A 241,081-nucleotide genomic window follows, 5' to 3' on the forward strand; every position below is an offset into this window, starting at 1 on the left:
GCACACAAAAGTTTTAGTATTAAATAATAGTGAAATAACCAGAATGGATAAGATTTGTTTAATGTCAACTGTCGATACTTTTATGCACACAAACATCTCCTCATTTATACTACTATGGAACAAGGTATTGGTTGATTTTAGGAAAATTATAATCACATGTTAAAGAAAAAAAAAAGAAATTGACAATAAAAAGTATAAAATAAAATATTTGAAACTGTGCTTGTTTGAAACCAATACAATCAAATAATGTTCATTTTAACTTAAATTGTTGGAAACGTGATAGATGTTTAGCTTGGTGTGACATTAATAAAATACCAAACAAAACAAAGGTCCAAAGGAGAGATATTTTAACCTGTCAATCATCAACAACAGACTCTCAGATGAACAACAATAACTTGATTCTGTCTGGTTAAATATCTCATTCTTTTCATTTTCCAAATAAAATATCTGTTTCTTGTACATGTGATCTGCTTACAAACATTATAAACATCCTGTAAAGAGTGAATATCATTTCAGAAGCTGTCTTTTGTCAGCAGTGTGAGTGTTTCTCTCTCCCTCCTCTATCTGAGAAGAGACACTGAGGAACCAGACCCAGCCCAGAACCTAAACCCAGGGTAGAGTGGTTCGGTGAATGTGGAGTGGAAGGTGTGGATGTGGATCAGTGTGTCAGAGGAAACTCTGTAGAAGGACAGAGAGCCAGCAGGCCAGTCCAGATACACTGCTACTGTGTCAGAGCCAGAGGAGGAGATTCCTGTGGATACTAATGTCTTATTGTGACAGGCAGAGTAATGATCATCAGAGCAGATCAGCCTCCAGGACTTTTCATTCCCTCCAAGCCTGCAGTCATCACCCCATCCTCTCCTACTGATTCCTCTGTAAGTCACTCCTATATGAACCTCTCCTTCCCACTCGACCTCCCAGTAACAGCGACCAGTCAGACCATTTCTACACAGCAGCTGAAGATAGCAGTCAAATCTCTCTGGGTGATCAGGATATGGCTGCTGTTCTCTCACTGTCACCTTTCTGTTGTCTTCAGACAGGAAGAGGTTTCTGTTTGTTGTGTTTGGGTCCAGTGTGAGTTCACAGGCATCTGATGAGAGAAGAAGACATAATACAGAAACTATTTTTATTCTAATAGAGCTGTTTATTATTTGTTGATTTATTAACACTTTGACCTTTAATTTCTTAACAGTTTCATGATGACACATATCAGCCATCATCTTCATTCACAGTAGGACTTGAATAGATGTCACAAACTGCTGTAAGCAGTTGAATGCTTGATGCTTTGTTTTCCTGAATCAAACTAAATACACACTTACACTTCCTCAGACCTGGTTTCAACCTCTGGACTCCACCATGGTCCACACTGTGGGGGAAACAAAGTCAGACCGGAATATTCTATTTGATGATAGAAACACAACCTTCCCTATGAAGGATTTTCCATACATCACTCATATCCACCATTAAACATGAAACAGTATTCCTCAGCTTGTCAGTATGACAGAGAAAATGTGAGTGAACTCTCAGCCTTCTTGCAGATGTTGCCTCTCCAGACCTGAGAGTGTCCAGTCTCCAGTGTGGATCCTCCAGTCCAGCAGAGAGCAGCTTCACTCCTGAGGTTCCTGGATGATTGTAGTTCAGGTCCAGCTCTCTCAGATGGGAGGGGTTAGAGCTCAGAGCTGAGGCCAGAGAAGCACAGCCTTCCTCTGTGAGGAGACAGCCTGACAGCCTACACACACACACACACACACAAATCAAGCCGCATGTCAGATTTGATTTTATTAATAACCTACTGTGAAATTAGTTGTGATAATGCCGTCAAATTCTAGCAAAACTGTAACTGCCTCAAATACAAACAGTTGGCTCATCAGCTTTGTGGTTTCAGTTGCTCCAGTTTGAGAGTTCTCAACTCACTTTATGACAGAATATTAGAAGTCCTTTCTGGTATTTTAGGTTTCAACAACTGAGGCAGGAAGGAGAGGAAAGAATGAAATGTCCTCATGGAAAGTAATTCACAGAGGCTAGGAAGTGCTAAATGTTGGTATCACAATTGGTTTTAAAATTACATGCACAGAGAAAATCCTCCACAGGTGTTTGTCTGCTGATAGTAATGTATGTAAGTATGTAAAGTATGTAAAGCAGGACGTAAATGGTTGTCTGTTGAACAGGTTGAGGGATACTGACCTGAGAGTCTCCAGTCTACAGTGTGGACTCCCCAGTCCAGCAGAGAGCAGCTTCACTCCTGAATCCTGCAGGTCATTGTTACTCAGGTCCAGCTCTCTCAGACTAGAGGACTGGGAGCTGAGAACTGAGGCCAGAGCTTCACAGCTTCTCTCTGACAGCTGACAGCCACTCAGCCTGAGAAAGAATTAATGATGAACAACAAGTTGGAAAATATTTCTATAATATATTTTTTCTCTTCTGTATGAAAACTACATTTAATATATTGAATATATCCAGTTATGCATGCACCTACAGAGCTATATCGGAGGCTTTGACCACTGGCAGCAGCCTCAGAAGAGTCTTCTCTGAAGCAGAGTATTTCTTCAGGTCAAACACGTCCAGCTCTTCTTCTGATGACAGTAAGATGAAGACCAGAGCCGACCACTGAGCAGGGGAGAGTCTGGCTGTGGAGAGACTTCCTGGTCTCAGGTACTGTTGGATCTCCTCCACTAGAGAACAGTCATTCAGCTCATTCAGACAGTGGAACAGATTGATGCTTCTCTCTGGAGACAGATTCTTCTTGATCTTCTTCTTGATGTACTTGACTGTTTTCTGATTGGTCTGTGATCTACTTCCTGTCTGTGTCAGCAGGCCGCGTAGGAGAGTCTGATTGCTCTCCAGTGAAAGGCCTAGGAGGAAGCGGAGGAACAAGTCTAGCTGTCCACTTGGACTCTGTAAGGCCTTGTCCACAGCACTCTGGTAGAGGTCTGTTAGTTTAGATTTGTCTCTTAATAGTGTCAACTGCCAGGATGTTGATTGAGTTTCTGACAGTTGATTGACACCAGTGTTGATGAATGACAGAAATACATAAACAGCAGCCAGAAACTCCTGAATGCTCAGATGGACAAAGCAGAAAACCTTGTCCTGGTTCAGCCCATGCTCCTCTTTAAAGATCTGTGTGAACACTCCTGAGTACACTGAGGCTGCTCTGATATCAATGCCACACTCTGTCAGGTCGGCTTCATAGAAGATCAGGTTGCCTTTCTCCAGCTGCTCAAAAGCCAGTTTTCCCAGAGAGAGAATCATCTTCCTGCTCTCTGTATTCCAGTGTGGATCTGTCTCATCTCTCCCATGATACTTGACGTTCTGCTGTTTGGACTGAACCACCAGGAAGTGGATGTACATCTCAGTCAGGGTCTTGGGTAGGTCTCCTCTCTCTCTGGTTTTCAACACGTGGTCCAGAACTGTAGAAGTGATCCAGCAGAAGACTGGGATGTGGCACATGATGTGGAGGCTTCGTGAAGTCTTGATGTGGGAGATGATTCTGCTGGCCTGCTGCTCATCTCTGAATCTCTTCCTGAAGTACTCCTCCTTCTGTGGGTCAGTGAAGCCTCTCACCTCTGTCACCATGTCAACGCACTCAGGAGGGATCTGATTGGCTGCTGCAGGTCGTGTGGTTATCCAGAGGCGAGCAGAGGGAAGCAGTTTCCCCTTGATGAGGTTTGTCAGCAGCACATCCACTGAGGTCGACTCTGTAACATCAGTCAGGATCTCGTTGTTCTGGAAGTCTAGAGGAAGTCGACACTCATCCAGACCGTCAAAGATGAACACAACCTGGAACTCGTCAAACCTGCAGATTCCTGCTTCTTTGGTCTCAGTAAAGAAGCGATGAAGAAGTTCCACCAAGCTGTACTTTTTCCCTTTCAGCAGATTCAGCTCTCGGAAAGTGAATGGAAATGTGAACTGTATATCCTGGTTGGCTTTGTCTTCAGCCCAGTCCAGAGTGAACTTCTGTGTTAAGACTGTTTTCCCAATGCCAGCCACTCCCTTTGTCATCAATGTTCTGGTTGGTTTATCTCTTCCAGGTAAGGGTCTAAAGATGTCTTCACATTTGATTGGTGTTTCTGGTCTTGCTGGTTTCCTGGATGTTGCTTCAATATGTCTGACCTCATGTTCATCACTGACCTCTCCACTCCCTCCCTCTGTGATGTAGAGCTCTGTGTAGATCTGATTCAGACGTGTTGGGTTTCCTGCTTTAGCAATCCCCTCAAACAAACACTGAAACTTCTCCTTCAGATTGGATTTGAGTTTACGTTGGCACACTGCAGCAACAGTTTCTGAAAGAAAAAAAATACATCAATCAGTGGATATTGCTGTAAATATGAGAAGTGTAAACATTTCTCAGTGAATGCCTACTTTTCCCAACCCCATGGCATCTATTCTGCTCATCACTGGTGGACAAACAGGTCCTGACTGTCTGTGCAGCCGAATGTGAAAGGCAACTGTGGTGGTATTTTTTTAATAAACAATACTGTGTTCAGCATTATACACCCACATGAACAAATCAATAATTTTAGCTGATGATTCATGAGGATTGTGTTCATTTACCGTCCAATTTGGAATTGAATAGATCTTTTTTGAGAAATGTCTATATTTACAGCACAGTTGTAGATGTAAACATCGCCCATTTTCCCACCATTTCCCCTCTCCATCTTGTTAAACTTGTTAAAAGCCTCTTACTGCTCTGTAGAGAGTCAGCCAGCTCCTCCTGCTTCATTCTCCTCAGGAAGAGCAGCGTGATCTGCAGAAAAGCCTCTCTGCTGCTCCTCCTCTGCTCTTCCTCCTCACCGTCCACATCCCCCTGATCCTCCCTCTGCCTTTCTAAGCATTCTGGGTAATCTGGACTCAGAACCCTCTGGAATCTCTTCAGCTCGTTCTTCACAAAAGTGACGATGTTCTCCTCAAGCAGCTGGAACAGAATAATATTTGAATTAAACTTTCTTACCAAAATTGGGAATAACAACATCAGATCCATTCAACGTGATCTCACACAAATACGTGAAATGAACACGATCTCTAAAACAGCGATTTATGTGCTGTGGACACGTATTATGGAAAAATAACGTTTCTCCACCACAAAATAAATTACGTCCTAAATGTTGGTCAACAGTTAAATTTAGGCACGTAAAACGACTTTGGGTAAATTTAGGCAATTAAAACAAGTTTGGTTAAGATTATGGTAATGTTTAGGCAAGTAAACCAACTTTGTTAAGGTTTGGATTAAGATATGGTAAGATAAGATGACATCACTTTATTAATCCCCGTGGGGAAATTCAGGTTATGGTTATGGTTATAGTTAGGCAACTATCATCATCATCATGTCGAGTCCCCTGGGGCAACTCGGGCTCTTGAGATGACACCTCTCCACACATTCTGGTCCAGCATGCCAGAGCGCAGTTCATCAGCGTTGGCGTAGCCAGTGTCCTTCTTCAGCACGTCCACGTATGTTATCCTCCTAGCACCACGTGTGGCTTTACCATACATGGGTTCCCAGAGGACAAGTTTTGAAGCAATGAGGTCAGGATGGCACATGCTATGGCCGGCGAGCCTCAGTCTCCTTTCACATATCTTTGTGGTCACCAGTGGTAGACCAGCGTAGAGGTCAATGTTGTTCATGTTTTCCATCCACGAGACGTCCTGGGCCATACGGAGCATCCTGGTGTAACACCCGTCCAGCGATTTCTCCTGGGCAGCGGTGAGTGTCCATGTTTCTGCCCCATACAGCAGGACGGATTCAATTCATTCTTCTCAGGAATGCCCTCAGAATGCGGATGAGTTTGCCTCGGTGGATTGTATCAAAGGCTTACTTCTTGAAATCGATAAAGGTCATGATTGCTGGGAGGATTCTGTTCCGCACTTCCTCGATGATCCTTCTCAGAGCCAAGACCTGCTCGACAGTTGTCCGCTTCTCTCGAAAGCCGCTCTGCTGAGGTCTCAGCAGGGGGTCCAGCACAGGCCGAAGGCGGTTGAGAATCAACCTGTTAAAGGTTTTGGCAGGAACTGAGCTGAGGCTGATCCCTCTATTGTTGTCTGTGCTTGTTAGGTCACCAGACTTTGGGATCGGGATGATAGTGAGAAGGTTCCATTGGTCCGGTAGTTCTCTGGCATCATAGGCTTGGTTGATGAAGTCCAGTACGATGTTGTCAACTGGAACATACTTCAGCACCTCTGGAACCACTCCATCCTCACCGCAGCTCTTGCCACTCTTCAGGGATGTCTTTGCCTTCACATACTCTGCCTGTGTAAATGGGCAATCATCAATAGGGAGGTCTGTGAAAACTTGGCCAATTTCTTCATCTTCGTCAAGGACAGTTGGGGGGTTGCCAAGGAGATTCTTGAAATGATTGTACCAGGCTTCAACACGCTGTTCATCACTTTCTCCCTTGATTTGAGTCGCCTGTGCCGATCTTCTGCCAGAAATCTCATTTATCAGCTGCCAACTCTTTGCGTGCTGTTGATTCGCATGAGCCACCTCCACTTCTCTGACCTTCTGAGTGAGATGTTCTTCCTCGACGGCATTGTAGGTGTTGAAAAGCGCCGTCTTCTTCTCTTCACACCTATCTGCTGATGGAACTGCAGTCGGCTACAAAGGTGTTGTAAGCTGTGACCAAGTCACGACCAGGATCAGAGGACCTCACTCTCTTCTTCACCTTGGGGATCTTCTCGAGACAGACCTCAGCTACCTCCTTGTTTGCCCTGACGAAGCGTTGGTACCGGTCAGTTGCTGTCTCCCCCTCCTCTCTGCCAAGCAGCTGGAACCTGGTACGGATCTCCACTGCATACCGCTCTTGTAGTTTCCAGTTGTACTTCACCCTCTTGATGGTCCCCTTCCTCTTGGCTCTCAGACTAAGTCTGACTCTTGTTGCAACAACACGATGGTCTGAACCAATCGTAGCGAAAGTATAGTAGGCTTGTGGGTTGACAATGCTGTTCAGCCACTTATTGCGAATTAAAATGAAATCAATCTGATGCTTGGTGTTGTGGGGTGAGAGCCTTGTCCAGATCTTGCCTCTCCTATTCTCAAACAGCGTGTTGGAGGCAAGCAAGGAGTAGTCTTCCATCAGCTCCAGTAGGGGGGGTCCCGTTGTCATTGGTTTCATCACCATAAGCGAAGTGAGCGTCGCTTGCCCCCAGGCGAGTGTTGAAGTCGCTGAGGATCATGAGGAAGTTGTGTTCGGGAACCGTCTCCACTGTCTCTCTGAGCTTGTCGTAGAAGGCCTTTTTCTTGTTGTCCTCGCTCACGTTGGTGGGAGCGTAGGACACAGTAACTGTCACGATTGGATTGCTTTTGAAGGAAGCTGTAATGATACGGTCTGATACAGCCTCATTCCTCCAGGCCGATGCAGTGATCATGTACTGGTCAAGCACTTTGCTGATCTTCAAAGTTGTGAGCATGCCATCCTCATGGACAATCCGATGCTCCTGGATGCCGCAGATGGCAATACCCTGTTCCTTCATGCTCCGTGCCAGCTCCTCCGCCCTACTCACATCATGGTTTGGACGTTCATCGTAGCAAGGATGAGGTTCCACCTGCACTTGAGCAATTTCGCCTTAGGTCCCAGAGTGCACACTTCAGCCGCTCCCCTCCTCAGTAGGTTTGAAGGAGCGTCTTCATCAGGCATGACTAGCGGGCGTGCACTGGTTCCTGCGGCTGGCATCCTGCTGACTCCCGCAGCTGGCAGTATAGGATTTGTGTCCGTGTTCTTCATCATAATAGCCATAATAGGCAACTAAAAGAACTTGGTTAAGGTTAGAGAAATGGTTTGGTCATGGTTAAATAAGGAATTGGGATTGAACCCCAGTCCTCAGCATCAAAGGCAAACATATATTCCTATCCACCACCCTGACCACAACAGTCACCGTTTTATTTCAACGTCACACTACTTCTTGTTTATAGTCGTGTCTCCTTCACGTACCCGCTTCATGCTGGGAAAACGTAAATTTAACACTTTACATTCCACCAACACGTAATTTGATGTTAACATGTCGTGTTCATTTCACATTATTCTGTGAGAATCAGTCTGGATCCATCTGGCATAGACTGAAAGCCCACTGGTCTAAAGAGGGCAGCTTGAAGACTGTTATGACCAGAGTATTTCATTTGTAGCTGAAGTAAAATGTAAAGTAAAATCTGTTGTTGTTGTTGTTGTTGTACATTTACACACCATAAATATGGAGTTCAGGTCTGTTTGAAGCTCCTGGACAGACTGACCACTGGGAACCTGTGATCTCTCCTGGTGGACTCTGGAAAAAAACATGATCATATAGTGTCACACACACACACACACACAGGTGGTTAAAGGTGACTATGTTCTGTCATGATGGATCCTAGTAGAAACACAATGTGAACTCCACTGTAAATGCTGCTCTGATTATTTCATGTGATGTTTTGAGAGAAGAAAGTAAATCAACAGAATATCATGAATTCTTTCCTCTGTTCAGTAGAATTGAATAATAACAAACTCATCTGTTTTCAATTCTTACCTTTGCTCAATAGAGTGCTGTCCATCTTTGAACATAACAGGTGGATCCATAGACGCATCACTCTTCATGGACACACAGCTGGGTACAGGGGAGTCTGGTCTTTCCTGCTGGACTGGGCTTCAACACAACAGAGAGAGCTTTTACTCCTCTGTTCAGTAGAATCAAATAATAACAAACTCATCTGTTTTCAATTCTTACCTTTGCTCAATAGAGTGCTGTCCATCTTTGAACATAACAGGTGGATCCATAGACGCATCACTCTTCATGGACACACAGCTGGGTACAGGGGAGTTTGGTCTTTCCTGCTGGACTGGGCTTCAACACAACAGAGAGAGCTTTTACTCCTCTGTTCAGTAGAATCGAATAATAACAAACTCATCTGTTTTCAATTCTTACCTTTGCTCAATAGAGTGCTGTCCATCTTTGAACTTAACAGGTGGATCCATAGACGCATCACTCTTCATGGACACACAGCTGGGTACAGGGGAGTCTGGTCTTTCCTGCTGGACTGGGCTTCAACACAACAGAGACAGAGCTTTTACTCCTCTGTTCAGTAGAATCGAATAATAACAAACTCATCTGTTTTCAATTCTTACCTTTGCTCAATAGAGTGCTGTCCATCTTTGAACATAACAGGTGCATCCATAGACGCATCACTCTTCATGGACACACAGCTGGGTACAGGGGAGTCTGGTCTTTCCTGCTGGACTGGGCTTCAACACAACAGAGAGAGCTTTTACTCCTCTGTTCAGTAGAATCGAATAATAACAAACTCATCTGTTTTCAATTCTTACCTTTGCTCAATAGAGTGCTGTCCATCTTTGAACTTAACAGGTGGATCCATAGACGCATCACTCTTCATGGACACACAGCTGGGTACAGGGGAGTCTGGTCTTTCCTGCTGGACTGGGCTTCAACACAACAGAGACAGAGCTTTTACTCTGAATAATGATGAGTTAATGATTTCACTGCTGAGCTCTGAGATGGAGAACAGTCATGGACAGTTAGAGATCCTCATCTTACCTCTTAGCTTTGGTCTGGCTGTCATGTTCCCCAGACAGAGTGGTTTTAGAGGGAGGGAGCCCCTCCTGTCTTTCCTCAGACTGACTCATAGTAGAGCGAACACCTTTACACAAACACACTAGGTTGATTCATTACAACAAGGTTTCCATTACAGGATATATTATTTCATGTGCTGTGATCATTCATGTCTGTAAGATGTCACATATTCATTAAGTAACAAAATATTAAAAACAACTGCTCTTTCCATCACATAGACTGACCAGGTACAGGACTTTTAAGCCTAGAACAATTGAGATGGACGTTACAATAGGGGTTTGAGTGAAACACAGTGTATCTCAGTATTGGTAAGATGGGTGTGTTTTGCACGCTTGAAGTATTAACAGTGGAGAAAATGCACCTCAGTCAAGCTGATCCAAGCTGTCAGACCAGTTCTGAGAATTCCTGCATTTCTTTTACAAGCTGAGACTGGTGCGCACTCTACATGGCAACCACTAAAAGTAATACATGTAAATGATTCTCATATCATTGTCTTCAAGTCAGACAGAAATGTTGTAATTTCTTCTAATGAATATTTATATCTGCAAGCATCAAATAGACATTTTGAGAAACCCTATAACCATCATCTCAAGCAAGTCTTCTATATTGTTATACAACACAAGGTGATATGAGCCAGCCTATTCACCAAACATGTATAATGTTCCCTGGTAGGATCCTTACCTGGTGAACTCACAACCAGATCAAGTCAAAGATAACTTTCCACCTGCATCTGTAGAGGAAACATTGAGATAGAAGACGCTGCTTATTGTCCTTCGTCAGTCTCTGTTGACCTGAGGCTCCTGTCACATGCTCATAACTTCAGTATCTTAGAAACATCAGTATGCCATCAGGCCAGTCGAACCTGTTGCCACACCTCAAGGCCGGCCCGAGGCATAAGCAAACTAAGTGCCTGCTTAGGGCCCCCAAGAGCGCTTGAAATGTTTTTGGGTTTTTTTTTGTGATATATTATATTATTTCAATGGTAATCATACAAAAACGCAATATTATGTTAACGGGCTGGCTAGCTACTACTGGTTTAATCAATTCCCGTTGCCTCTGTCGGAGCTGGTGTCACGTTCATGTGTGACTGGCTGAACTAAATCTTAACTATAGACTAGATAGACTACGCCACCTTGGGACTTTCACCCAAAGAACTAGCTGGTTGAACTTGTAACCAACAAAAGAGGGTTTCCACATACAGGTTAATTCTGCAGAATTGAGACAGAGACATGTGTTTTACAATAAAACAGAGAATTTATTTTCATCCATCAACCACAATTAAAAGTAGCAGCACACAATTTAATATACTAGTTCTCTTAAAACATCTTGCTTAAAATATCTTCCACGGTTACCAAACAGTTTACAATCCAATTGGGCAAATTGAGGGCTGCAGGCTGACTGCAGTGGAGAGGGTTTGCACGGGCATTAAATGGCACTCTGGCTAACACTACTCGTGTAGAGAAAAGAAGTGATCAATTAACACTACAGGAAAGCATGCAATAAGGAGGGAGCCGCTATACTGAACACCCCCCCAGAGCGAGTACGGCCGCAACAACTCACTAGAAAAAGCAAACACTCTCAGAGCCGTGGGATCACTCCGAAACGTTGTGATCACCACGCTTTACAGGCAGGAATAGTTAAGACAATTGATAAAAAAACAAACAAGGCAAAGCAGCAGTGGCAGATGTCCTCAGTGGACACAAACACATTTGCTGTGTCTCCTATCACCCATGGATCTCCCAGCAACCTATTGTGGCGGGTCTATGGTGGAAGGCCAAATACAGCAGTACTGGAACCTCTCTCAATGAGGGACATCAGAGCACAACACCCAGGGCAAAAGGGGAGAGCATTCCGGTAGTGCTTCTACCTGGGGAGGTATATATCTATACCACACACCCCTGCTAATTGGATGATTGGCAGCACTCTGGTGTGAAGCCCTGAGGAAGTGGGTGTGTGGAAGTCTGAGGGAGTGGGTGTGTCTGCCCACACTACCCACACTAGTAACTCTACCGGTTACACATGCACAATGCGCACTTTTGATGCAAGCACAGTCAGTCAGACTAAGGTTAGGTTACAGTCCTCTCCTCTGTGTCGATGCAGCAAAAAAGTAATGTCGCAAAAAAGGACATATCCTTCTGGAGCAGAGAAAAGAAAGAAGAAAAAAACAGAAGATGAGAAAAAACAGAAAGATAAAGGTATGTTTGCATTACAGGTGGGCGTCTGGGCGATATGGCAAAAATATCATATCACGATTTTTTTCAGGCAGGATCACGTTATCTTGTTACAGGTTCCTCTGTTCATTTTATGTCATTATTTAAGTATTTATTTAATTTATTTAATATTGTCTGTTTTTTACATTTGCATTTATTTTTTATACAAGCAGGAAACTTTACTGAAGGAGGCACTGTTTATCTAAGTTATTTGATTTTAATTGTAGTTGATTGTTGTTCTGCACTTTTGCATGTTGCAATTTTTTTAAACCAAAAGCAATTAAAGTGGTTGTTTACAGTGAATGCATTGTCTGCTGGTTTATTTTGTTACTTTTCAGTACACCACGTTCAGTATGCCACTTAGTACTGTATCACTTTGAATATTAAAGTGCAAATTAACACCAGACCACTCTTGTGAGTTTGCTACCTTTTAAGATTAAAAACCATAGAAGGGTAAAAACATGCCAGGCTGACATTGGTATGGTGTAAGCAACACAGCTACAACTAATAAAATTGACAATAGTCAATAGTATTGGCGGCGCAGAGGCGGTGGGGGGCCCCAAATCAAATTCTGATTAGGGCCCCATAAAGACTTCAGCCGGCTCTGCCACACCTGTGGAAAATAACAGATCAGGTGAGGTAGTTCTGCTATGTGTCCACTAGATGAAGCACATTAACCTCGTCATCTACAGTGAATTAAAGAGCAGCCTCAGCACAAAACCATGTGATGCATGGAGGAGGAGAAATTTGATCACATGAAAATCTCACTGTAGGCAGCAGGGTGGCTCAGTGGTTAGCACTGTGGCCTCACAGCAGGTCTTCAGTTCAAATCTCCACCCTGGTCCCTTTTGTGTAGAGTCTGCATGTTCTGTGGTAGAGCCCACATAAACAGGGCCTGAGTGGGTTTGGTGAAGGTACAAGTGTGTACAGGTTGGTGTTACTAAAAACAATGCTTTGTTAACCCAGTGACTCACATACCCTGAAAGCTAGAGTAGGTGAATGTTGCTGCCTCTCTTATGGTCCTGTAGATTTATGACAGTATAGCCCGAATGGTACTATGGAACTTATTTATCATTCTGTATATTCTGTAGTAGCCTAGATAACAGCATGTGCACTATAGCCTATTTGATCACCGTGCATTACTTATGCCAGTGCAGATTGCAATTATAGAAAAAAAAAACAATCAGAGAATATTAGAAAAACAACAGATCACAAATATCTGGAAACATAAGAGGTATGGATAAACTAATGAAGACAATCTGTTGTTCAAGGAAGGAGTATTTTGGCGAACTTCATATCAAATAAACACAGGGAAAACCACTCCGCTTACACTGATGGGCTACTGCTGCTACTACTACTACCACAACTAGCCTACTGCTACTACTGTCACCAAAGGAATATATATGCACTAAGGTTCTTTGTATCTCTGGTTCTCAAGTACACAGTCAGAGGCAGTTCAGGATTTTATAGTCAGTTTATTTCTCTTTTAAGCAGCTGAGAAATCGTTTTAGTTTTTTAGTCTGCGCGTATCGCCAGAATCCCATCTGTAAACAGGTGCCTCACTATAGAACAGGATAATCATTAAAAACACAAGTGGAATTTTAAAAAGTCATTAAAGTCTCAACAGTAAAACCCAAAATCACATCAGTGAACACACCAAAAAAACATGTTCTTAGTTCCACCTTGCGACACCACTACTACTACTACTACTATTACCACAACTACTGCTACTATTACTTCTACATATATCACACATTCAATGAATAAATCAGAGGATGCACTCAAAAATGAATCTTAATGCATTTATTGCCAAAAGCAGCAGCAGGAGAAGTGTTTCAGGCTGAAAGCTTTCTGCACTGTTTCTACAATATTCACTGAAACATGAGGAGCATCCCAAAGCTAACTCCCACTCTCCTTCTCTCCCTCCTACTTTCCTCCACTACCTCCTCCTCTCTTTCTCTCCCTCCTCCTCGTTTCCTCCTGTCCACCTCCTCTCCGTCTCCTCCAGTACCTCCTTTCCACTTCTACGTTCTCCTCCACCTCCTTTCCTTCACTATCTCCTCTCCTCCTCTACCTCGTCCTTTCCTCCTCTACTTCCTCCTTTCCTCCTGGTTTATGTTATTACATTATTTAGTAAACATATTGCTATCAGGCCTGTAATGCCATAAACTAAAAATAATAACATAAGAAGTTATTAATTTATGGACGACAAAGCTATTATATTACAGGTTCAAGATTTTATCACGTTATTGTATTTTTATTACATTATGGGCTTTATAACATTTGATTTTAGTACATTATGGTGAATTGTTTGGTCAATTACTAGGTTTTGGGCTTTTACAGGAACAGATGGATATTTTTGTACAAAATAAAAATGTACTACTGACTCACAGGGAACATTGTCATTTGAAAACTGTCAAATGACAATGATAAATAAATAAAATATAGCTGCAAGCGGCCATGAAAGGGGTTCAAGCCTTTTCTGAACAGAACTGACGTCGCAAATAAAGTGTCAGTGGTTCCGAGAACATCGTCCAAATATATGTCTTGATATATCTGCCAAGTTTCACGATCATTGAACAAATGGGTGTGGAGTTACGGCCGTTTTTGTGTTAGGCCACGCCCATCTTTGGCGTTTGCGGCGCCTGCTTTTGGTCGAATCGCACAAAATTCGGTACACATGTTTGAAAAGCCATTCCAGACGAGGCTGAGAAGTTTGGGACCGATTATGCAAATGGCCTTTGATTTACCGGCTGTTACATGATTATTATACCATAGGCCCGCCCACTTTCACCAATGATGACAAAACTTCAGATTTTGACTAGTACTGCCTCCCTGAACATGCGTACCAAATTTCATGCAATTTCGTCGTTAGGATTAGGAGATACAGTTTTTTGGCATTTGTAGCGCCCCCTACTGTACAAAACATCTTAGCACACATGGTCATTGATGATATCTGAACATGTTCACCAAGTTTCATGATGATTAAACAATCGGTCATGAAGTTATAACAATTTAGCTGACAGGCCACGCCCTCCCACAACTTTAAAAATTAATATTTTCAGCTTGACAGCTGACAGCTTGTAGAGTTGGTCCATAGATGCTACTGACCGATTTGGTGGTGATCGGTCGAACGGTGTAGGAGGAGATATTAAAAAGTGTGTTTTTCAAAACTTTAAAAATATCTCAAAAACTTTCCAGGCGGACCTTGAGGGTTCTTGAGGGTTCAAATTTGTACAGCAAGGATAGATGGACGTGTGTACCAATTTTAGTTTAAATCGGACTAACGGTGTAGGAGTTACAGCCTTTCAAAGTTTGAAATTTTAACCTTTAACTATAGCGCCCCCATCAGGCCGATTGTGTAAATATTTCTTGATCTAATAATGGTTACCAATATCTGTCATTGTGCCAAATTTGATGTCTCTGCTATGTACCAACTCATGGGAATTTGCGCCAACGCGGATGAGCAATAATAATAAACCAGCACAAAAACAAGAGGGTTTCAGCCCTATGGGCTTGAACCCCTAATAATTGCTATATGCTACAGAACAGGCAGATTACAAGGATGGAATTAAAAAGGCAAATTCCTGGGCAGCAGGACCACCACCGATGGTTTGTCACAGCTGTTTAGCCTGGATAATCATAGCTAGCTAATGTTAGTTTGCAGACAGATTGAAACAATTTCATTTGAAATGTTTGAATCAAGCATGAACATGACTGGCTAGTAATAAAAGATAAGCTTCTCTGTCCAACCCATGACAAAATATCAACCCATGACAAAATATCAACCCATGACAAAATATCAGAACATACCCACTCCACAAATCATGTAAACCTGACAACATAAAGCATACCAACATACCCAACATACCCTGTTTAACTGTTTATTTTTTAGACCAGACATGATCAATCATGGCTACCTCTGTGATCTTACTAATTTACCATAAAGACTATCAGACCCTGAATAAATGAAAGCTACCTTGTTTTAGATAACAGCAGATAGCAGTAGTGTAGGTCTACTCAGTGATGATTTCTATACAAGTGAGGACATCACCAGAAGACACAAAGGCTGTGAAGTTTTTAAGTGGGTAACTTGAAAGCACTCTACTGAGTTACTTTTAATAAAGACTAACTGGTAACACTTTACAATAAGGGTACATTAATTAAGGGTTAGTTAATGCTTAATTAACAGTTAACTAATGTGTCTGGTAATCATTTACTAATGGTGTTCATGTTAACTAAGGTATTAATTTATACATTATTTAATAATCATCTTTATAAACTATTAAATCATGTATAAATGAATACCTTAGTATTAAGTTTGCAGTTTTCCAGGAGTAGAATTGAGATTCTTACCAGTTGATTTTTGAGGTCAGGGCTATTTCTCAGTCGCTCCTCCAGGTTTTCAACAGATCGGAGATCAGCTAATGGCAGCAGATTTGGTTCCATGCCTATCTCTTCTTCAGTTATGGATTTTAATCCCTGGACAGTTTTGAAGATGATTTTCATTTGGTCCATCATCATCTCTTGATTTGTGAGAATATTTCGCAGGAGTGCTTGGAAAAAAAGGTTTTGTGGAGAAGTAGTTAAACAATTGATCCTGTGTGCAGCAAAGAACAAGACGGCAGATCACAGTCACCTATAAATACAATAAAATACAAGTATTAAGAACGGTTTTTGGTCTCCTTAACAGTCGATGTGGCTCAGAAGAAACAATCTTTCTCTGGTGCAGGTCAGGGGACGCACGGCTTCTCTGGTGCAGGCCAGGAGACCCATGGCTTCTCTGGTGCAGGCCAGGAGACCCATGGCTTCTCTGGTGCAGGTCAGGGGATACACAGTGCAGGTCAGGGGACGCACGGCTTCTCTGGTGCAGGCCAGGAGACCCATGGCTTCTCTGGTGCAGGTCAGGGGACGCCCAGCTTCTCTGGTGCAGGTCAGGGGACGCCCGGCTTCTCTGGTGCAGGTCAGGGGATACACAGTGCAGGTCAGGGGACGCCCGGCTTCTCTGGTGCAGGTCAGGGGATACACAGTGCAGGTCAGGGGACGCACGGCTTCTCTGGTGCAGGTCAGGGGTGTGGTGCACTCTGGAATCAGCATGGTTAACATTAGTAACATAGGGCCTCATTCACCAACCGTTCTTAAGAAGAAATTTCTTCTTAAAACCCACTTACGCAGTTTTCACGAAGATTCTGACATTCACCAATGTTTTCTTATTTGGGATTTGTTCTTAGGTAAGAACAGAATCTACGCACACTCAAGAGCACACTGACGCACATTTGAGTGCTGACATGTTTGTGCGTTTCCTTCAATTCTACAGTTGCGTTTCCTTCAATTCTACAGTTGTATAATATTATAGGATTTAAATTCATTCTCAATCATATTTTTATCATTTATAATATTTTTTAATAATTATTTTCATTATTTTACAAAGTATTATGGTCTTTTAAAGTAAACAAACACTACACTAACACTTCAATTAATATTAATTATGTTAATTGGGATCCCATGCATCTTTTTTTTCTGTTATTTTATATCCACTACTGACGCTACTAAATATGACAGCTCGTTTGGTGTTCACTTCCTGCAGCAGTACCTTCACTTCAAAACTATTGGAAGTTTTTTTTACGTTTGGAGTCCGGCGCTCCACCCTCTTTAGACTTTTGTTTGGGCATTCTTGACTTCTCTCAACTTTTCTTTTCAATTTCTGTGTGTGATTTCTGTGTGCACACGGCCCTGCAGTCTCATGCCCTTTTATGGGGACTGGCAGGGCGTTTACCTATATGCTAATTAGGATCACCTGGCATGCACTTTCAATTTAGGAGGACAATGGGATTCATCATTATAAGAGCACAGGTGCGAACAATTCTGCGGTTTAAGAACATGTCATGAATCTGACGTAGACTTTTCTTAGGACCTTTCTCAAGAACAAATTTAAGAAACAAGACTAGGTCAAAACCGAGTATATGGCTGGACCGTGTATGAGTGTGCCACGTGCCACGGCCGACCAATGGTGTAACTAACTCCGCTGTTGACAGGGGTTAAAGTGGGATTTGGCAGGTGCCGGGGAACCCTGTTTCGGGGGGGGGGTTCAGAAAAAAATAGTAATTTAAAACAAATTTCCTGCATTTCTACGGGGGGTAGATACATAATTGGTGGGGGGGTCAGAAAAAAATAGTAATTTAAAACAAATTTCCTGCATTTCTACACCACCTAACCTCTTGGATTAAGTCAAGAAACAGCAACCCTGTATAATGTTAACCAAAAATGTAAAGATTATGTTATATTACTAGATTTCAGCATTGAGGTGCTTACATTCATGATCTTGCATAGGCATACTAACCTAAAAACCTATTATTGGGAATCATGAGAAAGTTTCAGAGCGACAGACACAAAGCGTCCCCGTAACCATAGCAACTCACTCACTCCTGCCTGCGTGCGCACGGCGCGAGAGGAGAGGGAGAGACAGAAGAGCCGCTGACTGAGATTACTCTGAGCAGCATGCATGGGAATAAATTACAATATAATAATTATATAATAATAATATAATATATATAATAATATAATATAATAATTTGTGTATATTTCTCGCTATTCAGATGGTCTGAATAACTCGCTGCTGAGCTGTGCTGCTCTGTCTCGTCTGTCCTGCTGTCAGTTTCCTTTTTTCACGTCGCGAGAAAATAGACTTGTGGCGTGAGAGCGTGTGAAAAATGTCAATTGCGTGAGTCTCTCGGTCAATGCGTGAGAGTTGGCAGCCTTGTGAACTCGCTTGTCATTATTATGTATGAAACTGCCAATCAGATTTATTTACTTATTAATCGAAGGTGCCGGAACGATCCGGAACGGTGTTTAACCCCTGGCTGTAGACTGCTAATACAGAATAATAGTCCATACATCCATACTGATCGTTCCAGCGCGTCCAGTCTCTCTCTCCACCGCTGTCGTGTCCACCGCGCCCACGGCCTGCATTGATCCTGCCGATCCAAGCACCAGGCACTCTGTTACCCGTCGGTGCCAAAAACGCTGTTCGCCGGACACCGGGGGTGCATTGTCGTCGGGACCCCGGCCGAAATCCCCATGATCCCCATGATCCGGCCGAAATCTCGGCCGGATCATGGGGAACAAATCGCCGCCCAGCTAGTGGCACCGGCCGGAACCGTGGCCCCGGGAAACTTCGAGAAAGTCGGCAATAAGCCCTCGGCGTGATGAAACCTCCATGCTTATTTGTGTCTCTCTCTCCCCCGACAGAACAGAGGATTTCAGGTGGACTGAGCTCGCGCATATGCATCGACATAAACGGTGATACTATATAATTCTTTAGCTTCAGCTTACATGCATGATATTGGTCAGCCTGCTTACTGTGTGGGAGAAACAGGCTCCCAATCTCAGCGGAGAAACTAGACGGCGGAGAAAACTAAACTTAAATTTCTGGCTCTGTGACGCTATGATGTGCCACGTGCCACGTGCCACGGCCGACCAATGGTGTAACTTGATCACTCAGTCACTCAGTCAGTCAGTCAGTCAGTGACAGACATTCGCGTTTGTAGGGCTGGCCCCGCTGTTGCGGTCCAGCCAAAAACTTAGGAAGATATTGCTGAATGAGGCCCATAGATTTTTTGGTTATGGATTGCAAGGATGTCCTCCAAGTTTTTTGGATGGAATAATTTCCTTAGGAATTAGGAATAAATAAAGATAAAGATTTCTGGTGCATTAGGCAATCCATCTGGTACGCAAAGAGACAGACCAAAGCAGCGCAGACATTTTACAGATTAAAATAATAGCTAATCAAACTCAAATTAACAGCAGTTGAAATTTGTTACGTTTACTGTGGCTTTGCTTTTGGCAAGACAGCTTCCTTGCCAGAATCATTCCCTTGGAGATCAGGACCAAATGGGTGAAGAATCTTTGGTGCACTAGGCAGTGCATCTGGTCTGCAGCGACATATAGCAAACCAAATATAGTATCAACGTTTTACATACTGATAGTAGAGAATCAAACTCAAATGAACAGTAATTGAAACTTCTTACATCTTCCTTGGCTTAGGTTTTGGCAAGTCTCATCTTCATCTTCACCAGGGAAGAGGATGTTCTTCAGTCTAATGAAGTACTTACTGTTATTCAAATTGAAAATGTATTTAAATATAGACATGTAGAAATAAAAGATAATAACTTACATTGTTCGTCGTTTGGGTTTAATTGGAGAATCCTCCCCATCTGTCCCATGGTCAGTGTGTTCAACAGCTTCTGGTAGCTTTAACCTTGCCTCAATGTAATCATCTACAAAAGAATAACAAGAACTTACCATCGATTGTCCCTCACAATTAATAAGTTCATTGGTTCATTCTTGTGTTATTCACATGTAATATCTCAAACACAACTGGCAAAATTTCAACAAAACTTGGGTGACTGATACGTCTTGCCATAGAGATTCAGCATTTACATTTGTATGTGTGATGACTGATGCCTATATGCACATTTAGCAAAGATATCACTCTCAACATGTAACAGAATCCACAAAATTGGACTTGTGATGTGAATATAACTCTGACCCTGTATAGTTTCCATTCTGCTTCACGTTGTTCTTTACTTTTTGTGGCCTTGACAACATCTACTACTTTGCCAGCACCATAGCTCCTGCATCACATTGCTAGCTTGCCTGGGAAGCTAAGCAGGTTTGGCTGTGGTTAGTCCTTGGATGGGAGACTACCTGGTGCTGAAAGTGGTGTTGGAGGACCAGTAGGAGGTGCTCTTTCCTCTGGTCTCATGAATAATATCCCCAATGCCCCAGGACAGAGACAGGGACTCTGTCCTGTGAGTAAACGCCGTCCTTCGGATGAGACGTTAAACCGAGATCCTGACTCTGTGGTCAGTAAAGATCCCATCGGCACTCATTGCAAGAGTAGGGGTGTAACCCCGGTGCCCTGGCAAAATTCCCAAAACAGGCCTCCCTTCCATCATGGCCACCTAATCATCCCTCGTTACCTAATTGGCTCTAATCAGTCCTCTACTCTCCACTGAGATAGCTGATGTGTGGTGGGCGTTCTGGTGCAAACTGGCTGCCGTGCATCACCCAGGTGGGTGCTACACATCGGTGGTGGATGAGTTGAGTCCCCCCCCCCCCCCGATATGTGAAGCGCTTTGAGTACCTAGAAAAGCGCTATATAAATGTAATCAATTATTACTTTGTTTGGTGGCCACATACATTCTTCTTCATTGACCCAATTTGACGATACCACTTCCACTTCATTTGTTTTCTCAAAAATAACAATGTGATACATTGTCTATAGATAATGAAAAAAGACTACTGTAGCATGTAGAGTCAAAAATATCAAATTTAGAATTTAGTAAATTTAGTAAAAAAAAAACTTTGATCAAGATATTAAATTACACTCATAGGGGCACCACCTTCGTAGATGAAAGAAAAACAGACCTTTACTTGGCTATACTAATCAGTCCTCAATCTGAAGATCATGAGATCTTTTCAGTTCAGGGATTAATTTTCTCTGCAGAGAAGGAAATACAGAACAACTTTATAGTGAATTAATATATTTATTAACTACCTACTAGACAAACAAACAAACCATGTAATACATGAAACGGGTGAAATGTGTGACAAATGGACAGATGATAAACCAGAATAAAACACTAAACTGTAGGTTGAATAATGAAATGAGAATGAAATAAAATAAAATGAGAATGAAAGGAATATTGGAATGAAAATGAAATGAGAATTAGGGACAATTATTGGCAACAGTAAATAGTGATATGTCAATTTAGATCAATAAACCAGAGAAATGAGGCAGGTCGCTCTAAGGGATCAATCAGACTATACTAACTTTCCTGATTGGATTAAGTGATAATTTTAGTAAAGCTTTTGCATCAACTCTCAGCAGAAATGTTTCAGCCTACATGCCGGATCCATCAGGAGGTTTCGACCGTGTAGAAGCTGGTTTACCGAAGATCAGCGAGTATGGTAAGCTCGGCAATAGTCGGGTCGCCTGGCAACGGCAAACGAGTTGGAGCGGGTCTTTGGAAAAAGACGCTTTTTCAGGCGGATGTCCTTCAGACTGGCTTTCCGCTGTCGACTGGACTCTAGGCAGGATGGAGCAGGAGGCTTCAGCAGGCTGGTCGGTGGTCAGCTGAGAGAGTTGACTGGAGCTTTTGACCTCTCTAACTTTTACTAATTAACGGATCAACAACTCATTCTTAAAATAACTTTAAAATAACAAACAACAGTCTTCGCGGTTCTGGTGATGATAAAAGCGAGGCTCAACTTCGTAGTAAAAAGTCAGGATCACATTAGTGACAAAGAGTAGCTACAGTGCAGTGAGATCTGAATCTCCGTCTTGGCTTGTTGGTCATGGAGTTGGTGTCGGCGTTCGTGGCCTCCGGCATAGAGCTCGGGGCGTGAAGCACTTAGTTCTCTAAGTTTGGATCGGCATCGTAGCTTCCAGCATGAAGCTCGGGGCATGAAGTGCACAAGGTGACAAAGAACTCAGAGTTTTATAGTTTTTCCGAATTCCACGGCGGGGTTTGCAGTGTAAGAAGATACTTTGCGCAGTTTGGGAGGTTCCGCCTACATTTCTTTGTTCTGGAGACAGCCAACGCCCTTCATAAAACAGAGACACACATGAGGATACCTCTCTCAACTACTCTAAAAATTTAGAATAACGTGTTTGGATTTTACATACTCAATTACCAATTACTGTTGTCAATTGGTGAACATTATGAACCCTGTAAACAAACACTTATGGGTTGCATAAAACCATTACATGAAACATGATTAGACAATAAAACTTTCACTGTTCAAACTTTTCTGTGCACTTTTCTGAGTTGTTTTAGCAGAATAACCTAGATACGTACTTTATAATCTTAATATTTAAATCACAAATACATAGTAACTTTGGTGGTTGATATAGGGAAACAATGAACTAGAACATAATTATCGATGTGGCCAAGAATGGATAACAAGACCTTAACTATTGTGATAATTAAAATACCTAAGCATATATGATTAACCAATTTAGTATACTTCACACTATTCTAAACTCATTGGAGACATTAAGAGATGCAAGGTAGAGGAAAAAGGAGAGAACTAAACCAAGAATTAAAGGAATTTATGGATTTACTTATTTTTATGGCCCTTTCTCTCCAGTTCCCACAGGACTACAGAAAAAGGATCAATTCCTGATCCGTTTGGTAACATGATGCAGAGTTGTTTTACCATCATAACATTCACATTATTAAACTCAGCATAAATTCCTGAACACTTCAATATCAAACATGACTATCTAAACCCATGTAAAGACGAAGAAATTGAATAATGCAAATAACTCTTATATAAATCATGGCAGTTAGACATAAAATTAGACATATACATTAGGATCCATCGGAATGTAATAACCAAAGTTTCATGAGTCTTTATCAAGGATTTCTCCTGATTTTGGCAACATTCCAATGAATGTTCCTGCAACTCTCTCTCTGGCCCAGAGCTTTATCAGAGGCAGGCTGTGTGTGTGTGTGTGTGTGTGGATCCTAGCCTGCAGTCTGATGTGGCTTGTAGATAAGACCTGTAAATGGGAGGAAGAGACCCCCACCCTTAGTCTTGTTCAGTGTCAATATGACACTTTTGTAGCTTTAAAGGTGAAGGGTCATTTTTGTTCCTGGGAAAGAAAGTTATTCAAGGATCCATTTGGACTGTGGAGACTTGGTTCGGCTACACCTGCATATAGTCCTTCTCAGTTGCGCTCCTGTTTTCTTGATATTCCAAAATGAATTCAATGTAGCCTGCTAGTGGCTTTGTTGTGATGTGATGCTGGCGCGCGCATGCGCACATCCACTCCAAACTACAAGGACTGCTGCAGTTCTAAGAGACCACTGACGCTTTTAAAGCAACCTCGAGATTTTGACAGTAGCAGGGCACAAATGTCATGGTTGCCGTAAGGGCGTACGAGCATCACAGCCAGGGCAAGGGGCAACAACGGCCATGGCTGTCGTGGCCACCGTGAAATTCCTACGCTGGTGTGTGATCCTGTACAGAGTGAATATTATTTCAGCAGCTGTCTTTGGTCAGCAGTGTGAGTGTTTCTCTCTCCCTCCTCCATCTGTCAAGAGACGCTGAGGAACCAGACCCAGCCCAGAACCTAAACCCAGGGTAGAGTGGTTCAGTGAGTGTGGAGTGGAAGGTGTGGATGTGGATCAGTGTGTCAGAGGAAACTCTGTAGAAGGACAGAGAGCCAGCAGGCCAGTCCAGATACACTGCTACTCTGTCACAGCCAGAAGTGGAGATTCCTGAGGATACTACTCTGCTATTGTGCCAGGCAGAGTAACAATCATCAGAGCAGATCAGACTCCAGGACTTTTCATTCCCTCCAAGCCTGCAGTCATCACCCCATCCTCTCCTACTGATTCCTCTGTAAGTCACTCCTATATGAACCCATCCTTTCCTCTTGACCTCCCAGTAACAGCGACCAGTCAGACCATTTCTACACAGCAGCTGAATATAGCCGTCAAATCTCTCTGGGTGATCAGGATATGGCTGCTGCTCTCTCACTGTCACCTTTCTATTGTCTTCAGACAGGAAGAGGTTTCTGTGTGCTGTGTTTGGGTCCAGTGTGAGTTCACAGGCATCTGATGAGAGAAGAAGACACAATACAGAAACTATTTTTATTCTAATAGAGCCTTTAATTTCTTAACAGTTTCATGATGACACATTATATCAGCCATCATCTTCATTCACAGTAGGATTTGAATGAATAGATGTCACAAACTGCTGTGTAGAGGGACTTTCCATCTAAGCAGTTGAATGTTTGCTGCTTTGTTTTCCTGAATCTAACTAAATACACACTTACACTTCCTCAGACCTGGTTTCAACCTCTGGACTCCACCATGGTCCACACTGTGGGGGAAACTAAGTCAGACCAGAATATTCTATTTGATGATAGAAACATAACCTTCCCTATGAAGGATTTTCCATACATCACTCATGTCCACCATTAAACATGAAACAGTATTCCTCAGCTTGTCAGTGTGACTGAGAAAATGTGTGTGACTCTCAGCCTTCTAGCAGACGTTGCCTCTCCAGACCTGAGAGAGTCCAGTCTCCAGTGTGGATCCTCCAGTCCAGCAGAGAGCAGCTTCACTCCTGAGGCTCCTGGATGATTGTATCTCAGGTCCAGCTCTCTCAGATGGGAGGGGTTGGAGCTCAGAGCTGAGGCCAGAGAAGCACAGCCTTCCTCTGTGAGGAGACAGCCTGACAGCCTACACACACACACACACACACACACACACACAAATCAAGCCGCATGTCAGATTTGATTTTATTAGTAACCTACTGTGAAATTAGTTGTGATAATGCCGTCAAGTTCTAGCAAAACTGTAACTGCCTCAAATACAAACAGTTGGCTCATCAGCTTTGTGGTTTCAGTTGGTCCAGTTTGAGAATTCTCCACTCACTTTGTGACAGAATATTAGAAGTCCTTTCTGGTATTTTAGGTTTCAACAAATGAGGTAGCAAGGAGAGGAAAGAATGAAATGTCCTCATGGAAAGTAATTCACAGAGGCTAGGAAGTGCTAAATGTTGGTATCACAATTGGTTTCAAAATTACATGCGCAGAGAAAATCCTCCACAGGTGTTTGTCTGCTGATAGTAACCGGTATGTAAAGCAGGACGTAAATGGTCGTCTGTTGAACAGGTTGAGGGATACTGACCTGAGAGTCTCCAGTCTACAGTGTGGACTCCCCAGTCCAGCAGAGAGCAGCTTCACTCCTGAATCCTGCAGGTCGTTGTTACTCAGGTCCAGCTCTTTCAGACTAGAGGACTGGGAGCTGAGAACTGAGGCCAGAGCTTCACAGCTTCTCTCTGACAGCTGACAGCCACTCAGCCTGAGGAAGAGTTAATGATGAACAACAAGTTGGAAAATATTTCTATAATATATTTTTTCTCTTCTGTATGAAAACTACATTTAATATATTGAATATATCCAGTTATGCATGCACCTACAGAGCTATATCGGAGGCTTTGACCACTGGCAGCAGCCTCAGAAGAGCCTCCTCTGAAGCAGAGTATTTTTTCAGGTCAAACACGTCCAGCTCTTCTTCTGATGACAGTAAGATGAAGACCAGAGCCGACCACTGAGCAGGGGAGAGTCTGGCTGTGGAGAGACTTCCTGATCTCAGGTACTGTTGGATCTCCTCCACTAGAGAATGGTCATTCATCTCATTCAGACAGTGGAACAGATTGATGCTTCTCTCTGGAGAGGGATTCTCCTTGATCTTCTTCTTGATGTACTTGACTGTTTTCTGACTGGTCTGTGATCTACTTCCTGTCTGTGTCAGCAGGCCGCGTAGGAGAGTCTGATTGCTCTCCAGTGAAAGGCCTAGGAGGAAGCGGAGGAACAAGTCTAGGTGTCCACTTGGACTCTGTAAGGCCTTGTCCACAGCACTCTGGTAGAGGTCTGTTAGTTTAGATTTGTCTCTTAATAGTGTCAACCACCAGGATGTTGATTGAGTTTCTGACAGTTTACTGACACCAGTGTTAATGAATGACAGAAAGACATAAACAGCGGCCAGAAACTCCTGAATGCTCAGATGGACAAAGCAGAAAACCTTGTCCTGGTTCAGCCCATGCTCCTCTTTAAAGATCTGTGTGAACACTCCTGAGTACACTGAGGCTGCTCTGATATCAATGCCACACTCTGTCAAGTCGGCTTCATAGAAGATCAGGTTGCCTTTCTCCAGCTGCTCAAAAGCCAGTTTTCCCAGAGAGAGAATCATCTTCCTGCTCTCTGTATTCCAGTGTGGATCTGTCTCATCTCTCCCATGATACTTGACGTTCTGCTGTTTGGACTGAACCACCAGGAAGTGGATGTACATCTCAGTCAGGGTCTTGGGTAGGTCTCCTCTCTCTCTGGTTTTCAACACGTGGTCCAGAACTGTAGAAGTGATCCAGCAGAAGACTGGGATGTGGCACATGATGTGGAGGCTTCGTGAAGTCTTGATGTGGGAGATGATTCTGCTGGCCTGCTGCTCATCTCTGAATCTCTTCCTGAAGTACTCCTCCTTCTGTGGGTCAGTGAAGCCTCTCACCTCTGTCACCATGTCAACGCACTCAGGAGGGATCTGATTGGCTGCTGCAGGTCGTGTGGTTATCCAGAGGCGAGCAGAGGGAAGCAGTTTCCCCTTGATGAGGTTTGTCAGCAGCACATCCACTGAGGTCGACTCTGTAACATCAGTCAGGATCTCGTTGTTCTGGAAGTCTAGAGGAAGTCGACACTCATCCAGACCGTCAAAGATGAACACAACCTGGAACTCGTCAAACCTGCAGATTCCTGCTTCTTTGGTCTCAGTAAAGAAGCGATGAAGAAGTTCCACCAAGCTGTACTTTTTCCCTTTCAGCAGATTCAGCTCTCGGAAAGTGAATGGAAATGTGAACTGTATATCCTGGTTGGCTTTGTCTTCAGCCCAGTCCAGAGTGAACTTCTGTGTTAAGATTGTTTTCCCAATGCCAGCCACTCCCTTTGTCACCAATGTTCTGGTTGATTTGTCTCTTCCAGGTAAGGGTTTAAAGATGTCTTCACATTTAATTGGTGTTTCTGGTCTTGCTGGTTTCCTGGATGCTGTTTCAATCTGTCTGACCTCATGTTCATCATTGACCTCTCCACTCCCTCCCTCTGTGATGTAGAGCTCTGTGTAGATCTGATTCAGAAGTGTTGGGTTTCCTGCTTTAGCAATCCCCTCAAACAAACACTGAAACTTCTACTTCAGATTAGATTTGAGTTCACGTTGGCACACTGCAGCAACAGTTTCTGAAAAAACAAATTACATCAATCAGTGGATATTGCTGTAAATATGAGAAGTGTAAACATTTCTCAGTGAGTGCCTACTTTTCCCAACCCCATGGCATCTATTCTGCTCATCACTGGTGGACAAACAGGTCCTGACTGTGTGTGCAGCCAAACGTGAAAGGCAACTGTGGTGGTATATATTTTTGTTAATAAACAATACTGTGTTCAGCATTATACACCCACATGAACAAATCAATAATTTTAGCTGATGATTCATGAGGATTGTGCTCATTTACCTTCCTATCTGGAATTGAATCGATCTTTTTTGAGAAATGTCTATATTTACAGCACAGTTGTAGATGTAAACATCTCCCATTTTCCCACCATTTCCCCTCTCCCTCATGTTAAACCTGTTAAAAGCCTCTTACTGCTCTGTAGAGAGTCAGCCAGCTCTTCCTGCTTCATTCTCCTCAGGAAGAGCAGTGTGATCTGCAGAAAAGCGTCTCTGCTGCTCCTCCTCTGCTCTTCCTCCTCACCGTCCACATCCTCCTCATCTTCCCTGTGCCTCTCTAAGCATTCTGGGTAATCTGGACTCAGAACCCTCTGGAATCTCTTCAACTCATTCTTCACAAAAGTGACGATGTTCTCCTCAAGCAGCTGGAACAGGGAATAACAACATCAGATCCATCCAACGTGATCTCACACAAATACGTGAAATGAACACGATCTCTAAAACTGCGATTTATGTGCTGTGGACACGTATTATGGGAAAATAACATTTCTCCACCACGAAATGAATTACGTTCCTCCACCACAAATTTAAAAACGTTTGTCCGACACAAATTGAATTACGTCCCAAATGTTGGTTAACAGTTAAATTTAGGCACATAAAACGACTTTGGGTAAATTTAGGCAAGTAAAACAAGTTTGGTTAAGGTTATGGTAATGTTTAGGCAAGTAAACCAACTTAGTTAAGGTTTGGATTAAAATATGGTAAAATAAGATAAGATGACATATCACTTTATTAATCCCCGTGGGGAAATTCAGGTTATGGTTATGGTTAGGCAACTAAAAGAACTTGGTTAAGGTTAGAGAAATGGTTTGGTCATGGTTAAATAAGGAAAACGTTCGTTTAAAATGAAAATGTGACTTACGGTTGAAATGTACTTTGAAAACACTGGGAATTGAACCCCAGTCCTCAGCATCAAAGGCAAACATTCCTATCCACCACCCTGACCACAACACCCTTACTGGCCGCCGTTTTATTTCAATGTCACACTACTTCCTGTTTATAATCATGTCTCATCACGTAACCATTTCGTGCTGGGAAAACGTACATTTAATACTTTACGTTCCACCAACACGTAATTTGCTGTTAACATGTCATGTGTTCATTTCACGTTTTTCTGTGAGATCAGTCTGGATCCATCTGGTATAGACTGAAAGCCCACTGGTCTAAAGAGCGCAGCTTGAAGACTGTTACGACCAGAGTGGTTGTTTTGTATTTCATTTGTAGCTGAAGTAAAATGTAAAGTAAAATCTGTTGTTGTACATTTACACACCATAAATATGGAGTTCAGGTCTGTTTGAAGCTCCTGGACAGACTGACCACTGGGAACCTCTGACCTCTCCTGGTGGACTCTGGAGAAAACATGATGTATTAGGTCATATAATGTCACACACACACACACACATACACACACACACACAGGCGGTTAAAGGTGACTATGTTCTCTCATGATGGATCCTAGTAGAAACACAATGTGAACTCCACTGTAAATGCTGCTCTGATTATTTCATGTGATGTTTTGAGAGAAGAAACTAAATCAACAGAGTATCATGAATTCTTTCCTCTGTTCAGTAGAATCGAATAATAACAAACTCATCTGTTTTCAGTTCTTACCTTTGCTCAATAGAGTGCTGTCCATCTTTGAACATAACAGGTGGATCCATAGACGCATCACTCTTCATGGACACACAGCTGGGTACAGGGGAGTCTGGTCTCTCCTGCTGGACTGGGCTTCAACACAAAAGAGACAGAGCTTTTACTCCTCTGTTCAGTAGAATCGAATAATAACAAACTCATCTGTTTTCAATTCTTACCTTTGCTCAATAGAGTGCTGTCCATCTTTGAACATAACAGGTGGATCCATAGACGCATCACTCTTCATGGACACACAGCTGGGTACAGGGGAGTCTGGTCTCTCCTGCTGGACTGGGCTTCAACACAAAAGAGACAGAGCTTTTACTCCTCTGTTCAGTAGAATCGAATAATAACAAACTCATCTGTTTTCAATTCTTACCTTTGCTCAATAGAGTGCTGTCCATCTTTGAACTTAACAGGTGGATCCATAGACGCATCACTCTTCATGGACACACAGCTGGGTACAGGGGAGTCTGGTCTTTCCTGCTGGACTGGGCTTCAACACAACAGAGACAGAGCTTTTACTCTGAATAATGATGAGTTAATGATTTCACTGCTGAGCTCTGAGATGGAGAACAGTCATGGACAGTTAGAGATCCTCATCTTACCTCTTAGCTTTGGTCTGGCTGTCATGTTCCCCAGACAGAGTGGTTTTAGAGGGAGGGCGCCCCTCCTCTCTTTCCTCAGACAGACTCATAGTAGAGCGAAGACCTTTACACAAACACACTAGGTTGATTCATTACAACAAGGTTTCCATTACAGGATATATTATTTCATGTGCTGTGATCATTCATGTCTGTAACATGTCACATATACATTAAGTAACAAAATATTAAGCCAAAATATTAAGCCTGTAGGACAATTGAGATGGACGTTACAAAAGGGGTTTGAGTGAAACAAAGTGCATCTCAGTGTTGGTAAGATGGGTGTGTTTTGCACGCTTGATGCACCTCAGTCAAGCTGATCCAAGCTGTCAGACCAGGGGCCTATACTACGTAGCAAATTCAACAAAGTCAGGGTATGTTTGAGTTAGCCGGCTTCACTAAACCTAACACTGGCGATCCAGGATAACTGGTCTCACGTAGCTGGTTATCAACTGGCTCTGTCAACCCAGGGTTTACCTATCCAGCTATGAGCACGTTCACATGAAAGAGGCGGGGTTTGTAACAAATAGCCAATCACATGCAACATGGACAGATCTAGATCAGACAATTCGGATAAGATAAGATGAAACTATTGATCCCTGTGGGGAAATCAGATTGTTGCACAGCAAAAGTAATATGATTCAGCAGGGAAAAGGACACAGAACAGGCCTATAAGCGCAAAACTATAAAAAATAAGTAATAGTCTAAAAATAGGTGAAAATAATACAATAAAATCAAACAATAAAAGCCATAGAGAATAGACCTAATTATAGGACGATATAAGCCCGAATATTTCCTGCTGACATTTTCAATCGGAAAGAAATGGATAGCTACTAACACTGGGTTCTTCTCTCGAGAAGAACAAATTCTTATAATGAATAACTGTCAGCATTACAAAATGTAAAAGTAAAGGTTGTTTCTGCTTCCAAGGCTAGAGAGGATTACTGGAGGAACTGCCCCGTCATTAGGACACAGTGGGCATATTTTTCATTGATAAAATAGTTTGTGGACACACTGAGGCTGTAAAAAGATTTTCTATTCATAAAGTCGGCCTCATGTTCTTCGGGGCTGCGGTAATGGAATATGAAATAGCTTACATTGAACCAAACACTGTCGGGAATCCAATTAAATAAAGTCAGCGCAATTAATATATGCAATAATATGGTCAATTAAGTAGCCTGCCTGCTATATCTCCGATATAATAAGTTATCATGGAAAACAACGTCATTCTACTGGTCTATAAACACGTCGCCCTGCGAACAGCACTTCTTACTGTCTGTTAATTCAAAAACAGCCTAACAGTTTTCAGTTTTTTATTGTGATTTCCATTTGTATATTTGTCCATATCGGGATTCAGTAGGAATGGTTAGCCGTGCAGCATAAGTTACCATGGTGGTCTGCCCCGGTAAGAAGTGAACCACCTTCGTGAGACTGAAAACCCAGGGTTAAACCTGAAGTTACCTCGCTTACCCCAAATCCTGCTTCGTTGTACAGGCCCCAGTTCTGAGACTTCCTGCATTTTTTTACAAGCTGAGACTGGTGCACACTCTACATGGCAACCACTAAAAGTAATACATGTAAATCATTCTCATATCATTGTCTTCAAGTCAGACAGAAATGTTGTAATTTCTTCTAATGAATATTTATATCTGCAAGCATCAAATAGACATCTTGAGAAACCCTATAACCATCATCTCAAGCAAGTCTGCTATATTGTTATACAACACAATGTGATATGAGCCAGCCTATTCACCAAACATGTATAATGTTCCCTGGTAGGATCCTTACCTGGTGAACTCACAACCAGATCAAGTCAAAGATAACTTTCCACCTGCATCTGTAGAGGAAACATTGAGATAGAAGACGCTGCTTATTGTCCTTCGTCAGTCTGTCTGTTGGCCTGTATGACATCAAACCAGTCGAACCTGTTGCCACACCTGTGGAAAATCACAGATCAGGTGATGTAGTTCTGCTATGTGTCCACTAGATGGAGGGCATTAACCTCGTCATCTACAGTGAACTAAAGAGCAGCCTCAGCACAAAACCATGTGATGCATGGAGGAGGAGAAATTTGATCACATGAAAATCTCACTGTAGGCAGCAGGGTGGCTCAGTGGTTAGCACTGTGGCCTCACAGCAGGTCTTCAGTTCAAATCTCCACCCTGGTCCTTTCTGTGTAGAGTCTGCATGTTCTGTGGTAGAGCCCACATAAACAGGGCCTGAGTGGGTTTGATGAAGGTAGAAGTGTGTACAGGTTGGTGTTACTAAAAACAACGCTTTGTTAACCCAGTGACTGACTCACATACCCTGAAAGCTAGAGTAGGTGAATGTTGCTGCCTCTCTTATGGTCCTGTAGATTTATGATGGTATAGCCTGAATGGTGCTATGGAACTTATTTATCATTCTGTATATTCTGTAGTAGCCTAGATAACAGCATATGCACTATAGCCTATTTGATCACCATGCATTAATATGATACATTGTCTATAGATAATGAAAAAAGACTACATTTTAGTGTAAGTTAATCTGTAAGAACCGACAACATGAGAGATTTATCATTCACCAAATATTTTACTTAAAAAAAAACTGCATCTGATGGAAGGAGCAAAAGGTACAACAATAATCTCAACTTGAACAAGAGTTCATACACAACTGCATACTGCAAAGAATGTGCACTCAGCCCTGCCATTCAAATGGACACTACCACCTCTTCTAGGAACCAGGATGTTCATTCTACTGAAGTGGAGTCATTAAACATACATTTTCCGCTTTGCTAATTTGATATAGCTCTCAGTAATTTTTACATCACTCTTTACAATTCTTAAAACACACTGTATCAATAGATATGTCATTGCGATGTTTATAATAATTATTTAATTATTATTATTATTATGTGGATATGTACAGATATTTACAGATAGCCCACATGCCCACATCACCTGGAAATCTTTAGATTTCAGGTTTTTTGTGAATACCTACCATGAATACCTACTCAATCCCATTCCTGTATGTAAAGCATTGCATACCAGGAGATTCAGTGACCCCTGTAGGGTTATTCATTTGAATGTAGAAGGGGCACAACAACAAATGTATCATGATATGGCAACCTGACGTACTTTTGTACACTTTCCTCTATCTGAAAGTACTTCACATTCGTGGACAGGTTAGAAACTATGTATATTCCTAACTCTCTGGAATCAAATGGATATACAAAGAATGGTTCATGGCATCTGTATTCTTTGCCTGCAATGTATTCTATTCGGGAGCGTATCTATGTTCCCAGGGTCCTATGTTCCCATGGTCCTATGTTCCCAGGGTCCTAAGTGCCCAAGGTCCTATGTTCCCAGGGTCCTATGTTCCCCATTTCAATATTCTGTTAACACACATTAACCCTCCTACTGTGTTCGGGTCAAATTTGACCCGTTTCAAGTTAAAATATTTCATAAATATTATCCAATTTTTTATTGGAACAAGGCTTCAAAACAGCTATATAAACACAACACAACCAATGGTTATCATTTTGATTTGATTTTGATGGTCTCTAACCCTAACCCTAACCCAAACCCTAACCCTAGAACTGGGGAACATAGGACCCTGGGAACATAGAACCCTTTGTCATGTTCCCATTATGTACCATATAAATCTGGGGAACATAGGACCCTGGGAACATAGGAATGACTCCTTCTATTCCTCCATCAATAACAATGTTTTTAACCAAAACCACCTTATTCCTAATTCTGATGCAGGAATCTCTCCTTGACATTTTGACAATTACACCATCCATGGACAACACTTTAAATTAGTGTATTTCTCCCCTGGTGGACTGTGGCACCGGCCCATCTGTATGTTCCAACCTATATAGCTATTTAGCTGTTTGTGAACAAAGGTCATGACTAGAGTTGGCATCATCCATTTCAGACAACCTGCGGATCACTTGAGTCAAGGCATTGCGTGGCCCCCTAACCATTTTTTTAAGCTGTCCTAAGAAATGTTCAAATGGAAAAGCTGAAATGAGATCCAAATTGCCATGGATTTTGACATCCTGACTATGGTGCACAAGACCATGTATATTTTAAACTAAAAATTCCTGCCCATAAAGACGGCCAAAGTGTTCAACAAATGTAACCAGTAAAGAGTTTGCAAGGTTGTTCATCCTCAAGCAATATTCCGAGCTCACTAAAATGTACACACCAACTGACAACACATCCTTCAGTACAACAGGACCAGTACACAACAAAAATTGACGTAGTTCTGTTGCCTTCCATCTATTTCTCTCAGCCAGTGTACGTGGTCTTCTGGCAAACTGTTGGAATGTAATCCTTCAAAGCAAGTAGTCTCTCTGAAACCAAAGAAGCTTGACTAGATGACATACGACAACACAGGGTGCCGAGGAGGACCCATCCACAAATACAAAGTAGACGCCTCATTACCCCTAAGCACACCAAGTGCATGTAATCATGAGGGAAGGTAGCAACCATGTCAATACCAATGTCGGAGAAAGGTGAGTGTTTGTGGTGGTGTTCCTCATCTATGGCTTGTCTAAAGCGGAGCGTATCTATGTTCCCAGGGTCCTATGTTCCCAGGGTCCTAAGTTCCAATGTCCTAAGTTCCCAATGTCCTATGTTCCCAGGATCCTATGTTCGCCAGTTAAAAATTCTGTTAACACACATTAACCCTCCTATTGTGTGTTTCAAGTTAAAATATTTCATAAATATTATCCAGTTTTTTTTATTGGAACAAGGCTTCAAAACACAACAAAACCAATGGTTATCATTTAATTTGATTTTGAAGGTCTCTTGGGTGGGGTGGAGAACAACGAGGCCAGTCCCGGCACACGAGTTGAATGCCCAGTCCAGGGGGTTCTTCCTGCTAAGTTCTCCTTAGCGGGAAGAAATACATTCAGTATTCCAAAATAGTGAAATATTCCACCCGCTAAAGCCTCAATTTTGTATGTTGTTTTTGTTCTGAATAATTCGTCCATCTTTGGGCAGAAAGGGATGTGAAGTTTCAGGATGGAGAGCAGGGCTGATAGAGCCATCAGGGAAATGCCAAACTCAATGGCCCAGTCTGCCAGAGACCCCCTTAAATCACTACTCTCATTGCATGCATCAGTAAGTGACAGAAAACTGTCATGTACAGAGCCATGGTCAGGTGGAATTCATTGCCAGTGCATATTGTTCAAGAGAATACTAAAGATCGGTTCAAAATTTTGTTAAAACAGTATCTCCAAATACTTCAGGAACCAGTTCTGCTTGATCTGCTTGATCCTTTGAGATACTAACTCATTATTTTGAGATACTAACTCATTATTTTGAGAAAGTTTGTCATTGTTTTGAGATACTAACTAATTATTTTGAGAAAGTTTCTCATTATAATGACTTACAGGACCGTTGTTTTCATCACACTGGCGGAAATGGGCTTCCATAAGCTTCAGCAACTTGTCCTATACAGAAGCTAGGCTAACATTAAAATGGCTGCCGAAAAAGGACACCGATTCTATCAAATTAAGGGGAAAGAAAACTGGTAAAGGTATCTACAAATCTGGAATTGCGTTGCATCTAGGATTCAGTATAATGAGGATAATTATACTCTGGATTACTTTAAACTACCTGAGGAATGCCATCTAGCCTCTGTATTTTATAGACCAGCAAACCAACTGCTTAGTAATGATTGTAAGAACCTAAAAACATTATGGGAAAAAGATTTGGGTATTTGGACAAAGGAGGAATGGTTAGAAATATTGTCTAACAATGGGAAACATGTAAGAGAGGCGAAAGGGAAATTCATCCAATATAAGATAATGCACCATTTTTACTGGACACCATTAAGACTCCATAGAATGGGTTTATTGGAAAATAATCTGTGCTGGAAATGTCACAGGGAGATAGGCACACTATCAGTTGTTTTGGAGGAAACTTTTGGAATGTTTGAGTAATTGGCTCGGAAGAGTATTACCAATATCGCCACGGTTATGTTTATTAGCGGATAGAACGCAAACACAAAAGAATTTTTCTATAATTATGGTAGGCACCACTACTCCCGCCAGAATAATACTTAGTTATTGGACAACACCAAAAATGCCAAAGTTAAGAAATGGGCCAATACAGTGTCAAAAACAGCCTCATATGAGTCAATGCATTTCCTTCCTATTCATTTATTCACTTGTTTAGTTGCTCTCTATTGTATTTTGAGATGTATGCCATTTGGAATTTTCATTTGTAATGTAAGCCACAAAGGAATGTATAACTGCACTGTCCTGTACCGTACAGGTTGAAACAATGAAAATTTGAATTACAAAAAAAAATAAAAAAATGTACTCACCATATTCAATACCATATATTCTTCTCTCAAAGAGCTTTTTTCTTTTTTTGTCCAACATTTTTATTGTGGCTTAGTTAATTCCAAGTGAAAATTCATCTAGATAAATACATGTAATTATACGAATGGATTGGGATTTGTGTGAAATGTTATTGTCTGAAATGCATATTCCGGACAGATCATAACCTAACTGTGCTGCAGTCCTCCTGCAGACTGCACCCTGAGTGTCTAGATCAGTGGTTCTTAACGTGGGGTCCGGGGACCACCCTGAGAGGGTTCCAGGGGGTCCCCAGCAAATTGATGAATTGTTAAACTTCAGCATTATTTCATTTACAAGACGTTAACACAGTTAGAGAATGTAGAAGAATGACTGTTTTGATCATAGTTTAACTGTTATCTCTCTAACTACAATATCTATATCTATCTATATAATCTCATCAAATGGGGGTCTGTGGCTCTAATGTGTGCAAAATTAGGGTCCTTGATATGAAAACGGTTGAGAATCGCTGGTCTAGATAATGTCTGACAGACATGAAGTTAGTGACAACAGACTATACAGTGCATAACTATGCAGACACATATCTCATAAATGAAATTTAAAGAAGACTTGAATAGGTAGAATATGTTGCAAACTCTGTGAGCCTATGTGTGTGTGTGTGTGTGTGTGTTCATACCCTTGCTGGAGTATATGCGCCATTATGGTTTATTGTCTTTTTTTTAATACCTCAGAATAATACTAGACAACATAATACCAGATATCACAAGAAAAAATACAAGGGCAGGGGATAATATATAGTGAACACAATAATTGAATACTTGACAAGTACAAAAAATTACATCATTAGAACAGTACAAAGTCAAGGGGAAAATAGGGGTAAGCAAACACAAGTAATATAACACATAATATACAACATATACAAGTAAGTGATCATCAGCGACCCTTCTCTCAAAGAGGTTAATTCATACCTGTAGGTCAGTGGTTGGCTGAGCTACAGATTAATGGTTGATATGATCTCTTGAACAGGTTCTTCTAATTTGTCAGTGCACAGTATTCAGAGTGGTGACTACCTGTTAGCACTGTGCAGTGTTCTATAAATATGATATAATACGGGAAGAGACAAATGATCATAATGTTGTATGTTGTATGTCTGCCTTGGCCACTCAGGAACAAGTTACTATTTTTCTAGTATTTCTATTTTTCTGTGCTGACTAAGAATAGAAACACATTTTTTTCCCAATACAATTTTATTGAATTTTAATACAATTACATTGACAGTAGAATCTCCATCGCCCTTTCCCCCACTCCCTCCCTCCCTCCCTCCCCCCAAGCATACAGAACATCACCCCGCACCAACCCCAAACAGTCCTTGGGTCTACATTGAAAATAATGTCAATAATAATAATAATAAACCAAACTAAATTCAAGTAGCTTACAGGGCATACATAGGACCAAATAGCCAAAAAATGGACTAGTATTAATATAACAATTACAGAATGATAGATAAGAGATGTGAAATTAAAGAGATAAGTCAAAGCTCATACACAGGCTACTTATTAAGTTGCATACATGTAGGACACATCAACATTTAGCACACATACAATATGGGAACAACAAACTAGCGGTAAGTAAACAAAATGACAAGGACTAAAAGGGACAAAACCAAAAAATAAATGAATAAACAAATAAGATAAAATTAAACAAATTGTACTAATAAATAAATAAGTAAATAAAATAAATAAACAATAATAATAAAAAAATAAATAAATCATGGCTGGATGTTTGCATAGTTTAAAATCAATAATACAACTACTTTTATTTTATTTTATTTTTTGAATGAAATGACTTTTTGGACTTTGACCGATAGAGGGCAGTAACATGCCTTGAAGCATCTAAACTGCCGAAATCTCTACAAGAAGAAGAAGAAGAAAAAGAAGAAGAAGAAAAAGAAGAAGAAGAAGAAGAAGAAGCTTGACACAGCTGTAGCTGCTGGTGTTTTGGTCCTTTAGCCTAGCGTAAGACACATCTGCTAATGCAGCCGAGACGCCTGGTGTGTGCATTTGGACAGATAATGTAGGTTGCGCTGTTTTCCAGTCGTTTGTTCATAAGGTCTGACGGACGAAGCGGAGTCTTTGGGAAGGTAACTGAAGTGTCCTGCTAACACCAGAATGCTAGCTAGCTTTAATATCGACAAACACATCTAACGCTACTGCGGTTTGGCCGCCTCCATATAGCCCGCTCATGTAACTTGATTGATGCTAATAGAAAGAGTAGCTCTTGCTTGTCATGAGTGGCTCCAGGCTAACTTGGCTGTCAGTATGTGTGCTGATGCTGGGCCCTGTACTGTATGTTGTCATGTCGCTAGGCACTGACTACACTACATCATGCTTGACTACACAAAGTGAGGCAAGAAAATGTTATGTGTATTTGTAGCTTATGTGTTATGTTTGTCGCTATCCAGCTACACTGCAGATGTTACAGGTTACATCATATTGTGTGTGCATCAGGGCTGTACAGTATGAACAAAAATCTATTATGCTGTTATCTGCTTTAACTAAATTTTGTAAATAAAACGTGGATAAATTTGTTGGGTTTGGATGGATATTAGATTTAAATGCATTGTGTAGTTTCAGAAATGACTTGGGCAATAATAAATATTTGCAACTGCAGTAAGCTTATGCTTCTTCCATTATGCTTAGTTGGAAGGTCGGGTCATAACAGTGGAAAAAGCCAGGTTCATTTCACAAAAGGACAATGTCCCAGGGATGTAATTTTTTCTTTCACCCTTAAAGGAATAGTTCACCCAAAAATGAAAATTCTGTCATCATCTCCTCACCCTCATGCCAGTTGAAACACAGGTGAAGTTTGTCCATATAACACACAGGGAGGTTGCCAGCACAACTCCATAGCAGCCTTCTCCAAAACAACTGAAGTCAGTGGGGACCAGTTCTTCAGAGTTCCAAAAAAGACCTACAGTATATTTACACTATCATTTAGTGCAAATCTTAACTACAGCTGATTGATTTGCAACAAATAATGGTGTGTAGGTCTTTCTATTCACAGTGTGATTGTTTGGCTGTTTTTGTTTTGGAACTCTAAAGAACAGGTCCCCATTGACTTCAGTTGTTTTAAGAAGGCTGCTACCAAGTTGTGCTGGCAACCTCCCTGTGTGTTATATGGACTAACAAATTTCACCTGTGTTTCATTTGGCATGAGGGTGAGTAGATGATGACAGAATTTTCATTTTTGGGTGAACTATTCCTTTAAGGAGCTTTATGAATTCACTTCTAAAGATGTTATTTTTTACATGCCCTTGATAGTATGCAAAGTTCCCACTGGTCATGGAATATCTGAAATATAGTGGATGTGTGAGAGGTGTATTCAGACAGACAGGGAAAGTCAGGGAATTTGATAAATTCTCTGGGAACGTCAGGGAATATCAGATAATTTTACAAATGGGTCATGATCCAGGAATATAGCAGAATGCCTAGCCAGAGTGAAAAAAGACTGAAAACCATGTTAACAAACCAGAGGATGAACGTTTTAGCTCATGGAAGTGCCCTGACTTAGTTGTGGAAGATCATGCAATTTTACATCAGGGCTACAGTGAGAACCCTGGGTATGGTTAAGCTTAATGCACAATTTTCTTTCTCTTTTCAGTCCACTAGTGAAGACTTCTTTTGATTTTTTCCCGATATCAAGGAAGCCAAACTGGCTGAAATGGATGAACAAAGTGTTGAGGTATGTAGACCATGCATCTGATAATCCCTTTATCATCTGTCTTCCTACTTTATACTACAAATGTCAGGACAAGAGGTGAGTGGGTGACTTGTTAAGAGTGTACAATGCTTCAGCTATTGAGAAAAGTCAGTCAGTTTGTCCAGTTGATCTTAGGCTGGATGATGGAGCTTGATAGAGCTCTGTAGGTGGTGTAGAGACTTTGCAGTTTAGTCACAAATTTCATGTCAACAACGGATACTGCCATCATGGAAGTCCATTGAAGAACTGGGTGTATATCTATATCTTAACAACTGGGCTAGAAAAAGAGAGGTCAGAGGTCAGGGGCCGGTTGCACAACACCTTATGTTTTCTCCTTAAGTATGACACTTAAGGCTTAATTTCCTTAATTTCTCCTTAGCTGAGGGACTTACTTAAGGGTTTTGCACAGAATCCCTTAAAAGGTTTCCTTAGTTAAGGAAAAACATTAAGGCATTTACTGCATTGAAAGAGATTTTACAGCGGTAAAATTCTACAGTTTCCATGGAGACCGTTTGTTTGCTTGCACTTGCGCTTGTGATACCTGTTATCGCCTCACCTGTTATCCTCTCACAAAGTTGGCCTTTAGATAGTAAAAAAATGGCAGAAGAAAAGAAGACAAAAACACCAAATTGTTGTTGGTGTTGGTCAGAGGAGGAAAATATTATACTTCTGGAGGAATACAATAAAAGAAAGCACATACAAAAAAGTTAATTTGATCCGCAACAGAACAGCAAACAGAAAACGACGAATGTGGGAGGAAATTGCAACGAAAATTAATTCAAGAAGAGGTCCATCCAAGAGGTCAAAAAAAAATACAACTTCTTCATTTATTGCCATAAACTCGGCCATGTTGCGGTTAAGATAGAGTCAGAGGTACCTTAAGTTTTTTTCCTTACTTTGGTTACTAAGGTCTTTTGTGCAACGGTTTAACTAACTTTAAGGGACTCCTTAAGTATAAGACCAAGATAAGGAGAAAACCTTAAATACTTAAGTGAACATTTTAAGGAAACCTTAAGGAGAAGACTTAAGGGTGTTTTGTGCAACCAATTTTATTTTAAGGAAACCTTAACCTTAACTCGAGAAAATCTTTACTTAAGGTGTTTTGTGCAACCGGCCCCAGGTACTGGCTTGGGCAGCAAAATGGCACTCTCTTATGCCAACCTATACATGGGTATGTTTGAAAAAGATAATATCAACTGTCAGCCCTTTTCTGTCTAAAACCAGACTGTATAAAATGTATAATGATGATATTTTTTATGATTGTAGATTCTACTGTTGATGAACTTAAACAATTACACCAGTATCTGTACTCTTGTAATGATCATCTGACATTCACTATAGAATATGATACTACACAGGTCAGCTTTTTTCATGTGGTTCATAAAATAGACAGCCAGCTCAACACTGACTTCTACCGTAAATCCACTCACTGCAACAGCATCCTGGGGTGGGGGTGGGGTGGGGGGGCAGTTTTCACCCACTACCATTGGTTAAGAGCCTACCCATCAGCGAGTTCCATCGACTCTTTGAATGGAGGTTATAAACAGGTGGGCTTTGAATCAACCAAAAGTCACTATGATGAGGGTTCGCAAGCACAGTGTTTATGGCTTAAAGTACGGTAAAGCCCATAAGACAGCCATTTGTTTTGCACCAAGTATTCCCCCTTGGGTTCAGAATAGGGCTGGACGATATGGTTGAAATCAATATCACGATAATCATAAGGATTTTTTTCGATATCGATATGTATGACGATATGGCTCACATAAGCGAAATCACGTTAAATAATCAAATGAATGTTCATCACATTGAACCGAATGTTTAATGTGTGGTGTGATGTCAAACTAAACTGAAATTTTCACATAATATTCCTACCATACTTCATTATTTTCTGAGTTTCTAAATATAATTAGCTTGTTCTCATCAGTTCAGACAGCAGAATTGTGCGTCTCGATATCCCAAAATCACTGTATCATCACAATATAATCCCACTGAAAGACGATACATGATAATATTGAATTATCGTCCAGCCCTACTTCAGAATTCAGAAAGATAATTAACTGGCACTAGTATATTGGAGAACCTGATCCTAAACTTAAGCAAATCTTGAAATCACCTCCTAAACTCATCTTCTAGTGACCCCCTGACCTGTGTGATCTGTTAGTCACTTCTGACATGTGCCCTCCTACCCAACCTCCTCCTATGCCCATTCTCCCTCCTAGCAATTACAAATGTGTGAACTACAGCTGCTCTTTAAACAGGCCAGAAAAGAAAAGGGTTATTCTCCTCTCTGTTCATACCCAACCTCTCATCACTTAAACATTTTCCCATTTCCTCAGCCCCTTGTGGCGCTTCAGACATATCCATATGTTCCATAAAGAGAATGAGTGGTTCCCATATGGAATCAAAGGTCTCCCTTTTACCCTTCAAAATATAGGTGATTTTCTCCATTGACAGGCAGGAAGACATCTCCCGGAGCCACTGACCTAAGTGCGGCCTATTTACATTTTTCCATGATAAAGCTATGAGGCGTTTAGCATGGAGCAAGCATATGTTAATAAGCGCTTTCTTTTTGTTTTGGAAAATTGGATCATTCGGATATATGCCTAATATAAACAATTTAGGGTGTAGAGGTAGATTTATGTCCAGCATATCATATATTGCGTGCGATACCTCCCTCCAGAACTTTGTAATCTCCTCGCACTCCCACATACTCAGGAAGCATTTTAAACAGTCTTAAATTAGGCTAAGCTTTGCGAAACCTGCAGACATCCTGATTTTCTGTTCTCTTAAAATGGAATCACTCTCGTTTTTCTCTGCCCCTCTCCAGAGTATTGCAGAGGTGTTTCGCTGCTTCATCTGCATGGAGAAGCTGAGGGATGCTCGCCTCTGCCCACACTGCTCCAAACTCTGCTGTTTCAGCTGCATACGAGTAAGCCCATTTAACACATCTATACTGTGGTATGGGACACTGTCTCTACTTGGTGACTAGAAAATATGATCTTTACATTACCACTCTGAAAATTCTGGTGTTAGTCACAAAATGTGTGATTTAAACTCTGAGTTTTTTTTTAGAGTTAGTCCAGGCGAAATAGGCCAGAAATAGCCTATGTTGTTTAGGGTTATGTAAAAGCACCAAAAATTGGTCTATAACTACAGTTTGATGACCATTTTCAGAATTGGAGCCTTTGCAAAATGGTACTAATCAGTCAGTATATAAAGCATGCAGACAGGTGGACAGGTCCAGTGACTGTTCCACTTAATAATGTTAGAATGGAGAAGATGCTGATTTGAACACATCTAGGTAGGGCTGGGCGATATGGTTGAAATCAATATCATGGTAATCATAAGGATTTTTCTCGATATCAATATATATATCATGATATGGTTCATGTATGCAAAATCACTTTAAATAATCAAATGAATGTTCATCTCATTGAACCGAATGGTAATGTTAGGTGTGATGTCAAACAAAACTGAAATTTTCAAATAATATTCCTACCATACCTCATTTTATCAGAGTTTTTAAGTAAAACTCATCATCAATTTAGACAGCAGAAATGTGTGTCACGGTATCAAAATATCTTCATATCATCACAATATGATTCCACTGAAAGACAATAAACGATAATATTGAATTATCGCCCAGCCCTACATCGAGGTAGCTGCAGTCCTGCTTGATGAGAGAGGTCAGAGGATTATGGCAGGACTACTTCCATCTAACAACAAATACCATCTCAGTATAACAGTGGCGTGCAGAAGGGCATCTCAGAACCACAACTAGTCCAACCTTCCACTCCTGTCAGCTAACACCAAGAAGATGAAGCTACAGCGGTTTCATGATCACCAAAACCGAACCACTGAAGAGTGGAAAATGACTGGTCTGACAAATCCTGGTTTCTGTTGTGACATACTGATGGCTGGTTAACAGCATGAATCTATTTTAGTGATATTGTGATATATTGTCACATTTTCCACCTTTATTAGCTAGATCAAAATGAAGAGGGACAGGAAAGACTGGGGTGAACTGGGGTGGCCAGACTCGATCCTGGGACGCGCCCTAGACCAGTGGTTCTCAACGTGGGGTCCGGGGACCACCAGGGGTCCTTGAGGGGGTTCCAGGGGGTCCCCAGCAAATTTATGAATTGTTAACCTTCACCATTATTTCACCATTATAAGTTAACACAATTAGAGAATGTAGAAGAATGGCTGTTTTGATCATAGTTTCACTGATATCTCTCTACCTACAATACAGATAGTCATGGAATTCTGGACAAAATCATATCCAGCAATAAGCATATTTTCAGGTTTGGGTCTGAGAGACAAAATCTCATCAAATGAGGGTCCGTGGCTCTAATGTGGACTAAATTAGGGGTCCTTGATATGAAAAAGGTTGAGAATCACTGCCCTAGACCACTGAGCCACCAGGAAGCCACAACCATGATATTTAGAGACAATAATAATTAATAATTGTACAGTGAAAATATCATATTGTTACATCCTTAGCCCTAGCATTACTTTTTGCTGTTACAGTGTTTTTGTTAGCATTTCAAAACAGAAACCAGCATAGCACAGAAAACAGGGGTATTTCACAAATCAGGATTAGCAAATTAGCCAGATAACTTTAAAAAGTGTTATGAAATATCTTCTGCAATTTTGTTTATTATTAGCAATCATAAACTTGCTTGGCTCACAAGAGGCCCCTTTGTACCAACTGACCATCATTTGAACACCACAGTGAACTGAAACATTGTTGCTGACCAGCTGCATACTGTACCTTCATGACTACAGTCTAGCCTTTTTCAAATGGAAACTTCCAGCAGTCTAAAGATGGTTCCAGGAACATGATAGTAACTTAAGTTCAGTCCAGATCTGAACCCAGTAGAGACCTTTGGGATGACGTGGCACAGGATGTTCGCAGTGCTGCTGAAAAATGTGCAGGAACTGAGTAACGCTATGGAGTCAGTGTGAGTCAGTGCTATGGAGATCCCTGTGCAATGTTTCCAACATCTTGTTGAATCAAGGCCTTGAAGAATTCAGGCAGTTCTGGAGACACCTTGTATGAAGACGTACCTAGTAAAGTGGCCACTGAATGTAAATTCATCAATAGGTTAAAGAAAAACACTTAACCGTTGAACCACTTTTCTGTTACACATAGGGTAGGTGTAGGAATATATATATATATTTTTTTTAAGTCAAGTCTATTTATATAGCCCTTTATCACAAGCATGTCTCAGAGGACTTTTACAGAGAATGTGTCTAGCTAGATCTAACTAAACAAAATCAATGGTGAACAAAATTATATAGGGCAAGCATAGCGAAAAACACAAGGTAGGCAAAAGCAGATAATCCTGTCATGGTCAGATCAGCAGATACGCAGCAAATTTGCTGACAATGGAAGAAACAAAAATGTCTGCCACAGCAGATCAGCACCATTCTTGCAATGCCTCCAATTCTGGAAATGTTCAGGGCATGGAATTGTACATGTATACCAATTTTGGTGCATTTTCACTTGGGCGTTTGATTTTAAGATTTAGTATTCACATATTTCAGTCAAGACTAAAGGCTGATTTATGGTTCTCCGTGGAAGTGTCTCTGTAACTGTCCACCTCCACAAAAATGTAACTGTGCATAGGGCAACACAAGACTGTAAGAACTGTGATTGAGCCACTTCGTATTTCCTCCTAACTGTAGGCTATGTGGTTGATGTTCGCCCATAGTGAAGGTAGCACGGAGCAGATCGAAGACAGACTAGCTGAGGAGGTTCGCAAATATATTGTTGTAACTGTAGGACACCTCATTCCCAAATCATAAAGATTACCAGATGTCATTGAATTCATGGGAAGAAATATCCCAGAACATAGGGTTTAAACACTACTACTTCTGTTATTACTTCTTTGCATACAATGCACAGAATCATCAACATAGAACTATAGATGCTTGCACCGCCGTAAGCACCTATGGCATAGCAACGGCAAACTATAAATCAGCCTTAAGTAAAGAGACTATGTATTTTGAATTCTTACTGTTGGGGCTACCGTATTTCAGTGAAACAGTCAGTGCATGTCGATCATATTTGTACAAATTGTGCCATCATTTAAGTGCGTGCTCTCATTTGACAGCGGTGGCTGACGGAGCAGAGAGCCCAGTGCCCACACTGTAGGTAAGCCCCTCCACTATTACCACTCCACCAAGGCTAACACACAGTTGAGATTAAGGCGTAAACCACGTCTTGAATTACTCAAGGTACTCGATTCCAAAAAAACTGGCATTAAAAGTTAATGTAATAAAAAAAAAAAAATCACCCAAAAATGAAAATGCTGTCATTATCTACTCACCCTCATGCCAGTTGAAACACAGGTGAAGTTTCTTTGTCCACATAACACACAGGGAGGTTGACGACACAATTCTGTAGCAACCTTAGTAGGTTCTTTACAGTTCCAAAAAGGGCAAAAATGACCATAAAATTACTCCATACAGCTAGTGCAGCATAATCCACGTCTTCTGAAGCCGGACGATCGCACTGAGTACTTCTGTTTTTCTTCCCTGGACTTTTGGACAGTATTCATCTGAGTAGCTACTACACACCTGGACTATACAAGGGGATTTAATGGAAGAGTTGACATCCAGTGATTAGCTACAGCCTCTCTGGGACATGTTTGTTAAAAGTCATGTTGCCTCCTACGGAGTCTTACAGGCTTCTCTCTGTTGCTGAGATGCTGAGGAATTCCCTGGGAACCTCCTCAAGAAAGTCTAACCCTCAAGAGATGAGCCACCCATCTGGTTCCTCCTACTCTAGTTGGGACAAATGGCCTCTGTCCCAACATCCTAAAACTCCTACTCGAATTTGCTCGGTGAGTGGGCTATTGTGGTAAAATGCGTCCTGACAGGAGATCCTCAATCTGTTTTGCTGGCACACAAGTTTTCAGTGTGTCTTTAAAAGAGAGCTCTAATCGGTGAGCCCTACATTGGAAGCCTCTCTTGCAAAGCCATACGTAAAGCACCTCTTCTTCTGTCACAGCTGTGTCTGTCTATCAGATATGATGGAAATTAACTGGGAAGCAGCTATCTCATCCCTTAGACACTTTCTCTCCACCTCTGCAATGTGCCTGACAAACACTCTAGCCTGCATTCTATTGTGGTAGGTGTTGCATCTAATCCCTTCCTCTTACTGAATTCACACTAAAAACTAGAAGGGCACTCGGAGAGCGCAGACCTCCACCAGGGTTCATGCTATTATTGGTTGTTTGTGAGTCGGATCCGGATCCGCTCCAAAATGTAATGGGTTCTTCCTTGGCCCATGCTACACACAGTATGTCTTTATCTTCTGTGGAGAGTATGGGGAGTCTGTCCATCTCAAAAAAAGATTCCAAGTCTGTTGAGGTTGGGTGAAATTCCGATTAATTCACGCTTCGAAAAGTTGATGTTGGAGTTTTATTATTTTGTGGACGCAAACTGACACCCACATTAGTCTTAGTCTTGGGCGTGGCTAACGTTTCATCTGTCCTCCCACTGCAGTGCCTTGTCCAGTCACGTGCATTTATGTCAATGACGTGGCACAGTACAGCCAATCATTACGTGTCTCTGGCAGAGATACTGTGATAAGGGAGAGCAGACAGACAGGGAGAGAAAGGGACGAAAGATAGCAAGTGATGACAAAGAAGAACGCTTGCTGAAAAATAACAAAAGTTGACACTGTTCAATGATTTTACCATGGTTCAAAATATTGGCAGGACAAAAAGGCTCATTTCTCTCATTGAATGGGAGAAGTAAAGAGGGAAAGAACAGAGGGACTTATATTCTAGGGAGCGGGTGTTAAAACCTATGCATTTGTATGATCCTGTAAAATTGGGGATTTTCTCATTTGTTTAAACTAATCTATGTTTTCATCATTCTCCAGAAATTTTATCGGGGCTTTTACGGGTACGGATCCGATTCAGACTATGACGTGATCGGTTCACGCCTATTAGTTATAATTTTGATGAGTGAATGCTTTACTCAGAAGAGAGTACCTGTCTTGCTAAAAATCAAAAAATATCGCCTGATATATTGGTTATTGGAATTTTTTTTTTTATTATTATTTTTTTAATTGATTTTTAAATTTAACAAACACATATACACCTCTCAACATAAACAACAGAAAAACGTACAAAACAGAAAAATCCCACCCCAAACCAACAACAGATGCTGCAATATGTAAAAGTTAAATTGAAAGGAAAAACGTAATTAAAAAATAAATAAATATACGTAAATTGCAGAGGAATACGACAGGAAACAAGTAAATAGCACATACAGATGGAGCAATCAGCCATCGCCTTACAGGGACAAACAAGTAGGTCAAAGTCTCTGTAGGAAAGAATGCAAAGGTTTCCAGAGTCTCCGGAATTTGTCCGATTTATGGTTGAGATCATGAGTCAATTTCTCCAGAGGCAGAAGGGCCGATATCTGTGATATCCACATGCCGACTGTAGGGACCTGCGTTGCGGACCAACGCAGCATGATACACTTTTTAGCCAAAAATAAAAGAATTATTAACAGAGATTTGGTGTCTGTATCAAAAAGATTTTCCGGAGTATGGTTTAACAGGTATGAAGAAGAAGTCAGTGTAAACCGCTTACTGGTAACCTCCTGGATCACAGAATGGACCTGTCCAAAATGTCAGGATGCGGTCACAAGACCAAAACAGATGGATAAATGTACCATTGTGTGTTTTACATTTATAGCAGAGGGGTTATTGGAAATTTGATCTTCCATCATTGGGAGATTAAATTATTTCAATCCTGGTCCTCAGGACCCAGAGTACTGCTGGTTTTCTGTTCTACCAGGTAATTTATTGCAGTTAATTGCATGGTATAAAATAGTCCCTGATTAGAAGGGCTAGAATGGAAATCAGCAGGGCTCTGGGTCCCAAGGACCAGGATTGAAAACTACTACTATAGGATATCCTAACAAATTTTTGTCTTTTTTATTCTGTCCTGATAGATTTATTTTTTTGTTATAGCGACTGTGTGATGAATGGGCAACTTCTGTGTGTGTTTGTCTAGGGCTCCCCTCCAGCTCAGGGAGCTGGTGAACTGTCGCTGGGCGGAGGAGGTCACCCAGCAGCTAGACACCCTCCAGCTCTGCAGCCTGTCTAAGCACGAGGACAACGACAAGGACAAGTGAGGACCCCCTCCTGCTCTTCCTCCACCTCCTCTCCTCCTGCTGCTCCTCCTCCCCGTGCTTCACCTTTTCTTCCGCCTCCTGCTCCTCCTTGGGCTGATCCCCCTAGTCCTCTTTCTATCCCTCTACCTCATGGTGGAGCCTCTTCTTCCTCCCGCTCCTGCTCCTGCTCCTCCTTCGCTTTCTTCTTCATCACCACATCCTGCTCATCCTTTACCTTCTCCAGCTCCTCCTGCTCCTCCTCGACCACATCCTACCCGTCCTTCACCTCCTCCTTCTGCCCATCATCGTGCTGCTCCTTCTCCTCCACCTCCTCCTCCTCGTGCTTCTCCTCGTGGTGCTCATCCTTCTATTCCCCTACCACCTTCTCCTACTGCTCTTCCTCATGCTGCGCCTCCTCCACCACTGCCTACTTCATCCGCTACCTCCTCCTCCTCTTCCTCCTGCTCCTCCTCCACCTCATCCTTTTCCTCCTCTTGCTCCTCCCTTCCTCATTTGTTCTCCTCCATCTTCCCTTCATCTGTTATTGTTGTTCTGCTTTTCCTCTTTCCCTTCTTCTCTTTCTGTCCTCCTCCTCTTCCTCTCTACCTGTCCTTGTCTGTCCTCCTCTTTTTCCTCTTCTCTACCTCCTCTCTGTCCTCCTACATGTGTTAAGAAAAATTAAAAGGTGGCTCTCCATTTGTAAACTTTGCAGACAATGAAGTAAAACAGGCCTGTGTTTTGAGTTATGATAAGGTAAGTTTCCAAAAATGTCTTTTTCTTACTTGATTGTATTGTAAGTGTCCGGTCATTGATTTTTCCTCTGCAGATGTGAGAACCACCATGAGAAGCTCAGTGTTTTCTGTTGGACCTGCAAGAAGTGCATCTGCCACCAGTGTGCTCTATGGGGCGGCATGGTAACCTTTCACTTAATTTTTAGTGCACGCTTTACATGTCATCAGTGGTTTCCTGTACTAAAGTGACTCCAGGACACACGCTCGTAGCCTGGAAGCAGTAATAATTCATTTAATGCATTACAAAACCTTACAAAACCTTGTGAAAAAAGTCTTCATAAGGCTAACAAGAACAGAAACAGGGTTGAGTTATATTTATAAGAATGACAACACACAATGGTATTGGATATACAGGTGGAGAGGGAGATGTGACATATGGACTTGAGATTTCGGAAAGTTAGTGCGATTGTGTTTGGGCTGAGGGGGGGGGGGAATGTCAGGGTTAATGTTACTCATGATGAATTAACAGGTTAATCCATTGTATACGTGAGTAAGTTTTAAATTAAACCTCTGAATCTGCTTGTATCTTTATTGAATCTTATTGAGTGTATTTTCCCCCTGCACTGTGTCCAGCATGGCGGCCACACCTTCAAGCCTCTGGTAGAGATCTACGAGCAGCATGTGACCAAGGTGAACGAGGAGGTGGCTAAGCTCCGCCGCCGCCTCATGGAGCTCATCAGCCTGGTGCAGGAAGTGGTGAGGACTGCTTCCTGGTTTACACGATGACCAGAGAAGTGACACATATGGGTCTGGTTGAGCTTTTCCGCACTAAATGGGTGAAAGAGTCACAGTGCTGTAGTGTTCACTCCAATTTTAGGCTCCCATGATGTTGCCAGGTCTATATACTGCTTATGTTTTTTTTTATTTTTAGGCCATTTGTTTGTATCTGGGTAAAATATATTCTGTATGATAAAGAATTTCCAATCTGATACATTTTTCATAATTTCCAGGTAAAAGCATATAATGATTTATGTACTGTACTGTATTCCCTGATCCATACCATATAATGGAGCTCATTCATAAAACTTACCGGCATGTTTAGCGTGACATTAGGGGCAGATACCGTCACGGTAGGGTGAAAATACCGGGATGTTATTAGCATTACCGTTTATATAATTAGAAAAGAATATCGCCGTTTTAGCAAACATTATTTTATTGCTATAGCTAATATTGTCATTTTGAAGCCATTTTAGGGTTTATTGTACCAAATTTTGACTCACTTTTTAGGACATGCTCCCATTATAATAATAATCATTATTATAATAAACTATTCGTATAGAAGCATTTCAAAAACAAAGGATTAACAAAACAAAAGATTAAATAAAAAAATTGTCAATTTAGTTAGTAAAGTAATAGAAGTAATAGTAAAGTAATAGTTCACCAAAAAATGAAGTCATTATATACTTACACACAGGTGCCAGTTGAAACACAGGTGAAGTTTGTTATGTTGTGTGTGTTATATGGACTAACAAACTTCACCTGTGTTTCATGTGAACATGACAGGAGGTTGGCCAATGCTGACATTATCAACTCGATGGCAATAAGGTATTGATATTGCTATTGACAGCTAATGTCTCTGGTGGTTGAAAACATGCAATCATTCCTTTTTTAACGGTAATTGCCAGTTAGCTGACGTCTGTGTCTCTGCTGTCGGTGGATCAGGAGAGGAATGTCGAGGCGGTGAGGGGAGCGAAGGACGAGCGAGTCCGAGAGATCCGAAACGCTGTGGAAATGATGATCGCTCGCCTGGACAACCAGCTCAAGAACAAGCTCATCACCCTAATGGGTAGGCTGCCTGTCCGCATTACTAACACTACTGACTAGGGTTTCTGCAGGCCCTGGAAACCTCCTAAAACGTCTTAAATCCTATCTAATGGAGTGTGTCCTTGTGGTGTCCTTGTGGTGTCCTTGTGGTGTCCTTGTGGTGCGATCTTCCCAAGTTGAGAATGAACTTCTCAAGAAAGTGAGAAAAGAGAAGCTTCTTTACAGTTTGAGATAGACTGTGCTTCACCACTTTCTGTCACCACTAGATGGTGACAGAAACTGCAACATATTTCTAAATAAAGCACAGCAACTACTGGACTACTACTGGACTATGGAGGGCCCAAAGGACAAACCATGCATAAAGGCTGATAGCTGAGCTATATGTACCTACTGAGAAGTGCTTTGCTGGATTTTGCTCCCGCTGAAGGTTAGTTTACTCGCTCGCTTCATCGATTCCTCCATTACGAGAATTTTTTTCAGGAATAGGAGCGTGTGAGGGCCGTTTTTAAACAGCGAGGGAGGTGCCAAGCTAGTTTTTAAAAAATGAAAAGCTACTGAATGGGCCGGGAGGAGCTTTGAGTCGGTCCGGATTTTGACAACAAGCTTTAGAAAAGAGGTGAAAACAGCAACACGGCTGACGTGCATGTGTGGATATTGGTTTCACTATGTCCCAAGGGAATCTCCACATAGCACATGTTAGTTTCAGGATTGGTTATAGGGTCTGAAATCGCTTATTGCGGGTTGCAAAATATTAATCTTTACTGAATAGATGCAATCCGTGCCTACACTCAAACCTACATCAGGAGTCACATTCAATACAAGTACATTTAAAATAGAAATGGTGTTCCTCTCCACTAGGCCAGAAGACGTCCCTGACCCAGGAGACAGAGCTGCTGGAGTCTCTTCTGCAGGAGGTGGAGCATCAGGTTGGTAGTTCATCTAAGTGCATCTAGTACAGCTAACTCCATATGACCCATACTCTCCATTCACTTGGTTGTCTAAATTTCCAACACACACAAACCAGGAATGTAGTGGAGGATAAACCTGCCTAAACTGAGTTTACTCACCTCAGGTAGTGTCAAACTAATGCAAGTTCTATCATGATAGGGCCTTTCAGTGTGAGGCACCGCAGGTGAATAGGAGAAAAAAAAAAAAATTATCAGAATGAAATGTTGGATGTTGAACATGGACTCAAATACAACCTTTTTGTATTATTACTTTTATATATTTTGCTGTTATCACATTCAAATTAGCTAATATTTCATAACAGTGTGTGAATTTGCATATCAGAACAGTTTCATTCTGATGAATAACTTATATATTATATATTATATTAGTTATAGTCATTTACAGAGGGATTTGAAAAAAAAACCCCACAGTAGTTCTAGAAGCAAAATATATGATCTCAAATTTGACCAATTCCGCCAAAATGGCTGTTTTTACCTGTGGTGCCTCACCTTTAGGGGAAAAAACGTATATTAATGATTTTCAGAAATATATAATTCGATTTTTGTTTTTATTGGTGGTTGTTTGCCTTATGATGATCACTGATTGGAGCTCATGGTTTATCGACCATTTTATTTACCACTACATCAAAGACAACTATGGAGAAATGATTTTTATTTTTGTATTAACTAGTGTGTATGCAGTTATTTCTAAACTTATCAAACTTTCAACATAATGCATAGAGGTGTGTGCATGTGAGGCTAGCTGTCTTGCATTTGTAATGGCTGTATTCATATTGTAAGCGTGGCATTAGTTTAGTGGAGATGGTGTCTGCTTCTAATGCCAGATTCACTGCTCTGACCCAGAAAGTATACCCTTATCCCCAGAACATCTCACATTCACATTCACCATCTTCAATAATTAATGGAGTAGCTCTATATTTTACATCTTGATGACATCACAGTTGTGACTCATAGTTCTGGTTAGTCATGTTCACAAATATAGATTGGACCGTGTTAGCTCATAGGAATAAAAATAGTAATACTCTTATACTGTGTGGTATTACTTTTCAAAATTTGTATTTTTTTGCATTTATTGTTGAATAGGTGTATGTTATGATATGGAGAATTACTAACAAGGTGAAGAAGTATTTTTAGCACCAAGCCACATCGTCAGTATCCAGCCTCAGTTCTCCTCTCTGTAAAATCTTGGATGATATTGATACTGCTTATATTACATGGTCAGAGCTTATCTGCAAGAAAGAATTTAAATATGGACAATATGGAATGATTGTTTAGAGGCTGTAGACCAGAAACAACCTTTCCTTGACTGCCTGTTGGAAACCACAACATGGTGACTGTGTGTGTTGAACAGCTTCACTCCTGCAGCAAGAGTGAGCTGATCTCCAAGAGCCCAGAGATCCTGCTCATGTTTCAGCAGGTCCATCGGAAACCCATGCAGTCCTTCGTCACCACGCCAGTCCCTCCAGACTTCACCAGGTAATCTACACAGTTCTGGGGAAGCTAGTTTTAAAGTGAAGTTTTCCAAGCTACCAGTTACTTCACATTGGAAGAAGCTGAACTATAGGAAAGCTTCCTTCAAGACAAATATAGTTGACCACTACTAATGGTTAACTACAGTTACTTCATATAAAACAAAATCACATGACTGCAAACATACCACTGATGTTAACAAAAATGGTATTTTATTTGAAGTAAAGTTAAGGAGTGTTGATTGTGTAATTTCCAAACTCTGACAGCTGCCGTACCTGCCAAACCAAATAACCCTATCTGGCTTCAGTTGGATGTCATCCATCACTCAGTCTGGACCTAAACACAAACCTAACTATTTGACTTCTCCACAGAAAAAAGTGGAAGGAATTTGAACTATTTGTTGTATGTAAACTTAAAATAAAGAAATAAAAGGGTCTTTGTAACATCGGGTACAATCTTGACAATTAAAGGAGTAAATAAAAACAAACAAATAGAAGGATTAAATGTAGCTGCATGCTGCAATTGACAGGGTCCAGGCAAATAGCGCCATGTTTAGACTTTCAATTTTAGATTTCCTTAACCCATTGGACCAAGACATAGCACACCAAATTTCAACTTCATAAAGAATACCATTTGGGAGTTATGAGCATTTGATCACTGTAACGCTACTTTAGAAATCTCACAAAATTTGGTGTGCTGAGGTGGAATGATGACGCGACCACATAGGTCAGCTTTTGTGAAGATTGCGCTTTATTTTCACAAGTTATGGCTCATTTTGTGAAATAGGTGCCACACCCAAAACATTTATTCACCTATGGCAGCCAAACAATTTGGAGTACCAGTATTACAAATTTGAACACTATCAGGCAAACAGTTTGAGTTATTGGCATTTTTCTACGGTGGTGCAAACTATGGGCCAAATTATCCCAACATTTTGCAAGCCAGAGCATAGTCACCTGCTGATGGGGTGGGTCAAGTTTCATGACTCTTGGACTTTGCGTTCACAAGTTATTGTTCATTTTGCCACCTAGGTGCCACGCCCCAAAATGTATTGGCCTATGGCAGCCAAATCTCTCAAAGTTTCTCACTTATTTTTTGCCTATTTACAATTATTGGTAAAGGTATTATTTTCTTCATTCTATTGGCATCAGTTTCTTCTGACTGGATTTCAGCGGAGAGAGAAAACACTATTCTCCAATCCCCTCTCGCAGAGCACAGGGATAACAGATAACAGATAATCGATGATTTTGGGGCTTATAGCATGGCCAGGAAGCTAGCCCATTATGGACCTCTCCTCTCCAAACCCTGTCAGAACAACATGAAAATCTGTTTTTCCCACTGCGCAGTCAAGGGCATCGAGAGGCATATTCAGGTCAGCCAGGGAGGCAGTCAGTCAGTCAGTCATCAACGCTTTATGAGATGGCCTCTAGAAGGCATCTTTGGCTGTGAGATGCAGTGTTTCCCATACATAACTCATCTGTGGCACACCACCACAATATCAGCACGGCCGCCACAAAATAAAAAGTTGGTCAATCTATAGAAATGGATCTAAACCGATCTCTAATGCTGCACATCACATCATGTTTGTCATTTGGCGATGCACAGGCCCATAGCATTGTACTCAATCTGACAGAGCCTCCCCTTGTGAAAATGAAAGTGAAACTCAACATTGCACAATTTGCTCCAAACTCGCATGTGTTAGTAACGCTTTTTCATCTGAGATTTATAACACTGCTCAACACTCACATAGATATTTAACATGAGTGCAGTGCAGAGACTTGAATGCATATTGCCCCTGATCGCCAGTTGGATTCCACTGAATTCACTTAATTCCACGGTCATTGTTAACAGTCCGATTAGCAACTTGAGACGCGAGAGTCGAACGTTTCTCCGCACAATACACAAACATTGATACTTTTTGTAGGTGTTTTAGGTCCAGACGAAATTTCAGCTAATATATAAACAGATATCCAACTCAACTCCAACTCCATTCTTGCGTCTCAAGTTGCTAATCGGACTGTAAACAATGACCGCACGGAAGAGGAAGTCTTGGCCCGGATGTCCGCTGGCTACACAGGAAACCCCGAAATATTGGCCGTCGCCCCCAGAGTCTAATCGTCGTCTGACCGATAGACGATGGGTTCCAAGATTGTTGAACGACACTCTGCTGCCCACTTTCATGTGTGTAGGCTGCCCTCTAGCGGTAGTGGGTAGACATTACATCGTTCACAACTCTCCTAAGTGTATACATAGAGTGAACGAGAATCATATGGAGCCAACCCACTCTTTCGACTCTTGTTCATCGTTCACCGGAAGTCTTCCCTCTCTCACCCACACATAATGGCCAACTGAATCAAATGAATGAAAGAATCAATTGAACGAATCTTTTCACTGACTGACTCATAAAGAACCGAATCTCATAAAAGAGCCGAACTTTGTATTGCTACTTCTGCTGCCCTTCTGGTAACATTATTACCTTGTGGTATTAACTAACATCAGTGGAATTAGGTAATTTAACAAATAACCGTGTTGAATTTAATTGAATTGTACATACGTGCCGTGGGCCTTTACAGGACCTGTGCTTGTTGGTTTTGTTTTATTAATATGTTTTTGTGACTCTGCTTTGAGGGTTCAGTTGTGTTTAAAATGTTTTGGGTACATATTTCACTGTGGATGACTCATAATGCAGAGGAGATATTTTTACCCCAACAGTGACCAATATCCACAGGTATAGAGAATCTGTGTTATGTATTCACCCTTTCTCTCTCAATTTTCAGTGAGCTGGTTCCTGCCTATGACTCCAGCACTTTTGTTCTGGCCAATTTCAGGTAAATCATGTCCTATGACTGCATGTAGCTATAGATGTAGCATCTGAAATATGTGAAAAGTAGTTTAGTGCTGTTTACATTCTTGTCACCTGTGAGCATCTGGTAGTCAGCGTACTGCACCATTGCACTATATATTTCTCTATTTCTCTATAAAAATGTGCGTTTTGGTGACAATATGAAACCTATTGACACTGTGGTGTCCCTCTGTCCCAGCTTTGTTTCCATATTTAAGCTATGTTACACCACAGAATCGGTGCTACATGGTGATAGAAAGTAGCTCGCTGTTCATTGGATGAAAGTCAAATTTTTCAAGAATAGTTTGTGAATCTAAGATGTACTGTAAAAATATAGTGGATGTTCTTATTTAAAGACCCCATGAAATGGCATCTTTACTTTCTTGATTTGATGCATTTTCTGTTGAAACAGGGTGTTGGGGCGGGACATAATGGGATCATTCAAAAGTCTAAACCAATGTCAGGGAGAGAAAGAAGAAGAATTTTATTTGATGGGAGGGGTGCAGAGGGGCGGGATTGTTAAAAAATCGTATGGTTTTATTGATTAGAAATTTATATTTACGCTTATTAGTGCAGCATGAAGTCACCATGAAAGATACTCTGTTTTCCAGGAAGTAAAAGTAATGGGAGTTCATTTCATGGGGACTTTAAAAGGAATCTCCTTGGTTACCTAGCTTGATGTAGGGCTGTTTTACAATATTGTCGCAAATGCAAATACTGTATCAATAGACCTCTTAAGTTAGAAGCAGTGTGTACTGAGTTGCAGGTGCAAGGCACTGATTAAATGCTCATGCGCTAGTCGCTTATTATCCTGTGACTGATCATGAACTAGTGTCAGTCACTGTGGAATATGTTTCCATTAATGCAGCAAAAAATACTGATGTCCACAGTGAGCAATGTATAAGTCTGTGATCAAATAGGAAGCTTTTTTTCTCCTGCTCAAACTCAAAGCTCAGCTGTGAGCATCGCTAGTAACGGAGACGGCATGAGGTCAAAGGGCGCAAGGAGCGTTCTGATTGCTATGCAACACAAAGGGATAACGTTGAAAATAAAAACGAACCAGAGAACGCTAGCGAAGAGGATCAGGAGATGTTGGGACATGACGTCCTCCTAGGGTGAACAGAGCACAGACAGTTTTAACATCTCGTCCAAGAGCTCCACCTAGATTGAGTCCTTTTCACGGGATGCTTACATGTTGTCGTAACACATGGCTAAAGTTGAGACATGTTCAGCTAGGCACCCCAAAACACAACATGCCTAAAGAGAGAGGTCCATAGTTCGGAGGAGATATGTAGCTGTCATGAACAAACCATTGAAAATAACTTGGAAAGAGGTTCAAAAAACCATGCTATGTGATCACGGCCTACTATTGGAACAGTTGCCAAGAAGTTTCCACAGGGTTTTTGATGTGTGTGTGTGTGTGTGTGTTTGTTGTGTGTGTTTGTAGCACCCTGAGGCAGCGGGCTGACCCGGTGTATAGCCCTCCCCTACAAATATCTGGACTCTGCTGGAGACTCAAAGTCTACCCAGTGAGTAATGAACAGTTTCCTGTGTTGTCTTCCCATTATAGCCCTGATGCACTGTTCAGAATGAGCTGTGGGTACTTGCTTTTCATCGTTTTATAAATATATTTACTGTATTTCCTCTAATATTGGCCCGGGCCTTTATTTACCTCAACTGCAGAGGGTACCAGGCCTTTATTGGAAGCAGGCTTATATTAGAGACAGGCCTTTATTTCTAATTCCCTCTGTTTGATTTATGTAAGTATGTTTGCTCATATTTTAGTATGAAGCCTCCTTGTTTTCTGATCTGCTTCTGTTGGGGTTCGTTAGATAGCTGTTTTTTGGTTACCGCAATGCGTTACCAATAATTACGGTAATTTGACAACGGCATGCTCCAGAGACTTCCGCCGGCCGAGCCATCTTGTGGCATACTGCCATCTTGTGGCACTTGTACGTTACTACAAACTACAGTTACATTATATAACAGGCACCAGGAGTTTACCAGTATCCACAGTTGTTTTTTCCTTTGTTTTTTTCACCGGCCTGTATTTGTTCGTGTCGACCACGGCCCTGGCCATTATCGGAGACCCGGCTTTTAATTGACTACTGGCCACTATTAGAGGAAATACGGTACTCTAGCTGTTTGCCTGGGAATGACTTGTCAACACCTCCCCGGAGTTCCTCCTAGTTGACTTTCTGTGTTTTGCTGGACTGATCAACTAGTCATCACTATGTTTAATTTTTCAGTCCGCCACCTTTTTCATAATTCACAAATCTTGCATAGTTTTTGTTTCTCAGCAAGTTCTTCTGGTACTGATACTACTGCTGTTATTTTACACATCCCGTTAATGCTGGAGTCCAGAAAAGGCCTTCCTGAATAAAAATGTTTTGAGGCCTGTTTTGAAGGAGTCCTGAATCTGTGGTGCACTCAGGTGGTCTACACATGTGTATATATACTGTATATGTGTTGATATATCTTCATTTTTACATTGATTATATGTTTTCTCAGGATGGCAACGGTGTGGTCCGCGGAAACTACCTCTCTGTGTTCTTGGAACTGTCTGCTGGACTACCTGAAACATCAAAGTACGCCCTCACAAATGTCTCCTTTCTCTACACACCTCACCTTTCTATTCAAACCTCTCCATTCTCTTCAAACCTCTCATTAAAATCTAAATAGGGATGATCAATCATCTGCTAATGATGACTATGCATAATTGAAACCAAAAGGAATATGGAAAAGAAACCTTTTTTTCCATGGTTTGTCTGAAAAAGTATTTTCTGACCAGTAGGTGATATTCATGTTTCCACCACCATATATTCCATGGAAATACAGACACACACTGAATGCTTTCAGTTCCCCCACAGACAAATTGCAGATTTCATGTCTGGGAACTCTGTGCACCTCATCACACTATTGTTCTAAAAGTGAGTGAGTAATAGGCCCTTTTCACATCGTCATGGTAACAGCCTGTGGCAAGTTTCTTTTTGCAACTTAATGACAAACCAATCCAACAAAAACAACAAAACTGTAATGGTTACTAGGAATAAATGCATAATGTAACAAATTAAAAATTTTGGGCAGGTGGTGGAGTTATTTAGTGAAGGCCATAATGCACCGGTTCCTCAATGCAGAAGCATTGAGGAACAGAACGTGAAAAGGGCCTATCATATTTGTGGAATTAATTTCCATGGAGTTTTGATGGCACTCATTTGATCATTGGAAAAAATCCACCGGAGAGGAGGGAAAGCTGTTGAGACCTGGGTACCAAATGCCCTTTAGTCCATTGTTCTGGCATACATAGTAGAAGTCTTTTGTGGGAATAAAATGCAAAAACTATCTGTATTTACTTTCCATGTTTTTAGAATTCTCAAGGCCAAATATTTTGGAATAATGTCATGGAAGGATGACACCACAGAATTTCCTGTATTTGAGAAATTTAAATGTAATATCTCAACATCCACTAAAGTTAATAGAAAAATACACAAAGGTGTCAGATGCTATGTGTTTTAATGGTTTTAAATCACGCGTAGGAAGGAAAAAAAATAGACTTTAAGTGTATAGAACAGGCTTAATACAATATAACAAACATGTTTAGTTTAGTTGATTTGGCAAAGTTAAAACAAATGCTGAATGCAGTACACAGACCACAGCAGGTTTATGTTATGCTTGAGCTCCACTACCAGCATCATGTCATGTTGCCATCAGCGTTTCACCAATCTGATGTTCTCCCTGCTCCACAGGGCACGTGACGTTGTTTTGGCTTTTGATGGCAGGAAGAACATACACCAGCAAACAACCAATATCAACTTTATTTCTCTTTATTTCAATGAGGGAGAACGCATGCATCATTGCGTGCCATCGAGAATTGAACCTTTGTGATTTTTAGCTCCAACGCAAGCAATGCACCATCTTTCAGTGCTTTTTAAGGAATCATTCCTTTGATGGCTGATGTCCAAAGGTCAATGTCCAGTGTAGTGGAGCAGGGCCGTTAGGCTGGTTATTTTGGTTAAGTGGCTCTTGGTGTATATTGTTGGTTTTTGATTTGGTACTGTTTTTCGGGATGTTGTGGTTGGTATTGTGCTTGAGGTCTGAGATACAAACAGATTTTGTGAAAGTAGTCCATTCTGTGGTATTATGAGTTATGAGAGAAGGACTAAGGCCAAAACCACGAGTGAATTTTGAAGCCAATAAGGAAGTGACGGCAAGCGGCAATTCTTCTCACGTCCGCTAGATGCTGGCTCCAAAAAGACTCCAAACCCGGCTCAACTCCATGCAAGTCAATGGGACCACAACTCAACTTCTCACTCAAAATAAGGTTATGGTCTCAGTCAGTAGCTAATTTCACTTCTTCTAATGTGTGTCCATATGACGATTTTCAAAATAATTGCGTTAACGGGATATAACGGTTATAAAACGGGGTTGTTTTCCTAGTGATCGACAGGTCGCCGATTACTGGCCAATAGTAATTATTTTTAATCGGTTGGAGTTGTGGGATATAATTTGATGAGTCAGTATTATTATGTAACACGTGGCCACTGGCACTGATAGGCATTTAGCACCATTGTTAAGCCACCTGAAAAGGATGCAATTCAGATGGCCGAGTGTGGGTATTCTACTTAGAAGTGAGTCTAACCAAGGGAAGCTAACGCACCATTCTAACTGCGGTATAGGCACCTTTTCCTTTTCTCCTACCTGGAGAGCTGGGCTCAACTGATTTATCCAGGTCATCAGGCCACCTATCTATGATTCAAAAGACGTTGAGTTAGAATGCCTGTTTCAGGAGCATGCAGCATTGGAAATGGAGTCGAAGTTCAAAAAGTCGTAACAAACGAACATTATGTCATCAGGGGCCGTTTGTGTAGCCGGTTCCAATTCACGAATGCACCCAAGAATTCACAACATGGATAGCAAGGATATAAAAAAATTAAATCTCTCTGTCACTGTCTGACTTGCTTAAGCCATTTCCAACTCTCAAAGCACCAGTTTCAGGAGTTGTTAATAAACCACAGAATTCTTCTGTCTTTATGTCATTATCTACAACAAACCAGTTTAGGCGTATACCCTTTTATTTTTCTGGGATACTCATTAACAAGTTGCAGCCGCTGCATGAAAACTTTCCAGAAAAAAACCCCATTATCAGCGTGTAACCAATATACATTTGCAGACCTGTAACACAAAAATGAATCAAAGCATTTGACTGGTTCATTTCCATCATATTCAACGTCGCTGATCGAGCTACTAGCATCAAAGCCAGTGTGTTGGCTCGGGAATGGAGGAGCTGCTGCACAGAGTCTTGAGTTTGTCTCAGAGTTGTCAGGTAAAATTATAGATTTTGAATAATACAGCACGGCAGAGTGCGAGAGGGGTTTCAGCCTAATGGATAACATTGCAACGGACAAGAGGTCTGTACTCTTAGTTTCAAACATTGCCAACTTGATGGTGATAAACCTTAAAGGTCCCCCATTTCACTCTTCAATCCAGAGTCCACATACCAGAAGAGTATGTGAGATAATGGCTCAGGCAGCAATGTGCTGCCACTGACTCACAATCGCAGCATTGCAAGGCCATGTCAGTGCAAGAAAGAAAGTTTGTTTGGAACATACTCTAGCTTTGTACAGTACACTGGATGCATAACATAACTGGAGAATTACCTTAAAGGTATAGTTCACATTCATCTCAAAGTTTCATATTTGTTTCCTCACTTTTAAAGTACAATAAAGGCAAAAGGAAATGGAAATCCATGCCCTGGTTTTATCCATGCAACTAATAATATACCATAGCAGTGATAGAGTTTGACCCCATAGCAATAATACAGTTGGACCTCCAGTTTCCATAATGAAATATGCCTTTAATACTCTCACCGCAACACATAACTCAACACAAATATTGAAGTGCCTCTTTAACAGTCTAACCTCACCCACAGTTGTGATGCTGAGTACATTCAAACGGTAAAAAAAAAAAAAAAAGTAAAGATGCTGGTTGCACTCAGATGAAGTTCACTTGTAACGCAGGTGTTCTGATTGGCTACTTAAACACTTGTTTCAGGATGGAAAGTGTGAACACAGCTGCTACCAACTGTCTCATCTACCTGTGGCCTTATAAAGTGGCTATTGTGTGGTGCCTCTTTTTAGAACACTGATGAAAGCATGTAGCTGAAACGTTTGTTCCTTAGTTCCTTTGTACATATAGTCCTTTTTTCACTTGCACCTTTAAGTTAGGCAGTTATGCAATAAATTTGTTTTTCTGAACCCTAACCCTAACCTTAAAAAATCTGAAGCCCGAAAAGGCCAATAGTAGTTTTATAAAGTCCAGGCCAGATATGGTTGAGTCCAAGTAGCCAGATGTTTTTCTCCATCACTCTAGTTCAAAGCACAACAGAGAACAGAACATATCTATATAGCTATATTCACTGGCTAGCAGGCTAGAGAATAACAGTCCAAAACACAATTTTGCTGTATTATTCCAAGGTTCACCAAAACTGGGAATTTTCAACAATAAACTTCATGTTATAGCATCATGGACATCATAGGTTAGGGTTAGGGTTAGTGTCCTTTTGTCTTACACTGCCCATTTATAGTTTGATTAACTATGGTTTGTCATAAATAGTATGTTTTTTCCGGCTTCTTTTCCTTATTTTGGTTGTTAAATTCATTTTAAATCCTGTTTTCTAGGTCACATTAAAACTGTCTGGTAACACTTAACAATAAGGGTCACTAAGTTAAGGGTTAGTTAATGCTTATTAAGCATTAACTAACCCTTAATTAACAGTTAACTAATGTGTGATTTACTAATGGTGTTCATGTTAACTAAGGTATTAATTTATACATTATTTAATAGTTTATAAAGATGACTATTAAATAATGTATAAATTAATACCTTAGTTAACATGAACACCATTAGTAAATGATTACCAGACACATTAGTTAACTCTTAATTAATGTACCCTTATTGTAAAGTGTTACCAACTGTCCTAAAAATCTTAAATTTTGGTGTCTGAAACCTGCAGATACCCCGTTTCTCCTCAAACCTCTTGTTTCTCTCTTGTAGTGTGGTTTACTGTATGGTGATGGTGTGTTGGTTATGTGTAGGTATGAGTACCGTGTGGAGATGGTCCACCAGGCCTCCAGCGACCCGACCAAGAACATCATCCGGGAGTTCGCCTCCGACTTTGAGGTTGGCGAATGCTGGGGCTACAACCGCTTCTTCAGACTGGACCTGCTGGCCAGCGAGGGCTACCTCAATATGCAGACCGACACCCTGGTCCTCCGGTGGGCTCATACACATGCACACGCACACACACACACCTACAGTGTCCTGTAAGACCTGCTAGTTATACAAATGTTCAGTCCACAGTCACAGTGTGCGCATACCAATAGTACCCCAGGTAGCGTAAAGCTGACTTGCGCGATCACTGAAGCTAATAAATGACAATACTGTGCTACTGTGCTCAATATCACCCTGGTAGGGCCTTGCACAGACATTTAGAAGGCAGGAGCTCAAGGTAACAAAAAGGGCACACTTTCCATTCATTAAAGGAATAGTTCGGTAGTTTGAACCCTGGGCCCAAATAACATGTCTGTCAGCAGTTATTTTTGGATTCTTCTGGCTCTCGTGGACGCTTACGCCGGCTTAGAAGGTAGTGCGTCTTTGAGAAAAAATAGTTCCTATTCTAGAACACAATATTGACAGAAAGCTCGGTTTACAAAAAACTTTTTTTTACAACATACTGACAGGGTATGATTTTACTGTGAGCGTTTGTGTTTTGAAAAACGTTTACCATCTTTTTCGACAACTGTCGCGTATGGACCAAGGTTTATATATTTATTTATTTTATTTTTATTTAACCTTTATTTATCCAGGTTAGCCGCACATAGCCTCATAAAGAGATTAAGAATCTCTTTTTCAAGAGGGACCAGGCCAAGAAAAGCAGCACAAAGTTACAGACACCACAACAAACATCTCATCACATTACAGCATTATACATGATCAACAAACATTCAGTGTTTCATATAAAAGCAATTTAAACTATGAGGAAAAACAATTAACATTTTCACCATCCTCCCTACCTTTAACCATTGTTTTAAAAACATTCAATGAGACCAGCTCCTGTAATTTCAGGTCCTTCTGGAGCTCATTCCATGCCATAGGGGCTGAGAACTGAAACGCCTTTTTACCAAACTCTGTACGAGCCTTTTTCACATTCAGTGAAAACAAGTTTTGTGAGTGTAAACGGTTTCTATTGCAGTAGAATGGGAGGGGGGCGCCCGGTGTTACCATACAGGCAGAGCAGGCAGCTACCGAAGTTATGGTTTCTACTAATAGGGATCATGACGGAAAATATTTTATTTGAGCCCAGGGTTCAACATACTGAACTATTCCTTTAGTAAACAGTGAATGATAAAGCTAACACTGACATGGGTATTAGACGTCAGCAGTGCAATGATAAATGACCCGTATATTAGGGTGCATTACATTTGTCTGCTATGAATTTGAGTACTCACCGCTATTATTTAAAACTAGAAAAGTGCATTTCCTGAAGAAAATGCAGGTGACTGCTGAGCAGCAATGCTGGTGGATAGGTGGCACTAGGTGATTACAAGTGGATGCTACAGTGTTTCTAGGTGGTTGCTAGGTGAATATTAGTAGTTGTTATGGTGTTACTAGGTGGTTGCTAGGTGAATATTAGTAGTTGTTATGGTGTTACTAGGTGGTTGCTAGGTGAGTGCCAGTGGTTGCTATAGTGTTGCTGGGTATGTATGAGTAGTTGATATGGCATTCCTTGGTGGTTGTTAGGTGATAGCAATGCACTAGTCTATGGCAATCAACAGACAGCCCATAATAACCAATACCTTACCAATAGCAATCAGAGGACACACCATAATTACCAATACATAGCCATAACAATCACAGGCCAGACCATAATTATAGTGCAGAGCCCATAACAACCATAGGATAGTCCATAATAACCACAATCTAGCACATAGAAACCAGGGAACACCTCATATTAATCAGTACAGAACTTATAGCAATAAGAGCCAATACCTAGCCCATGTGGTGTGTGTGTGTTGTGTGCAGGTGTGTCTGTGTGTGCGTGTTTGTGGTTGTGACCTAGTAATGTTAGTTGAAGGCTAAAGAGACAGTCTCTATCTCTCTCTCTTTCTCTCTCTCTGAGTCTTCCAAATATGGTAAGGGCGAGAGAGAGGCCTACACTGTGTCTGCTATGTCCCTATTTACTATTTAGTTTCCTATTTTGGGCATCTTGGTCTAATGTCCGAATTCTCAAATCAAATTTGGCTTACAATTCAATCCCACAATGCACCGTAATACTGTGTATAGTAAACAACTGTGGTCACTAGAAAGTAAATGTAAACCATGATGCTTTGCAAACTGGAAGCAAACAGTTGAAATGAAAACGATGGAGGCATAGTTAACTTTACTTACTATTCACCGTCCACCAGGTCTGTTGGCCAAAAGTGCCAGTAGCAGTTGTCTTCTTATGTGAGCAGAGCTACTGAATGGCCCGGGATGAGCGCCGTTCCGGAGCGGAATTTGATAACAAGCTTTTTTTCCACAAGAGGTGAAAACAGCAACACAGATGGCCCGTGTGTGTCGATATCGGTTTATATGCAGGCGTCTTAGACTTGCGTTTACTTTCTTTGAAAGTAGCTAAGGAGTTATTGACCAATGCAGTGGAACCCGTTCCATTGCTGGCATGCAGCTATATTTTGTATGTTAGAGTTTTTGCTATACCTACTGCTTTCTGACTCTTCAGTTGATGGCGGACTGTGCTCTGAGGGGAGGGTGCTGTATTTTCTGAGAGGGTGAAAAGGAAAGGTAACATCATTGTTCTCCAGACAGAAAACTGACCAGACACAAGCAACCAAAACAGATACATGTTGCATTCATTCCTCCTGTGAATATTGATTAATTTTGACAAGACCATTGAAACATGGCATTGCCTATTAACTAACAAGAAGCTAAATGAGTTAGCTAGCTTATATAGCCTACAACCACTATAAGGAGCTCAAGTATTATTTTTGGACAAACTGACTATGCACCCATTAAATTGTCTCTTGATTTTAGTGAATGACATGAGAGTTGACGAATGGGTGCAACCACCTTGCCCTTTGTATTAGATGATGAATAGAACTAGAGTGTAATAAGCTGTCTTTTGTTTGTATGGCTGTGCTGTGCAGCTACCAGGTTCGCTCACCCACCTTCTTCCAAAAGTGCCGAGACCAGTACTGGTACATCAGCCAGTTGGAGTCAGCCCAGTCCAGCTACATCCAGCAGATCAACAACCTCAAAGAGGTAGGGTGTGTGTGTGTGTGTTCTTGTACTTGTATCCTTCTGAGAACCAGTTTGAGTTTTAGAGCTGAAGTGAGGACATTTTGAGTCTGGCTCATTAACTGACAGTTAAAAACTAAAAGGTCTGCAGGACACCGGCCCTCTATAAGACTCACTAATAAATGGTAGGGATACAACAATATATTCAGCTATCTGTTCAGTTTGATACACAATACTGGGTTCATGGTTTGATATTATCATGATTTTTTTTATTTATGACTGAAAAATCCCTTTTTATTTCTGAGGGTGACTACAGGTTTCTATACATTCAACCAACATCGCGTCATTGAGCTTGCTTGGCGGAAAGAGGCCAATTGTCCATATTGAAAAGTATTGTCCATAAGTGAGTTAGTAGGCTTTGAAACCATGCCACATTGCAGTGAAAGGCAGTCAGTCTTCCTGACATCATGTATCTTGTTGCTTTCAGAGGCTGGCCATCGAGTTGTTTCGCCGGCAGACGTCGCGCAGTTCCTCTCCCCCTGACCTGAGGCTGGCGGTAGGCCCTCTGGCCTCTGAGAGAGACCCTCGCTCATCGAAGAGTGAGGATGACATCCAGACCACTTTGAGCAATGCCAAAGAGGGCGAGGAGGAAGAGAAGACCCAGCACGACGACTCTAATGTGAGGAAAATGCTTGCCTGATTAACTGAATTCACCTAATACCCAAGCTCCTCTATAGCTATCAGCCATGGAGGGAATGTTTCCTATGAAATCAGTAACAACTGCACCACTGCTGCGTTGCATTGGTGTTGCACTGGTGTTGAGTTAGCTTTGGTAAATTAATGTAAATTCCCTCCAAAACATAAAATTCCCTCCAAAGCGTGGTCATTCATTCCAACACGGACAGTGAAAGGAGAATTGCACTTGATGAATTCCTTGTGTATATTTATTTGAAAAAGAGACAAAATCGCTGCCGTAGTTTGTATGTATTATTATTACTCTATCTTACTAAAACTGCTTTCCCATGCATGAAAAGTCACCAAACTTGGCACATAGCTCCAGTCCCATGCCAAACGACACTCACTAACGTATGGGACAAATAGTCCAGATGGTGGCGCTACAGCAGCGGTCTAAAGTTAAAACTTAAAAAAAAAAATCAACAATGCATGCTATAACTCCGTAATTTTCTGAGGTTATTGGCCCAAACAAGACCAAATTTCCATACACTGGTACTTATACTTAATTATGAAGTCCACCACTCTGTTTTTATTAAAAACTGTAAAACTAATTAAATCGAACTAGTCCCACATACTTTGCATTTGAAAATCCTCATGCACATAATTTGATCAAAAAATGAGCACACAGCTCATCAAAATGTCTGACTGTATATGGTACTGTACACAGCCACTGTGAATTGCTGCTTACTCCATGTCCAATCTTCATGTAAAAAATATACAATATTTTCCTGTCTTCCTAGATTAAACTAAAATTTCAGACTTTTATCTGAAAAACTGAATTTTAAAAAATTATTTGAATTCTGCCTTGATGGAGACCATTGTAGTCAATGATAAATAGAGCATCTTTAAATATTTTTGCTTATGGAGCATTCAACCCTTATTACAGACATCTCTATGTTGTCTAGATAAGTACGCAAATTCTCAGAATTTTATCTTGACAACCTAATATTTGACACTATTTGAAATTTGCCTTTGTATGGATGGACAGATATTATCATGCACCCTGCAGATTGCCTCAGTCATAGTGTGTGTCTCTTCAAACCACTTCTCAGATAGCTCAACAAGTTTGTGACTTGCCAACCTTTGACTTGGTGTCTAAGGTTATGAGTTTGAGTCCTGGGTTCTGCAGAATAAATATGCTTTCTTTGGTATTGCTTTCTTTTTTCTCTTATGCTACATCTGACCGGCCCCGTCCATGATTGCTTGCATTCGTCTTCTTCTTCTTCTTCTTCTTCTTCTTCTTCTTCTTCTTCAGTCATATTGGCATATTGTGCTCAGACCCCTACAGTCGCCCGCTTGCGGCAATGTTTTTACTTTTTTACTTAATTGAAATTTATAGTCTCTCAAAAACGACGATCACCATATGTCTGCACACCAGTGTTTCCCCCAGGGATGAAACCAATTTAGGAGTGTCCTGAGCATTACATAACATGCTTTTTGGATTATCTGAACAGGCGTTTGGGTTGTATCAGGACATAAAAAAAAAAGTTAAAAAAAAATGTTGTTTGTCTGTGTGCTAGAGACAAGCTAAATATGTCCCCAACATAAGCCTCATGGTACTGAGTCAGGACACATTTGACTAGCACTAATTATTATAGATTGTTGCTTTTAGCTGGGTCTAGCAGCTCGTATAGGCTGGTCTTTCATCATCTGTATCTCTTGATCCCAAACATCGCATTGACATTTGCAATGGCTCATCAAGTGTGTCCTAATTGATTGGTGATGATATCATTTAAGCTCCTCCCCCTTTCCTGAGTAGCTGTTTTTTGATCGACTATCTATCGATCCCGAAGTTGCATTGACATGAGTGATACCTCATTGGACTCGGTTTTTTTATCGATTAGTGATGTCATTAAAGTCCCTCCCTCTTTCCCAATTGGCTATTTTCATCATCCGTCAGTCCCTCCCAGAAATTTTTGCTGTGTGTTTTTAATCATCTATATCTATTGGTCCCAAAGCTCATTTTGTTATTTCCATAGGGTTTCAACTGTGACTATGCTTGACTCTAAAATTACCCTAAAGCAGTATAGAGTAGGTGGCTTGGGTAAATGGGAACAAGTAAAGAAGGGTCTGAATTATGAATCCAGCTTTGAATCATGATGCTCCTGCTACAGATTTTCAAACTTTAAATGCACAACTTGCAGTATTTTTCCCTCCACTAATTCATTTTCCTATAGAAGTCAGAGAAAATTAGTTGGGAGAAACATCTGAATTTGTACTTCCCAATCCCAAATCCTAACCCCAATCCCAAAGTCATTGTTTGATGGTGGAGCCGTGAACGTGGTGTGATCATGGTGTTATTTTGTGTTCTCCAGGAGTTGTCAGATGGTGACCTGGAGGTGGACTGTCTGACAGAGGAGGAGGTGAACCCGCTGGATGGCAGCAGCACCTCAGGGAGCTCTACGGCCACCAGCAACACTGAAGAGAACGACATCGACGAAGAGACCATGTGTGTACAATTCCTCACATTCATTTTACTGGCCTATTCCCGAAAATCCTTCGTCAAATTGATTGATTGATTGATTGATTTTATTTGACAGTTTCATTTTAAAAACACCGGCTCTGCCAAGGCATTGAGTGCATTCATAAAAGGAAAAAGTCAGGATAACGCAATAAAGCCCAGAGGCTTATTTCCATTGTGGTCCCTTTGGGGATGGGGGGTGTGTAGAGAAGGGGTCAGGACGGCAGATCTGACCTGGCAAGAATGACACAAAACATTAATCAAAACAATAATACAATACACTCAGCAAGTTATTCACAGTATTAACAACATCAATCACTACCTCAGTGCTTCTTTGGACAATGCTTGGCCCTACTCGCCACTCTGTTAATAAAACGAATTAAAAACTCTGTACATCAGAGATAATAATACATCAATAAATACATCAATATATCAACATTATAACGCAGCCCCCTCAGCAGATTATATACAAGTCTGGGTCTGTCCATAATAATTAAAACAAATAAGCTACATCAAAAACAAACCAAGAAAATAAAATATAGAAAGACACCCTATTATCAGACATAATATCATACTATAAGTAACCTCTGAGCCAATTCTTAAGTGCCATCTTGAAACCCCCCAAGCTGCTTATGATTTTAAGATTTCCTGGTAATCTATTCCACAGATTAACTGCCATGTACAAAAAAAGTTTCCTTCCCCAGGTTACTCTTAAACCTGGGAGGAACGAAGTCAGTGGAATTGCCCCTAGTGGAATAGTTGTGAATATCCCTCACCTTTCCCTCACCCTCACCCCCAATTTGACAGACACACTGTGATGAGTGATGAAGCAGTGATGTGAAATGCATTGTTTGTCCATATGTTTAGTGGTTTGGATTATTATTATGCTTCTTATTATTCTGCCACAAAATTGGCGTCATTGGTGTCATTTTGCCAATAGGGTGCGCTATAGCAACCTTTTAAATTTTAAATGCCCATAACTCAGTGACGTATATTGTAGAAATAAAATTCTTTCATTCAGAGACCAAACATGCCACAGGGATCACACACACATTGCACATTGGTCCACATCACACATTTACCCCAGAGGTCATCAGGTGCTTGGACCCCGCAAATTGCTGCTTGCGGCTATATTCACCATTATTTTTGTTTTTCTGCAGTGACGCAAATTGCTGTGAGATAATACATGCTAGAGACATGAAAATTGGCACAATGATGGATATTGGTGTACAAATGCTTCACAGCGAATTTTACCCTAATCGGTATACCGTAAGTTCAATTGACATGAAACTGAGTGTGATCTACAAATTTGTCAACTGGACCACCAAGGTCTGCCTAAATTGATTTTTTTTCAATTTGCATAAAAAAATCTCTAAAGCTTTTTACATTTTTGACCAGTCAACACCAAATTTGGTGCACAGCCTAATTGGACCAACCTACACAAACATTGCATAAACCAGCCATATCGATAAAATATGCCTGTCCTGTGAACCAGTTAACTTTTATGAGGGGCGTGGCCTAATACTCAATTGACCATAATTCAGGAACCCTTTGTTCAAATGTCATAAAATTTGATGGATGTGTTCAATAGAGGTCACTGAGCATGTGGGCAAAAGCAGGTCAAGATTAATCAATAAGGGGGCACCACAAACACCAAAAATCAATATCTCTGATCTGGGTTGACCAATTATAATGAAATTTGGTACATATGGTCTAGGGCCAGGTAGTAGAGAAAAACAATGTGGGTGTGGCCTATTACATAATGGCTCAAAGACAATTTGAGCTATCATTCTGAAACTCAAGGATCAGGTGTGAACCTCCATTTGGAACTGCATATCAATATTTATGCAGATCTGATCAATTTGGCCATACAGCAACATTGTTACTATCCAGCTAATTCAGGGATCCCAAAATAGGGCACTTAAGTGAATGATTTCTGAGTGGTTTTGTGTCTGCCCTGGTGTCACCTTTTTCACTCTCCATGAGTTTGCATCCCTACAATTAAAAAAAAAAAAGGCCATTACTTAATGATGGTTTGCTCAATTGCTATGAAACTTGGTAAAGATGTTAAGACCTTCTAAATAAGCAGTTCCAGTTTACTATTAATGCCAATTGCTTAAGTTGGTCTTAACTGCCGTTAGTGTTTGAATCACGGAATCCCCGCTTGCGGCTATATGAGTAGCTATATGAGCTACTATTGACTATAAGTTGCAGATAAGATGGTCAGAAAAACAGACAGGCTGGAGTCTTGACTGCATTGTGTTTTCAAGACCCCTTTCCATCCCTTGCATTTTTCCCCAGCCCAACCTTGGTTGACATGATAAGTGCACCATCTCTATGTGGAATACAGCTAGAGGTAAAGTCAAATTACATTGACAAGCACTTGAACACTCTGAAGTGTATGGTAAGGTTCTCTTTGGGGTAAGACAACCCTCTTGACTCATGCTGTATTCACCCTGTTGTGGTATGTGGTAGACAGAAAACCATATGTTCACTGTTTTCAACGATGGTAAACTCCACCAACAGTAAAGTGTTGTCTACCACACCTGCAAACGCAACTTGGAGACAAAAGTAACATTTTCTGGAATTGTACCTTCAGCCGCAGCAACGACACAGCAGATGTTATTGTCTGGCTAAATGGATGTTGCCACATATGTTTCTGCACCTGCTCCTCTTGACTCATTTTCCAACAAAGATCAAATAATGATCTGAACAATCAGCCAAGTTTTTGGTACATTGTCCCATTGATCAATTTAGCTGTTAAGTGATGAGGACATGTACACCAAAATCATCCATGTGTCTATGGTAGACTGTTGTGCTCCATGCTACCACTTGAGCATACACTGTAATAGTTGGCCACTAACATTATCCAAAGTAAGAAGACTGACCTTTCAGTAAGAAAAAGTTGTCAGTGATTTTTATTATATGGCCTGTAGATTTATACATTTAAAAAATTAAGTATCATTAACTCAGTATACAGTAGCTAATGTAGCTAGATTTATTTTTGGAACTATTTCAGGTGACAGTGATTTTTAGCCTCCCATGCTCCAAGAAAGTAGTTCCTGTTAGTTCAACAGTTTTTTTTATTTTGACATTAGTTAAAAACACTGTTATTTTCCTATCATATTTCCTGTAAATTTTTACTAATATCCCACACAAAACTGCCAGACTTAGCTGCATATCATTTAAGATTACGTACCATTTAGCTTTAGAGCTCCTACAACTTATTATTTTCTCACTCTTGAGATAATGCTAGTGGCCTACTATTTTTACAATTTTGTATGAATGGTCAAACCTCTTTATTAAAATCATCATGGCAACATGATGGCAGTTTGCTGTTGAGGTTGTCTGACAACCTGCAGTGGCTTTATAGTAGGCCGTAAGAGAGACAGTGTTTCTAGCAGCACCTTCTTATCCTCTGCGGACATGAATCTAGAGCACCCTAGAAAAAGGTTTGAGAGAGAAGTGAGTGGGTTGGTACTGGAGATCACACCACTGCAACATTCTACTAGTTCCCTTGTCACTACTTGCATATTAGCAATATATATATTGGTTACATGAGACATTTTTTTTCATTCTGAATGAGCGCTCATGTAAACACATGCTAAATATAACGATCGCATTAAGATTTGCGTTTACATGCTCCACAGTATGTAATCAGAATAAAAGTTTCTGATATGCGCAAAACACCGAATCCAGCATGGGCTTACGTTTTTAAAAGATGGAACTGTGTCAGGTGCTTGGCGCTGTTATTTCTTTACTAATGTACTTTCTGATGAAGCAGAAAAAGACATTATGCTTTGCCCCCGCAATGATTGGGTCCATTTGTAATTTTCACCGCCGTACACAAAAACTGGCCCGTATAGGCGGAGTCAGCACTTGATATAAAAACGGGCTGCGCTGCCTACATCAAGCCCAAATGCCCCGGGGTTAATAACAAGCACATCCATTCAAATCCTCCCGGAAAAAAAGTAAACGTAATGGATGTTATTTACGCCAAATGAGCGAGCATGTGCAGAAAGAGGAGAGATGTTCCAACGTGAAAGTGATCGTTATGAGTGTTTACATGACGAAATGCTATCCATCGACCGAATTATGAAAGGGATCCGAATGAAATTTCACCCCTCTCAAACAGAATGAAATTTCATTCAGATTGGGCCAGTTTATTCTGATTGAGGTGTTTATATGAGGCATTTTTATTCTGATTGGGCTGCTATTCTGATTAAGAAGCTCCATGTAAACGCAGCTACTGTGAGCTTACAGCCCATGAGCCAGGCATCTTGAGTGAGTTGAGTTTCCTCTGCTTGGCCTGCTTGCAAAACACAACACAGCTCTTCACATTCTCAACGTTACCTCATGGATTATAGTAATAATTTGCAACATTTTCATCTAAATATTTGCCACTGCCTGTGGCTGACTAATATAACACAATAGTGATTCAACTCTTACGACTTACATTAAGTGCATTTTGTCAACAGTAGTGAAACCAACTGTGCATCACAGTCTTCATCAGCTAAGCCTTTTAATAGGAATAAGTAGCATTCGTTGAATTTTTATTATTTATTTTTTTTAAAGAAGGGGAAGAAGATAGATTAGTTCAAGAGGGGTCCAGAAAGGCAAAGAAAATTCTCACCAGCAGAACTCCATACATGAAGAGAAGAGGTTTTCACTAACCACTAACACCTGCTTCCAAAGACATCACTGAAACACATTGACAAAAAATAGCTTTTAGAGATATTTTGTTTATTAATGAAACTTTTTTTTTAACATGGATAAGGGGTGGTAGCAACAGAGCTGCTTTCAATGTTAATGTAATGGAAAGGTATTTATTTTTATACTTTTTGAACAAAGTAAAAATGACAAACGATATTGAAACATTTCCAACAATACTAAGCCCTATTGGTGTTTGTGTTTATTTGTACAGGTCAGGAGAGAATGATGTGGAGTTCAGTGGGAACCTGGAGGCAGAAGAGGGAGAGCTTCCTGACGATATGGCTGGAGCCACAGGTATGGGTAAAAATAATCCATACACCAATTCTAGTGGCCAAAGGCTTGGCCAATATATCGGACAGATATTTGCATTTTGTATTATATCAGAACTGGCAACTACAAGCTCCAATATGGACGATTTTTTGTTTTTTTCTCTCTAGTGTCCACAGGGATAGGCAACCATGTTCCCTTGAGGGTTGAGACTATGCAGGTTTTCATTCCACCCAGAGAAGAATTAATGTCTGTCACTTACCATCTCACAGGAATTTTCGAAAATCTATGCCAGGCCCTCGCACTTTTCTGGCATTTGTGTTGCCTGCTATTGGTTGATTTTAGAACAATTTTACACACATCGTTCAACAGCTTTATGAAAAATATTTAGCAAGTTGTGTGATGAATGAACAAACTTGTTTTGAGTTATAATCAAATTTTTGTTAGGCCATGCCCATTTTTGGCAGTTGATGCGCCCACTATTGGCCAATTTCCAGAGGTGTGGACTCGAGTCACATGACTTGGACTCGAGTCAGACTCGAGTCACAAATTTGATGACTTTAGACTCGACTTGACAAAATCAAAAAAGACTTGCAACTCGACTTCGACTTGGATAACACCAATGACTCGTGACTTCACTTGGAGTCTTTTGACTTGAAAAGACTTGATACCTTCCCCCAACCCAAAGATTAAAAAGTATGTTATTTAAAGTGTGCCACGAATCAATTAATTTCCCTTCATTTCCTGAATCAACTAACGTTAACGCTATTCATTCCCAGCAAGTCGACACTTCATTTCCCAGATCCACTTTGTTTGAACCAATCTGACAGCATCCAATCAAGTTGCAGGAGAGAACCATGAAGAAGTAACGTTACGTTGCTGAGCGCCAGTTGGAAAAAATGATACCAAAGATAATTTCGTCCCAATACAAAATCTATGCGGTGGTCAACCAAAAACGAATTGCAGTATGCAAAACGTGCGGGTCGAAAATTACAGACGGAGATGCGACAACTTCCATCTTCGTTCGACATTTGAAGCTGCACAAAGAACGGTAAGTCGAGGCTAATATATTAACGTAATTAACGTAATTAGTGAGCCAATGCTTAGCTAACGTTACAGCTATCCGTTGCGTCCACTGCAGAGCCCCCCCCCCCCCCCATAACACAGGCTCCGTGTCGGCCATTGTACAGCAATGATCTGTTTAAACAGACGAGAGTGTTGCAGGTTCCCCCACCTACTTTGATGTTCACCTGAAACCAGATGACAAATCGGCTTCTAAAAAAGCAATCATGATTTGTGTAAATTTAATATATTATTACTCTGTTGTTAAAATGGCATTACATTTGGTGAAGAGATTATGACTTGTTTAGGACTCAAAACTCAAAGTTTAGGACTTGGAACTTGACTTGGGACTTGCCTGTCTTGACTTGGGACTTGAGTGCAAAGACTTGAGACTTACTTGTGACTTGCAAAACAATGACTTGGTCCCACCTCTGCCAATTTCTCTGAAATGTTGCTGGCATCTGGCACCAGGTGTAGCCGCCGCTACAACCCCAGATGGGGGTAGCTCGGGCTTGAGCAGGAGAGCATGAAGCTACAGCTCATGCATGGGTTCTCTGACAGCCCCTCCCTCAGGTGCTCCACATCCAGGCATGGGGGGCATTCTTCATGGCCATTTTCAGCCTGAAGAGGAGCCATGCAGGTGCTACAAATGTGAGACACAATTATGTTAGGATTAGGGCTGCAACAAACGTTTACTTTCATTGTCGATTAATCTGTCAATTATTTTCTCAATTAATCGATAAGTTGTTTGGTCTATAAAATGTCTGAAAATGGTGAAAACTGTCCATCAGTGTTTCCCAAAGCCCAAGATGACGTCCTCAATTGTCTTCTTTTGACCACAACCCAAAGATATTCAGTTTACTGTCATAGAGAAACCAGAAAATATTCACATTTAAGAAGCTGGAATCAGAGAATTTTGACTTATTTTTCTTTAAAAAAATTACTCAAACCGATTAAATAAAAAAAATAAATAAATAAATAATTGCAAGCACATGAAAATATACTGGACATTTTGTGGTTGTACTGATTTATGAATTAATTGCAATACAAGTATGGAAAAAAAAAGATTAATCAAAATAGTTGGCGATTAATTTAATAGTTGACAACTAATCGATTAATCGTTGCAGCTCTAGTTAGGATTGAGAAGTCTGGAATCGCTGAGGACAGTGGAGCAGAAACACTCATAACTATAAATATTAGCTCTGCAACTGTTTTGCTACACTAAGTCTGCCGTGGCGCAGGATTCGATGGCGTGGTTTAGATACATGTCGAAAGCTAAACTGTAGCAACCAATTGGTGGTTCAACTCAAGCTGGGGTGTGAACACCCCCGGCTCTGTGCAGCCTAAAGATTGCATACTGTAATTCCCCCAAGCAGTACAGATTGCAAAAATTATTTCGAACCAACCAACCAACAAACACACAGAGCCCAGTTCTTATAGAGGTGTTCCCGAGCATCCACAATCATTTGTAGGTCCTAAAAATCCAGTTGGCTGGTAAAATGGTGAAAGGGTCTGGGGGAATTCGAGGATGTACCCATGGGCAAAAAAGTCCTTCACTTCAACATGGCTTTGTTTCCATCTCTTTTGTCATTTGCATCTAACTGGTCTTTCTCTTTCTCTGTTATATGCCAGAATCCGTATTTCAGTCTGTATGTCTGTATGACACCCCCTTCCTTTTCGCCTTTGGTGTCTGACTGTGTTGGTGTAAAAAGACATGAAAGGGATGAGTCATTGTTGGGCGCTGGGCCCTTGATGCGTGCTGATATGAAAATACTCAGGTGTATGTGCAACTGTGCATGTATATGTGTGTTTGTGTGTATGTGTGCGTTACTCCTGTAAGGTGCGAGCCAGAGGCAAGAGTCAAACTCAGCATAACAGTGCTGCGCATTTGTATGCATGAAAACAAGCTGAACTCCGCATACTAGCAGATGCATTTGAGATGGATATAGGGCTGAACGATTTTGAAAAAATATCTAATTGCGATTATTTTGACTGATATTGCAATTGCGATATGATTTGCGATATTAGAGGGAATGATAATTTTTTACATCATTATTCTCATTTTCATTGAAAAACGGATTAAAATGATTATGGTGTGATTTTTGCGGGGATCTGTACCAAACAAAGATGTTTTCTTAAGTCTGTAGAATATGATGTGTAGGCCAGGACATCTCTGCAGCACGACAATATTTCATTTAAAATGGTAGTTTGACACATTTCACCTTTAACAAATATTGTGCCTCCTGCGATGTGAAAATTGCAGTAGGCCATATTGCGATTTCGATAAAATTTCGATTAATTGTTCAGCCCTAGATGGATATTGATAAAGATGCAGTCTGCACTGCAGCATCTCATGACAAAAAGTCAGTAATAACAAAATCATCAGGTTTTTAGCTGTAATGGGTTATTAAATATAGGGAATGTATAGGCTATAAAAAGGAAAATAATCTGTGTTTGTGAGTATCAGGGGGTTCTTAAAAAGTCTGTAAAAGAATTTAATGATCTAAATTTAAGGCCTTTGTTATGGAGCACCCTGCCTCTGAGAAAACAATGTAAATAAACACTCACATTACTATTTGGTCATGTTTTGCGTTTATTGCGATTGTTGACACATCTTGTATGCAAATGAATGAATGAGGCACGAATGATGGATATGGGCATGAATGATTATCCACCAAGAGGAAGGTGCACTTTCTCTCTCGTGCATTATAGTTTACTTTCCTAAATACTTGGAATTAAGTAGGACAATGGTTAAGTTAAAAAAAAATGTTTCCTACTTAGCATTGCTCGGTACATTTGTTAATTCTGTGTATTGCTCTCTGTGTTTTTATGCCTCCACGCCGGTGCTAGCCGTGGCCGGAGGCATTATGTTTTCGGGTTGTCCGTACGTCCCATTCTCAGGAACGCCTTGAGGGAATTTCTTCAAATTTGGCACAAACGTCCACTTGGACTCAAGGATGAACTGATTAGAATTCGGTGGTCAAAGGTCAAGGTCACTGTGACCTCACAAAAGACGTTTTTTGGCCATAACTCAAGAATTCATACGCTAATTATGACATAATAGGATAAAATGATGAAGTGATGACATTTTATATCCAAAAGTTCAAAGGTCAACTTCACTGTGACATCATAATGTTTTGCTTACCACTGTAGCTGAGAAAACGATCTTGGGTCATTCTACAAAAACGGTGGAAGTGCTGTCACTTACTTTTGCAGACACCAAAATCCTTTAAGTTGACCTAATAATCACATTAATTATATATGTTCAATAAATAAAGACTGTCCTTGCAATGATAAAACAAAGTTTATTGGCGGAGGCATACAACCGCAAGGCGGTTATTTCTAATTTTCTTCTGTGGCCGGCCAACGTGAATAAATTGCTAACTTCATTTGACAAAGCTCTTGTCCTGGACGTTTCGTCTGACCACATTCTCCATAGCACCACTCACCCCGACTTCCAACAGCCTTAAAAAGTATTTAGGTGTTTCAAATACCATTGATGTCTTTTTTTTTTTTTTTTTTAGGACGTAATGACATGCTTCTTTTTTAATTACGTTTCATTTTGATGCAACTATGAAACTAGACAGAGGTATTGACAGATTATCATTATTGATCACTTTAAATTTGACCCATATGCATGTAAACATGTACTTTCCTTTTTTGAAATGTTTCTTATACTGCCAAACTGTATATAGTTTCAGCTCTCAACTTTCATTAGCTATGTTCAATCAGAATTAGGCTGGTCAATTTCAGGTAGCATTATAAAGTATAAAATTTGACTTTCTGATACTTGAAGATACCCTTAAAATGTTTATAGTAATTGTAAAAAAGATTTCCTCCATTTGCCATGGATTATTTGATTGGTAATTATTGGACTGGCCAAGGGTGCAACCCTAGCAAAACTCAAATAGTGTGTGCAGTGAAGCACATCCACTTGACTTGCCATATAGCAGAACTGTGAACTACAGGGTTCCTACGCAGGTCTGGAAAGTCTGGAAAAGTATTAAACAAGAATTTGATCATTTCCAGGTCTTGAATAGTTTGGGAATTTGAAAAAAATGTCTGGAAAAGTATGGAAAATGTTGTAGTTCAGGTCTGATACACACATAATTCTAGCTTTTATGTTGTTGTAGACCCACTTTGAGTCCACAGTTTTTGTTGATGTGAAGAATAATGTTCAGATAGAGGGACGCTCTTATTACCTAGCCGCTGTCAGCGTGCATTATATCAAATACCCACCAAAATCAAATCCAGTCAAGAACATAGGGTCTGGGAAAAATATGGAATTTCAAAATGGAAACCGTGTAGGAACCCTGCCAATCATCTCACATATTCTGGTATTTGTTGCTGTGAAGAACAATCTTCATCTATACAGTGATATGACCTAGTTAGCAGGGGCAAGATGTCTGTCTGCGTAAATCATATTGAACACCAGGCAAAATCCTCAAAACAAATCAAGGTCTGGAAAAAGTATGGAATTTTTTAATTGAAAATGTGTAGGAACCCTGGAACTATATGAACTGAATGTCTTTTCTGCCTGATCCCCCAGGTGGTTCCAACCCCAGTGTCTGCTCCTTACATCGAAATGCAGCTGCTGGCCGTAGCACCGGTGGTGCTGTGGGGCCAGGTGGCAGCAGCAGCCTCCTGGAGATCGACCCAGTCATCCTGATCCAGCTGCTGGATCTGAAGGAGCGCAGCAGTGTGGAATCTCTATGGGGGCTTCAGCCTCGGCCTCCTGTATCTCTGCTGCACAGCCAAGGTCTGCAAACACACCTGATATGTAGTATTGACAAGTGATGTTCAAAGTCAGGTCCAGGGACCAAGGTTATTATAGTTTTGCATTTTTCATTAGTTTTTATTTTTATTTTGTTTTGACTTTTTGTTTTCAATTTCAGTTTAGTTTTAATTAGTTTTTAAAGGGGGTTTTGCTAGTTTAGTTTTTAATTTTGAAAATGCTTAGTTTTAGTTTAGTTTTTATTAGTTTCAGTGTTAGTTTTAGTCTTTTTTTGTAATATGGGGTATTTGTCAGGAGTGAGATTAAAAAATTCAAAATACTAGGCTTATGTATGAAATAAATTGACAAAGACGAAAACAAAACATTTTCTCTATAATTTTGGTTTGTTTTAGTTAGTTTTGTAAACACACAATACAGTTTCAGTTAGTTATCGTTTTTTTGTAAAGCCTCGTTTTTATTTTTATTTCAGTTAACAAAAATGTTTTTTCACACCTAGTTTTCGTTATTTTGTTAGTTTTCGTTAACGATAATAACCTTGCCAGGGACCATGTGACAAGTGGTCTACTTAATAAGTAAAGAGCAATTCGGGGCTATATATACATACACATCAGACAATTTAAAAGTGTTAAGTAGAATATAGGAATGGAAAGTATGAGGAAAATTATGGAATACAGCATTATTAGGGTGCAGAATAACAGCAGGAGGATTGTTGAGGCAAGGAAGAAATGAGGTTAGAATATTTCCTATATGAAAAATCTACCAAAATATGAAATGTATGCTATTTTTAAATATATAAGTTGTAGTATAATATAGGGAGTAGTATATAGAAGTAGCAGTAGTAGCAATCATAGCCTGGTGGCAGGATGGCCTAGTGGTTGGAGCTACCATCTTGTGATGAAATGGTCACAAAGTTGATTCCTGCAACAGTCATATATCCTGTCCAAGTGTCACTGAGCAACACACTGAACCCCTTCCCACTCACTAATTGTAAGTCACTCTGGAAATGCATTTTATTCCGTCTAAATGCCTAAAATATAAGCCTTAGGTTAGTATCCAAACTGAGAAGTGTAAGCAAGGGAGAGTCAAGCTTTTTCGCAGGTTCTGAAAAATGAGATAGCTTCTTCAACTATCCTCCATTTTACCCCTCCGTCTCTCGTTCCCTTTTCCTCTTGCTCTCTCTGCTCCCCAGCCCACCCTCACTCCAGGAAGGAGCGAGAGCACCGGCCCCAGACGGTGCGGCGGTCGGCCCCCGACTCCGGCGTCCTGATCCGCCTCAAGGCCCAGATGGCCGAGGTCCGCAGCAAGATGTCCGACGTCAAGAGTCAAGTGCTGGAGGCTCGGGGGTCTTTAGAGCCCAGGCCCGGACCGTCGGGAGCCTTCGGTGTAGAGGAGGGACCCTCCCACCACCCGGACCCAGAGTTGTCGACCTGCCGTAAGCCCAGTGAGCTCGATCTGCAGGGGAAAGCAGCTGCAGCCCGGTCCAGGCACTACCGACCCGGTGAGGACTGCTACACTAGTGCTACTACAGTGCAGTAGAGAAATTCATTGCCTGCAGTCAAATCTTTTTTTTATTAAAACTAAACACTATGCTATGACATCATGGCTATGCTAATAGTGTTACAGTGCCTATACCTCTGTGTAGACAAGTGTGTAGACAAAGGTTACAGGAACCCCCAAACTGAAAATCCTGTCATTATCTAATCACCCCCATCTCTTTCTTCCCCTAAACAATAGAATAGAATAGAATCAACTTTATTGTACAGCCGAGGCAGGAAAATTGTCCTTGGTCTCACCCAGGAAAATATAAACACAAACGTGTCCACAAGATAAAAACATCAACAAAACATCACATTAACAGAACAAAGATCTCTCAACTGTACAACAACAGTGCATTCATCATACCCACGGTGACAACTGATTGTGACAATTGATGGTGAACAATTGAAGTGAATGAGGTCTGGTTGATTAGAGTTTCAAAAAGAACAGAAAATAACAATCAAATTTCTCTATAAACAGCTCATGCAGTATAATCAAAGTGTTTTGTAGCCTAACAATTGCACCATGACTCCAAAAGGCTGAGATGTACCTCAAACACTCATTAAACACTTTCATCACATTCACCAATGTAGTCCAGTAATAATGTAACTTGACCTCCCACAAATTGCAACAAAAACAAACTCAATGGATTTTGTGTCCTCAATATGTTCTGAATGAGAGGAAAAAAGTCCTAAGGAATTGTATGAAGGGAAAGTTTTGAAAATCACCTAAATATCATCCTACCAAAAACGCCTTTTTAGCCTTTTTTTTTACAATGTAAGTCTATGGGAGGACTGTTCAAACCATGCCCACCCACCTTGAACTCTAACTACTCTTTCATACTTTAAGCTAGAAACTCCATTCAAACTTTAAACGGGTCACCACTTTTAGTACTTTATTACTCGTATTCAGCTTTTTGATACCTTTTGTACTTTTTGAGAAATCGCAGTTTAAGTTTTATACTTTTTTCAAACTTTATAATGGGATCCTATGGAGCCAGGCTAGAGTGCGTGATGTCACAGTTCACTCTAGCAGACTGTACAGGCTGTACTTTTTACTAGATTCACACATTCTAAAACTGTGACAGTTCACACAACTTTAACACTACATACACATATTACACATCAAACCCTCCTACAATCATATATAATTCCACATTTCAGGGGTTTGTGGGGATGAGAAATCCAATTTTGAGTTTATTTTGTAATTAACCTTAATCCCACCGACTGGGGGAGGTATACTTTTTGTCATATCTCACAGGTGTTTTTATTCTATCATTCCAATTTTTCATGCCTTTGTCAATCAATTTGTTCCTAATGACTTCATATCATTGTTTTCTGTTTCTGTTTTAATTAGTGCTTTTTAAAAATACCAGTCAAAAGCACCCAATTCCGCCTATGCAGTTTTAATAGCCCTAACCCTAACCCTCGACTGACATAGTAAATGAGCAGCACAGGTACATCTGTATCATCGCTTTTCACGATGATGTTTGATATCTGAGAGTTATGAAGAGTTTTACAGGTCTTTGAATGTGTCCCAGGACACATCAATAAGTGATGTGTCCTGGGACACATACAAAAATGTATTATACTAGCAAAAGAAAAAAGAAGTAGTAGTTTCTTATGTCTATAGAGGTTTATTAAAAAGGTTTATTAAAAGTTTTTAACAGAAAAAATGTATCGATCAATTTGATATGTTCCATGTAGTATTATTAGATTAGGATTAGGATTAGAAGTGAGTATTTCTCAGAAAAATTAACTGTTTGATATCCCTAATGTCCCTACCACTTCTAAAATGAAATCAACGTCCTTGTCAGCAACAGTTACCATCAGGATGCAAGTGTTTTAGTTATCTGTGTAATGTTATGCTGAGGATATTTTAAAACTTTAAGGGGTTTGTTTAACCTTAAAATCAAGTTAACATTTTCTCAACAATTGCATTAAAATGAAGCATTTTGCACAAAAAATATTCACTAGGGAACCATGCCCTCGCACCACCCTAGAGGTGGGCTCCCCCAGTGAATTGGAAAGTGGTTGGACAATCAAAGTTTTAAAATAAGCAGGGACAGTGCCTGTAGCTGGTGAGCTATTGATAATGGATAAAATGTTTGGAGTAATAGTTGAGAATATTTCTTTAAGGAAGCTGCTTGGCAGTATATCAAGGGGGCAGAAGAAGGAATGAGTCAAAGGAAACAGCAGTTGTCATGGGAACAGTTATAGTATGAGCTGGTGCAGTGATCTGAAACCTTATCAACAAAATAATTTAGAAATTCTTCACACATTTCTGGGGAAGGTTCAAAACCAATACAGGGGTGTGTATCTATGGTATGACTAATGACATGAAAAAGAACTCCGGAGTTATGTAGATTCCGTTCAATTCAAGTTGGAAAAATGTTGTGCTCTAGCATGTTTAACTTTAAAAGTTTCATGAGATCTCCGCCCTACAGCAGTCTCTTTAAGACACGAATGTCCTCGTTTAGCCAAGACACAAAAGTAGTTTTAGGCTTTTTAAGCTTAAGAGGAGCAACTTGGTCAACTATACTAGAGCAGATACCGGTAAATTCCAACACAGAACTGAAAGGCAATGGAGTCAAAGGCATACCTGTCAACATTGGGCTTTGAAAATAAGGGAGATTTTCCGGGACCCCCACCCGACCATAATTTTTACATTATGAAAGGGATTTCCTCTCTCGGTTCCAGAGATCTACCAACTAGAATGCTGGTTGACATATTTTTTCCCACCATGACCAATACTAAACTCCACCCTAAGCCTTGCAAAACGCATGGTTGTTTCCCAACATACTTCTGGTCAGGAATGGATAAATAGTCTCCCAAGTGTCTAAATATCTATATAGATATTTAGTTTTTTTTTGCTGGCATCTGATCAGGGACAGACTGGGACAAGAAAATGGCCCTGCACTTTTTGACTGAGACGGTCCCACATCCAGCCTGCGAATATTCCACCATTCCCACCCCATTGACGCATACATGAATACAGCAAGACTTAGTGTCACTATTTATACAGTATATAAATTAGTACTACATACGGTTTGTCGCCAGCAGACCATCACTGTGAGGAGACCACAACATTGAGCATTTAGTGCATCATGATAAAGGGCTATATTTGAAAAGGCGATATAATCTATATCATTACAGATGAAATCAGTCAGGGATTGCCATTGCCATTTTTATCACTTTAATTTGGTAACTTTCAACAATAAATATTTAAATTAACCAACACCAGGTAACAATAAACTCTCAAACTATAAACAATTAAAAGGTGGAGTAAAGGGGTGGACATGTAGAGAGAGGCACTGAGCCTCTTGATGTCGTTCCACTGGCAATGGAAATGCTGCTGGTGCTTGCACTACTGAAAAGGTCAGTAATTTTTGCGCATTTTGATGGCCGTTATTTTTTGTCCCTCAATTTCTCTGCCCCACCTTTTCATTTTTTGGAAGGATTCCTTTCCATTTTGTTAAGTTTTACTGCCGTCTGATCGCGCGGATCGGCTCATCTGACATCTCATCTGTTCGCGAGGGGTGGAGGCATAGCTCACTCACCGCTCTCTCTCTCTCTCTCACTCACCTCTCTCTCTCTCTCGCTCACTCACCTCTCTCTCTCTCTCTCTCTCTGTGTATAACTGTAAAAATAAAAAAAGGGAAAATACGGGAGATTTCCGGGGAAAATTACCAAACAGGAGCATGGCGGGAGAGGGGGTGAAAATACATTTGACTAGACCTTGACAGGTCTAGTCAAAGGGCTCAGAAAACTTAGCAGCAGAGGTAGTTTTAAAAAATGTGAGAGCTTACCAGGTTTTGTTTGACCCCAAGTTGAGTGAGTGAATGACAGTGAAAAGCCAAGGTAATGTTGAAAGTGTCCAGTTAACAGTTTAACGTTACGGGCAGGGCCAAACTGAAACACAACAGCGTCTAAGCCATCAGTTTAGCTCTTTGGATGGGCACAGTTATGATCTTACACTCGTTGAGCAGAAGGTTTCAACAGCAAAGAGCACAGACAAGTCCATCATGCAAAATTTACAAGGACTGGAATTGGATTTGTGTTGACTTGCCTGTTGCAGCAGCAAAAGTAATAGGATTCAGCAGGGAAAAAGAAAAACAGATATAAGCACACAAATAGAATATAAAATAAGCAACAAAATGAAGAAATGTGAGCATTTAAGTACTGTTTGGTGCCAAGAAAATTAGATACAGATTTGCCATTTTGTTGTACTGTGTGACATGTCGCACATTCGCCTGGATTACCACCTTCCCCGGTAATACAAATGCTGTCTGGAGAGGGCTGAGGAAAGAACCTGGGGTAAGAGATTTGAACTTGTGTTTGTTTGTTTGTTTGTTGTTGTTTTTTTTTGTTCTGTAGCCAAGAAGTCTCTTTCCCCTGTACTGGACGGTAGCAGCACTCTGGTTGTGAGGAGGAGGAGCCCAGAGGAGATGGACAAGGAGCTGAGAGGAGGAGAGGCAGCCATGGAGCTCAGCCTCCGTCCCAGAGAAGGCCTTACAGGAGCAGAGGGTCAGTAGGAGAGCAGCAGGAGGCACTGCCAAGCTGCTCTTTAAAGAACCAAATATGTCAGATAGTACTTGAGCAGATACAAATTTCATCGGTAACACTTTACAATAAGGGTCACTAAGTTAAGGGTTAGTTAATGCTTAATAACCATTAACTAACCCTTAATTAACAGTTAACTAATGTGTCTGGTAATCATTTGCTAATGGTGTTCATGTTAACTAAGGTATTAATTTATACATTATTTAATAGTCATCTTTATAAACTATTAAATAATGTATAAATTAATACCTTAGTTAACATGAACACCATTAGTAAATTACACATTAGTTAACTGTTAATTAAGGGTTAGTTAATGCTTATTAAGCATTAACTAACCCTTATTAAACATTAACTAACCCTTAACTTAGTGACCCTTATTGTAAAGTGTTACCATTTCATCCATTCTGTGATAGGGTGAGCAAGTTTTATATTAACACACAGGACCCATCTATACATATAAGCGTTATAGCATTGACATATTAGTGACATACTGTATTTCTATGAAAAATGTATATGAATTATTTTTGCCAGTTAAAAATATTTTTGGCAGGTAATGTTTTTTTTAGTTTAGCAGCCCTTGGCACATGAGCCCAAAAGTACATTTTGGACACTATGGTTGGTTAACAAAGTGGCAGGTATTTCAAGGGATCTTTCAGTGGCAGGCTCAATTTCTTTCTTTCAATTTAAGGGTCTCATCAACCAAGTCAATAATTGCATGACTTGGCAACCTATAACAGAAAATAATTTAAGTCTTGGTTAACCAAAACAGTGTTATTCTCCTTCAAAATATCCTCTCTAAAACCTACAGTCACAGCTGCCATAGTGATTGGAAAGTCTGCACCACATCACCTCCCTTTTAAACTTCCATTACTGCCAGCTGTCAGGAGATCTTAACAATTTCATCTTAATTGTGAGTGGCAAGTAGAGATGGATCTTTGTGAATTGGATGCACCCTGTAATGAGGCTCATTTACATAGAAAGGGGGCATTTTTGTGCTGAAATGCATTCATTCATAAGCGACGCAAGAGATGTTACAAGCATTACATTTTCCCCCCGTACTTCCACCTCTTTTGATCATTTGCATTTGATTTGCATTTGCAAAAAATACCAGCTGTTCTAGTCAGATGGTATATAGTAGAAATTAATGAAAACGAATTTGAATTATTAAAAAAATCAATAGATAAGGTTACATTGTCTCCCAGGGGATTAATTATCAATGGAAACATGAAAATCTTTAATAAATATGACTCACACAGTGGCTTTGAAATTATTTATTACCACTCTAATTGTGGTTATACAAGTCAGTTTCCATCTGTTTTGATTCAGTTTATCATGATAAAAAAAGAGGCGATGACCATACGCACATCCCATAAATGTTTTAGCAGGTGCTGGAGTGAAGTAGAGCTAAAGTATTTAAGAAAGTGACATCATAAACATTCGGTTTATCATGGCCAACATCGCATCACTTGGAGTGCATGAGGAGGAAGCCAAAGTGCAGAGCTAACTGCAAGATTGCATGTCTGGTTAGAAAAATATCCAGGTCAAACAAAAAATGTCACAATAATGTTAATAATAATGTATGTCATATCTGATCTCATTAACATGTTTTTTGAAGTCCAAGACTAGACTTGATCCATATTTAGTCACAAGTGAAAACTTAGTCCAATTTCCTGAACAGTTCACTGGACACTGTCTAGCCTTCTTTTTATCATGATTATTGATACCCAGATTATTAATCAGGGTTTCCACTGTTCATGGAATTATTGGAATATTGCGGAAGCTTGAGAGGTGCATTCCAGACAGGGAAAGTCGAGGAATTTTATATTTTCTCATGAAAAGTCATAGGATGTCAGGGAATTTTACAAATAGATCACTTTATTTTTGTTTCACACGTGGATGTGTATCCCTCCTTCTGAGAAGATGATACAGAAAAGATCCATTTTAAGCAGGATGGAAGAACATTTTAAGCGCTTCGACTTAGTTATGGAAAGTCATGGTATTCACCGAATTTTACATCGGGGCTACAGTGGGAACCTTTATTAATAGAGTTCAAATCCAAAAGTTAAACCTGATTACCTATGCTCTTGCATGACATCTAAAATCTGTTACATTTCAGCTCTGGATATGGCGTGCTAGATTCATGTCTTGTCACCATGTTTGACCTCCCCCCCCCCCCCATTCTCTGCTCCAGGAGTGCTGAAGGTTGACGGCACCCAGAGCCTGCTTCCCTCCCTGGGCAGCTCCTCCTCAGACCAGGCCTCCAGCTCCAAGCAGCAGCACCTGGAAGAGCAGCAGCAGCTGTACGGGGGGCCCGGGGACGACCTCTACCCCTTGGGAGGATCCATCTCCACCACCAAGAGCTGTAGCAGCAGGACCCTGGGGTGTGAATGCTTGAAAACTTGATGAAAACATTATGTTAACTAGGTCATTTAGTTACACCAGACAATAGTGACACTTAAACAAAAATGTATAAAACACAATTTTTTTTCTCTGACAACAAAGCATCAGGCTAACAAAGCTTTTCAAGTGATAATGTTTCAGAAGGTCAGAAGTGCGTATTTGCTAAGGCAGTGGTTCTCAACGTGGGGTCCGGGGACCACCAGGGGTCCTTGAGGGGGTTCCAGGGGGTCCCCAGCAAATTGAAAAATTGTTAAACTTCACCGTTATTTCATTTACAAGAAGTTAACACAATTAGAAAATGTAGAAGAATGACTGTTTTGATCCTAGTTTCACTGTTATCTCTCTACCTACAATACAGATAGTCATGGAATTCAGGACAAAATCATATCTAATAACAAAGATATTCTCAGATTTGAGTCAGAAAGACAAAATATCATCAAATGGGGGTCTGTAGCTATAAAGTGGACTAAATTAGGGGTCCTTGATATGAAAAAGGTTGAGAATCACTGTGCTAAGGTATTGCCAGATTTTGCTGTGTTCAGCATTATGTAGTCCTTCATGTTGGGGTTGAATTCAAAAGGAACTGACTATAAACTGAATCTTCTCTTCCTCTTCTCTGGACTTCACCACTTCACTGTCTTACTGTCTCTGTCTCTATCCTCGATCCATTTCTTCCAACTCCAGGGCAGCCATGTTGGACTGTGAATCAGAAAGCTCAGGGAACTCTCATCAGTCCCTGCCGGAGGGACCCTCCTCACAACCAAATGAAGGTCAGTTGATTTGTATAAGATAGTTGAATATTCCCTGGCACTTTGAATCTTTTTGTTGTATTTGATATTTGTAAATGTGTTCTGTTAGTGTTCTGTTAATCTGTTCAGTAAAAAAAAAAAGTTTTAATTAATTAATTAATAGAATAAGAAGTGGGTAGGTAGGATGAGCAGCGATAGCCACCATGGCTGAACAGATAAAGAAAAGTGTGCCACATTGTGATATTTTTGCATATGTTTATATAACCCTGTCTTGTCTTGCCTTTCCTTGTCCTGCCTTGTCTCATCCTGTCTCACCTTGTCTTATCTCGTCTTGTTGTGTCGTGTCGTGTCGTGTCGGTCCGTGACTTGTCTTGTCTTGTCTCGTCCTGTTCTATTTTGTCCTTTCTGGTCTTGTCCTGTCCTGTCTTATCCTGTCTTTTACTGTGCTGACTTGACTCGGGCTGTCCTGGCTTGTGTTGTCCTATCGTATCTTGTCCTGCCTTGTCTTGTCTCATCCTGTCCTGTTTTATCTCGTCCTGTCCTGTCCTGTCCTGTCCTGGCCTGTCCTGTCTGGTCTTGTGTTTGTTTTCATGTACTGACTGGTCGTGTCTTGTCTCATCCTGTTCTGTCCTACCCGGTTCTGGCTGGTCTTTGCCTCATCCTGTCCTGTCTTGTCCTGTCTGTAGACCAGCAGCCGTCTGTCCTGTTGGCAGCATCAAGCAGTGACAGCGACACCGAGGACGAGGCCCTGCAGCCCGGCAACCATCGGTATGACAACCGGACTCCTCCTTGTACAGGTAACCAACACACCAAAAACACACGCACACCATAACCACACAAACACACACTCTCAAACACACACACACACAGCCCTGCTTTCTAACCCAGACTGCCATTCCTGACCTTCACACTGACTCAGTGTGTAGATGATTAAAGGAAATAATTTTGTTTTGTTTCCTAACAGGAGAGCAGCTTCTGTCTGATGACCTCGACCTCGGCCTGCCCACTGAGAGGTGATTACCCACCAACCCGTCAGACCTGGCAACCCACTGCCATGTCCTTATTGGCCACACAGCAATGCAATAATGGCTGGAGAGCAGCAGACAAGTCACTTAGCTAGCCTGTAGGATAGAAATCGCTTGTTATGCATGAACTAACTCTCTGAACTAACTCTAAAAAAAAAAAATGCAGCTACTCACCTTCTAGTCCAGAAAAAGGCAACATTCTGGTATACATGAACAGCTTGATGCTCTGAATATTTTCAGAGTTGGACCATCACTGAGACGGTACCGACTGGCTTCATTCTGTCATTACCAGCAAATGGTTTTTCCTCTAATTTGCTTACCACTGGTGCTGAGGAAAACAAAAACTGTTCAGATCGTCATATAATAGCAGATTCAATTATATTGTGTTAAGAACTACAATGAAATTTTACAATGACATGAAAATTTAAGAAAACCGAAAATATTGCCATTTTCCTATCTATGACAATCAAGGATGTGGGAAAATGGCAATCTTATCAGTTCTCTTAAAATTGCAATTTCATTGTATTTCTTTATACAATATCAGTGAATTCACCATTACGTGACGACCGGAACAGTTTGATGTTTTAGCCATATTGTATTACTTGATCATTAAAACGTAGGTGTTGACAGATTTTTTCAACCTTATCATGGTCAGTTCAGCAGATATGGAGGAAAACCCATTTGCAGGTAATGGCGGAAAGTAAAAATGACATTTTCTGTGATGGCTCCAATTCTGAAAATGTTCAGGGCATCAAACTGTACTTACGCAAATGTGAACCATTCATGTATATCTTACCTGGACTATTCATAAAATCCATGCATAGAGCACTTAGTCACTTGAATTAACTTGCGGCACACATTTCATCCATCTATAAATACATTTATAAGGCTGAGAAGGTTACAGCATATTTGCAAGATATTGATTATAGACTATAGCCTAACTATGTAAGGAGACATGAATACACTTTTGTGCTGTATAAGTGCTGGTTGTTGATATTGCATCCATTTTGTCTGGGTTTTGGTCTTGACATCTATTAAATTCCTTCACCCATGTCCCACTATTTCTATTCACTAAGGTGCTACAATAAACACTCAGTAATACAGACTCCGTTCAGTTTTAGTTACACTTAAACCTGTCAACCCCACTCAGTGAAAGGATAATTCCCTGTTTTTCCACAAGATAGTGGTTTTACCTTGATGAGTCTGAAAGGTCAAGCTGGAATGCCTAATTTGCTTATTTGTTAATTAGCAAAACATCTTCATTAATGTTAAATAGGAGTCACAGCAGTGACCACAATGTGTTTTTATTCTACATTTGAATAATGTTGTGGTTGCCTTTCACTCCTATTCACTTACTATATTCCGCTATCGTTTGTGACCAAACTTAAAGGAATAGTTTACTCCAAATTCAGTCATTCTCTACTCATCCCTATGTCAGGGGAAACTCCATTGAAGCTGGTAGGACCATTAAGCACACAGCGAGTTACCCATGGAGTTCCATTTCAGCCTTCCAACAAACTACTGAAGATTATGAGGCCATCCTTTAAAATGTCCTGCGAACAACTGCACCGAGGATCCAAAACTTTTACCTCAATTTCAATGGAGTTTCCACTTACATGGGAGTGAGTAGAGAATGACTGAATTCTCATTTTGGATTGAACTATTCCTTTAATGTACTGGCGGCCAATCCCAGAATTTGTGTTTTCCAGTTTGTTTTTTTTTAGCACAAGGAGTTTCCTGCTGAAAGGATGTGAAATCATACATATTTAAATTTCATATCAAAGAGCGTGTTATGTCGGATTTGGTGAAAGGTGTCCGGAATTGGCACCAGTAGGCTAGCATTCCAGCTGAACCTGGATTTGAATTCTAACTGTGATTCTCCTCAACTCCTTCACTGTTGATGTGGAGATGGACCCCCTCACTTGAGGCATGATAAATCTGCCCCTCCCCCCTGTGTAAGCCATAACTCAGTGTCTTTCTCCCTCATCTGTTCATTGGTTTTCTTTCTGTAAGTTTGTTATTTTGTCCTGTTCTTGGCCCCAGCAGGGAAGAACTGAACATTTGAACCAAGTTTTCTTAAGTCTATTTGAATCTCCTCCCCTGATTCCACTGGAGGTCTTGCTTTGTTAAAGTGGACCATTTGGGTATTACACCGTTTTCATTCCATTTCATAAAGCTATGTCTTATTTTGTTAAAGACCACTTTGTGACTTTTGGACAGAAGAAATGACATTTTTGTCATCATTGTACATGCATTTGGAATCACTAGTTTACATTGTAAATATCTTGGTGTATAAAATTGGAGGAGCTTGCTGCATAGAGATCAGCAAGTATTTTTACCAGTTTAGTTATCTGTGCCTAAATTGGCTTGGTTCAGGGAGGCAGAAAGTCTTGTTTGGCTGTTGAAAGGCAAATCCTGGTCTGGTCTTCATGTAGCGCTCAATCTGTCTGTATTCATTCCTTCTGTTACTGTTAGTGTGAATATTCATGTACGAGTGTAGTTTGGGAATAGCAGCCAGGCTTTTAGTATTCGTTCATCTGGTCTCTTATTTGTGCCTGTGCCGCTTCACAAGCAAGTTTTATTATGTATCTTCCCAGAATGCACAAAGGGAGTTTTATTGTGTGTGTACATTTGTTTTTGTGTAACTGACACAGTATGAACAAAGAAATAAAAACTTTTAAGGTTGTCTGAAACTGACCACAGTCTCACGGCTTTTGTTATATCTGTAATAATGTCAATATAAGGTTTTTACTAAAATAGAATAGTCCTGTAGATCAGGGCCACCTTCCAGAATTTAAACCCGACTATCTGGGTGGCAGGTGGGGATTGGTGGAGTTTGCTTGTCTGGTGTGAGCATATGGAAGGGAAAAATTATTCGACTTAAACAACATATGTTTATTAGCTGCCTTAAAATTGCAAGTTGACTGACATAGTACCAAATAGGCATGGGACGATATGAAAATTTAATGTCACGATTATCCTGGCCAAAATAATTGCGATTCAAGATATTATCCCGATAATCAAATCATCAAAATATGCTTAAAACTCTTAAAATGGCACTAAATCATACTGCAATTACTTTACCTTATATTTTGTGAAGAAACAAATATTTGTATATCATAGGACACATTTCTTTTTTTGTGAACATCCTTTTTAGTGAAAAACAAACAAGGACAGATTCAGACTCTCGCCAACAGCCAGCAGGTAATCACAATGAGAGAAAAAAAATCCATTAATAAAAAGAATCTACCTATCAACCTGATATCCATGGTTCAAAATAAATCGGGAAATCAATGGGACTGTACGTTAGTGAGCTAGACAGCTTTTTCAAGTCACTCGTGAGGATATTCACGATTATCCCCATAATGGAAATTCACCAAGATAAAATTATCTTGAGTGTTTTTATCACGATAAAAGATAAAATCATATATCCTCCCATCCCTAGTACCAAATAGTTGGTTTACAGTTCATTAATTGTTAAATTGTAGTAAAGCTCACTGAGGAAAGTTAAGACAAGTTCAGTCAACAAATGTGATAAACAATAATTTAACTGCTTCCCAGTGTCATTTATTGCTAAACTAGTAAGCAGGTCTTTAGTGCCAGATATTCATGTCAATAAATGATTATATGTATGTATGCAGCTAACTGCAGTAATACATAATACTAAGTGCAAGAGATGGATACTACTGCCATGCGTAACAGAGAATGACTACTCCACTTTATAGAATTGGGCTTAGGGAACTGCATACTAATTTTCATTGTTTTTTTTGTTTATTTTTTCATTTTAATAAGAAATAGACCCATGATACACCTAGCACATTCACATAAAGTCTCCATCGTGTAACATTATTCAAACAAGAAGAATGGAGAATTCTGGAGAGTCAACTCTGCAATGCCTGCTGGGAAGTATGCTAATGAGCTAAGAATGTTTCTTAATAAACTTTAATATGATCAGTTTAATGAATGCTTGGTATGATGTTCTCATTGAAGTCACAAGTCATGAACTCATAGTACTAAGTTCTGAAGCTGATTACTAGCAATACTAGGTTGGATTTGACAAATTCACCTATATACACTGAGTTAATGATTAAAGATGAGTTGGTTTCACTTTGGCTTTTTGAAACCTGCAGATACCCTGACTATGAAAGTAACAGGGCTTCATTATTTGGCCTAAAGTAGAGGTCAGTGTTGTTGTGCAGCTCTTCCAGCTCCATAGGACCTATGTTGCGTTCATGTTGTGTCAGAGTTACTGTAAATACGAGCTGCTGACTGGACAAAAGTTCACGCTCCTTTTCACACTTTCCGATTCTACGCAACGGAAGTCATCATAGCAGGGATACTCAGCAGTAGGGATGCACCGATATGGAAATTTTGGGCCGATACCGATAGCCAATTTTTCAAACACCACAATCAGCCGATAGCCTGCCGATATTTTGTTTCGTATTGACCCATTTGTGCCCTGCCAAAATAATCTATATTCTGCCCTTCATTATACTTTGCAATGAATATAGATTTAAGGATCAGCTTTTATTGTAACAACTTTCACATAACCAAAAATGCCCTTTTTGAAATTGAACTAAATAAATAGAAAGCAAATGAACATATAGATTTAAGGAACATCTTTTATTGTAACATTCTTTCACATAACCAAAAATGCCTTTTTTAATTAAAATAAACAAATATTGTTACCTCACGCTGATAGGCTGTCCTTCCATTCAAACTTGAACGTCTTTGGAACAGATTAGTGACGCAATATATGTTAATGAGTATCGGCGACTGCCATCGGTGGATTTAATCTTATCGGCCGATGAGCCGATTGTAGTCAACAATGCAAAAATCTCCGATATTCAGCCGATATATCTGTGCATCACTACTCAGCAGTAATGGCAGTGTATATGAATGAGAATATACATCCATGGAGGAAACACCTTGAGTATCGTCCTCATTCCGATATCTACCGGATTTTTCAACAAAAGACATTGTTCTTTTGGTGGACCATTTTTCGATTACAGAGAGGACGAAGCTTGACAAGGGCTGCAAGCTCTTTTTTGATAATTACCTCCATGATTAACGTTAGAGCTCCACTACCAGCATTGTGTAGCATTGCGCCAACGTGACGTTCTCCCTGCTCCACAGAGCGCGTTGACTTTTGAATGGATACACCAGAAAACAATCAATTCAGCTATATTTCAATGAGAATTGAACCTCGGCGATTTTTCCGCTTGGACGCAGCCATCGGACGCAACGTGAGCAGTGGAGCATCTTTCACTGCTGGTAAAGGAATCATTCCTTCGATGGCTGACGCCCGATGGCTGTAGTGGAGCAGGGCCGTAAGAAGATAAACAATCTCTTGTCTAGTTACCATTTGTTAATAATGTTACCAGGTTACGCAGGTTGAAGATAACGTAGCTAGTAAAGTATTCTTCATTCTCTTTCAGTCATATATGTTAGCGTTATATCATTTAACTTAGATAGAAATTTTTACTAGCTAAAAATCTGGTAAATACGGAGCCCCTAAGGGGACATGGGGGAGTGAAAAAAATACACGGAAGAAAAAAAAATAAGTAGGGGGAGAAAAAAAAATCTCTCGCAAAAGTATTGTGTTCTCCCGAGAAACATTGAGTGTGAAAAAACCCCCAAAAAAAACATGGATTGTAAAGACAGCGCCAGTACAACGGGCTACAGGGCGTTGATAGACAGGTGAAAGTGATATTCATACTGGTTATATACAGTTATATAATGTAATTGGAAATAACCAGTATGCATGTCATTTGCTAAATGTCGTGTTGTGTAATGAATCTTTCAATTTATCCACAGACCATGTTCCAGGAGCTGGTCTATGTGAGAAATCATATGTGTGAAATTATGTTGCATGGAGTTTTAATATCGCTCATGGAAAAAGGAGGAAGGAGATGGAGAGACTTTCACCTGTCTGTCAACGCCCTGTTGTACTGCCGTTGTTTTTACAATCCTCGTTTTGTTTTTTTCCCACACTCAATGTTTCTCGGGAGAACGCAATTCTTTTGCAAGAGAACGCAAAAGTATCTATTTTTTTCTCCTCTATCGTTTTTTTTTTCTCCCCCTACTTATGTTTTTTTTTTCTTCTGTGTATTTTTTTCCCTCCCCCATGTCCCCTTAGGGGCTCCGTAGGTAGATATCGCAATGAGGGCAAAAATACTTGAGGTGTGTCTTCCATGGATGTATCATTCTCATTCATAAATGCCGCCATTGCTGCTGAGTTTCCAAACTATGACAACTTCTGTTGCGTAGAATCCGGAAGTGTGAAAAAGGTCTTCAACTTGGCGTCATGAAGTGTGTCACAGGCAAGGTCGTGAAAATCTAAATTTATGTTATATTCACACTAATACAATCGACTCTACTCGCAATATCTGCTGCAATTTGTTTATGGTTGATTTTAATTTTGGATGTGGGCGTTCCAGTAAATTAAACGCTTCCAAGTTGTAGCAACAAGATGTAATTTTGTTCTTCTGCTTCCAAAATTACGTGAATGCAGCATTAGCCCACCATAATGCTGAAGTGCAGATTCCCTGTCTAGTCTTGCAGGTCGGCCACATCCTCTTGAACAAATGATAATACGAGGGGATTTATTAAGTTTGAACCATTTGCAATATGCAAACAATTTAGTGAGTTAAGCCATTAGATCAGTGGAATCAACAAAACTTCTCCTCTTGGGTAACAGTTTACATAAGGCTTTGATTGATTATCCAAGTCCTCATGCATTCATTCATTCATTCATTTTTTACCTGCTTAGTCCTATTCAGAGTCATGGGGGGCTGAAGCCTACCCCAGCATGCATTGGACGGAAAGCGGGGAAACACTCTGGACAAGTCGCATACAATCACAGGTCCTCATGCATGTATAGTGGCAAAGTAATTGGCTTCAGCATAAATCCAGGCCACTTCTACTTTGGCACAGCATTGACACAGTAAGTGAAGCAGATAGGGATGATGTTCTGACACCCTAACTACCCACCAAGGTTCCAGTCAAGGTCCTGGTAAAACTTGCTCTTCCATGTTTGTAATCTTCATCTCCCTCCTCTCTGAATTTCATCACCTTTTGTCTCAAAACCCAAACTGCTGGAATCGATGGAATAAAGCCAGATTATGTGTGGGTAAAAATGCTGAGTCTTTTTATAGAATGTGAGAGTGTGGAGCACTGCTCGCTTTTATAAAGCTGTTTATGTAACAGTGGACAAAACTGTTCCACATTACAGCCTTCTTAAAACACTACATTATTCCTGTGTGGAGGCCTCTGGCTTCCACTTTGCTAAATGAGAAAGCAGGTTTATACAGGCTTCCTGTTATTCACTGTTGTGGCTGGTAGATCCCATGACCAGACAGTGATGTGTCATGATAGACAGCAGGCCTCTGCATGGAGGTCAATGGAAGCTATTGGTTCAAGGTAGACCATAAATAGACCCAGCATCTTTTGGCAATATGGGTTCACTAAAGGTAGAAAACAAAAATGACTTGGCAGTTCAAGGTGAACTATCTTTTTGGTACAGCACATCAGTATGTGGATTGCGCCCCACAAAACCAGCTCTGAAGAACCTTTCAATCACGCCTGAGAAGGCAATGAGATCGTAGCAGGAGGGGAGGTCCCAACCTCCACCGTGTCTATATATTGTCCTGCACCGTCTTCAATCTAACACCCCTCTTCACTGAGCTATTAAGCAGGTGGTGAGGGGCACTATAGTGTTGTACCTCATTTCCCTCCTTAAGGGAACAGTGGTTATATGCAAAACTTTACATTCCCTATCAGTATGTACACTCGGTACAACACATCAGTATGGGGATCTCTAATCATGCCCCAAACACCCCAGCAGCTGTCAGACGAGTAGCTTAATAGTTGAATAACACCTAGACTCATGTTGACAGAACAGCATTAACCATATTAGGGGCTGTCAGATGGTAAAATCTCACAAAAGTGTGTGGTGAAGCCAGTTCAAATGCTAGGGTCCTGTAGGACATATTTAGCACCTTTGGGACATACACTGGATTAGGGCACAATGTCACCTTGGATCCATCAGGTGCAAACTACGTACATGAGGTGTGGACAGACAGGGCATGCAAATCACTTACACGCTTGGCTGAACATAAAGCCAAAAGCACTTTTATATGAAAGTAAATCATATCCAACGGACTCCAAAGGTTCAAAAGGCACATCACACAAGGCGTCCAAAACTATGAGGTTATTCCTTTCAGTGGCCAAACCCAACTCTCCAGTCATGGGTGCCATATCTGCCCCTGGACCTGGGATAACAGCTCCCTGTGCACGGGGATGCGCCAAGGGTACCCGTCAGTAGGTGAATGATATATTCCTGGGCAAGCAGGGAGCCATGAGTATCATGGTCAGCCCCTCCTGACACATGCACTCCACCGTGGGTTGAATCCCGTAGCGAGAAGAAAATAGGACAATTCCTTTGAGGCAAACAGATCAACGTCGGCCCTGCCAAATCGGTCCCATATCTGGGAGATCACCCATGGGTGTAGTCTCCATTCCCTCGCCCGGGGGTTCCCCCTGGAGAGGAGATCTGCTCCACTGTACTGTCCAATATTCTTGGAACACGAGTGGCCCTGAGAGATAACAGGTGTGCACTGCTCAATGTTAGTGGAGTGAGGGATAGAGAGAGAAGTGGAAGTGACCGTGTGCCCTGCTGCCTGTTTATGTATGCCACCACGCATGAGTTGCCACTGTGTACCAGGACAAAGTGACCTGCCAACAACCCTATTTTGTGAGAATGCTGTAGTGCTAGGAGCACTGCATATAGTTCCAATACATTGATACTGTATGCCATGTGCTTTGTTGTGTCCACGTCCCGTTCACATATCTGTTTCTGCACAATCCCCCCATCCAATCTTGGATGCAGCGGTTGTGACTAGGACGCACAACAGGATCCTGCCCATCAAGACCTCCCTGGTCAGATGTAGGGGGTTTTTCTATTTGGAGAGAGCCCACATACATGAAGGGTCACCCGTATAACTCTGTTTGGGCAACGTGAGGTTCCCAACTGATTGGCTATAAACCATCGTAAATGAAAAGTCAGTCATTATCCACTCACCCCCATGCCAGTTGAAACTCTGGTGAAGTTTGATAGTCCATAGAACACTCCCGGAGCATTACCAAACTTTACATTATACACACACGAGGCCATGGTGGCCTCGCAAGATTTGTGTGTATAATGGGGAAGCTAAATACAATGGAAGACTGTATTTGCAAGAGCACTGGCTCTTGGGCAGCTCCGTCAGGGTCAGCCACAAATGACAGTGGTCTCAGCCATGCCCTCTCCCAGTGCGGTGGCCGCTGTGCCAGAAAGACGAAGCTATGTCAGTATGGACTTCAACTAAGATTTCCATGTGTGACTCCTTCTTGGTTAAGGCCTCCTCAAGGTCCTGTAACATCTCTGATTGGTAAGCTTGAAGCATGGAGGCGGTACCTTGAGTTAGCCGGGTTAGCTTTAGGAGCTACGTGGGTAGCCAGGGTCTCGTCCATTTCAGGAATGTTAATGAGGCCAATGGTTTCCATCCCGTCCAAAAACTGGGATAATATACAGGCATGCAGCGTCTCATGGTCGCTTGTTGAGAGAGAGAAAATAACTCCCAACCAGCCTTGTTTGTTGCTGGTGTGGAGGAGAGGGAGGCCATGGAACCTTTAGGCGGTCTGCCACTGTGGCACAGGCTGTACTCCCATCAGGCTCAGTTACTAACCCCCAAAAAAAGTATCAAAAGCTTGAGCCAGTTCCATTTCCTCCTCTTCGTCAGAGTCGGCCCCTCTGTCTGATAAGCCAACCATCACGTTGATTGACACTTCGTCCTCCGACGAGGTGTTGTCGGGAGTAACGGAGAAGTCAGCTAGATCTTCTTCCATCCCCTCCATGTTAGGGAGGGCAGAATTTGATCCGTTTGCTCCATGTCAAACTAGTTCCCCTTCCTTCGTCCTCCTCCTAGAGTATCTGAAAGGAAGGGGTCCTGTCCGCAGGCAGAATCTCTGAGTATCTTATTCAGAAACATCACTCATCTTTCCAGGGTCAATTTACGGAGTTGGCGACAATGCACACAGGTCTCAGAGTTGACAAGCACAGACTTAGCGTGCAGCATGCCGAGACACACCGGGCCAGCAGGGTGAGGATCCGTTTCAGAAAGGAGCAAGCGTTGGGACATGGGTGTTTTTTTGCTTTGCTAAACTCACTCATTTTCTTTCTCTTCTCCGGGGCCATTCCTCAAGACGAGTTAGTAGTAGAGAGAATAGCTACAGGCTAGTCAGCAAAGCTAAACAAGCACCATAGTAGGAGAAAAGGAGAGACAAAACTTTGATAGCAACACCCGATGAGGGAGCACACTCACCTGCAGTAAGCAGTTTAGTGCGTGAGGTTCTAATCTCAGCGAGGTGAAAGCAGAAGATTGAGGAATGAGATGGTGCAGGGCAATATATAGACTCGGTGGAGGGTGGCACATCAAGTTATGCATATAACCACTGTTCCCTTAAGGAGGGAAATGAGGTACAACACTATATTGCCCTTCACCACCTGCTTAATAGCTCAGTGAAGAGGGGTGTTAGATTGAAGATAGTGCAGGACAATATATAGACTCAGTGGAGGTTGGGACCTCCCCTCCTGCTACGATCTCATTGGCCTTCTCAGGCGTGACTGAAAGGTTCTTGAGAGCTGTGTTGTACCGAGTGTACCGACTGATAGGGAACCCTCTATGTTAATCTGCAGTAACATGGTTAGTGCCCATCAACTATCCTTCCACTTTACCTCCCTATTTTAAAGGTCCCATATTGTGGAAAATGGGATTTCCCTTGCCTCTTAGATTATAAAGGAGTTGGAAGTGCTATCTAAACATGGTGAAAGTATCAAAACGCACAGACGCCAACTAAATCCACACAATCCATATTAGGAAACTGTGCCTCTAAACGAGCCGTTTGGACTTCTGTAACTCTGTGGCATTACAAAGGTTCGCTCATTATCATTTTGTAAGAAATAACAGACTAATAAAGCGTTTTTTTCAAAGCGGTTGAGCGGTTGCCATTGTTTATTTACCAGAGAGTTTTCCCTACCTGTAGCTGCTGGGTGTCTCACGTTTCACTCTTGAAATGGTTAGCCAATCAGAACAGAGGGTAGTTAATATTAATGAGGCTTAAAGACACAGCAACAAAAACAGCCTGTTCTTGGTAAGGCTCAGAGAGATGCTGGAAATGAACATGTAAAAATGGATTGAGAGTGTTTTTGGTACATGACACCATACAAACAGTTTTTAAAGTGTAAAATATGGGACCTTTAACAATGCTAATAGGACAGATGTGGTGGTAAAGGTTTTCCATAACTTCGCTGTATTGGTTAGTTGGTGGTGAAGCCTGTTACTAGTGAGTGTTCCAGAAAGGGAATAAAATATAATATATAAAAAGAATATGATAAAAATTGGCTTTTGGTTGAAATTATTGCATTGTCAGCGTAAAACCCTTGCGGAGGTATCACGATAAGCAACTTCAGTTCCGATTGTCAACTGGCTGTCTTTTAACTAATGTTTAACTAAATGCTCAAAATTGTATTTGGTCCCTGTCCTACTGTTAAGTATAATGTCTTGTAGCATACAACTATTATGTGTGCTACTGTTGACTAAAGAGTCTTGAAAGCACTGGGCCTATCAGGTTTCAGCTGGATGGGAATTTCGGGTTTGAAATAAATAAATAAAAATATCCTGTCTCTATGTAATTATCTGTCAATCCAATTATAACTTGTACTTTTCCATATTGCCTGTCTTTTTTAAAACTTGTCATTAGTCCACATCTAGCAGTTTCACTTTTTCCCACAGCGCAGCCAAGGGCATCACTAGCCAAATTCAGGTCAGTCAGTCAGTCAGTCAGGTAACGCTTAGTGAGATGTCGCTTAGTGAGATGGCCTCTAGAGGGCGTCTTTGACTAAGAGATGGCCTCTCGCCTATGGGCTAAATGCCACTACACTGCAACTAAATACGGTTGTCACTCCACATTGGAGTGCTTAATCCAGTTCACACAGTTTGGTTAAGGAGAGAACCGCATTCTACAACTGAACTCACTCCCTGAAAATTCAGGTATTGACTACTGAATTTGAGCGCGGATTCGGTTAGTCCGAGTAGTGTGAACCAGAACCGGACTGGACAAGTGGTTACATTATCATCATTATTTTGAAAGAGACGGAGTAAGTGTTGTGAGACATTCTCAAATTTTCTCTCCAGTCTGTTTCCTCAACATTGTGGTTGTTCCTACCAGTTCTGCGGTCTTGGCCTGGCTCAAATGTTGCAGTTAAAAGTATCAAGTCCATGCGGTGGAAAAAGAGAATATGATATGTTAATTTACATAGATCCATGTCTTCAATTGTCCTATAAACTTTAACCTTAGGTAACGTTATTACCTCTGGTATTTAAGAGACGTTAGTGGAATTATTTAACCGATAACCGTGTGGTAATGCTTCAGTGCATTGCATTGAACATGCATGCCGCCGGTCTGTACAGGATCTGTGCTTGTTATTATTAATGCCAGGAGCCTTGCATACATTATTCTTAAAGTGTGAAAACAAGCCATGTTGTCCATACATACATTTCACCATAGGATATGTCAACAAAGTTGATTTAAAAAATCCTGGGTAATTAAATGGAGCTATAGTGATGCCAGGACCAGACAGGAGGCAGCAGTCATCTTATTAATAGTACAGCCTTCACCTGAGGGAAGAAACCACATGGACCAAACCAACCAGGTCAGAAAATCACTGGACAACTCTTCCTGGTTGAAGTGGAAAGAAAAGGCTTAAGCCAAAGAACTTCGTCTAATCTTTATATACATGATAATTAGTCACCAGTTAAGATACACATATTTATATACTACAGGAACATAGACGATACAGGTACTGAGTTTCTTTTTTTTACTGGTTTTTACCTAACCTGCATGTTGTAGAAGAGCCAATCAGGGGTTTGTCTTCAAAGCCATTCACAGCCGCCAACACCTCCACTTTATCACATCATCCACCTCAGCCATTGGCATATGTTTGAATAGGGGTCAAAGTATTAACTCTACGTAGTCTTTTCAAATGTATGCAGATGCAAAGAGGACCGTTTCTGAACAGGGCCTCCAATACAGCTCCAATACAGCTGAAATGGCCTGCCCCCTTTTTCACTGGGCCTGGTTATGGAATATCCCATTCATGTTCTCCATAGAAATTTCAGAAAATCCAGATAATCTAGAGTTTTAACCAACCAGCTACAAGATGATTGAGTTCATAGCAAAAGAGTCACATTTACATATATATATATAAATGCGAGTATATATATACTCAAAAAATTGCTAGGTTAATAAGGCCATTTTTGGACGGATCCCTTAGCTTTTCACAAACTAAGTAAATCCATATACAACTAACATACTTGCCAAATTTTGTGTCATTCTGCCCTGTGGTTCATGAGTATTTTTAAAGGTTTTTAAAAAAAAATCCAAAATGGATCCTAAAGGCAAAAATGTAACAAAAAAACACATCTCTTTCACATCTCTATGACTAATGGTGCACCAGCAAGTAATGTTTCTATGGTAACAGCGACCTCTCTGACTGGTGAGAACTTGCTAAAGTGTGTTGATAGTGTAGTATTTCACCAGGATCTAAGGAATAAATCAGGATTTCTTAACAACAAAGTTGAAATCAGACTGACTGATAACTTCCACAGGAACATATATAGGGTTTTCACAATCTGATAGCTCATGGTAAGTCTACCTTAAATTGTTAAAACATTATGGCTCATAATAAAATTCCCTATGAGAACAATGAATGGGAATTTTCTTCTGGAACCCAACATTTACACCCTATGACCTTTCAAATATGGCAGATGGAACTGCTGGGATGGCATTACTACTTTCTGTTGAAGCAGCATCCTTCAGTGTAAATGCAACCAAGTTGGTATCTGATCAGAGACCTAGGAAGACAAACCCTCTGAGAGAGCCTTTCCATGCAAGGTTCATTATTGCTTACAGAGAAAAAAAAGCATTTTTTGTGTACATAGACACACAGTGCAGAGTCATGGAGGGCCTTATAGTGAGACAGTGACGAGGGGAGAGCAGACCTGAACTTTTGGTTGCTTTCAATCTCCTACTGACATGAAAATATGATGTACTGCAAGCAGTGGATGAGCGAGGGAGGAATTGTGGGCCTTTCAAGCTTGGTGGAGAATTCACCACAGGGTATAACAGAAAGCTTGTGTTTTTATTGCTAATGTAGTGACCACTTCAGATCTTCAACAGAATGTACACAATATGCAGCCATTCAGGAGTCGAGTCCCATTTCTGAGGGTTCTGAGGGTCGGTGATGCAATCCAGTGTTTTAGTGCCCATGTATCCTTGTCACTCAAGCACTGCTGTGGTACATCTCTCCCTCCATAGCTGTGACTCGTGAACAGAACAGTACAGTACAGTGCTGAGCTTCATATCCACACAGAGGAGTGGGCCAAAGTCCTGCTGTGAATTTACCTAGAAGACTTACAACAGTGGTTCCCAACCATGTGCCATCGAGGCCCAAACAGTCTGCAGGTTTTTATTCCAACCAAACACTACAGCAGCTGGCTTCACTGATTAGCACACCTTCAGCCAGAGAGCAGGAACTAATCATGAGCTGCTGTAGTGTTTGGTTGGAATGAAAACCTGCCTGACTACTGATAGGGTCCGTCCGACAACAATCTCTGGAGGCCGATGCTGATATTGATAATTTTGGATTGAAGTTGCTGATCCTGATATTTTGTGCCAATATTCAACATCCTTAAATTTGACCATTTTATGCCCAAAAAAAAAAGTAAGAATTCAGTGTTTCAACGTCTGAAACCGCATTTAGGCCACCATGGGACACTAGAACTCTCCGCTGAAAGTCATACTAATGAAATTCATTTCGGTTGGTTAGCAGCTCCTTAAGGCAGACTGGCTATTGAGATAAAGCATATCCTCACCTCCATCATGTCGGCGGTGGGCTATGTTAAAGGCCTCAATAGAGCATGATTGAAAACCACTGATTTACAAGACTAACTAAACATACACACCTTCAGCACACTCTCACTAAACTCATAATTAATACTCATAATACACACACACACATCCACACCTACCGTGAACATGTGAAATTACTGAAATTTTCATTAATAGCCCAATGTGACGAACATTTGGGGAACGAGGAAGATATGTTGCTTTCTTGCTCTCAAAACAAAGCAGAGAGCTCTAAAAAGCCAGAGGTCGGGTCGGGGGGAGATGGGGAGAGCGACAAAAGGAGATGCAAGGGCCACTTTTATATATTAGATGTTTAACTTTCATAAGTGGTTCAGAAAATGGCAGTTTGTGTGGTCTGGATTTCAAGAGTAAAACTGTAACCTACACAGAGAAAGGTTTAGAAGTGTAGAATATACTGCAGTTAAATGTGGAACACTTCAGCAGAGTGCTGGAGAGGTAAAATAAGCTAGCTGAAATACTTGATCTATCTTCTCCCAGGATATCGGCCACTGCCTCCAAAGATAATGACTGTAGTGATCCTCACTTCCATGGACTCCAGCAGCTTGAGTCTGTTGAGTTTGTGTATCACTGCTACATTCCTCACAGCTAGACTCACTGGAAAAGAAGAATCTCCCAGAACACACCCCAAACCATCCCACTTCACAGTCCCCATGTACATTCTAGGACATGAGATACATTCTGCTCCATTGACAGTCTGATGCTCTTCATCAGTCAATCCACAGGACCTTCAGTGCAGAGATCATCAAATGACCAATGGCTATGTGTTTATAGGAGCAGTGGGTAGGACAGTGAAAGGGAATAGTGGAAATGTTGCCAGGTTGGACCTCTCACTCTGAAACCTTAAGTTCCTATCTCCCAACAGCCCCTAGAGAAGGGCCGGCAATAATAATAAAATAAAAAAGGGAAGTGATGGCACAGTGTGGTAGTTTGTCAGGGATGGCACAACAATTCCTGTTGTCTGATGAATCGCCAGTTTTCCCAGTGCGGATATCAAACCTTCTGGATGTTTGGATGACCATTGCCTGGGCCAGGAAAGTGGAGGCACAAATTACAGAACCTTGTCATCATTAGCATCCTGACATTTGGAAATTTGCTGCATTAACCTTAGAAGTGATAGTGACATTCCAATTTTAACTATTAATTCATGTGTACAATTGCTCCAACAACAAATTAAGCTTATGGCCTTGCTCACATTTATACTTGCTAGATAGTACAGACTTTGGCCCAGATTCACTAAAGGTTTGCTCGGGGAAGCGTGCTCTACATCACCAAAATAGCCCCAACCCAAAAGGCATTGCACATTAACTCTGTGAAGCTGCTGGTCAAAAAATAAAGCCTCTTTGTGCCTGTCCTGATAGTGTAGGCCTATATGGAAACTATATGTAAATCTCATTTTGCCCACATAATGTTTATGCTGGCGATGCAAATCGAGACACCTCTCCCAAACTCTACCGAGTAATTCTCCCAAATTATTGCAGTGCATATTAGATCTTTTTAAATGAGGCCTAAAGACTTTGACAAAGAGTTTGTCCATTCAGTGTGGCTTCTATCATCACTGCAAGATGCAGCATTGTCACCAGCAAGTCAGACAGCAACGGAGAGGGTTTTCCATCCTAGAATATGGATCAGATCAGAGAATGCTCCAGTCATAAAGAGGCTTTAGGGCCAAGGGTGCCAGCCTTGGGGAATTAGTCTTATAGCTGAAGCTATTTGCACTTGCACTTGGTGATGAAGGGGCTGTTTGCTGTACAGTGTTGTTTTAGAGGGCTTGTTTGCGGCACAACTTGATTTGCATAAATTTCTTAGCAGATAAGAAGAAAACTGCTCTGTTTGCTCAAGCAAGTGAGGCACAAAAAATGCACAGACTGCCCTAACAATGCAAACTTAGTGAATCTGGACCATAAAGTGGCACAGAGTTATAATATTACCCCGATGAAAGCACAAGTCTGACTTGTCCCTAATAGTGACATTATCACATCAGTTTCTGTATTTGGTGAGTGTTTCTGTAAAGGAAATAGGCTTGAGTAACAGAGATGGAAGGCACATGTTCTGCAGCTTTCAACTACCCTGGCCCAAGAGAAAATGGTAACACCTACTTTAACAGGGCACTTGCACAGAAGCTTGTTGGAAAGTACTTCTGTCCAATGGATTTTCTGTAAACACAAACTTAATACAGTAGGCATGACTGATAACTAGTCTACTCATGATTAACTGTCGTCCAACAAAGACTATAAATACAATAGAATTTCTAAATAATATCCCTCACCTCAGTGCCATTATCCCACTAGTGTATCCCCATCTGTAATACATATCACTCTACATGTAGCATTTATTCACGTAAGTGACTGCTAATCTTATAATCCTGTGTTAAGCATTTTTATCTATAGACACAGGGTGGGTGGATAATGGCTATGTTCATCTTCTGTATGGGAAGGATCAGAACAACATGTGTCTGCCTTCAGTCCCAGAAACCAGGGGCAGGAATTGTTATGGCCTCCTCAATTAACTCATTGATTATTTATCTGCAGGGGAACGATTGGAGGGGGGCAGAGGAGGCAGGTTAGGCCATTAAGGCTGTATATCTGCTCTCTGTATTTGCAGCACTGGCTTTTTATTCACCAATCATTGTTAACAAAGGAGTGGATGCCATTTTGCGAATTGCCAACAGTGCTAAATAGCTGAGCGCTGAGGTCTTTAGTGGGCCAGCTTACACCTGGAAACATTTCAGCTTAGGAAAGAGAGCACCGCACTTCCAACAGGGGTTCAATAGTCACATAACGACTGCAGGAGCCACAACTAGCTAGTAACAAAGAAAGAGGTGTTGTGGAAGGCAGAGGTGGGTGGGTGGGCTGAGGGTTCGGGAGCAGGGTCGAATGGATGGAGGAGATGGTGGCGATGGGGTCACCTCTTCAGATGGTGGCATCGTGGGGCAAGTGAGGCAGCGCCACCCCAGGCCTCCGATCGGGGCAGCGCTGGGTGTAGGGCAGAAAGCGGCCGGACGGCAGCAGGCCCAGTGGCTCCCTGGTTCTGCCCAGCCACCTCCAGCCCCACCGGCGACTTCCTTGCCCCAGCCTCCGGCTTCGCCTCCCCGCCTGGCCCAACAGCATGGCCGTCTGGGGCCACAGCGGGTCCGTGGAGCCGGGGAGGCTGGGCTCCTGGCAGGCGGGGACGCAGGACCGAGGCCTCAACGGGCCTTCTTCTCGGTAGGGGCGGCAGGCCGTGAAGAGGTCAGAGCTGAGGCCAGAGCAGGGCTGTACAGTGGCTGGTGTCAGGGAGATCCGCCCCTCCAGTGACGGCCCCAGCAGGCTGAGGCTGGTTCTGTCCGTGAATGAGTCCATTCGGTCTTCATAGCCGAGGTCGGCCGGGGCTGAGCACTGCTGCAGGGGCCAGCCGCCACGACCCTTTCCCCCGATGTCCGCCGTGCTCCCTCCCTCACCGTTCCCCCGCTCCACCCTCGCTGCCTCCTCCTCCTCCTCTTCCTCTTCCTCCTCCTCTGCCTCGGCCACCTCCTGCTCCTCAACCTCTTCCTCCACCACACCCTCCTCTTCTTCATCCTCAGTGCTGGTGGGTGGTGGGGAGCGTGGGTCCCGCAGGAAGACCACTATGACAGTGATGTTATCGCTAGAGCCGGCATCTCGGGCCGATGCCACCAACTTGTGGGCCACCATGGTGGTATCTCCAGCGTTCTCCTGGAGGTGGTCGCTGACCACCCTCACTGCCTCATCTGGGTTCACCGTGTCCCAGAAGCCATCGCAGGCCAGAATCAGGTAGTCCTCTGAACCGTCCAATGGGAAGATGCTGTGGTCTGCATCACCACAGATGTAGGGCTTGTGCTCAGAGTCACCTGTCAACACAAATGATCAGGTTAGTCTTAGGTTAGTTAGAGATCTGTTGTCCTGTACCATATGTCAGTATGTTCTGTACTACTATTTTATTCTGTTAGAGATCTGTTCTCTAGTCCTATAAATGGATGATAGCACACATAGTTTTGCAATGCAAAAGTCTCTTAAATTATGTACATTTAATTATGTACACATCTCCATATATTGGTCAGCACTAGTGCATGCTATGAGACGGCACCATGTCTGTCTACTCGCTCTGTGTCTCGGAGACAGGCTGTGGGAAGTCCCAAAATTCACCCGCTGATGATGTCATCGGCGGGTGATTTCCAACTCGTAAGACAGGAAGACAGCAGGTGTTAGTGAGGACCAATATATGGAGATACGGTTAAAAAATGGCGAAGTGTTCCTTTATTTCAGTTTATGTCGGTATTGTGAAGGTACAGGAGGATACCCTTCCTGTACTTTCAAAATGTCAATACTCTTCACAGATATATTTATTACTGTTAAATCCAGCGCGGCACCAACCAGTTCTATGCAGTAACGGGGATATGCTGAAGGAGAGAATAGCTAGCCATTTATTGGTGTGAGTGAATGAAAAAGTAAATCCATACAGCTGAATTCTTACAGGAAGCAAATATTCAGAAATGTTACATGGACTGGCCATTCTATCATACCCTTTGTTTGGCAGTCTAAATTCCCATATTAAGTATTCTGCGTTAAGGGGAACTGTTTCAAATGCAGGTTGGGACAAGTAGGTATTTGTATTAATATTGCCATCCTTGTCAGTTGGTAATGATCTTGTGTTCATTTAAAGACCCTGATTAAGGCTTTTCCGCTCACCATTGTATCCATTTCAACATGGGTTCATGTGTAAATTGGGTTATTGACCAGGTTATTTCATGTTCTGAAGTTGTTAATTAGCAATTGTTATTGCATAGCAATTACATAATTATTACGACTTCATTACATTCCTGCATATATGTCTCTTTCACTCAGGAACCCACCATACCATACCATCCACCATCCACCATCCAATAAGATTGTGTCCAAGTGGAAAAGTGCATGAATTGGAACTACTCTCTCTGTCTTGCTTTGTACCCAAGCTACACCAAGTGAATAAGCAGTAAAAGCAGCCTATTTTGCCTCAGTTTTCACAATAATGATTGTCTTTATATGTGTAAATACATCTATAGATATTTGTGAATTCACACATTTGCCTTTAGGTAGGGAACTAAGAGACTGGAAATGCCATCAGATAGTTTATGTGTCCGTAATTGGCCACAGTTCTGCTATATGAGTATATGTATGTATGTATGTATGTATGTATGTATGTATGTATGTATAAGTATCTGACTGAACTAGTAGTTTACCTATGGCTCTGGATACAGACAGACTGCCGTTAACCCTCCATGTGCCAAACCAGATCACACAGCCTCCCAGAGCCTCAATCCTCTGCTTCTCATCCTGTAAACAGACAAGCAGCACAGTTGGCCTTTTACAGTGGACTATTGTGACGATATAATGATGAGAAGGAGGAAGACGATGGTGGTGATGATTGCCATTTTTTTGGGGGATATTTTGACATGCCCCGTTTGGACTCATTGTTAGCAGCAATAGAGAGCAGCAACAGAGCTCGCCGTTTCAACCGCCAGCTGACTCTTAGCCGATATTCTCTGCTAGTACTATAGGTATGACAATTTATATATAGGTCCAAAAATCACCAAATGTATCCTTAAAGAGTAACTAAACCCCACCCAAATCTGTGGTGAAGGCTGACATCTTTGGTGCCAGGTGATGTCACCACCTGTTGTACTCTATAGAAGGTGACATCACCTGGCACCAAAGACCAGCCAATAGCGGATTGCCAGTGCAGTACCCTACTTTTAACCATTAGATGTCAGGCTTCACCACAGATTTGGGTTTGCAGTTACTCAGCAGGAGAAAATATTCCTTTCTTCCAATCAGAATTACATTTTGTATGTTGGATATGGACACAAATACAAACACTTTTTGTATTGTGACGTTTATTTACTTTGTTATTAACATATTCAAATCAGCTAATATTTCATTAAAAATCCCTGAGTACATATTCCTGTTTCAGTCAGATGAGAAACTCAATAGTTGGTCATTTACAGAGGGATTTGAAAAAAATGTTTTTTATAAAATCTTTACAAAACACTATGCATATGTTGAAAATCTCATTTTCTTTTAACATTCTTCATGTAAAATGTCCCATATAATAGAAACAGACAGAAGGTATCAAAAACCCGTCTGTTTTTGCATACAGGGAATATGGCATTCTTTTTTAGCTAATAATATGCTTGGCGTAGTTGATGCAGCTGGTAGATAAAAAGATAAATTAACTATTTACAGTTTATTTGATGATTGTTTTGTACATTTTGTGAAATCACAGTAGTTACAGATGCAAAATATTAGTGTCTCAAAGTTGACCAATCAAGCCAAAATCGCCATTTTCCCTGTGGTGCCTCATCTTAATACTTAAATTGGTACCACAATGCATGCAGATGAAGTTATTTGTTTGTGCATCATCTCGTGAGAAAGTATCTGTGTGTGTGTGTTACCTCTCTGTCTGGTTTGTGTGGTTTCATCAGCTCCACAGCCTGTCCTCTCTTGACCAGCATGACCTGGGAGTCTCCCAGCCAGGCCACGTACAGAGTCCTGCCGCGCAGGAACGTCACCACACCTGTTGTCCCACAACGCAGGTGCTGGAGCGCACAGACACACAAATACAAACACACACACACACACATTTCTATGTATTCAGCTTGGGCAGTGAGTACAGCAGCTCCACCCCTAACCCTATGTTTGTGTTGCATTCACATCATATGGGAGTTATCGTAATTACTAGCTTCCGAATGGGAAAAACCGTTCACATCAACCTCCAAGTGGTAATTCCAAGGGAACTTTCTGAACGCTCCGACATCTCCGAACTGACGCTTAAGTGTGTCAATGCAGCAACAAACATGGCTTGTTGGTAGGCTACAATACAATTTACAATATCAGTTTAAACTTAAAATTACCTTTGCTCCTCCAAGTCATTCTGAAATATGTAGTAGTATCGGTTTACCTAACAGTAAATACAAGGAGCGCAACTGAGCGCACGATCGCCATCTTGAGATTTCCAGTGAATGGAATGCAACGCATGAATGCTTCCAACTCGGAGCAACGGGAAGTTTTCCCATCATTCCGCTTCCTCCCATATGACCTGAACGTGGCATTAGACAGGAAATTTCTCCTCACTTTACTGGATGAGTTTGATCACTTGACTTGAAAAATAAGCAGAAAAATTGTTCTGAATAGTTGTGTTATGCTTAGTGGTTTTGGTTAACATCTTTTTATAGTCATTACATTTCCAGGATCTGGCATCCAATCTGCAAAGGTCAAGAACAGTATAACTCTGACTCTGACAAGAACAGTATAACACTGACTAAGGTTGCTACCCAACCCTTAATAATATGGGTTAACCTAGTTGGTTTGGAGATTAATATATAAATATGTTTAGAACAGCAAATGTAAAAGCTTTCATGAACTGGGTACAGGAGCAATCACTATTATGTTATATCAATCAGCCATAGAAGTAGCAAAATGGACATTTATTTAGATTAACATGTGTCCGATTATTACTTTGAATAGATTTATTGACCTATTCAAAGAAATATTCATCAGTTTACTTCTTTCCAGATGTCGTTACCTCTCGTGAGGCCTTCTGGACGAAGCGTTCATCGGTGAGTTTGAAAGCCCGGCAGAGGGCCTCGCCGGGGTCCTGGCCAAAGGCTTCCTGGCGAACCAAGTTGACGTGGAGGTGGTTGGCGGCGTAGATGGCAGCATCTACGCCGCCATGTCCATCAAATACTGCGAAGAAAGCCTGCTCCTCTTGATCCTGAGTAAACAGGGAGATCAGTCAGTAGTCTAGATCACTGGTTCTCAATGTGACCACCAGGGGTCCTTGAGGGGGTTCCAGGGGGTCCCCAGCAAATTGATCTATTGTTAAACTTCAGCATTATTTCATTTACAAGAAGTTAACACAATTAGAGAATTTAGAAGAATGACTGTTTTGATCATAGTTTCTCTGTTATCTCTCTACCTACAATACAGATAGTCACGGAATTCTGGACAAAATCATATCTAACAATAAAAATATTCTCAGATATGGGTCCAAGAGACAAAATCTCATCAAATGGGGGTCCGTGGCCCTAATGTGGACTAAACTAGGGGTCCTTGATATGAAAAAGGTTGAGAATCACTGGTCTAGATGGTAGACCACAATGACACTATGTGGACACTATTTACTAATCCTATATACTGGGATGGTTGAAAAAATGAATAATCCCAGTAACACTACAGGATTGCTCTCATTTTACCTGACTCACTCTGAACATATTTGGTAGAAACTTTCACCATCTTTCCCCGTCATGTGTGTCCATGCATCCACGCAGTAAAGCAATATCTTCATCAATGTAAAATGTTTATTTATCACATAACACTCTCTTTATGCCTCTTAGCATTACAAACTTCTGTTATCATTTTACAGTCCGACAGTGGAGAAATATGTTATTCCACATAGAGTGGCCTCTATGTGGAATGTGTTGCTCATGCTGTGTTCAGATTCCTGAGGCACTTCAAATTTAAAGATGGAATTGGCTGGTATAGTTTTATACATTCTATGATTTTGAAATCCATTTGATGATTAAATTCAAGTTCATTTTTATGATTGAGTGACTCATATTGCAGAATAATGGAAGCTGATACGCCACAACTACATTTAGAATGTCAAATTGATTGTCAAATGACTGCCTTGTGTAACCCTTACTAATACTAATAACAATCTTGACAGCTTTTCAGCTAATTACTGGTGATATAATTATGGTAATAATTAGCTGTGAGCATTGATATGAAAATTCCTTATCGATAATCAGATGCATTTTTCTGAATGGATATCAATAATGTTGGTTAGAAAAGTGTCAACTGTGCAAGCTACACATTCCACACTGGCTTATGCCACAAATTAAGTTATTTATTATTACCTCTGCCCACGAATTTGGACAGAGGTTATGTTTTCACTCCTGTCTGTCTGTGTTTGTTAGTAAGATATCTCAGTTACAGAGTTACAGAAATGGACACATAGCCCTTGGCCCAAGGATCAGTTGATTAGATTTTGGTGGTGATCTGGATCTGAGATTTCTGCCATTAGACAATTAGTGTTGTGTATTAATTAGTGTGACATAACTACAGTGGTGGAAGAAGTATTCAGATCTTTGACTTAAGTAAAAGTAGCAATACCACAGTGTAAAAATACTTTGTTACAAGTAAAAGTCCTGCATTCAAAATCTTACTGAAGTCAAAGTACAAAAGTATTAGCATCAAAATATACTTAAAGTAGCAAAAGTAAAAGTAGTCATTATGCAGAATGGCCCATTTCAGAATCATATATATCATGTTATTGGACTATAATTATTGATGCATTAATGTGTTCATCACTTTAATGTTGCAGCTGGTAAAGGTGGAGCTAATTTTAATTACTTTATATACTGCTGGGTAGCTTAACCTATAAAAATATATCATAATTTATTAGTTGATTTATAATTTGTATTAATAATCTAAATCTGCAAAGTAACTAGTAACTAAAGCTGTCAAATAAATGTAGTGGAGTAAAAAGTACAATATTTCCCTCTGAAATGTAGTGGAGTAGAAGTATAAAGTAACATGAAATGGAAATACTGAAGTAAAGTACAAGTACCTAAAAATTGTACTTAAGTACAGTACTTGAGTAAATGCACTTAGTTGCATTCCACCACTGCATAACTATTATGCTGTGTTAAGTGTCCAGTGGGAAAGTCTAACATCCGGGACTTCCAAGTCAGCTGCGAAACAGTATTGCATTCACATACTATTTTTGCTGGAAAATTGAACCCAGAAGACAAACGATAAACGAGCGTAAATCGTTATGGAGGCTTTGCAAGTTGGAGAACTGTTGTTGTTTGTGACCTTTATCTACCTTGATTAGGCTATTGCAGACATGAGTATACACTATGAAGCATCACGTCAGTTCAGGCAGGACTCGTAAGTCACGGTCGCACACATCAGCTGATCGTCAGCTGATTCAAACAAACACCAATCGCACCGCTGTGACTGGTTGTGCTGTTCTTCTCGGTTATCATTGTGTGAATTCTACATGGAACAGCATACGCTTGTGATGCAAAATCATCTTTTGTGGTGTCTCACCTTCTGTCTCACGCTCAAGATGTCTCGCTCTGAGCCACATGAATCCTTGGAGGCAAAAGAGATCATTCTGGATACTCAGAAATAAAAACCTAGATTTACAGCCTAGTTTAAATAACTGTGTGTCCTTTCTTAACCATCTTTGCTCTGTATGTTTTACTGTTTACTTTTATCTTGTATCTTTTTAGGATGCCTTTTTATAACACCTTGGCCAGGGACTACATATGAAAATTAGCCTTTTGGCTAAATCTGGCGTATTTACATTTATTGTTGATTAATATGGACTGTCCCCTCTTAAATAAACTGAACTGAACTGAACAACAAAAACACCAATACCTCTTCTATCCAAACCTGCCGTCAGAGCTCTTGTCTGGCAAATAAAAATCCAAATTTCATTGCCAACTGGCCAGTGTTCAAAATCTTAGATACATTTTACAGTCATAACATTTCGCCTCCCACAGGAGTCAGCCACGAAAAAACTTCTCTTATCAGTTCCTGGTCGACAATTTCCATCTTTCATTCTTTCCTTGACAAAGCTTTCTTGAAGCGATATCAGCGGACTTTATTTGCCAGTCGAGAGCTCCGACAGCAGGTTTGGATAGAGGCGGATGGTGGTGCCTCTGGAGATTCTTCATCTGGCTCAAAGCGAGTGTTCTTGGAGCACAAGAACGAGCACGACCAGTGATGGCAGGAGCAGGTAGGAGTAAGCGGTATGACCAGTAACAGCAGCAGTGGCATAAAGCTTTACTGAGCAGCAGAGGAGAGGAGAGGAGAGGAGGAGAGGAGACAAGGAGAGGAGAGGAGGAGGTTATAAATTCTAGTCAGTGTAAGAGGAGGTCATTTAAATAGACTGCCTTATTATGGATAATATAATTGGAGAGCGGTTTGTGTGTTTGTGTGTCCCACCATGGAGGAGAGGAGAGGAGAGGAGAGGAGAGGAGAGGAGAGGAGGAGAGGAGACAAGGAGAGGAGAGGAGAGGAGGAGAGGAGAGGAGAGGAGAGGAGAGGAGAGGAGAGGAGAGGAGGAGAGGAGAGGAGAGGAGGAGAGGAGAGGAGAGGAGACAAGGAGAGGAAAGGAGAGGAGAGGAGGAGAGGAGAGGAGAGGAGAGGAGGAGAGGAGAGAGGAGAGGAGACAAGGAGAGGAGAGGAGGAGAGGAGAGAGGAGAGGAGACAAGGAGAGGAGAGGAGGAGGTTATAAATTCTAGTCAGTGTAAGAGGAGGTCATTTAAATAGACTGCCTTATTATGGATAATATAATTGGGGAGCGGTTTGTGTGTTTGTGTGTCCCACCATGGAGGAGAGGAGAGGAGAGGAGAGGAGAGGAGAGGAGAGGAGAGGAGAGGAGAGGAGAGGAGACGAGGAGAGGAGAGGAGGAGAGGAGAGGAGACAAGGAGAGGAGAGGAGGAGAGGAGACAAGGAGATGAGAGGAGAGGAGAGGAGGAGAGGAGAGAGGAGAGGAGACAAGGAGAGGAGAGGAGGAGGTTTATAAATTCTAGTCAGTGTAAGAGGAGGTCATTTAAATAGACTGCCTTATTATGGATAATATAATTGGAGAGCGGTTTGTGTGTTTGTGTGTCCCACCATGGAGGAGAGGAGAGGAGAGGAGAGGAGAGGAGAGGAGAGGAGAGGAGAGGAGAGGAGAGGAGAGGAGAGGAGACGAGGAGAGGAGAGGAGAGGAGAGGAGAGGAGAGGAGAGGAGGAGAGGAGAGGAGACAAGGAGAGGAGAGGAGGAGAGGAGACAAGGAGATGAGAGGAGAGGAGAGGAGGAGAGGAGAGAGGAGAGCAGACAAGGAGAGGAGAGGAGGAGAGGAGAGAGGAGAGGAGACAAGGAGAGGAGAGGAGGAGGTTTATAAATTCTAGTCAGTGTAAGAGGAGGTCATTTAAATACACTGCCTTATTATGGATAATATAACTGGAGAGCGGTTTGGGTGTTTGCGTGTCCCACCATGGAGGAGAGGAGAGGAGAGGAGAGGAGAGGAGAGGAGAGGAGAGGAGAGGAGAGGAGAGGAGAGGAGAGGAGAGGAGAGGAGACGAGAGGAGAGGAGAGGAGAGGAGGAGAGGAGACAAGGAGAGGAGAGGAGGAGAGGAGGAGAGGAGACAAGGAGAGGAAAGGAGAGGAGAGGAGGAGAGGAGACAAGGAGAGGAGAGGAGGAGAGGAGAGAGGAGAGGAGACAAGGAGAGGAGAGGAGGAGGTTATAAATTCTACTCAGTGTAAGGTCATTTAAATAGACTGCCTTATTATGAGAATGAAATGTGACTGGTTTGAAGAATGAATTGGAGAATGGAATATAATTGGTTTGCGTAGCGATCAGCTGATAGATGACTTCCGTGTCCTGCCTAAACTAATGTAATGCTTCATTAGAGGAGGTGAGCTGCTTCCTTCCTTTGACCCACTTGGCTTCGTTTAGAAACTGATTCATTGGCATGGAAAGTTCTTTCAGTCTCCAGCTGATTGACTGAGCAGCAGTATGTGACTAATCGTGAGTTTCATAAGTGTTTTGAGGCAGGAACTTTTTCTAGGCTCACAGGAATATTTGTTCCATCTATTGTCTGGGTGCTGTGACCTTTGACCCTTGACCTCTCTACTATTGGTAACATGCTTTTGAACTAGGAGTTGAAGCTTATTGTATTGTTGACCTTAATGGAGGTCATAGTGGGTACTGAGAGGATGCATGTGATGTAGGGCTGGACGATTTTGAAAAAATATCTAATTGTGATTATTTTGCGATATGACTTGCGATATTAGAGGGAATGCTCATTTTTACATCATTATTCTCATTTTCATTGAAAAATTTATTAAAATGATTATGGTGTGATTTTTGCGGGGATCTGTACCAAACAAAGATGTTTTCTTAAGTCTGTAGAATATGATGTGTAGGCCAGGACATCTCTGCAGCATGACAATATTTCATTTAAAATGGTATTTTGACACACATTTAGCCTTTAACAAATATATATTGCGATTTCAATAAAATTTTGATTAATTGTTCAGCCCTAATATGATGGTGGTCATTCATTAGCCTCCCACTGCCAGCAACAGTGGTCACGCTGAGTGGTTGTGTGGGGTGAGGGGGTCGGGGGTGTAGCTACCTGGATGTTGAAGAGTGAGTTGAAGTCGGGGATGATAACATGCTTGTCCTCCATCTTGCGCCTCATGTTCTTGATGGCATGGATGGAGGTTTCGTAGTACGGCTGTGGTCGGCGGCGGTAGGGCAGGTCCTTCAGCCAGAGGCAGCAGGTCTCAAAGAGCCTATTGAACACAAGCCTGGCCAGTTTGACTGACTCCAGCTCTGACACAAACACACAAACAACAGACTTCAATTAGTCCCACTGCTTCTTTATTATATACAGGGTTGACACCATAGCCTGGATGTAAAATACTGATGACTTTCCATAACTGAGTCAGAGCACTTCCCTGACCTAAAAAATTTCTTCCTTCCTGGTTTGTTCATTTTGTTTTTCAGTCTGATTTCCACTCCAGTTGGGCTGAAAACCATCATGAATGTGTGAAACAAGTTGTAAATACATCCCCCAGAGAAAATCCCTAACAAAACATGCCTCTCAAAAATCCATTATATATCCATTAAGTTCCATCACCCTGTGTAAAAGGGTAGTTTTGATGAGGGCCAAGGCAAATAACAGGGACGATGACAATCCAGAGTTCTCAGTCTTCACCAGTTTATTATAGTGGAAATCAAAATGAGACTTTGTCAGACTTTGTCAAGTCAAGCTTGATATATCAATCAGACAGCTTTAAGTTTGCTCACATCTACCCTTGTTATACCTAATTGTATAAACCTTCTGTCTTGGTGTTTTATCTCTGTTTTCTATTATTTATTTATTTATTCTTTTTTATTTAAATTTATTTCATTTTTGATTATTTGACTATTTTTTTGGTTCTCTTGTGTGTGTGGAGAATGTGTTCGGTGTTGAGGGTAAGTTGGAAAAGAGGGTACATATTTCTATCATGCTTGTTCATCCTTAATTGTCTGACCCTCTGGAAATCAATAAATATACTATATATATATACAGTACTGTGCAAAAGTCTTAGGCACCCTAGATTTTTTTTAATATAAATTTCTTAGAAGTCTTAGATGTTTATTTGTTTTCTGCGTTAGTGTGCCAGTAGACTGCTGTTTATTGTAAATGTTTGATACCTAAAACTCAGGTAAAGCTCAACATAATAATATCAAACGTTACCCATACAATATACATCACTATATGTAGGATTCCATTCATCATTATATTACATTAACAAAAATAACAAAGGATAAGCATGCTCTCAAAAACAGAAACCTTCCCACATAATGGTAGAGCCTCATGACATCAGACATAAATACTGTGCAGACGCCCGGCAGCACTCTTTGATGTGGGCGAAAACCAAGAGGAGGAATGTAATTATTCTATAGCAGTGGCTCTAAATGATGACAAAATCTCATCAAATGGGGGTCCGTGGCCCTAATGTGGACTGAATTTGGGGTCCTTGATATGAAAAAGGTTGAGAATCACTGTTCTATGGTGTATTTAATAAATGTTTAGTAATGGACCAGCATTCTATGTGTGTGTGTTGTTTGGGACATTACAGCTGTCATTTCAATGGTGCAGTATCAAAGTGGTGAAATTGGTAACAAACAATTGTCTGAAACCTAGCTATAGGTTACTCTGAATGTTTTATACTGTCAGGACTGCTCTGATGGAAATTATTAACCTAAACCAACATTTAGAATCTGGCTGGAAAATGTGTATATGAATAGGGAAATATGTATACACAGGAAATGTTCAGACCATGAATATTTTAGAGTAGCACACAACTATGATTATGTGTCCAAGGACCTAAACAAGAGAAAAAGGAGAAAAAAAACACAATTCTGTGAAGGTAATAAATTCTGATTAATGTAATAACAAATTGCTGTTAATAGTGTAATAATCCTGTTGAGGTACTAGCTTCCCTGTACCGTAATAACAATCTGCAGTTAATAGGGTAATAATCCCGTTAACATAACTCCAATTCAAAGTAAAAAGCCGCACTCCCGTAGCTCCAATGCAGAATTCTTTATTATTTAAAAACCAACGTTTTGACAGAAACCTGTCTTCATCAGGGTATGACAGGTTTCTGTCTGGTTTTTAAACGATAAAGAATTCTGCATGTGAGCTATGGGAGTGCGGCTACAACATTTTACTTAGAGTTTTTGTCCCTGTGAGCCAGCACCCCTCTAATATTGGTGTGCGTTTCAACCAACTTTTCAACGTAACTGCCATTAACATAATAACAATTTCCAGATAATAGTGTAACAATCCGAGAGCGTCCTGGTGGTTTAGTGGTCTAAGGTGAGTACCATGCAGCTGAGACGTCCTGGGTTGGAATCCGGCACAGGACCTTTGTCACGTGACATCCCCCTCTCTTCCCCTCCTAATCTTTCCTGTCTCTACTGTAAAGCTATCATAATAAAGGCAAAAATCCCAAAACATTATCTTGAAAAAAGGAAGTGTAACAATCCTATGAATGTAATAACTTTCAAGAAACGTAATAACAGTTTGCAGTTAACTGTAATAATCCTGTTAAGGTAACACATTTCCCATTAATGTAATAAACATTACCTACCATTAATTACTTTTCCTGGGATTTATTACATTAACAGGAAGGTTGAAACTTTTGAAAATGAATCCATGTACAATGATCAAATACCTCTTCCATACATATTTATCCCTTTTTCAGATGCAGCACCAAACACTCACCACCCTGTTTCCTGGAAAGCTCCTTGGTTTACACCTGAAATTTATAAGATGTTAAGGGCAAGGGAAAAAAATCTCGAACCTTTATAATTGGGTAAAATTTTGGAAAATGGTCAAGGCACTGACTTGCATGGCCATACTCTCATCTCACCCAAACATCTCACTCAAGATACTGTCCTTGTTTCAGAGAAGATGCAAATATGTGCTATTTTTAATGAACATTTTATTTCTGCTGGTTATTTGTTTGAGAATACATACCTGCCCCCTAGCAGTTGATTTGACAAAGGGATAAGTGGTGCTAGCAATAACAATAATAATAAGGCTGGTGTTTTTTAATGCATTGCTTACCATCAACAAATCCTATTTATCCCCAGGATTGGTTATAGGGTCTGAAATCGCTTATTTCAGGTTTAAATGTAAATTGGGTTGCATTTATAAAAAATAAAAATATATACAATATAATGAGAACATAAAAGGTCTTGGAAAACGTATTTCTTCTTTGAGTGCAAATCACTTTCTCCACTATAGGAATAAGAGGTGCCTTACCTTAAACAGTAGAATGCAAATTTTACAGGCAACTTTCTTGTTATTGTTGGATTATGCTGACATTATTTACATGCATGCTGCAGCTAATACCCTTGGGCCCCGTGATGCTGTTCATCATAGTGCACTTAGATTAATAACAGGTGACAATTTTAGAAATGAAGTTATTATTATTATTATTAACTAAGGTTCAGGCTTAAGACCACGCCTCAAGCACACATTCAATTTCCTGCTGCACCTTATTTATACACCTAACCATTATCCTTTCTCTGGCTCAGTATTCACATGCCCCCCCCTCCCCAAACCCCATTTTTCCCTTTTTTCTGCTCTTTTTTTCCCTCTCTTTTCTGCTCTTCTCCCTCAGTACAGGAACCACAGGGGGAAACGATGGAGCCAGAAGACAGTGTTAGTTGACCACCGACCCCTCCACCCTTGACCCTTGTTTCATTCTCTCTCAATAAACTGTAGGGTAGGGTGGCAAAAGCTACCTGTTTACATTTCATCTGTACACTGTAAACACTCATAGTGCAATTTAGTGAAATCAACTCATCTTTATCCATTAACACAATGTATTTAGATGTGTTTGTCAGTTTCAACTTAAAAGTGCTAGTTATGAGCTTCATGACTTAAAATCATGAGTTCAAATCTTGTGACTTAAAATTATGAGTTGAAAGAACACCTTATAAAGCATTCACTAAACTCAACACTGTTAGTTTATTAGCAGACTTCCCAGTATGCATTGCATTCGATTTAACTCTCCAGAAACTCTTTCTTCTTCTGGTTTGAATGAAGTTACAGGATAGAGACTTGTTATGTATGTATGTTTGGTGAATCATAGGTCAATTTTTGATAATAAAAAAAAAACATGATAAAATCTACTATCTATCTTATCTATGTATCTGGGAATTCACAATCAAGTAAGTTTCTCTCTGATGCACATGGCAAGTACAATCCACTACAAGTAAGTGTACTGCAGCTGCAGACTATTTGCTGGACTGTGTATTAATCATGTGATACAAGAGGAACTCAAACTTAAACCTAGCAAACCTTGTGAAAAAATAAGTAACACTGGATTTCAGTTCATCAATTAATGCATTCAACTTGGAAACAGGAATCAGCATGACTAGACATTTGTTGATTGAACTTATCTTAACTTCAGTTCACTCAGTTAGCTTTTCTACATTAGAACAACTAACTAATGATCTTTGACCTAACTGTTCAGTACTACTTCAGTCAACTCACAATTTTAAGGCAGCAAGGAAACTTTTTTTTAGTCTATAAATTGGGCACCTCTCTCGTTCTCAGGGATTCATCAGCTTAGATATCCCATAAACAAACAATTAAGCATTTACGTTTTATGCAGCATACAAGTGGAATGTACATGTCTTTCTTGATGTATTTGTCATTTGTGATGCTGTAATATGTCTGTCTATTTGTCTTTTACACACCTGTTTACCTCAATGCTTAATATCTTGCAATTTATTCAACTTGGACTGGAAGCAGACTAACCTCATGGACTGGTTGCCAGCTGTGGCTACTGGCAGTTGCTGGCCCAGCCAAAAATGACTAGTATTAAAAAGTAATGAAAAAATATTCAGTGTTTCCTCCAGTATTTTTTCTTGTCAGGGTGGAAAAGCCTCTGAAACAGCCTTTAGGACGTCTAATGAATTTCTTCTGCGGTTAACAGCTCTCTAAGGCAGGGTGGCCCAACCCCAACCCTGGTACATGTGTGTGTGCGTGTGTGTGTGTGTGTGTGAGTGAGAGAGAGACCAGCATTGTGGGCTCCCAGGGGACTCACGGGGTAGCGGGTCAGCTCCATCTTCTACAGTCTTGTTGAGGTGGTGGATGGAGAGGTCAGTCTGCAGGATGCTGTCTGCCGTGGCTCTGGCCAGGGCTGCAGCCAGGGAGCATGGACAGTTACTGTGGAGAGGACAGATGTTAGAGTTAGGGATGGGTCATAAAAAAACATTATATTCAAATTAGGGCTGGGCGATATGGTCGAAATCAATATCACAATAACCATTTTCCATTCATCATATCATCATAAGGATTTTTCTCGATATCAATATACATCACGATATGGTTCATGTATGCAAGATCACGTTAAATAATCAAATGAATGTTCATCTCATTGAACCGAATGGTAATGTTAGGTGTGATGTCAAACAAAACAGAAATATTCAAATAATATTCCTACCATACCTCATTTTATGAGTTTTTGAGTAAAATTTGCTTGTCATCATCAATTCAGACAGCAGAAATGTGTGGCACGATATCAAAATATCTTCATATCATCACGATATGATTCCACTGAAAGACGATAAGCGATAATATTAAATTATCGCCCAGCCCTAATTCCAATTTTCTTTTGCGGAGATCAACTTTTATCGTTTATAAATTAGTACAGCACTTTGGTCAACTCAAGCTGTGTTTAAATGTGCTCTAGAAATAAACTTTACTTACTTACTTACTATAGGACACATATCTTTTTTTGTTAACATCCTTTGTAGCGAAAAACAAACAAGGACAGATTCAGACTCTCGCCAACACCCAGCAGGTAATCACAATGAGAGAGAAAAATCCATTAATAAAAAGAATCTACCTATCAACCTGATATCCAAACATTCACATGGTTCAATTAGTTATGTGTTGTAAATGCACAGTAAATGAATAACTTGTTTTGTTTTCAGATCACACAGACAGAAGGAAATCAATAGGACTGTACGTTAGTGAGCTAGACAGCTTTTTCAAGTCACTCGTGAGGATATTCACGCTCATGTGAGGATATTCACGATTATCCCGATAATGGAAATTCACCAAGATAAAATTATCTTGAGTGTTTTTATCGCGATAAAAGATAAAATCTTATATCCTCTATAGCACGTTGTTCCCAAACAGTGAATGATGTTCCTGCCTGGCTATTTACGCGCCAACGTCCAGAACTTCAACACGCATCATAGCGTCGCGCCGGAAAAGGGGCGAAAATTAGCGTGTCCACCATCACTGTGTCCGTTTATTTGACTAATGATAAAATGCACAAATAACAGAAAAAAACACAAGAATAGCAGGGAAAATGAACAATACATACAGATAACTAAGGGCCTTAAAAGATCTCACCTCAAATTTAATGATATAACGGCAAGGATGTCAAACAAAATGCATGAATGAAAAAACAAAACAGTCACAGCATAGACAGACAGGAAAAGACCTTAGCTACCGGGACGCCTAAAATAAAATACTTGATGAAAATGAAATTAAAGGGAAGGTGTGTGAGTGTGAAATTAAGCTAGAAATGACTAATGTACTTTTAAAGCTGGTTAACCACTCAGACCCTTGTTTACTCACAGAGATTTAGCCAGCTGTTTGTCATACTGCCTCAGAGTAATACCTAACATTGTGTCACTCCAGATAACTCACTGGTCATACATACAGTAGCCTACATCTATTCATGTGACGACAGCCCGTCTAATTACCTGACACTTGGCTTTCCGGGCTATCCAATCAGCCGTTAATCGAAGCGACGGAAGAACGAAAAGCCAGCAGGGTGTTTCATAACTGTTGCTGTGGGCTTACCGCTGACCTGGCTGCTCTTTGGGAATTAAAAAATGGCGGGGGGGAGTTCCCTGGAGGATATCTAGCATTGTACCACTGCAACTCTGCTGTAGCCCTGCATCTTAGCTCTGTTTGTATGAAGCACCCTGCTCGGCGTGTCGTGCTGTTGTATCTGCCTGGGTTCAGCCAAGGTATATTGCATTTTTTTTTTTAGGATGGGCAAAAATCCAATTATGTGCGGAGCAGCTTCACAGAACTGAGGAAAAAAACGGACTTGAGGTTAAGGTTAATCCCTACCGCAACAGAAATTCTCAGGCTTGCTTCAAGGACAATGATTAGGACTGTTATCTTGGCTTGAGATATATCATATAACAGCTATGGTTGGATATTTGTAAGAAGGAGGATGTTCACTCTGTTCTCATGTCAGCAGGATGGGGGGTTGAGCCGCCTATCAGGACAAACCTTTCATTCTTTCATTCTCAAACCATGTGTCTGTGTTCCACTTGGAGCTGCATGAACCTGTGGCCTGAACAGGAGCAGAAGCTGCTACATTAAAGCTGCAATGTCATATATCATGGCCAGCAGTGAGCTGGGTTGTGGCCATCACAGTGAGGCTAGTGGCCAAAGCTAAACTTTCAAAAACATGGTGAGCATCAGCATTTACTTTTCTTAACTTCAATAGTTTGTTAGAAGACTGAGGTGGAACTACAGGGGCTAGCTCAGGGGCTGCCAGTTTGGTGGTCCTACCAGCTTCAATGGATGTTTCCACTGACCAGGCGGGAGAAGATAATGACTGGCTGTGTTAATGGTGGATAGCCCATAAAGGCCATCGGAGGCAAATCACAAGTATAAAGATTATTCCAAAACAGAAATTGTTTTTCAATATATTTTTATTATTTTTTGAATATTAATTGCAGCCCTAGTAAGTATTATAATTATTGTTTGAGACAATGTGACAATTACATCCCTGGTTTATTGCCTTATAAACCCTGACTGTTATACCCTTTTACACCAAAATTAGCGCATATATGCAGGTTTTTTAAACGCGGGTAAACCCGCTAAAAATAGGCGATTGACTCCTTTCCCATTGCCAGTAGATGAGTTTGCCTTTCTGTTTTTTTTTTCACATTTCTTTTTGGCCCACTAATCTTTTAATCTGTTGTCATGTCTATAACTCTGTATTTTGTCCCTTGTTGCCTATTGTTGTCGTTGGTATGTTTCTCCTTGTGTTTTACTTTTACTTTGTATTTTAATGTTCTTTTGTACAGCACTTTGGTCAGCTCAAGCTGTGTTTAAATGTGCTCTAGAAATAAACTTTACTTACTTACTTACTATAGGACACATATCTTTTTTTGTTAACATCCTTTGTAGCGAAAAACAAACAAGGACAGATTCAGACTCTCGCCAACACCCAGCAGGTAATCACAATGAGAGAGAAAAATCCATTAATAAAAAGAATCCACCTATCAACCTGATATCCAAACATTCACATGGTTCAATTAGTTATGTGTTGTAAATGCACAGTAAATGAATAACTTGTTTTGTTTTCAGATCACACAGACAGAAGGAAATCAATAGGACTGTACGTTAGTGAGCTAGTCACTCGTGAGGATATTCACGCTCATGTGAGGATATTCACGATTATCCCGATAATGGAAATTCACCAAGATAAAATTATCTTGAGTGTTTTTATCGCGATAAAAGATAAAATCTTATATCCTCCCATCCCTATGCACACAGTTTTTGGTCAACTATAGCACGTTGTTCCCAAACAGTGAATAATGTTCCTGCCTGGCTATTTACGCGCCAACGTCCGGAACTTCAACGCGCATCATAGCGTCGCGCCGGAAAAGGGGCGAAAATTAGCGTGTCCACCATCACTGTGTCATGTTTCCATCACTGGAGCCGATAAATACCCGTGACTACTGCAGAGTCATTTGACCCGGGAATGAATGCTGATTGTACCCTTTCACACTGAAGACAAAAGCCAGATGTTAGTGGGTGTTAGTGGATTTTTTGTCCAGTGTGAAAGGGGCTTTACTAAGCTACATTCACTGTTTGTGGCTGCCCACAGTGATGAGAAAATGGACTGACTGATTCACTGTTTTCTCTGTACTCTCTGTGAAGGACATGCTGCCTTTAAAAATGAATACACTTGCCTCAACCTTAGACATCATATCTGCAGGTTTCAGGAGCCTAAATGAAGACTTTTTGAGACATTTTCAATGCTACCTGGAATTGAATCTTCTAACTGACCATAGCTAATGAAAGTACTGAAATTCTTTATAGGCAGAATAAGAAAAAGGACATTAAATGTTTAGGGACATGAAGTCCAACACGATTGTGATATTGTATTAACCCTGCTCTGTATTAACCTATGGACATGAATGTGGGTCAAATTTACTGTGACCAATAACATAAGAAAATAAAACCAACACTATTTCTGGTCCCATTCACAGCTTGTGGAATCAATACTTATATCTATAATTTCATATTTGCATCAAAATGAAACTTAATTAAAAACAATGTTGTAATTACATGGGAAAACAATTAAGCCCTATAATAACTGTATTTAAGACATTTTAAAACTTTCGAATGCCTTAAATTTAGATAATTTAAGACTTTTTTCAGACTTCTAAAAGACCCATAGATACCCTGTATCTAATACAGCTACAGTGTAATCGTACATTACCACATTAGGCTGGGGGCTGTGTCTGTGTGTGTGTGTGTGTGTATGTGTGTGTGTGTGTGTGGTGGAGGGGGAGCCTCTCTTTTTAAGGAAGATGCTGTTAACTGGGGAGGAGGAGGGAAAGTGGAGCGTTTGAAGGACGCTCCAATGACGGCCTGCTCTATATGAGTCACCGGGGTAACCAGGCCACCTCCAGATGCAGGTAACCATGGTAATCCAACTCCTGGATGCTATCCATCACACTCAAATCAACTTAAATATAAACCTGAACTGAACCCATCTTATCTTAAGGGCTTCTCTATGGGTGGCTAAACCAGGGTTGTTTGTTACTCTCTGCTAAGCTTCCTATTCAACCCTATGGGAAATTATGGGAGAAACAATCATCAAACCAGTTATTTATGTCTACCTTGAAGGAATATGGTTAATTGTAGCCAGTTTTAAACCTCAGATCCTTTTTATTTGAACTCATTTAGCCAACTATGTAGTCGAGGCTGCTTCATAGTAATCTAAGCAGAGACACAGCTGAATCCTCATGGAGATACTATGGAGAACAATAACATATCAAGACTGGTAATGTTGCAGACTTCTAGAAGTCATTGCATTGTGTTTTTTACTACATACTAAAATTAATAATTGACTGAAAGTTAATAATTTTGTACGGGCTAGGAACATGAGTACAAAGAAGTGATATTCTTTAACTTTTCAACTGTTACAAGTGAAAACAAACTGAATACAAATTGAATACTTAAATACTGTATATTAAATCTAATACAGGATTACTGTGCCCCTGATGTAGAGTCATATATGTTTCCCAGTAACGTTAAACCTACACTAAGCGACCTTTTCTGACCACTAGAGGGTGATAGAAACCGCAACACATTTGTAAACAAGCGCGAATTCGCAATAGCTGCGACCACGTACGCACATGCATACACACGTGGGGAAATTTTTGTGGACCGACCAACCAACCAACCGATCGACCAACAGAGCAAGCTATAGAGCTGTTGGTCGCAGCTAATAAACCCACAGCAAAGCTGCTGGACTACGGAAGCCCCAGAAGACAAACCTAGTGAAGGACCGTGCATAAAAGCTAATAGCTAAGATAAACGTACCTGTGGAGAATTGTCACCGGTTACCAGACTCGCTTTGCCAGATTTTCCTCCACCTGAGGGTTGCATCTCCCACAATGACAAGTGAAGAGGTGGGTAGCAAGTTTACTAGTTGAACAAGTTTACTCGCTTCATCGCTTCCGCCATTATGAGAATTTTTTTCAGCAATGGGAGGGGGAGAGCGCCGCTTTCAAACAGCAAGGGAGGAGACAAGCTAGTTTTTTTTTTAAATGAAACGCTACTGAATGGGTCGACAGGAGGTTCGATTTGGTCCGGGTTTGTGTCTCAAAAAAAATCTCCACGTAGCACACGTTAGCTTCAGGATTGGTTATCGCTTATTGCAGGTTTAACTTTTACTACATCCTCCATTTTAGAATGGGCTCCTCATCCACTTCTTCAACATCAAGCAAAGCTATCGCTAACTTTGTCTTGTCTGTTTTTATTTTCAACAACGTTATCCCACTTTTTAACTTCAGGTTAGCTCCTAATGCTTTTTATGGTCCAAGACCAATCCAAAAATCAAACCAAACCAAAAATCTAATCTAATCTAATCTAATCTAATCTAATCTAATCTAATCTAATCTAATCTAATTAGATAGTTGCATAGCAACGCTTTGACCTCTTGCTCTCTCTGCTACCAGCTATGCTCATAGCTGAGCTTTGCATTTGAGCAAAAGAAGAAAAGCCTTCTATTCGATCATGGTAATGCTGTTTTTCTAAAGGGGTGAACAGACTTCCCTGACTCTCTCTGTCCAGGAATTTTAGGATCAGTGGGAACCCTGCTAACAGTCTCAATTTCACCTGGTAAGCATCGGGCCATTATATATCCAAAAACAAACTAAGGCTGAGCAATCTATATTAAGTCTCCCAATATGAACGATATATCCTACTGAATAACGTGAAAAAGTATTTATGGAGGTGTGTATTGTATGTGTGTGTTTTCATTTTCTATAGTGAGTGGTTTTCTGCAGAGAGGTTGTTCTATGATGCCCACATAGACCCAGCTGGTAGAATCTCGACTCTACTGAAGCCAGTGAAGTGCTGCTTGGAGGCAGCACACTTTAATTGATGCTAACATGTTAAGTGTCTTGTGATCCCAGACTGCAGTCACACTCCCACTCTTACTACAGTACAGCAGTACGGACCCTTATTATTTCACGTTTCCTGCAACTTTACATCAGAATAACCATGTGTTCACACTGAGCAACACAATCAACAAGTCAGCAGATGTCAATTAATTTCCTATGGAGCTGAGCAAACAGGGAAACTCGACCGATGTGTGGATGGTCGGCCCACAAAAGTCGGCTATGGCTGAACTTTTCCTGATCATCAGCTGTCAACAGCCAATCAGATTTCCACGCTGTTCCAAGTTGATTCCAGCTATTCAAAGCTTCCCAGTTCTCTACAACTTTTATTTGAAAGGCTATAGGAATAGCGCACAAGCGGACTTATTGGACAAATATTTTGGTGGGAGTACAAAAAAATGAACTAGAATGGCACTCAGAGGGCGTTTTCATATTATAATGGTACATCATAATCGACCCTGGGCTTTTGACAACGTAATCCTCTGCGATGCGTTGCACATACTTCCACTCTTGAGCAACCAGGAGTTTTCTCTTTAGCTAGTGAGATTTCAAGGCTTAAAATCTATATAACTATGGGTCAAATGACTTTCATAAAACATTGACTGATTGATTTTTTGGTGTTCCCACCTAGGAAAATTATCTGAACTTAAAGTTTTACCTGCAAACGATGTAGGTATGAAAGCCATCTAAAGCAATGGCTACATTGTTAAGCATTGTAGCCATCCTGAACACTACCATGTGATGTAAACAATGTATGATGACTACTGGAAGATTATGGTATCCCTCAGTAGTCAAAAGTACAAGCATTTTTTCTTTATCTGACCAATAATCTGAGCAAGTCAAAATGAGTATGACTAACTGATAGCTATATAGAACAGTTGTATGGTTATAAGATGTGCAATATGTTTTGTGTTTAGTTCAAAGATAGCTCAAGCTTAATGAGTCTCTTTGTTACATTGTCAGGCTGTCACGGTGCAGTAGCGCAATGCTTAGTTTGGTAAAAAAAAAAAAGAAAAAAAAAGTGGGTTCTTTCTGCTAACCAATTGGGGGAAAAGCAATTGATTGTAAACTCCTCTCAGCAGTTAGAAATTGTTAATATGAAGCTGTTACCCAGTCACAAATTCACATATAAATGTATTAGATACCCTGAATAAACAGAGTAATACAGAAATAAGGAGAATTATTCATTGTGTAAAAAAATTTGAAGAATTCATATTGGATTGAAATACATTTGATTTATGTAAGTTAATTTGATTATATTTTGGTTAAATTGGTTAATAAATACAAACGGGTTTAAAAACTTGAATTTATGAGTACTAAAACATGTTCTAACCTCTAAGGATAAAGAAAGACAGAGACAGGTTCATACCTATAGGCCTATCAGTCTTCTAGACATGAACACAAAGCTATTAGCTAAGATCTCCCCAATATTATTTAACCAGATCAAACTGGGTTCATAAAGAATAGATTTTTATTCTCCAATCTATGCAGGCTATATAATATTATATTCCAGCATTTGTCCTGGTCCAAAGGGAATTGCTGACTCCTCTCCTGAACATTGAGAAAAATTGTTGATTGATTGTATGGTCTGTAACACAGCCACCCATGTTCTGAGCTCCTTTGACCCAATTCCCTTGACTGATCTGCATAAAACAGTGACATGTATGAAATCGTCTTCTTCATTAGAGGCACCACCCAGGCACTTGAAAGATGTTTTTACCATTTTATCTCCCGTCGTTTTAGCTATTGTTAACTGTTCTTTAAGCACAGGCACTCACATTTTAAGCAGGCCGTTGTTCAGCTACTTCTTAAAAAGCCTAATTTGGACCAGAATGTCATTATAGACACATTTCTAAACTCCTGTTTCTGTCTAAAGTTTTAAAGAAAATAGTTAATTCTTAATTAACCCCCTTTATGACAAAATTCAACCTGGTTTCTGCTTTTGATACAGTGGACCACTCTATTTTAATTCACCTTCTCTCCAACTGGGTGTGATTTAAGGAAATGGCTCTAACATGGACCACGTTTAACTCTTATCTTATCAAGATAGTCCCTGTAGTGTTCTCTCTATATATGCTGCCTCTGGGACAGGTCACTGACAGGGACAATGTATCCTTTCATAAATATGTTGATGACATGCAGGCCTACCTGTACGGTGGCCATTTTAGGACATCCTCAGCCGCCTTTGTCATTCACAGATCCACTTTATCAAATTTAGGTGGACTTGTGTCAGGTTTAGCTGTACTTTGTCAAACTTAGATGGAGTTGGATCAGGTGTAGCTGTGTTTTGTCAGATTTATTTCAATGTGTCCCCATCCTTATCAAAATGTAATTTTTTGCCAATCTGGATAAAACAAGACAGAGTCTAACAGCCCCGCGACATTGCATTTTGGGAATCACGCATCTCCTGATTAAGAGTCTGCAATCTAACTCCCTGCGGCTCACTTTGACCCACGTGACCAAAGGTGGCGAACAGAGCGACCGACCGAACGACCGACATTGCGATCCTTAGAGCCCCTGCTGCTGCGGGGCTAAAAATAGCCTGTTTCATTTGGAACAGAAAACCCTATGGAATTAGAAAAGATTATCTACAAAGGTCCAAATCAATTGGGGGTATGGGACTGCCTAATTTCCAATTTTATTACTGGGCTTCTAACATTAGTGCCCTATCCTTTTGGGCACAGCCTTCTAGACCTCACAGTGACTTGGGGCCTCATTTATATAACTGTGCATAGATTCCACACTAAAAGGTTTAATGTGCACTAAAGAGGAAATGTACGTATGGACAAAAATAATCAGATTTATAAAACTGTGTATGCACACTGGCACGTAAATCCCAATAATCTTGAAATGGTATGCACAAGCCTCATACTCCGCCCCCTTAACTCCCACAGTTAACAATAGATGCTTAATGAAATGCCCATCATCAATACTGATATGCATTTAAATGTCCTTGTCATTCCATTTTATTTGTGTGAGAAAATGGTAAAGTTGGAGCAAGACAAAATATAAAAAAAATCCCCGGTGGCCTCAGTTTGGGTCTCATTGGCAACATGTCACAGCAGCAGTTGAATCAGCCAGCCCCAAGAGCCAGACCCTTATAAAACTAAAAATAAAAAAGAAATGGTCCGAATGAGGGGACACCAGAGCTCTCTCCTCTTGAAGAACATCTCACCTCAATAATGGGAAACTGACACATCGGGAGGGAAGTTGACACATCGGGAGGGGAGTTAAGGATGTAGGTGTGTGTGTGTCTGGTATGGATGTATGTGTGTATATGTGTGTATGGGTGTGTATATGTATAAATATATAGATGTATACGAATGTATTTCATTTTATACTATCCCTACTATTATTATATGTTTATTTATTTTACTTTATTTTATTTTTATAGGTGTGTGTGTATGTATGTATATGGGCGTATACATGTTTGAATGTGTGTGCATTTATGTATGTTATTATTATTATTGTTATTATTATTAATGTTATTATTGTTGTTATAATCTATCTTTATTGGGGTTTTTTGTGTTGTTGTTTTTTTGTTTTTTTTCTATTGTTATATTACTATTATTATTATTCTTGTTATTATTTATTTATTATTGTTATTTTTTTATGTTTATTTTTACTTATTTTTTGCTATTTAGTCACTTATTTATTTATTTACTTTTTGTTTCGTTTTTCCGCTGATTCATGTCAATGTCAAGGTAGCTGCATCCCTCACATCCAGGAAAATAATAAAAAAAAACTTGGTCACAAAAATAATGGGAAACCCTAATTAATTGTGCTAGAAAAAGAGGGTGACGCCAACATGACATTACACCCGTTCTTAAATCTCTTCACTGGCTACCTGTATCTTCCAGAATTGATTTTAAGATCATCTTATTAGTTTCTAAATGTCTTCATGGTCTCGCCCCACCCTACCTCAGCGATATGATAGTGAGATATGTACCATGTAGATCACTTAGATCATCCAGTAGCAGTATGCTGACCATCCCTAAAATTAGGCTTGTGGTGAGTCAGCATTTAGCTACCTTGGACCTACACTGTGGAACTCCCTCCCAGATAAGTTAAGAGCCAGTGATACACTCATTAGGTGGTGGTAAATTGGTTTACATGTATTTAGTGTTTTTTTCTGTTACTTCTGTGTAATTAAATTGTATCCTTTGTTGTTTTTTTACTATTACTACTTTTTACTATTATTTTTATTGTTTTACTCCTTTTATTTCTTTGTTTTTATGCCTTTTTATTCTGAGAAGCACTTTGTAAACAGTCTTGTTAAAAGGTGCTATACAAATAAAGTTATTATTATTATTATTATTATTATTATCCCAAATGTGCCTTTTGTTATTGGAAAGAGTGAACCTAACCACTCATTCAGCATTTCAAATTCATTTGATTTGACTAAACAAATGCATAAAAGACTTACTAAAAGACATCACAATTTTTTTTTATTCACATTTTCTGACATGGGGTATCAGACAGTGGGTCTGACCGGTGGTGAAGAGGTCTGTGTGCCCGGCCACAGTATCTCCAGTGCACCCCGTGTGCCACAAAACCGCTTGCTTAACCCCTTGAATTTGTAGCAATTACAACTGGGACACATAACTTAGGAATTTAATGCAAGTTCATTGAAAATAGGAAGATGCTTTTGGGCAGATGGCTTTTAGACTAAAGCAACAAATTACGGCCTGGTTATTTCTGATTGATTTTAGCCTATTAGAAGTCTGTGTAATTTGCTAAGGAATTTACACTCTTATTGATTCAACGTATAATTCAAACATTTTCCTTTATTTTACTGCTTTGCCATCAGAGTTGCCATTCCTCAGTGTGTCCAAAATGTGCATATGCATGGATCTAAGTTTACATAGAGCACACTTTCATCAAGTTTTTTATAAATCCCAAAGTCTGTGTGGAAAATAGCGTACACAGCCTTTTTCTGAGTGCACAATGTTTATAAATGAGGCTACTGGCCTGGTTAGAGATTGAGCAAGCCGCATGACAGCCCACCTCCTTAGGTGCACTAATGTTTTCCCTGCTACACTTGTCCCTATCCTATTCAAAGGACAATCCAATTGTGACGCAGGCTCTTAAAATATGGTCTAAAAATGATTTGGATTGCAGGGTAGCTCACTTCTTGCCCCTCTGTTCCCAAACCATTCTTTTCTTCCTTCCATTATTGATGCATCATTTGAGCTATGGAAACATAAAGGTGTTGATAATATGAAGACTCTATATAAATGGGATATTTCAGTTGCGTTCTAAATTTTGCATACCTCAAACTGACTTCTTCAGATTACCCCAAATCCGCAATTTTATTAAAACCGACTTTACCTCTTTTCCCAAAATGCCGGATAACTCTCCCATGGAATCTTTGCTCTCTTTCAACCCCTCATCCAAAGCTGTCATATCATTTTTGTATGACCACTTGTATAGTTAGCATAATCCATCCCCAAATACAGTATACCACTGGGGGTTCACAAGTGTTGTTGATCCATGCCAGTCACTCCATTGTTACCTAAATGGCTGCTGAGATTTCGAGCTTTCTGAACAAGCAGTCTGGCCCATACTCTCTGTTTTGGTGGAATGCTCCACTCCCCCAGACATATCAGTAAGCCCAAGCTCCCCCCCCTGAACTACCTCGTTTGCATTTGCAACTTGAAATGTTATTGGTGCTTGTTCCCTGTAGTTATGGACTAAGTACAAGGTGTGTGGGCTGTAAAATAAAGCAGTGCTTGTTCCCCTCTTGTCAGAGAACTAGTTGAAAATGTCAAGCTAATGGACATCGACATTTGCAGAACATGTGGAAAAATATGTACAATGTGGTGAAGCTCAGTATCTACAGAAAATAAAGATTGATGAGTTTACCATGACATGCATTGTGTTGCTGACATAATGGGATCTAAATGGCCCCGAGCCTTTTCACACTGTGATACGTTAACAGGAAGTGATGTCATAAGCAGGTAACATCAGATCCGGTCCGGGCCAGTCCTCTTCAAAATGGAAACAAAGCATTTTACAATTTGTCTTATTGATCTCCCAGCTCTGTCAAACGGCGGCATTAGTCGGTTCATAGAGGAATTTGCACACAGTGAAATTACATTTTTGATCATTAGGGTGAATTAACATTTGCTAAGATAGCAAGCTGGCTACATAGCATATCAAGCTAGCAAACGTTACCTAACGTTAATGTTACGCATCACTACAGTGATGTTGAGAAAAAGCTGTCTGACAGCTGTCCTATTTCAGCTGCAGTCAAATTTTTGTTTATTCACCACTCCCCATTTACTATTGTAAATTAGCAACCATCTAGTCTTTAAAGGGAACATTTAATTAACTTTATCGTGTGACAATTCAAAAGTTTTTTTTTCTTTTGAGGGATGATTGTAATGCCATATAATTTAATAACTGGGATTACAGGTGGCACTAGCTTTGGAGGGGGAGGACTTTGCGGTCCCCAAGCTCACGGCTGGGACAACATTGAAAGACTATTGTGCTCAGCTGAGGACTTCTGTCCAGGCTTTTGTCCAAGATGGAAGACCTGAAGAAAAGGTAGAAACTACTCCCCCTAAAAGCCAAATTTAGACCCTAAATTGTTTTATAAAAGGATTGTTTTAAATTATAAAATTGACATATTTGATATTTCATCTCAACAATGTCTGTTACTGTGTGTTGAAGTTCCATATTTTTTGTGTATGGTATATTGTTACAGAAATGTCACCAAACAGCTGGTCTAGGGTCTCCTCTCCTAACATTGATTGTTAAAATAGTCTGATGGACATATGTGATTTTTTGTTAAACTGTATTTACTGTGGGGCAACCTTGTACTTACCCTATAATTACTGTGAACAAGAGGGGAACAAGCACTGCTTTATTCTACAGCTGGGTTATCTGGGTGTGCGTACTGTTGCACAGTGCAGAGGGTGGTTTACTCCCTTGAAATTATTGCAGCTTGGTGAAAATTTGTGCTTTTGTTCTACATACTTATGAGCTGGAAAGAAGGCAACTTCTGTTATCCGTGTGTGAGAAGGGAGAAAAAGCTATCTACTGTCAGATTGAAGAAATTCATGTACTTTATTCATTGACAGAATAAAATATACCAGAGAGAACAAGAGGGAAAAAGCATGTTCACACTGGCGATTAAATTTAATAATCAGAGATAGGGAAATCAAAAGCAGAGGAAGGGAAATTGTTACTATATCTGTGAAAGGTTTTTGATCGCATGACAATCATAGTCAGAAAAAACACAATATCCGGATAGTCATTTCGTCCGACCAGTGGGCTCACCCTAGTGTTTACAAGCCTGTGAGAATCTATCTCCATGGCGACAGAAAATACTTCCTCAGTGGGAGTGGGGGTTTTTGTCAGAGGTTGACACATCAAAGCAATAGGTCAGTAGCCCACACAAAACAACAATGTATAAACCATATAACAATCACTACCTTAGTCATCTACTGCATGGAATTATAATAAGCCAACACAGAAATACTGGAAAGCATAATTAGAACAACAAAACCTTTAACCCTTAGAGGTCAGGTCCGGGCTCATCTCTGGGGAAAGATGACCAGATAGATAATGACAGGCAGGTCCTGTGAGCATATTGTGTTTTTTTTCTTCATCATTACATTTTGATTTGTGAAATGCTGTTAGGACATATTGATTGTGACTAAAAGGGAAGATACTAGGACAGGGATTGAAATTTCATGTCTGTTGTTTTTATATTAAAGTTGTCTTTGGATTCTTGTTGCTTGTTGTTTTAGAGGATTCTATGGATGTTAGGAGTTACTGTCTGTCCTGTTTTCTGACATCAGGGACCATGTTGGAAATAAGTGTTCTCACTTTTACATGTTATCCCTTGGATTCATTGTCTTCTATATCCATTAATAAAATCAATCAATCAATCAGTCAATCAACCCTAATACATTGCTAAAACACTGCATGCAAGGTATCATGGGACGTTGCTTCAAAACAACATGGCGGTGCTGGTCCAATAAGATTACCGCGACAAGTTTGGTGGACTGCACCAACAAACTGTACCCTAACCCTGGGGGGGGGGGGGGGGGAACAATACTGCAGGTCCCTACGAAAATATCTGCAATGTTTGATTCTGATCAGATCATATTGAGTATAATATATGAGTTATGTGTGCTAGTAACACACAGACAGACAGGCAGACAGACAGGGGCATGGTGGATATACACTATGTCATTTATTTTTACTCCATTCGCTTAATAAAAAAAAGCGTTCTGTCTATATTAGTGACGTAAACTGATGTAGAGGAATTAGGATCCTCAAATAAGAAGATACACATACACACATTCCTGCAACTTCAGATTCTTCAGAGTGTAACTGTGCAACTGACCTTTATCATGTATACTCATCATCATCAATATATTATTCCAAATGCTTTTATCATCTGACAGGGTGAATCACACTTGCTGATGTTTCTGTGTATTACACTGCATGCATTATATGACCTCATTGGTAAGCTGCTACTCACATATACAAGTAGAACAGATGGTTTTTGGTAGGTACCAATTGTTTGATGTTACTATTTTATTCAGTTGTATTTAGATGTGTTGGAAGTACTGTCCTAATATTCGTGCCAATAAAGCAGACTGAATAGGAAATTGAATTGAGATAGAGAAGAGCTGAGAATGTGTGACAGGCAGAAATAAGGACGGAGAAAGAAAAAGAGACAGAGGATAGGAAGACTACATCTAGAGGAACGGAGATAGAAGAAAGGAGGAGTAAGTAAAGAGAGAGAAAGAGAGGAGAAGACGACGTCATTGTCTGGTCACTGGTATCCTCTTCCTCCATGTTTCCATTCATAGAAACCCTCTGCCTCTTTCGTTCTCTCCTCCCCTCACTCATGACATCACTGGCTGCCCAATGGGGGTGGATGCTGAGCTAGGAAGCTCTGATTGGCTGAGAGGCACACGGCAAACACGTAGTCAGCCAACGGCAGCGCCCCATGGCTTGTGCATCACAGTGATGTGCATGGTGGAGGATTAAAGGAAGGCTTAAGCTCAGTTCACACCATCACACTGCAGCAGCATGGCCTGCACTAGATACACTATAAACACTAGTTAAACTGAATGGACTTGTCAACAAATCAAAAACCCACAGTAATGTATGACAGTTGCTTTATTCACACTGTTCTCAACTCTCTGAGTCTATTTTTTGTTACATGATACTTTTTCCTATACTATTCTTCTATATACTATTTATATTATGTTCTATATACTATCATAATGGTTCCTTTATTCCATACTGTATATATATATTTTTTTATTCTAAAATATCATTTCAAATTATATGATTAAATTATATATTCTTTATTTAATAGTGAGTTCTTACATTTTATACTTTTTTAATTTATAATTTTAATAATAAATAAAATCAATAAAATTATTGATATTCTATTTTACATAAATATATATACTTATGTTTGTATATATACTGTTATATACTTATATATGTACATATATAGCACATATTTCATTCTTAGTAATCCATATTTAAGTAAGAAATCAAGGTCATTTATTAGGTCACTTAAGTCTAAGCCCAGATAACTGCAAATTTAAAAATGTATTAATCACCATATTCGTCTCATTTCATCCTCTTTGTCATGCATGTACTGATGACAGCTGTGTAGATGTTTTTGTAAGAAATCAGCCGCCGAATATACATCAGATGCCTCACCGCCTCCATGTTTGTTTTTATTTTCAGACCAAAAAGCACATGAGCATGGGTGACCGACTTCTCAGCTCGGAGAAAAGTACATCCGTCGTGCACATGAATGCGTCATAGCCCATACCCTTTCCCATACCTGCCACTCATACAGTCTGCTTATCATGTGTTGGAATTGTTTATATAAAGCCACAACTGTTTATATTTTATTTGAATTGATTTTATAGCTCATTTTATATTCTGTTTTTCTTTTTCCCCTGATTTAGCCTATTACTTACTTGATGCTGCAACAACACAATTTTCCCATAGGGATCAATACAATTTTATCTCATTTTCTCATCTTATCTGCTAAATAACAGTTTACAGTGCAGTTTGGTGTTTTAACCGGGATGAAGGACTGCAGCTCTTTTCATCTCACCACGTCTGGCAGCCAGCACACTAATCTCTGATCAGGTTGAGCAACGCTACATTAGCAAAAGCTGTGTTAGAGAAGAGAGAGAGACGCTGGTAGAGAGAGCTTTCCTGCGGCTTACTGAGGGATCTGGGTCGGGGAGCTGCCTTTGACGTCAGCCTGAGAGAAGGGAGGCTCCGGACGACCGAGGAACAGATGAGCAGAGAGAGAGAGAGAGAGAGAGAGAGAGATAGAGAGAGAGACAGAGCGGGACAGAAAGAGACAGACCAACACACACACGCACACACACACACACACACACTAACAGACGTTGATCAACCTGTTGTGTTTTTGATCCTTGTTTTATTCCCATTTGAACTGTATTATTTTGTGCTGAACTGTTGTGGGCTACTGATAGTCATTACATGATAGAGTATCAACCCAGCATTGACACACACACACACATACACACTAGCACGATTAATCGTATTAAACCTGCAATAAGCAATATCAGACCAATATATACCAATCCTGAAAGTATATGTGCTATGTGGAGATTTCATTGGGACAAAATGATAAAAACCAATATCCACACACGTGGGCCAGCTTTGTTGCTGTTTTCACCTCTTTTCTAAAGCTTGTTGTCAAATTCCGTTGCGGAACAAACAGGGGCGGACTTAGTAATTTGGGGGCCCTAGGCAAAGGCAAGCATGGGGCCCCCCTGAATTCCAACTCTCTCACTTATTAATCCATCCTTTCTATATGTAAACTTGAGTAGCTTTGCTTATTTTAATTTTTTAACTTCTCTCTCAACTACTGATGCAGTGACAAGGAAAATGAGCTTAAAGTCAACTGGCAAAATCTCACTAGAAGTGGAATAGCCCACTATAGCTTGACTGAGAAGGGGGGTGACCATGACTCCCGATTGAAGTCATTTATTGTAACAAAAAGGGGTGTTTTTCAAAAAGTATATTTCTTTAAATTTATTAAAAATAGGTTTACATTAGTTGTATTCTTGTCTTTTGTGGGGCCTTCTGCTGCTGGGGCCCAAGGCAGTCGCCTACCTTTGCCTAATGGTAAGTCTGCCCCTGGGAACAAAGCCTAAAAGCGCCCCCCCCTCCCATTCCTGGAAGAATTTCATGTAACGGCAGAATTGATGAAGTGAGCAAGTAACCTTGTTAAACTAATAAACTTGCTAACTACCTCTTGTCATTGTGGGAAATGTAACCTTCAGTGGGAAAAAGTTCTGGTAAAGCGAGACTGGTAACTGGCGAGACTTCTCTGCAGGTACAGGTTAGCTTAGCTATTAGCATTTATCCTTCCATTTGTCTTTCGTAGGCCGTAGTGCAGTGGCGTTGCTGTGTGTTATTTACAAATGTGTTGCAGTTTCTGTTGCCTTCTAGTGGTCAGAATATTTGGCTTATTGCAGCTTTTCAATCGCGATTTCGATTCATACCTCTATGCGATCTCATTCCTAAAGGACGATTCTGCTGCATGTTCATTAGGAATTTCCATTGTGTCACACCAAGCGCTCCTAATTTCTCCCGAATTTGCATCAACAAATGACAACACTGTGTTACACCACGTGAAGAAATGTGCACATGCAGAGCGGCAGAAACCGGCAGAAAGGAAAACAAATCCAGATATCCAGAAATCCAGACATAACGGAGAACAGCAGACACACATGGGAAAACACTGGTTCAAAGGTTGTATTCTAAATAAAAGAAGAGAGACAAGTTGATTGCTTTTATGTTCAGTGCTGGATTCATCAAGCAGTTGATTTAAGCTATTCTGTCTGTTAAAAAACAAGCACATATCTTGGATAGGCCCACGCAGCATCTGTTCAACTCAGTTCAATTCAATTCAATGCATTGAAGCATTGCCACCCAGCTATCAATTAAATTACCTAATTCCACTGACGTTACTTAATACCTTAATGTAATAACCTTACACACCGTCAAAGTTTGCAGTGCAGCAGAAGACGTGTTATCAGGTTACTGTTTACAAATCCCGTTTTTACACTTGCGAGTTTGGAGCAAATTGTTTCACTTTTGTTTTCACACCGGAAGACTGCTGGATTGAGTATAATGCTGCTGGTCTGCTGGTCTATCAGGCAAAAGAGTGCAATAAAAAATTCTATTAAGAATTGGTTTCCCTAAGAATCATGATCTCAGTTCTAAGCAAGAAATCACACACACACTGATACAAAGTATGATATCTATCTTAATGTTTTAATGCAATATTGTTCTTATCCTTCATGCCAATAAAGCATGTTGAATTGAATTGAAAATTGAGAGATAGAGGGGCAGAGAGAGACAGGCAGAAAAAGCCAGAGAGAGACACAGGGAGAGAGACAAAGGGCGAGAGAGAGAGAAGGACCCAGGCCCATATTCATAAAACTCACTGGTGACAGCATTCTGCAACGCAAAATCTGTGGTGCATTAATTTGAGGTGATTCAGCTGCGTGGAAGCTGTAGTGGAACGGCTGTAGTGAAGATCTTCACTAAATAGCCATAATCCAAACTGAATACTGGGACTGAAATCAACATATTTTTTTCGTTATATTCCCCACAGCATAAGACCTGTTCATCAGGAAGGAGCCAAATTCAGGTCAGTCAGTCAACCGGTGTTAGGTAGCTATGGCTTTGCAACTGTGGTGGCTAATCTGCATGACAAAAAAGAAAGTATTTTTTTGCCACCAGATTTTTCAGCAACAACTACGTAGATTGAGCTAGCAGAGTTGAATCTGGCTCATCCAATGTTAGTATTACAATGTGTGTTTGTAACTGCAATGGCTAATCTATGCTGACAAAAAATATTTTTGCTGGATTTAGTTGCAACTAGATTGAAATTGCAGAGTTGTGTTTTGCGTAAAACAGAATTTATCAAGTTACCCCAGTGCTAAGAAACAGTGCTCTCTCCCCTGTACAGAGTGAACCTTGCTCACCCAATGTTCATATCATAACGTGTGTTTGTAACTGCATTGGCTAATCTATGCTGACAAAAAATTATTTTAGCGGGTGAATATTTTAGTGACAACTAGATTGTGCAAGCAGAGCTGTGTTTTGCATAAAATAGAATTTATTGAATTTATTGAGCCTCATTCGGAGGGAGGGGTTACAGGAGGCAGGGAGGGAGCAGAGAGGGAGGAGGTGGATTTTTTTGTTGTAGACTTTCAAATTCCTCATTTCTCATTTTCTCATTTTACTCATATCCTTCCTTGTTTCTCCAAAGTTGTCTATAGCACGGCTGGACAAAATAATGTAAACGAGTGAAAAAGGACTACCTGAAGTAACTAAATTCAAAGGCAGCTACAAAGGCCAGTCATATTAAATTGAATGCCAATTAGCATCATGTGTCAGCTTTAAAAAGCTCTGACAATCACCACTTTAATATGGGAGATTTCAAAGCACTATGAGGCAACAGAGTTACACAGAGGCATATAGTCAGTGCAATAGTCAGACCAATGCCTGCTGCAGTTCAGAGTAAACAGAAAAGTTGCAAAGTAAATAAATTAAAATTAGCTCTGATTTCATGACACAATTCACTAATCAGGAAATCATGGAAATATTTTTCTCTGCCATAGCACAGATTTTTGGAGATATACTGACATACCCTGTTTGGACTAATTGTTAGCAGCAAGAGGCTAGCAAAGGGAGCTCACCGTTTCAACCAGCTGACTCGGGAACTAACATTGTCTGCGGGTCTTACAAGTATGGAAGATATAGGCCCAAAAACACCAAACTTATCCCTTAATAACAATTAGACCTAGTTGGTTCCATGAAAGCATGGGAAGTCTCTCAAATATTATTTTAATCATATAATCCATGAATGAAAACTTGGTGGGTAAACCATTAATCCATGAATTAATAAAAAATATGACTGGATCTCAAAACGACAAGCTGCAAAATACTCTCCATTAGTATTCTGAATTTAGTATAGCATTGTGCTAGGGTCAGTCTTCAGGAGGCTAGTCTGTTTTCCCATAGGCCTCACCGAGCCTGATCTCCTGAAATTTTGTGAAATGAGCACAATGTCTTAAAATGCAACTACATGCTCTGTTCCTAACATTGAAATAGCGTGATGGATAGGTGTACACATTTGCTGACCTGGGTTTGCATCCCAGCCATAGACTGTAAAAAAAGATGGACATAGTGAGTGTGACGTCACCAACAGATTTCTGAAGGGCCGTTTTGAAGCCAAAAGATTGGGTTTACAATCGCTGCCACGTTGACAGTTTTTGGAGCCAGAACAGCCAAAGCGAGCCTGAGGGTTTTCCGCAGAGCCACAGCGCCGCCTACGATTGGTCCATAATCACCGACCTGTCGATCACTGGACAGGTGACCTGTCAATCACTACTTGCATAAATTTAACCATTAGCTAACCTTTTCATGTGCCAAAAAGGTGAAAATGGTGTGTCCAATTTGTGCTATTGTCACATAATCCAATTTGTGGTGGAGGAACTTAATGTATACATAATTTGTGTCCACAACACATAGTCTGTGTTTCAGACTTTGTGCTCATTTGATGAAATTTTATCAGATTGGGTTGCCTCACCAATGTCTGCTGCTGATTTTGTTCTTTCATGCGTGGTCTCTGTTTGTGGCTATATCTGGCTACTATAATGCAGTGAGCTTTGACAGGCTACTTACACTGATAAAAAGGAGAGCAGTGCTCAACAACATGATGAGAGGGAGTGTATGTGTTGGTAGATGACTCATGCATGCAGCTATGTTTTATATCATTGCTTTCTACAAGCTTGTTCTTTTCAACAGAATTAGCCCTGAAGTGGAACAGTAAGGTTGTTTCCATAGCAACACAGAAGCCTGTGACTGACAGTCAGTCGTTTCAGTGGTCCTGTTGCCAAACCCATCACTATTACAGACAAGCTCCCACTTTTTTTAAATACTGAACATTTCCCATGCCAAGTGGAGGTGAGACCTCTTCATGTGTTGTATATTGGAAACAGCCCCTTTGTAAAACACCCTGCATTTCTCATATTAAACCTGGATGAACACATAATCTTAGCTGGGTGGGGTGGAGCTGGTTGACACAGCAGGGAATATTCTCAGAATAGAGAGAGACACAAAAGCCTCTAGCTATTTCTATCTTTTTCTGGTTTTCTATCATGGCAGCCATATTTCTGGGGGGTTGGAGAAAATGCTACAGTTATTAGCTAAATAAACAGCTATGCAGAGCAGGCAGGCACACTGACTGATATATCATTGTAACTTACAATATTCATTGTTTGTTTCAAATCATCTTATCTAAGCTATGATGTCATAATGTCATGACCCTAAAGAACGTAACAGGAAGCTTTCCTCCCACATACCTTAAGATTACCTGCAGAATTTATTGTGACATTCATTGAATTCTTTCATATTGGCTGCTGAACACTTATTTTGAGTCCACTCAGTCACAACCAGCCATAGAACTCTGTAGTAATGATTCTGAGCCATTTTGATTTATTTTGAGGACTACTGGGTAAAACTGTTGCTCCCTGCTGAGCTGCTAATGCTACTGTGTAATTTTTAGAGAGTTCTGTAACACTCCCAACCTCTAAAAACATGGAGACTGATGTCACCTACTGCAAACCATTCTTCAGAGTGCCTTCATGGGATTGGATTGAATTATTTCAGTGGCAAAAGCGTCTGCTCAACAGAGACAACAATGCCATTGAAATCAGGGTCATCAACATCCATCTGTTTCATAACACAAGTCTTCCATAGACCAGCTCTGGTAATATATGATTCGTGACTGTTTCACTGAAAAGATTTCACTGTTTCACTGAGTTAAATCATCTTCAGACTTCAAGGACCCTTTAACTCTTTAAATGTGACTGCTTTAAAACATAAGCCCTAAAAACCCCACAGTTGGAATTATTGACCTGTGATACTCCTGGAGATCACAGGTCAACACAGAAAACACATATGGTTTAGGTCGGACTAGCTAGAAAACGGGTAGAAGTAACAGGTACATCAAGTCCAAGAGCTTTTGTGATATCGGTTCTTCTAGCAAAGATGTAAAGAAGATGTAAATAAGAGGATTAACTTTACAACCACACCCTGATTATAGATAAAGCTCCTAATTGTTGCAGACACTGGTAAATATTACTGCGTACTAAAAACAGAACATAATGCGTCATTTGGTAGACAGTTTTATCTACAACGTCTTACAGGACCACCAATTAGGGCTCGACAGATATGGCATCAGTAGGGCATCTTCAGCACGTAAATATCGGTATCAACCTTCAAAAATGGTTGATACCAATAGTTACGTGCTGAAGATGCTGACAGCTGATAGTGAATATCTTAAATCTGACCATTTGCATGCCAAAAAACAAGGATTCGATGTTTCTACTCAGAATTTTACTCATGTCAGGGTGGAAAAGCTTCTGAAACAGCATTTGGCCCATTATTTGATACAAAAATTCTCCACTGAAACCCAGATTAATTTAAGGCACCTTGACCTACCCCACCTATTCAGTGGGAAGGGAAACTCTGGAATACGTTACTGCTATTAAATGAAGAACTGACACCCTGGCAAAGGCAATTCATTACAGCTGAATTAAAATACAACAAATGGTGGTCCTTTTAGAATTAATTCCTGGGTTGTGCACAGTACAATAAGTCAAAGTCAATGATTTACTGCAATGCAGTCTATTGTGGGCATTTTAAAAATGGCTTTGAGATCCTTTACTTGAAAATGTCACTAGCTGGGTTTTACTTTACAAATTATGATGTAGCAAATTAGAAAAGCTGAGGAAATGGCAAATTTTGATAACATGTACTCACTATCACAAAAACGTTTTTTATGCTCACTTGTGGCGGTTAAGTTTTTGTCAATAACGAAATGATGTGATGAATAGTGATGGAAAGGCATTTGTTGAATGGATATTGCCATAGACTTTGCTTACACAACAATTAGGACAGAAATGGCTTTGTATGTTTTGTAATTTTGTGTAAAATATCTGTGCACCACAATCTCCAGAAATGTCAAACCCGCTGTCTCTCCCATGTCTATTGTGGTTGTATGACCATTATTTGGTACATTAGAATATCATACGTGTTGTTTATAACATGTATAAGACTCTGTTGTAATTGTATGTTAATTAGTTGGTACATTAGGGTATCATATGTGTTATTTCTAACATGTATATAATAAATAAAAATAAATACATAAACTTGTTTGTATATCACATTTTAAAACAAATGCTACAAAGTGCTTTACAGTATAAGAAGAAGCAAAAATGCATGGAGTGCAAATTACAACTGCATAAATTAATTTTAGCCTTTATTGTTCACAGTAGAATGAAAGATGAAAGAGGAAGCTATAAAATTGGCATTTATAAAAGTGCTTGTTCATGGAAGTGTTTTTTCAGAAGATAAAACTGGGGAGTGTCCTACCTGTGCACTAGCTCATAGGGAATTAAAAGGTCTGATATGTAGCTGCGGCCAGACAATGGAGTGCCCTAAAAGTTATCAGTAATATCTTAAAATCAATTCTAAAACTGGCTGGCAACCAGTGTAAGGAGGCTAAAATGGGGATATTATGATCCAGACGTAGATTTGGTTAAATGTCTAGCAACTACGTTTTGCACTAATTGCAGACGTCAGAGGGAATTCTGGCTGAGTAGAGGGAGTTGCAGTCATCCAGATGAGAAGAGATGAAGGCATGGATAACTTCTTAAGATCAGCAGAGGATAAAAAAGACCTAATTTTGGAAATATTTTCAATTGGAGGAAGGAGGACTGAATCACCCTCTTAACTGGGTCAACAGAACAGAGGTCTGAATCAAATATTATGCGCAAATTTCTAGCAGCAGGCATAGGTAGTTACATTACCAAAATAACCTTGAAGCAGCTTCATGGAATTAGGTGTACAAACAGAACAATCTTAGATTTGTCTTCAAATCTGAGAGGCAAGCCGCCGGAATAACTCAATTTATCAGAATATAGATTTGGATGTCATCTGCGTAGCATTGGAAAGAAATGTTATGCTTACAAATACAAATATAACCTAGGGGAAGCATATAAAGCAAGAACAGCAAGGGGCCAAGAACTGACAAAAGGGGGACACCAGACAGAATATGAGCTGAGGAAGTTGAGGCAAGCAGAGAAAGTTCTATTAGCTAAGTACGATTGAAACCATTTAAGAGTGTCATTGAGCGTCATGAACCATAATAACATCTGTGAGAAATTTCAGAAACTGCCCTATGTAAAGTTGCTTATGACCTCCACCACACTATTGACCTTGCTATTTTACTATTTCACCTTGGTGATGCCACCTTGGGTTGGCATCACCAAGGTGAAATAGTAAAATAAGCAACTTTACATAGGGCAGTTTCTAAAACCTGACTGAAATTTCTCACAGATGTTATTATGGTTCATAAAAGATATCAACTCTGTGGCCACCTGATGAAAAGGGTGGCTTTGAAACAGCTCTATAACTACTAAAAGTAAGGGGATGAGGCTGTTTCAGAAGTGGTTTCATGTTTAAAGCAAGTGGGGACTGAGTCAGTGGTAAGCAAACTATTTATAATTGCTAACGCCAATAAACTTTGTTTTATCATTGCAAGGACAGTCTTTATTTATTGAACATATATAATTAATGTGATTATTAGGTCAACTTAAGGGATTTTGGTGTCTGCAAAAGTAAGTGACAGCACTTCCACCTTTTTTGTAGAATGACCCAAGATCATTTCTCAGCCACAGTGGTAAGCAAAAGATTATGATGTCACAGTGAAGTTGACCTTTGAACTTTTGTATATAAAATGTCATCACTTCATCATTTTATCCTATTAGACATTTGTGTGAAATTTTGTCATAATTAGCGTATGAACGTTTTTTGTGAGGTCACAGTGACCATGACCTTCGACCACCAAATTCGAATCAGTTCATCCTTGCGTCCAAGTGGACGTTTGTGCCAGATGTAATGAAATTCCCTCCAGGCGTTCCTGAGATATTGCTTTCATGAGAATGAGACGGACGTGAGGTCACAGTGACCTTGACCTTTGACCACCAAAATCTAATCAGTTCATCCTTGAGTCCAAGTGAACGTTTGTGCCAAATTTGAAGAAATTCCCTCAAGGCGTTCCTGAGATATCGCGTTCACGAGAATGGGACGTACGGACGTACGGACGTACGGACGGACGTACGGACGGACGGATGGACAACCCGAGTGGTGGGAATTCTTTACAATATCAGAAAAATATTTTGATCTGGCATCTTTAACAGGATTCTAGTAAACAGCCATTTAATTCCTTAAAATGCCTAAATGAACTTGCAATCTAGTAGCCCTCCATTTACATTCTACCTTTCAGCATTGTCTCTGAGTGGAGCGAGTATGTTCATTTAGCCACGGCTGGGCTTTAGATTTGGTCTTTCTAGTTTAAAAGGTGCAACAGAGTCAAGGATGGCTAGGCAGTTACTGTTAAAGTTGTTTAACAGCTCCTCAGTCTGTATACAGTATATGGGAACAGTGAAGGCAGCAGTGAAGGCTTCAGATCTAAATCTACTCCCAGAGGTGGAGTTGAAAATACAAGAGAGGACAGTTGCACTGGGCTTAGGGTTGGTGAGAGGAAACAGAGCTTTAAAAACAACCACTTTGTGGTCAGACACAGACATCGACTGTTTCCCAACCCTCTAGGGTAAAGCCAGAGGAGAGAACTAGATCAAGGGTATGTCCTTTGCAGTGTGTAGGTCCTTCAATAGATTCGACCAGATTAAATGACTCTATAAGATTCATAAAATCAGAGGCCAGGGAATGGGAAGGGCAGCATGGATGGTAAAGTCACTGAGGATAAGAACTCTGTCATACTTAAGCATAATGAGATCAGAGAATTCTCAAATGAAGTTATCAGTTTTGGAAGTCTGTAAACTAGAACACAAAGAATGGGGACCTTGCCACCAAATAGAAAACTGAGAATTTCAGAAGTAGAGAAACTGCCAAAAGAAGTAGGAGAGCATTTATAAATACTATATAAATACTATAAATACTAAATACTTATAAATGTGGATAATTGCTAGGCTACAACCATGCACATTTATCCTGGGTTATATGAGTTATATCCTGTCTGATTATTAGTGTCCATCAGCTGGGCAATATAACAATTTTCATTTGCTTTTTTTTCTATGAATTGACAGATCACAATTAAGTACAAAACACACTGAAAACATAATGAATACGATTGTAGACAGATAAAAGAATGAATATGATAGAGAGGTAACGCTGATCACTGGAAGTACACAGGAGAATACAAGAAAATCTTGATCTTGATCTTGAAGACGGCTGCAAGGCCGAAAGGTAATCTAAAAAAGAGTATTTTCTATGGAGCTAGAGTGTGTGACACTTTTTCTTGTTTTCTCAGACAAAAGAATGAAACCCATTCACCACCCACCACCCCAACCATTTGCATACAACATAATACTCATTCCATTCTAATCTTTCCCCACATTACCTCCCGTGCAGTTGGTCTATAGTTTATGCATTACTGTGTCAATTTATAACTAAGTACGTTGTTATGCACTGACATTTCAGAAGTCCAATTAAAATGTGCTTGACAATGGGATGGAGATGTAGCTAATGACATCTAACTGGTGATGAAGAGCAAGTCTAATGTGCTGTCCATTAGCCATGACAGTCTGAGAGTTAGCCTATACTGAGGAATTAATGAGAACAGTATTGTGATCGCCTTGTCGTTTCTGTAGGAATCAACCAGCTGTCATCGTCCTGTCACACCATGATCCACTGATCAGCACATAAAAACCACCACACAACCAACATACAGGCCAAAACACAGCAAAATACCAAGACCTACACCAGGCACACATGTCCAGACCTTGCCATTAGCGCAAACACCACACTCACATACTGATATGAATGCAAATAAAAACAGGCAACATTACTGTAAACATATCCTTTGCTGTTGGTCGCCTCAATCTTCAGTGGATGTACACCACTTCACTAGCATTGCCCCCACAACATATTGTGTGAAAATATTCACAATAAAGTATAAAATCTCACCTTTGTGTGGCTTCTCCCAATTGTTTTCATATGAACATGGCCGCTAGTCTTCTACACCCCCTCTTCCCTGTGAGCTGTAAAACGTTAGCCCCGATTTTATACTTTATTGCAAATATTTTCATTCAATATGTATTACTCATGTAACAGAAATTGCAAATTTCGGTCTGGAAACCTTGCCCATATGAGGTCAAAGTGCCCTTAGTGGAATTTGAGGGTTAGGTAGACATTTGTCATTCTACATCATTGTACATCTACATCTTTAACAACAGCATTACATTTTGGCATGTTCCTTTTAAATAGGGCTGAACGATTTTGAAAAAATATCTAATTGCGATTATTTTGACTGATATTGCAATTGCGATATGATTTGCGATATTAGAGGGAATGATAATTTTTACATCATTATTCTCATTTTCATTGAAAAACGTATTAAAATGATTATGGTGTGATTTTTGCGGGGATCTGTACCAAACAAAGATGTTTTCTTAAGTCTGTAGAATATGATGTGTAGGCCAGGACATCTCTGCAGCACCACAATATTTCATTTAAAATGCTATTTTGACACACATTTCGCCTTTAACAAATATTGCGCCTCCTGCGATTTGAAAATTACAGTAGGCCAAATTGCAATTTTGATAAAATTTCGAATAATTGTTCAGCCCTACTTTTAAGAGAGTTTATGGGGGGTTTGCCCTCTCCATAGACAACTCAATAAAGGTCTCTCTGACTGATATTAGTTCTCAAATACTGGCATACTGGCATACTAACATATAAAGTCCATGAAATGTATATTTGCTGGAACTGGACAATGGCTTGTGAAATAAATACAGCTGCTTAAATTAGCCATAATGGCTTGTCTTTTGGGTGCATGACTTTGGTGCATGGATAAAATGGTTACATCAAGATCACCAACCCTGGATGGTGCAAGGCAAGACAATATATAGTAAATAGTCAAATCGGAACATTGTGATTTTAGGGGCAGCGCTGCTCCCCAACTGAAGAGCCATAGATGTCTATAAAAGGCATGTTGCCTTTTCAGCATTTCTGACGCTTAGTATGTCCCTGGGTACTTCCTGAGCTCTGCTGATGTAACACTAAGCACTACAAGCAGCGTGGAAACGATGGAGAAAGTATTTACTGCTGACGTCACAGAGTGCTGCTTTATGCATTCACAATGAGATGTTCCATTTACAATACAGTGCACATTGTTTTCTGCAAAGAAGCGTGTCTAATCTGTCATAAAAATTAGAATAGCCACCATGATAGCCACAAAACTCCTGTAAAAAAACTACATCTGGGACTGATGTGTAGGCTGTAGGTCTAATATTTCAACACTGGACATGACAGTAAATGTGAAGCACAGGCTGCAGAATAAGAAAAATGAGCTGTAAAGCTTTGCATACATCATGTAATTGAAATGTTTTCTTTCTTTCAGCTGAGTGCAGTTAGTTTCCTGTGAAATCTCCAGCCTCTGCATGGCCTCGGGAGCAAGATAAGGGAACTAATATAATTCCCTCTGAGGTTTCGGAGCAGGCTCAATGCAGATCTACACAGAGCCTTAAGGCAGTATTATGCAATCCACCAGCTGGATCATTAGTGGTTTGGTAAGGGCCTATAGGGGTGCCACAATACGTCCTGCCCTGCCTTATCATTGGAAGCTCCTTTAATGGAACTAATTCAGCATAACTAGTCATTTGGTTTAGCATTGAGTTACCAAGAGGTAACCTGAAAAAAGCTGGGAAAACCTTTAACCCTGACACCCTATGACAGAGTAGTCTTGACCAGTGTGTGGTAGAAGTTAGTTGAAGCTATCCTGACTCACGTGGAGAGCGGGGGTGGGGTGGGGGGGGGTCATGTCTGCTGTTACTCAGCAATGACTCATACAGACTGTGGATGGCAACAGCACAACACTAATCACTGGGCTTTGGGCTGTCTCATCCTGTCAGCAGATTGCTTATTAGCACTCAGGCCTCACATGACACTAGCTACCTCAGCGTCTGTGGGTGCTGGCGAGTGAAGGCTGCTGGGATGTCAGTGCTGATGATGTGGGCTCATGTTGGCAGTGAGGCAAGCTTCTGTTCAATTACCATATTTCCTCTAATAGTGGCCGGTAGTCAATTAAAAGCCAGGTCTCCGATAATGGCCAGGGCCGTGGTCGAACAAATAAAGGCCGGCCCCAAATACAGGCCGGGGAAAAACATAAAGGAAACAAGTGTGAATTTGCAATAGCTGCGACCACGTACACACACTGTGCGGCTATAGGCCGCCAAAGGGTGGGGAAATTTTAGTTGACCAACCAACCAACCAACCAACCAACCGACAGAGCGAGCTATAGAGCTGCTGGTCGCAGCTAAAAACAACGGTGCCTCCTGGTGCCTGGCGGAAGTCTCTGGAGCATGCCGTCGTCAATTACCATAATTATCGGTAATGCATTGCAAAAACGGCTACCTAACGAACTCCAACAGAAGCAGATCAGAAAACAAGGAGGCTTCGTACTAAAATATGAGCAAATATACCTATCAAACAGAGGGAATTAGAAATAAAAGCCTGTCTCTAATATAAGCCTGCTTCCAATAAAGGCCTGGTACCCTCTGCAGTTGAGGTAAATAAAGGCCCGGGCCAACATTAGAGAAAATACGGTAACCTGTTTACTACCTCATTGTCTCTTCACAAAGGTTAATGCAGATTTTGAAGTGAATAAGGATAACATGGATACAGGAATTGGTGACAGAACACATTCATCAGGAAGGGATTTTATGTTCACCGAACACCATGTATGACCAACTCATTCATTCAACGACATTTCACTAGGTGTGGGTGTACCCATACACACACCAGTGTAAACAGGTAATGCTACAAGACTTATGCTGTGTTCCATTCAAAGTTGTAAGTTGGACATTTTTTTTATTTTATTTATTTTATAGTTTGTTTTTACTGGGACAATGCACAGTTTAAAATAATTTGCACCAGAGTTAGCTTCCAGCTAATTTGCATCTGTTGTCCCTGGGCAGGAAATGCAAACAACACACACACAATCACAGGACATGCTATACAATACAATAAAACTGTAAAAACTGTTAAAATAACAGTACATTGTACATAAAAAACCCAATGTATAGTAGTGAATATACCAGATAAAATTAGCCATACAAGGCAATCATAAGTGGTGACATAATTGAGTTAATTTAAGCCAGAGCTTTAGGTTTAGGCTTTCAGACTCTCTGATATTAGAAGGTATGGTATTCCATTTTCCACTACTTTAACAGAAAAGGGTGATTGACAATCACTGACTTTCTGAACTTACTTTCTGAACTGTGGTACTCAAGTCACTCCTCGCTGAAGCTCTAGTCCCTCTAGCATTGTTGTTAGGGATGGTCAGGCATTCTTTTAGGGGAGGAAGTGCAAGATCATTGATAATTTTGTACATCAGACATGCATCTGAATAAACAAAAAATTATCCAAGTTTAAAAACTTATATTTCCTCAGAATGTTACAGTGATGGTGTAGTCACACCTGCCTGAGACCAGGTTGTAATGCAATATGATAGAATGAGGAAGAATTGTTGGGCCTTAGGCCTTGTTCCCTATGATCGGGCTCAGGGCAGACGAGTAGCTGTTTCTCCCTAAGTGTTTGCAGATATCTCTCCATATGTAAAGTATTATTTAGGATGGGATTATGCTTTATTTTTGTCCCCAGTGGGGTCATCAATGTCCATACCAAATTCGAAAAGATTCTTATAAAAACTGTTCAAGTTATCGCGTTCACGCAAAGGATCTGCGGCGGACGAGACGGCAGCGGACGTGGCGGTGGGTGGGGTGAATCCATAATATCCCCAAAACTCACATTTATATATTCGGGTATAATTAGGGTTGTCGCAGCGGGTGGTGTTGCCTGTGGCATACGGTGTTGGAGTCGATACTAGTGTTATTAGCCCCACACCGGGAATACTGTCATTTTGTAATCAAAGAAATAAAAGCAAATATTCAGAGCTTGTTGGCGGGGGCGGGTTAATTACCTCCGCCAAGGAGGTTATGTTTTCGGTGCCGTTTGTTTGTTTGTCTGTTTGTTTGTCTGTTAGCAGGATTACGGAAAAACTACTGGCCCGATTTTCATGAAACTTCGTGGAAGGGTGTAGCATGGGCCAAGGAAGAACCCATTCAATTTTGGAGCGGATCCGGATCCGACTCACGAACAAGCAATAATAGTACGAACCTTGGCGGAGGTCTGTGCTCTCTGAGTGCCCTTCTAGTTTCAGTAGTTTTCAGATTTATTTGTCCTTACCTACAGTGACAGCAGTGTGCGATAGAATCCAGTGGTAAACGCGCAATATGCCAGTCTTTGCTCTGAACTCATGTTAACTCTCTATCTGAGTGTTGAGCAATTTGACACATCTCAGATTAAAAAGTCTTACTGTTCACATGCGAGTTTGGAGCAAATTATAGAATTGTAAGTTTCACTTGCGTTTTCATGAGTCTGACTCGATACCACTTAGACCACCCTCTAGTGATGAAAGGCAGTATAACCGGTATGACTGGTGTTGAGGAGGGAAGCACCACCGGTGCAAAACAGTTTGTTGCAACCAAGATAGAAACTTTAGATAACCACCCCAAAATCAACTTCAGCTCTTACACTCTGCACAGGGATTTCCACCAATCACCAATTTCCACCAATTGGGTTATGACAAACACACGTAAAATAAGAAAAACCTGCTAATTCAGGACTTGAGCTGGGAGTAAGCTTTTGTTTTGGGGTTTTATTGTGCTCCCTGCTGCTTGGATTCATTTGGGGACCATCCTCAAAAGCAGAGCATTCTCAGCCAAATACAACTGTATAAACATTTGTTGCTATAAATGGTCAAAACTCCTTTGACGTGTCTCTGAATTAAATGGAGCATTGTATTAGTTCAGGCTGAACACAAATTGTGCATGCCATCACTCTTACAATCATCAATCACAAACAAGTCAATGAGCCAGTCTTTATAATCTGACAGCTCACACTCTCTCTGCTGATCATTCATGTCACTGCATTCATGACCCAATTCCCTCTACTTATTGCGCTCCCTGTAGAATTTCTCGCATGCTGGTTGGATTCATTTGAGGAGCATCATCAAGAGCAGAGCCTTTTCCGCCAAATCTAACTGTATAACCATTTGTTGCTATAAACGGTCCAAACTCCTTTTACACAAGTGTCTCTGATGGAACTGGACGGACTGGTTCAATCCTTCTCTCTTTCTAATTTTATACTAAATGGAGAGATGCAACCTTGAAATCATTGTCATCACAAATAGGAGTGACAATGGAGACACATCACCTCCAATATTCAATAACGATCATTTTCTCCCCCCCAATAATTTTTCTGAACCTCAAAATTAATGAGGGGTACCAAAGACTGTCGGCTGCCTCTAGCTTGCTGCAGATTGCTGCCCCTGAATCTGAATGACAAGAGATCCCGTCCCTCAATCTGAATTACTGAATCAGTGGTTGAGTTCATATATTCTGTATATGAATGGTTTAAGAAAGTTCTAAAAAGCTTATTTTCCATCTACAAATCAAAATATCTGAATGTCTGAATATATCCAACATTTATATGGTCAAAAAATCAGATTCAGTCTTTAAAAATAAATATTTTACATTTTATTGAACTACATTTATCTGAATGTATCAGTTACTAGTAACTTTTTAGCATAGAAAACATGGCATAAGCTGTAAGAAGTTGCAAAGTATCATACGCACCCTTTCTCTCTCACAAGTTTTGGTATATTGCCAAGGGACTTTTATTTTAAGGGCTGTGTGAAATGTGCGTAGAATCAACATCATCAGCTTGCATTAGGTTTAGCTCCCGGAAGCTGCATTTTGGGGAAAACAAAATACTTTACTGGAACTTTGATGGTAACATCTACATGATACTAAGGTCTAGGAGGAAGGGTGAAAGTTTGAGCCACCACAGAGCAGCCGCTTGGAAACCGCACTCAAAAATGAAGGGCTTGGTAGGTTGGGTTAGAATTTGAATAGAGGTATTTGGGATGCTAGTAATGGCACGTACAAATCAACACCATCTAGCATCTCCTAAATCTGTGATCACAACTCATTTTGTGTATGGTTGCCTAGATATAAGAAGTTGCTCATCTTACCCACAGGCTCAACTTGCCCCTTTCTCTCCTTATTCAGCAGCTATTACATGCATTCTGCCAGGACAGAAGGAGCACTAGGTGGATAGGTAAGGATTCTGGTTCGTAATGTCAGCCAAACTGATTTGCATTCAGTTCTTCTACCAAAAACATATGACTCATCATTTGACTATGGGCAGCTTGTGATTAAAGAAGCCCGACACACTGGATGACAGCAGGCAGGAAAAGCTTCTGCAAAGGTGTCTATCCATAATGCAATACAGAGAGAGACGAGAGGGAAAGGAGGACACCGCACACTTTTGAAGGTCATTGCACTTCCAAAAATGGGGCCTCTCCAGACCTGAAATTAATGAAGGTGCCTGTTTTAGAGGCAGAAATTGAGCCACCGCTGGAAAGACTAGTGAATCTCCATTTCAGCACAACAAGCAGGAAGAACAGCACTGTGATCAATATGATTGATTGACTGATTCAAAGCTAGTGGGAACCAATACACTTCCCAATGCAAATATCCATTTAATCATTTTCTCTATCTGCTTCAGGGAAACACTGGGTTTTTTTGGTTGTTTATACAGAATACAGTATATGTAGTTCACAACACAAAATACATATTAAATTGCAATTATATTAATCAAAATTATAATAATTACAATATCAAGGGAATTAATCAGCAGTTATCATTTTTGTGATAATCGTACAGCCCTATTTCTGTGTATCAGGCCACAAGGTTGTTACTTTCAATGTACTGCTTTATTACCCCATTTCTGATCTCTGTCCCCCAATCCGCCACTCTTGCATCATCTCCAATACTGCCAGTAAATTTGCTGAGGTGTTTCAGACTAATGCACTTTATTTGTAGTTAGGTTCTCTTCAAAACCCTGACGAGCGTGTTGAAACTTTTAACACTACCTGTTCAGCCATTCTTCATTCAATAGCACCGTGTAAAGCTATAAAATCACTAAAAATGTCTTCACCGTGGCTAAATGAACATACCTGAAACATAAAGAGACTGGGCAGAAAGGCGGAATGTAAATGGAAAGCTGACTACAAATCTCCTTAAACATCCTAAAAACTCATATAGCAGATTATCAATGTGCAGTTAAGGGTGCGAGATCGGCCTATTTTTCCAACATCTTTACAAAGAATAGCCATAACTCTACCTCTGTTTAATGTAATAGATTCAGTTGCTATCCCCTCCCCTTTCCATAATATTGAAGCTTCCCCTGAAAAATGTGAAGAATTGAGCCCTATAAATAAAGTTTATTATTATTATTTTGCATTCATTGTTCCCAAATAAGTCAAAAGAAAAAAAATCATGGTTAATGTATCGTAGCATAAAGACATCTGATTCAATCTAAAATGTATTAATCATAACAATAACAAATTGGGCTAATCCTGTCATAACATAAGGAATGAAATTGTGAAGGCAATGGCTATCAAATTTCATGGAATCAAAGTAAGAGATCCCAGCCACTTATAAACATTCATGTTGGGAACACATGGAGTGATGAATTAATACTGACAAACGTATGTCTCCTTTCTGGTCCTCTTAGCCATGGAAATATTAATAAAATTGGATTTTAAAAGCTAAAGCATGCCTAAACTAGGACAATGTTATGTTAGTCTATGCTGAAAACTGGTGTTTATAAAAGCATAAAATTGGGAGCAGCTACAACGTTGCATTCCCTGAGAAAGGTGTGATACATTTTTTTTTAATCATTTTTAAATCGAACACTATTGTAGATGTGACAATTACACACAGTGTACCGCTATAAACTGTGGAAGTCATCATCACACAATTGACTATCGTGTGTGTGTGTGTCTATTCAGTTCACAACATTAATTATTGTTGTTACTATGTCAAGTGAAGCTGAGCGATAAGGTGGACAAGTTAGCAACTGAACACCATGGAAATGTTATCAAGCTAATGCAGTGCTGGATTACCCAAGAGGACTTTGTTGTGTTTCACAATCACATTTGGAATAATTTAATTATATTAACGTCTTTCATATTTGAGCCTCACAGGGTTTATATGTTAAGACTTTTGCACAAATTTGAGTGATTTATATTGGGAACAAAGAAGGCACCCTTGAGTGTTCAAAGCTTCCCAGTTCTCTACAACTTTTATTTTTTTCTGTGTATTTTCTATTAATGCTGAATAATTAGCACTTGCGAGCTAGCTATGTTAACATGATATTAAAATGACTCTAGTGAGTCTAATGCACAGTGGGGTGGAAGGGGATGTTAGTTAGACATGAGCTGACAGCTGCAAAAACTAGAAATAACCGCTTCGTGTATGCCTCCGCCAATAAATTTTGTTTTGTCATTGCAAGGACAGTCTTCATTTATTGAACATAGTATATAATATATAATGTGATTATTAGGTCAACTTAAAGGATTTTGGTGTCTGCAAAAGTAAGTGACAGCACTTGTGTGAAGTTGACCTTTAAACTTTTGGATATAAAATGTCATCACCAAATTCTGATCAGTTCATCCTTGAGTCCAAGTGGACGTTTGTGCCAGATGTAATGAAATTCCCTCCAGGTGTTCCTGAGATATCGCGTTCATGAGAATGGGACGGATGTGAGGTCACAGTGACCTTGACCTTTGACCACCAAAATCTAATCAGTTCATCCTTGATTCCAAGTGGACGTTTGTGCCAAATTTGAAGAAATTCCCTGAAAGCGTTCCTGAGATATCGCGTTTACGAGAATGGGACGGACAGACGGACGGACAACCCGAAAACATAATGCCTCCAGCCATGGCTGTCGCCGGCGTGGAGGCATAAAAAACAACAAATGAACCCAGGAGAAGCAAGGGAATACAGGTCACTTTTTTATTCCTGCCTACAACTTGACCACACAGCATCCACTTGTCCAGCCTATTATTTACATAAATAAAAAGAAAAGCATACACAGTTGGCTAACATTATGAGGCATCCTTTATGTAGTAACTTGGAAACTAAAGTTACTAGCGTTTTGGCAGATATGTCATGTGACACTCAGCAAAAATGCAAAACAAAACTGAATGCAATGCAGAGGCAAACATAATAAAATGATAAATGAAGGTAAAACAACCAAAAAACTATGACATGGAAATCTATCAAGGGAAAAAATAGCGTGAAGTACATATGCCACTACTATACAGCCATTTCCCTACTCCTACGTCAAACACTGCAGCCTCAACTGTTGCCAGTGGTTCTGGAGCGCACTGGCTGAGGCTGCCCTCAACAATAATCTCAGTGTGACACTCTGATTAAGGGATTACTCCTGCAAGTAATTTCCTAGCCTAGGATAGCCCAACCACCAAATCTAGGAGGCAAGAGAGGAGAGAAAGGCATGGATGTCTGGAGTGAGGAAAAACAGATTTGTCAATGTATGGATGTCCTACAGCCTATAGCGGGGTGATGATAAGCAGTGGCCATACTCAAACTGCTTATCTAGGATAGACTTTGTATTGTCTCAGCAATGGTCCTTTAAACTGTACTACTGGAACTGGCAGCAACAGGCCCACATAGCACTAAGATAGGATGCCTCTGAGGGCCAGAGTGAACCTCTAAGGAGAAGCAGGAGCTTCAATTTTCAGACGTGCTCTAGAACGCCATACGGTTACTTCCTCAAAGCCCCAGAAGACCCATATCTCAAGAGGGATGAAATCTCCTGGCTTCATATTGGTCTGATTAAATAGTGAAAAAGCCAGTGGCCAGGCATGAAAGAACTAGGACTGAAAAATCTTGTAGCATTGTATCGAAAATTGAAATTCATGTGGTCAAACTGGAGAAACTTGTGTTGCATTTACCACAATGCTTGGTCTCCTTGTCACACTATTGTTTTTTATGAGCATGGACCCTATCACAAGTGGGGTGGATATGTCTGATGTTGTCATCATATACATTAAATGTGATGAGAAGTGTATCCATTGTTTTAGGTTCTGAAACTAGTTCAGCTAAAAAGGAGGTCATTTCATTCTGAGACAGTACATGGGGGACTTAAGTGGTTGTTCTGATTAGTCTGCTATAAAATGACAAAATAGTCTAACATTTGCCCACTGCAGATGAAATCCATTATAAGCACTGGACTGCAGATTTATAACCTTTACTATCATATCACACAGACATCAAGACAAGCATATCCTTTTGATTTTTTTTTCTGTCCATTCGTGACATTAAAGTGCCGTGATATTTCAAGATATGCATGCTGCTGCACTGTGGGTCTAAGTGACCTTTGGTGTTCTAATTAAAGTAGAAAATCTTGCAGAGACTGGGCTTGACCTAGAAAAGTTGTATGGGTGGAACATGCTGTTAAACACACTCAAGAGTATTGGCTGTGCAAGTGGTAGGAGCCTGCCAATCCATCACAACTCCATCATATTAGCTGGCAGAAGGGTGATGGGCCTCTTTTACCCAAATGAAAAGCTTGGAGGGAAGACAGTCCTGGAGGACCCTTGAGAGATTCCAGTGCTTTTAGTGGTCTACTGCAGTTTTTATGCAAGACATATCAAGGTGGTTTTACTTTGTTCAAAGCAACCTATCTTGGTGTCAGACCCTTACATCATTATTACATTGTCTTCTCGCATTTGCATGTCTTCTCTCCTAATAAAAGGTCAACTTTACAAAAGAACAGATAAAGATTTACTACACCTCAATAAACATGGTGATTTTTCCACCGAACCTTGCAGAACTTTGTTTCTGTCGGCAATTTTCTGTAATCTATCATCTCTTTTCATTATTATGCCGATGACACCCAGCTGTACCTTCCAGCAAAGCCTACTGATCTTAGTATTAGTGCTGGTCAAAAATGTACGAACCAATCATTTGTACCGGATCATTCTCGGGCTCGATACATACCGAGTCTGTAGTGGTACGTACTGGTTCCTCCCACTTCGAGTTTCCAAAGCTCATTAAACGACTGAACGATTGCCATGTATGTTAAATTAAGACATCGCACTTTCCAACCCGCTCTTTGTGGAAGTAGTATATATTATTGTTGAGCGTGCCGTTCATTCAGGATTTCTAGTTTCATTTCAAATCACTATCCAAGCTGTCCGAGACAAGCAGCATCGATACTTCCATGTCGAGTCGTTCCTTGAGTCGTTCAGCTCGCTCAACAATGTAGTACTACTTCCTCATTGAGCCAGCCGTTCATTCGGGTTGTCAAGTTTCAGTACGTACGTAACCCGCATACGGAATACTGTTACTGGAACTTGACTCGACACGGCAGCGATACTGAATGCTGGAGTTGCTGCTCGTCGCCAACAGCCTGCAAATGACACTGTGCCTGCGGTACTTTACCACATACTACTGTTTTGTTGTAGGGACGATAAGTTGATATACATGGTTTCACTGAACATGAACACCAATAGTAACTGATTACCAGACACATTAGTTAACTGTTAATTAAGGGTTAGTTAATGCTTATTAAGCATTAACTAACCCTTAACTTAGTGACCCTTATTGTAAGGTGTTACCGGCACGCTGCTGCGGTTTCCAGCTTGGTTGGTAGTTGTTTATCCTTTTGGTGTAACTAATCTTGTACTTTGTCTTAAGCCATATTACTAACAAATTTAAATAAAAGTATGCTTTTGTACTCTGTTAATTACACACACCAAATCTGAAAACTACTATTAGTGCTTCTCTCACCACATGAACAGACAGGTATAATCAATAAAACTAAAAACTGTTAACATTTACCAAGATGCATGACTTCATAAGTCACCATCTAAAATATAATTAAATAGAAACAATTAACAGTAATTAAATAGGATATCTTGCCCTCTACTGGCCTAAAACGAGTACAACACTCTGTGTGTAGGCACATAGGACATTGCCTGGAGCTGTATGAAGACCAGATAGCTCCATCTAAGAAAAAGCTTGAAAACCCGAAAAACTCGAAAGTTTGATTCTTTTAGATGTACTGACCCGATATGAACGAATCAACAAAAAGACTCAAACTTCCCAGCACTACTCACGACGTGACTGCCTAGCCAATGTGAAAAATTGTATGTCAAAAACTTTTCTTCAGCTTAACTCTGACAAAACAGAAATCCTTAAGAGTCCTGGTTGATATTGGTTACACACATCACAAGGCTAGTCCAAAGGTTAAAACTGTTCTAAATTTTAGAGACACTGAGATCATACATGCCTTTTTCACTTCACACCGAGATTTTTGTAATGACCTTTTCACTTAAAATTTAATTTAAATCAACAAGCACAGACCCTGTACAAACCCACGGAGCGTGTGTTCAATTCAGTTCAATTCAATGCACTGAAGCATTACCACAGTTAACGGTTAAATAATTCTGCTAACGTCACTTAAATACCACGGGTAATAACGTTACCTAACGTAAAATTTTGTAGGGCAACGGAAGACATGGATGTATGTAAATTAATGGAAGAGAGTGGGGCTCAGTGCCATCTAGTAAAATAAATAGTGACAACCAAATTTATGAATGAGAGTGAATTTGCATATGTATGGTACACACTGGAGCACAGCGGAGTAAAATTACCAGAGTGTATGTCCGGGTAACAGGAGTCACTCCACTCCTCCGTTCTCGCACTGACTGTAAATAATGTCTGTAACTATAGTACCGTTTATGTCAGACCAATATGGCGGCTACCATTGCCTGTATTTTCAGTTTACTTGACACCAGTAACACCAGTAACCAGAGGCGTCAATTTATCCATAAGATCTTAATAAACCGCCACTGACAGCGGCGTCATGTTCTCTTTTTCCACCGCATGGACGTGATCATTTTAACGGGCCCAAGACTGCAGAACTGGTAGGAACAACCGCAATGTTGGGGAAACAGACTGGATAGAAAATTTGAAAATGTCAACAACACTTACCTCCATCTCTTTCAAAATAACGGTGATAAAAACGTAACGAGTGTTGTCAAGTTGTCCAGTCCGGTTCTGGTACACACTACTCGGACTAACCGAATCCGCTCTCAAATTTGGTAGTCAATACCTGAATTTTCAATGAGTGAGTTCGGTTGTAGAATGCGGTTGTCACGCTCCTCAATAACCGAACTGTGTGTGAACGTAACAGGATTAAGCACTCCAACGAGGAGTGACAAACGTATTTAGTGGCAGTGTGTACGTAGCCATAGTACATAGTGAAGGCCTGGAGGCCCTAAAACATTATCTTGACCTCAGACCTCAGGGGAGGTACCCCCCCACTACTGGTTTTCTGCTGGAACTTACTGAGTGGACGTTGAACAACAATATTTTTCTCTTCCAGGACCAACTCTACAAACAGGTAAAAGGGACAGCAATGGGCGCTTGCTTTGCTCCCAACTACGCCAACCTGTTCCTAGGACTCTGGGAAGAAAAACACATCCTCAACACGGCTAATCAATACCTCAAGGACATTGTGTGGTACTCCAGATATATTGATGACATTATCTTAATCTCTAAGTCCAGCAAAGAATATTTACTGTCCTTCCACCGCTATGTGAATTCTATTAATGAAAATCTGAAACTCTAGAATACAGTGAAAACGAAATAAACGCTCTAGTTTTAAAAATGACAAAAAGTCAAGACGGCCGACGCCACACCACTATTGTTTAGAAAAAACACTGAAAAAATTGAAAAAACACTGACAGAGTTTCAACGACTCTGTCGTATTTGCAACCAGGAAGATGATTTCACTAATAAGCAGAGGAGATGTGCACAAGATTCAAACAAAGGGGCTATAAACCCAAAGCCTGAACCGCCACCTGGATAAAGCTAAATCTCTGAACAGGAAGGATCTGTTGAAAAAACATACCAGAACCCCCAAATCCAATCAAATATACTTTGTGACTCAACACAGTAGGGAAGTGGCCAAAATAAAGAACATAATCAAACGAAATTATCCAGCCTTATCCAGGCAAAAAAATACACAAATTGACCTGATGGTGGCGCTATAACAACCCATTTTGCATTTTGGTCCATAACTTCTAAACCGTAACTCGTAGAATCAAAATTCTTTTTTCCATCTAGCCATATAGGCCCCGCCCATTTCCACAAACAAAGTTTTCCACAATTGATAATTGACTTTTTACTGGCGCTTTGATTAATTCCCATGAACTCAGAGAAAAACTTTTCATCCATTATATTTAATTTGTATGCACTATTGGACATTCGGCCCTCCCGACAATCGGAGGAGAAATCTAGATCTGGGTCTTGGTCGGAACAGACGCTCGGTACAGAATATCTGGTAATGTGAGCTGTTTACAAATCAAATCTTAACCCTCCCGAACTGTTCGAAGACACATCGGAGCCGCCCCGATAATTTCTAATCCGTTTGATAGTTGAGTTAAAATCTGCACGGCGACGTCACTTCATTATGCCTTTCAACATTGGATAATACAACTTCGACTACGTCCCGACTGGGACAGCTGACGGTATTGCCTAGCAACGGTAAACATTTTAGCACTTTTAGCACTAGGCTAGCAATAGCGTACCAACATTATAACAAACAGATATTAAAACTGACGGTTTTAAATTGTCGCCTCCGGTCCTCCGGAACGGACAGCCCACTTTATGTCAGTCTCTCCAACCATTTCCTCATCCAAACTCGTCTGGCCTTTCACTTTTCTTTGGTAAACTACTGAACACACCAAAGCAGCTGTTCCGCCTCCATGTTTGTAAACATCTGCCTCCTGTCTCTCCATGGTCACGTGAGTTGTTGTGTACAGCAGCTCCGTCGGGCAAGATAATCTTAATAATATCTTGTAGTGTGTGATGCACCGCCATGTTCTAAACTTGTAGTGTGAGCTTGTTTGCGATTTGAGAGAAGAAAATCGGTTAAGTTTCTCCTTATGTGCGCGATGCAACACGATTTCAAAATAGGTTAGGATTGTAAAACTGTAATCTGAGCCCATTTTAAAGTCGACACAGAAATTTGGCAGTTTGACAGTGAGTGGACTGACAAGTACTTTGTGAAGTCTGTGTGCTTACTGTGCAGTGAAACTGGCAGTGAAACAGGCCTACTAGATTGCATAATACAGTATTTTGCACTCCACTTTGGAATTATACTTTGTTTAAAAATAATGTGAACTAGATGAGAAGACCAAATTGCACTTGTGAACATACATGAGCAGCTATACTCAAAAAAATGAGAAATCGAAAATCTATGGCCCCTCAACTGGTAACATTTGAATAATCTAGCCCCAATTCCAAACTAGTTGAATACCTCTGCCCTAGGAGCTACTTATGAAAGACAATAGGCCTCATGCAAGAACATTTTCATATTCATATCTTAAATTTCTCTAAATGACCTGCGTAAACATGATGAATGCCACCTGTTCTAAATGAACGTGCATTCACGAGAATTGTGAATTTGCATAATTGACACCCCAATAATGCTATATAAGGTTAGGCACAGGGGGGTCACAGGTGGGGCTAGTTCTTGAGAGCTAGCCTACTCATTGCATTTACTTTCTCATAGGCAAAATAGCTAGGATATCTAAAATGGATAACTGTTAAAAAAAAAAACAAATGTTAAAAAAAGAATTTTATCAGAGCCATACATAAAAATGCTCTCAACCAATCACAGAAAGCATGTATCCTAAAATTCTTACATCTCTCTATTAGATGGTACCATATTTATATAATGTTAGGCATTTTAATTATGAATGAAAACAAATCGGGCCTATAGCTTGTCAGAGTGATTCAGCCTTACCATGTCGACTGTCAAAAGAATGCCTGGTGAGCTAAAGCAGACAGAGGGCTACTGTTGGAGACCCCTGATGTAGCCTAGAGTCTATCAGGATTGACATTATGATGGTCTGACAGGCTGACACATTCAATATACAGATATGAAAAACTCAAACAGCTTTGAGGGCTATCATGCTTGCTAATATGGAGGCTAAGACTCTTCTTTCAGGCAAAACAGTCTGCTGTGGCCATGGTGACCTCAGCCTGGTACCTGCTGCATCCTTCAATCTCCAGAATTTTGATTGTAATCTGAAAAACACAAGTTAGCACATGAACCAATCACCAACTGAGCATCGGAACTGAGTAGCTTACAGAGCCAGCTAACATAATGTGATTCAGACACTTGTTTGCGCTCGATAGTATGATATCCATTTTAAGCTCTGTAACAACGCATTATGTAATAACACCGCATTATGTAAAAACTCAACAAAATGTAATACATTTTCACTTCATTATGTAATAACACCCGCATTTTGTAATAATCTGCCGCATTTTGTAATACACAGCCTGAATGCAATATGTAATAACTTTCCCCGTATTTTGTAATAAATTATTACATATTGCGGTGGTTATTACAAAATACGGGAGTTGCACTTTTTTTTTAATGAAAATTTAATAATATGGTGCATTATGTAATAACCAACCAAAATGGATGTCTTCATTCATAAAAATCCTTATAACATTATAACAACAATGTTTATTTTATGCATTCTAGCATGAATCATACTGACTCAAAATTTTAAAAGATACTATTAGTTCAGTAGATTAGTAGTATCTTTCATTGGTCAAAACTACATTAAGTGTCACTGTATTCCTTAGCTTAATAGAAACTGTACTTGAGGGTTCATAGAATTTAAGTAATTAAGTGAAAAACAACCACAGCATATAGACTAACAACACAATGATTTGCAGTGGATTTCTAATATACAAACAGTTCAGTTTTAACTTCCAAAAACTACTTATCAAGTAGCCACGATAGAAAGAACCATAGATGATTATTACATAATGCACTGTATTATTACATTTTCATCATAAAAAAAGTGCAACTCCCACATTTTGTAATAACCACCACAATATGTAATAATTTATTACAAAATGCGGGGAAATTTATTACATATTGCATTCAGGCTGTGTATTACAAATGCGGCAGATTATTACATAATGTGGGTGTTATTACATAATGAAGTGAAAATCTATTACATTTTGTCGAGTTAGTACATAATGCGGTGTTATTACATAATGCGTTGTTACAAGCTCATTAAACGCAACAGAGCCTGATCATTTCAGGATTAACTATATCCTAACATCATATTAATCAATGCAAATATTTAAAAAAGAGCTTACAGGACCTGCAACAACACGACTAAAATAAGTTAGGTCACGTTAAATGCTATTTGGCATTTTCAAATTCGTTATCTCCATATCAATATAGCCTACTCTCGCTGGACTGTTAGCTAAGTTTGATTGAAAACATTGAATAAAACCTTAGAAAAGTCAACAGACTTTTTAAAGTTTCTTAATAAACTCGTATGACTAAATATGTATAAATGTATATTACCTCTGTAAAACCAGGCTTCTTCGCAAACTTCAAAATTACCAAATGCTCTGAATGCCGGCCTTCATGAGAAAAAAACACAAAGAAGCACTCCCGCTGTTGAGGTCACATGATTTCCTGTCAACGATGGCAGCGCTGTCACTACCCGATCTGAGTCAACCGTAGATATGAGTCACGCACGGCACAGACCCCCCTTTACATTTCAGCCATTAGCTCTGTCACTACCACAGATTAATGTGTATCTTCAATTGGAAAGACAAATGTATATCGTCTCGCACTTGAATAGCATTAAGGTTGATGCGGACTCACTAGCCAGCTATAGCTTTTATGTTGCCATGGCCATTTTATATTAATCGCTAATGTTACCGAGTTGGCTAGTTAACTGATGTAGCAAACAAACCCATCATGTTTCACATCACATCAGCCAAAGTGGTGATAAATATAATTCCATAACTAGATACTACTTCGTTCCCAATCATATATGTTCACTAAAGCTAGCTAGCTAGCTTACTTACTTATCAAATGTACATCCTGATCTCGTAATTACGAGATATTTTCATTTGACTGAACTATTACTGACTGTCCCAAATGTACATTTGATGTTTTGCCACGGTGTCAAAACATTATGTATTTGGGTATGAGTCTTCAAAGTAAACGAGAAGTCAATCGTATTTCGCAAGCCAGCAAATCATTGCATATTGTAGATTATAAAGCGAAGTATAGTAGGTTTCATGTGAATAAGCAGATGCTGGAGTCTAGCCTGTAAAGCAATCTAGCCAAATTCTAAGATAAAATTGGTACTTTATTCATCCCTGAAGGGAAATTAGGGCGTTACAGCAACTAATAACACAACATTGCAAAATAGAAATTGTGTAACAGTAAAAACAGTAAAAACACAGTACAGTACAATAAAATGTAATGTAGGTAAAATGTCGTAAAATGGCGCATGCACGACTCACATCTATGTTTGACTCAGATCGGGCAGCGACAGCGCACATGCGTGACTCAGATCGGGTAGTGACAGCCTCTGATGGAGGGCCGCCATGTTAACTGCAGCTAGGTCCCTCTCACATGGAGGGGTAAGTGGTGCTTCCTGGTAGGAAAGTCGTATACCCGATAAGTATGAATTTGCAGTAAGCTACATTTAATTTATCTCGAAACCATCTAGCTAATGTGCACTTCTTGAAATATGGCCAATATTAGCTGACACTAAAGAAAAAAAAGAACTTACTTATACATTTTTGAGACTCTTTACATGTTTCTGTTGGATGTGTTTTTTGACATTCAGGAATTCTAGCTGATGGCACTGGCCTAATTCACATTTCATTTTTTGTGACATTTCCAAAGTTTACATAAAATCCACTTGTCAGTTAGATGGAAACATAGCTTTAGTGTGTTCTGTTCCTCTGGCCCCACTCTGGGAGAGGTGACTCACTGATTCCTCTTCATTTCAGATGTGACTCCCAGCTGCCTAGAGGAGACTGGATCAAAACCTGACAAACACACACATACATACAAGCTCTGTCCACACCCCAAAACAAGTACTATAACAATGAGTGTTTCACTCCCTATTAACACACACACACACACACACACACATACGCGCACACAGAGGGGATCTCCGTTTCTTGCAGAAGTCTATTATTAGCTGTTCAACCCAGAGACAAACTAATGACACGTTGGGATGAATCACCAAAGCTGCTGCCTCCAGATCCCACTATCATTACCAGCACAAGAGCAGCTAGTCAGCCGCTGTAGGCTGCTGGACACCACACAACCATACCACAACCACCGTGTGTTTATCGTATTTACCAAGAAATATAAGGTTGACAATATATAGAATATCAGTATTAATAAGATCATTGCTCGTAACCCCAAACATATGCTTCTGCACGATGTTGAAAGGCATACATTTCCTGTATATGAAGTTCATATCTGTCCAAATGATTTTGCTATATGTAGGCCTACACTCCCAGAAAAGATGTTTTAGAACTAGGGATGGGCATTTAAGTAATTTCAATATTCGAGTGCTCGCATTAAATTATTATAGAGTACTCGAGTACTCGCAAAAAAAAACTAACGTAAGAATATGGTCCGAAATTAACACCCAAGCGAAAATGCGGGTAGGGGTCCGTGTCCGACTAGAAACACACAAGCGGAACCAAAGTTAAACACTAAACAGTTCATTTCGTAGGCTATAGGCCTGTAAGAATATCTAGCTATTACTATCTAATGCTTTCACATTTATGTAAATTGGAAAACAATTTGGTGCAATGGAAAACAAGTGCAATTTGAAATTCATTTATTGAACAACCAGGCTTCAATTAGCCTATTAAACCATAAATTCAAAGTTAACATAAATAAGAAAAATCTATTAAAAAGTTAACAATATTTAAATGACGGAATTTTGCGCAACAGCAAAAATAAACTCTCTAGACACGGCTATCGGGAAACGTGAGCCGTGAATACAGTTAAAGTTAAAACAATATTAATAATAATAAAATAATAATACTAGCAACAACAACAATTTACATAAATTAACCATAACCTTGTTTAGACTATATAGGCCTAATTTAGACATGAATTCATTCATTCTTGTTCAAGAAAATGAGCATGTCCACATGCTCCGGGGGACAGGTGATTTAGAATGAGTCCCGCTGTGGAGAAGACTCTCTCGGATGGAACAGACGTCGCAGGTATACTCAGGTACTGCTTCGCCAGCACATTATTATATACATATATGTTTTTTTTACAAAGCAAAAAAAAAATGCGAGTACTCTATACGTTGAACCGGTGAATGAATACTAACGTCCAAATCGAGTACTCGAGTACTCATGCCCATCCCTATTTAGAACTTCTGCCTCCAGATCCTACTATCACTACCAGCACAAGAGCAGACACAACCACACATACACTCATACCTTCAGTGTGCTTCGCTTATCACATCAGTTTATGCCAGTGGTTCTCCATCGTGTACCACTGGGGTCTAAGAGTCTGCAGGTTTTTATTCCAACCAATCACTACACCAGCTGTTTTCACTCATGCTGTGTTCACTTCATATCGGAAGAAGCAGAAGAACTTGATGACATCTCGTTGCTGCAACTTGAGTTCCCATGTTTAAAGGTGCAAAATTTCAGGATTTGACTGCCCCATAGCACAAAAATGACCATAATATATCTGAGGGGGTTATTGATCAATACCAATGACTCAGCAATTACTTGGCCAGGTGCTAAGATTTCTGACTTTCAAAACTCACTTTCTGGCCCATACTACTTATTTTGGAACAAAAACTCATTGGAGTTTCAAACACTCCTAATCACACACAGACAATACAAAACGTTCTCCCCCTTGCAACCCAGATATAATACATCACCCCACCACTGATGTGAAGTTTGGACTCTTAAATGTCTTAATAATGAGGCCCTTTTTTCATTTATTTTATTTCTTCAAATGTCCTTTATTTCCTAATGCTTACTGAGACTGGGTGAAAATGATGATTTTGCACTAAATGTGGCCACACCACCTGGCATCTCCTATCTACATAAGCCAAGAACAAGTAGGCCTGGTGGTGGTGTGGCTGTCATTCATACTAGTACCCAAAAGTGTAGCCTGGTGTCTTTTGGGGACTTTAGTTCTTTTGAATCATTGTTTTTTTTTCTTTTAAAAAGAAAAATCTCATTTTATGTGTAGTGTTTTACCGCCCCTCCAAATTTAATAAGAGCTTTATTTCAGATTTCTCAGAATTGTTACAGTAAACTTTGAAAGCTGTATCATCCTTGGAGATTTCAATATCCATGTTTGTTGTGCAAAGAACACATTTGGTTGTCAAGAAGAGCATTGTTGTGCATCAATAGTGTCAGTGCCACTGGCGGGGGCGAAGGGACACCGGAGCTCTCCCCCTTTGATGGATCTCTCGCTTCAATAATGGGAAACCCTAATTAGCGGCATTGTGCCAGAAAAAGAGGGTGACATCAGGAAGAGGAAGATGAGACTGCTGCAGCTTACCCAGGTATCCTAAATGTGCCTTTTGTGAACCTAATCACACATTCAACAAATTTCATTTGATTTGACTAAAAGAATGCACAACAGACTTAAGAACAGGCCCCAGTGTCTCCAATACCAGTGCCACAATAGCAGCCATAATGCATCATTATGCACCATCATTGCAAGCCCTTTTATAACCTTGTGACATTCAGTCCAATTGCTTAACATCTTGAATTAATTGGGACACACAATTTATGAGCCCATAGTCAAAGTTAATTGCAAATTGGGAGATGCTGTTTGGGCAAACTAGACACTATTTAGACTAAAGCCTCAAATAAATAATTATGGTATGGATTAGATGTCTGTATAATTTAATATGGACCATAATGAATTGATTTAACTATTTTTTACTTCATTTTACTGCTTTGCCATCCGAGTCTGATTCCTCAGCGTGTCCGCAATGTACGTATAGGCCTACATCCTGGTTTTGCTAAAGTTGTTGTTGATGCCATAAAAGTGATGTGCATTCATTTAATTTAATTTCACTACTATGTCAGAGTCACGTGGTTATCGGAAATTAGTCAACACCCCTCCAGCCAATCAGAATCAAGTATTCACCCAGGCCATTTTATAATAAATATTAATGGATATTTTGAGAGGTGACATTTATTGACAGATATTTTGAGCAGGAGGAAGTTGAGCCGCGTTTGAGGGAATATTGAGATTATTTTGATGTGTCTCTGGTATGTGGAAGTTGTAGGTGTACTGCTTTGACCCAAGCGGACAAAACCATGGGTAAATTTTGAAGCCGATAAGGAAGTGCCGTCAAGTGGCAATTCCTCTAACGTCCGCTAGATGCTGGTTCCAAAAAGACTGGCCCAACTCCATGCAAGTCAGTTGGACCACAATCCAACTTCTCACTCAAAATATAAAGTCAATACATTTTTCCACAAGAGGTTATGGTCCCAGTAGCTAATTTCATTTATTCTAATGTGTGTCCATATGGCGTTTTTTAAAGTAATTGTCATTAACGGGATATAACGGTTATAAAACAGGGTTGTTATCCTAGTGATTGACAGGTCCGATTACAGGCCAATAGCAGCCGGAGCTCTGTGGAAAACCCCCGGCTTCGCTCGGACTGCACTGGTTCCAAAAATGCAAACATGGCAGTGATCATAAACCCAATCTTTTGGCTTCAAACAGTCTATGCTTTGAACCTGCATTTACATGCTGAGTGTAATATCACCTTGCTACATATTGTAGCAATATGTGCACTTGACAATCAAAGTAACGTTTTAAGCTCTTTTAAATAGTCGCTATTTCATGACTATTCATGTTAAATATCATTGCATTTATAAAACCCTATATTATCCCTATTGTAAAATATTACATATTTTTTGTTGGGCCCCTGAGCCACCCCCCCCCCCCCCCCCCCCGAAACGAAATGAAACGAAATCCTTGCTCCGCCACTGCTCCTACCTCTGAAGAAATGCATGTGGCTACAGAGTCTGTGTGCATATGCAAAATGACTAATTCCATGTACCCTATGCAAACTGACCAATAAATAAATAAAACTTTTCAATGTTGATCAAAATTGTCACATAAGCAGTCCCCTTGCCACTCTGTGGCCCAGATGAGTCCTTCCACCCTGTCCTCCCCAGCACAGTTTCTGTGCCTATTTTGGATTTAAAACCAGGCCAGGCAGTAGAGCTCAAAGTAGAGCTCTGTCAACCCAGCTCAGCCCAGGCTTACTTTGTCTACCAAGTTCATCCATGTGGGAAAAAACACTAGTCTAAAGGAATTCACATGGCAGGCTTTCCACTGTGACAATCAATGGCTCTTGAAATAAAGCACAACAGTGTAGGCTTTCCTGTGGGTATTCCGCCACCATTCTTCACCATTCGTTTTCTTTAATCTGCCTCTAGTGACTGTTTCCTCTCCATGAGAGGAAATGTAAGTATTTCCTCTTATCTACTTTGCCAGCAGCACTTGGAAGGTGTGAATACAGTGGGATTTGGATGAAAAGGAGCAATGACGGCTGTCTGCAAAATGTCATGCACTTAACGTTAGTAATAAGCAAGATTCAATTATTCCATGTACTGCAACAATAATGTTTTTTTTGTTGTTGTTGTTTTGAGAAAACAACATATCTGTGACAATTGGTATGGCTTACGTTATTAGTGTGTAACGATCAGTCTAAATATTGAGGCTAACCACGTAACCGACGAGTCTATTTTTAGCCTACATGAAGATGCGCTCCGCAGTGATGGCGATGGTTTCTTCCCCCTCCGACACCATGACGTCCTCCTGTTACGCAAAACCAGGGGTTCACCTTACCGAGACCTCCAGCACCGTCAAGACTGGAATAAATTAACGGAACGAACGGCGAGACAGTGTACAAATGTGCGGTGTTTTATATCGATACAACATGCAGCCCTGACAGGCGGTGCTGATGCTTGGCAGCGTTGCTTTTAAATTTCTCACCTGCTTTGATCCTAAATCCTCATTACCTTTCACTAAGATACTTGTCTAAACTTGGTACCGGACACACCCAGCATGGCATTCAGCGGCTAGTTGGCATCCTATCGGGGTGTCTTGACCCAGCCTAGGTCACCGGACCGGGGGAAGCTGGTCTCCGTAGCCTGCAGCCACCAAGCAGCCAACTCGCCACAGCGTTACAGCTCTCCATAAATATCCTTTACATAAAAAACTAGCTAACATCACGTCAATTTCCACAACTAGTTCAGAAATGACATGCACACAACATGAATAGAAACACGTCGTGAGATAAAGTCGACACTTACTATTTGTAGAGGTGTTGAAGACATAAATCGAGACATTCCCCTTCCACCTCGTCCTCTGACACTTGGTCCGACAAGGGGCGCATCGGCAACGGGTCGTTCTCCTGGAGAGGCGGTCTCATCTCCCGGAGGAAGAGATCCAGGAACCGTCGAAAGGTTTTCTCCTCTGCTGCAGAGCCGGTCATCACTTCTCATTCCTGGACAGACAGAGAGAGCTCCGCCAGTTAGTACACTACTGGACTAAAATGACCGTCAGGAGGCTACGGACTAGCAGGACCGTCAGTAGACTACTGGACAAGCTGAACTGACAGTAGATCACCTGGCTGGCTAGGTGAACGGACAGTACACTACCGAACTAACTGAACAGAAAGTGGACTATCGGACTAGCTGGACTGACATTAGGCTACCGGACTAGCAGGACTGTTAGTAGAGTACTGAACTATATGAACACTCAATAGACTACCGGACTAGCTGAGCAGACCGTAGACTACCGTACTAGCTGAACAGACCGTAGTGTCTACAGTACACTACTGGACTAGCTGTTGGTTGCTGGACAGAGCCTCGCTCAGTGCCGGCCGGGCACGCGCAGCGCGTCAACAGGGGTTTCGAGTGCTCGGGGAGGGGGCGGTGACGTCAGAGAGAGCAGAGCAGTTTACATAAAGCCTCCGTCCCTTACGCCCTCGCACTATCCTCTCCGCCTCCGTCTGCGCGTTCACGAGAAGCATTCGCCATATTGAAGGGCATCCCAAAGCAAGAGAAGGGAAACCTCCAACAGCGACCCCCGTCCCTTACGGGCCCTAAACACTCTGCCTAGAAACAAACCGTGCGTTCGCGCGAGCCACGCCAAATTAAGCGGGGCTGAGTGGCTGTTAAATCCTGCAAGTGCTGTTTTAAAAGCAAGGGTTAAGACAGCAAGCAGTATGAAGTACCGCGGAGAGCATGGCGGAGGAGGAGAAGACTTCCAACAAATCTAATTATATAGCTCTGAATTAATTGGCTACAGTTCCAATTAGAGGATTAGGGCCACATGTGAAAAATATATTTGAGTTTAAACTCAGAACTCGGAAGCCTAATATTGTATTGTAGCCTAATATCTAATTATAAGAAATAAAGTAAAATGTGAGAATGTGTAAAACGTGTATTTTCCACATTTTGTTTGAAAACACAATACAATACTCTACAATAACATGGATTGGAATCGCACTATTTTTATTGTACTGTTTGAGCCGTCCAGTGACATCTCATGTTAATAAAATAATGCGTGGCCACGACTTTCTAACGCGTGGGAACGAGATCTTTATGTCGTGGCCACAAGGATGGGATGGAAAACTCCACTGACTGACACCTGCAGCGAGTCTGAAGGTTAATCTGGCAAGGGTTTTTTGTTGTCCCCCACCAAAGGGGGGACTATGGATCGGTCTCCGTCCGTTAGTTCGTTCGTTGGTTCATTAGTCACACTGTAATGTGACTAATAAAGACTTTGTGCCGCTAGGGGGAGGCATTGACAATGAATGGGGACTCAGTGGTAAAGCAATACAGTTAAAGTTATGATAGGTAACATAATAGTCTACTACGGAAGCGTAATGCATTCACTTGAGAAAAAAGATTTTGCCCGTTTTTCTGAATTAACGAGATAATTATCTCAGAAAAACAGAGCAGATTTATTTTTTTCCATGAAAACTTTTCTCAGAATTCTGAGATAATTATCTCGTTAATTCAGAAAAACAGGGCAATTTTTTTTTCTTTTTCACACTACACACTTGGAGACATCAGACTGGGTTGATGTGTTGAAGTGAGAGTCGATGGAGAATTTTTGGGCAAACCTCTAACCACAAGACACTGTAGTTATTGTCCAGTTGTTGGACTGTTGTACTGTTATTGCATCATCACTGCACTACCACTGTGCCTCAGTGTTGACTACTTATATCATATTACCACTTACCTACTGTGCAATACCATATATCACTTATCATTTAGCATTTATATTGTTCATAACACTCACAATCCTGGTGTTGTATGTTATTGTATATTGTATATAAATTGTATTGTAGTGTACATTGTGTAATGTACGGATTGTATTTATTGCGTATTGTAGTTCTTATATTTTGAACTGTATTGAGTAAAAACAGGACAATTACAATTAATTTCAAGATATAACTTAATTCTGAGGAGAGTAGGCAACAGAAATATATGGTCAATCTGTCCTTTCATTGTCCCATACGAAAATGCTTATATAATTTCACTCATATTTCAAGAACACTCAGCAATCACTGACTGACCCAAGGGTGGAACTACATCACTGGTGGGGGACAACATGTTTACTATTTGCTTGTTCTTCCAAAAAAAGACCCAGGGCATGTCATCCCCTCTCTTTCCCCTCTCCTGTCTTACTCTCTACTGTGACTGTTAAAATAAAGCAGAAATGCCCCCCCCCCCCCCCCGCCCCCCCAACAAAAAAAAAAAAAAAAAAGAAAACAGTGTGATTGGCCAGTCTCTATCATTTTGATTGGTCATTATCAAATGCAGCGGTTATGTGAGTAACATGCCATGAGTGTCTAGGTGGTCTACATGCAGAATCACCAATGTACAACCATAAATGCTTTTAAATTTGTGCAAAAGTTTTTTTTTTTTTAATTATGTTTTTAATACCAAGTACAAAGGTAAAGACATTCAAGTAACAATAATCAATCAAATACAAATTAAATAAAGAGACAAAATACAAATTCACAGTCACAAAAATGCATCGAATGATTTGCACAAATTCATTGTCTTAATAGCTTTCTTGTTTTTGGAGGAAATAATTGTTCTTGTGACTTGCCTACCTGTGTTTGCTATGTTTCTCTTACATAACTTTGTTCACCATTGATTGTGTTTAGTTAGACCTAGCTAGACACACTCTCTGTAAAGTCCTCTGAAACATGCTTGTGACAAAGGGCTATATAAATAAACTTGACTTGACTTGACTCTTGTGTATTGCTTGGCTTCATTTTCAAAAGCAACAAATGAGGGCTTATAATTATTAATTATTAATTTTGTATTTGTGAATATGGTATTTTGCCAAAATAATGATTAGGGTAAGAAAATACGATTCTCTGACTTTACTGGCACTATATTTATTGATGCCAAACAATGCATTTTCTAAGCATAGAGTGAAATCAGACTCAACATTATCAATAATAAACCTGCATAAGCCTTTCCAAAGCTTTCTGGAGTGGACATACATCACAGAATGAGCAGTTTACATTGATATCCTTTTTTCAACTTTAAAAGACAATGATTTGCTCAGTAATAGATGTGTATAAATTTAAAAGAGACCTCCCTTTTCTTCCAAATATTTTTCCAATTAAGATTGTTTGTGAAGCTGTTGTAAGTAACAACATAGGGGATGGACACAGCAACACTTTGAACTGAAGTACATATATCTCTGTTATTATTTTTGGTAGTAGATGAGAAGCATATCTGGGAGTGTCGATTAGATTTATGACCAGTAAGTGCTCAACTCAACTCAATTCAACTTTATTGTCCCACTAGGGAAATTGGGTTTGCAGCTATGGTAAACCAAGTGGTCCACAATCACATCAATCAAACAAAACAAAACAAAACAAAACAAAACAAAACAAAACAAAACAAAACAATACAAGATCATGTCAGAATGGCTCCTCACATAAAGATCAAGACAATACTGTAGATCAGTGGTTCTCAACGTGGGGTCCGGGAACCACCAGGGGTCCCAGCAAATTGATGAATTGTTAAACTTCACCATTATTTCATTTACAAGAAGTTAACAGAATTGAATGTAGAAGAATGGCTGTTTTGATCATAGTTTCTCTGTTATCTCTCTACCTACAATACAGATAGTCATCTGGACAAAATCAAAACTAACAATAAAAAAATATTCTCCGATTTGGGTTCGCGAGAGAAAATCTCATCAAATGGGGGGCCTTGATATGAAAAAGGTTGAGAATCACTGCTGTAGATTAAGCAAGTGTGAAAGGAATTTCCATATAATCATAGTCCATATACAGTAGTTCAGTGGTTATTTGGAGTTCAGCAGACCAATGGCTATAGAAACAAAGGATGCCTTGATTCTCTTAGTCCTTCCACCAGGCACCCTAAAACAGAAACACAAATTCCCCATGTAGGGGATGATCAGAACAGTCCAGAATGACATTGATCTAATTAGATCTGCGCATAGGCCCTCCTCTTGCTGCATCTTTAAACAGAAGACCCCAGAAGGATTTGCATCTATAACAGCATATTCCTTTGGAGTTTCTATTATTCCAAATAAAATATCTGTGAGGTGAGAAGTTGTGTTTAGAAATGAGGGACCAAGCAAGCAGCACAAAATAAATTTAAGACCACCAAATTTGGAAAATATGCAATGAGGTATCAGGTTTCAAATCGAAGTGGGATTATTTGGGAACTTTTAACATAGTGAGTTGTATTTTTCCCGATGACAATAAAAAGGATGTTGTCAATTTTTTGGGAGATCTGATTATCAACATACAGTGAGATAAGTTATAGTCTGGAGATACTCTCTGCCTTTGTTAACAAGACTCTTTCTTTTATAGATAAATCTCTCTGTAACCAATGATTCAGTTTCTTGGTTATTTCTAAAATTGGATCAAAATTTAAGTAAGAATCTTTGTTCTTGATAATTGTAATACCTGGATAAGTAACCTTTCCTTTTATGGGTATATTATAGATATGGGGTACCTCACATTCTTTAAGGGCCAACAACTCACATTTAATGAGGTTTAAGCAGAGCCCAGAAGCTTTATTTTTCGCAATAGGAACCTGGCTAGAATCTTTAACAAAAAAGTGTGAGAAGCTATGTACAAAGAAGGAAAAAATACGGGAATATTTGGCATCCCTGCCTAATAGCGCAATTTTACTGAAACCTAGGACATGTGCCACAATTCAATTTAACTATTTCCATTCATATACATGGTTCTAATGGCCTTGCAGAAAAATTCACCAAATCCAAATAAAATTGTGTTCTACTCTGTCAAATGTAAAAATCCAGGAAAAGAATGTAGATCATCAGAACATAAATATGAATAGTCAATTAAATCTAAAACCAATCTAACATTATTCAAAATGTGTCTGTTTCTCATGAATCCTGATTGAACCTCATCGATAAAGGGATCTAGTGCTTTGATTTAATTGTTGAACTGTTTTGTTTTTGCCATGACTTTTTTCAAAATAAAAAAAAAATAAGTAGAGTTTTGTTCCCCCTCCTCAAGCCATCTTTTCCTGGCTCTTACAAATGCGCCTGCTTTAGTTTTGTAAATTTCATCTAATTTGTTTTGTTGATCAATTAGTTCAAGTCTTTCTGTTTCTGATAAACTTCCAGGGGGTCGTTGATAGAGAGAAAGAATTGTAGAGACCACATTCTCTTCCTCTAATCTTGTGGGAAATAAATAACATAGAAATAGATAACTTTAGGATAGAATAAGACTGTGTGTATTGTGTTTACCATGTCATAGTAAAAGAGCACACTGGAAGAAAAATAGCATGTGTATCGTGGGTGGTGTGCGACATGTGAAAGTGGATATAGGAAGTTACTGGTCTCAGTATTGACCGCAGATGAAAGTGCATCACGGGGTTAAAATGTCAGCTTACAAAAATATGATACAATCTAAACTGCAGACTTGTATGTATGTAAAGGATAAAGGTGAACCCAGTTTAAGCAGGGAACCTAGTCTGGAAAATATTATAATCAGGCTGTACCCACCTATTTTTAAGATGTTTGTTACACTGTATAAAAGAAAGTCTTAAGATCTTCTTTCTTTAGAGACTGCTCTACGATTGCATGATCCTCATGTAAGAGTCCTCGCTCCATGTACAGGTGTGAGGAATAAAGGCTTGTATTCACAGAGACATCTGATTCAGAGCATCAATCCAGGTACTGAGGGGATCATTTTTCCCTGACAATCTGAGAAAGAGAATTACAGTATTCAAACAGAGAGTGGATCATCTCATTTACATCATGGAAAGACAAAATATTTAGATAAAAATAAAGCAAAATAAATCAGATATTTGATTACTTATCCATGAAAACTGGCCGTTAAAGCTGTGATCACTGTGGGGCATCAGTAAAAATCAGAGGCATCATGCCCATTCAAACGGAGGGGGCACGTGCCCCCTCAATTTCCAGAGGGTGGACTTTCTGGGATATAAAATTTAACTTTTCATTCTACTAATTTTCGAGATTTAGTTGTAATCATTTAAAATTGAATGAGACAAAGGCATTTTATGACTGAAGCTATTCCTAGATTTCTGTCCATCCAGATCCACTGCAGTGGAAACCTAGAAGAAGAAGAAGAAGAATTATTATTATCATCATTACTATTATTATTTGCACTGCAGTGGAAACCTATTATTAACCTAAAGTGGGTCAAAAAGTATTGTGACAGTACTTTGTGTGGAGAATAAATCCTGCCTTGATGGGTATGAACTAAAGGCACCTTCACCTAAAATGGCGTTATGTATCGATCTGCTATGAATCTTCTATATCCATGTATTTGATCATTTTGTCTTTTTATGTGCCATCTGATGAACACGGGGTCACTGGAGCTCTTGGAAGTGACTCTGCTCTCATTCCCTCTGCTATTTTTACCTAACCTTGTTCTTTCTGCTAGGAAAAACTTCGACTCTTGGAGGCTTCCACGACTGTAGGTTTTGCACAGCTATAAGAAGACCCTGTAGCCTTTATATAAGGACGCATCTTGGGGCTTTTAAGTCTGTAATACAATATTAGCTTAACCCAACTGTCATTATCTGCGATTTTCAATTTTCTCAATAACACAAATATACATTGGCAGATTTAAAATGATCTGACCTACATTTTTCCCTAATTACATTTCTCATGAGTAACAACTTGGGTGAAATATTTTTGCTGTTTGTGGCAGGTGAGGCAGTGATTGAACACTGGTGCAGAGGTGGCCAGAGCCAGCAGCATCCGGCTGGTCAGCAAGGTTCACCTGAGCCTGAGTAACCTGGGACTCTGTAGAGAGGTACCAGTGGACTGGCAGACATGCTAGTTACTGACTGCCTGTTTGTTTGTTTTTTGTTTTTTTATTTAACAATCTTTATTTATCCAGGGTAACTCACATAACTCTATGCTCTTTTCCAACAACATGCTGCTTCACATTCATACAGTCCCACACATTCATACTGGGAGCTGCCCAGTACAACTTCAGGCTTCTACTGTTGTCTGTGAATGGCCGTATAGGCCATATTTCAAACTACACTCCTGTATATACATATGAAACACACACACACACATACATACTCTGTGTACATTCATATGTGAAACACTGACACATACATGAACACTTCTGTATACTCACACACACACACATATGAAACGGTTACTGTAAAAAAAAAAATCTGGGCATTGCACAAGTTCAAAAAGGAATTTTGTGACTCAAATTTTAAATCATTGGTTCCATTTTTCTTTAGAAGCCACCTAGACCACGGGAATGGTCCAATTGCATTCACCACATCTGCTTCTGTTGTTGACAGCTACATAGGCTAGCTGGTTGTTAGCAGCAGCTTTTAGTTTTATCCATCAAACCAGAGCTAAACCTACAAGTACAAGGGTACAGCCTACAAGACTTAAGAACGATAATTGCGTATTGTAACTCTAGTTCTATGATCACAGGTGGAGCCCTCTAACAGGGCTCTATTAGCTTAGCCACTCATCTAGCTGCCTCGGCACACTGAAATTTGCATGCACGTGCTCAGCCAATCAGGATGAGTCTATACAACCCTATGGGGCCTCGCTCTAAAAATAGTGAGCAGCCTCTCATACTGCATCCACCAAGTCTTCAGTGACTAGTGGAGCGGCAGGGCGAGCCATTAGAGGGCTCCGCCTGTGTCTTTGTCATGTCTCACTGGTCTCGCTGGTCTCGCTTGAACTATTGGCTACACTGCCCCCCTGACAATTTCCGGTGGTACTGCTCCGTTTTGTCCGTATCTGCAAGCTTTCAGAAAACGTGCACAAATACAGACGAAATGAACGCAGAGTATGGACAGAAGGCTCCGTCCGTATACGTATACGTATTTAACGTTGAGCATAATTGAGCCTTAACAGGGCTCTATAGAGTTAAGACGTGAAGACATGGGTGTGGCCATTTCTCGGTTCCGGAAGCAAAATACCCATTCATTTTTCACATACACATGGTCAAGTGACATGCCATTCAGAGAGTTGCAACAGTTGAATGACCTGAACCGCTACGGAGTGAGCTGTTAGCTCAAACGAGTAGCAGCTGCGTCGGGAAAACTAGCATAGTTGGAAAAAAAGGCTAAGGTACAAGACTGTTTACATCTGGGTGTTAGAGGGTAAAGAAACTACTCGTCCCAGAGAGAATTGCGCCGTCGAAGTCCCCCAATTACAGAGCTCGCGCCGTCATCTTGTCATGTGGGAGAGACAACCTATATCTAGAGCTAGTCATACAAGATAGACCTAACGCTACAACCATGGACTGTAAAGGGTTACAACATTAAGACAAGAAGAACATGGTCCAGTGTCAGTCGGCGAAGCAGCAGTGGATCCAACTCATTAGGTAAGTTTAATTAACGACTTAGCTCGCTGGTGCGCTGCACTACACAGCTGTCATCTCTATAGCAACATGACGCTATAAGATTTACATTCAGCAAAAAAGATGACAGAAAAAACACAATTTGACATTAACAAGGTTGAAACATTTATAACTGAGGATCCTTTACTATTGTTTTCTGATGTCGGAGACTGAAGCGTTTTCTGATGTCGGAGACTGAAGGGGTTCTCTGTTGTGTACTATGGCAGCTATTGCTAAAGTTAAAAATCCCAATGAGTCTGGCGGCTGGTCCAAAACTCTTCCGGAACCGAACGTTTCAACTCTATTGGCTTAGGGGGCGAAGCCCAATGACTTCACTCCCTGCTGTGACACCGACATGAACAACATGCTGTGTCATAGCCTAATTGACTGTCACAAGGGTCAGACAGATATGGTCTCTGCCACTCACACCTGACAATAGAGTGAGGGGCGGAAAAACCATGCCACACACTACCTGTTGATACAAGATTGATGTAGCGCTGACCGACAGAGAGGCTGGTCTCCATCGTGCCGTAGCACGAGAGCCTCAAGCCTACTACGCCATTGTCTGGCAAGTCTCACATCCTAGTCTGGTAAGACCATCCTGATCACGTGACCTCACATTCTGTTTCGCTCCACGTCCGCATCGATTTCAGTGGGCGGGAGTACTTGCCTTGACAGACAAACTCCTTCAGCCAATCAGCAGAATGGCGGAATCAGCAGAACGGCGAAAACATCTTTTCCGCCGAGAAACTCCACTAGTGCATAGTCTTGTCCCTGATTGGCCCGGTTACGTCATCAACCACGACGCAGTCCCTGATTGGCCCCGTTACATTGTAATTTCAGGAAATCGATGTGGGCGGCTAGAATTCCAGACTGATCCGTGGAGCGAAACAGAATGTGATCAGGATGGTCTTACCAGTCTACTCCAATCCCACTCTCTACGACAAGCTGAGGCTGATGAGGAGCAGCTTCAGCCACAGGCTCCTCCTCCCATGATGCAGGACAGAGTGGCTCAGGCGTTCCTTTGTGCCGGCGGCCATTGGACTGTTCAACAACAGAGATTAAATAGTAGATAAGAATAACTTACCAGTGTCCATGCTCATTGGACTCGCACAGGTAGACTCGAAGGTCTTTACACAAGAAGGGCTGACATACAAGAGCTGACGCTACAGCGCATTTTAAGTGTTTAAATATCAGGAAATGCCACAGCTGTGCCCAGTCACATCTCGTTACCACGACTGAACCCGCCCCTTTCAGAACAAAGTAACAGATGGAGGGTGTGACCCGCATCAGCTCACCCACCTATCAAAACTCAGACAGCGAAACCAGGAAGTGCTCAGCCACAACAAAGCCTGACAACAGCCTAAGTCCAAATCTAACCCAGAAACAAAGATTCAAAACCCTTACTGACCGACTGCTATCTCCTGGATCAGAGCTTGTTCTGCTTTGGAGCTCAGTAGGGGGCGCTCCACTAGCTGCTGTAACTGTGGAATCTAGAATAACTAAATTCTAAAATTCAAGTAGGTCATACTGAATTACTAAATTGCCAGTAACACTTTAGATTACAGCCCACAACGTACAGTGTAATTACTCCGGAGTTACGGTGTAGTCTTTTGTACTAACGGTGTATCAGTACAGTACGTACCAATACATTTATATGTAGGTACAGGGCAACAAGATGTGAAGTTATGGAATAAGGGGGTAACAATTCAGGAACTTACAAAGCACTTATGCTGTAGTTATTTTTTAACTACCGGGTACCTATTCTATTATTACAGGGTATGTATGACCTACTGAGCAATAATCTGGAAGTTTGGGAGGAATTTAGAGAGAATTTATACTGTAGTTATTTTTTAACTACTGGGTACCTATTCTATTATTTCAGGGTACAGTATGACCATAAAACTGAGCAAAAATCTGGACCTTTCAGGGAAGATGGAGTGATGATTTCTGCAGCACTTAATAAATCTGATGTAATTTTATTTCAAAATGACCTTATTACCAACACACAGGCAAACTACATTCCTCCTTTATAATTTTGGGGTAGGCCTACTTAAAATAACTACGGGGTACATCTGTGTGTTTACTACATGGATACTGTCGGCCTCTGAAGACTGTCTCAGCTCACCAGGCCATAAATGAGCGTCCAGCAATGAAGTTTGCTGGTGAGATGAACGACAGCTGAGACAGTCTTCAGAGGCCGACAGTATCCATGACAATACACTGTCCCCTGGACCTTTGTTCCGAAGTAAACGCACAAATGTACCCCGTAGTAACTCTTTACTAAAGGATAAAAATTTTAAAGATAAAATTTGGCAAGCTATGGGACAATATTTTCAGAATAATGACAATGCACAGGCTACACCCGTTACATTGTGGGAAGCTACTAAAGCCACAATACGTGGGGAAATAATAGCATATGCCGCTTTGAAAAAGAAAAAGTCACAAATGCTTGTTATTAGTGACACCTGTGGCCGTTAAGGTAGCTGCAGTCAGCATCCTGTTGCTCGTGCTCGCGCATGTGCCCGCACTCCGTAGGCGTGAGCGAGCATCCTGTGTATCGGCCAAAACAGTGACCATATGAACGTGATGGACCGGCATCATGTTGATAGATGAGGAAGCAGTTTCTTTTTTTTTTTTTTAACTTGCATTCAGATGTCAGTCACATTTGCTGATCGCCATGGTGGCACAGAGAAAAAAGTACGACCTGAAGCTGTCAGTTGTCAAATTTGCTGAACAAAACTCAGGAGAAGCAGCAGCAAGATTTCTCCGTTGATCTTTTCTAAGGTAGGCTACCGTTATTTTGATACGGGGCTCTTTCTCTCTCTCTCCCTCCCTCTCTCTCTCTGTGCTTTAGAACATAACCACTGTGAAACAATCAGAAAATAACATTTTATTTCTCTGATTCACCGGCTTTCTCGCTACTACCGCTCCCTCTCTTCATTCACTTTCTAGCTCGCTCGACCATCTCTCTCTCTCTCTCTCTCTCTGGCTATTAATTGAAGTTATATGTAGGTTAAGTATGTTTTCAGTGCTGTGTTTTTGTGAGGAGGAGCTGTGACTATGTGTGAACTTTGTCGGGTGATAACGTTACATTGGCTGTATTTATAACATTATAGGTCGGCGTTAGCTTGCTAGCCAGTTTTCATATGTGAAAACAGCAATAGTTTCACCGTGAGGCTCAGCAATGTCGCTATCTGTTATCTGCAATAACGCTAACTGTTAGTGAACTACACGGAATATGTAACGTTATATGTATTCATCATTTCCTGAATGACTGTAGTTCACCTTGCTGTGTCATTACAGCTTACCATTGTTTATTTCACCGTTACTGTAAATCAGCATTGTAGTTTACTGTACAAACGCCAGATCCATGCAGCTTAGCTAAGTTACAGCTAGCTGGCTAAACTTAGCATAGCTTTGTGTACAGTTAGATAACGTTATTTGGCCGCCACTGCCGCACACGGGAGAAGTTTGCCTTCAGGGCTTTCTGCCAGAAAGCCTTTCTGACAGAAATCCACGGTTATGGTTTAGGTAGGGGTTAGGGTTACCCTAAGGCTTTCTACCAGAAAGCCCTGAAGGCAAACTTGTCCCGTGTGCGCCGCTGCCTTGCATCGCTCTTGGCTAGTAGAAGGCAATCGTTATACACCTTTGCTTTGTAATGTTACATCATTTATTGTTGGCTAAAATCAACACTATTTGTCATAATAGCTACATAAAGTAGTATCATGGATCACGTTAGCTGGTGAAGTGATTTGGCAAGCTAGCCAACTAACATATCCACTCAGAAAGTATTACGTTACGAGCAAGCAAGCTATAGAAGTAGTGAAGCTGAAGAGACTAGCCACGGGAGCGCGCATAACGTCACATCCGTTGGAATCTCCCGGAAAAAACGGCCCAAGTCCTTCACATAGAATGTAGCTTTACACACTGTTACAGGCAACGGAGCAAGTCGGCTGAGGTCTCATTTTTTAAGTTACGTTACAACCCGTTCACACATTGGCAATAAAAAACGATTTATACATGTAAAAAGTTTGTAAAAGTTACATATAGGACCTTTAAGGATGAAAACTCTAAGTACCAAACTGAAAAATCTAAAATAGCAACACGTTTTCTGAAATATTACCAAAATCTCTATAAATGAACAGATAGGAATGATAAGGGACTGAAGTTATTCTTTAGATTTAACCAAAGTGTCAGAGGACCAAAAGACTGTCAAAAATGTATTGCATGGTTAAAAATAATGTATCTACATCCGAATGCAAGAATTAGAGTAAACAGGACACTTTCTGAAGTATTTAAACTAATAGGAGGGACAAGACAACTTTGTCACCACAGATATTTGCGATATGTATGGAGTAGGGTTTGGTGTTATTGCATTGCAAATAAAAGTTCTGGGTCAAAGTTGAGTGATAGAGATTCATGTCTATATGGAATGTGGCTTATTTATTTTCTAAACCCAAGCAGAATGGTGACAGTGAGTTTTTGTGTTTAAAAACCCTATGCTGAAACTATCATGAAGCCTTTTGTAAACATGATAAATAATCTGCTAGTTATTACATAGTAAACATGAAAACGGTCCAATTTGACCAAAACATCACAGAAAAGTTGAAGGCACAGCTGATATTCAGGAAACATTTTATTTAAAGAAATAAAGCTCTGAAGTTAAGTATATAAAAATAGAAGAATCATCATATCACCTTGACATGTTAAGGTGGGAGTATATTCACTGAGAATGTTCACTAGGTTTACAATCTTGTGAACAATTACACAATTATATAATACAATATTACAAGAATAAAACAATGTTCTACTGATATATCACCAGCAATCAGCAGCATCAGCAAATCAGGCTTATTCTGCATATGTTCAAATAAGTCATCTGTCAAAATAGACAAAACAGCCATCCAACTGGTGATATGGTGATATGCCACAGCCAAGCACTATTTGGAGGCCTCCTCATCCTGTGAGGTTTCTCAGTTGGTCAGAGAGAGATGTTTGGGATACAACGATACAATACAATAATACAACAATACAATGTGTGTGTGTGTCTGTCTATGTCCTCTTGCGCCTGAAGAGGCCACAGAGCCAAGAGACCCACTTTTTCTTCTTCTTCTTCTCTGTCAGCTCTGTTGTCGCTGGAGCAACCTGTCGAGTAAAACAAAATGTCAGATCTTATTTGTACCTGGACGGTTGGTCTGTTCTTCTCTGAGGTAAAATGATATGAAAAGCTAAAACTGATGTTTCCTTTTGCATTGTTTCTGAGCATCATGTTCATACCATAGCAGTAGGAAATGGCCTGTGTTTCAGGTTACAGTTTACACCAGTGATTCTCAACCTTTTTCATATTAAGGACCCCTAATTTAGTCCACATTAGAGCCACGGACCCCCACTTGATGAGTCTCTCTGACCCAAATCTGAGAATATTTTTATTGTCAGATATGATTTTGTCCAGAATTCCATGACTATCTGTATTGTAGGTAGAGAGATAACAGAGAAACTATGATCAAAATAGTTATTCTTCTACATTCTCTAATTGTGTTAACTTCTTATAAATTAAATAATGGTGAAGTTTAACAATTCATCAATTTGCTGGGGATCCCCTGGAACCCCCTCAAGGACCCTTGGTGGCCCCCGGACCCCACGTTGAGAACCACTGGTTTACACAGTACCATGGTTAAGGAGTTTTAGCTTTGCAGTAAAACTGCACTGAATGTAGGAAATATTAGGGACATCTTCCTGATATTGAGTTGCAGCCCCACAATCCACATGTCAATTTGTGCTTGCTATAGATTTAATGAGGGAAATCAATAAGGGATAATGGCTTTTACCTGGATTCACCTCATCAGGGTACTTCATGAAAAGAGCAAGTGTGTCCCTAATATTTTGTCCATTCAGTGTATGCCTTAGGTTTAACACTAACCATGTGCTGCAGACTGTGACTTTGAAAACATGTTGCTTTGAATGGCGGCTCACCTTGAGCTCTGTGCTCCAGAACTCCTCCCTGCTCTCCTTGCGCTGCTTCTGCAGACGCAGCTCCAGCAGGGTCTGGCCTCTGTCTGTCTCCCCCTCCTCTCGCTGGACTGGGATGTTGACACTGAACGGGGTTTCATCTCCGCTCTCGGTGCCTGCAGCAAAGCTCACAGAGGGCTTGAGGTGGTCGAGGATCTCTGTGGCTATGAGGCTGCAGGCCAGCAAAGCGATCTGAGGATCCTCCATCAGCCCTTGTCTGCTCAGCCAGACGTTAGGAAGGGCCTGATTCAGAGAGGTTTTGAGGGGCCAGGACAGATCCAGGCTCAGTTTAGATCTGCGAGTGGAGAAAGTGGGTGAGTTTATACACTGAATATATACACTGAATGTACAAAATATTGGGGACATCTTCCTGATATTGAGTTGCGTTATGTCAGTGAAGTGAGTTTGAAGTGAATTCATGTTCCTTTTAAAATGTGATGTTTTTGTTTTAACCCCAAATGAAATCAAAACAAACCTCCTGCTCGGGGTCGGTGAGGCGTTCCAGGTTTCGGAGGAAGACTCTGTTGTGTTGGTACTTGGCCGCATCCTTCTGCAGCAGGGAGTGGATGTGCTGCACCATCTCCTTCTCAAAGGTGCGGTTCTGCAGGTGCTGCGACCGGTACAGAGTCTTATCTCTGCCTTGGAAAAGTTCCACCAGGATGCATTTGATGGTGGACTCCTGCACCACAGCTCTTTCCTGTGTTAGAACATAAGATTTTGGTTGGCTCACCTGAACCCAGTGCAGATGGAGCTTAGGTAGTTAGGGGTTTGTAATCTTTGACCTGGACTAATATAAATTTGCTGGTACTGTTGGCATGTGAGGAGCCAGTAGAAACAAGCCTGTAATTTAAGGGTTCAAGTTTGGGGTCCCAACCTATAGTTTCACAAACACTTTCTTACACATTGTTTTATTTAGCTGAAGTAAACCTACTGTAGTCAGAAGTGGTTGGACAGCAGCAGAGTCACCAGCCCATGGTTGGGGAGGAGAAGACTGGAGAGATCTGAAGCCATACCCAAACCCCTGGTCTCCTCTCCCTCCTGCAGTTCCTTGGACACTGAGCAAAGACCAACCGTCTAGCCCATCAGTGACAGGCGTGGTCTCCACAAACAGTTCTGTCTCTGGGAACTGCTTCATGAAGGCAGCCAGGCTGCAGTCGAGGGCCAGAGGGTTCTCGAGTAGCGGGCTGTTGTCCGTCGGCGTCTTCACCTCCTCGTAGTCGTCACCAACAAAGAAAGTGCCGTCCACCCACACCACATCCCTGTTGGGCAAGCGGGGCTTGGTGACTCTGCTCCGGTATTCCAGGACGTCCCGGTCAGTGATCCTGCGCAGAGCCTTCTGGAAGACCTTGGTGCACCGGATCCAAGTTCCATACTGCTGGAACATTTTCTCCCGCAGAGATTCAGGGAGAAGCTGAGAGAACAGCCTGGTCTCCATCTCATCTCTCTCCCTGGGTGCTAAGAGCAGAAAAGAAGGATCGGTCAAGCAGTGTCATAACACTGGGAGCAGAGAACAAGGAGGGGTGAAGCGGTGTCATAGTGGAGAGTATTTCTAAAGTAAAAAAAATCATGGGACCGGACAGACCTCCATTCCTCCCCGCAACATGAATCTGGTTGTGTCGAGAACACCTATTGCATGAAGTGCAAGGTATTGTGGGATGTATAGCAATAAATGACCATAGCTCCTTCCATTTGATCACCTTGGTTCGAAGCACCTGACAGGTCGGCCGGCCTGCCTGGCTGGTACATAGTCAGGACGGCCTCGATGATTACATGTGGGATTGAGCAGAGGAGAGCAGGGTCTCTCATCGCCAGCAGTTTCTTCACCTACATCAACAGACCAGGCATTTTTGTGAGAGGCAGTCCATGAAGATTTGGACCAATGACAATTTTTAGAATTTTGTCAAGATAGGGCGTTAGGGGTTCAACTCCCATTGGGACAATCCATTCTGAAAATACATGTGCTCACAGTATTGCATGAAAAACATATCCAACAAATGGGATGCGATTGGCAATGATGTCTAGTTGTACCTGAATAGATGAACCAAAGGTCTTCATGAGGTGGCTCTGGAGCAACACGGCAGCTCTCCTGATGTTACACACTGGAGGAGGGAGACTGGTATCCACGGCAACGCCTGGAACTCTCCGCAGGGTCTCCAGAGTCACAGCACTCATCTGGACAAGGAGAGGAGAGGTGATCACAATGGAGAAGAGAAGAGTAGAGAAGAACAGAGTTAGATAGTAGTAGTTGTAGTATGGGTAGTAGTAGTAGTAGTAGCAGTAGCAGCAGCAGTATTAGTAGTAGTAGTAATAATAGTAGTATTAGTGGTACACCTACATGGAGGCAAAAGGCCAGCAGTTGTTGCTGATCCAGCCGTCTGACACCAAAGCCGTTCAGTGGGTGGAGCTTCAGCATCAGCTGGATGAGCAAATCCTCCACTAGCTCACTGCTGACAGTGAGTGTAGCAGGGAGAGGGAGGCAGTCTGCTGCCGACAGACTCTGTCAAATCACAAGCTGGTAAGTGTTTGCATTTACTTCATCAGCTTTTATGTTAGAACTAACTAACTTCAAAATCTTTTCTCTGATTTCTTTTCATAGCTTTCCTCCCTCTTCTCTGTCTTAGATCATCATTCTAAGATCACAGGAATAGTTTGATAGCCATTGTCAGGACACCATGGCTCTGACCTTTGAACTCTCACTATTGGTTGCTTGTTGGTGATGTAGGAATTTAAGCTTATGTTACTGTTGCAAACACTAAGTTTTGAAAATGTCTAAAAATGTAAATGTTACCTACTGTTTTTTTTTTTATATGAACTTTACTGAAATTATTATTATTAACTGCCCATGCCTGACAGTTGTGTTCGACCGGCATTACGGCTCCTCAAGGTGCAAGCTTACCTTTTTTCAGCTCTGTGCATGGCCTCCTTTCATCCCAGGATCCCAGGACAAATATAGCAAGATAAAACACATAGCAAGATAAAACACAACGTATGAATCACAACGCATATATGGTTATATATATAATATATATATGGTTATATGCTCTTCTGACAGCAAACTGTGCAGTTTAGTTTGTTCTTCCATGTTTTGAGGCAAGTAAAATCGAAACAAACTGTTCTCACATTGTTCTCTGTAGTTACAAAGTAAGTTATATATATGCGGTGGTAGTTCTCCCCTTGTTACATGTAGTTACAGGGTAACTACAGGGTGTGCGCGCTGTAATCTAAAGCACAGTTAGTTCTCCCTTTGTTACATTTAGTTACAGGGTAACTACAGGACACACCAGTTGTAATCTTAAGTGTACATTGTACACCTTGTATCATATTAAAAACCAAATCTTACATCCTTAACTTAAAACCTTTATTTAACATACTTCTTATTTCAAAATAAATTATAAACCTTCGAGGAACAAATAGCATTGAATTCTTTATTTCTTTGTTTTTCTTGCATTGCTTCCTCATTTTGTTCTTCTTTTTCATCTTCCTTTCCACTTCTGATGAAGATGACAGGATTGAGGTTGAGACGAGGGGAAAGACGCTCGTGCACCTTGGCCATATGTCGACCCTATAGAGAAAAACTGTTAGTGTCAGTCTCTTGACCGTAATTTATAGTCTGAGATGTCTGGATTTCTGACAGCTGTGAGGTCTCCCACTTGGTGAGAAGCCATAAGAATCAAACTGTTGGCCACACAGGCGCAAAGCCATCATCGCTGGCATTCTAGATGTGAATAAAGACAATATTAATGGACTACGTAAGGCTATACAAGAAATACTGTATAGCTAACTAAAATCAGCGTCTTGTTTCTAGTTTGTCAACAAACCATTACAAATATATGGCACAATAATAATGGAAAAGTTGAGGTTAATTTCCAATTATCTGGTGGGACAAGCTTGCAACAACAGTAGTCATTTAGCAATAAGGCATGAAGTCAGAAGCATGGGCGATTTTCCCTTTTATTTTATTTTACTGACAAAGCCTAAATGCAGCATAGGACATGTTTGATATGTTGCTAATTGGCAGCAAAGTAATCACAAGTTAATAAGTTAATAATAAGTTCCAATGAGGATGTGTTGAAAGCTTAGCCAGTGCAGTAATGACACGACAGTAGCAGATCAGCTTAGTGTAGGTTGCTATGTGAATAAAATCACCTGAACATGTTTCAGCGTCTGTAAGACACAAACCCACATACTGTATACTGTATTACATTGAATGTAATGACATAGTGTTGTAAATTCTATTAGAGCACTCATTAGTGTTATCTTGTAAACACTGCAGGGAAATGCTTTGCTCTTTCAGCTGGGCGCACAGCGTTAGCGAGGACGTGAACGTTCAGTTGCTAAATGATTATCAAACTAACACTCCAACACTCTAACACCTTTCATTTGTTCAGTTAACGCTACATTTGACATGAGCCACAAACCAGACAGCTCTGTGCCAATAAATATATTCTGATTATTACCCACCATATGTTTGCTGTATAGTAGGTTAGCAGGGAACAGATCGGGTATGTTCCTTCATCTCACCAGCGTACGCCTGAAGGGTGGGCGAGCGGAGAGCCTTTTCCATTTCTTTAGGGGTCCCCCCCCCCCCCCCCCGCCTTAACTACACCCCTGACGGATCCTACTTTTTGGTTTCTCTTTGTGTGTATTTATGTATTTATTGTTGGAAAGGGGGGTAAATGTAGATATGTTTCATTCAGAGCTAACACACTATACTGAAGTCAAATACCACCAACCTGGTTGTGTGGCAATAAACAAAAACCTAAGGACAGATTGATGCAAGGTATCAAGTGGAGGGGCACAGGTTAAACACAACCTGAGTAACAAAAGTGTAGCAAGTCAACTGCAGCAAGTCATCAGGAAAGTGAGAGAAAGCACCACAGGTAAGCCGAGGCAGCTTATATCGGGGAGTGGAAGCCGGGTGATTGGTTGGTGATGATGACAGCTGATTGAATAATGATGATGGAGCTGTTGCAGATGGTGGAGCCAATCACAGGAAACCTACTAGTCAGACAGAGAGAGAGCAACAAAGGAGAGGGAAGACAAAACACAGAGTGCCTGCAAAGACATGGCACGTAACAGGCCAATGTAAGTCAGTATGGTGACATGATTTATTGATGGTTCTTTTGAGAAATTGGTCTTTGCTGAGCGTCACAAGCGAATCACTGGTGGTAAAACTAAAGTTACTCTTACCGCCCACTGGTTTACTCCACTGCTGTTAGATGGCTTGGAGGAGGTTTGTGATAGCACAGTCAGTGCTCCATCTGGTCTGCCAGACCAGGCTAAAGCCGAGGAACCCCCGTCAAAATTGGTCTGTAGCTTATTTTATTCATTTGTACCCCCCACCCCCCCCCCCCCATCTGTCACCGAAGTCACTGAGATTTAGCCTAGCGTTAGCTTTTTACTAATATTGATTACATTTATGCTTTAAAACGCGGTGTTGACTTGTCAAGATTATCTTATATAACAACATGTATGAATATCATACATAAGCCTGTGTTAAACAGAGCTTATTGTCAGCATCAGTCCTAAAACAACACGCATTTAAAGGAATAGTTCACCCAAAAATGAAAATTCTGTCATCATCTACTCACCCTCATGCCAAATGAAACACAGGTGAAATTTGTTAGTCCATATAACACACAGGGAGGCTGCCAGCACAACTTGGTAGCAGCCTTCTCCAAAACAACTGAAGTCAATGGGGACCTGTTCTTTAGAGTTCCAAAACAAAAACAGCCAAACAATCACACTGTGAATAGAAAGACCTATACACCATGATTTGTTGCAAATCAATCAGCTGTAGTTAAGATTTGCACTAAATGATGGTGTAAATATACTGTAGGTCTTTTTGGAACTCTGAAGAACTGGTCCCCACTGACTTCAGTTGTTTTGGAGAAGGCTGCTATGGAGTTGTGCTGGCAACCTCCCTGTGTGTTATATGGACAAACTTCACCTGTGTTTCAACTGGCATGAGGGTGAGGAGATGATGACAGAATTTTGGGGAACTGTTCCTTTAAGTGCGGCTGCGGCTCTGCCACGAACCATGGCAGAGCTCACGTCTTCTTGACTCGTGGCTCGCCATACATGCATCCTCCCCTCCCTCTCCCCCTCTCTGCTCTCTCACATCAATAGCTACAGGTGCACAAGTTAGTTTTGCAACACATTTATCGCCAGAAGTGTTGCAAAAGTCAAGGCGCGCAGATTCGACACTTTGTGATGCGAGAGATCACATTTGTGAAGGTGCAATGACCAATTTGAGAGCAATCACCAAGTTGTGCTTGTACTGGCAAACTACTTTAACTCATTTAAAAAATAAATGTGTAAATGTGTTGCATTATAAGTTTGCAGCTGTCATTGTATTTATCTAAGTACCAATTTACACATTTGTGAGTTTTTGTCTGTGACTTCAAATTCAGAACAAAGGTGTGAATATTTTTTGAGTAAAAAATTCAACATGGAAGTTCACATGATATTCTACAAGTTCTCACATCAAGTCTACAAGCTCTGGGGTTTTGCAACATGAATACCTTCATACATATTACAGTGCTTTGTCGAGAGCCCACTCAGATTTTGTTTTTAATTGGCATACAATTGATTTGTTCCAAATGTGTCAATCATTCACAATCAATCAATATTACCTGGATATTTGCGGTAATTGACAATTTAAATCACTAGATGTCAGCAGAGAGCCACTCTCCAGCCAGCAGGATGATAGAACGGTCCATTACATATCTTCACTTATTTAATGGGACAGACACTGGTGTGTTTCCTGTGCATAAATACCATACTGTACCTGTACTGGTCCTACTGGTACAGTACCACTACTACAAAACCATACTGGTCATCATCACTGACACAAATATTAAAAAAAAGATATTAATGAGGCTTTTTTTCCATTTCTATAAGAGGCTGTATCAGTCAGAAGATATGTCAGTTGATGAAGACTATGTCTCTTTTTTTGATACTTTGAAGCTACCTAAAATATCTGGGGAATCGAGTGAGAGATTGGACGCACCAATTACAGAGGCAGAGGTGAGAAGGGCCATTAACTCACTTAGTGGTGGAAAATCACCGGGTCTGGATGGACTGCCTGTAGAATATTATAAAGCATTGATAGATATACTTTCGCCTATTTTGACAGAGGTTTTTTCTGAAGCAGTACAAACTAACAGCCTGCCTGTATCATTTAAAGAAGCACTAATAAGCTTAATACCTAAGAAAGCTAAAGACAGCACTGATCCTGCTAACTATAGACCCTTGAGTCTTTGTAATGTAGACTCTAAAGTGTTATCTAAGATACTGGCAAGTAGATTAGAAAAAATAATCCCAACCATCATTCATAATGACCAAGTGGGCTTTGTTAAAAGCAGGAATTCCATCAACAGTGTCAGGAGATTATTGCATCTTATGTGGATAAATAAATCTGCATCCTGCCCTGTCACAGCCTTATCGCTGGACGCGGAAAAGGTTTTTTGACAGGGTAGAATGGAAGTATCTTAGATATGTGGTGCATAGGTTTGGTTTTGGTCCTGGTTTCATAAAGATTGATTGATTGATTTAATTTATACTGATATAAAAGCTGCCGTTCAAACAATTGGGTTGATTTCTCCCCTTTTTCCTTTGACTAGGTCACCCAAACAAGGTGATCCCCTTTCTCCCTTATTCTTTTTGATTGCGCTGGAGCCTTTGGCCATTTCAGTGAGAACCAACAAAAGGATTCAGGGTGTTGAATATGGGGGGATATAACATAAATTATTGATGTATGCTGATGACATTTTAATGTTAATCCAAAACCCTTTAGTATCAATCCCACCATTATTACAGACTGTTAAGACATTTTCTGTGATTTCTGGGTATAAGGTTAATTGGCACAAATCAGAGGCTATGGCCATTTCTGAAGTATGTTACCCAGCTATGGTCATTCAAATGGGTCAAGGCAAATATGAAATACCTTGGGATTTTATTAACGTCTGAGCTAGACAAGATAATGGATATGAATATGCTGCCAGTTGTGCAGAAAATAAAAATATTGATAAGTGGAAGATGTTAAAATTGAGCTTATGGGGAAAGATTAATACTATTAAAATGATGGTGGTTCCTAAGTTTAATTATATTTCAATGATGCTCCCAGTTAATATATCACAAACGTACTTTAAACAATATAATTAACTTATTAAAGAATTTTTATGGGAAGGGAAGAGACCTCGTATTAGTATGCAGAAAATACACTCACCGGCCACTTCATTAGGTACACCTTGCTAGTACCGGGTTGGACCCCCATTTGCCTTCAGAACTGCCTTAATTTTTTGTGGCATAGATTCAACAAGGTGCTGGAAACATTCCTCAGAGATTTTGGTCCATATTGACATGATAGCATCACGCAGTTGCTGCGGATTTGTCGGCTGCACATCCATGATGCAAATCTCCCATTCCACCACATCCCAAAGGTGCAAAAAATACTAGAAAACCTGAACAGCGAGACTACAATAAACACTACCTTTCTGGAGGTTATGATGTCCTATTTTTCTTGAGACTGTGTTGGAAACATTTAGAATCAACTACATAGTAATTATTGAGGCTGTAGTTTGTGGTAATGTAGTATTGTATTGCAGTATATTGTAAGGTGTAGGTACTAGTCATGATGCAATATCCTAAAAAAAATATTGGAGATAATTTGATTGCATTAAACATTTGCATTTTTTTTTTTTCAACTTTGTGTCATTTTATTTCAACACATTATAACATATACAATGACATTTAACCCAATATACAACATACAACATAAATACACACAGGGAGATATCCATACACTGTTCGTTTACATGTTAAAATAACAACAAACAGAAAAATGGGAGGGAGAACACTTTTAATCTTTTCTTTTTTTTATACTTGGAGGTTGTGACTTTAGCCAGGAAACTGTGATAATTTTCTTTGCTATCAATAATAATGTCCTTAGTAGATATACAGTGTTTTTATCACCCTGATTCTCTGGAAATATACCTAATATAAAATATGTGAGATCTAGAGGCAGATAAATGTCAAAAATCGATTTGATCTCCTTCTGTATATTTTGCCAATATTCTACTATTTTAGGGCAATCCCAAAATAAATGAGTATGGTTCCCCACTAAGCCACAACCTCTCCAACACAATGCAGATATTTTATTATACTTAGATGTCGTTGAAGGAGTTATAAAAAAAAATCTAATTTTAACCATCCAATTGTAATGTTCATTTCTAATTCCCATTTCTCCTTAGTATCTATGTTATTATCTGGTGATTCATGTCGCAGTGCTCTGTATACTGTATATTTGATATAATACCCTTTCTAATATGTCCATCCATCATGGAAACAAACATTTTTTCTAACATGGATGGTGTATTTCGTATATTCTCCCATTCCTTATGTTTCTGTAGATAGTGTCTTAATTGTAAAAACCTGAAAAAGTCATGGGAGGGAAGGTTAAATTCATGAGAAATTTTTTCAAAGGATTTCAAGACTTGTCCATCAAACAGTTGTCCTATATATATTAGTCCTTTATCTTTCCATGATTTGAATCCATTGTCTAACATGGATGGTATAAAATCCATATTTCCTGCTATTTTTGTCGCTTTGGATGTGGAATTAGAGAGTCTTCAGTTTTTCTGTACTGTAGTCCATATTCTTAGAGTTGTGGGATCCATTCGTTTCTTATTTTGAGTTTTTTCCAGGCTTTTTTGAGTCAAGAATGGGAGTGATTCCAAAGGTAGCCTACTTCTGGGCATGAGTGTTGTTCCAGTCCAACCCAAATTGTATCCGTGTCTTTTGTTATCCAGGCAATTAAAGCTCTAAGTTGGGATGCCCAATAATAGTTTTTCAAATTGGGTAAGTTTAATCCTCCTTTTTCTTTTGGGCAAAGTAGCATTAAACATTTCTATTCCCTGCTATTAGGCCAGCAGATCTCAGACATTCCCAGTGGTATAACATGTTGGCTGCCAGACTGCCCCCCCCACCCACCCACCCACCCACCCAGCGACAGACCACTTGGCACACAGCTATCACTGAAAACTCTGCAGCATCACATCAGAAGTACAGGTTTGTGGTCTGGCAGATGATATGTTGAATACATCAGTTATTGTTTGCAGATTTTTTTACAGGAATGACTCATTGCAGCTTAGACATGAAAAGTTAGTTAATTTTTTCTAATTTTTTTTTTCACTTCCACGGTCTCCTTTGTCCCTCCACAGCCTAGCCTGACCTCCCCACCCAGCAAGAGACCATCCAGGAGACCCGTCTTGACCGAACAGAGGAGGGAGAGGATGAGGAGGACCCTGGGTCAGCTGAGCCGGCCGCCTGAGAAAACTTTCAGTATGTTTACCGACACACATTTTTATTGCACACACAAAACTTTGTAAATATAAAAAATTCATAAATATATAAAGCCTTCCATTAGAAAGGATAACTTACATATTAAAGGCTAAACAGCGTATATTTGATAATATATGGATGCCCTTCATTAATTATGGTAAGGACTTAGATTTAACAGATGATCAAGTGAATGACTCATTTTTGTGGCCAATGCAGTTTCTGAGCTTTTTCTTTTTTCTATTATTTTTCTTCTAAATACTTATATTTTGTATCTATTGCAATTAATATACTCCATTTTGTTTAGATTACCATTTGTTAAAACAGGAGGAGCATTCTTGTTGTTGTTGTTTTTTTGTTTTTTTTTGTTTTGTGTTAATGCAGCAATTTTATGTTGTATTTTATATTATATGAATGTAAAAGGCTGTATGGCGATGTTGAAAATTTAAATAAAAATATTGTGGATTTTTTTTTTTAATAAATATACAAATGTACAAAGTATAAACTATAGTATAAAATAATCTATAAATCAAAATTGCACATTTTGCTACTTGCCAGTGTCAGGACACACTAGTATGCGATGTACATTCTTTTGTAATGGAACAACAGATGATTTCTGTGTTTCTGTTACTCCACAGAAGATTACATCAATGAACTGATGGACCTCATCTTTGATCACGTCTTCCAGGACCCTGCACCTCATGTGAGCCAGGTTTTGAAGAACCCCATCCCAGAAGTGAAGTATTACGTAATTTCAATCAGGAAGACTACTTATCATTCACTCATGCTTTCTCTTTACCCAATCAGAGTTGGTGAACACTTTCCCTCTTTTCCAGAGAACCAATCGGAGGTAGCCGTCACTCCCCTCTCTTTTTCAAAGAGCCAATCGTCTAAGTGACGGGAGTATATACACGTCATCTTCTATGCTATTGTCCTTCTCTCAGATCTATGCCGTATGCTGCTGTCATTCCAGTCGCTGTGCTTACCTTCGTCCCTCCACCACCCCATCCCCACCAATGTCCAGGCTCCAGAGGAACTCCCTGTGGACGACATCCTAATTCCTAAGTCTTATCCTGGATGTACTCCTAGCTTCACAAATGGGAGGAGTTCCTCCATGGAGCTTACGCCAAAGTTTACATCTTGTTTTATGTCATGAATAAACTTTTCATTCGAGCATTCATCCTAGTCTCTCCTGATTGAAGACCCGTGCGCTCAGTCTGACAGGCCAGCCAAGGAGGACGTCATTGCAGCCACTTGTCTCAGTTCAATCAAGAGGCAGTCTGAACCCGATGTAGCTGGCAGCATCAGGGAGGTCACAGCGTATGCACAACACCGCACACACTGGTATCACTACTCTGACCCTGTGACCTAGAAAGCCCCAGTACTAGCTGACAAAGGATCTGTAGGGTACATACCTTTAACCACTGAGAAGAGGGTACACATACTGTGAATACATTTCATTTGAATACTTAGTCTCTTCTTCCTTTGTTTTGGTTATCTGGCATGAGGTCAGGTTGTAGTTGGGTGTGTTCCAAGAATACATAACAGATAACTAAAATCAAATTATAAATCATTTTTGTGATTGATACTGCACTACTTTACTACACTGCAATAATGCTACAGCCCCTTTGTACACTCACAGATTTAGATTTTTGCACCCCATTATGATCCTGCATAAGCAGTATGTTATGTTTTTATATGTGCCTTTTGTATGCCTTTTCTATAATTAAATAATTATTATTCTGTATGAACAGTCAGTGTTGTGGTTACTTATTGGTTTCGCATTTAGTTTACATTGGTGTGTAAATGAAAAATATATATAACTTGCATGGTGCTTTATTACATTTCAATTACTGAAACGGTAGACAGTGTGTGGGATTATATTACTTTTTCAGTAACTTTTGTCACTAAAAGACTTTTAGGTGTGCTAAAGTTGTTTTTCTACACAGATGTGTAATAAAGTATAACAACACAGTTATTTTACTCAAATTTATTGTCATGTACAGTATTATCAAAAGTCACATGTTGGCCATATCATTATTTGGCAAATCAATTCATGCACAGAATGCATAAAAGAAACGTACTGCTCTATACCTCTAAGCTGTAAGGGCCCGTAGTCTGCTTTATAAATTCATTGCAGGCTCCAGACCAGGATGATCCACCATGCATGTAGGTGGATCCTGAAGCGGATTCATTCTTCAGGTAATCTAAGGAATGAGAAAGGGTAACTGTTACTGAATTTTGCAAGCTTTATAAGAACATTACTCTGACAATTAAGTTTATCTATATTATATGTTTATTATTTAGCACAGACAATTTAGAGTAGATGTGAGTACTGTACAAATTAATGTAACTTAGGACATAAACAATAAAGGTGTCAAGGGGGACTGACCAGCAGGCCTCCATGAGATGCAATGTTTGAATATTTCAGCTATAGTTACACGTTAGATCTCAAACTGTTGAGCTGTAGCTGAATAACATAACATAAATTACGACAGTCATATGTCCAAGACGGTAGATAGCATGGGACATAACCATATGGTTTGCCGGTGTCGTGACAGTATTTCTATTCCCTGAAGATCATTTTTGTCTTTTGCGTCTTCACATCAATTTGATGTAATTGTACATAATAACTACATAATGTCTGGTGTGGATTTGTTTCCTGTCGCTAGCCAGTACAACGGCAATTGTAAGACACTTAATGGAACAACATTACAGCAGCTATCAAAGTAGCCAGTTAGTAGTAGAAGTAATAGTAGTAGTAGTAAGCCAGTACGCCAGTCCGCTATGGCTAGCCAGAATTCAACAGAATTTTAAAAACCACTGGGAAATGTTTTAAACTGCTAAAAAGAGCATAATATGGGACCTTTAACATTGAAGCCCTGTATTCTGACATTTCATTTTTTTCTATCTCCGTTCAATATATCAGCCAATATGCGAGCGCTGGTTACGTCAGCACCGCCAGGTTGAAGCGGGCAATCCGGCGTACGCCCGTTTTAATATAAAGTGCCGATATTATTTATTTATTTGAAAATGAAACCAAACAGTACTTACAACTATTTTTAACTCAAAATATAAGAAAGCTGCAAAAACCATCTATTTATGTTCTTTGTTTAATATTTTCACTTAGAAGATTCCCCCTGGCTCTGATGTTGTCTTGTCTCTATTAATGACTTCTTTGTTTGTATGTGATTTCTATTGTCAATAAAGATGTTTAAAAAAAGTGCTGACTCCGCCTACCCAGGCCAGTTTCGGCGTACGCCCGGTGGAATTACAAGCGGACCCATAACTAGGATTTAGTCCTACTTTTAAGGGGAAATTATCACTCACCGCTAGGAAGCTTTGTGGATACGATAACTGCCGAAGACTTTACTAAATCACTCAGCTGGGGCTGCTTGCTAAGAATTGGTAGGCTACGTTAAGAGCTCTCTGAGTGTTCCCAGAATTAAAGGGAGTAAAGGAAGCGTTGCTTCTACTCGGACATTTTAATAGACGAACCGGGAAGTTAATTGGGTGCGCCGCTGTTTTTCTTCCCCATTCGTTCCGAAGGTGGCGAGCGAACATGGTGTTTGTTCCTTAAGAAAAACAACAAGAAGTCGAACATGACATTCGCTGTGAGTGTAGGGTCTCTGTTGCAGACGGACCTGGTAGAGGACGCTGTGTACCGGGATGACGGGCTGTGTGTTGTCGGTATTTTCGGTAAAAGCGCCACGCAGCCCGGTCCGCCGAAGGAATCTCTGATCAACACCCTGGCGGACAAACACATCTTTCCGTTGTTCGGCGACCCGGAGGACGGCGGCGCTGCGGACTGCAGCAGCCAAATCCAGGCTTTCTACAGCCAGGAGAACCGGGTGCTGTACCTGGTGCTCTCATCCGTCTGCGACAACCGGCAACTGCTGCGGGCCTGCGAGTCTCTGAGCGCCGGTGGCGGACACTCCGACGCCCACGAGTTCTGGAAAGGCCTGGATAGACAGCACTGCCTCCATCTGCTCTACCTGTTCTCGGTGTGCCATGTCCTCCTCCTGGTCCACCCCAACCAGACCTTCGATGTCACCTACGACCGGCTGTTTAGAGCCCTGGACGCTCTGCGGCAGAAGGCCCTGCCTCTGATCCGAGCTGCCATCAAAGACTGTCCGGTGTCCAAGGAGTGGAAGGTGAACTGCCGGCCCTGCCCCCCGCGTCTGCTGTTCGTCTTCCAGATGAACGGCGCTCTGAAGGTCTCTGCAAACGGCTCGGAGTCCGGAGGAAACCCCGACAAGCCCAAGAAGCACTCACCCAGGAGGAGGCTGCAGCACGCCCTGGAGGACCAAATCTATCGCATCTTCCGCAAGAGTCGGGTCCTGACCAACCAAAGCAGCAACTGCTTGTTCACTGTGCCTGCCAACCAAGCGTTTGTTTACGTGATCCCGGGGCCAGACGAGGATCCGGTGGGTGCCTTGCTCGGCCATCTTCGAGCTAACTGCACCCTGCGTGACCAAGACGCCAACGCGTCCATATCAGGACCGAGGCGTTATCAGCAGATGCGGCGTTCGGCTCGGCAGTCCTACTTAAGCGGGGACTTCAGCGGGGTGTCGATGGGCGGGCAGCTGGTCGACTGCAGCTTGAAGGAGTTTCTCTGGCAGCATGTGGAGTTGGTGCTGACGAAGAAAGGCTTCGATGACAGCGTCGGCCGCAACCCGCAGCCGTCGCACTTTGAACTGCCGACCTACTCCAAGTGGGTGCAGGTGGCCTCCAGACTCCACCAGGTAATAATAAGCAACACCGAAGAAGAAATGGCCGAGCTAGCCGTTAAAGTGCAAAGCCAGCTGAAGGTGCTGGAGGGCTTCCTCGACGCGGACGCGAAGTTCTCGGAGAACAGGTGCCAGAAAGCTCTGCCGCTGGCTCACAGCGCGTACCAGTCCAACCTGCCCCATAACTACACGACCACCGTGCACAAAAACCAGCTGGCCCAGGCGCTGCGGGTGTACAGCCAGCACGCCCGCGGTGTGGCCTTCCAGCGCTATGCCCTGCAGCTCCACGAGGACTGCTACAAGTTCTGGAGCAACGGCCACCAGCTGTGTGAGGAGCGAAGCCTGACTGACCAACACTGTGTCCACAAGTTCCACCTGCTGCCCCAGCCAGGTGAACACGTCCCACCACTTCCCTTGCCTCTCCCTTACTGCCTCTGGCCTCGTGTTGAGAGGAACTTGGTTGGTGTTTATATGTTGTGTAATAACAGTGGGGTCCGGGGACCACCAGGGGTCCTTGAGGAGGTTCCAGGGGGGTCCCCAGCGAATTGATGAATTGTTAAACGTAACCATTATTTAATTGACGAGAAGTTAACACAATTAGAGAATGTAGAAGAATGACTGTTTTGATCATAGTTTCACTTTTATCTCTCTACCTACAATACAGACAGTCATAGAATTCTGGACAAAATCATATCTAATAATAAAAAATATTCTCAGATTTGGGTCCGAAAGACAAAATCTCATCAAATGGGAGTCTGTGGCCCTAATGTGGACTAAATGACGGGTCCTTGATGTGAAAAAGGTTGAGAATCACTGGTGTAATACATAAATGGGTCACTTTACAGGAACATAGCAGAATGTGTTTTCCATCTTGACTCCTTTGCATTAGATGGTTTTCAGTCCAACTGGAGTGGAAACCAGACTGAAAAACAACATTAACAAACCAGGAAGGAAGAACAGTTTTAGGTCATTGGAAGCACTTAGTTATGGAAAGTCATGTAGATTTACATCAGGGCCATGGTGGGAACCCTGATAGTAGCACTAATGAGTCTATTACTAAAATCTATGCTTTGGAGATGTTAAAGTTGGTAGCTGAAAAGAAATATTCCAACTTGATAAAGGTCTCCAATCTCTTATGATATGACATGGGAACAGAGTTTCTTGCACAAAATTTGGAAAAAGCTTCCATTGATTCTAAATCAGTTTTCAAGTTTCATAATTCCAAAAGCAAAAGTAGAAAAAAATAACTGAATACAAGCATCAAGTAGGCCATGGTATAGTACAAATTGAAACCTGAATATAAGTTGTTGTGTACAATATGTAGTAATAGTGACCAAATGGGCATTGACTTTTTATTGGAATATAGCTTTAAAATACAAACAATGTCAACAAAAATATTTATATATACTGTGTATATATATAAAACTTGCATTGTTAAAAATACAATGGAAGTCTATGAAGGGTACAGCTGAAGATGCTACAATTCACTCTAGCAAATCTTCTGCCCTTCACTTCAATTAAAAAAATAAAACTTAAACTAAGTAAAACTAATAAAACAAAAACTTAAACATCCTAAGAAATGTAAAGAGTCTCAAAAAGTTGAATACTTGCACATACTTTATATCCTAACGCATTTCATTGTTCGAATTGAGTCTCTAGCTGGAAAGTATGTAGATGTCATTAGAGTTCAAAATTTCAAAAATATTTATAATAAATAAATGGGGGGAATGGCATGTGTGATATCTTTCAGCTAGCCTAACAATAATACATATAGTAACATAGGCACATTTACTCTGGCTTTAATTTCTATAGGTGAGAAGTCAGAGATGGATCGCAACCCACCCATCCTCAACCACAACAGCAGGGGGCGCTCCACTAGCTCCTGTAACTGTGGAAGGAAGCAGGCTCCTCGTGAGGATCCATTTGACATCCAGGCTGCCAACTATGACTTCTACCAGGTCAGTATTTACACTACACACTCCTTATGAGGACCAGAGCAGCTTCCCTCTGAGCCTACAGACTGAAAATAGACATAGTCAAATATCACATCCACTATTCTCAAAACGGTAATCCACAACATCCTTATTATTAAAATTCTGTTGCCTTGGTGGAGGGCGGCCTTCTCCTTCTTACAGCCGAAGAGCTTGTTGTCCAGGGGCCGTATTCACAAAGCTTCCCAGTAAGAGTTGGTCCTAGCAGTGAAATTGTAAGAAAATTCTTAGGATGATGACGTTTTCGAATAATTTCCCCTTAAAAATAAGATTGAATCCTAGCGAAGATAAAAGCTGTTCTCAAAGCATCTTAGCCCTTAAGAGAACTCCTAAGGTGGAAAACTGTTAAGAGTAGAGAGGAGGACTTTTAGGAAGAGTTTCTTAAAGGAATAGTTCACTCAAAAATGAAAATTCTGTCATCATCTACTCGCCCTCATGCCAAATGAAACACAAGTGAAAACTAACAATATCGTGCAGGATGAAGTTTGTGCTTGATCCCATTACGATGCACTCACATCTCCCACTCAAAGTAACCCTATTACACCGTTAATTAATTTCAGTACTAAGCAATCATTGCTGTGGTGTTTTTTTATTTTGCCTCCATCTGAAGTGCTGATTGTTGTGGTGTTTTTGCACTGGACTTCCCAGGGATCACCTGTTAATTTAATAGTTTGGCCAGTGCTGCAACTTTCCTTGGATTTTCTATTGGTGAAGTTTGAGTTTCTGTAGGTGGCGTTCTGTTTTTTGTCTCTTCAGCCATGGTGTCTATCACTGTTCATGCTAACTACTAGGGCTGGGCGATATGGACCAAAAATCATATCTCTGTATTTTTAGGCTGAATGGCGATACACGATATATATCTCGGTATTTTCTACGAAGTGGGCTAAATGTTCAGTTGTAAGTAGGGCTGGGCGATATGGACAAAATCAAATATCACAATATTTTTGACCAAATACCTCGATATCAATATTGTGACAATATTATATGGATGACTATTGGTGCTTTCACAAAATATTTACACAATGAGATTTTTGATAAATAATCATCAGTAATGTGGATATAATGACTGAGTGGGTAAAGGCAAATAATAGAACAGCTAGAACAGTCTGGTAAGTTCAGAAAATGACATCACTTTACTGTAATGCAGCCTTTAAAACCAGGAAAAGACACTTATGCCATATCACGATATTATGATATCCAAAATCTAAGACGATATCTAGTCTCATATCACGATATCGATATAATATTGATATATTGCCCAGCCCTACTAACTACCCCGTTCTTCTATTTATTCCAAACAAACTGGAAACGTAAAGCGTCACTTCCTTCCCAAAGGATTTTTCCCGGGACCATTAAAATATATATATATACACTCACCGAGCATTTTATTAGGAACACCTGTACGCCTGCTTATTCATGCAATTATCCATTCAGCCAATTCAGTTCATGTTCACATCAAACATCAGAATGGGGAGAACATGTGATCTCAGTGACTTTGACCGCGGCATGGTTGTTGGTGCCAGACTGGTTTGAGTATTTCTGAAACTGCTGATCTCCTGGGATTCTCCTGGGACACAGCAGTCTCTAGAGTTCACACAGAATGGTGCGAAAAACAAAAAACCTCCAGTGAGCGGCAGTTCTGCAGATGGAAAGGCCTTGTTGATGAGAGAGGTCAGATGTTTTTTGTGTGTAAACCAGTTCTTGTTAGACATTGTCTCTGTCTTGCTCTTCCTTTGTAGACGCTGGAGGAGAAGTGCTGTGGGAAGCTGGAGAGGATTGAGTTCCCGGTGTTCCAGCCCAGCACTCCTGACCCGGCTCCGGCCTGCAACCAAGCCCCGCGACCCCCTTCCGAGGTCTCGGGGCCCGGGGAGGCAGAGAGGCTGAAGGAGGCCAGCACTGCCCAGAGCCATACCCCTGGAGACAACACCAGCCTCAGCCTGGCCCTCAGCCTGGGCCAGTCCACAGACAGCCTGGGGCCCTACGGGGACGGGGACGGGACTGAAGCCCAGGTCCAGCACAAGAGGCCCAGCCTGGTGGACCGCCAGCCCTCCACTGTGGAGTACCTCCCTGGCATGCTGCACTCAGGCTGCCCCAAGGGCCTGCTGCCCAAGTTCTCCAGCTGGTCCCTGGTCAAATTGGGACCAGCCAAGTCCTACAACTGCCACACAGGTCTGGAACATCCGGGCTTCCTCCCCGGCTCCTCCTTCCTCCTGCCTTGGGACTTGGTGATTCGTTCTCGGTCCGAGGAGGAGGCGGGACTGCCGGAGCCGCTGGACGGAGGCGCCTCCTCGTGGCCGGCTCCCAACAAAGCCCTGGTGGGGAAGCGAGGGAGCACCGGAGGGCTGGGAAGGAGTCGCAGGAGGGACGACGTGGCTCGGGTCTTTGTGGGGTTCGAGTACGAAGACAGCAGGGGCCGACGCTTCCTCAGCTCGGGGCCGGATAAGATTGTAAAGGTGCTGGGGCCCGGGGGTGCTAAGGAGCCTGCTACTAGGGTGCTGAACACTGACATGCCACTGTACATACCCTCCCCTGCCCAGGGCCGTGGCCTGAAGCCTCACTTCGCCCAGTTGGCTCGCCTTTTCATTGTGGTGCCTGATGCCCCTCTGGAGATCACCATAAACCCCCAGGTAAACTGGTCTGAAGCTCACTGTGACTCAACTTTGCATCCATACCAACCGTGACTGCTTTGTCCAATACCCTGTAAAAGTGAAGATAGTTCCTAGCATTTCTAGCAGCCCGTGTCACTGTGGTAGTGTTTATTATTTTGTCTCCATCTTTGGTGCTAAGCGCTCACCGCTGTGGTGTTTTTGCACTGCACTTCCTAGAGATCATTTGTCAGTCAAACAGTGTGGCCAGTACCAGGGTTTCCGTTACAAAAAAATTGGTGCCGGTCCACGTGTCCTGGAAGATTTCAACGTCCTGGACAAATGGGAGAAATTCTGGTCAAATATTATCTGTGTTTATTGAGCTTAAAAACAATTGATTGGCAGGCTATATAAAGAATGACATCATCAAGGCATGTAGATTTATAATATTTTTTATTGAAAAGTAGGCTACTTTTGCTTATACATTATATTCCAAATAAAATAAGTCCCGTCAATAGACTCACATGCATAACGCTATCTCTCTCAAAAAATGGAAAAATAGGATCCTCTACTATGAAAATTTGCACTTTACTTCGTTCCTGACACGTATTTTGTTCCCAAATAGCCATATGCTGTCACCATTACGCAATGCCAAATGTGCAACGTGCATGTCCCGTTTACCATCATCACACATTGCCCATTGCTAAATACGCAATTTACAACCAAGAAAAACAACACAGTAAATATGTAAAAAGCACAGCCCAGCAAAAAGTCATGAAAATAAACTGCAAAGGCATCTTACCTTCACCCGACACACACACACATCACCCTTGATTGGTTAATACATTACGCTACATTCAAAACAATTTAGTAAATCCTCCCCAGTTAAATCAACTCACGTAGTGCAATATTTATTATTACTTTACTGAAAGAGACTCAAAGCTACTCAAAGACTGGGAGTAGAACTCAACCTGTTGCTGTAACTCAGTCTCAGTAAAACAAGGAGCACAATGTTCCAATAATTGTGCTTAGAGGGAATTATTTTCACCGGACATTATGACCGGAGAGATTTAAATATGTCGGACTTCAACAGTTTTTCCCGGTAAAAAAAAACGGTAATTACCGGATAACGGAAACCCAGGCCAGTACTGTGACATCCTTTCACTTGGAATTTCTGTTGATGTAAGTGGCATAAACATAAAGCACTATCAGGACTTTCTCCCAGGAAAGACCTACCCAACGCTGGGGGTTTAGAACAGCAAATGTGAATGTTTTTACGAAGCGGCTATAGGTTGAATCACTATTGGGTTTTTTGTGTTATAAATCAGATAGAGCGCAGTCTATTTCATCCTATTTATTTATTTATATCCTATTTCAGGTACAGCCTGGCCCTCCTCCCTGCCCAGTTTTCCACCCGGAGCAGACGGAGCTGGTGCTGCCCCCAGATGGCCTTTGGGTGCTGCGGTTCCCCTACTCCTACGTGACAGAGCGGGGCCCCTGTTATCCCCCCAAAGAGAACCAGCCCTTGACCAACTACAAGGTGTTGCGAGGCATTGTGAGGGCCACCACTGCCACCCCTCCACCACAGTGAACCTGTACTATGGAGAGACACACTCACCTTCCTGGATCCAGGCTCATGTTTACTTTCTAATCAGGTTGACTGTGATGGGAAACTGACTGGAAGAGCTGATCATGAACTGCATCCTTTTGAAAGAAAAGTTTGCCCTTTCCTGTAAATTAAAGCTCTAGGCAATTTTGCATGTTAGCCACCCCAAAGGGAGGCAAGAGGCAACTGTTTGAATTGGGAGGACAATACCCAGAAATCCTGTAAGGTGACAGTAATGTAGGGATGCTGCATGCCAAAGGATGCCAAAGACACGAGAGAGGCAAAAGATCTAATGCTGGTGAGTCCAGCTTTCTCTGGACGGAGTGCTCGCTCGTTGCTGTTTAGGAGACACTTTGGATTTCACCATTAAGGGACTGTACTGACTTTTGGGGAGTTCGGTCCATTGGTCACCTTACCCAATATGTAATGAGAGTAGGGCTGAACAATTAATCCAAATTTTATCAAAATCGCAATATGGCCTACTGCAATTTTCGAATCGCAGGAGGCGCAATATTTGTTAAAGGTGAAATGTGTCAAAATACCATTTAAAAGTAAATATTGTGGTGCTGCAGAGATGTCCTGGCCTACACATCATATTCTACAGTCTTAAGAAAACGTCTTTGTTTGGTACAGATCGCCGCAAAAATCACACCATAATCATTTTAATGCGTTTTTCAATGAAAATGAGAATAATGATGTAAAAATTATCATTCCCTCTAATATCGCGAATCATATCGCAATTCAGTCAAAATAATCGCAATTAGATCTTTTTTCAAAGTCGTTCAGCCCTAGATGAGAGGATTGGCACCAAAATCATCTCAGTGTCTCCGGTAAATATTTCTGTCCAGTGCATATGCTAACGCTTTAGTATACCGAATGTTAAGTATTCACAGTATTCATTATCCTGAAAATGAGAACTGATGTGCAGCTCATTAGTTAATTTAAATGACGCATCTAAACCTGCCGGGCCTGTTTAGGGGATTTGTGTTTTTCTTGGGAATTGCTTTGAATTGCAGATCCCTCTTCTCACTAGACTAGAGTGTAACTTGGTTTGTTTACACAGAAAGTGAGCAAAATTAGCTTAGAGAGCTTTCATTTTTGCAATGCTGATTTGTAATGCCCTTCACTAATGATGAGGATTGAGATTTGTATTTTCAGAAGTTATGAATCTACAGGCTATAAAATAAAAACGAATACCAACTTGGATTACTAAAAGTTCTATCTTCTACCGTTACTTGACATACTGTATGCACCAGACAGAGCTATCTACTGGGGAGACGGAGATGATTTTGGTAACAAAGCTCTCATCAGATATTAGGTAAGGTGATCAATGGGTCAAACTCATTGCCGTTCCTGCCACCAGAACTGAATCTGGCAAATCCGGTGAATCTATGTCGTCTCAATTAGTGGGGATAGGATACTCTTCTCTGTTGCAGCTCCCCAAAAAATGGCAAAACAAGTGACCTAAGTGACTTTGAACAGGACATTATTGGTATCAAAAAGCACACGCCCCTCCTTTCACATTTAACAGGGTCAACGTTTTATCCAGAATGGTACAGCTACGTAAAATATCCAGTCAGCAGCAGTGGGCTAAAACAACTTTGTTGAGGAGAGATTAAAGGAGAATGGTAAGAACTAGTATAAACTAATGTATTCTGCCATATGTAATGGCAGAATGGTATCAGAACACACTGTCATCTGTCCGCTGGCCACAAAGAGCCTATAGCAGCTACCAATCAGTCTTAGGTGGACATAATAAACTAATAAACTGGGTACTGGAATGTAAACACCTTGTTTTAGATCTTATTTTCCTGTCTACAAACTGAGCTCTATATTAAGTAATTAAATAAAAAGTAATGAATTGGTCATTCTGTGTTTGATGTCATTGTGGAATATCTGCATATTGATGTGATAGATGATGGTAAAAAAGTTATACTTCCTGGATGTCTGGACGTCTGCCCATTCAATTGTCAGAGCAAAACGCAACAGAGAAATTCAAATTATTCAATGAGGTCGTCATGTATGCTAATATACGCCAACCTCACTGAATATTAGTTACCGAGTATTCCCAAAAAACACTCATCCCATGTTGTACTGGCATGAGGTAGATAATGACATAATTAAAATTTTTGGGTGAACTATCACTTTAAGTTTGCTGATACTGTAATAACCTTGTTCCTGATAATTGTCCCATTATTGCTTTAACTGGCAATTATGACATTATACGGGGTGTAACTTTTTTTTTTTACTCAATCAGTCTGTATCGGTAGGTTGTCTGAGCACGCATGCTCTTTTTCAGCAACGCCCTGTTTTAAAGATAAAGTTTATAATTGTTTTATACAATAAGTGGGTCAAATATTTAGGCTAGAAAGCCAGTGGGCCATCTCATTTTAATTTGATAATCTACTGTAGGCCTACCCACAGCATAAGGATAATAGTGTGTAATGGGTGCGTGATGCCTGCATAATACGATCCCTTATCACTTGGATGTTTTACTGGATGGTAACTTTTAAATATAAGGTAATAAGCAATTTACAAATATCTCACCTGATACACCAACCTAGCTTCCACATTTTCAGTGGGGATTGTGATGTAAGGGACTGGCTGGTGGATGACCCTCCTCCCATAGCCAAATTCCTGTGGTTCGCCAACAACTTCTGTTTGGCTCTTTGTCTGATATCACTTAACCGTTTCCTACACTGGGCAACAGTTCTCCTAGCACCAGAGCAACACATGTTAACTAAGTGTGTTATCTCCTCCCAAGCTAATTTAACCCTCATCCTACCAACATATTTAACATACAAGGACTACTGACTGGGGTCCCTGGAGACCCCAAGAATAAACTACTGTAAGAAACAACCATCATAGCAAAATGTAAAAAAAAAACCCAGATTATTATTATTTTAGGAAAGTTACAGTTAATTAAATGATGTATTGTATTTGTGACTTTGAACACCATCTTACCTTAGGAAGAGCAGTATTTAGGGTCACAGAGCACATGAGGAAATCTGTGTCTGCTGCATCTGTGTCTGTCTCCTTCAAAATGACTGACAGAGTGCCCCTACCCCCCACTGATAGTGCGTGATACTTTAAATTAGGACCCATGGCAAACATGAACTCAATAAATAGTTCCATCTATTAAAACTGCATTGGTATTTTTAAAAAGCACGAATTAAAACAGAAACAGAAAACAATGATATGAAGTCATTAGGAACACATTGATTGACAAAGTCATGAAAAATTGGAATGATAGAATAAAGCACCTGTGAGATATGACAAAAAGTATAGCTCTGGGGTCTGCGGGTACCCCAGTCGGTAGGATGAGGGTTAACATCATATGCCTTTATTTTAGCTGCCATATATTCACTTGTTTGATTCTGGACCTCCCGTGCAAGGACATCAATTTCCTCTTTGGTAAGGTCTCTCTCTATTCAGTGTCCCTTCTGGGGGGGCCGAGCATCATGTGAGGATCGTACCATCTTGATAGACAGTCTCCTGACGTTCCTATCAAGGTCTCCTCGTACCCTCCCAGACGTCTAGCGGCCTTGCGGGTTATCTGGGGCCTACTTGGAGCTGTTCACTCTGCTAGTATATGGCTTCTGAGATCTCCTGTTTTACAGGCCTCTGACTTGAACTTATGCATATTAGGATATATGTTTACTATATGTATTTATAAGCTATAAGCATGATTTTCCACTACAAGCTTTTGTGGCGTAACCATTCTCACCTGTTCTCCTCCATCACCAAATTGTCAGAGGGTTGTGGTGCAGAGCACAGTGCTTTTCAAGGGAAGGAAAAGAGGTGACTTTATTGGTCATGATTGAAGCCAGGCCCACCTGATCCACTACTAAGCCAATTTGGATTTGATTATAGTGCCACTGTCTGGCCAATATCTATCATTTTGCCTAGTGGTATTTCACGGGACATTGCGAAAACATGGGAGGAAAGTAACAGAAAAAACATTAAGCACAGCCACATGAAACAATTGCAACCAAAATTCATATTTTGACTAATACTTGTACCTGAAGGACATGTACCAAATTTCATGAAATTTGAACAGAGAGATCCACATTTTTGGCAATTGTGGCGCCCCCCATTGGTCAATTTTGAAATACTTTAGTAGACGTGATAGGTCATGCCTGCTTGGAACTTCAATGGCTAATATCAGCCAAACCATGTAAGATGGTTCCAAGAGAAATTAATGTTTCTAAAAAAAAAATAAGATCTGGGTCCAAGTCATCACTGAACCTTTGATAGTGCCTATTACACCATAGTCACTACCAATGGTCTTTGTCGCCATCTGCTGGCTGTATCGAAGTACTGATATCAATGAGCCTGATATATAAATAAATATAAATTGTATCATAAATGTTTTATTTTATTGTATTTTCAGTTACAGTTGTAGTCAAGGAGTAGGAGAACACATTCAATTGCATCATTATCCATGGGATCTTGGTTATAATGGTGATTTTGCGTTTGAAATTATAAATATTATATACTAGGCGAGGATGGAAATATTATTTTTTCCTGTATTGCATCTGCATTTACTCTGGAATGCTAATAGATATAGGTTTACTTACAATGGATTCATATTCCTTAGCTTCTTACCTATCAAAGGAGGGGCAGAACCATGCATAGGCCTTTTGGTTGATTTTTTTTTTTTTTTTTTTTTTTTTTTCACTTTCTTTATTGTACACAAGTTCATATACAAAGGCACAAACAGATACATAGACAATAGAGACAAAGATTTAAAAAAATAATAACAAACAAAAAGCACATTTTACAACGCCAGAGTTTATGTTATATGCAGCATATTATAGTCGCTTAATAACTTTAAGGTCTTAATAGCTTTTTTGTTTTTAACATTAGATACAATGGTGCTATATTGTTTAAATTCATTAATAAAGTGCAGGAAAGTTGGCTTGGTTCCTGACCATTTTTTCTTATGAATATGGAATTTTCCAAAAATAATAAATAGTTGTATGATATACAACATGTTATTTCCAATCTGATCTTGACTAAAATATAGCATTACATCAAACATATCTATTTCAACATTCATCTTAAGTTTCTTTTGTAATTTTAGGCGCTTTTTCCTGAATTTTGGCTAGGGTCTGGTGTAATAGAGCTAGATAGGACGGCCTGGTGTTACATTCACAATCGTAAATTGCGAGCGGTCTCGATCTTGATCTTGGTCTCGTACTCTTTCGGTCTCGGTCTTGTCTAGGTCTTGACCATAAAAAGTCTTGGTCTTGGTTGGTATGGGTCTTGGCCTACATAAGATTAATGCAAACACTGAATAACAAGAAGCTGCGAAAACTATAGAAACATGCAAACTGTATAAAGTCTTTATATCATTAATGTTATAATGTTTGTTTGTGGCATGTATATACTGCATAGCATAGTTCTTTATTTTTCCTTCTCTGTTGATTTGAATGTACACAACAACTTAATGTATAGCTTGTTGTAAACAGTTTTTGTATTAATAAAATAATGTGAAGCGAGAAAAAAGCATGGAGTTCTGTCAACTCTCCAGGTAGCCTACTGATACAAGTTTTAAAAACAATAAGTATACTGGGATAAGGTCAGGGAGGCACGACTGAAGTTTACATTGTGACATAAGGTAAATATATTGGGCACTCTTTAGATTTGTAAGAGGTAGTCACAGAAATTTGGATCTACACACTAGGTGGCGGTATGCACCTTCAAGTTGCTTTGCGACCAATAAACACAGAAAAAGAAGAACACGAAGCAGTAGTAGAAGAGCAGCATGATGGGATATGAGAGTCCTCCGGCGGCGCGCTGCCGCCATGTCTCCTAGAGAGAAACACTTAGTGCTGCTCTCTGCTCTAGGCGTAGTTAGTCTGGCTCTTTATTATATTCCTACTTTTCTTTACGCTACGTTAATTATTGCAATTTGTTGTATTGCGTGTTATTATCACAACGGAGAACCGCTTCCCGCCAGGTTAGGCCTGAATCCACGGCCTGGACTGACGGTCCCGGGGGTGCTCCGGCGGTGGTTGTGGGGTAGGAGGGTGAACGGCGTGTCTGTGTCCTCGCCGGGGAGTCGCAGCAACAAAACCGGGGAGTCGGAGGGACGCTCCCGTCAAAGACTTTGTGAAACTGGGATTTATCGAAGAGAAGCCTTAGCAAGTGAGTCGTTTCTATTCAGCCCGCGAGATTTTCTCATGGGAAGTTACATCGCGAAAGCAGAAAGTCCCCCCGCCGGCTCCGGGAGGCCGAGAGCCGGGAGAAGTTTGGGGCCAAACCCCCGAGAGCAACTCCGAGAGAGGCTCTCCCGACCCAACCATGCGGTCTATACTCCCAACAGGAGGCTGTCATTCGCTGGGTAAGTTCATGATGAAATGTATCAGTAGGCGGTAGGTAGTGGAATTGGTGCTAGCTAGCTAACATCACTAACCGTCGGCTATGTCTGCTTTACTGAGCGAAGCGTCTCATCCTTTTGGCGGTTTGAGTTATTAACTCTACAGCCTGCATACGTATTTTTACAGGTTGGTCTGTCACATATTTGGAGCACAGACATTAATCCAACATGTGTCCACTCTTTGAAATTGAATGTAAAATGTGCACTACATAGCTACAGCAACAATTCTTCAGCTATTAAGTTTTCAAAATAAGTCCCGGTATGAAACTTACAATATCAAAGTTGTAGACCGATAATTCATAGTTAAAACAATTTATCTGTACATCCATATACTTAAATGATCAAAATCATACAGCCCAAGTGCATGCTAACTGGACTTGAAAAATCTCCATTCTGTGGGATAAATCACAATCTCAAATCCCAGACCCTTTACTGGAATGGTTTGCTTGGGACCAGACCTTTCATACCTTCTCACACCTGCTTAAAGATTTCCAAATGAATTGAGGGTTTTTTTTTTTAAAGTTGGTGGTTCTCAAAGTAGGAATCTCAGTGGTCCTTGAGAGGGTTCCAGGGGGTCCCCAGCAAAATGAATACTTTCATTTATAAATTAATAGGCTAAAGATTTATGGATTTGTGCCTTAATCCAACAACAAATTATCACATATGTTGATAAAGAATACAACCTACAAATAACAAATGATCACAAATAATGAATGCTCACATCATCAAATAATGAAATGGCATTTAAAAAAAATAAATTAAATACCCCCCACACACAAACAACCACATCTAATTTTTATGTTAAGGTGTGGGTCTATTGTTCGCCAGTAGATGTCATTATTTCACTATTCGATGGCTGTTCTTTGACGTAGTCATTTGTTATTTGATGTTTTGCTGTGCTCCTGTCAATCAAAAGCGCCATCCCCACCTAGTCCAAATATTATATTTAAATAATACTTATTGATATCTCCTATTATATTTTTTGTTTTGTGTCAGTCTGATCACTAGGATGTTGGATTATTCAATTTATGGGCAGGTTCTTGGATGATGGCATAATCAGAGTGAAGTTTGAAGTCCAAAGTGAGCAATGGTGGATGAAATTGTAGGCTAAACATTGATCTTACAATTGAAGCAGTTAGAAACTGAATATGGCTATGACTAGGGCTGCAACTAACAATTATTTTCATTGTCGATTAATCTGTCAATTATTTTCTCGATAATCGATTAGTTGTTTGGTCGAAAAATTGTCAGAAAATGGTGAAAAATGTGGATCAGTGTTTCCCAAAGCCCAAGATGACGTCCTCAAATGTCTTGTTTTGTCCACAACCCAAATATATTCAGTTTACTGTCATAGAGGAGGAAAGAAAGCAGAAAATATTCACATTTAAGAAGCTGGAATTTTGACTTATTTTTCTTAAAAAATTACTCAAACCGATTAATCGATTATCAAAATAGTTGGCGATTAATTTAATAGTTGACAACTAATCGATTAATCGATTAATCGTTGCAGCTCTAGCTATGTCCTGCACTAAAACCCGAGCAATATGCTCTTTTAAGAGCATGCAAGATGCATTTGTCTTGCCAACAGGCTTCAGTAAAAGCCAATTTATCAATTAGCCCCTTTAGCACATGAAGAGATGGGTAGCAATTAGAGTTGTCATGGTGGTGCAATTTTTTTACACTGGTGTTGCTTCCCTCCTCAACGCCGGTCATATCGGTTATACTGCCTTTCACCACCAGAGGGTGGTCAAAGCTCTATCAACGTTGCATGTGTTCTAATGGTATTTGTAAACAGTAACACTTTTTAATCAGATTTTAGTCAGCCAACTAGGGCTGAACTATTAATCGAAATTTGATCGAAATCGCAATATGGTCAACTGCAATTTTCAAATCGCAGGAGGCGCAATATTTGTTAAAGGCAAAATGTGTGTCAAAATACCATTTTAAATTAAATATTGTGGTGCTGCAGAGATGTCCTGGCCTACACATCATATTCTACAGAAAACATCTTTGTTTGGTACAGATCCCTGCAAAAATCACACCATAATCATTTTAATACAATGAAAATGAGAATAATGATGTAAAAATGATAATTTCCTCTAATATCGCAAATCATATCGCAATCGCAATATCAGTCAAAATAATCACAATAAGATATTTTTTCAAAATCGTTCAGCACTAGTGTATCGTGTGTCTGCAGCGCGTCTCAAGCTGTCTGCCTGAACTGGCTTCGTAGGCTTCGCTTCATTTCAGTCAGCCAACTCACGTAAACAGATTATTGAGAATGAATCCAACACAGAGTTTGTAGGCCCACACACACAGCGCCCTCTTCAGGGTGATTTTGAAGATTTTTCTTTGACCAGCATTTGCACACTATTTCCAATCACTGTGCAAAATTTCAAGTCTGAAGCATCTTACAGTAAATTGCGATACGGCAGAAGAAGGAAAAAAATGTTTCTATTCCCTTCTATTAAAATACAACAGAAACGTTGATTAAGGGCCCGATTGTTGAATATATTTGAGTTTTCTAAATCTGTAGCCTTTTATCTATGAATAAAAACGGTTCTGCATTGATTGAATTGCTTTTCTTTTTACTGTATTAATGCTGAGTATTGGCAAGGACCTCACGATACGATAGGTATCACAATACGATTGTATCACGATACATTGCGATACAATACATATTGCGATACATTGCAATACTCTACATAATTTACTGAAAATTAAAAAATAGAGCTGAAAATACAACTTGCTGTGTACCACCTGGGTAGTCTAATATGTACATCACATTATATTGATAACTCAGCAGACAAATTGAGTCAAAACTATTTAATTTAAAGGGATTTGAGGGAAATTGAAGGACATTTTAAATCAGTTTAAAACATGAATAATTTTTTTTAATGTATCGATACGAGGGGCTGGAAAATCGATACAGTATCATGGAAAAAAATTGCAATACTCAGCTGTATCGAATTTTTTGCACAGCCGTATGCTGTATGATGTAGAAATGGGTTGCTTATAAAAATATATATATCTACAGCTTGTCAATATATTCACTAATAGAAGCAGATAATGTACAGAATGGGCTCATTTGGATATGTGCGTTACTAGTGTCGTGTCACTGTTTTTCCCAGGGAGCCGTTGGGCGCGGTGGGCCGGTTCACCATCACCCCCCAGCGGCATTACCCCCTGCAGCAGCCGGGCATCTCCTCGGTGGGTGTCCTGCCTCCTGCCCAGTGGGACGGCTTCAGGAAGAAGAACGTCCTCAGCCCTCGCAACTCCCCTGCCATCCTCAGCCCCGTCACCATCAAGATCGCCAGGCTAGACCACAGCACCCCCAGATCTCCACTGTAATCCATACCGTTCACGTTTCTCTTCCTACATGTTATTCTACCCACCTCCCTAGCTTCATGGAATAGCTTTTGTGATCTGTCGGCGTTCAGCTTCTGTGGTCTATGGTTATGGGTTTTTTTATGGCATTTATCTAAAAGTGGAGTTTACAGAGTGTTTTATATAGTAACACAAGGAATTGAACAAAAGGGGAAAAAAGAATACAAGGGTCCTAAAGAACTTAATGGATAAAAATGAAAGAAAAAAAAGACATTTTGGCCCACATACAAGCCAGTCTATAAACGTTAGTCTTAAGAAGAGATTTAAAAGATAATAACAATAACATAGATATTAACAACATAGATTTAACCTACCATCCTAATCCAACTACTAACCTAATATCTAAATTTAGCCATTTTCATACCAAAAATTTTGTGTGTTTGTAGTGTTTCCCACAGAATTTTGATTGTCAGAGTGGAAAAGCCTCTGACACTGCATTTAGACCATCATGGGACACTAAAACCTCTATTACCTATTCAGTGGTAGGGAAACTGAGATGCATTACTGCCATGAAATGAAAAATTTGTAATAAAAAAAAAAAACATTGAGGAGGTGCCTTCATGCAGATATCGGATAGTCAATAAAAGCCCGATATTGGTCTGATCGCTCTGTGGTGCTGTGTTTGAATGTGATCTTACCTGAATCCATTGACCAGAGTTGTCCTGACTCCTGTTTCTGTAGTTTGGACCATCCGAGCTGTGCTGGAGGCCCCAGGACCCCCGCTGACCCCTGCTCCAGAGAAACCGTCCTCAAGGTGCTCAAAGAAAGCCGCAAGAGAGAGGTGGAGGACGACGAAAGAAGCTTTACAGCCGAGCAGAAAAGCAAAAGAAGGTACAAGGGGGAAATGGTGTCTGTTGGGGGAAAATACAGAATTACACAGAAAAGTGACTTTCAACACCCACCATCTCAGATTGTTCTGAAATCATTACTATAGTTGGAAATGGATAAGGTTATTAGACCTGTAACATTATTTTGTAGAAACATCATTTGATGAGTGACAAATTAAACGAATTGACTGCACCAAATTGGACAATTTAATCTGGTAGGATGCATTCTGTAAATAGAGTACCCAACATCTGATTTGTACTGTTTTTCTATTGATGAACGCACAAAGAATCGACATAAATGGTCAAAATCCACCTACAACCCCCCCCCCCCCCCCAAAACCCTTGCCAATCTCACTTCACTGACCACTGTACAATATCAGTTTTCTATATTTGACAAGTAGTATGAAGCGGGCCTTGGAGTATTGCTTCTTCATAATATTTAATGTATTCTCAGTGAATCTGGTGATTTTTCCCTCTCCATATTAATAAGTCATTGAAGTTGTTCATCTTATATTCCAATATATAATTCTATTTATTGGTAAAAAAAAATTGGTAACTCCTCGTCCAAGACCGGCTGCGCGCGAGTTTGGCTGGGCGGCCGCCTGGCAAAGAAAATGGTAGAGGAAACCATGAACCTCTTAACTGGTACATTCTGTATATATATACTGTGTATATATATATATATATGTGTGTATATATATATATAAATAATATATCGTTTTATTTTTAGATGTTGCTGCAATATTTCCTCTACTGTAGAATCTGTCATGCTGGAATGATCAAAACAGCATCTTGAGAAAACTGCTTGCCAAAACGGCTTTGATTTTACATTAATTTCATAAATTAATGTCAGCTGGTGCTTATGAGGGTGTAATTTTTCCACCTCTATGCAGAAATGGTGCAGTTTCGTCCGTTTTGCTATGTGACCACTAAAGTTAATACTTTATGTAGTGTAACTTTGAGTAAAAGTTAATACTGAAGGGGCAGGAGTTTGATTCTGGATCAGTGCTATGGAGTATGGAGGAGTCTCATAAGCAGCTCCACAGTGCTGAAAAAATAGCTAATCCAGAGTCAGTCCTTAAAAACAGGTAGAATCAAACTCCTGGCCCATATGGGATATTATGCACAACACATTTCATGTTGAGTTCCAAGGATTCTGAGAATTAAAACACAAAGATATCAGTAACATCTTCCAATAAAATGTCCAAAATACTTAATTTTCGTATTAATAATATGATATTGAATTATTTGTCTTACAGTCAACGTCCATCTGGTTACCTTTTTACTTAACTAGTATATTGCAGTTCACAAACTACTCCATCACTGAGTGAATTTGAAAAAAGTGAGCAATTATTTTAGCTCAGAACAGAGAAATGCTCCACTTTGTTACTAACACAAACCATTAGGCTACATCAGTTCCAATGTCATGGGCCCATATTCATAAAACTCATGGGCATGGTTAACAACGTGGTAGTGAATAAGACCATAATGTAGGGCTGGGCAATATTAACAAGATTCTAAATTGTGATATTTTTCCTGATATTTTTTGTGTTACTTCTTTTACGATATCACGATATTGGTGATAATTTACTTAACAATCATAAAGGCAATGGAATTGTGCTTCCTGGGTGTTACTGATGCTGTAGATACTAAATAGAATATTAAACCAGCTTCTTTTGGATGGTTTAGACTGGATAGTTCTTGATGAAACCAAGGAAACCCTTTTGAGATTAAACCAGTCAGGAACCAAAAAAACTAAATGAAGGAAATCTATCTCATTTACTTTTTTATTACGTTTTTTTTTTTTATTGGAGCTGTCACTAACTAATCTCTTCCATAACTTCCATCATTAATCTGTATGGGGCAAAATAGCCTTCGCCATATTCACTGAGATTACATCATATAGTATGAGCAGTACTCCCAGCTTCAGGCCCAGTTTCATACTACTTGTCAAACAACTGATATATATAGGGGTTGGGAGGATTTGTGGGTGGATTTTGACAATTTATTTGGATTCCTCATACGTGAATCATTAACAAGAATGAGAAGAAGGTCCTAATTGGATATTGGGTACTATATTTGCTGAATTAAGAATAGAAAGACATATACAATATACGTTGCTTTCATGTTACACACTTCAGGACCACAATGTACTGCTATAATCAGATAATATTTATATTTTGTCTACTCATTTCCATCTTTACTTAAAAAATCTAAAGCTGTAATGGGGCAGTTGGTTATATTGACATTGTAGTCCATAGAACATTTACAGAGGACATGAACAGATCCTTGCATATATGCTCTTGCACTGGACTGGACTGGACCGCATCTGCTATCCAGGGCTGGATGGATTCATGACATCAGCTGAAGCATTATGCGTGTTTCTAAACCCTTTTCAGACGCAGCGACAGCGGTGGAAGTGCACATTCTGCTTTTGAGCCCCTTTTGCCCAATGGAGCGCCGTTACAGCTGGTACCCAAGTGAGTTTAAACATTTCTTAAATGGCTCCCCTAAAAATGACTTTGTTTGTTGAGGCTGACTGACTGTGTATTTGACCTGGCGTTGTGAACCATTGTGGCCATAGCACCGGGTAAGTATAGTCTGGATATCTGAATGCAAGTGGGCATAATTTCCCCTCTCCTCCAGGCCAGGAAGCCTGAAGCGAGGGATGAACTCTGTGGCGGAGGAGTCCATCATGAAGAGGTCTCGCACCTCCTCCATCAGCTCCGGCAGCGGAGGCCACACCCCCAGAGGGACCCTGGGTTCACTGCGAAACCCCATCCGTAGCTCCTACAGCTCCTCACAAGGCTTCGGCCAGGTAGCGCCTAACAATGGAATTACAGCAGGTGTTAACGGACATGAGGCACTGGTGCAAAGCTTGATTTCCATGTTTGCCTTCACAGTGGAAGAAAGCCTCGGCACCCAGCTCCCCTCTGTCCAGCCCTGGTTCTTCTCGCTCTCAGACGCCAGAGAGAGCCTCCAAAAAGCCCAGGTATTTCTCTGCTCCTCTACTGTATGCTGGTTTCCTGTGTCCTGGTGAGTTCAGTTGACATTGGATCCAATACTGCATTTTGTAATGTGCGGTTTCATTACCAGAGAGGAGGATGGCCAATCTCCCAGCTCACTGTCCTCGGTGAGGTCTGACCAGACAGCCTCTGACAAAGCACCCATTACTTGTAAGTCTTATCCACATTTATCTCAGCTGTCGGCCTCCTCAGGAGCGATACCGAGCTCTGTCCTTTGTAGTAAACAGATGTGATTTTAGTTGTATTTGAAACAATTCTGCATCCCTTGTGTGATGTATTGTTGCAGCCATACTGACTCCAGTCCCCAAGGTCCCAGTCACCACCTCATCAGACTCTACTGGTAGTGGTGGGAAGCGAAAACGCAAGATCCAGCTGGTGTCCAGCCACCGGGGCGACCACATCTCTCTGGTTAGGAGTACTACACTCTCAAACAGCACTTCTGACTGCAAGAAATACCTGCCTTTTTCAGCCTTGGGTCACAGTGGCTTAAATTATTTTATTGTAATTATGGTGCCTCCTTGCAGCCCCCACCTCCAGAGCTGGGCTACACTATCACTGTGAAAGACCTGGACCAGCAGAAGAAAGCTGCCCTCAGCAAGATCCAGAAGGTCCTGGAGGAACCTGGTGAGTAGCAGCACCCATAGGACTGAATTGTTCTAACATCTGGTTCTGCACTACTGTATTTAATTTATAAATCCATTGATTCAATTGAGAATCTGTTTTTCTTGTGGAGTAATAGTAAAGACTAAAGCCTCGGTTAAACTACCAAAGTGTTCAAATACAAGTGCAATTAATGACTGTCTTGAATAAATGCTTGATTTTGTCATTCAAAAACATTTGAATTCAACATTCAAGATGTTTCAGTTGATATTTGTAGTTTTGCCTGCGTAAATTGAAACAAAGTCTGCATTAGACTCGATTTGGCTACAGTTTCCCGCTGATAGCCCAACTTCCACACACACCTTACGCACAGGTGGATGGAATGCTTATTGCGGCATGAGATGGTTACCATGGCATGTGCACAGGCATTTCTCCGGCTTTATGTCACACAGAACAAATACCAGGTCAGGTCTAGCTTTTCTCCTTCTTTTCCCCTAGGTCTTGAGGTGGGTTTAGAGCCAGGTTATTTTAACCCCCCCAAAGTCTCCAGTCTTGAAGCCGTTCACTCTACAGGACAATCTGAGGGACCATTGGGCCCAAGAGCCCCCCTCACCCCACCCCCTTAACCCTGACCCGACTGCCTGCTTTGTCCCTATCTAGCTCCAGAGCCAGAAAAGCCTGGCTCCTCTCCAGCCACCACCTCCTCCCAGCTGGCCTCGTCCATCAACTCCACCACCACCCTGAGCAGCCTACTGGCAGCTCCGCTGTCCACAGCCTCCAGTTCTCCCATCCCAGTCATCAACCTGGATCCCAGTCCAGTCAGCAGTGTCAGCACACTGACATCAGCTTCCAACCCACTGCTAGAGGCTCTGAGGATGAAGAGCAACACTCCAGCTAGCTCTACATCAGCTGCCACTACCACTGCAGGTAGGATTACATTACTTTGGACTGAATGGATCCCCAAGAAGGGAAGTTCTGATGTCATCTTCGTGATGCAACAGCTCTACAAAGTAGTCTAATTCACATTCATACGAGGTAGCGAACAAAATAATTTAGGTCATTCAATCAAGCCAATAACCGATTGTTATGCCCCAAATGTCTACGGGGAGGCACAACATGAAAGATAGTCTTTCCCCTGTTCCCAAACCAAAACCTTGGCACACTAGTTACAAGCCAAAAACTGAATAGAATTTATTTTTATTTGTAAAAAGCACAGACCTCAGGGCAGATCATGGCCAAAATAACATACATAAACAGGGCAAACTGTGTAGGTCAGTTAGTAATCAACTAACTGACCTACACAAAATAAAAAGAAAAAAATATATAATTACTATTTCAATATCTACAGGCCATACACTATTTACAATTTTTACCAGATGGGTATACTGTGGAGCTAGTTAATGGGGTTAGCAGGGTAACTTCAGGTTTAACCTGGCGTTTCTGATGTCACAAAGGTGGTTCACTTTTAAGTGGGGTACATCACTATGGTAACTGAGGCTGTACACCTAACCTGCCCCAGGCTATTCGATCCACATGTACAAAAAGTAGAGGTGCACCGATACTTTCTGTAGTATCAGTATCGGCTCCGATCCGGCCCCAGAGTACTCATACTCGGTGCAAACCTAATAAAAAGCCCACCACCTCATCAGTCGCTCTCTGAAAAAATGGCATCACCATTCCTAGATTAGAATTGCCTTTACTGCAAAAAATGTATTTACAAAACCAGATATAAACAGAAACACTGTATTCAAATGAATGAGACAAGTAATAAAAAGAACTGTACAGGGCATGCGTTACTACAGAGATATCTGTTTCTGTTGTTTCCAGGCCATTTGCCCACTCTGGCTATAAAATATAATATAAAAGAGGTCTTTACTGTTGTATATTAAGTGTGCTGAAACTTTCATATGATTCCTGAGAATGAATGAATTGCGCCCATGTTCCCAACATTGCAGCCGATCATGAGGCCGACTTTGTGAATAAAGAAATTATTTTCACAGCCCCAATGTGATGATATAATATTGTCCTATACTACTATTACTAAATGATGGGGCAGTCATAAGCGTATTTACACTGCATTTACACTCTGCAATTTTAGTCCTGCAGTCTTTTCTGGTCTTGGCCCCAGCGTTACTTTTGCCATTACACTGTTCTTGTATTGCTCACATGTATTCATTATAATAGTTGGTTCTTCTTGAGAGAAGAATATAATGTTAGTAATCCATTTCTTTCCCATACATTACACTTAGTTTACTAAACGTATTGAAAATGTCGACAGCATATGTTTACATAACCCCACAATTATTTATAATCTACTGCTCTTATTGTTTTATTCTTTTCTACTATTGTTTAATTGCTTATTATGTTCTGGTTGTGTGCTTATGTTCTGTTTCCTTTTCCCCACTGAATCATGAAACATGCTTCGTGACATAGGGCACAGAAGACTAGATTTGCTTGAATGTAGAAGGAATCAAGTAAATCACAAAATGTCCATCCTAATGCCTGTCCGCTGAATACAGTCAATTAGTGCTAAACAAAGATAATGGTCTGATAACAAAAGGCTTAGTTTGGAAACGAGGATGGAGGGAACGATTGGCGGGGGAGTACACCCTCAATTGGCCAATCAGTGGTCACAACCTATCGACTGCTGTCACACACATACACACATACATAGACATTCAAGCTCAAGAACTCAAGCAATGAAAAAGTACGTACAATAGCAATAATAACCCAAGGTTGTGACACTACATCTAGAACACCCCATATCCCATATAACATTTATTAATCATCCATATGCTTGTTTGTCTCTAACATCTTGTTTTTCCTCCATAATTCATCTGCTTGTGTCTGTAGTGTCGACATCGACCACACCTGTAGAGCCAAGTGGTTCAACGCTGAAGCCTTCGACGACCTTTGATGCCCCACAACTGCCCCCGACCTCCCTGTCCCAGTCCACCTCTAAAGGTGTGAACCAGCCCTCTGCCTTCACCCAAGTCCTGGGCCAGGCCACCAAGGCTCCCAGCAGCACCCCCACTATGGCTGGAGCTAGCCTGTTTGGACTGGCCGGTCAGCTCAGCACACCAACTGCTTCTTCAGCCTGCAACCCAGCGGGTGCCACTGTTCCCTCAGCCACCAGCACAGAGTCAGCCAGTAGCGCCAACCATCTGCTAGCATCTGGGTTCAAGCCCATCTTCGTGGCCACCACCACCTCCTCAGCCACATCAGGCCCAGAGAACAAAACTGCTGTCCCAACCTTTAAGCCCATCTTTGGAAGTACCACAGCAAGCACTGGTTTCGGACAACCTCCATCCCTTATAGCCACCACCTCGGCGCCTAAAGCTTCTTCCACCAGTACATCTTCAGTATTTGGTGGATTAACGAGCAGCAGCACAGTTGCCCCGTCACTTTTCACTGGCTTGGCCAACATCCCCGCTGGAACAACAAAATCCACCAGCGCTACCACCACCACAGACCCTGCAGCCCAGCCAGCTGGCAAATCCCTGTTTGGAAACTGGTCCACCCCATCCACAACAAGCACCAGCTCAACCTCAGCGCCTGCCCCCGCTACAGGGAGCACCTTTCAGTTTGGAGCTGCTACCACCACCACTGTAGCTCCAGCTGCCCCCACTGCTGCCACTACAACCTCCTCTAATGGCACCTTCACATTTGGTGCCACCATGCCTGCGAACACACCGCTGGCCCCCCCTCCTGCCACCCAGAAGGTCTTCGGCTTTGGCCAGGCAGCAACCATCCAGAACCCAACCACCGCTTCCTTTGGTGGCTTCGCCTTGGCCAACACAACTGCCACCACTGCCGCCGCCGCCGCCGCCTCCACCACCCAATCCACCTTCACCTTCGGGAAGTCGACGTTTGAAGCGCCGGCGGCCCCGTCAGCCTTCAGTTCCCCAGCAGCACCACTGAAACCTTTCACCTTTGGATCCAGTGGAGCTTCGTCCACACCCGTCTCGGCCCCCGCCCCGGCTCCTTTCACGTTTGGGGCAGCTGCTGCCACCACAGCGCCTAGCTTTGGGACCCCAGTTAAACCAGCATTTGGAACCAGCTCAACTAGTTTTGCTTTTGGTAGCACCACGACTCCCTCAGCTGCCCCAAGCTTCGGTGCAGCAACCCAGACTCAGAGCGTCTCCTCAGCCAACTTCACATTTGGCAGCACTGCACCTCAGCAGACACCCTCTGGCCCTGCTCAGCCAGCCTCCAGTGGATTTAACTTTAGTGCTGCCATTTCAGGCACCCAGTTTGGAACTCCAGTCTCCAATAACCCTGCACCACAGATGGCAGGCTTCAGCTTTGGGGCTGCTGCAACTGACAAGCCAGTTTTTGGTGAGGAATAAAGCAGACATCTGCTCTTGCTTGTTTATTTCAATTTTAAACCCATCCACAGCAGGCCTCTAAACTGAGATTTTCTCAAAGGAGAACCACTGCTCCTAGGATGAAAAGAAATCTTTAGGAGCACAACTGTTTATTAGGTCTATAGCCATTTAGAGTGACATAACTGCAACAAAATACAGTAATTAGCTTGGTTTCCGTCCAAGTAGTTGTTTTGCAAATTCTAAATTAGAAAAGATGAATGGCAATGTCAAAATGTCAAAAAAAATCCTCAATATCACAAAGTATTTACCTGTCGCTTGTGGAAGTGGAAAAGTTTTTGTCGTTATGGAAATTCTGTGATAAATTGTGAGGAATCCATTTGTCAGATAAATAATGACATAGGCCTTGCATGACTGGTTCAGTTTTATTATACAACTGTTCAAAAGTGGCTTTGGACTTTGTATGATTTTGTCTGTAAAATATCCACTACCACCTCTAGAAATATCACATGTTGTTTCTAACATGTACAAGTCTCCATCGTGGTTGTATGACCATTAGTTGGTACATTTGAATATCATACGTGTTGTTTCTAACATGTAGGATATGAGTCTCCATCATGGTTGTATGACCTTTAGTTGGTATATTGAAATATCTCCTAATGTATTTATTGGATTTTGAACATGGACTGTAAAAAAAAAAAGATAGTGTGAAGCCAAAAGTTGGCGTTTACGAGCGCCGTCATGTTGACATTTTTTGGAGCCGGAGCAGCCAGAGCGAAGGCGGGGGTTTCCCACAGCGCTGCCTGCTATTGGTCTGTTATCGGCAACCCGCGCGATCACTGGACAGGCGACCTGTCAATCACACGGAAAACTACCCTGTTTTATAACTGTTATATCCCGTTCATGATGCAATAATTTTGAAAAACGCCATATGGACACATATTAGAAGAAGTAAAATTAGCTACTGAGACCATAATCTCTTGTTGAAAAAATGTATTGACTTTATATTTTGAGTGAGAAGTTGGGCTGTGGTCCCATAGACATGAATGGAGTTGGTCGGGATTTGGAGTCTTTTTGGAGCCGACGCTAGCGGACGTTAGAGGAACTGCAGCTTTCAGCCACTTCCTTATTGGCTTCAAAATTCACCCGTGGTTTTGGCCGCTTGATTTTGAACAATAATAATTTACGCAATAGCAATAATAATCAATTCCTGAAAGATTATTTACATTTTTCTAGTGGATGTTTTTTTTCCCCACGCCGCAGCCGAGGGGAACACACAGCAAATTCAGGTCATGCGTCAGTCAGTCAGTCAGTCAGGTAACGCCTAGTGACATGTCGCTTCATGAGATGGCCTCTAGAGGGCGTCTCTGACTGAGAGATGGTCTCTCTCCTTTGGGCTAAACGCCACATTCAGTGTCATACACTGATAATGCCATATTGGATCTCACTAGCCCCGAGTTGCTTGACGGGAGTGAATTTGATGACATAATGCGCGTTCCAGTTCTGAAAAAATAAATACAGAGCAGTACCGGTGGTTGTTTATATTATATTGTTTATATTGTTGCATTTATTTATTTATTCATTCATTCATTGATTTCTTAAAATGACAGTTCTGGTCCTCCATAGGTGCCAACTAGAGTTGTCACGGTGGTGGTGGCATTTTTACACCGGTGTTGCTTCCCTCCTCAACACCGGTCTAAGCTCTATCAGTCAGGCAACAAAAGTGGAACTTAAAGTTCTCCAAACTCCCATGTGCTAGTTAGGTATTTGTAAACAGTAACACTTTTTAATCAAAGATTTATAACACTGTAACATGTTAACCAAACATATCGAAAATTAGGTAGATAAAAGCTTTGTCGTGTCCGTTTTGGTTAATTTTCATTATACTTCCCAGTCCCAGCCCAGAGCATCTTGTTTTCCCCTATAATTGAGGACAGGCATTTCTTTAATATGCCTCCTAGTTTATGTTCCACAGTATTTCATTATTTGTAGCATGTCTTTTCAATTACAAATCTTCATAATTTGTCAATTATGTACTTTGATAAGCAAGGCTGCTGGCTATGGATGGATGTCTTCTATTCTACCTATCAGAGATGCAATTTAAAGTTCATGGGAGATTTTCGTTTGGTTGCAAAAGCTATTATAGCTAATGCGCTCAAACAAAATTTTGACCCAGCAAGTATTGAAAACTGGAATTTTGCCAAAATGTCAACATGTTCCCCACTACTTACAAGAGAAAGATGATGATACTTGGAATAAATTTGTATTTATTTTTTGTTTCACAAAAGATTGGTTTTATTAGCCAAGTAAGTTTGCACATGCAAGGAATTTGTCTTCATGGGTCATATTAAACATAAAACAAACAACACAAAATTAGAAAATTTGTCTCCTTTTGGACTAGTATAAAAAAAAAAAAAGTAGTATATAAAAATTAAAAACAAATTTAGGAAATAATTTTATAATTGAATTAATGTTGCTTTGTCTCCAGGGACATCTACCCCCACCTTTGGCCAGAGTGCTGCTGCTGGTCCCATACCCTTTGGAAGCCCTGGAACTCCTGTCCAAGCCTTCAACACTGGTCCACCCAATTCTTTTGGTAAGTCATTAACAGTAAAGGAATACAGTGAGTTTTTGGGCTATTGTGTTGGTCAACTTTGCTGTCCTCAGTGAAGGTAAGTCAAAATGTAGGCGAAAAAGGAGGAGGAGGAGTTTGATCCCTCCATAACATGTTTTGCTCAGTTGCAGGTAGTGCCAAACAAGGCAGACAAAACAGGGTTTGAATTCTTTATTGGCACTATAATGTCAAGCAGTTTGTCATTAGTTGTGAAACTGGTGATGACACACTTTATATGTACCACCCATGTGTGTGTTTATGTAAGCGCCATAGACTGTAAAAAAAAATTCGAAAATTTTGTCGAAATCGCAATATGGCCTACTGCAATTTTCAAATCGTAGGAGGCGCAATATTTGTTAAAGGTGAAATGTGTCAAAATACCATTTTAAAGTAAATATTGTGGTGCTGCAGAGATGTCCTGGCCTACACATCAGACTACAGACTTAAGAAAACATCTTTGTTTGGTACAGATCCCCGCAAAAATCACACCATAATCATTTTAATACGTTTTTTCAAAATCGTTCAGCCCTAATTTCAACCTGCGTGTGAGTGTTCAGGGCAGATGGTGATGGTCAGAGTGTGCGTGCAGTAAAAAATGTGTTCTAGTCTGGCTCAGGCACTCAAAATGCTGCTAAAATTTACAGAAGTCAATCTATTTTTTTTTATATTGGATTTTTATTCCCCATCCCTAATACTGAGACACTGTGTGTTTTGTAATCAGGGTCTCCAGCAACTCCCTCGTTTTCCATCGGGGCTGGATCCAAGCCGTTGGGGGCCCGCCAGAGGCTGCAGGCCCGGAGGCAACATACCAGGAAGAAATAACCTGCTATGCATGTCCAACACAGCCTCCAGAGGACTTGAAACTGTTTGCTGTTGCTGAAGTTGCTGCTATGGCTAATCTGGCTAGCATAGCTGTCTGTTCTAACCCCAGCACCCCCTGACCAGAGCGTCATGCCCCTCTGCTTGGTGTCCCTCCTCCAGTGGCCTGTGCTGGCCCACCATTGTGCTTGCAGAGGAGTTGGCAGGAGTCCATCAGCTAGCTGAATTCAATGCTGCCCAGCTGACTACATGACCCAGTGAGGGAATGTGGGGCCGTGAAGAAGGATCCATAACAATGTATTATACTTGAAAAGAGAGAAAAGAGTTTGATTCTGAGCAAAAGCAAATCCAAACTAATCAACATTTTTTTTTTCCCTTTACAATCCTTGGATTCTCTCATTGTTTTGTCCCAAGCAGAAAGTCAAAGAAACGGAGCGCCAACCTTGGCTAAAACATTTATTTTTTATATGAAGCACCTGGGGTCTGTATGTAACCAAAATGTTTCAGGTCTGACCAGATTCTCTGAATATGTTAGGCTATGTCTAAATAGAGCTTAATGCACAATTAATTCAGATAAGGACACATCCTCAAGCTATACAACACTGCAGTGGAAATGTACAGTTGCTTTGAGATGTATGCATTTTTTTTTTTTTTTTTTAAGAATTGGCTTTGACCCCTGTAAATCAATGATAATGTATTTCTGCACTTAAAGGGCAACATAGTACATTTGTTTAAGTGCTTACTGTAGCTAGCGCAGGCCCTTGTATTCTTGTTTCATGTGCTTTGTCATTGTAAGCATTCCCAGTCCTTCGGAGGGCGGTCTTTTTTTGAAAGTGATACTGTGATGATTGCCAACATTCATGTATTTAACAGGTCGATATATCATTAGGATGACTACTCTACACTTGTGCTGTCAAACCAAAGCCAATTCTTAGACTTCAAGCCTATGAAATAATCTTTTATCCTGATACTATCTTTAAATCCTGGTATGTGTTTATTTGTACCAGACTACCTCTCTTTACTCCCAGGCACCAAACCCTTTTGGTTTCACTGAAAAATATCAAATCTGATAGGATTACATCAACGCAAAGTGAGGTTTCTGTAAATCAGTTGACTCCTTAAACTAATATTAATGGAGATGTACGTAAAGAATGAGTTTCTTAAGAATCCGGACAGCGATGCATTGTTTTTGTTTTGTCATGTCATTGGATTTACAGTAAATATGAGCTGCGATTTGGGTTTTCCCAGGTTGGCAGCTGTGGAAATGTGTCAACACAGCCAGTAAACACTGCAGCAAATCCACCCATGTCAGCAGTCCAAGATAATAAAAATAGAACTAATCAGTTATATTCACACCAATACAATCAATTTTACTTAGGCAAAGCAAGCAATGTTTGATTTTAAATTCATAAATAAAATGTTTGATTTTGGATGTGGCCATTCCAGTGAGTTCCGACACTTCCAAATTATAGCAACAAGATGTTATCCTGTTCTTCTGCTTCTTCCGATACGACATGCAGAATGCAGATCAGCTTCAGTTGAGTTTTTCATATTGGATTAGGAGTTAAAAAAACCACAGCCTTTTTCACGTTTCCACCATTTAGGGGTGTGGAATGTATGTCGAGACAATACATTTTTCATGTGTAGTCAGAAATTCTTCAAGTCTGCAGCCGATAAGCATCGCCAGACTAGCCTATCGTCGTGTTTATTTTCCATCTGAATTGCATCTCAGTGTGTTTCTATAAGGATTCAACTGGGACTGCGTGGCTCTATATTACCCTAACGGAGTAAATGGGAACCAGTATAGAAAGGATGTGAATTATAAATCCAGGTTGAATCCTCATACTCCAGTTTCAAACTTGATATGAATGACAATTTTTTTCTCCCTCTGCTGATGTTCTTATGTAACTCTTTGGAAAATATACACTGGCTGATGGTAATCTCAAGCCGTATTCACAGCTGAATCTCCGGAGAAACAGTAATGTGAATAGGAGAGTGTGATAACTGGAATCTGGTGTTAATTCGTCGCAGACATCGATGCACATTCTGAATTTTTGCCTACATGATGTTCATCAGTTTATCCTCCTAGTCATTGTGTCATGTTACATCCAGAGTAGTAAGCGTAAGGAAGCAAAACAAAGTCTCTTTCCAAATCCTTAACATGCATTCACACTGTGAGCAACTTGGTTGACATGTTGCTCTGTTCTGACAGAGGCTCTGATTGCATCTATGAATCTATGAAGCGGTCAGTGCAGCTACAAAGTTTTGAACAGGCAAATCATGTGTTTGTCATTGCTTTGGTATTAACTTCCATGACATCACATTGTTTTAATGAGCTAACATAGCTAGCTGGCAAGTGCTAATTACGTAGCATTAATGGTAAACAAACTGAAAAAACTAAAATGCCTTCATAGTTTACTATCAACCCCGACAATGGATGGAACCATTCTCCAAGCATCATTTTTGAGATGTTTATTCCTGCTGTCTTTCAAAATAAAACTTGTAGAGAACTGGGAAGCTTTGAATGGCTGTAATCAACTTCTTTTGGCTGTTTGAGGACAATGAATAGTTCAGCTGGAGTGTCCACACATCGGCTGAGTTTCTCTGGTTGGTCAGCTCTAGTATAAGAAATGGATGGGCTTCTGCTGACTCGTTGAGCATGTTGCTCACAGTGTGAATGCACAATTTGAGTTCCCAGAAGGATGGTGTATGTGGTCACAGTTCTTATGCTACAGTGGTTCCACCTTTAGTTTCAGGACTGCATTGAAATATTTGAATCGGCTAGTCGCAGTGGTATGAGGACTTCTGCCTCGGACCACTCAGTTAATATGTCCAGCCAATTCAAATACTATGTGGATAAAATTTCTTCTTTGATAGTCTCTATTCTCCCATTGCCTTTTTTAGTAGTTCCACACAAGTCAAATTTAGTCTGGAGTTTTGTAAAGATGGGATGTACAACACAATGCCCTTGCATCTGTATACATACTATACCAAGGTGAAATGAATTAAAATCAAACTCGACAGATGTCCTTATGTATCAAAAGTATAAACTCACCCCCCTTTCTCTGCTATGATTCCTGCCTACGCAACATCCTCCATGGTGTTTTTGCTTGATACTACTGTAGATTAGCCACAGTGAGTCAGGCTTGGAGGTGGTCATGTGAATGGTGGCTCATTGGTGGTGATTGACATGGGTCTACCTGGAGTCTTTTTTTTCCTATGGACATAGGCCTTAAGGCCCAATGCAGAATTGGATATTGCGCCGCCTCTTGTGCCAAGACTGCCCTACCACTGGATTTATTTTTCTTTAGTTGGAAGACATTTTGCACTGTTTAATGGAACCTCACAGTGACAATATGAGACAGCTATATAGTTTGAAATGTATTTTTAGGCTGGAAATTGTGTAGATTTTGTACATCATTGGGACAAAATGGACCAATAAGTCAAGTCACAGTGGCATCTCAAAGAAACTTTACTTTGCTTTTTTTCAACATATCCTTCAAAAGTCTGTGTATACAATCCACAAATTACTCCAAAAATGTTTATTATTTTTAAGTTAATTTAATTTACACCCATACCTGAGCGGTGATTTGCTCCACACATTTCGTGCTGGATTGAAACTCAGGACTGAAGGGAACCGAAGAGGCAACTGTCGTCTTTAATGACAAACCGTGCGCTCCGTATTTTGCGAACTGAAGACTTCGAACGGAAATGAACGAGTGATGTTCGGAGCGAGTTGGGTTACGGAAAACTCATTTTTAGCCTGACGATAACAAGCCAGTTAAGGATGCAGAGATGTGTGGATTTATATGTGGGGCATGATTTGGCTGAACTAGTTACAACAAATGCTAAAAAGAAAAAAATGGCGAGAAGATATATATATATATATTTTTCTATTTCAAGCAGGTTTCATTTTGGAGTTCCTTCAAGCTTGGCTCATTAAGGCGGTTGGTTAAAACATGTCTATTAGTATTTTTTTTTTTTTCTCGTTCCACTTTCCTCAACCATATTACAGTGGTGGAATAAAGGTCTCGAAATTTCCTTTAAAGAGTTCTTTTTTTAATATATGAGTGCACTAGGGCTGGTATAAGGACTCTTCAATGTGAATGCAGTTTGTCTTTTCATAGTGAGCAGCCCGTCTGGCTCTGTACAGTGTTGTTTGTGTGTGACTTGTGGAAGTGTTTGTTGACAAAGATAAAAGAATGTGAGCCTGTTCTGCTGGTGCATATACATTTCCGTTCATTTTTCTCATCTATTTCTTTTCACAGCATCATTCCAGTTTTGTTGACTGATTGTTCTCAGCTCTTCAGGAAAAGTTAGGTTGCTTGAACTTCTCCTTTATTTTTCACCATTAGTCAACATTCCAGTTTCCTTTGTCAGATGAGGCCAGAACAGTACTTGACTGAAAGTTTTTAAGTGGCAATTGAAAAGTGCTTTGGTAATTATTTTACCATTTTTGTGCTGTACAACAGTGGTTCTCAACGTGGGGTCCGGGGACCACCAGGGGTCCCTGATGGGGTTCCAGGGGGTCCCCAGCAAATTGATCAATTGTTAAACTTCACCATTATTTCATTTGCGAGAAATTAACACAATTAGAGAATGTAGAAGAATGACTGTTTTGATCAAAGTTTCACTGTTATCTCTCTACCTACAATACAGATAGTCATGGAATTCTGGACAAAATCATATCTAACAATAAAGATATTCTCAGATTTGGGTTCAAGAGACAAAATCTCATCAAATGGGGGTCTGTGGCCCTAATGTGGACTAAAATTTGGGGTCCTTGATATGAAAAAGGTTGAGAATCACTGCTGTACAACATCCTGTTTTAGTCTTAACACACTGAGGAGAAGCACAAAGAGCAATCCATGTAACCTGCTGACAGTTTTGGGATTCTAATATTTAATGAAGGATTTCTACGATGAGTTAATACCTTTCATACTTGTCAAGGAGGAATAATTTAGCCTTAAGTGTTGAACGCGTGTAATAGGTTAACCCATTGATTGTTAAATCCATACACCTACGAATGTCCACAAATATTCCAGACCTGAACCAAATGACCAGAAAAGGTTTCACTGTACTTGACACAAAATGATGAAAAGTTGGGAGTTGACAGTTTTGAAGAGTGTGTTCCTAATTAGATGGTGTGCCTATAATCTAGGGAGTGTATTGTGTGTGGCAGTATGAGTGTGTATGTGTGTAGATGTCTGCATTTTGGATATTGTACATTCAGGAAATGTGCAGACCTGAGCAAGGCAGTGTATTATTATAACCTTTCCTCTACAAGGTCTCTGTGATGTCTTCAAATGTACTGGTTTTAAATAAAAATTTGAAAGATGACACTAGTCAGTCTTAATTCAGCTGCCATAGTGAAAGCAGTTGGTAGGGCACTGCAGCTAGTATACTCATTTTAACCTTTTTAAACATGTTATTGATGTACACACAACTCTCCAACATCATTTCAATAATTCATATTGAAGAGTTCAGTGGGACTCTAGTCCACAATCTCATCCTGACTTACTGGTTTGTGTGGGGGGTGGGTAATTACACTGTAAAAGATCATGATCCTCATCTTGGTGCTCTAGTCAGGCTTTCCAGTGGTCCAGGAATTTCTGGAATATCATGGAATTGTTTAGAGGTGTATCAGGGAACTGGATACATTCTCTGGGGAAGTCAGGGAATATCCAGGACTTTTAATAGATGGGTCACTTTCTAGGAATACAGCAGAATATGTCTTCCAACTTGTTTCATACTTGAATTGCTTTAGATGGATTTCGGTCCAACTGGAGCGGAAACCAGACTGATGAACAGCCTTAACAAACCAACAAGGACCAGCATTTTAGGTCATGGAAGTACTCAGACTTAGTTATGGAAAGTTGTGGAATTTTACATCAGGGCCACAGTGGGAAGCCTGTATAGAGTGAAGGCCAAGACCCTGCTCACATTGACATGATCAACTGGCTGGTGGAGAGGTGAGTGCATTTTTCTCCTATTTTAAAAATAAATTCCTGGTAACACTTTACAATAGGGGTACATTAATTAAGGGTTGCATTAACTAACCCTTAATTAACAGTTAACTAATGTGTCTGGTAATCATTTACTAATGGTGTTCATGTTAACTAAGGTATTAATTTATACATTATTTAATAGTCATCTTTATAAACTATTAAATAATGTATAAATTAATACCTAACCCAAAATATATATTTTTTGTGATCATTCTTTTCCCCTTTTATTGAAAAACCAGAGGACGCGTCAACATCTGTATATGTCTTTGCCACATAACTCCATACTGATTACGTCATGGTAGGTGTTAATCCAATGTGATTTTGTTAGTGTATGTGGAGGTTTCCACTGCAGTGCAAGCAGTAATTAATTCCAAAAACTTTTACTTTCTTTTCAGTCTCAGTATACTGTATAGTATATGCATGAATGAACCTTCTTTCTCATCAG

General features: G+C 40.6%; 5 protein-coding genes and 1 pseudogene across 5 annotated transcripts in view; 3 read left to right on the forward strand and 3 right to left on the reverse strand.

Moving 5' to 3' along the window:
* Positions 1–10,334, reverse strand: part of LOC139667624 (protein NLRC3-like) — an 11,236-nt gene extending 902 nt beyond the window's left edge. The window contains exons 1-14 of the mRNA XM_071547115.1: positions 10,228–10,334; positions 9,511–9,613; positions 9,282–9,398; positions 9,084–9,200; positions 8,884–9,000; positions 8,686–8,802; positions 8,488–8,604; positions 8,169–8,247; positions 4,684–4,912; positions 2,477–4,280; positions 2,185–2,358; positions 1,556–1,729; positions 1,320–1,366; positions 1–1,090 (exon numbers count right to left, since the gene is read on the reverse strand). The exon at positions 1–1,090 is cut by the window's left edge and continues 902 nt beyond it. Coding sequence (XP_071403216.1) covers positions 561–1,090; positions 1,320–1,366; positions 1,556–1,729; positions 2,185–2,358; positions 2,477–4,280; positions 4,684–4,912; positions 8,169–8,247; positions 8,488–8,604; positions 8,686–8,802; positions 8,884–9,000; positions 9,084–9,200; positions 9,282–9,398; positions 9,511–9,599 — 3,711 coding nt within the window. The 5' untranslated portion in view covers positions 9,600–9,613; positions 10,228–10,334 and the 3' untranslated portion in view covers positions 1–560. The remainder of the gene's footprint in view (positions 1,091–1,319; positions 1,367–1,555; positions 1,730–2,184; positions 2,359–2,476; positions 4,281–4,683; positions 4,913–8,168; positions 8,248–8,487; positions 8,605–8,685; positions 8,803–8,883; positions 9,001–9,083; positions 9,201–9,281; positions 9,399–9,510; positions 9,614–10,227) is intronic.
* A 10,986-nt stretch (positions 10,335–21,320) lies between these two features.
* Positions 21,321–32,003, reverse strand: LOC139667626 (NLR family CARD domain-containing protein 3-like; annotated as a pseudogene).
* Positions 32,004–38,441: 6,438 nt separating this feature from the next.
* On the forward strand, positions 38,442–94,357 carry trim37 (tripartite motif containing 37). The gene is made up of 25 exons (XM_071547105.1): positions 38,442–38,564; positions 40,085–40,165; positions 43,011–43,112; positions 46,303–46,343; positions 49,225–49,341; positions 50,151–50,238; positions 50,689–50,811; positions 51,778–51,901; positions 52,738–52,805; positions 54,199–54,323; positions 57,095–57,145; positions 58,607–58,688; positions 59,671–59,747; positions 64,254–64,433; positions 67,362–67,476; positions 67,940–68,131; positions 70,503–70,636; positions 75,573–75,655; positions 81,240–81,449; positions 82,615–82,923; positions 87,338–87,487; positions 89,715–89,904; positions 90,608–90,693; positions 91,359–91,469; positions 91,637–94,357. Exons 2-25 carry the CDS (start codon positions 40,145–40,147, stop codon positions 91,687–91,689), a joined length of 2,832 nt encoding a protein of 943 aa, XP_071403206.1. The 5' UTR covers positions 38,442–38,564; positions 40,085–40,144; the 3' UTR covers positions 91,690–94,357.
* Positions 94,358–109,636: 15,279 nt separating this feature from the next.
* ppm1e (protein phosphatase, Mg2+/Mn2+ dependent, 1E) lies at positions 109,637–176,974 on the reverse strand. Its single transcript, XM_071547108.1, has 7 exons — positions 176,793–176,974; positions 124,884–125,005; positions 119,900–120,099; positions 114,282–114,470; positions 113,152–113,295; positions 111,940–112,033; positions 109,637–110,571 (listed from the first exon to the last, which is right to left on the reverse strand). Exons 1-7 carry the CDS (start codon positions 176,972–176,974, stop codon positions 109,637–109,639), a joined length of 1,866 nt encoding a protein of 621 aa, XP_071403209.1.
* Positions 176,975–205,287: 28,313 nt separating this feature from the next.
* smg8 (SMG8 nonsense mediated mRNA decay factor) lies at positions 205,288–213,628 on the forward strand. The gene is made up of 4 exons (XM_071547112.1): positions 205,288–206,851; positions 208,273–208,418; positions 210,191–211,078; positions 212,415–213,628. The coding sequence occupies exons 1-4, from the start codon at positions 205,333–205,335 to the stop codon at positions 212,625–212,627; spliced, it is 2,766 nt and encodes a 921-aa protein (XP_071403213.1). The 5' UTR covers positions 205,288–205,332; the 3' UTR covers positions 212,628–213,628.
* Positions 213,629–218,422: 4,794 nt separating this feature from the next.
* Positions 218,423–239,937, forward strand: pom121 (POM121 transmembrane nucleoporin). The gene is made up of 13 exons (XM_071547111.1): positions 218,423–218,991; positions 222,162–222,377; positions 223,099–223,248; positions 225,644–225,724; positions 225,891–226,062; positions 226,148–226,236; positions 226,341–226,420; positions 226,557–226,678; positions 226,795–226,894; positions 227,531–227,797; positions 229,724–231,208; positions 233,684–233,791; positions 234,531–239,937. The coding sequence occupies exons 1-13, from the start codon at positions 218,423–218,425 to the stop codon at positions 234,629–234,631; spliced, it is 3,540 nt and encodes a 1,179-aa protein (XP_071403212.1). The 3' UTR covers positions 234,632–239,937.
* The last annotated feature ends 1,144 nt before the right edge of the window (positions 239,938–241,081 follow it).

Source organism: Centroberyx affinis, unplaced genomic scaffold (assembly GCF_046629955.1).
Source record: "Centroberyx affinis isolate AG114_WGS23_722 - 3 ecotype Tasmania unplaced genomic scaffold, CSIRO-AGI_Caff_v1 ptg005676l_1, whole genome shotgun sequence".
NCBI lineage: Eukaryota > Metazoa > Chordata > Actinopteri > Beryciformes > Berycidae > Centroberyx > Centroberyx affinis.

Coding starts and splice junctions, on each gene's coding strand:
- trim37 (XM_071547105.1), top strand. CDS start 40,145: ATGGATGAACAAAGTGTTGAG. Junction 43,113..46,302: donor GCTGTTTCAGCTGCATACGA/GTAAGCCCATTT, acceptor CTCATTTGACAG/CGGTGGCTGACGGAGCAGAG. Junction 59,748..64,253: donor GGACTACCTGAAACATCAAA/GTACGCCCTCAC, acceptor GGTTATGTGTAG/GTATGAGTACCGTGTGGAGA.
- smg8 (XM_071547112.1), top strand. CDS start 205,333: ATGACATTCGCTGTGAGTGTAGGGTCTCTGTTGCAGACGGACCTGGTA. Junction 206,852..208,272: donor CCACCTGCTGCCCCAGCCAG/GTGAACACGTCC, acceptor TAATTTCTATAG/GTGAGAAGTCAGAGATGGAT. Junction 211,079..212,414: donor AGATCACCATAAACCCCCAG/GTAAACTGGTCT, acceptor ATCCTATTTCAG/GTACAGCCTGGCCCTCCTCC.
- pom121 (XM_071547111.1), top strand. CDS start 218,423: ATGAGAGTCCTCCGGCGGCGCGCTGCCGCCATGTCTCCTAGAGAGAAA. Junction 226,063..226,147: donor CCTCACAAGGCTTCGGCCAG/GTAGCGCCTAAC, acceptor TTGCCTTCACAG/TGGAAGAAAGCCTCGGCACC. Junction 227,798..229,723: donor AGCTGCCACTACCACTGCAG/GTAGGATTACAT, acceptor TTGTGTCTGTAG/TGTCGACATCGACCACACCT.
- ppm1e (XM_071547108.1), bottom strand. CDS start 176,974: ATGACCGGCTCTGCAGCAGAGGAGAAAACCTTTCGACGGTTCCTGGAT. Junction 114,471..119,899: donor ACTCACTCTTCAACATCCAG/GTAGCTACACCC, acceptor CTGTTTACTCAG/GATCAAGAGGAGCAGGCTTT. Junction 110,572..111,939: donor GTCTGTATCCAGAGCCATAG/GTAAACTACTAG, acceptor TTGTGTTGACAG/GTGACTCTGAGCACAAGCCC.